Source organism: Myotis myotis, unplaced genomic scaffold, assembly GCF_014108235.1.
Source record: "Myotis myotis isolate mMyoMyo1 unplaced genomic scaffold, mMyoMyo1.p scaffold_m19_p_21, whole genome shotgun sequence".
In the NCBI taxonomy this organism is placed as follows: domain Eukaryota; kingdom Metazoa; phylum Chordata; class Mammalia; order Chiroptera; family Vespertilionidae; genus Myotis; species Myotis myotis.
The window spans coordinates 8591727-8880084 of record NW_023416326.1 but is presented as its reverse complement, the minus strand read 5'-3'; the positions used below and the strand labels follow the sequence as shown (position 1 = coordinate 8880084).

At 41.9% G+C, this 288358-nt stretch overlaps 2 protein-coding genes across 5 annotated transcripts; one reads left to right on the top strand and one right to left on the bottom strand.

Annotated features, from left to right (window-relative positions):
- Positions 1 to 117143: 117143 nt before the first annotated feature.
- Positions 117144 to 205107, bottom strand: GPATCH2 (G-patch domain containing 2). 3 transcript variants are annotated; one of them, XM_036354846.1, is made up of 10 exons: positions 204933 to 205107; positions 198716 to 199426; positions 195003 to 195064; positions 192604 to 192786; positions 192144 to 192223; positions 148066 to 148133; positions 144591 to 144630; positions 140123 to 140193; positions 125160 to 125248; positions 117144 to 117632 (listed from the first exon to the last, which is right to left on the bottom strand). In XM_036354846.1, exons 1-10 carry the CDS (start codon positions 204986 to 204988, stop codon positions 117403 to 117405), a joined length of 1590 nt encoding a protein of 529 aa, XP_036210739.1. In that variant the 5' UTR covers positions 204989 to 205107; the 3' UTR covers positions 117144 to 117402. The 3 variants fall into 3 exon arrangements, with proteins under 3 accessions (XP_036210739.1, XP_036210740.1, XP_036210741.1); XM_036354847.1 differs by lacking the exon at positions 204933 to 205107 and adding an exon at positions 203860 to 204435; XM_036354848.1 differs by lacking the exons at positions 117144 to 117632; positions 125160 to 125248; positions 140123 to 140193; positions 144591 to 144630; positions 148066 to 148133 and adding an exon at positions 191541 to 192013.
- A 119-nt stretch (positions 205108 to 205226) lies between these two features.
- On the top strand, positions 205227 to 270308 carry SPATA17 (spermatogenesis associated 17). 2 transcript variants are annotated; one of them, XM_036354850.1, is made up of 11 exons: positions 205227 to 205459; positions 208788 to 208877; positions 210480 to 210561; positions 215149 to 215199; positions 219377 to 219480; positions 224979 to 225102; positions 235972 to 236175; positions 239138 to 239286; positions 243041 to 243176; positions 263409 to 263491; positions 269830 to 270308. In XM_036354850.1, the coding sequence occupies exons 1-10, from the start codon at positions 205392 to 205394 to the stop codon at positions 263487 to 263489; spliced, it is 1089 nt and encodes a 362-aa protein (XP_036210743.1). In that variant the 5' UTR covers positions 205227 to 205391; the 3' UTR covers positions 263490 to 263491; positions 269830 to 270308. The 2 variants fall into 2 exon arrangements, with proteins under 2 accessions (XP_036210743.1, XP_036210742.1); XM_036354849.1 differs by lacking the exon at positions 210480 to 210561 and having other exon boundaries at positions 205345 to 205459; positions 269830 to 270307.
- The last annotated feature ends 18050 nt before the right edge of the window (positions 270309 to 288358 follow it).

The following is a 288358-nucleotide window of genomic DNA, read 5'->3' as shown; positions in this document are numbered from 1 at the left end:
TGAGCTACTCAGAAGCGATCTTCCAGGGCGGCCAGGCAAGTCCAGGCTGCAGGGAGGAAGATATTCCTCGATCAGCACGCAGAGGGGCGGCACTGCAGCCGCGCTATTTCAGTCTAAGTAACTGCATCCAGAATGGATGGCGCTTCGCTGGAGTGGCGCCTTCAAAAGAGAGTGCCCAGCCTGCTTCTCCTCCCCCAGCGCACACAGGCGGGTGAATCCCCCAGATACACACTCATTCCTTTTTCCGCTTCTAATCTCAACAGCCTGGTGCTCCCAAGTGCTTAGCGTCAGCAGACAACGTCCCTATAAAAAAATGTCAGAGCGGAGCTCCCTCCCCCAGCCATAAAGAAGTTGGAGCGAATCACTCCCATGTCACCGGTTAACGTCCCCTCCAGGTAACAGGGGAAGTTTCTTGTTTGACATTTTTCATTCCGGGATACAGAACTTTTCAATAAGTATGCAGCACCTTGCGAGGAGAAGCCTGCGTCGCAGTAAATTCACAGCTACATGCTCTAACTGTGCTGATGCTTTGGGACATTTAATGTGACAAGATTGCTCCCCAACTTCCTTCCACTTTTTTTCTGATTCTTATTCTCTCTCTTTTTGTCCTTCGCTTGAATCTACTTTTCCTATCAACTTTTCGTGGAATCTGCCAAATTTAAAACTACAAGAATAGATGCCCTAACTGGTTTGGCTCAATGGATAGAGCATCAGCCTGCGGAATCAAGGGTCCCAGGTTCGATTCTGGTCAAGGGCATGTGCCTTGGTTGCAGGCACATCCCCAGTAGGGAGTGTGCAGGAGGCAGCTGATCGATGTTTCTCTCTCATCGATGTTTCTAACTCTCTATCCCTCTCCCTTCCTCTCTGTAAAAAATCAACTAAAAAGAAGAATAGAAAAGATAAAGATAAGAGAACCATGTTCTATTGCTCACCATTCCTCTGAGAGTTCTCCCAGATCGTTTTTATAGTCTGATAAAGGTATAATCAACATGCATCTTTAGGCAGGAAAAAAAAATAAAAACACACACAATTATTTGGTAATATACAATATCTCTTTTGCAAAGATAAGGCCTTTGGAAAGTTAGTATAAGCATTGCCAAAACGTCTTATTCCCCCTTTTCTACTGAACATATTGGGGTGACACTGGTTAACACAATTATACAGGTTTCAGGTATACAATTCCACAACACATCACCTGTGCACTGGATTGTATGTGCACCACCCCAAGTCACACCTCCGTCCCTGTGTCCTTATTTGAATTTTAGTGGACCACAGCCACTTACTCCAGCTCACAAACTGACCTGCAAAATTGCAACCCACAGGATATCCAGGGAAAAGCAAGACGCGGGAACTCCAGGTGGCTCTTTTGATTTACTTTGCTTGGTAAGATGTATGTTGAGGTGTTTTGATAAGAAAGGGGGAAAAAAGGAGTCAGCAGTTTCATTTGGGAACTCTTTTGTGGCTGAATCTGGTTGCAGGTTTACCCTGAAGAATGTGCTTCTGCTGGGGACATTTGCATGACACATGCATATGCATTAGCAGCTGCACTGTGTTATATCATCAGTTCCTGTGAGCATTCCTCTTTGCTTCCCCTTCTGTCTTAAAGGAGAGAGGTAAGTGGCTTATAGGAGAACCATATAGAGTTTAAAGATACATGAATCTTCCTGTGTCCTTCAGGCCCTCAGCACCTAATTGGCCTGTAGCCACCTGTTTCTCTTGAGGATTTTGGAATGTTTGAAGTAGCCAGCCTCCCTGGTTACATCTTTTCTTTTTAATTATAAGAACAGATTAACAGTGTATAAAATATAATAAAAGAATTATTCTGAGAAAGGAGCCTTGGCGATTCAACTCTGTATTTTGGAAAGAGGTGTTATCATCAATGTTTTGTTAATTTGTTTAGTGACTTAACAGAGAAACGTTTTTATTAGATAAATTCTTCTTTATGTTTTCAAGCTTCACTTCTTGATATTTGATAGACATAGTATTTTTTAAACAAGAGAGCTAAGACATGGCCACCCTGCATGTAGTGGGTGTCAGAGACTTGGGGAGAATTTCTAGAAGATGTTTGCTTCTCTGGACACCACAGTATGAGCTGCTCAAAGGCTAGTGACTAATATCAGAAGCAATTCTGTGCCACCAGCCCTGCCTAACTTCCATTTCCTGTGTCTGATTCTCCCTGAATCCCAGTGGTCTGTAAACTGCAGGAACCACAATGTCAAATTGAAATAATAATAAAAAAAAAAAACCACTGGGTTCTCATTTGATTTGGTTCTGATCAGTCACCCAGGCTATTTTTTTAATATATATTTTCATTGATTTTAGAGAGGAAGGGAGGGGGGAGAGAGATAGAAACATCAATGATGAGAGAGAATCATTGATCAACTGCCTCCTGCATGCCCTCTACTGGGGATTGAGCTCACAACCTGGGCATATGCCCTTGACCAGGAATCTAACAGTGACCTCCTGGCTCATAGGTTGATGCTCAACAACTGAACCATGCTGGCAGGCCTGGCTTTTTTTTTTTTTTTTTTTTTTTTAAGAAAACTACATTTAAATTGTGGTCATCAAACCAGGGTGATTAGGAAGCACAAGTCTCTAGAAACCAAGAGACTTATCATCAGCACATATATCCTCATCCAAGGACATTTTCATTGACTTTTAGAGAGAAGGTAAAGGGAGGGGAGAGAGAGATAAACACTGATGTGTTGCCTCCCATGTGTCCCCCAACCATGGATCAAAATGAAACCTAGGTTTGTGCCCTGACCAGGAAATGAATCTGCAACTTTCTGGTGTAGGGGGTGACTCTCCTACCAATTGAGCCACCCTAGCCAGGGCCCATCCTCACATTTTAAAACATCACCTCTTATTTCTGCTCACACTCAGATTTTTTTGTGGATTTGAGAATAATTAGGCTCAGATTTTCAGAGTGCAGGTATATTATAGGCATATTACCTATACTGAAACAAAACTGAAACAAAAATCTCACACACACACACACACACAGAAAAATTTTTATCAGAAATCATGATGACCAAAAAAGAAATCTTACTAGGGATATTATGGTTTGTTGTTGTTTTTTTTTGCCATTTTTGTAGTTATTTCTTAATCACCAGAGAAGGTATTTAGAGGAAATAATGAAGTGACAATAATTAGGGCCATCTATTTTTTTCTAAAATACCAGAAACTAATATGTAGCACTGCACAAATGTGCATGCACAATGACACATAAATATGCATGAGCCTAAATAATAATCTATTTTTATGTCTTCTTTCCAGATGTTTGCAAATACCACCAGTGCGCTGGTCTGACCTCACCAAAGTTTCACTCTGCCATCCAGTAGAATCCTAGATGACTTAGATATCACAGAACAAATTCCCCCTGCACTCCACTGCCCCAAAATTGTGTTTTTTTTTTAACTCTTCAGGTTTAAAACAGTAATTCAGTACAATGCAGAGAGAAGTAAAACACTTGCTTGGTATGATATGATGGAAAAAAAATTAATCAGCTGCATTGTATCACTCAATTAATTATTTCAGGGATAATTAGAACAGCCAATTGTTAAGGCTGGTTTAGTTGTTTAGTGTAAGACAATGTGCAGAATTGATCTTGTGGTTCATTGTACTCATGCTCAAGGGCTACAAAGGACATCCCCCAACCCTGCCCAGCCCTGGACAAGAGGAACAAACAAGAATGTTGATGAATTTGTGCAAACCAAAGAAAAATATTTATTTTCAAAAGTGCATATCTTGCCTGGCCGGTGTGGCCCAGTGGTTGAGCGTCAACCTATGCATTAGGAGGTCAGGGTTTCATTCCTGGTCAGGGCACATGTCCAGGTTGTGAGCTCGATCCCCAGTAGGGGACATGCAGGAGGCAGCCAATCAATGATTCTCTTTCATCATTGATGATTCTGTCTCTCTCTCCCTCTCTCTTCCTCTCTGAGTAAAAATATATTTTTTAAAAAGTGCATGTCTTACTTGCAGCATTACGTAAGTGCAGAAGAGATGGCATATAGGTCTGCAATCCAAATGAATTATTTCTGGCAAGATGTATTAGAAAGCAGGGATAGGAAGCAAAAATGTCTAGTGGAGGCTTCAGCAGAGCTTAGAAAAGATGGAGAAAACACTGCACCTGCCTGGATATTGGTATATCTTTTAACATTTTACAAATCAGAAGCTACTGCTTAATATGGATTACTTTATCTTTAAGCTAAAAAAAAAATTTGTTAACTTGCCTTCAGATTGGATTAATATTTATTAAATTGATTGGGGTGACATTGGCTAACATGAACATATATGTTTCAGGCAGGGGTTTCTATTTACAAGAACTGTGTGCTCACCATGTGCCCAACACCCCAGATTGGCTTTTTAAAATTTTTATTTATTTATTTATTTTATTGTCTAAAGTGTTACATATGTCTCCTTTTCCCCCAATTGACCCCCCCGCCCCCAGCTATTTCCATCCTGGACAAGCCCCCACGGCCACAATGTCTATGTCCATTGCCTTTTGATAGTGAACATTTTCAGATGTATTAATGGTGTCAGTAGACTTCAGGATATGTGTGTACGTGTGTGTGTGTGTGTGTGTGTGTGTGTGTGTGTGTATTGGGGGCGGGGGGGAATCTGAGGGAATTCTTTATTTGCTCATCTCTTGATTATGTTTACAGAATAATTCTAGTTTTTTTCTCAAAGACCTCTTCTTTGTTACAGGTCATAATATCATTGAAATATGAAATATAAAGGCCAACAAAGATAAAACAGACTATCACCCTGGGTTACCCTTGATTCAGTAGATTCCAGTATAAAAAGCTGGCAGAAGTTTTATTAAGTCAGTACTTAATTCTGTGGACATGTATTTATACTCATTTCTAAGAAGCATGAGCTAGTTTATATGAGTGGTCCAAGCCAACCATCGCTGTCCAGAATGTAAGGAGCTCAGAAATCAGCCCTGGGTCTGATCAACAGTAAAAAGCTGGAAAAACGGAACCATCAACTCTGGTTGGATCTGTCGGAGAAGTAGGGTCACAGTACAAGCTGCTGCCCTCCCCAAAATTAGAGAAACAGACAACTGAATACAGATCATTACAATTTACAGGACTAGAAACCAAAGGGCTAAAACCTTAGGAACCGGTATTGGGGCAGGAAAACGTGAACTTGCTGGAAACTCTGCAGTTTTCCATACTCGCCAATAAGTGTGGCCCCTGGTAGGCAAGGATTTTTCTGGGTAAGAGCCTACTGTGGGTACAGATCCAGGGAGCTTACAACCAATGTTTCTTCAATGAATTAAAGTTACAAAAGTAAGCTCAGATATAAAATAAAAGACAACCCAGCCCCATTGGTGGACTTTAAATTGAAAAAGAAAAGGCTGTATTGTGACTTTTAAACAGACTATCGACTTTTGCTGGGTACACATAATTGTTCTTGTCACCCACACGCTTGGTTCCAGTCGATATCTTTATCATATACATTTTTAATCATGTATTAATAAACAAGAAGTTTGTGTCTTATTGATGATTGGATTATATTATTGACTGAGTCCACAGTTCTGCACATGGTGTCTGAAAATATATAAACAAGGTCAGGATGTAAAAATCGCCTAATGGGCATCAAAGCCAGAAATGCCACTTTTCTCCAGCTCTTTGTTATTCTAAGGAAAACGGAGGAATTTAGAAATTATTTATCAACTGAATCGGTGGTTCCGACTAAAGAAAGGGATAGAAGTGAAGACAAAGTTCAGGTTCTTTTGTCATCTTGGAATGCTGAGTGCGTTTTTGCTTTTCGTACAAGTTGGTTGTGACTGGTTGGCTGCAGTAACATTCAACCTGGGCTGCTTTAAGAAGGAACCCTTGCCGCCGAAACCGGTTTGGCTCAGTGGATAGAGCGTCGGCCTGCGGACTAAAAGGTCCCAGGTTCGATTCCGGTCAAGGGCATGTACCTGGGTTGCGCGGGCACATCCCCAGTGGGAGATGTGCAGGAGGCAACTGATCGATGTTTCTCTCTCATCGATGTTTCTAACTCTCTGTCTCTCTCCCTTCCTCTCTGTAAAAAATCAATAAAATATATTTTAAAAAAAAAGAAGGAACCTTCATTGAGGTTAGAAGGAAGGATGGCCCCTGGCTGTTGGCACACAGAACATGTTCCGTCTGGGAAAATGGATTTTGCTTCACCGCTTGCCAAAAGGATTAGGATTTCCTCCTCTCAGGGCTGAGCCCTTCACATTGTTTCCACCTTTTTCTCTCCCCATACACTTCCCTACTGTGCAGCACCACTGTCTCCAGCCATGGTGTTTGGTCCTGGGGCAAGTGGCCCACACATCTCACATAGATGGCTGACACCCCCGGGAGCACCACCACATGAAATAGACAAGTTAGGATTAGAAGATCTGAATGCAAGTCCATTCAATTTGCTCAGCTCTTGTGTACAGCACACATTGGAACCACCCCTTTTGCTTTTCAGCACCTCCCGTGTAAACCTAACGATGGCTCTTACATCCTTCTAGGTCACTGAGAAACGGAAGAAATGTGTCTTTCTGGACCCAGCCTTGAATACCTTCATTCCACATTGGGACTGTAAACTGTCTTCTCTCTTCTAACAAACAGATGCCCATGCCTTCCCCTCCATCAGGGCTCTGGGAAGACCACTGACTCTTGGTTTTTATCTTTCTTTCTAAAAGTTCCCTTTAATTCCGCATTACTCCTCATACTTGGGTCTTCAGTTTTCCTTCTGGAGTCTGTTTAACTCTTCCCATATAAATATCTTTGGTTTTGATCGCAGGCTGTTGTTATATAAGCCTATGGTGGGAATCTAGATGATGGGTAGGTGAGACCTCTGTAATGTTCTGCAACTTCTTTTGGCTCTATCTATCTATCTATCTATCTATTATCTATCTATCCATCTATCTATTAATCTATCATCTATCTATCTATATTTTTATCAGACTTTAAATAATCAAGCCGAAATATTATCTTATATTTACAAGTTATATAAATATTTCTACACTCTCTGGACATAATTCTGCAACTCACAATTACATTTTTGGTGGGAAGCGGTGTCGGGGAGAGAGATCATCTTTATTACAGAGGTTATCTTTTATTTGGGAGCTTTAACCACTTTTGGAAGGAGCTTTGGGGACAGGAAGAGAAACAAATCGAATAAGAAAATGATTGCTTGTGGGCAACACTAGACGAGTAGCCCCCAAGAGCATCAAAAGCACAAATATCTTCAATGTTTATGTACAATAATGTCCTGTCTTTTCACAGTGAAATGTATTCAAATAGCAGTAATATTCCTTTGGAGTTATTCATTTACGTCGTTTAAATATGATAATAATGCCTTATGTATACAGTGACTTATACTTGTCAAAATTCACATTCATTATCTCTTTGATCTTCATAGAAATTCCGTGACAAAAGCAAAGCAGAGACTACTATTCCCATTGAGATATGACTGCAGATCAGGGAAGTGAGTGTGCTTTCTTAGGAGACACTAAGACTGGAGCCCCTATTTTCTACTTCCTAGTCAGGTGCTCTTTTGTCCTAGAATATCCACTTTGTTACAGATGAAACCCCTGCTGTCACAGAACACGGCTGGAATGCTTAAACTGACCCAATCACCTCGCAAGCCAAGGGGAGTGTGGGGGAAATCCAGGAGATGGTGAGAGCCCCACAGTGGCAGGTGTTGGGAAGTAGAGAGAAAGTCCACGTGCCCCTCCAATAGTTAGGTAACTGGGCAGACTTCAGAGATCCGCATCGCCTCCAACCTGTGAGAAAGCCAACGCACCCATTCCTTAAGACTGAGGTAAAGTGGCTACTGCGACAGGGGCTGCGTGGTGACACCAGTCTTTGAAACGGGAGCGCCCCAGTGGCAATACTGGATTCTAAGATGTTGGGTGAAGCTCTTGTTTAAAGTGAAGTTTGACCCTCAAACAGTGAAGCAGGACTCAGTGATACGCTGGGGAAGTGGCCTCTGCTGTGAGGAGAGGAGAGGAGGGATGGAAAGGCTATGACTCTCACAGATCTTTTAAAAAGATTTTTATTTTGTTTTTAAATACAGTTTTATTGATTTCAGAGAGGAAGGGAGAAGGAGAGAGATGGAAACATCAATGATGAGAGAGAATTATTTATCTCCTGTACATCCCCTCCTGGGATGGAGCTTGAAACTTGAGTATGAGCCCTGAGTGGGAATCCAACCGTGACCTCCTGGTTCAGAGGTCTAGGCTCAACCACTGAGTCAAGCCGGCTGGTCACACCGATTTTGAGTGAGAGAAACATGAATGAAAGTTTCAGGCATACCCACGTGATTTTTCCCACGTGATTGTGCAAAGGTGTCATTTCCTTCTTATTTCAAAATTGATATTTAAATGAGAGATGTTTATATTTGAAATAAGCTGTGTTCATTTTAAATATGTAGACTAATGGAACCAGCTCTATGGATGGAGCAGAGTAAAAATTTAAGGACTCCAGACAAGGGGTGACTTTCATTATTAGCGCTTCTGCAAATATCTTTTTCTTGAGGAAGGAAACTGTCTAGTCACCCAGTAGGAATTTTGGAACCACAGAGAGAGCTAATCTCTGATAAAAGAGCAGGTATTTCATGTACCTGATTTCATTATTAGCTGCAGCCAAGGCATCATTTTGGACAGATTCTTGGACTGAATTCCCCAACAGGAGCTCTGAGATCATGAAGAAACAATTTATTTCTCTCACATATCACTTCACATTAGGTCATGACTCAGTCCTAATTATGCTCTCGTTCTAGGGAGAGATGCAGACCTGCCAGGATCGGAAGAAATGTGATAAAATGACTGAACAGACAGACCATTCTGGTGGCTCTGTAGTCCTCAGGCTTCCTTTCGCTGCATCACTCATCAGGGCTGAGGTATTGCAACCCCCGACCAGGTACTACAGAGTGGCTCTTTATGTGTTTCCAAAATACCTACTGGGTGATGAAACACTCCCTTCCTCATGAAAAAGGTATTCGCAAAAATGCTAAAAATATGTCAAAATCCCTTTCTGTTTCAAGTCACTCCTATAACCAGTTCCGCGCTTACAGTCTCCTAAAGGTCACCCGTGTGGTTATTTGCATTCATAGCGCCATCAACAAATATAAATTAAGCCAACAGCCAGAAAAGGAACTTTAAATTTAGGCAACGGGCATAGACTAGGCCCAAAGGATCCATTTCCACTAAATGAGGCTATAAAAACTAAGCATGACCTAAGCATTCTTCTGCCCTCCAAAACAGGGCTCCAGATGACAGTAAAGCCAAAAAACACATCACTTAGAAGAAAGCAAAGGGCAGGACAGACACTCATTTCTTGGTACAATAGCACAGATGCAATACAGGTTTGGAAAGAACCCCTGGTCCAATGCATCAGCTTTTCTTATAGAGCAATGCTATTACTACCCGAGATTTACACGCACACACACACCATTTTCACAGGAAAATACAGCCTCTGAGATGTACTGGCAATAAGCACAGCCCCAAAAGACAGAAAAGAACAGTGTCAGGAGGGTCATTAATTAGACGTACCACAGCACGCATCTCTCTTCAGTGGGGAGTCTTGGTGTGTAAATGTGCACAGTGGAACCTCCCTGCTACTTGACTCTAGTAAATTCTTACCAAATAGCCTTTATTCTTTTGAGGAGCAGTGAGGCTCTTTGTCATAACTGCTTTCTCTTGGAATTTTCGAAGCGCTTTGAGGTTCCCCTTATGTTAATCAACAATGACAAAGAAAGGCCCTGGATATAGGTCTATGCTTAAAAAGTTAGATCAGGCCCGGCCATGTGTCTCCGTGATTGAGCATCGACCTATGAACCAGGAGGTCATGGTTCAACTCCCAGTTGGGGCACATTCCTGGGCTGCAGGCTCCATTCCCAGTAGGGGGCCTGCAGGAGGCAGCCGATCAATGATTCTCTCTCATCATTGATGCTTCTATCTCCTCCTCTCTCTTCCTCTCTGAAATCAATAAAATTGTATTTTTTTAAAAAAAAAAAAAAGGAAAGAAAAATTAGATCAGTAGTCTTAAGACCAAACTAAAATTTGTTCACCAACATTTCCCAAAGGAATGTTACAAGACAAGATGCCATACTTCCCTATGTTTAGGAGATACTGTTTTAGACAAAATTAAGTAGGTTGCTTCACTCTGAGGCTTTGCAGTGTCTGCAATGGGCGAAGGTACATGAAGAATATCCTAGAGGGAGACATACTAGTCGCTGTTTCCTAAACTTGCTTGACCATGAAATCCTTTTCTTGTGGAGCATCTCTCCTCACCACGGTTTCCCAGAGCAGCTTATAGAAAACGCTACTTCAAATGGTTTCAGCAGGAGCATTAGAGCCGGGAGATCTTGTTGCTCCCTCCTGCTCGCTGGCCCTGGCTTCCTTCTGCATTCTACACAATGGAAGGGCCTGGCGTATCAGCTGCTCTGTTTGGTGTGATTGTACTGAGAGTGGTAACTCACCCTGACCAACTCTATGCATCGATCTGGGGACCAAATTTTGGGGATTCAAAATAGGCAGTCAGCCATTCCTCAGTTGATTGTAAAAAAATAAAAACTTGTTCCTAATATGAAGGTTTGATGTGAGAAAGTCCTAAAGATGAATACTGTACTATTTCTAATCTTTTCTGTTGTTGTTGTTGTTTACTATCAGTGGATTTATATGTGAAGTTTTACTCTGGGTGTGTATGTCTGTATGAATAAAAGGCTTAGTGGAGAGTTGAAGCAAGGACTGCATATATATTTATATACACATATATATGTATATATATAAATATATATATTTATATTTACATACATATGTGTATGTATGTTAATTAACAATGCCCCGGAAGGGCCCTGGATATGGCTATGCTTGAAAAGTTAGATCAGGCCTGGCTGGTGTGTCTCAGTGACTGAACATTGACCTATGAACCACAAGGTCGTGGTTTAACTCCCAATCAGGGCACATGCCTGGGTTATTTTTATGTATCAATATATATTTTTTCACTAGAGAAGGCATTTAAAGGGGTGTAAGAAACCACAAAAACCAGGCTGAATCTTAGAATAAGTTCCGTTTACAATTTCCAACAATAACTCTGTGTGTAGGGAGTAGGGAACTCAGTTAACCTCTCGGTTCCTTGGTATTTTAATTTTTCCAGAAGTGATAATCATCCTATTAGTGACCTCGCGGGTGCCCTGAGCATTAATGAGACAATGTGAGAAAAGTATCGAGTGCTATGGTAATGTTAGTTCTAGTGCTACTTATTTTAAGCTCCTCATTTCTCTTGAAGGAGAAATTTGTTAAGTGGAAAGACCTAGTACCACAGAGGATGGAGGGGGAGAAGTTATTGAAATAACTTTAGCAAAGGAAATAAAAAATTTACACAGACACCGAGAGGACTTCATTGTGCCCCCTCTAGATCCGATCTTTGCTTTGTCATTTCACCCAGCCCTTTGGGGTAGCACAAATATAGCTTCATTTTGGAACTGTACACCCTTCCAAATTCCCCTCTCTGAATGCTTATAGTTAATGGGACAGATCTAAAATGGCTATGGCTATTTACATAGAGCAGGTGCTAACAGAGATGATGGATGGAAGGAGGGAAGGAAAATTTTTCATTCATTTTGGTTTTAGAATACTATGATAGAGGGGAAGAGGTCATAAACGACGAAAGAGGAATAAACAACGATTAGGAATGTGCCCTTCAGTGCTAGGACACTCAAAATCATTTTTCTCCATTTATCAATGAACAAGTGTTATTTAACCGTCACTGTGCTCAATACAAAGAGAGTCAAAGCTGTGTAAGATACGGCTATTTAGAACAGTTTAAAATCGAGCTGGAAAATCAGCAAACAGATATACATATGCATACACAAAATAATTATGAACAATGAGGCGTATACTCTGGGTTGTAACTCTACGCAAAACAGACATTAAGGGAGGAAGAAGTCAGGTGGGATTGACATGGTCAGAGAAGCCTTCTGAGAAGGTGGCCCTGGAACTGGGGCTCCACCCCCATCTGTTCCTCACATTAACCCCAGGAGGTTAATCTCTGTTCATAAATGAGGATGGAACTCAGGCCGACTAACTCACTTACCAAGGTCATGCAATTGCAGGCTAGCTACCTGCAGAGTTCTCTTCTCCACACAGAAGTGTCTTTTTGGTAACGTCTGGATCGTAACAGTAAATATCAGGACAAGAGCCAACGCTGGCCTTTTCTGGTCCAGCCCCCGCCCAGTGGAAGCCTCATCACTCACCATCTGCCCCCCCCCCTCCCCGCGCACCTCCTGCTTCAGCCACACCTGGTGGTTTAGGAAGGGTCCTAGACGGAAACCCATGGCACACTTACATGAATTTAACTGAAAATAATTAAATGAGGAATTATTAATTCAGGGCAATTAGGGGAACCAAAAGGCTGGTGAGGGACAATAGCAGGGACAATAGCAGGAAGATATCGCCACTGTAGGACTGAAGAAACAGGAGGGATAAGTAGGGATCCTGAAAGCTGGGGGACTTTGGAACTACAAAGTGGGCCAGGTAACAGGAGCAGCTTTCCTTAGGCGCCATCAAAACCCCTGTCATTTACCGAGGTCGCGCAATGCCATTGGTCAAACCGCTGGAAGACAAAGGGCAAGGGAGCCCAAGTGATGCAGCATGGAGGTTGGCCTCTCGGACACAGAGAAGGGACGAGCAGACAACAGATCTTAGGGGCAAAAGAGATACACCATCTCCTGCCTTTGCAGAAACTGCCACCACCGATGGCCCTCCATTGCCTGGCTAATTCCTTCGTCCTTTAAGGCAGTTTAAGGATCACCAACCTTGGGAAGCCTGAGTTAGGAGCCTCCTCCTGCACTTTCACAGTCTCTGTGTAGACTCTTATTATTGCCCCTGTGGTGCTGCTGGCATGGACCCCAAGCCATCCAGAGGCAGAAAAAAATCGCTACCGTAATCCCACCTGGCCCACACAAGGGCACTGATCAAATTCAGTGCTCAACAATAAGCACATATTTCCTAAATTTTTCATTTTCATTGAATTTTAAACGTAGAGAAATGTTGCCAAAATACAAGGAACTCTCAGGTTTTCTTTTTTCCCCAGAGTCACCAATGAACACTTTGCCACATTTGCATACCATTTACATACCTATAAATCTATATATGTAACATTTGACATATGTAAATTTTATATATGTAAATTTTGTAAGTGTAAATTTTTACAAATACATGAATTTTCCCCTTCATTATTTAAACATTAGAATGGTTGCATCGCTCTGCCCCTAAATACCTCAGTATGTATTTACTAGGAATAAGGACATTCTCTCATATACTTGGAATATAATCATCAAAATCAGGAAGTTTAACACTGATACAATGCTGTTATCTAGTTCATAGTCCATTTTCAAATTTGTCAGTTGTGCCAATAATATCCTTCATAGCGAGCCCCTCTCCCTTCCCCCAGTCCAGAATCCAATACAGGGCTGTGCATTGCAGCTAGTTGTCATACAGCTTCAGTCTCCTGTAATCTAAAACGCATCCCCTGCCTCTCGGCACCTTAACCTTGACATTTCTGAAGAGTATGGACACTAATTGTGTAGAATGCCCTGTAATATGGCTTTATCGGATATTTCCATATGATTAGATTTGGCGTCTTTCTTTTTGGCAGGAGTACTCCAGAAGGGATGCCGTGTCCTTCCCAGTGCCTCACTGAGTGATGGCAGTATTTCCTAATATCAGTGATGCTAACCCTGGTTCAGGTATGTCTGCTAGGTGCCCCTATTATTAAAAGTTACTGTTTTAAATGTATAAATAATCTACGGAAGACACTCTGAGATTATGTAAATAACCTGCTTCTCATCAAACTCCAACCATTCTTTAAAAAAGAGAACAATTCACTGGGTATAGTGGGCAAAAAGGAAGGAGCACTAACCTCCCGTCACTCCTCTGGTGCCGAGGCAGATCATTCTCACTGTCCGGGCGGGGCTCTCTGTTTTGAAATGTAGCTCCTGTCTACAGCACCCCTGCTCAGGCTTCTGTTAGGAGAAAATGGAAGAAGGGATTGATTTGAGTCTCAATAAAAAAATAAACCAACCCCAATAGCACCTCCTTGGGATGAGGGCTCAGTCCTTTTATAATTTTCCCATCTCATTCTGTCATCAGAAGCAGCGATGCCTTCCTGCTTATGGACATCAAAACTGGGCAGGCTTTGTGCTGGCTTATTTACTTTCAAGGTCTGAGCGACAGACAGGTAGCCTAATTATTATTGACCCAAGTTGTTTTTCTTGCTTAGAAAACAATATAATAGTTTTAAGAGCTAAAGTCTGGCAAACTTGGAAACCAAAATAATCTTGTCCTCAGACCTTGAAGACTCATATTAGGTTAATGTCTCTGTCTTTTTTTTTTTTTAATGTATTTATAGGTTTTTCAACTGGTACTTGCTTTCCTGCCCAGGTCTCCCGTAGTAAGATCATCACAACGAAGGACTTTGAATCACCAGTGATAAGATGGCACTATGGCTGTTAGCTTAGTCACCTGGCCCACACTAGAATGGGGTCTCCCTGAGGCCAGGGCTGCGCACCACAGATTTACACACGCATCGCCCTTTGTCTAGCAGATTGCACAGTAAGAACATTATGGGTACTCAGGTTTCGTTGAGTAAGTACATGAATTAAATGGCCCCAGTATTATAAATTATTTTTCACTCTCCCAGTGATATTCTTTTGTAGAGCTTTGTTTTCGTTTAATGAATGAAGGACTGTCCCCTGGTCAACAAGTTCTAACAGTCCCAATGTCCCCAGCCCTCCATAGAGTGGTTAGGTCACCACTCAGGTCACCCACAGAGGGACCCATTTTTGTTTCTCTTCTTGGGAAGTCTCAGCTGTAAGCTGATACAGAATTAGGTCATCAAGGACTAGTTGTCTGCAAAGTCCTATAAGCACAGATATGAGTAGGTGGCTGGTTGGGGCATGGAGACAAAAGAGAGAAGGAAGGTGAGGGGGGGGGGGAGAGAGAGAGAGCCACAGAGCTAGACTTGATTTGCTTCCCTGCCAGCTAAAGTCGCTGCCCGACACCAGAATCTAATGTTCTGAATTATTCTTTAATGCATAACTGTGCCCAGTACTCCTGGTTCCTGGGGTGCTAAGACTCGCTCATGCCTTGCCTATAGAGAGGATTCTCCCACTATGCTCTGGCACCCTATACCTGCCTCCTCACGTGCTTTACATATCACCCGAAAGACAGTACACAGACGCACCAAGAACCCCTCCCTAAGACCTTCAACCATGCCCGGCTGGTGTGGCTTAGTGGTTGAGCGTTGACCTATGAACCAGGAGGTCACAGTTTGATTCCCAGTCAGGACACATACCCAGATTGTGGGCTCGATCCCCAGTAGCGGGTCTGCAAGAGGCAACCAATCAATGATTCTCTCTCATCATTGATATTTCTCTCTCTCTCCCCCTCTCCCTTCCTCTCTGAAATCAATAAAAATATACTTAAAAAAATAATAAGACCTTCGACCACACAGCAAAAGCCAGCGAGAGGATAGTACCTTTAAAGTCTCCTCTAATCCATGCTTCTTATTTGAGAGACAAGAATAAATGACTGCTTCAAATAAAAATATCCAAGATGCCGTAGAGAGACAGACCAAAGTTTGGTTTAAAGAACTATTAAACATGACAAAGGGATTGGGAAGGTTTCCCCCTTTCCTGAAAGTCCTTCATGTGACATCCACCTTAACGCTGTACCTGATTTTAAAGCCAGCAGATGTCTGACATATAATACAACATTTATAAATTAAGGAAGCCCTCCTCTTTTAAGTAATATTCTTTTAAATCTCCGTCTCTGACAGTGCTACTATTTGCATAGTAACTGTAATAGGCGTATTTTGGGGGAAATGGTGAATAAAACCTGACAAGCTATCGGGGGAATCTGAATGTATAATTGATGGGGGCATACATTAATATGATTAGGCCTTTATTGGGTGCGGTGGCTGCCAAGCCGACAAAGGGGCCTGGAACGAGGCTCAGCAGTGGTCTCGGCGCTGATAGGCATCAGTGTGTAACGTGGGTTATCGGAGCCCTCTCATGTGCTCTGCCCACAACAGCACTGGGCCTAATTGAAATTTTTATCTTTTTGTTGCATACAGACAGTTTGGGCTGATCACTTCTTTGGGAAAGAGGAGCGGACCAGGCGATAAAAAAAAAAAAAAAATCAAGGTTTTCAGTGAAGGTCTTAATAAAATCATTTTCATAAAGGCGTTAGAAACCAGTGCTTTGTAAAGCCACTCTGGAGAGCCCGACTTTGGGAAATTCCTTCGCACTGGGATTTTTGCATATTAAGCAGGCGCCTCCAAACCCATGTAACAAAGACATAGGCAATCCAGTCACTTCTGTGGAAATTGATGGGTTTTTCATAAAATCATGGCTGCAAGTTTAGCTTTTTTTTTTAACACTGTACAAAGTCATTTTATATAAACATCAATGATGAGAATCATGGATCAGCTGCCTCCTGCACACCCTCTACTGGGGATCAAGCCTGCAACCCGGGCATGTGCCCTGACCAGGAATCGAACCGTGACCTCCTGGTTCCTAGGTTGACACTCAACCACTGAGCCATGCTGGCTAGGTGTAAAGCCATTTTTTAAAAGGTGTAAAGCCATCTTTTAATGACTATAATAAAGTGTATCTTTGTAGAATAACATCTTTAAGTAACAAAATTAAAATAATCTTTCCTTCCATTCTAAACAATAAACTCACATGATTTATCTAAATGGTATCATCCCTCCTCACCAGCATTTTTGCTTAGATACAGTTTCCCAATGTATGTTTTTGCCTGTGGGTCCATGATCAAACATAGGGGGTTGTGATCGTCACAGAATAACACGTTAAGTTTCAGAGATCGAGGCACATCTGTAATTTTCCAGAACTTCCTCATTTTATAGAAATAGAATATCAGCCGTAGTTTACATCTGCCCTTGGCAGTAATAAGCATAAGATGGGAAGCAAGCTGGATATGATTTGGGGGAACATTTGTGTACTGTCACCAGAAAGGTCATATGTTTTATGAACTTTGTGATAAAAATGAGTGTTGATATCTAGGGACTGGACAATGAAAACTAATGGGGCATTGGAACTTCCTTGGTGACCTCATGAAGCAATTTACGATCTTTTTATCACCCCTCATACGATGTTGTCATAAAAATGATCTTTTAATTAAGTGTAACAGGAAAACTCTGCACCCACCAGTGACACCCTAGAGTTCTGCTTGCTCTATATCTTTGCCAACATGTGGTCTTTTCAGACTTTTTAATTTCAGTCATCCTAGTGGGTATATGTTGACATTTCATTGTGGTTTTCATTTTAATTTCCTTAGTTAGTCCTAAGGAAATTAGTCCTCATGACTAAAGACATTTTAGTAGCATATTGGCTATGTATCTTCCTTGGTGAATTATCTGTTCAAATCTTTTGTCCCTTTTTAAACCAAGTGATTTCCCTTCCTATTATTGAGTTGAAACAGTGTAAATTTTTCAATTGGTGGTAGGGGAGATATTTATGCCATCAAAGGTCAAAGGACATATGCATATGTAGGTCAAGGTAAACTGTGGGTCCAAGGCTGAGACACAGATAAGTTAGAGGTGATATTTGAAAAACTATCTGCATGAAAAGGTTACTCAAGCCGCTGACATAAAAAATCAGGTAGAGAGAGTCAGGGACCCAAAATGTAGAAATATGGAAATCTGCTAAAGCATTCTTTTGTCCAAGTGTAACTGATCATTCCCCTCCCACCCAGGTGGAGACAGTTCCTGATTGTTGGCTGTTAGGGGACCAAATCCGTGTTGGGGAAGATGAGTAAAGATGGAAGCATGGTTTAAAGTGTAGGGTCAGGGATCAGACATCGTTTTTTACCACAGAGGGTGTGTCTGTGAATATGCATTTAATATACTTTTAACAAATGTTTGAGGGCCCATTATGTTCCAGACAGTGTATCAAATGTTGGATGTAAAATGGGGATGAAAAGAAAAAAATGACAATAGTGGCAACAAGAGGTAAGATTGATGTTCTAAGGAGCTCATTGCCTCATCCTTTAATTTCTTTCATTTTTTATTCATTTCAAATATTACTATGTTAATTATGATAATTATCATTGATAATTAAATAATTATAGATAAGTAAATAGTTAATTATTTTAATTAAAACGTTATGATTTACATGTCCACTCAATTATTTAGCCAACATTTTTTTAGCAAAAGATATGTTTTGGTCACTGTTTTTGGTGCAGAGGCCAATGTTGGAGTCTCTCTCTTGTGAACTAATGCTCTAAAATAGTCCTGGAAGCTCACTCTAAATGTAAGCACAATGTTATATTATTTGGTGAAAACGTTCATTTTCAAGAGTTCTTTATTCCAAAAAGCTCCAGACAATTCCACGTTCATCATTTTCCTTAAGTGCTATCGCTTACATAGCCTCTATGTAGTATTTCAACATGAGGTTAATTGCAGCTAAAGAAAAGTTTATGATTAGTCCAGACAGGTATTTTTCTTCATTGTCTAATACCATAAATCCATTAAATTCCTATCCATCTTGTCATCCTCTCCTTGAAGACTTGGTTATATGACCTGCTATAGTAGTTCCGGTTCGTGATTATAATAGTGATTGGCAGAGAGCTTTCAGAGTTGTAATAAATTTTGCCATAGGCAGAGAGGGATTTTACACCAACCCCATTCCATAGTGAAATTGGAATTTTTAACTATCTTATTCCTGGTACGCAGTATCATTTGGAAGAAAAAACCAAACATTCTTCTGGCTTTAATAATTGTAGTAATTTGCTTGGAGGATAAAGTTTGAAGTAGCTTTGTAGCAAACCACTCTCTTGAACCCCATATTCTGGAATTACCCCCCATCCTTAAACACAGGATATCTGTGTTTTTTTAATTGTTTTCATGGCCTGATAATAATTCTGGGATATGAGAGAAGTGGTAGGGATCTTGTCACGGGAACTGGACAACGCACTTTCCTCTTCTCTATTTCTTTCTTTCTACAAAAGGAGCAAATTTCAGGGACTCTCTAGTGCAGTGGTTCTCAATCTCCCTAATGCCGTGACCCTTTTAATACAGTTCCTCATGTTGTGGTGATCCCCAATTTCATTGTTACAAATTGAACATAATTAAAGCATAGTGATTAATCACAAAAACTATATGTAATTATATGTGTTTTCCGATGTTCTTAGGTGACCCCTGTGAAAGGGTTGTTCGACCCCCAAAGGGGTCACGACCCACAGGTTGAGAACCGCTGCTCTAGTATATGTCTATACTCGAGTACGAATGTGTGCGTATAAACAAGTAGCCCATATGCCCATGATACATGAGTTCCTCCTTGAAATTTCAGTTGTTGACATGCTGGAAAAATTGGGTACGTAAATTATTTCTGCCTCCACGCACTTTAACTCGAACGGCCAGAACTCATTCAGTGGGCCACCATAGGTCTCCCTGTCCTTGCAGCATTACAGGGGTAATAATTTTTAACATGGTTGAACAGCTCTTGAAAATTTCTCCAATGTATTCAACCTCCAGCCTTTCCTCAACATCGGGCCTGCATGTCTTCCCTCCACATTTATGTCTCTACAACAAACATATTTATTGGGGCCATTATGAGAAAAAGCTCCCTCTCCATAAATATTTGTCTTCCCCTTTGTCCCTTTTATAGGATCGTGAAGAAATGATGGCGGGTCTTGTTGGGTGGTTGTGCATATGTGCATGCCTTGGAAGGAAATCTCCCTTTTACTCTTTCACTGAACTATCTCTATAACATCTTGTTTAAAAAGTCAGACACTTTTGGTGTGCTCTGAAGAGAGGAATGGACTAAGGAGCACAACAGGTGATAAACAGGACTCGGTGATGTAAATAAACAATGAGGTATTCCCTGTGCTGGTATCTGCAGATGATTTCTTCATTGACTGGACACCTGGATGTCACTAACCTGTATCAGGGATCTAGCACTTTAACTGATTGTCCTCTGGCCAGCTATCTAGAACTGGCTTCAATGATGGAATTTGGATAAATAAATGCTCACCTATTGGTTAATTTTTCAACATTTTCATGATCCACAGTGCTTGATGTGCTGGATTAAGAAATTTTACTAGTCAGAGAGACATACTGTGCCCAGAAGTTACTGTTCCCCAAGACAAATTAGGTCTTGGAATGAAATATTTCCTTTCCTTTTGCTAGCTATTTTCCTCCTTTTTCTGCTGAGTGGTCCTATCAGGAACTAGCTTGGTGGGTTGTTTTGTTTGTTTATTGTTTGTTTTGTTTTGTTTTGCAGTGTATGACAGAGGCATGCTCTCTTTATGTAAGGATAGGTTATCATTGCAGAATGATAACCACAAGGCAAATTGTTAATAATTTTCCTTTGATAAGGGATTAGGTAGAAAACAAAGAATTGGGGGCAGACAAGGCAGGGAACATTTCAGAGGATCTTCTTTTCATCCAGCTATAATGAAAAAGGTTTTCTTTATTCCCCTGATATGAGGACAAAGGTCCAAATTAATGTGCTGTGAATAACATGACAGCCCTTTCAGGTATGGCTTCACATTCCACTGGAGAAGTGAGGAAATCCAAAGTGAATTCTGTTGCTTTTTCAAAGGGTAGCTGACATGTCTTTAACGTTCGAGAGAAAACACACACACACACACACACACACACACACACACACACACACACACAGTTTTCAGGTATGCCAGCCAGGATGAACAGGTGACTTATTGGGAATGCTAGTTGAATAGTTTGGAATGTCACCATTTCTGTGGCTTTCCTTTCAGTTTCCATTTTTTTATAGTACATTTTCATGGCTCAATTACCAGACCAATTATAGTTTTCTCTTTTTATTTGTTCTCTTTTATTGCCACTTGGGACAGAAAAAAAAAAAAAGGAACATTGGTGACAGTTAGCTCATTTATGGAAGGCTTTCAACACTGCTGATTAGAATGCTCTTCAGCTAGTCAACTTGCCAATGACATCCTATAAAAACAGCCTTTCGGATGAGGCTCTTCGTGGCCGTGAGGGTATTTCTCACTAATGGAAATATACAAATGTGAGCTGACTCTCCGAGTGAGGAACAAGAGGTCTCCTTCAGGAGGGGGTTTTGGCTCATTGTATCTTTTGTAAGATTTTCATCATTGACTTGGGGAATGGAGCTTGTTCCTGGATGTCATCCCTCACCCCACCCTACCCCACTGCACCCACATAGTTGTCATTACATACCCATCAGAACCGTCAGCAACTGTTGTGTTACAGCAAACCAAGCTAAGCCACAGCATTTCATTATGGATTTTCATTGTTGCTTCCATCAGGGCCCTTGAAAACCTGGAAGGCAAAGAGATTAAGAAAGATGAATTTTAAGATGGTATACTAAACATCAAAACCAATTATAAGAGAGGAAGTAAAAGAGTTTAGGTACACTTGCAGATAACAAATATTTTGAACAGCCTCTCATGGAGAATTTAGAAATGAATCTTATGGGTGCTGGGTATTTTTTTAAATATGATTTTAAAGAGAGAGGTAGAGAAATAGAAACATCAATGACAGAGAGACATTGATCAACTACCTCCTGCACACCCCCTCCTAGGGATGGAGCCCAAAACCCAGGCATGTACCCCAACCAAGAATTGAACTGGGGACCTCCTGATTCATGGGTTGATTTTCAATCACTGAGCCACACTAGCCAGGTGGGTGCTGTGTATTTTTAAATTGATTTTACATAACTATGTATTTCTAATGACTATCCTATACAATAAAAGCCTAATATGCTAAGTGTCCAATCATCCATTCAACCAACTAAAGTATAATATGCTAATGATATGCTAAGGCCACTCAACTGCTCGCTATGATGTGCACTGACCACCAGGGGGCAGACAGTCGACCGGTCAACCAGTTGCTATGACATGCACTGACCACCAGGGGACGGATGCTCCGACTGATCGGGACTGAGCGAGATGGACCAGACATGCCCTGAAGCTCTCCCGCGTCCCTCCCTGGCCCCAATCGTGCACCAGTGGGGTCCCCTGGCCTGGCCTACACCCTCTCGCAATCTGGGACCCCTTGGGGGATGTCAGAGAGCTGGTTCCGGCCCTATCCCACGTCAGGCTGAGGGACCCCACTGGTGCACGAATTCATGCACCAGGCCTCTAGTAATCCTATAAGAATGAAAAAACGTTTGGTGCTCTAAATGTATCCTATTTTCTCTCATCTTTGTTAATTTGCATAGTTTACTTTCTATAGCTTCCTTCCCCCTAATACTGTAGCTTGTCAATTTCTTCTACGTTACTCAGCAATTGCCTTCATCCCTATGTCAAAGTGTAATGGTCATTTCTAATGAAGGTTCTTCCATGAACTTCTAAGACTGGGTTAGGAATCCCTCATATGTCCCATATACCCTCTTCTTGCACCAGGCGGCATGTACACCTTACACCATTGCTACCTTTGTACTTGCCCAACTCTCCAACCAGACCATAAATATTTTTGTGGCTATTTTTTTCTGTCTGTTTTACCACAGATGCCTTTTGCTTAGTACCACCTTTGCCACATAGGGGGGCTCAGAAATATTTGCACCGCCTCTGCCATGCCTGGCATCTATGACCACATTTCTGTTCACTCTTATCGTCTTAGAAGTAAAGGGAGCAGTAGTTATAGTATTTCCTCCAATGTCAGCAGAGATGTTCATCAAAACTTTCAGTCTTCGTTCCAAGGGTATCTAGGATTGTAAAACAAGTCGACAGAAAGACCGCATTCTTATGGGAATCATGAGCTTGGGGACTCTGAAACGGGGAGGTGGCCAGAATTGCCACTGTCACCCACAAAGCAGTATAGACAAGAGAAGTCGTTCAGTGGGTCTCATCCAAGGGCTAATCTGGTGGAAGCGTTAGCATCAGGAGTCTCTGAAGAATGCAGCCCCATAATGTGGTTCTAGGATGTTTTATTAGATTGGAGTAGGTCTCAAAGAAGTAGTAAGTTCTACTTTCTGAGCGAGAAGAATGAAGCAGGAACAAGGCAGGGGACCAGGTCTCCAGACGGATGTGCCAAGGAGTATTAAGAAACTGGAACACAACCCAAACTCTGATCTAGAAACTCCATGAAGTGAGCTAGACTCACAGGATTGGAGTTGGGAATGGAAGCTCCAGATTTGCTGGCATGTGGACGTCCAAGGCTCACCCTGGCACATCAGACACCATTCAAGAGGCAGGAGTCATGTGCTGGTCTCAACAGTATACTGAAGAAAGGACCAGCAGGTGCTTATTTTGCAAGAACTATTGCAACAGGGCCTTTGGCAAGAACCTTTTCCTCACACACTCTAAGATAGCACCAGAATGGAATTTAAATTCAAAATTAATTTGTAGCAAGTGTTTCTGCTATCAGTGTGTATACCAAGGACGGCTGGGGACAGTTTTTCAGTAGCACAGGATAGTGAACTGAAACAAAACCATTTTCTTAGCCGTCTAAAAATCAGGCCAGTTCTAAAGCATCAATCATTCTTGGGTTGTCCGCAATCCAACATGCTCCATAGATACACAAAACTACACACTAAAGTTGCCATCAAAACCTTGGCCAAGATAATTGAGCCAAACTCATAAAATTACTGAACCTGTTTGGTTTATAGACTGCTTTTAAAAATCACAATTTACATTCTTTCCACGCTGAATTGCAACAGAAGGCCCAGGGCACTATGGGTTATCAAAGCACATCTCCGCCATTGCACCTTTTTGTTCTTTTATAATTATCTGTTTTTGTGTCTGTTTCCCTAATAGATTATGAATTCCTTCAGAATTTTCCGTTCTTGGAAGAGATATCTGTGAAAAGTTTAGTAGCAGTCTAAGCCAAGTGTGAATATGCCTTAACTTAGTTCTTTGGTCTCAAGACAGGAAAACCGAGCCTCATCTATTGTATTGTAAACAGATGACATTAACAAATTCTCAACTACTTGGATCAATATGGTGTCCCAGCAAAACCAGGCCAGCCTCAATCACATTATGAATACATGTTGACATACAGATTCTCACTTAGCTTTCTGAGCTTATTTTCCTAACAGGGAATGATATCTTTAAAAGGTTTATAACGTAAAAATATAGGGACTTTAACAATAGACACGTATGAGTAAAAATGTGCTTTTGTTCAAATGAAAGACTATAGTAGGATGTATTACCTCCAGGCAGACATATTTTTGGGTCTTCCCCCCGCCTCCCATTTTGTTTCTATCCCTGTTTTTTTACATACATTATTTCTCCTCCAGAAATACATACTAGTTCATATTCTTTCTCCCCACAATTCTACTCAACATTCCATTCTGGTAGTAAGAGTATTCTAGTGTAGGAAGTACATATTTGTCAGCATAAATCACATTTGATCTTTCCATTTGTTCTGAGAGTCTTCTAGACCTTGAGTATATATAACGGTCCTTGCAATAAAATCACTTTGTTGGGAAACTGGACAAGTAATTTGCAAACCAGCAGAAAACTTTTCAAGTATGGGAAAAAATCTGACCCAGGGATTGAAACAAATGATGACATTAATGTAAAAGTCTATTTTTCTACAGCCAAAACAATTAACTTAATTAACAAACACTGATTGAGTTGACATACTGAGTTCAAAATAATGACAATAATAAAAAAGCTTTTTTTTGGTTTCAAATCAATGATATTAATTTAATTGGTTTTAAACCCATTATTTCTAAACTCAATACTTAAACAGAATTAACTTCATAATTTTTAAGTAATAAATAAACCTGCTGTGTTTTTAAGCAATAAATAAAACTTCTGTACTTAAGAGAATGAGCCATGTTCTGCCTTCGATTATAGCTTATTCCCAGGTTATATTACATTGGAACAAATCATATTGCAATGAAATCTCCCTTTAGAGCCAGAAACTTTTTGTTTTCTATCAAAGGAGATGGCTTTACAAAGAGAATGCATGGCCTGAGGTGTTGAGTAGGCCTGTATTTTTAGATATAAATATATTTTGAAGAGCCAGAGGCTGCCAATTCTTATTTTTCTCTATTTCAAATAACACTTGATGCAACAAAATCCTAACACAAGGAAAGTTTGAATGATCCCTAGAGAACTTTGAAAAAATGGCTTACCTGCATTTATATATAGTTTTTCTGAATGCTATGATGAAAATGGTTCTTGAACTAAAGGCACATATGTGAAAAATAATAAATTAAAGCCAAATATCTGGAAACTATAAAATAATTGCTCTTGTGAGTTACATAGATTAAATATAGATAAAAGCTCAAACACATGCTTACTCTTTTCATTTTAAATTGGATTTTGTTTTGCCAATACATACGCATGCCAGAGCGTTTAGATGGCTTACTGCTTGCAAGACCTATAATCATCCTGAACTACTGAACAAACAGTGCTTCTAGGACCTAAGCCTAATAAAAAATGTCCTATTTCTATGGGAAGAGTGTTGAACGATTACAAACCTCTGCGTGTGTTCTCTTATAGGTTAAGACTCACCTGTTAGCAGATATAATCTCCGCACCTTGGAATCACACAAATTTTCCCATATTGGGTCATGTCATCAGACATACGTATGTGCAAATGGATGATTTATTGATAACAGCATCGAAATAAAGCTTGTTAGTTATTATAAGATGATTTAATAGAACCAATAATTATTAACAATAATGCAAAAGAATGTTTTCAATAGAACTAGTATTATTACCTGTGACTGTTTGAAAGCACAGAGTTAAAGTCCTCGTGTTAGTAAGCAAGTATATGAAAATACGGGTATTTAGCAGAGTGGCTTTTTCTCATGAGTCTGAGGTGAACTCACCACTTATGTAGATCTATGGGCAGTACATAACCGTGAAGGAGGGTGAGGAAGATACACTCCATGGTCCCACTGTACTGGGGAAGGGGACATCAAGGTGTCAGCTGGAGATGGGTTTAAAAACTTGAGGAGACAGAGAGCTTTGAAATAATCTCTGGGAAGGAAGGAAGGAAGGGAGGAAGGAGGAGGGAGGGAGGGAGGGAGGGAGGGAGGGAGGGAGGGAGGGAGGGAGGGAGGGAGACTGACCTACTCAAGTCCAGAAAAAAAAACCCTCAGTATTTGTGAGTCCACCTAATACTGGGAAACCTTAAATTTAGATTCAATACCAAAATTCCATAAATATTTAAACACCTAATAGATGCTTGGTTGTTCTCGTCCTCTTACTATTTATTAATAGAGTTTTCAAAGAATCCTCCCATTTTGGTTGGCAGCTGCTGGGGTGGGTTTAAATGTGATGTACTTCTCGGCTGTTTATCCCATGGGAACTGTGCTGAGACAGACTTACCCAGGCTTCCTTTGAACACAGAAATGAAAATCAATAAACAATTTGAACCTCTTCGAAGAGAATTTTTCTTCTCTAATGAATATACAAGCTTGGTTACAGCTTAATTCAAAGGCTGAATTTAGGGAGTGTTTTCGAATGCACCATAAGCATGACAAACACAAGCCTCACAGGACATGCCCACAGGGAGACTTAATTTAAAAAAAAATCACCATACTCTTTCATTCCAAGCCCACAAAAAGATGAGACAACTCCACGGGAATAATATTTACTTGAACCCAAGTCTTGAGAAATGGCCCAGTGAGCACCTGATGATGTAATTTGTGCTGTCTACAGACACAGAGTTTTGTTTTGTTTTTGTTAATCCTCACCTGAGGATACTTTTCCATTGATTTTTAGAGAGAGTGGAAGGGAGGGGGAGAGACAGAGAGGGAAACATCAATGTGAGAGAGACAATGATTGGTTGCCTCTTGCACAGGCCAGACCAAGACCAGGATAGAGCCTGCAACTGAGGTATGTGCCTTGACCAGATTCAAACCGGAGACCCTTCAGTCCATGGGCTGACGCTCTATCCAGAGAACCAAACCAGCTAGGGCTTAGACACAGAGTTTTGAAAGCCAACAAATATATGGGGCTGTGGGTGGGGGGGGGGAGGTCAATTAAATCAAACACAAAATGTTTGATCAGTTAGGATGTTTGACATTTCAAGTAACAGAAAACTCAACTCTGGTTTTGGTTCTTTGGATCCAGGAGCCCAAGAAGTGTTACTGGCTCCTTTGCCTCCTTCAGTTCATTCCTTCTGTGATATTGATTTCCATATGCTCCACACTTGGAAGCAAGGCCTCCCACGTGATGGCAAAATGGCTCCCAAGGAAAGAAGTTCAGCTGTCTTTTCACACCATAGTGGATAAAGAGCCCGGAGCTGTCTCTCCCTGACCTGTCTAGGGTCACATGCTCTTTCCTATCTCTGCGCCCCAGGGCTAGGATGTACTGATTGAGTTAGGCCGTCAGAGCGCACCCCTTGACATTAAGAACAGTATCAATCCCAGGGAGGTCTTGACATGTTTGTTACAGGTGGTTTCTCAGAAGAAATCTGAGATCAGATTTTACCAAAAGAGTGACAAGAGAGGACGATCTGACCCAAACCACAGATAAAAGCACGTAAAACAGATTTGAGGAGTGGTTGAATTAATTAATGGTACTATTAGAATCATGTTTTAAAATGTGGTAATAAGTTGAACTGCACCCACAATTCCTCACCAATATAGTAAGCTCGCCTGTTGATGAAGGCATTTTTTTAAAGATGTAAGAATAAAGATACAACTGTAAAACTAAAACTACCAAGCCAATACCATAAATTTCAAGTAGGTACTTTACTTTCCAATAAAGTCTCTTATTAAATACCTGTGAAAATTAAATGTAATACTTCTTATTAAATGACTCTAGGGACTTCGTTTCCTTTTGTTTTATAGCATTTTATCATTAAGCTTCTGATTTTTCAGCAGGGTTTAACAGTAGGCACACTAGAGTCATGAAAGGGGATAAATGTTATGTTTCATACCCTCACCCCATCGTTTCCTCTGGTAAAAGAAAACAGGAATGCACAGAGAGGAGCCTGTAGGACTGACCTCCCTTTATCTTGTGTAAATCAAGAGAACACATCATTCTGCTGGCTTATGACAAGGCCAGTTGAAAAATCCACCAGTGAGATAATTCAACTGATTAATGACGGTTGATGTTTATGGGGTTTAGAGCTGCATACAAACCACATGTCTTCCTGAGTCTGGTGAGAAGAATATGAATTTACTCCCAAATTCTTGCTTTGACTCACATCTGTTAGTATCTGTGGTGGTTTTACAGTATGTCCACAAATTCTTCAACACTCCTTCCTCTAAATATTGGAGCCTACTTCTCATCCTCTTGCATGGGGGTTGGCCTTGCTGACTCATTTCTAACAAACAGAATATGCAAGTGATCTCAGAATTGTCTGCTTCCTTCCTGAGCTCTCTTTCTCCTTTGGACCACTCACTGTGCAGGAAGCCAGTGGCCACATGGTGAGGACACCTTGCAGCCCTGCAGAGCGGTCCCGGTGTTGAGGAACGAAGATCTCTGCCTACAGCCAGCAAGAGACTGAGGCTTGCAGCCTATGGGCATGTGGGTGAGCCATCCCAGAAATGGGTCCTCGAGCCCCAGGCAAGCTTTCATTTGACTGTGACCTCAGCCTGTGTCTTGCCCTCGATCCCAGGAGAGACCCTGAACCAGAATCACTTGGCTAAAATCTTTCCAGATTCATTACTTTCAGAAAATGTGTGAGATAAACATTTGTTGTTTTAAGTCACTAAGTTTGGGCGTATCTGGTTATGCAGCAATAGATAAGTAATTCAGCACCCAATCTTAGTTCCCATTGCCCTTCAAGGTGCAAACTCCTGACATGTATCAATTGATAAATTAGTCAGTCAAGCAACCAACCAATTAAGTATGTGTTTACTACTCACTTCTTCTATGCCCAGCATAATCTCATATTTAACATCAGTACCTTCTTGATTTCAGCTTGCCTTCTGTTCATTTTCTAGTCAGTAGCATATAGTTTAGCACTTAAATTTTTTTATTTAACAGACTTATGTTATCTTTGGCCAACTTCCCAAAAGTCAGAGGTCTTCAAATTTTAAAATATTTCTGGATGCATTTCTGGACTCAAGTTGACTCAATTAATTGAAGTGGAAAATTAGTTCCTTCCAATTGCTTGATTTCCAGAAATTAAATAACCGGCCCTGTTTGTCTTGGACCAAGTGCTGTGTTGCATTTGTAGGCAGAGAGTAGTCCATTTTGCCCATATCTAGCACTTTCCTCTTTATTCCACTGAGTGGTAAGGCACGTGCACACACAACATCTAAACAAACACACCGTGCTTTAATATGTGATATATGTCACAGTGGTGACGAGCATTACCTCTGACAAGTGTTGTATGAGTTCAGAGGAGAGAGACACAGTACACTGGAGCTGTCAGGCGTCTTTGGAAGAGGCAGAGTTTAATGGCAGCCCTGAGTACTAGATTGCGATAGGGGGTAAAGGACACAAAGAACATTGCTTTGGTGCCCCTCTCATAACCTTATCAGGACTGAATTTGTTGGTGTCCAAGCAAGAAAACCATGAAAACCCTCAAATAGTTATTTGCCCACCTATGATCCATGTGCACACAAACACACCATCTAGGAGCGAGGATGAGTTCAAGTTCACACACAAGTAGATCTCTGATATTTAGAGCTCTGTTGCAATGGGATGACTAAATGCTGATTGGTTTCGGTGAAATAAGGAACACGCAACACAAGTGCTGAACTATGTCTACTGCTTTCGGAAGGGAAAACAGGCTGGATTCTGTTTGACGGGGACTGACCCCTGTCCAGTCCCACATCCAATAAAAATGAAGCCAATTGATTTGAGTATTTTTTCAATGTGACTATTGGTCAAAAACCCATTTAAATGGCTCTGATCAACTGTCCTCTTTTATCCTGTTCTCAGCTATTTGTGCTGTTTTTCTTACCAACACTGGTATAATTTTTCCTTGCTTTAACTACTTGCTTTGAATCTAAGAAATGTATGCATTCTAAGATTATGTATATATATCTTGGTTTTAAAAACTAACAGCTAAAAACAACAAATCAAATCCTCCTACCCCCAAAACTTTGGCCCTCTACTCCTGAGAGTTAAAGCAGGATGCGGGTCATAAAATGCACCCCACATACAATCTTTTCTGTCCGTTTTCACTGATTTGTTTAAGGCCAGGAATTTTTCCACCTCGTAGAGTCAGGTCTGATCAGAAGCTTCTGAAGGAACATTGTTATTCTTCATGACATTAGAACAGAAGAAGCTAGACGGGTCCTTTATTTGTAAAACTATTTTTTCTGAGCCTGTAAACACCCGCCATATTAGTAACCCTGCACAGGAGATTAGAGCACATCCACTCAGACATTAAAGGACTGGTGTTTGTTTTCCTCTCTTACAGAAAACGAAGAGGATTCAGCTCCTACTAACATTTACTGAAGTCACTCTGGAAATTATTCAGTGGTGAGGCATTCTGGGAGAAAAATGCAAATGTCTCTTTATGGTTTGGAACCAGCAGTTAAGAAAGTTTCAAGAGAAATAGAGAGCCTCATAAGACTAGGAAAGCGAATCATGGTCAACTCAAGTTACTTATGGAAAAAAAGCTAGTTGGGTTATTGCTATTAAAGATTTCAAGGAACTTGCACTTAGAACTAAGGAAAGGAGAATAAACACTCAGCATAGATGTGTACTGAGTATTGACTTTAAAAAATTATGAATGAATGAATTAGCGAATCTTAGAGAATTTTGTTATCCATTCTATAAGGATAAAAAATTATGAAAACCTAGATGCGTGGCAGCGAAACGTGTAAATCTTATCCCCGAATGATGTAATCCCACAGCTATATTCACTGAAAAAGTATTGTTACTCATAGGATAAAGCACAAAAATTTATAAAAACCTAGATTTATGGCAGCGAGATGTGTAAATCTATATCCCCGAATGATGTAATCCCACAGCTATATTTGCTGAAAAAGTATTTCTACTTGAGGCCATAAGGATTAATGTTGCTTTCTTGGTAATACACCAAGAAACACTTGACGTCTTTTAAAACAAAGCAATATAACACTCTAATGTACAAGCAACATTACTCCGGAAACACATTTGTCTGTCAGGGCCAAATAGTAATCCTAACTTAATGAACATCCCCAGTCTGTCGAGCCTGGGAATGGAAGGCGTCTTCTGGGGAAGCCTGCAAATGAGCTGTGCCAATTGACTAAGCAGCTTCTTACTCAGGGTGAAATGTAAGTGCCTGGACTGCTTGACCGAAGCTTCAAGAGTTCTTCCAAAATTGAGTCTATTATCCAAGACTATCCCTTCAATGTTGAGGTTAGGGGAGATACTGCCTGGCTCCCAGACAAGCCTATCTTTGTATTTTCAGGTCACCTCAAGATATAGTCACTGTAAGGAACAAAACGCCTATGTTTTAAAGGAATTCAACAAGCAGTTAAGACTAGTTCCAAGAGAAATAAAGAGCCTCCTAAGATTAGGAAGGTGAATCATGGTCAACTCAAGTTACTTAGAGAAAAAAAGTCAATGGGGTTATTGCTATTAAACATCTGCAATCCAAAGAGAAACACTATTAGATTCATTATTAATGAATGTAGTGATTCACCTATTCATTTCTTATTTATTTTTATTGAACTTATTGGGGTGGCATTGGTAAATAAAATTATATAGGTTCCAGGTGTGCAATTCTGTAAGACATTATCTGTATATTGCATTGTGTTCACCATCCCAAGTCAAGTCTCCTTCCGTCACCATTTATTCCACTTTTACCCTCTTCTACTTTCGCCAATTCTCTCTGGTAAATCACCATACTGTTGTCTGTGTCTTTCTTTGAGTTTTATTTTTTACTTAATCCCTTCACCTTTTTCACCCAGCCCCCCAATAACCCTCCCCTCTGACAGCTGTCTGTCTGTTCTATCTTTGAGCTACCAGAAATACTTAATAGATAGTCCCTTTTGACTTAGAGCTCCTATAAAAGAGTAGTATTTTCTTTCCCCCTTACTTTGCACATAGGATTTCTGTATTTGTCTTATCTATTGAGGGGGCTAGGCCTCCTGGGAAGGATACATATGTGACTTTTCCAGTGTTTGGGAGCTGGTACATAGTCACATGATACCAAGTCTTCCTAAGCGGCAGCTAAGACTGGGATCTCGATGCATAATCTTCTCTGAATCGGAAGCTAGGATCACAATAGCAGGTTTATTTCTCCCATCATCTACAGCATAGTTTGGGATGAGGATTGTTATGGTAACTGGGGAATGGGATGAATTGGGGAAAATTATTTAACGTGAACAGAACAGAAACGTTATAAACTGCTATGAAAATTTCTTCCTGAAAACTGGACTTGTGATATTTTATTGCCTGTTCCCAAGATTCCAGTAGGCATCATGATATCAATAAAAGTTCCTGAGACCCAATGAGCCACAGCAGTCTCCCTGGATCCCAGGGAGTCCCTGGTGCTCAGGGGGTGCGGGGGGTATGTCCTGGTAGTTCTAACTGACATTTACTTAAAATAACAAATGATCTACCCTGCTCAGTGTGGCTCAGTTGGTTGCTTCTGGCAACATAGACCCAGGGCAATGTTCCCCATTCTGAACTGTATTTCTATAGCAGCCAAACTACATTTATAAAATTTTCTTTCTATGATGACCAGCACAACATCTCAGGAAATGGTATCATGATAATGATGACAATTGGTATCTAACTTCCAAAGAAAGGAATTCAAGGAATGCAGTAGGAAAATACAGAGCTCTAACTTTAGCAGATTTAAAAGAATTTTACTCAATTCTGCTTATGTACTGATCACCCCCAATTTTTTAGGTGCTGCACTGGGTGTTGTTAGCACTATAGATGCATCTAAGACCCTGTCCTTTCTCTTACATGTTCACCTTCTAACAGAGGCCAAAATATTATGCTTGTGCCCAAATATTGGCACTCTAGTAGATGAAGCTGAAGAAAATTCTCATGGGAAAAAAAAAAAGTTTAGCAAACTGAATCACGGGCAAAACTGTGAGAAGAAAGATGCAGAGTCAAAGCTTGTTGGCCTCATTGCTAAATCATGAGAAAGTGGATGCCAATTGCGCCACCACTGAAACCCCAGAGGGTACAGCGACTCACTCGTGACCATCAAGGGATTAATGGTGCATTTCAATTGTTCTCACCAGAGGTTACAGATGCACTGAGCCACAGTGCAGGCCAGAGCTGGGTGGCCCCTAATGGCACACTCCAAAAGGCACCAGACTTTTTCTGAAAGGAGGATTGATAACATGCAAAAACGTTGTGGCAAACTGTTCAGAGATCTGAACCCCAAGAAGGCCCCTGGTTCCAGGGACTGACCATCTGGGCTCTAGAAATGTGTCCAGGGAAAATCTGTCTCCTGGGCACACGTATGCTGTGAGCTCGCACTTTGGTTCCGTGACCTCTCTCCTGCAAGGAAGGAATTCATCAGCGTGTTAACTCAAGTGGGAGGGAGTTGGGAGCTGGGCTAAGTGCACAGAATGTTTCCACTCAATGTCAGGCTGAGCTGTGAACTTGGCAAGCTCCTACTCAGCCCCTGAACATTTTTCTCAAGTTCCCCAGCAGACTGTTTGGCCTGTTTGGCAGCTTAATCGTAAGAGACCCAGAAATACATACTGCGTTCAGCTAAGCGGGCCCTGGAAAAGAGATTGGCCATAGAATTATGCCCGTGTTCAGCCTTAAGTAGACTGATAACATTTTCTTGTCTGGAAATGGAACCAGCATTGTCATCGGCAGCAGCCCGTATGGTGGAGAGTCGGTAAGGATCAAGTCCATGTACAGTGGCTACAATCAGCTGGGCAGCCTGAGAAATAGACTGTCTAGGGCAAAGCTCAGCGGGCAGAGAGGCACTCACAGCAGCTCAGGCACATGGCAACTCACAGAGCTGTAGGTTCCTAATAAGAGAAAGCCACAGTCACGCTGGGTGCCAACCTCAGAAAGTGTCAGGAAATGTCAAGACATGAAATAGCCTAATTATTTGAAATAATGGCTTTCAGGTGATATATGTGTTCAGGGACAGGGCCTATGTCAAAATTTTTCACAGTTCCTTGCCCATAATGTCATGTTTTTCTCCAATTAAGTGCTAAAGGTTGTTTAATAGAAACTATTAATAATAATAGTTTTAGTCAACATGGGCTGCTATCACAAAATACCACAAAAAACAGACATTTATTTTTCTCCATTATGAAAACTGAGAAGTCCAAGATTAGAGTGCAGAGAGATGCACTTCTTGGTGAGGGCTCTGTTCCTGGTTTGAAGGCAGCTACCTTCCTGCTGTGTCCTCACAGGACAGGATGGGGAGAGAGTTCTGGTCTCTTCCTCTTCGTATAAGGTAAGGGCACTAGTCCCATCATTGGGCTCCACCTTCAGAATCTCACCTAAACCTAGTTACCTCTCAAAGGCTCTACCTCCAAATACCATAACACTGGAGATTAGAGCTTTGACATACAAATTTGGGGATGGGGGGCGGGGGAGATAAACAGTAGATCATAGCAACCATCATCATCATCACCATTATCATTGGGTACTATTTCTATCCTGATGAAGCTCACAGTTTAGTGGAGCTACAGGTATTAAATTAAATTGTCATACACAAATATGTGAAATTACAATTATGCTAAGTTTTAAAAAGAAGAGATGCATAAGACAATGAGAGGACATAGTAGGGGGATTTGACTAATATGAGGCCAAAGGTACCCCTGGAAGAAGGTGACAACTGGCCAAAACATACGATTAAGTCTAGTTTAAAATGTACATACTTTTAAAAATGGCTCTATAAACCAAAAACTAATTTTATCAAATGAACTCAGATTTCCACTAGGTAGTTGGTCACATATATTCCTCCTTTAGAAAGGGTTTTCTGAATGGTTACCAGCATGCTACGCATTGAGCAAGGTAAAGAAGATCAGTATCAAAGAGCTTAAGGCAGAACCAGCGGTTCTCAACCTGTGGGTCGCGACCCCTGAAAATACATCCTGCATATCATATATTTACATTATGATTCATAACAGTAGCAAAATTAAGTTATGAAGTAGCAACGAAAATAATTTTATGGTTGGGGGTCACCACAACATGAGGAACTGTATTAAAGGGTTGCGGCATTAGGAAGGTTGAAAACCACTGGCCGGCTTATAGGCAAAGAAGAAAACTCAGGATTCAGTTACTCATTAATATTGGTAAGCACCTATTATGTGCCAGTAATGAACTGGAAAAGTATCATTCCTATGTTTGCAGATATTAGAGTCTAGCCAAAGCTACACACTCAGAAAAAGGAAATGACAAAAGCTTTCAACCATGACTTTCAGCCAATTTGAATACCTCTTATTAGCAGAGAAACAAAAATAGGAGTATTCTAACTGCTTCTGTGTAGACAAATTCTCAATGTAATCTATTTAAAATCAAATTTTTCACAAGGTACTGATGTCAAGCATTTGGACATAGTTAGCGAGGATATGATTTTGAAAACATCCAACCAAGAGGAAATTCATGTTCTGTATTACTAGGGCTCTCCCAAGTTATTAATATGTCCCAACTAGGGCTAGTCATAGTAGAGAAGAGCTCACTTTCCAAAAAGAAGTCAGAGAGAATAAATGCTAAGCAGCCAAACAAAACCCCAAGTATCCATTGCTCTGCATGTAGGAGAGATGAAGGAAAGAGGTAAAAAGACACAGAAACAAAAATTGAGGAAGTAAGGAAAATAGTAGATTCAAGCTTTATATAAACAGCTACAGAGACATTTTATTCGGTTTTGCTTTGTTTTCATCACTTTATAAATTAATCGAAAGAAAATCTCCTATGGACTTGATCACAATACCTCTGGTGGTAATAATCGTGGGAATTTCTATTTCGATCCATTGAATGTGTTATTGAAATCAAACATAATGCACACAAAAAAATTTTAAGATGGGTTTTTTTGGGTTTGCCTTTTCCATAAAGTATACTACAAGGGGAATAAAGAAATTCTTTCCTCAAATTAATGGTGAATTCTTTTGTCATGAGAATAGGCGTTTGTATTCATTTCAGTGAAAGCACATAAATTGTTCTAGACAAGAAAAACAAAACTAGCCCAAGGCAGTATTTTCATTATAGAAAAAGGCACATGTCCATGAATATCTAGTTTAATATTAACAAAAGTCATTCAATTAGCTATGCATGTGCCATTGTTATGAATATTTATTCACGTCTCTGCTAAGTAACACTGATATCTTTTATGTGCTGGTTCAGAGATTCAGATGTTATAAACATTACCCTTCTTGCCCTGGTGTGACATAGGGGATTTGAGTCCAAAAAAATAACCTCTCACTTCCCCGCATTGGAAATGCAAATTTCTTTAGAACTTTCCACTTTATGTGTTAAAGAAAAAACTGCCTTTGTTGTTTGCTGATTTCATTTCTTCTCTGAAATCATTAAAAGCGAGAAAAATACCGGTGTGCTAATATTGCTTCTGTAATAATAATTTTTAAAGATCTAAACAATGGTTTCCTTTTCCTTGTCTCTTGCAATAGCTCTCGGTGGCCAAAGGAAAGAGGAAAATGTGTAATAGGCAGGTGAATGATAGCAAAACTAGGATAGGCAATAGGATGTCTAAGACAGCTGCTTTGAATTCCAGCTCCATCTCTGTGAATGTGAACTCTCCTCTTCCTCTGAATGGCCCCTCAAGGGCCTCAGCAGATTGATGGGTTAGAGGTAGATGATGACTTAGCAGTGGGATAGTCACACTCTCCTGGCCTAGGGCTCACAGTGACCTGGATAACACGGGATCCTTGGTACAATTAGGCTTTCCCCCCCTTTTTGCATACCTTTGGGTCAACATTTTTAAAGTGACTGAAATTGCTACCCTCTGTTGGTATGGAATTAAGGGGAGACTTTGGTCCTTATAACCATTAAAGTCTTATTTGGTCCTTATAACCAAAAAAATGAGAACTCATTACCTCCTGTTCAGCTTGTGATCTGGCCTCCAAATTATATCACCGCCGTACGCCTGGGCCTGCAGGACACTTCTCACCAGAGGGTGCAGTGCCCTCCCACGTGATCACAGAACAATCTTGTATCTTCACAAAGCTCCTTGTCAACTCCTCACTGACGATGCTTCCCCTCTGATGGTCTCAAGATGGACTATCCGCCTGGTTCCTACTGGGCTAATAGTCTGTTGCGGGTTCTGCAAAAGTCCCTGAATAAGAAAAGAAAAAGAAAACCCGTTCACTTACTCGCTTCAACGTAACTCCGGGTGAAGACATTCTGCTTGCGAGGGAAACCCTGTTTTCTAAGCTGAACGCTCAAACACGTTAGAGCATGAGAAGCCAAACGGGAAAATGCAGTGATAGGAAAAAAAAATCATCACGGATTAAAAGCCCATTTCATTTTAGTTCTTCGGAATCCACTTTCGCTCATTAGTCTTTTATTTTATATCCTTCTCCCAAATTGCCTGATGTTTGATGATTCTGAGGCGGAAACAAAAAAGATTCTTGGCATCTTAGCAGAAGCCAAATTATGGAGTAGATTTACGTCCTACCATAATGTTGGCTGAGAGCTTATGTGTCTCCCATCAAGCTCATATAACCTTCCCTCCGACTTCAACTACAGGTAATCAATTCCACCGCAATAGAGAGACAGACCTACCTATGTCTTGGAAAGGAATAGCACAAACAAATGTTTGGACAACCGCCACTGAATTAATACACATGAGAAGGCAGCAGCTAGTGTTATTCTACAGAAATGAATGAATGAATAAATAAGTAGACTCTAAGCACTTTATTCTTCTCACATAACTTCTTCCCAGTGACATTATTGAACAGGCTGTTGAAAACAAACATTGTTAAATGAGAAGAGAGGGGCAGCGGCTCCCCCCTGCCCCCCACCCCCACCCCTTGTATTCCCTGTTGCAACATTTTCCAATGACGAATGCTCCCTAAATGTGTTGAGCCTTTTGAAAAGGAGTCAGAGAGAAATTTGATGTGGCCCCCTGACCCCTGGTGAACACATGTATCTTCACCTGTCAGGCAACACACTGGCACGGGCTTACTTTTTCAGCAGAGGCTATTGATTTTGCTGATTGGCTGCAGGCGAGTCCATAAAGAACAAATTACAAAGTCAGAGGTCCAGAGTTAGCAATGGCTTGCATGATAACAGGACCTCCCGCCACCCCCACCTTCCGGCATTAGCATCCTCGGAGCTCCCAGTCAAAGGAGAAAGCTGGATAAGAAACTTTCCTGGATGTGTTTTCAACTGGCAAGAAGTCAGAGTTATATACAAGGGTTTCTGTACCGGATGAAAGTGCAGGAAATGGGCTACAACTGTGGAGGGAAGTAAGTGTGCGTGTGAGTACTGATGGGAAGCAGAATCCTCAGAGAATGCACATCATTCTGGATGTAGGAAAGGAAACAGAATTTGCACTGAGGGCAGCTCTGAAACCGTACTTTCTTGAGGCTTAAAATAAAAGCATGTAGACTGATGGAGGTATGTCCCAGCTTGAAGGCAGCTCTAGGCAGTTTCTCAAGACAACTTCCAGGATAAAGACTGTATGGTTTTCACCTAGCTGGTTTGGCTCAGTGGATAGTGTGTCAGCCTGCTGACGGAAGGGTCCCGGGTTTGATTCCAATCAAGGGCACATTCCCAGGTTGCAGGCTTGATCCCCAGTAGGGGGCGTGCAAGGAGGCAGCTGATCAATGATTCTCTCTCATCATTGATGTTTCTATCTCTCTCTCCCTCTCCCTTCCTCTCTGAAATCAATAAAAATAAATAAATAAAATTAAAACGACACTTTGGTTTTCTTAGAGAGGTTTAAGGATGGTAGAACATGTTCCCCTGAAATTAAAGCCCATGAGTCAAACATTTAAATAAATAGCCAAAATAAGATAAAAAGTGATGTGACTCAAATCAACTTGACGCCACTGAAGCTATCAATTCATTTCTGTCAGCACCTTAAATAATTTCATCAACTGGATCAAGCATGCAGCGAGCTGAATTTGTTGTTAAACTCCTCAAAAATGTTGTTCCAGGGGACAATTTTCATCAGGGTTACAGTCCAAGGCTTGATGATCTCTACAGTCAATAGCCTAAAAAATTGGGGCGGGCGAAGTTGGGGGGTGGAATTAGTGCATGCTACTTACAATAATTGGGTAATCTGACATTTTTTGGCCAAAAATCTAAACACCAAAAATACTCATAAAATAAAGAGACATAGAATGTTTTTTAAATGCATGTTATAAAATTAATATAGTATTCATATAAATGAATCGAGCACCTCTACTTCTTCAGAGGGCAGATACTAGGAAGACATGTCATGTACAGAAAGTATAAAATTACTGATGGCTTATGAGGATAGAACGTGGCTCTACCAGGTGTTTTCAGAGAGTTTTATCAGGAAAATAAATAGGTGAGAAATATCTAAAAGTTGTCATCACGTTATGGTGGCCAGATAGCTAGCCAATAATAAAAACTACCACGGAGTCTTCAAGTTCAGCATGGGGCTTTGTTGCCATCTTGTAGCATAAAAATGAAAATTTAGTTTGACTTTGGACTTATTTGCTGACTGTAATTTACTGTATTGGAGGAAATGCCATGCTAAGGAGACAGACCCATGTGCCTTAAAGGGCTGCACAGGAAGAACTTCTAAATATACCCCCCACAAGGCAGGGGCTCTTATGAATATTATTGAGCATTAACTTCCCTTGGGTGAAACTGCTGAGTTAGGCTGCAGTTTTCAATGGAAACTAAAATCCTGGTCACTTGATTTCAAATGACACCATAGAGATTCCCAGGTAAGCTCACCCCAGGGAGCGGTTTCAAGAAATGGCAATGCAAATTACCTGCTAACAGGGTTTGGATGCAAAGGCTTAAGGAAGGGCTATGTGAGTTTTCAAGGAAAAGGCCAAGTCCAGCTTGGAGCTCAGGGTAGGAGTGGAGGTATGGTCCAGGGTTACTGGCTGCCTCTTAGGCCTTTGGACACATACCGAAGAGCAAACAAAGAAAAGTCTCAGACCTCAAAGCCTAACTTTCTGCACTCCCATGATGCTCCCCAAAACCTCCCCACTCCCCCGCTTGGAGCTCCTCAGCCCCCAAACACATGGCTTTTCTGCACTGTCAGGTGGACAGAATAAGTTTGTCATCATCTTCAGCAAGGAGGAGCTGGGAACTGGTCTGGGAGTTGCGAGCGGAGACGGGACATTTACGATCTTCCACGGCGATTGCTGTTACTAATTCTGCTGTGAAATATGTAGAGCATCTGGAGAGGGAATTCAATAAAGTGTGGCCAAAATAGCACGCACTTTATGCCCCCGCTCCTGGCTCCGCTTAAGACAGCACTGAGACAGATCATATGACCCCAGCCCTTGCAAGACCTCATCACTTTTCATGGGAGAACGGAAAAGTGCTGATCCCGGAGCGTTTATGCTGATGGAACACAGATAAAAATCTGCAGGTGTAACTTTTTAAAAATTTAGTACATGAGGCATAAAAAATATATCAGTACCGCTATAGATCATCCGGACCCAACTTCAACACCGTGTTGTAGCTATAAAAACACCCAGCAGACTCCTTTGATGTGCCAGAATTCTGATGTGGAGCCATGTGAGGATAAAGAAAAGGTTAAAAATGCTCCTTTTGAGGTTTTTAAAGGATATCAAGTAAGGCTTTTACTTACTATAGCCTACGATGACATGTCTTTTCAATGTAAAGATGTCAAATATTATCGACACATTGTGTGATGCTGTAATTTTTCACTGGGTGAGAGTTTGTTCTATAGAATGTCGCAAGGGGTACTGAGGCAGAAGCAACGAACAGGATAGAGAAGATGGACAATTTAGTAAGAACTAGAGGTGGGAATAGCTAAGCTCTAATGAATAGAGAAAGAAAAATATGAGGTACTAGTTGGAGGATGACCTTCTGGAGGGGCACTGAGGTTCGGTCCCAATTTCTTCACTGGAAAGTGGTGACTTGAATTAGACTTTGAATCCAATTTGAAACTCATCCCTAAGAATTCAATCACAAAAATGAAGGCTGGGCATGCAAAAGTAGTTTGTATGCTCAGAACGTAGACATACCCGTTCTTTCCTTACGTTGGAGGGCTTACAGAGAGTCTTGCAGGCATATCATGAAATAGTTTTGGAAAATAATGGGCATAGTTACCTCCCTCCGGGAGCTTAAAGAAACTGAAAGCACTTTACCAAATGTGTGCCATTGTATAGTGGGTGAAATTATTAAGGTAACTTCTCATCTAGAAAAAGAGACAGAAACAATACCGACTCAGAGGAGGGAAGGGTATGCAGGTAATAATCTCACCCAGGCATTTGGCTTCATCTGGCACCAACTTAGATTCTCAAACCTAAATCCTCAGGTCCTTCCAACTGCCTCCTCAAACTTAAAATGTCCAGAATTCATACCATCTTCATCCCCACCTACCATGCCAACTTCTTTTTTTTGCCCTTGCTTCCACGGCTCCATGAATGAGACAACCAGTACTTCAGTTGGAAACATGGGGGTCCTCCCATGAACCTCCTTTATTTTTCTTTCTCCTACATCCTTAGTTAAGAAGTCCCACAAATTTTACCCTGAAATACTTTGTATTATCATCTTTCCCCTCCAGTTCCATCGCCTTAATTTAGGCTCCCTTTTATGCAATCCCTGGATTATTGTACTTCCTAACTTCCTAACACCAGAACTCAAATAGCACCCACCTCTCTTAACAAATGATCCTCACTGCTGCCAGAGAAATCGAAGAGAAAATCTGCTATATTACTCTCCAGCAATAAATCCTTCAATGGATCCTTGTTACCCTTTCAAATCAAATCCAAATTTCTTAGGATGGCAGGAAGGGCAAGTCATCCTCTGACCTCTGACCATTCAGCCTCATCTTCTTCTAAAACCCTGCATCCAACCATATTCATGGTCCACTGCTTTTAGCTAAAGGAAACCTCTGCCTCTCTTCACCTGCTCCCCTTGGCCCATTCAGTGCACTGGGCTTCAACAATGAGCACAGAAAAAACATAGCACCCAAAGACCTTAGAGTCCCAGCCTTAGTTCTAAGATATACCCAGGCCAACCATAGGTTTAGATTGGCCCCCAAACAATTCTCTCTCATAAGCTGAACCCTTGCAAACCAAAAGGCCTTTGAGCTTTCAGGCCATTATCTCTATTACAGGCTCTGAAAAACTCATTTAGAAACCCAGAGCTGAGTTTCTTTGTGAAGGCCTGGCTGTGCCTTTGCTCTGAAGCTACGAATGATATTAATTCTATCCATGAACAGCTATGTAGGGACAATGAGGTGACTCTAGGAAGTACTGGAAATTAAAGAGATGTCAGGTAGTACATTAGGATTATGTTTTTCTACTAGAGGATTTTATCAGGAAAATAACAGGCTCTGGTCGAGGGGATCTGACTCCCCAGGACACCATGAAATCCTTTCAAAGCAATCTCTAAAAATCCCAGTGACTGTCTGGGAAGAAACTCCTCCAGTCAACACCAATGTGGATTCCACCAAGACATAATATCTATGATGGATTTAGAATTGTAAAAGATACTGTTCCTGCCTAACTCAGGATTAATAGCCCATGTCCACTTGTCTGTTGACACCTTAAGGATAAAGAGTCTCCCTCTCCACGTGACACCTGGGGGAGCCTGGAGCTTGGGTGGTCCCTGAAGGGAAGCACTGAGAATGGAGTGTACAGAGGAGAAAGGGTCACTTCTCTCTGCAAGGGCCGTGGTGAGGGTGGCTTTACTTCTCTGACTCAGGGGAAACTTACATTACGTCTAGAAGAGCCGGAAAGGGAGAATCAGATGATGATCTTGAAGCAGTCAAAGACAAAGAAGTCAAAGCAGTGAAGTGTCTGTGGACGCCTTTACTAATCTCTAGTAGATGCCTCATTTCAAAAGTGAGAGACCGCAGAAATTTACAACAAAAGTGGGACCGAAGGGAGCCATGTCATTTATTTTTTACAAGTCACTTCAAGAAACAAACTCTCTTCTCTTCAAATCCAGTTTGATTTCATTCAAATTCAGTTATGTCTTCACTCATGACCTTGTCTGTATACTCAACTGAGATGTTGGTAATGCTTTTCTGCTGCTTAATCCCCGTTTCAAACTGTGCATAACCGTTTTCTCCCTCTGATTACCAAATGACAAGAAATGTCTGAAGTAGCCATTAAAGAAGCAAGCATTCTACAACAGGTTTTTATAACTCTCAAGATGGATGTAAACCAACCTTTTATTCTTCAGCTTGAAAATTTCCTAATGGATTATTAGTTGCTCTATCTCCTTGGTTGAATATCTAACCAACAAACCCTAATGTGGTTGAAGATTTACCAATACCTTACTTAGACTTGGGAATAGGAGATCTTTGGGGAACGTGGATTTCCTCAAAGTTTCCAAAAACTCCTGGTAGTCGATTATCATTTCTGCTAATTGTAGCTTACACTTCTGAAATACTATGTGCAAAACTGTACCTTATTTAATCCATACAGCATTCCTATCAAGTAGATACTCTTACTATCCCTTATTTTACAGAGAAAAGTAAGCTTCCAGGGTGCTGCTAAGTACATTATTGCAAAGGCTGGAGCTACCCATTAGCAAGGTGTCCAGAATGCTGACTCTGCAATCAGTCCTTCAGAGTGTCAGGGTTCTACCACCCACACACCTTTCTAATAGTACAGCAGTTCCCCTCTCAGTTCCCAACCCCGCATAGATCTCATGTTTCAGGAAACATGATCCCTCTGAAAGATACTGTCTTCATCTGGGGGATACCCATACTCACTCCCCTATGAAATGCTTTCCGCTGAAGAATAACCACTGTGTTTGGTGAACAGGTCAGTCATAAAATATGCTCAATATTGAACACTGCTGATGCTTCTCAGCAGTGTTTGCTGACTTTCAGGATAAAAGAAGAGATCTTAAGGCTAACTAGTGTTACCCTAAAACTAACAATGGTTAGTCTTAATTTTTAGCATTCCGTGTCATTCATAGCAAGCTTTTGGTATAGGTATCAATTAGCCATCATTTTAGATAACTTTAATTTCTGTGCAAAAGAACTTAGCTTTCTTTCCAACATGCCTATAAGATTTCCCATGCTGATAAGAAGTCACCATCAAATCTGACACTATTTTCTTTCTTTGACCATTCACTTACATCCTTGCTGTGTTCCCCAGCCAGTGTGCTATCTGGTAAGTCTTCTCTGACTATGGGAATCTTTCGTCAATTAGGTTTGTTCCACACACTGGACATTAACTGGCTTCTATTCATATTAATGGGGTAACCAGGGACCCAACCTTTCCTCAATCTGGCAATACCTCTCTCAAAAGTTCAAATCATAAAATTACTGCAAGTCAGAGCTGGCAGGACCTTTGTGATGATCCCTAATTCCTACACATTACAGAGAAAAGGAAATTCTAGACAGATCAAACGGGCATACCGGGTGAGTGGTTCTGACACTTAGTTTGGTCCTATGCCATGTTTTCACACAATTTCATGAGATACTCTACCAAGAGACATGAAATGTTGACTGGGTTGAATAAATACAACACATGGAGAGAGACATCCTGCAATCTAGATCTAGGAGAGGCAGGATAACAAGAAACAAGCATAAAAGTCCCTCCCACTTATTCTCTGACTCCACAGACATCATATTAGGCATCTTCCATCTGCTCTCTCTCTTTTTTTTTTTAAATCCTCACCCAAGGATGTTTTTCCCATTGATTTCTAGAGAGAGTGGAAAGGAGAAAGGGGGTAGGGGGGGGGAGAGAGAGAGAGAGAGAGAGAGAGAGAGAGAGAGAAAGGGATAGAGAGAGAGAGAGAGGGAGAAACATCAATGTGAAAGAGACACATCGATTGGTTGCCTTCCACACGCATCCCTACCAGGGCTGGGGAACCTGAAAGTGAGGTACATGCCCTTGACCAGGAATCAAACCTGAGATCCTTTGGTCCATGGGCCAACGCTCTACCTACTGGGAAAAACTGGCCAGGGCAACCATCTGTTATTTCTTTCAAAACACACAGTAACTTTACTAAGTTCTACAGATAAGGAGATAGAAGCCAGGAGAACAGAGCTAGCTTGGCTGAAGTCAGAACTGGTAAATTGCCTGTCTGGATTTCGAACCCAAATGTTTCTGACTCCAAGCTGGGTTCTTTTCAGTATAACATGTTGTTTGACGTTTTGGGAAGATTTATTGATTTATTGTTTTGAAACCCAGTGATACACTGGAAGAGTGTGAGAAAGGAACAACCGGTTTTTCAGTCCTTACAAAGACTACAGAGTGAATGGGACTTCATCCTGCATGGGACTTCTTTGCTCCATCGCACTGTGAACATTCCGTACCTTCCACGGCAGCTGCTTGATATTTTAGGCCTATTGATCAGGTGATTTTTCTAACTAGGTACTTTATCATGTGCCTTGCTTTAGTGTCCGGCTGTAACTCATTTCAGCAAAATGACATGCCTCTTCCCTGCCAAAGACGATGTAATGAAACATGACTCATCAGAAAAGTAACATGACACATCAAAAATAAAAGCTCATGACTAGTGATTTGGGGAGCTAATAAAGGCAAGGACATTGTATTATTCATGTCTAGATAATGTCCATGGATAATTCAGTATGCCCAAACCCCTGGAGATGAGGCTTCGAAGGCAAATACACTGTTTCTGTGGACTCTGCTAAATCAGACCAGATGTGCTGCAAGATACATTTTTTATCAAAAGCTTTACTTTATAAATAGGCCCACCAGCCAGACTCATCTTCAGGTCTTAAAGCAGAACTCTGAGTGCATCCTGGCCCGTCTCGGGTATTATAAGCAGCAATCTGTTTCAGAGAACTCAAGTTTCCCGGCAGACTTCTCACACGGAACCAGCATTTTTTGAAGCTCTCGCCCTTCCTGCCCTGCCCAAACCGAGGGGGGAAAGACATTGCTCATAAGTAGAGCGGAACCACTGGTCCAACTCCTGCTTTACTGGGCTGGAGACTAATGTGTATTTCAATAAAACAACCATCGGTTACTACAAAGATGCAGATGAATGGAGACCCTTACTTGTATTTTTTTATAGTTCCTTATGATTTAAATAGCTTCCAACTTACTAAATTACCAACAGAACCTGTGCACTTCATTCCTTTGATTTGGATGTTTCCACACCTGCATGTGGCTCTACCTCACGGAATGGAAACCCAATGAAACATAAAGCACAGAGACATCCATACACTAAGTCATGTTAGTGCCTGTGGGAAATAAAGTAGGAATTAATTTTTTTTCATTTACTACTTTTAATCCCCAAATTGCCCATCCATGAATGTTCCTTCTAACCAGCCCTCTTGGCAGTCTCAGGAAAGGATCTCTACCCAGACATTCTTTAAATAAACAATAAGGAGCATGACATTGGCTGTAGGTTGGATGGAACAGGAAAGTTAGTCCCTGCACAGATAAATGTATTTTTAGAGGGCCAGTAAGCTAAATTGCTTTAAAAGTAACTAGTTACTTGATTGACACCAAAAGGAACATGCATTTGTTTCTGGTCTAGCACCATTTAGGGCACATAATAAGCACTCAAGGAATGTTTGTTGAACTGAACTGTTGGACCACACAGATGTGGCCAAGGTGACTCAGCATTAGCATCGGCAGTAGGATGGCCATTGAGTCATTTGATCCCACAAAACAGAGTAAATTTTACAGTAATCCCATTCAGAACTTGATATTTAAAAATCAACTAGTTGAACCAAAATCCTAAATAAAGCATCCATTAGGACCCATCTGTGATAATTAACAAACCAAAGGAGGTTTTTCTGCCACAGTCAACAGAAACGCTGGATTGTGTTGGGGCAATTCAAGGAAGGAAGTGGAGAGCAAAACAGACCTAAAGGTGATGTCAACTTCTATACATGGAAATAGATTCACAATATCGATTTGAGGAGCATCCACAATGGCATTCAGAATAAATTCAAAATGTTTAGCCACAGGATACAATAAAATAAGTCTATCATGGCCAAGGAGATCTTTGCTGTCGCAAAACAGGATAAGCTATCCTGAGTAGAGAACTCAATGTTCTCACGATGTGGCTGTCCATAGGTTCTTCTCCATTCGTTGTGGTTTTTTGTTTGTTTGTTTGTTTGTTTGTTTGCTTGTTTTGGCTCTGCTCTTCTTTATACCCTGTCTGGAGAGATAAATTCAGCAAACTACCTGAAATTATGATAACAGAAATGATAGATGAAGCTTCTCTCTAAACATTCTGGCAATCTCGACAGCTAGAAATGCAACAAGAAGAGCTCTTGCTGCCAAGTGAATTTGGAAGACAAACTTAAAATATGTCCCAGAGAGGTGGAATGCACCAGACAGGACACAGTAAAGCAACTGCGTGGAAACGGCTGGAGAAATGCATGGCAGACGAGCTGAATTAAGAAGTGTATATTATCCTGCGCACAGTGGCACCTGTGGGAACTGCAGATGTGAGGCAGGAGCACATTTTTTTTATATAATACATGTCTCCCTGTGTTTTACAAGCGGTAGTTGGGTTTGTGATCCCACAAGAGAAGGACAACAAACAAAATACAAAAAAAGAATGGCTGAGTGATGCTGCTACTGATGAAAAAGGAAAATAATAAATAGCTTTCCTCTTGCCCCCATGAATTCTGAACCAATTGAGGGAGAAGACAAGAGTCAGCAGATAAAAGCAAAATGTCCCTTTTATGACTGATAGAGGATAAGTTGGGCAATATATCATAGACAGTATTGTCGGTCACATCGACCTGCTGACTGAACGAGAGAATCAGGTAGACTTGCCTGCCCCCTCCCAGGCAGGGCTGGGGGATGATGAGGAAAGAAACGGCAATGGCCTGTGAGCAGCTTGTTCCCAAGATGGAACTAAGTTCCTCATCCCCTCCCCCACACTTTACACTTTCCAATTTGGCTAGTTACTCCACCTCCCTAGAGTAAGAAAAGGGTAAAAGTATGAAGAAGAGGCAGGAGTTACATGACTGTGAATGCAACAGTAGGGGTGGAAAGAAGCATTTCCTTCTGAACAGTATAAATTGGTATGAAATTACTGATAATTTCTTGTCAACCCAGCTCAACTAAGATCTGTAATGGCTAAATTTTGCTTTTGATTCCCAAGATGAATATTACTCCTGTCTACTCCCCCAAATGCATATACTATTAAGTAACCTAGAGGTGACATAAATACCTTATTCTGGAGTGGACTGGTATTTTGATTCTGCCCCCTGTAATTCTTTCACATGCTTCACATAGTCTGATTTATAGGGCATACTTCTAGTTTCCAAGAGCACGTCGGTGTAATTGTGTAGAACAGTATTCCGCATGGTACTACATGCAGTGAGATGTTGTACATGTGCTCTGACCAAACTCAGTTTCCCTGTAAGCATTTTCCTTCCCCAGTGGCTATAGTTTCTCCATCTAGTTGTATATTAAAAATTTAAAAATCTAGTTGGAGGCTATGAGAAGTAAAGAGTCTTGTGGCTAAAGGAAAGCAATGACAGAGCAAGAAACATGACCTTTACTGTCAGCACAAAAGGGTTAGAACAATCGTCATCATATCCGTTTTAGCCACTGAGTTATATGTTAGTCTACATATCCAGGGCCTTGCTGCTTATTTGGGAGTTATTTGCCCTAATACAAGTGTAAGAAATGTGAGAGTGTTGAGAGGGTTGGAAGAAGTAAGCAATTATGATAGAAATAGAAGGGAAACAATAAGTTACCAAGATGCTATGCCCTAATTCATCGAAAGTGTCACATCAGATTTGCTAACAAATGGGATCAGGAAAAGCCTTTCAAAATATAAACTATGTGTAAGTCAAAGGGCCTCTTTGTCACATCAAGTAAGTTTCAGGGTATAATTTAGGCAGAGTCAAATTGCTTGCTCCTGCATTTCAAAATGAGTTGCATCAGGTTGAACTGGATCTTATTTGCATTTCACATATAACAACTAGAATCTTTATCCTCCTTTTTAGATTCAATGCGTATAATTTCCCTGCTAAAATGGAAACAAAGATTTTTCACTTTTGGAAGTTTGTCACAACAGATCTCTGGGGACCGACCTGCTGCAAAACATGCTTGTGTTTGTGCTGCTGGGCTTACAGCAGGGGTGGGGAAGGTCTGGCCCACGGGCCCTATAAGGCCGAGAAATCATTTGGTCTGGCCCTGACAAGGCAATAGGGGTGAATTAATTAAATGTTTGACCAAAGATAGCAGGCTAATTGTTCAGTTGATAATTTTGTATGGCCTGCGAATGATATGATAAATATCCAAATGGCCCTTGGCAGAACAAAGGTTCCCCACCCCTGGCTTAGAGCAAGAAGGAAAAATCTCCAAGCTTCTCCCCACCCCCACTTTTAAAGAGGGGGAACATACCACAGAGACTCACTGCTGGAGACCTGAGTGCTATTCTGACAGCAAGACCAATGACAATCCTACAATCTACAAACAAGACACAATGCTTTGGGTCAATGGTGAAGAGTAAGGGGAGGAACTGGACACCTCCTCATTAAGACAAAACCTTAGCCCCCGCTGGTGTGGCTCAGTGGTTGAGTGTCGACCTATGAACCAGGAGGTCACAGTTCAATTTTCAGTCAGGGCACATGCCCAGGTTATGGGCTTGATCCCTAGTGTAGGACAGGCAGGAAGCAGCCAATCAATGATTCTCTCTCATCATTGATGTTTCTATCTCTCCCTTCCTCTCTAAAGTTATATATATATATACATATATATATATATATATATATATATAGAGAGAGAGAGAGAGAGAGAGAAGCCATCATTACTGTACAACTGACCACATCCATCCAGAGCTCCTGCCTCACTCATCTCTCCCAATTAGTCCTGAATCAGCTGGGGGTGAGGAGCTATTGGGGAACCCCCTATATTTCCAACAGACATGCCCTCCCTATTTAATTCCTTGGATAACAACAGAACACCAAATAGTTACTGATCGTGTCATGTTAACATTTGGACATGCATGGAAAAATAAGATATGCTCCTTACCCTTGAGAAATTCATATATTTTGCTAGTTTTTATACTTTGGTAGTGTATATATTTTGACAGTTTTGTGGAACCCCCTAATCAAATGTTAGTGGTTCATGAAATGTAAGAGATATAGTTGCATTATGAATTTGGATCAAATACAGACAAGCACTAAAATGTATACTATAATTTAATTTACATTATGGAAGCAGTCTTTCTCTTTCAGCCATCCAAGTGCCTCACTATGTGAAACTGATGCATTAATAATTAAATTATGACATGTATGTAAAAGTGTTTTATATATTTCAAAGCACTATATGCAGGAGAATTGTAGGCTATTATTTTAGTTATATTATTCCAAATTTAGCACCTTTTCTCTATACCCACTTGAGTGTTTGTTAAGTCAAGTATAAGCTGGTTATATCAAACATGGGAGTAAGCACCTCTTTCTCCTAATCTAGAATAATTCATATCAAGTAAATTTTATAAAGTAGAAGTTAACATATTATTCCTGCATTCCGAGTAGCAGTCCTTAACCGACAGAAAAATCAATGCCATTTCCTCAACAGCAGGTTATATTCCACTTCTAGACATTACAGCACTTTCCTTAGAGTTGATAAATAAGGAGAAAATACTCACGGCCATTTAACTTAGTAGGATTTACTTAAATGAACTACCAGGAATAATGTCCCTCTTAGAATAATTTATTTTTCTCTACGTCAGATGAAAAATATACAATGGAGTAAATGAAAATCTTTTAATCAAAAATAATTTCTTCATTAAAGGAAGCATAAAACACATGATGAGATGGAATTATCCAAATGTCTGAAAAACATTTCTTGCAGGTTATTAACCAATTTTTACAGCAAGACGCTTTAACAGTGTGCAAAGCATTTCACAACCTGGCATGCATAGAGATGAAGAAATTTTAACACAAATAATTATTATAACTGCATTGCTCTTCTTAAACCCACAGATGCAAAATAGCTGAATGTATGTAAGTGACTTGAAATTGACAACTCTCATGACAGGGAAAGGCAGCAGAGAGACCTGGGGGGGGAAAATCCATACTGACCTCACCACCGTTCAACTCCTATCGACATCTGTCACTCAAAGGCCATATCACATAAAAGCTTTCTGATCTGTAGCTTAAATTTTCCATAGTAGGGCAAAATCCTATTACCTCCTAACCCACCTCTCAGACACCTATTCTCTTGTCTTCATGTTTGCAAACCACTGACAGTTTCTCCCAGGTATGACGTCTTTAATCAGGCTGGTTCTTGTTATCATGCCAGACCCAAACCTTCTTCTTAAAAATAATCAGTTGTATGGTATGGAATGGTATGCAAGTTAAATTTTTTTTAAGTTAAATTGTGTAGTAACCAACACCATTTAATTGCCATCAGCTACATTCTTGGGTTCAACTAAATTTTTCCATAGCTGAAAACTTACTGGTATTCAAAATGTGAGGGTTTTTGTCTTTTGCATCTATTTTAATATATTTTGAACATTTAGCTTGTTTAAAAGTTCTTGAAATCTAGGAATAGAAGAGGCTACTGTGGTTTCTGTAAACACTACACATAATTTAGAAAATGTACAGAGTTTATAGACGTAAGTCCACAGTGTAGACACAGACTAGGGTAAAAAGAATAACAGGGCTCCATTCTAAGAGCTCATCAGAGATTGGTCCAGTCAGATGGACAGAGAAATGTACAGGAGTTTTATGTCCGAGGAAACGAACAAGACAATAATTTTGTCATTGTGCAATCTACCGAAGGACAGTGGTTCCCAACCTAGTTTGGTAACATTGCTTAGTCATGTCCCCAATTATCTTAGAATCTGAAGAGGGAGTTCTCAAGACATATTCAAAGAATATAATTCTCCAAATATATTCATTCAAAAATATTTATTTCATACCTACTGTTAATGTTTGCCTCACTCCCTTTACCTCGATGTTCTTTCCTGCTCCCTTCAATGAACTTGACTTCTCCCATTCTTAAATATTTAAAGCAGATATTAGTACCTTCATGAAACCCTTCCCCACCTGTTTTAAACCTACTCTACTGGTGGAGTGAATTATATTGTCCTGGGAGTTTCTTTTTTAAAGAAGATTTTTATTGAGATATAACTCCTCTATCATAAATTTCATCCTTTTAAAGAGCACAATTCAACGGTGTTTCATGTAATCATGAGGTTGTACACTGATAACCACTATCTAATTTTAGGCTATTTTTATCACCTGCAAAACTAACCCCACACCATTATCACTTCTTCTCCCCCCAATCTCAATAATTTACTTTTTCTCTGTGGATTTTCTCATTCTGTACTTCTATAATAATAAAAGCATAATATGCTAATTAGACTGGACAGCCGAACAACCTTCTGATGTCACTCCAGACGTCCTTCCGGACGAAGCCACGGCCGTGGGGGGCGGGGGGGGGGGCAAGGCAGAGGCAGTTAGGGGTGATCAGGCAGGCAGGCAAGCAGATAAGGGCGATCAGGCAGGCAGAGGGGTTAGGGGTGATCAGGCAGGCAGGCAGATGAACAGTTAGGGGCAATCAGGCAGGCAGACAAAGTGGTTAGGGGTGATCAGGCAAGCAGGAGAGCAGTTAGGGGTGAAGAAGCAGGCATGCACAGTGGTTAGGGGCGATGAGGCAGGCAGGCAAGTGGTTAGGAGCCAGCGGTCCCGGATTGTGAGAGGGATGTCCGACTGCTGCTTTAGGCCCAATCCTGCAGTGATTCCTGCAGGACCTGGCCTAAACCAGATTGCGAGAGGGTGCAGGCCAGGCTAAGGGGCACTCCTCCCCGCCCCACCACCCCCACCCCCCTGCATGGATTTCGTGCACCGGGCCTCTAGTTTCATATAATAGAATCACAATAGGTGGACTTTTGTTCATGATTTCTTTCACTTAGCATATTTTTTAAAGGGCATCATGTTATAGTATATCATTGCTTTTTGTTGCCAATTAATATTCTATTATATGGGGTATCACAGTTAATGATAATTTGGGTTGTTTCTCCTTTGGGACTCTTATGTATAATGCTGCCATGTATATTCATGTGCTGATTTTGTGTGGACATATATTTTTAGTTCTCTTGGGTATATACCTACGAGTGGAATCTTCAGGTCACATGGTCACTCTATATTTAACATTTTGAGGAACTGCCAAACTGTGGACCAAAGTGGTTGTACCATCTCACAAATGACCATGAGGTTTCTCATTCCTCTACAGCCTTGGCAGCACTTACTATTGTTCATCTTTTTTATTGTAGTCATCCTAATGAGTTTAAGGGTTATCTCACTGTGGTTTCTATTTGATTTCTCTGCCTAAGGAAGAGGCCCTCTACATGAGTAATGACATTAAGCATTTTTTTTCACACATATTGGAAGATTCTTAACTTTGGGATCCGAATATTATTTACTTTACTACCTCTCGTACCAAATACAAGCTGGCACATAATAGGAACTCAATCTATAACAATAAAAGTGTAATATGCTAATTAGATCAGACATCCTTCTGGACATCCTTCCAGACGACCTTCCGGACAAAGCCAGGGCTGTGAGGGAAGCCCGGGTCCCGGGTTCCGGGTGCCAGAGGGAAGCCAGTGCTAGCAGCCAGGGGAAGAAAGGCCTACTCTTGCACAAATTTCGTGCATCAGACCTCTAGTAATATCTATAAAAGGAATGAACACATATGTAATTTTTAATAGCACTTTGCTTTTTTGAATTACTCATAAGAAAGGTCCTAAGAACCTAAATGTCTATTATAAATATTCTTCTCAAATAGCCCAAACACACTGATGGAGGTTTTATATATACATATAATACATATATATTTTGTTAGATGATAACTATAATACATATGTAATTGCAAAAATAGACTTTTTAAAGTCCACTTTTAAAAACCAGCGAAAATGTGTGTTTTTAAAAATGATGGCTTACATACTGACATTTTCTCCTTAGAAATCAGTTTTAAATGAGCAGTATGTCGGGGCTCTTTATGGGAACAAAGTTTCACTCAGGCTGGGCTGCAGCTGGGCTTCAGCCGAGCTGATGACAGGGCCAGAGAACTAAGGCTTGGTGTTTGTGGGAGGCACAGGCAGATATGGATCTTGCACAAGAGCCTGTCCCCTGAAATTAGAGATGGATCAGAGATATGGATTTATTTTTCAGGATGTGTTCCTTCCTGGATGTCAGATGCCATTTGTCACACCACCGACTTTGCTGTCTATCAGGATCTGGGCAAAACGTATTTCAGAGCTTAAGGAGCTTCTCTCCGTACGGCATTTAGCCCAAGAAGCAGTCCCAGCTCCTCCGGGGAGTTTAGAAAGTTGGAGAAAAACACCGCCAGCACCATGCTGTCTGGCAGATCAGCTCCATATCTCAGCGGCTGCCTAACACTGACTCTACATTAACACCATTGTTTTCCCAGGATGATCTCAATAAATCCTGTGTGCGTGGTCTAAGCACAACCAAAATGGCTGTAAAAAATTTGCAAAGGTGGCAAATCTACTTGCAGTGAGTAACAGAAACTAGGAGAATCAATTCATTAATAGTTGCAAGTGAGAACATAGATTGACAAAATGTTCTTCCAAAAGATTACACAATGGGCCGACCTACGGATGCAGAGAGTTTATTTTTAGGGTTGTAACTTGAGGAAATAAGTAGACAATTGTGAAAAGATTTATGAACATCGATGTTTCTTACAGGGTTGTCTAACTTAGAGCAAAATGTATACACAGCCCAATAATCAAGCAATAGGGGGTGGGCTTAATAAATTATGGTATATATAATGGAACACTACTCAGGCGTTAATAGTCACCTTGTAAAATGATTTAATGAGGTAGAAAGTTTCAAGATATATGGCATTCAAAAGCAGATTATAAAAAATATGTATGTTATCATCAATCCTCTTTTCAAATATATATATATATATATATATATATATATATATATATACACACACACAATACCATATATATATGTATACACACACACACACACACACACACACACTGAACTCTGGTGATGACATAGTTAAGTGTGGGAAGAGCTCAGGAGATTTATCTCAGTGCAGTGGCAGATGCAATGGCATGAGCGCACTCTGCCTATACAAGCTTCCTTGGCATACCAGGAAGTGGCAGCGCCCGCCTGAGTAAGCCCCCTAGAGCCCCTACATAGTACCCTATCTTTCCTACCATTGGTTGCCCTAAGGATGGTGTAAACTTCTGATTGGTCCAAAAAGTTATATATGTTGCTGCACTTAAACAATAAACTCAGACTGAGTCTTGAACCGGTCTCTGGAGTCGGGCATGCTTCGTTAGGACTCCGTCGGCCTCACCCCCGCGGGACCCCCTGCCTCAAGTAAGTACCTTCCAAATTCTTATTTGTGATTTTTTTGGTCCACATTAAGTGATTAATAATTTATTAGTAAATGGCCCCTTAAAAAAAAAAAAAAAAGCAGAATTCCTGGTGAAACACCATGTATCTAAGAGTCCCAGACCTTAGGAGATAATATAATATAATAACTTAGACAGGACTAATTTCATGAAAGTTTGATATACATGATATAAGGGATGTATAAACACACACACATACCACCAAACACACAGCAAATTATGTTTTGAGGCCACTTTTAGCTTTTATTTTTTATCTTGATTTTTTTTAATATATGTATTTTCAAACTGGAGGGACTAGTGTGGAATTTTGGAGAAAACATCTATTCTGCAGTCTCCTGCTTCTGTATCTGCAGTCTCCAGACAGCTTCTGCTTGGACTGGCTCCTTGTCCCTCCCTGCTCCTGACCTTTGCGTCTCTCAGGCCCTGGACTTGCTCCCACCCCTGAGAAAAGAGGCGACTTAATCTGATGGGGAGGCTGGCTCTGCTTCTCTTGTGTTCGTGTTTCTTCTCTCTCTCTCTCTCTCTCTCTCTCTCTCTCTCTCTCTCTCTCTCTCTCGCAGGGCCTGTCCTCAGGACATATGCTCAGCTCCTCTCTGTGGTGATGTTTGGGGGGGGGGGAGGAGTTTGGCAGTTGACTGCGGCTGCATAGCCATGCCCACATGTGTAGGCAAGAAGGTCTAATCCACTATATAGCATGAGCTATCCACGGTCATTCCCATAGCCTCAAATCCAGCAGTACTCCGTAACATATATGATCTTGAACATCTACTGTATATCTGATGTACAGAAGTAACTTCTTTATAAGATGCCACAATGAACAATTAGAATTTGAAATTAAAAACACAATACCATTTGCATTAGTACCAAAAACAAAAAGAAATACTTAGGGGTAAATCTTTAAAAAATTGTGTACAAGATCTGTAATGAAGAAAACTATAAAATTTTGATAACAAAGAAACCAAAAGACCATCTAAATAAGTGGGGATATGTGCCATGTATGTGAAGAAGATTCAACATTGTCCAAATGTCACTTCTCCCCAACTTGATCTATAGATTCGCCACAATCCCCATCAAAATCTCAGCAAGCTATTTTGTGGATATTGACAAACTGATTTTAACATCTATATGGAAAGGCAAAAGGCCCAGAATAGCCAACACAGTATTGAAGGAGAAGAACAAAGTCAGATAACTGACGCTACCTGACTTGAAGACTTAGAATAGAGCTACAGTAATCAAGACAATGGGGTATTGGAGAAAGAATAGACAATTTGATCAATGGAACAGAATAGAGAGCCCAGAAATAGACCCACATAAACATAGTCAACTGATCTTTGACAAAGGACCACAAGCAAAACAATAGAGCAAAGACCATCTTTCCAACCAATGGTGCTGGAACAACTGAAAGTCCACAGGGGGGAAAATATATATATAGTTTCACAAAAATTAACTTAAAATGGATCATATATCTAAATGTAAAATACAAAACTATAACACTCCTAGAAGCTAAAATAGGAGAAAATCTAGGTGACCTTGGTCTGAGCAATGCCTTTTTAGACACATCAAAAGCATAATCCATAAAAAAAACTGATAAATCAGACTTCATGAAAATGAAAAACTTCTGCCCTGACACTGCTGAGAAAGTGAGAAGCCACAGACAGGGAGAAAATATTTATAAACACGTATCTGCTAAATGACTTGGATCCAGAATTATAAAGCTCCCTTAAAATTCAACAATGAAAAAACAAACCATCTAATTACAATCTATATTTATATCCTGTATCCATATGACAATCGGTTATTAACTTGGAAAGTAAAAAATGTGTGTTGTTTATACAACCCTGCCCAACAAAAGAAGAACCCTGATGGAATAATTTTAGGAAGGTGTTTGGAGAAGGGGGAGCTCTCAGGAATTCCTGGGCAACCTCCAGTGAGTTGCACCTAACTGAGCTGCAGATTGGAGAGAGGTGGGTCCGACTGGCAGGAACATATTAATTCGGGTTCACTGAAGAGACGGAAGGAATTCCAAATGAGGAAATAAAACAAAGGGGTTGGAGTGTTTGTTCTGTTTTTATTACAGAAGGAAGCAAGACAGGCCAAAGCTCACAAAGTCCAGCTCAAGAGGCAACGTGCCCTGTGTGAGTCTTGGCTCTGTCCCTTACAAGCTGTGTGAGCTGCACAAGACATTCAACCCGGGGGCCTCAGTTTCTTCATCTGTAAAATGGGAATCATAGTATCAGTAAGCACTGGATAAGCATTACTTATTAAAACAAAGAGAAGATCCAGGAAAGCAGGTTGTTCTTTTACGCTCCCTACGTTTTTAAAGTTTAAACTCCAGATTAAGGGATGTCTGTCTAATTCCTGGAGTCATGGCAGTTTATCTTAAAGATCTTCAAAGGCGGAGCAAATGCAACCACCACCTCCACCATATGAAAGTGGAGGACTAAGGACATACAAACAAAGACATTATAGAGATACTAGAGCAGTGGTTCTCAACCTTCCTAATGCCGCGACCCTTTAACCCTTTTCAGCCCAACGTCCAGGCTGATTCCACAGACCAGGCACTGGAGCTGAGGTCGACACCGTAAACCACTGCAATTATATGCATTGTCAGTAAGTTCAACATTCAATCCTGTCAATTAATTTGGACCAGACTGTTTGAATTCCGAAAATAAAATTGGACCGCAAAGGGTTAATACAGTTCCTCATGTTGTGGTGACCCCCCAACCATAAAATTATTTTCGTTGCTACTTCATAACTGTCATTTTGCTACTGTTATGAATCATAATGTAAATATCTGATATGCAGGATGTATTTTCATTGTTACAAATTGAACATAATTAAAGCATAGTGATGAATCACAAAACAATATGTAATTATATATGTGTTTTCCAATGGTCTTAGGCAACCCCTGTGAAAGGGTCGCTCAACCCCCAAAGGGGTCGAAACCCACAGGTTGAAAACCGCTGTACTAGAAGCCTGGTGCATAAAATTCGTGCACTTGGTGGGGAGTCCCTCAGCCCAGCCTGTGCCCTCTTGCAGTCTGGGAGCTCTTGGGGGATGTCTGACTGATGGGGAGGGGGCCTAAGCCAGCAGTCAGACATCCTTAGCTCTGCCGCAGAGGCAGGAGAGGCTCCCACCACCACCACTGCACTTGCCAGCTGTGAGCCTAGCTTGTGGCTGAGCAGCACTCCCCCTGCATTGAGCATCTGCCCCCTGGTGATCAGTCATAGCGACTGGTGGTTGCACTGTTCAGTTGATTTGCATATTACCCTTTGACTATATAGGAAGGGTTCCTAAATCACAGGCTGAATATTTGCAGGTGAAACCATTAAGATTCAACTGCAGGAAGATAAGATGCTTTTTGAACAGCAATAATAATGAGGGCATGAGTGGGGGGTTGAGGGAGTAATGTGGGGATAAGGACATATATCTAAAAATTTAATCAATAAAGAAAAAAAAAAGAAAAGCAATGATGATGACATCCCTATTTAAAGCAACAAAACATTGGCCTTGGACCACCAGGGACACCTGATCTTCTATTAAACTCACCACGCTTTGCGCCTGGTCTCCAGGTGGCAGAACTTGCTGCAACAGGCAGCTGTGACATTATGAGCCTTTGTACAGAGCGAAGGACCAGGGCCAGGGTCCCCTGACACATTTTATACATGAACTCGCCCCCACACCCCATCAGAAATGACTGGCCCCATTGAAAGTTACTAAAACAGAGCTATAGCTCAATAAGTACAGTTGTTATTTCCTGGTATTGCGCTAAGTAATATTATTAAAGAGATTGAATGTTTGTTCCATAGGTTACACAGCAAGGAAAAGACAGAGCTAATATCTGAATGGGGCCTGTCTGCCATCCAGACCTAGCTAGATGCTTTGAACTGCATATGCTATAGAGCAAACTGAGAGTGCTATTGTGGGGTTGGAGCCAAAAGCTCTGGCTAGGTGAAGGACTAATTTATAATATTATAGAATCAGCACAGGAAAATATTTAAAAAAAAATAAATCAGGCTTACCCTGGTCTGGTGGCTCAGCGGTTGGAGTGTCGTTCAGTACACCAAAAGGTTTCGGGTTTGATCCCTCGTCAGGGCATGTATAGGAGGCAACTGATAGATGTCTCTCTCACACATCTCTCTCTCTCTCCTCCCCTCCCCTCTCTAAAATCAATAAAAATAACATATCCTCAGTGATAATTAAATCAATCAATCAATCAGGCTCATGTTTTTGGAGTTTATGTTACTCAGAGTTAGCCAACATCATTTCCAAATGAGCTCTGTTGATTGCGTTTTTGAACAGATAACAATCACTTTCGATTAGCACATGAACAGTTGGTATGTGGCTAGACACTGCTGAAATATTAAAACATAATTTGTTCTCATTGACAGGCCGATCGATCCCATGATATTGAGTTTATCATATCTGCTTGCCCAGCAAACTTTGCCTATGAGGCCGTGCAAAGTTAAATCAGTCTGGCTTACGTTTTTAATTTAATTAAAGTCTATATTTTAAGGCACTTCAAAAGGAGTATAAATACAAGAGGTGAGCTAAATAATTCCAAAAGTTTCTGTGGAAAACTCTGTGTCCCTGGAGGACAAAGTATAAATAACATCGTTGTCCTCAGCCCACTCCTGGCCAAGTCCTGGAACTTCAGCTGGGCTCAGAATGCTTTAATCTGGAGAAGAAGAAGGATTTTTTTTTTTTTTTTTGCTGTGTGTTTTTTCCCCCAAGTAGGAAGCATACCATTGAGAATATGAATCACTAAAGGGTGAGATTAAATCTTGCACAGCGATAATATATGTTTCTGGGGTGGCTCAAGAGACTGACAATAAATATAAAATATTAATAAGATTGTGGAAATCCTCATGGATATGCTCATAAAGTAGCACCAGAAAAGGGGGAAAAGACAGAAAATCAGAATCAGGGACGTATGGAGGGGTCCTTCCTGCAGTGTGGTGTGTATTTTATATTTTGGGGAAAAGTAAATGAAGAGAAGCGAAATGTTCTTGCCACAGTGAAAGGATAGGTTTTGGAGTATATAACATGTTCAAAACTAGGTAATATTCTTCAGAGACAAACAGGCAGGGCTGCCCCACCCTGTGCTCTGAGACCAACGAGAAATGAGCCACATTTGGGGGAAGAATCCACTTACAGAACCTTGAGAGGGAACTGGTTTGTTTTTGAGTTGATGGTGGGGTGTTTGTTTGTTTCGTTTGCTGTGTTTTTAATTTTTGTGCTGCTTTGGTTTCCAGGGGTGACAAAAACAGTAACACTGACAGAGGACAATAGTGTCAACCCATCACTCAGAGAGCGAGGGTGGGCGAGGCCAGGACAGAGCTCTATCCCCTGGCTCCTCTTCAAAGCTGAGGCCTTCCCAGTCTCTGAGTCGATCTGCAGACCAACGAAGGAGTGTATGTATCTGTCAACAGCACTGGCCCGCCCTGCACTTCACTCCTTGTTCCTCTACCCTGACCACACTGAGCCTGGTGGATGAGCACACTTGGGCCGGTGAGCTCCAGTGGAGGAGAAAATGCACGTTCTCGCTCAGAATAAGGGGATGGAGAGCAATAACATGAAAACAGGAAAATTCAGAAAATCCCACAAGATGGGAGAACCTGCTCCAACAGGTTGCTCTTACATAGCGTGGCTTTGTATGTGCTAAGGGACAGGGCCAGGGTCACCTGACTCATTTTATGCATGAACGTTCCCATCCATCGGAAATGACTGATAGATAACCCACTGAAAGGCATCACAACAGTTATAGCTCAATGAGTGCAGTTATTCCTGCTATTATGCTAATCCTTTTTTCAAAAATATTTTTTATTGATTTTCGCGAGAGGGATAGAGAGATAGAAACATTGATGAGAAATAATCATGGATCGGCTGCCTCCTGCACGCCCCCTACTGGTGATCGAGCCTGCAACCCGGGCATGTGCCTTGACTGGGACTCCAAACTTGACCTCCGGGTTCATAGGTCAACGCTCAACCACTGAGCCACACCAGCCGGGTCTGAAATGAAGCGTTTGAGTAAAAATAAAGCACACAAAAAGTCAATCATATACTAATCTCTAAAAGCAACAACATAAGGTTCTTGGGTTCATTCCTCTTGTACATAGCGATCAGGTTTAAACCGCGTTGCAAGAAACTGCAAACTCCTCCGACCCACCCTCACTTCTAACCAGCCGGCCTGAGCTCCAGGGACACCCTGAAATCAGAAACCCCGAGGAAGTGAGTGGAGAAGTGTGAGAAGAGATTTTTCCTAAGATATTCTGTGAACAGCTAAAATGAGAAGCTGACCTTTTTAAACGACAGAGACGGGGGAAAGGTGAGAGGGCCGCCTTACCCGGAGGATAACGGCCGAGTTGAACCTATGATTTCAACTGCGATATGCAACTTGCCAAGACAGCTGCGTCTGAGATGTCTCGGGAGGAAACACCACCCTGGATCGATGGGCTGCACGCGGGGAGTTTGTGGATGTAAAAGCAGTCCGCCCGGCTGGTCTGCCCCAGACCCCCAGTAAGAGCCTGTCTCGGCCTGAGCCGCTCAGACGGGAGCTGGAAGAGGCCTCGCTGGAGCCAACAGGTTCCCATTCGGAAGCGGGAGGCCGCCTGCGTTCTTACCCAGCGCGTCTGCTCCTTGCCCATGTCTCACTTTGAACCCAAATGTGCTTTCTTTCGCTACCGTTCGTCATTTGTAAATTGCTCTGAAGACAACACCCAGGGCTTGCCTATGACGAAATTCCCCGCTGTGGCTGGCACAGAGCTTTAACGTAGTACCATGCCCACGGAATGGCCCTTAAATTGGTCAGTAAACACAGCAGTATTTAGTAGGGATTTGGGACTCAGGAGGGCAGGTGCGATGGAATTACTCCCTATTCTATGGATGGGGAGCCACAAAGGTGTGCAGGGTGTGAGCCCTGACCCAGGCACTGTGTGGGGTGACCTGGCAGAATTGTATTCACCTCTGGGCTCATCCCTGAGCTGCTTTGTCTGCAAGCCTCAGCTTGTCCATCTCTAAAATGGGGGTGATGATAGTACCGACCGCACAGAATATAATAACCCCCACACCCCGGATACCCACAGGGGATACATTCCATGACCCCCCGTGGATGCCTGAAACTGCAGACCAGTGGTTCTCAACCTTCCTAATGCCGTGACCCTTTAATACAGTTCCTCATGTTGTGGTGACCCCCAACCATAAAATTATTTTCGTTGCTATTTCATCACTGTCATGTTGCTACTGTTATGAATCGTCATGTAAACATCTGATATGCAGGATGGTCTTAGGCGACCCCTGTGAAAAGGGTCGTTCGACCCCCAAAGGGGTCGCGACCCACAGGTTGAGAACCGCTGCTGCAGACTGTACCAAACGCCATACTATGGTTTTCCTATACAGACGTATCTTGATAAAGTTTAATTTATAAATTAGATACAGGAAGAGAGTAACCACCGTAACTAATAATGAGAGAGAACAATGAACACACTATATATATATTGTAATAACAGTTATGTGAATGTGGCCGCTCTCTCCATCTCTCAGCGTCCTGTACTCACCCTTCTTGCTGGGATGACGTGAGGTGACCAAACGCCTTAATAAGTTGAGAACTTTCACCTTTTCACTTAAAAGAAGCGCTTTATGGCTTCTCCCTCGCACAGCCGAAGGGCCAGCATGGCCACGCTTGCACTTTGGGGCCATTAGTAAGTCAAACAAGCGGCGACTTAGAACACAAGCACCGCAACGCCGCACACGCCCAGCTGATAATGGTGTCGACGGCTACGACGTGACGTACGTGACCTGCGTCGGGGAAGCGTGGACAGCGTGTCCAGCGTGGAGACGCCGGGCAAAGCGCAGAGTCACGTTTCAGGTGGGACGGAGCAAGACATCGCGAGAGTTCATCAGGCCCTTCAGCCCCGGTGGGACGGAGACCGCGAGATTTCATCACCATACTCAGCGCGCGCGGGCAATTTAAACCTTATGAGTGGCTGATGTCTGGAGTTTTCCTTTATGAGTTGGTTGTTTCTGGAATTTTCCTGTCTGTGTTTTCGTACCGCACTTGAGCGTGGGGAACAGAAAGCGGGAAAAGCAAAACTGCGGATATGGGGACGACAGTAACAACAGCACGTGCTTCGAAGGAGCTGTGTCGGCCGGAGGGTAAGTCCCGCCTGGTCCATGGGAGGAGGAAGTGCACATCCTACAGCTCTTAGCACGGCCTCCGGTCCATATCAGGTGCCCCGTCAATGAGAGCTGGTAATCACAAAGAACAATAACTGCTGTCTCCTATTGCCACGTCAACTGTGGATTTATTCCAAATGACAGTTTTCAGAAAAAAAAAAAAATAGAATCCCAATAAATGGTCTAGGTTCTAGGTTCTAGAATGTTCCTCACCAGCTAGGGCCATGTTCCTGCCATGGAAGGTCGGACTGTTTTGATCATCTGCTCGAGGCCTTTCTAAATTTTTTTTTATTAAAAATAGTAAGATATTCCCTGGCTGGTGTGGCTCGGTGGATAGAGCGTTGGCCTGCGGACCAAAGGGTCCCCGATTCGATTCTGCTCAAGGACACATATCTTGGTTGCAGGCTCCTCCCCAGCCCGGGGGGCCCCTAGTCCGAGCTCCTGCAGGAGGCAACCAATGCATGTGTTTCTCTCACATCAGTGTTTCTCTCTGCCTTTCCCTGTGTCTTCCACTCTCTCTAAAAATCAATGAAAAAAAATATCCTCAGGTGAGGATTAAAAAAATAAGTAAATAAAATAATAAAAATAGTAAGATAATCCCTTTCATATATGTTTTAAAAGCTCTGCGATTTTACAGGATATCCGGGAGTTGCTTGTGGCATAATATTAGCTGCTTATTCTTTATCGCATGCGTTGTCCTGTGCTGGCTGCTTTGCTTCCATGACCTCACCTAATCCTCAGACTGACCAGGATTTTAGCTGCATTTTACTGATGAGGTTCAGTAAGTAACGTCTCATAGTCTGAGAGCAACAGAGACGGGATGTCCAGTAGGCCCTGGCTTCAAAGGCTGTGCCCCTGCCGGGACTCGGGACACCTAACATTTTCCCAGTCAGGACCTGCACCAGCTGACTTGCCCCTGGTTTCACAGTGGCGATGGCCTCCCCAAACCCATTTCAGAGGGTTGGGCGGGGTTCCTCAGCCTCGTTTGCAGGATTCTGCTGCTGCATCCTAACCCTGGGCAGAAATGCCGCCCTAAATTATTCGTTTTGAAAGTTGGATAATGTGCACGATGCGTTCAGGGCTCACAGTGAACAACATTTGGAGAGTGGGTGCTCCCCTCCAACGAAGAGCCTCATTTATCTCAATCCTCACTCCTCCGCACACAGGTCTCCTGGTCCTTGGGCATTTTCACGCACTGTCCTGTCCCTCATTGAACACACGTGATTGTGGTTAGGGCCTAATGAATGGTTCGTGTGCTCTCACGAATATTCCCCACGATCTTAATTATCCTTAACTGTTCTCTGGTGTCTGCTGAGTTGGGGAGACCAGGGTATGGAAAGAACTACACCTTTCGCACACGTGTTTGCAGGAATGTGGGCAGTACAGTGGGGCCTTGGCTTACGAATGTCCCAACTAACGAGTTTTTTGAGATACCAGCTGTCTCTCCACCGATTTTTTGCATTGAGTTGATAGAGTAATTTGAGTTAGCGAGCTCCTTAACGAGCTCGGTCTCTGAACGAATTAAACTCGTAAGTCAAGGCCCCACTGTACATATATATATTTTAAAGGTATCTGATATGGTAAGTACTGTAGCAGATGTGGGTACACTGAGTAGCACTGAGGCGTGGAGGGTGTCAGCAAAGCAAGCCATAGATCAGTGTTGGCGAACCTATGACACGCGAACTCATTTTTTTTGGTTGATTTTTCTTTGTTAAATGGCATTTAAATATATAAAATAAATATCAAAAATATAAGTCTTTGTTTTACTATGGTTGCAAAGATCAAAAAATTTCTATATGTGACACGGCACCAGAGTTAAGTTAGGGTTTTTCAAAATGCTGACACGCCGAGCTCAAACGGTTTGCCATAGATGTTTTGGTTTAAGTATCTGATGTCGCAGCTAAGTACCAGTGGGTTGGTGCTATTAACCAATGCATCTCCAGCTGTGCTCCCTGGAACTGTATCTTGGCACCTACCATGTACCAGGAACCTCTTGAACTCTGGGGACACAGAGGGAAAAAAATAGTATTGATATGAATGAACTTCCGGAAGTTCATGCTGCTTCTAATATATGTAACCTTATATCAGTCATGTCACTCTCAGACTCAATTCCTTGACCTATAAAAAAAAGGGAAATTGAAGAAAAGAGTCAGTGGAGTTCTTGGGTCAGCTTTAACTCCTTAGTCATCTAGGAAATAAAGATTTCTGAAGAGGTGGGTGCTTTTCAGCAAATGCCATGATCCTGGTCAGTAAGTACAGCCAGGAGTGTCAGCCCTGGGGTTCAATGAGGACAAAATATTCACGGCTGCTGCTCTCATGGAATTCACCCACATGTGGGAAATCATTTTAAACAAACAAACAAAACACATAACTACGTATTACCCATGCTAAGTGCCTCGATGGAAACGTTTTTCAAGACACATGTCCTTTTCTTAAGTAGCTTGAACTTGTCTCTGGCTCTTTTGATCGTGTAAGTGTGTGGTTAACACGACTGTGTCTTGCCGGTTGAGCACAGTCTGGATGTCAGCAACAACCACAGGCAGGGACAGCACCTGAGACAAAGGAGGCCTGGCTGAGCCCCTGAGCGCTTTGTCACTGTGCTCCTTAGATGCCCCTCAGGGCCTTCTGAGAGCTAAACAAGTGACTCATTAGAAGGAGCAGTGAAGGGAAACAAAGCTGGGACTGAAGAGGAATCACAGCTCAGTGGCAGCCAGATCTGATTTGGACCATGACACCCGGAGATAACTGTGAACCCACAGTGTTTGCTGCTCAGGCTGCAGGAAGCCAGCAGTGATGAGGGGGACCAGGGCTCCTCGGAGCGTAGACAGTGGTCCCCAGAGCACTTCATCCTGGCCAATGGGCTCTGGCAATTGAATGGCTCACCAGGGAGAGCCAGGTTGCACTGTGAGCAATTGTGTAAATCCAGGCTTAAAGCAGCTAAGTGGTTCGTCCTCCGTCAGATGGCACTTTGATGACTGCTACGGGGTAAAAGAGAGGAGAGGGAAAGTGCGTTTGAGATTTCAGCTCCCTGCGTATTTATGGCTGTGAATTCCCAGAGTTGTCGGTTACTGATCAGCTTCGGAACGGTGAATAGTGCCAGCCAGGTTTTACACTCTGCATTTTCCCCAGCGTTCTCTAGAAAGATTGTCACGTGTGTGTTTTTCTCACCAGGGTGAAAGGGTTTTTTTAAATTGTGGTAACATGCATACCAAAATTTAGCATGTAAACCATTGTTAAATGTACAATGAGTGGCATTAATTAAACCACATGGCTGTGCAACCATCACCACTCTCCACTAATGACACTCTGAACCCACTCAGCAATCGCTTCCCCAGTCCCTCCCCAACCCTGGTAACCTGCTCTATGTTTTTGTTTTTGTTGAAAATATATTTTTATTGATTTCAGAGAGGGAGAGGAAGAGAGAGAAACATCAATGATGAGAGAGAATCATTGATTGGCAGCTTCCTGCACGTCCCCCAACTGAGGCTGAGCCCAAAACCAAGGCATGAACCCTGACCAGGAATCAAACAGCGACCTCTTGGTTCATAGGTCGACCTTCAACCACTGAGCTACACTGGTCAGGCTACCCTATGTTTTTAATCAGTGAACTCTTTTGCCTTTCCTGAGAAGTCCTAGGCTGCTTTGCCACAGCACGAGATAAATAGAACGAACCAAGAGAACAGGCCGCTCCTGACAGAGGAACAGCCATGGACATTTTGATTCTTGCCACAGGGCTCATTCGCTGTGCATTTTGAAGCAATGTCAAGTTTCTCGCATAGAACCCACCAGGGTAGCTTGAGCTCCCCCTAGGGGCCAGTGTCCCCATTGCAACAATCCGGACAAAAAGACCAGGCCAAAAACCTTGAACAGTTGGTGGATGTGGGGAGAGAAGGAAGGGACAAGATTTGAGAGCCACTAGGGAATTTCTAAGTACAACCTGTCTGGGTTCCTAAAATAGCACTCCCTCCCGCCTCCCTCCCTCCCTCCCTCCCTCTGTCCCTCGCACACACCGGACTGTGTTTCATAATCCTGCCAACACTTAAATCCCTTTTGCTTCCTAGACTGTCCAGAGTAATTGATAACGCCGATGCTTTCATAAGCAGCGCTGTTCTTCAAGTCCGTTTGGGACTGAGGTTTCGGCAAGGGGCCACTCTGTTCCCAGGGGTGGCAGGAACCGAGTGAAACATAACAGGCGGACCCTGGCCACCTCGGTCCTGAAGTCTTGCTGGGCACTCCTCCCGCATGCAAGCCTTCCTGTTTGCGCGTTAATCCTTGTTTGCTGGCCACGGTCCAGCTCAGGTAATTACGTTCTTCCTCACCCCAAAAGCCCCCGGCAGGTTTAGTCCTTTTGTATCTTCTTGCGATTTTTTATTTTTTAGTTTTTGTGGCATATTTGTTCTTGACGCATCGTTTTTTCCGGAGAGATTTTGCCTTTCAGTGCAAGGGCAGAGCTAGGCAGACCCATTGGCACTGCGGATTGTCTACAGAAGAATTGGAGGACCAAGCAGTGGTGTCAGAGCAGAGCCCCAGAGAATGAGAGGCCTCAGGAGGCCCCCTGATCCAGCCCCCTCCCTCACGTGGGTGGATAATGTAACCACCGGCAGCCAGAGCTGAGATTCTAAGACAGCCGTGGGCAAACTATGGCCCGTGGGCCGGATCCGGCCCGTTTGAAATGAATAAAACTATTGAAAAAAAAGACCGTACCCTTTTATGTAATGATGTTTACTTTGAATTTATATTAGTTCACACAAACACTCCATCCATGCTTTTGCTGTGGCCCTCCAGTCAAAAAGTTTGCCCACCCCTGTTCTAAGATATCCTCCAGTGAAATCTCTACTGCTTGGGTTGTTGCTGATGCACCCTCTGTTTCTCGTGTTTGATGGGCAAATGGTTGATTGCTCAGTCCCCCAAGTTAATATCTAGATTTTCCTTTGGAATAAAGGAGGTTCTAGACATTTTTGGTTACTGGGATTTTTTTTTTAATTATAAAACATACCAGCGATTTTTCAGGAATTAAATTTTAAATAGCACCTACCGCTCAAGATGTGATCCATCATAGGACACCCTTCAGCTCACGAAGCATTTATTGAATACCTGTGCCACCTTCCACCCAGGCGACCTTGAGGAAGTTCGCCCGGAGTTCTGTGCTCCGGTTTTCTCATTTGTAAATGGAGGGTGGCAAGAATAACTACTTCATAAGATTGTTGATTGCTGTGATGATTAAATAAGAGTGCATGAAAAGCCATTATTATAAAACATTAAGCTAACGTATTATGGAATTAAACTAAAAGATAGTGAAATATTTCTTAAAAATCTTTTAAAGCAGATGAGGCTATCAAGATAACTAAGCAAGGTCCCTGCCCTCCATATATGTACTGTGGTCTGATGAAGGAGTCACATATTCTTCATTGCTGCAACTACAACACCTCCATCCACACCTGGCATTGGTAGTGCGAGGCTCATAAATATCTACTGACCCAGTGAATGTGTAAAGGACATGAATATGCAGAAGGGAAATGACCAATGGGGAGGACTTTAGGACAGTTCCACAACGAAGCTCGAGTTTGATCTGAATCTTAAAGGGACGAATATGTCTTTGATAGGCAGGGGAGGAAGTGGAAGGCGTTTAAGTCATTTGCTGGAACAGGGTTTCCCAATCTTTTGTGGACCGTAGCACACAAAGGACATGCTAACATTTAGAAAAGACTCTAGCCGCAGGTTCTATACTAGGACACCCCCCGCAAGAGGACAGAGGCCACGTCCATCTTGATCCACTTTGTATTTTCAACACCTAACGCAGTACTTAGCACGTTTTGGTTGAATGGGATCAGAGGGGGAAACGCGGGCAAACACAGACCTGGCCTGTAAAAGGCATGATTGGGGCCGTTGGCACACGGTAGAAAGAGTCTAGAGCAGCGGTTCTCAACCTGTGGGTCGCCAACCTTTGGGTCGCTACCCCTTTGGGGGTCGAATGACCCTTTCACCGGGGTCACCGTCAGAAAACACATATATAATTACATATTGTTTTTGTGATCAATCACTATGCTTTAATTATGTTCAATTTGTAACAATGAAAATACATCCTGCATATCAGATATTTACATGACGATTCATAACAGTAGCAACATTACAGCTATGCAGTAGCAACGAAAATAATTTTATGGTTGGTGGGTCACCACAACATGAGGAACTGTATTAAAGGGTCGCGGCATTAGGAAGGTTGAGAACCACTGGTCTAGAGAGATGGGTTTGTGGCAGATCCAGGAGACTTTTGAATGCTGAACCCAACTGGCCTTTCTTCGTTAGAGCGTTGGCTTTAGCAAAGATTTTGGAATAGGGAGCTCTGAATAAGGAAGAGAATTCTGTATGGGGCTGTGCAATGGATGGAGTGAAAAAATATCAGGAGAAGAAAATCCAGAGGGTGGCTGTTTATATTGTCTGAATGCCAGACAATGACTGAAGTAGGCAGAGGGAACGTGAAAAGAAGATGAATTTTGACGCTTGAGTTCAGAAATATCTGTAGGACATCACTGACTTGAGTGGGAAACGGCAAAGCAAGAGTCATATTATCACTAATTGGCTATTTTACCTTAGACAATGCACTTAACCTCTCTCTGCCTACTTTGTCATCTATGGAATGAGAAACTTAAGCTATTCCTTCAGTGCCATTCATCTCTAGTATTCTAGAATTCTCTAATCGTATCCAATTCCTAATGAATTAGCAAGGTCTCCCCTCCTCAGCCCTATCACCCGCTCTTCCACCTCAGTTGATGGGGGCATTTCAGCTTCTTACTTTGGACTCCCCTAGTCCTTTGAAAAAATTCAGGTGAACATTTCATTAAATTATAACTTATGCCTTTGGGCATTGGGTAGAGGAGTCTCGTCTTACTGCATAATAGTTAACCAGTCATTTCCTCTCTGCATTTTCTCTTAATCTTTTGTTCTTCTAGGGAGACACCTGACATAGACTTTTTTCTTTTGAGTAAAAATTTTATCTTATTCCTCTTTGTCAGTACATCAGTAAGCCTGGCATATAAAAATTGATGAAAATATGAGGAAGGAAGGAAGGAATGAATGAATGAATGAGGAGGTGAGGAGACATCCATCCCTTGGCTTGCCAGGAAGTAGTCTGATGCATTATGACAGGGGACTGGCAGCATCATACTTTGTTTCTTCTTTCCTGAGAATTCTTAGGATCTAAATGGTTTTCTGAACCTTTGTTCTCCTACAACTAGTGCTGGTATTTGCTGCTAGGCCTTTCCCATCACAAGTAGTCACCTGCCCACACTCATTTGAAAGCTGGGAATCAGCTGTGCCATCCTTTTGTCCTCGGATTAGACCACCTACAGTTATGATCACAGAAATTCCATCCACGGCATCAACACAGGTTTTCTGGGACAGGGACCTGGAATGAGTTAATAAGCACCCACACATTTCCCAAGCTTAAAAGAACACTCTATTATTGTGTGGCAATTGGTAAAGAACTTATTAATTAAGGATATAAGATAGAGAGAAATCCCCCAGGAGGCAGAAAGCCATTACAAAGACATTGTGGAACCAATCTAGCAGTTAATGGAATACTCAGATGTTCTTAAAAAAAAAAAAAGGTGGGGGGGGGGGGGGAGGGGTCACTTTCAAAAAATAGATATCACCAAATCCGTGATCTTGCCGGTTAGGGGGGAAAGCTTACCACAAGGCAGGTAAACTCTAAAAACAAAACAAATAAAAAAATCCCATAAACATTTGTTTTAAGAAAATCCAATCTTTCCATGGTAACATCCATAGATCCTAAGCACATATCCACACCACCACCAAGTAAATTGAGATGGAAATTAAACTAGTGTTGCAAATGAGAATTAATAGTACATTTGCTTCTGTTCTGAGATGGGGCACCAAAGGCAAAAATAAATCACTCATTTCCTATGCCTGTGAGTTGTTTGTTTAAGAAATAACTATCACATTAACAAGAAATGCCCGCCTCTTCTCCATCGCCCATCTGCAATGGAACGTTTTCCCCCTTACAGAATTATCTCACTGTCGGGGATAGTGTTATGCTTTAGAGAGGGATTTGGGGAGATGAGCCAAACATTTCGGATTACCCAGGAGTGTTTTCCTCTGGCGAGATAGTGGAGATCTGACATGCCTATTCTATTAAGATGTTTATCTTCGGGGGGGTCCCGATAGCTCCGGCCCTGTGAGCAGGTGCTCCTGGGGCGGGCTGAGCCAACCTACCAGCCATCCACTGTCACAAACTTCAGGATCACAGGACCCTTATAACTCAGCGCATTGTCCCCACTAACCCCATCAACCTGGAGGTAAAACCAGACCTGAGAAATACCTTTTCAGGGGAACAGGATATAGTATCAGCAATTTCCCACCTTTTTTTTTTTTTAATCTCATGGCTGATTACACATAAACTAATGACTAAAATTCTGTGCCACATCAAAAAGATTTTTGCCAGTCTGATGCAGGTCATGAGCCCACACCCAAGGGTGTCTGCAGGGACTGTTCCTTAGTGAGAAAGCAGTATCCATCGTGTATCAAAGCATAAGGACTTGCCCTAGCCGGTTTGGCTCAGTGGATAGAGCACCAGCCTGCCAACTGAAGGGTCCCAGGTTTGATCCCGTTCAAGGGCATGTACCTTGGTTGTGGGCACATACCCAGTAAGGGGGTGTGCAGGAGACAGCTGATTGATGTTTCTCTCTCATCGATGTTTCTAACACTCTATCCCTCTCCCTTCCTCTCCGTAAAAAATCAATAAAATATATATTTTTTAAACGTAAAGACTTCACGTTTAAACAATCCAAGTCTCTTATCCTTGACATCCCCTGGAACTGCCTTCTGTTTGTCTCCTGCACTAACTTTTCATCCCAGGATCTGGGGAGGTGAGGGGGGAATCAGTTAAGTCACGAGCTTCTGCTAGACTCACTTCTTCCTAACTCAGAGCCACATCGAGTAGCTATGCCTTTCCAAGCTCCTGAGTTAAGTTCCTAAAACCTCCCAAAGGAGACCTCAATATTTTAAAAGGTAAAAGCAGTCCACCTTGAAGCAGCGAGCAGCCTGTATAGAGCTGTTGTGTGTGTTCCCAGTAATAAAGCCACACACAGCCCACTGAGCTCCATTCGGGACATTCGATACATCTGAACGTGGTGAGCACGGGCACTTTGCTTTTAATTTAATGATATTTAATTTAATTGATAATCTCTTACCTGTGAGTAACATTAGAGGGCCTCCCTTTCCCTTCATTACAGGTTTATAAAAGCGTATCACTTTGTCAAAGCAAATAGGTATTCTTTTCTGTCTGCTGCGTATCCAGATGCCCTTATGATTTTGTGACTTCAGAGTCTCACCCCGTGGACCCTGCCTCTCAGGTCCTCACATTTACTCGTATGTTTGGATATGTGTGCATGTTCTCCATGACACGGGGCACCTGACCTTAGTCCTCACTGTAGCTCAGTGCCTAGGACAGTTCCTGATACACACAGGGCTTGGTAAGTGTTTGTCACATTGAACTATACTTTCTGTATCCCTGCTCTACAAACGCCCCTTCCTTTCACATAGAAGGAATTCTCTACATATTTGTGAATCACTCAGTGAATGCAGGGACCACGGGCATGATCAGATGAAGGGAAGTTAGTCATGATTGTAGGCAGATCTTAGGGGCAGGAGATCAATGACAATTCCCCCCTCTGCTTTTATTTGTAGACACGGGGTTCCTGTCCTTTATCAATTCCTTTCCACCAATACTCCCTAGGAAACTCTGTTAGAATGAGCAGTTTCTTTTCCATGGAAAACGAGTTTCTTAAATATAATTCTGCTAACTTACATACCAGCGGTTCTAAGAATTACGGTGACAGCTGGCATGGCTCAGTGGTTGAGCATCAACCTATGAACCAGGAGATCACGGTTCGATTCCCGGTCAGGACACAGGTTTCGGGCTCAATCCTCAGTGTGGGGCATGCAGGAGGCAGCTGATCAGTGATTCTCTTTCATCATTGATGTTTCTATCTCTCTCTCCCTCTCCCTTCCTCTCTGAAATCAATAAAAATATACTTAAAAAAAGAATTACAGCAACCTAACTACCTCAAACATTGTGAGAATTAAGTTACCAAAGACACTTAAAAAGCCCAACTTAACATTCTCTGCGTCCCCCTGAAAACAGCAGCATTCTAAAGCAGCCAAATTGTAAAACCCACTTAGGATACAAATTACCACACGGGAAAAGGAAGTAACGGCAGCAACTCTCTCTTGGAAGGGAGGTTATTCTACCTATGAAGGTAAATTCGTGCATCTGGAAAAGAATCTCAGATTTTTAAAACCCGATTTCCCTTGAAACAGGACCTCTTCTGGCCTGGTTCCTCTTGCATCCGCTCGGACCCCTCTCTCGTTGAAAGGAAGTTATCTAAACGTCTGCGCTGGGTGGTCAGGCAGCGCCAGGATGGCACCCAAGGGAGGAGAAAAGAGCAAGAGGAAGGGAGTATGTCACATCCTGACTACAGGGAAACAGCGCAAACATCTAATCACAGCAGTGCCAGGGAACTTGAACCTGTCCAAAGAGATCCCCAGCTCGCCATGTTTAATTGCCGTTGATGGCTGCTGGCCGGTCATGCATGACAATGCGTGCGTGTCCGCTGCTCATTCCTGTCGGCTTTCACTCCAGGTGATGAACATGGTCCCGGGGAGGGGGTCCCGGGGTGGGGGTGGGGTGGGCTAAAGCAAGCCTCATGGACACAAAGCGGCTTGTGCTCGAATCACCCACAGCCGGACAGAGGTCTGAAGTAGAAACATAACCAGCGTGAATCCCTGACTTCCTTCCCCCGAGTATGCGGCATATTTTGTTTTCCTTGGGAGGTAAACAAAAGTAGGACACACCAGGCACAGGGGTAGGACATCTGTGTCCTGGGGTCTGGCAGCTGGCAGCAGGCAAGTTTCCTGTTTGGTGGATTGTGTTTGAGCACATGCTTGAGGCTGGGTAGGGAAACTGAAACTAGACTTGAATCGTAAAGGACATTATTCAACAAATATGAACAGATCTAACGAGAGAAATACAGAACAAGACATTGATAGTAAGGGACTCCGTACTCCACTTTCAACAATGGGTAGATCACTCAGAGGGACGGTGGGGGAGGGTGGGTGGGTGGGAAGCAAAGAACTTGTATGCATCTATGTTTAACCCACAGACGGCAGAGTGGTGAAGGCCTGGGGCAGGGGTGGGGACTGGCTATATAGGGTCAATGGGGGGAAAAAGGGAGTCTATGTAATACTTTCAACAATAAAGATTTACAAAAAATAAAATGGATAGATCATCCAGACAGAAAATCAATGAGGAGACACTGGACTCCTGGACTTGAACTACCATGTTCGACCAAATGAACCTAAAAGACAGGAACAGGACATGGCATCCCACAGCAGCAGGAGACTCATTCTTCTCAAGGGCACACAGAACAGTCTTCAGTGCAGATAATATGTCACAAAACAAGCCTTAGCAAATTTAAGATGATCGAAGGCATCCCAAAGTATCTTTTTTTTACCAAAATGCTATGAAACTAGAAATCATTGACAAGAACAAGACTGGCCGAAACCGGTTTGGCTCAGTGGATAGAGCGTCGGCCTGCAGACTGAGAGGTCCCAGGTTCGATTCCGGTCAAGGGCGTGTACCTGGGTTGCGGGCACATCCCCAGTAGGAGATGTGCAGGAGGCAGCTGATGGATGTTTCTCTCTCATCGATGTTTCTAACTCTCTATCTCTCTCCCTTCCTCTCTGTAAAAGATCAATAAAATATATTTTTTTAAAAAGAAAGAACAAGACTGGAAAATCCACAAGTAATTGGAAGTTAAACAAGATGCTCCTGAACAAACTATGGAGGGGAGAAAAAAGCCCTCAAAAGGGAAATTTAAAAAAACAACAACTTGAAACAGATGAAAATGGAAATACAACGTACCAAAACTTATGGGATGTGGCAAGAGGGAAATTTATAGTGATAAATGCCTACATTTAAAAACAAGAAAGGTCACCCTAACCGGTTTGGCTCAGTGGATAGAGTGTCAGCCTGCAGACTCAAGGGTCCCAGGTTCGATTCCGGTCAAGGGCATGTACCTTGGTTGCAGGCACATCCCCAATAGGGGGTGTGCAGGAGGCAGCTGATGGATGTTTCTCTCTCATCGATGTTTCTAACTCTCTATCCCTCTTCCTTCCTCTCTGTAAAAAATCAATAAAAAATATATTTTTAAAAAAAGAAAGATCTCAAATGGACAATATAACTTTGCACATCAATGAAGTAAAAAAAGAAGAAGAAACTAAAAGCAGAAAAAAAGAGGAAATGAAGATCAGAGCAGAAATAAATGGGATAAAGACCAAAAAAATTCAATAAATCTAAGAGTTATTTTTTTAAAGGATAAACAAAATTGACAAACCTTTAGCCTGAGGAAAGAAGAGAAAGAAATTTTTTAAAAAATCAAAAATGGAGGGAACATTACAGTTGATACCACGCAAATACACAGGATCATGAGAGAGAACCAGACTGCTATGTGCTATATGGGAAAGTTGTTAAGAGAGTAAATCCTAAGAATTCTCATCATACCAAGCATTTTTTTTCCTTTTTAAAAAAATTGTATCCACATGAGATAATGGATGTTAACTAAACATTGTAGTAATCATTTCACAATATATGTAAATCAAACCATCATGCTGTACCCCTTTAACATAAACAGTGATATATGTCAGTTGTTACTCAAAACTGGGGGCGGGGGTGTTGTTACTTTTGATGGGGAAAAGAATGTTTGGTTTGAAGATGACTGGGAAGGGTGGATGTATCAAGGATACTCTCTATTCCCAGAATTACTCCCTTAAAATTTTTCTTAAATAAAATGAGATTTCCCTGGTATCATTTACCCCAGGGGTCCTCACATGCAAATACAAATATTGTATTTGTTCCCGTTTTGTTTTTTTACTTCAAAATAAGATATGTGCAGTGTGCATAGGAATTTGTTCATAGTTTTTTTTTAAACTATAGTCCGGCCCTCCACTGGTCTGAGGGACAGTGAACTTGCCCCCTGTTTAAAAAGTTTGAGGACCCCTGATTTACCCTGTAGCTGATAGTAATAGCAACCATGACAAGTGATGTTTTCTTTGACATTTTAAAAGTGGGAAGCCCTGATCTGAGCCAGGCTCCACTTGGGAATCCACTTTCCTCCACTCTTGACCCCTTACCTTTGTGCACCTTTTATTGTTTATTATTTTCAACTCATCTTGTCTCATTTAGAGCATCTATTGACATTATAAGAGATTAATCACTAACCTAATAAAATGACTAATCTCTTCTCACTTGGTCTTTTACAAAGCTGGTCCCTGCAAGTCTCAGAGGGTGTTTCTTTAGCAAATTTACTAACCTAGCTGCCTCATTCATTGTAGAAACACAGACTTGGATGCTTAGTCGTTTATTAAGAGTTTACTCATGTACATGGTCTGGCTTCCAACCTCTCTGTACCACCTCCATGGCCCCCTCTAGCAAATCACGCTGTGTGTGTGTGTGTGTGTGTGTGTGTGTGTGTGTGACATAACACCTTTGCTAGGAGTGTGATGAACCTCGGATGAAGAGGCACCCTCTCTTTTGGCTTGTGCTGGTACAGAGCGACTAATGTGAACTGTTTGTGAGAGTTGATACAAGCACTGCCCTCCAGTCTGGAAGGAGGAAAATCAGTCTGTGTGCTCATTTGGTTTGGGGACAAAAATCTGACAGCTCTGTCAAATGTAAGTCTGTTGCTAGCAAGTAACAAACCCTGACAAGTTGGACTTCATCGTCCTCTACGCCTTGGGTGAGAGTGGGGCCTGTGGTGGGGATGGAGATGAGTCACAATTGGACATGGAATTTTCTGGAAGGCAGGGTCATCTGGGCATAACTACAGCATAGATGCGCACACACACACACACACACTCACACACACACACACCTCTGAAGCTGTATATAACTCAGAAAGTTGGATTTTGGCTCTCTTTGTGTAGAAATTATCAAAGAAATTCTAATGACAGGTGCTTTTTCAGTATAACCAGATTGATGCACTTAGTTTTACATGAAATCCACAGGCATGTGTTTTCTGTGTGCAGTCCAGGTCAAAGCACCAGAGAATACCAAGCAGTGTAACATACACCATATTCTCAGAGGCTAGCACAGTTTGATGACATTTGGTGGGATTAGAATATAAATATTGCAGGAGTTCAGAGAAAAGATTAGCAAATTCTGAAGTTTTCCAGAAAAAATTCCATGAGGAAAGGTTCATTGAGTTGAATCTTAAAAATTGGGTGGGATTTGTATTTGTGGGGAAAAGGAAGAATTTTTAACAAATCAGAGAAGGGAAAATAAACATGGTGAGGAAATCTTTTTGGTTCTGAGCTGACAAAAAATGACTAAAGAATCTGATCATTTCTTTTGGTTAGGATCAGTCTAAAGGTTGAAAAAATGTAAAGGCCTAATCCGGACAATGTGGCTCAGTGGTTGAGCGCCAACCTATGAACCAGGAGGTCATGGTTCAATTCCTGGTCAGGGCACATGACTGGGTTGCAGACTCCATCCCCAGTAGGGGGACGTGCAGGAGGCAGCCAATCAATGAGTCTCATCATTGATGTTTCTATCTCTCTCCCTCTCCCTTCTTCTCTGAAATCAATAAAAATATATTTTAAAAAATTATACAACCATTTTCTGAAGATGGAGGAGGAGAAGGAGGAGTGAAGCCAAGATGGTGCTTGAAAATTTTGAGAAGCAGGTACATTTCCACCTGCAGGGCTTACATTAAACACATGATTGCCAGATCTCTGTTTCTCATCAAGCCATTCTCACATATGCACTCACATGTAGAAGCTGTAAGGAAGCTCAAGACTAATGAGAGTTCCATGGGCAGGCAGTTGCATGAAAGATAAAAAAACTTCTTCAAGTATCTGCACACAAATTAGCGTGGCGCACACTTTATATTAAGGGCAAGGATCATCAGGAAGATTTAGAGCCACTTTAATCAAAGGCTATATTAGAACATGGATCCCAGAGGTGAGGAGGCAGTCATTAGCTCACTGAACCACCCCGATCCCTAGGCATTCATAGCTCAACTCACACTGAAGGATTTTAGTGTCTTTGTAAAAGAAAATCCCCTTATGAAATTATTTGGCTGGTAGGGAGTGGGAATAGTCTAGTAAAGCTAAGAGGAGATGGGGAAATAATTTGAATTTGACATGGGGAAAAAATGGGTGGGGACTTGAATGGGAAATAAATCTATTTGCTTCAATGTTGGTATGGGCCAGGGGTCCTCAAACTTTTTAAACAGGGGGCCAGTTCACTGTCCCTCAGACCGTTGGAGGGTCAGACTACAGTTTAAAAGAAAACTATGAACAAATTCCTATGCACACTGCACATATCTTATTTTGAAGTAAAAAAACAAAACGGGAACAAATACAATATTTATATTTGCATGTGGCCCACGGGCCGTATTTTGAGGACCCCTGGTATGGGCCAAGGAGAATCTAGGTGCCTACAAATGATTCACAATGTTTTTGGTCACATTTAAGTTTGATTAAGGCACATAAGCAAAATAGTTAAGCAGTTAATGTATTTTTGAAAATATTATTTGAGTGGTTTGTAAAGAATTCAGAAATCACTTGTTTGTATGCTGGTGAATTCCAGATTTATATCTCTATGCTTGACTTCTTTCATGAGCTCCAGGCTTAATTTTTTTTAAGGAGACTCATTTATTGACACTGTTTCAAGTGTACACACACAAGAAAGAAAGAAAAATAACCCCCCATTGATTTTTAAACTCTCCACTTGACAATCCCATATGGATGTGGAAAAGGAAAATCAAACTTACTCTGTCTTAAAGAGAACTCTTGATTTCTGTTCCAACTCCAGAATCATCCTGCTCTCTAGTCTTCTTTATTTTTTAACCTCTGTGAATGGTATTATCCAATTTTTCTGGCATGAAATCTGGGAATCATTCGTGACCCCTCATTTTCCCTCTTGCTCCAAGTCCAGTCTATCAACAAGTCCCATATCTTTCTCCTTCCTCCCCTGCTCACTCCGCAGCCTAAGGCAATGGCCTCTTCCTCACAGAAGACTACATACAGCTCCTGACTAATCCGAAATCTTCCACACGTGTTCCTTCCACGTCACTGTCCACATATGGGCAGGGTGACCTTTTAAAAATATAAGTAAGTTTAGATCACTCTAATGCTCAGTATAGCCCAACGGCTTTTCTATACACTCAGAATATAGTCCAGACTCCTCCCTGTGATCCGCAAGGCCTCACACCATCTGGTGCCTGACCACCTCTACAACCTCACCTGCTCCACCTCACCAAGGCTCTCCAGCCCTGAGCTCCTGGCTCTCCAAAGTGAGCAGGCCTTGCCCCATCTCCAGGCCTTTGCACTTGTAGTTTCTTCTGCCTGAAGCACTCGTCCAGGTGCCAGCGAGGCTTGCTCCCTCGCTTCAGTGAAGGTTCTGCTCAAATGTCATCTCCAGAGAAGGGGCACCCTCTTTAAAACAACGTTCTCTCCAACAACCCCGACTCTTATTCCTGCTCTTAGCATTCTTCATCGCATTAGCATTATCTGCCATTATATCATGATTGTATCATAATGATAGATAGACTCACAGTCAGACAGATGGATAGGATACATAGAGATAGATAATAGGGATAGAGATAGTATATGATAAGGTGGATAGAGGGATGAGTGGATGGACAGATAGGAATTTATAATAGATATAGATAATAGGGAGGGAGGGAGAGAGAAAGAGAGAGGGGGAAGAGAGAGAGAGAGAGAGAGAGAGAGAGGGGGGGGGGGAGAAAGGGAGGAGAAAGAAAGAAAAGAAAGAAAGAAAGAAAGAAAGAAAGAAAGAAAGAAAGAAAGAAAGAAAGAAAGAAAGAAAGCAGGCAGGCATCAGGATTCTATAACACTCTCCAGGTAATTGCAGTGTGCAGCCAAGATTTAGATTCACAGGACTAGAAGGTGAGAGAGAGCTAAATACACAGACTGTCAGCTGCTGGAATGACATTGGAATATTTACCACTGATCAAGTTTTTTTTTTGTGATGCTGAAGAGATAGATCAGACTCCCTTTAACTCCAATACAGTTTGGATAAATGTTCAAAAGCAAAGAAGGTTAAGTTCAAAAGTTGTGCTTCTCTTCCACGATGTACCTTTTCTAGAGGAGGGAGGGCATGGTTGTAAGAGCCAGACACCTTCGCTTTGAATCCTGGCTCCACCATTGGGGCAAGTGACATCTCTCCGTGCCTCAGGGTTCTCATCTGTAAAATTACAAGAATGACAATAACTTTCCTCATGGAGTTGCTGAGGGAGTAAATGAATTCTGCATAAAGGGTCCAGAGCAGTGCCTGACACAAGCTAAATGTTCTGAAAGTGTTTGCTGTTATCTTCGAGGGAATGACTCTCAAGCAGAAAACGCCCATGGAAAATTCCTCTGGCCCATGGGTTTAGTAGCCAGGGGGATTGAGACAGGCCGTTTTCTCTGATACTCTAACTCCCCTCAAGAACAGAGTTGGTTAATGATTAGACCCTATAAAATTTTCCATGTCATGTGCCTTTCCCCCACCAGGCAAGAGAAAGTAATTAAGAATTATGGGAAGCAGAATCGGAGAGGAAAAGCATGCCTTTCTAGGGACAAGCTCCAAACCCTAACGAGGTTATTGGCACAGGTGTCTCCTGCAAATAAATTAATGGGGAGGCAGATCCAATCATTAATCTGTCATCCAAACTTGGTGTTTAGAGTCATTTGGGGAGATGGGGCTTCCTTTGCCCAAGCTTGGTGGTGTCTGGAGCAAAGAGTAGGACGCTGAGTGATTTCATTAGGATAACAAGGCTATTAAAGAACAATCTAGCTCTTTTGATGATATTTATAAAGCATTTCAAAGAAACTGTGTTCTGACAACTGCTGTCAGTCTCTTACACAGGAACTGTAGTGATTTATGGAAAACATGGGGGAGCTGTTATTTCCTTTATTTGTAAAAGTTTTACACATACTAGGAGCTTATCTTGAACTAGAGGCCTGGTGCATGAAATTAGGCCCAGGTAGGGTCCTTAGGCATGGCCAGCGATCAGGGCCCATCTATGGAGCGACCAGCGGAGCCATTGGGGGCCCCCACTGTTACCCACCTTGGTTGGCCTGGGGCCTGCGGGCTGGGGGCAGCTCCTGCATTGAGGGTCTGCCCCCTGGTGGTCAGTGCATGTCATAGCGACCAGTCGTTCCGCCGTTCGGTCTATTTGCATATTAGGCTTTTATTATATAGGATAGCCACAAACTTTCCAAAGACAAATACCCCTAATTGAATGTGTAAGCTGCCCTGGCATGAGGTTTTGATGGAATGAATATGATAAATGCTAAATTACATGGTGTCATATATACTTTTGTAAATGGCTGCAAGTCCTTTTTGATAAAAGATGGTAGATAGCGTGGCTAGTGTGGCTCAGTGGTTGAGCGTGGACCCATGCACTAAGAGGTCAATGATTGGATTCCCAGTCAAGGCACATGCGTGCTCAATCCCCAGCAGAGAGCATGCAGGAGGCAGCCGTTTGCTGTTTCTATCTCTCTCTCATCCTCTCTCTCTAAAATCAGTTTTTAAAAATCTTAAAAAAAAAAGGTGGTAGACAAAATGACATTCTCAATTATCTGCATGTGGGTTACCTGCCACCATTTCTAAGCTGGTTTCTCCAGATTGAGCTTTTTTCTTCGGATGGAATATGAATCATCAGAATATACAGACGTGTCATTTTTAACAGGAAAATATATAATTATGCAGAAATCAGTATTGCACAAAATGTGCAGTAGTGTCAAAACTAAATATGAGAGGCTTTTAATTAATGTCATCTGTGGTTGTCCATGCCCTTCTACCTCCCTGGTTTAGCTAATTGAGAATTGACTCTATGTAAGTCAAATCATGGAGTAATTTCTTTCCACTCTTGAGTAGTATAGAGAATGTAGTGCCTTTCAGGCTCCACCTTGATTTTACATGGCAGAGCATTTATTCATTTGACTTACCATTTGGGGATTATCCTTTATCACAGATGAACCTAATTCTACCTGATACAAAGTTTAATTTTGCTTCTTCCTAGTGGAACTCAGGAAATATTAGATTGACTTTTTTTTTTTTTTTTTTTTAGAAAAAGTTTGAAACTACAGGCTAGAATTCAGAATAAGGCTTCACTGCAGACCTCAGGTATGCACCCAATTCCTGTCCCCTGTTACCTTAGTTAGTCAAGAGTTGCCTGTGCTTTCTTTTTCCCAGCCATGACCTGTTTCAATGTTAAAGATCACCTCATCCTCAAATGCTAATCTTGTGGTTCTAATGGCAGGCAATTTGGGTAAGGAAATTGGCAGAGTATTTGAAATTTAACCAATTAACTGCCACGATATTTTGAATGTCATTTAAAAAGGTCCGCCGCTTGTGTCTATAGACACGTATGGCGTACAAATGGTTAAAACAGAAGTTCCTGCTGCTCTCCTGCAGAACAGTAAGAGCCATGAAAGTACTTCCTTGGAATATGAATGAAGAACCAATGTCATCAGAACTATAATTATCCTAGGTAATTAATGCCAGACATTAAAACATGTGGCCACACTTTCTACCCATGTTTGACATAGAACCAAAAGAGCTTTTTACTTGGAGTGAGAAGATATGAGTGCTAATCTTGGCTCTTTGAATTACTATCTATATAATCTTGGGGAAATCACTTAGCCTTCTTAAGTTTATCCACTGAATTTAGCAAATGATAATGATTAATAATGATTTGTAGCGATGATATGAGTATTAAATAATAGAGATGGAAGTATTTACCTAAGTTCTTTCACATAGTAGTCGCTTTATAAAGTTCAGGTAATCTAATCTAATTAGCATTGTATTCATGAGAGTTTAAAGACGGGAGTTAGTACTCAAGTTCTATTCAGTCACGCACAGGGTGTCTTTTGTCCATAAGTCCGTGGGTGCAATGGAGCCTGCCACCATTCCTCTTGAAAAACCAGCTTAAGGGAAAAAAATCAATGATCATAATCGCCCAAGGATACATAGCAGCTAATCTCTTAACCCTTCAGTGTGAGAAACCATCCAATACCAACAACATTCACATTTTTAGATAAGCTGCGGAACAAAATACATTTTATCAAAAGTTTGGCTTAGGTTTTTCTGTAACAGACTATCTCCAAGAAATGTCTGTGCTTACAAAAACTTTCTACAGACAGGAAACAGCAATTGTCCTCTGCATCCATTCACTTCCACCCCTTAAGGTGTAAGTCTGGCCTCTGGAGTGAGTTATGACATTGGGGACAGCAAAACTGCACCACAAAGAACTGGGTTTTATGGGTTCAGTAAGGACCAGAAGAGTTGAATTCAGGATAATAGGAGTCTGAGGAAGACATGGGGAAAGTATGGTGGGATAGGACTGTTTCTGTCTTAGCTCCAATAGTGTTCAAGCCATGCTATTCAATTCAGAGCTATAAATAGAAGAGAGGGAGACAGAAACAATCTAATATTAAAATTAATTTCCCATCCAAAGCATGTTTATCATCCTCAGGTACCAACCCTTATACATGGCTCAATTGATCCTACCATAGACTTCTACTCTCTCCTTGGCTGGTACCCTAGCTTATGTCTCTATGAGTGAAGGTTTGGAGTAACTATATATACCCCAAACCTATATATATATATATATATATATATATATATATATATATATATATATATATATATATATATATATATCATACTATATACATAGTATGTATATTAGATATAGGTTAGGTATATTATACTTATTTTCTCTTTTGATCTTAATGAGTTCTATGAAATAGGTGATATGAAATAGGTGATTTTATTCCAGTTTGATAAATTAGAAAAGAAGTTCAATGATATTAAAAATTATGAATAAATTCACAGAAATAATTAATAAAGCTAGTAGTTAAGCAAAACCAGCTATGTCAGACCCTAAAGGGTTTATTTAAAAACTTTAGTGCTTTAGTCCTGGGAATAAATCTTAGCAGCCAGAATGTATTTATTTTTACCTCAGGTGAGTTCTGAGCTGACCAAGTCCATGTTCAGGTACAGGTTTGTACCTGAGACAGTAAAACTTGTCTTCTGGCATACCTGAGGCTACATAATGCGCCCCTGATCTGGAGAGGCAGTATTATGATTGACTAAAGGCATGGGGAGCAGCAGAATGATGTGATTCAGATGTCTCTTCTACCATAGTAGCACTGTGTTCTTATACAAGTAACTGTACATCTCAGTTGCCTTGTCTCCGAGACAGGTAAGGAATGGGATACATATCCCCTCCATTTGCCCTGGGGTAACCAGCAGCCTTTCAGATGGTCCAGAATGATCTTTGCCTCGCGGTATTCAATTTGGGTGTAATCCCCTCCCCTTCGGTGTGGGCTGGACCTAATGATTTACTTTTAGCAAAGTTATGAGATGTCATTCTGAGAGCAGAGCACAAATACCATTGCTTCCATCTCAAGAGCTCTCTCTTCATTCTCTTGCTAGCTCACTATTCTAAGGGAAACCAAGTGTCAAGCTATGAGCTGTCCCATGGAGAGGCCCATGGAAAGAGGAACCCAAGTCTCCAGCCAACAGCCAGTAGGGATCTGAGACCAGCCAACACCCATGTGAGTTTTCTTGGGAGCAAATCTGCCCCAAGTCGTTTCCTTGAGTGTAGCCTTGGGAGAGACCCTGAGCTGACATCTTGACTGCAACCTTTTGAGAAATCCTGGAAAGTCAGTTGTATCAGGATTTCTGAACCCCAGATGCTGATTAATAATGAAGGTGTGTGGGTTAAAGCCATTTCATTGGGGATCATTTGTTACACAGCAAGAGATGACAAATACACCTGGGCATAAAAAGGAATCAGGTATATGAAGCATCTGGTCCAAAGTGACCAACACCTCCAAAGATATAGGTTTAGTCATTTTAAAAAGTAGGTTATGGAGGGAATAGTAGAGAAGGAGGCAGATATGGATGCTGAAAGGCAGCCTTTTCTACATCAAAATATTTCCTACAGCTCGCTGTGACATTAGGCAGCCATAGCTTTCCTTTTGACAGCTCACTACCCTAACGCCGCCCCCATAATTGGGAAAAGGAAAATTGACTCAACAATAATTATAATAATAAATGGCAAATCCACTTGCGCTTTTGCCTATCATTCAGATGTCACATTTGTCACTGGGCTTCTAGATATTGATGTGACCAGTGTCGTAGATCAATGGGCAGATGACGAGAATATGAATGATCATAAGCACAGATGTCAGCTTGGTCCCTCTAAATGCACTCAGTGTCCTGGAGATAACCTGAAAGGTCACATCGATAGTTGCCACCTGCTCTGTCTCTGGTTGCAAACACTATCAGACAACGTGGCATTTCTGGAGCAGGGGAAGAAGTTGAGTGCCATGGCAGCCTGACACTCCATAACGGATCAGGGCCCGTCATCATCCTGTTAAGTAATGGCAATTCTTCTCTGTCATTGAAAGACAGACCGGTGCAATCTCCCTGTGTCCCTGGGTCAGAAGGGCTGCAGTGCTCTTCCTCCCAGGTGAGGTCTGAGCTGACCAAGTACATATTCAGGTTCAGGTACAAGCTGCCCAAGTATATAGTCCCTGAGGCCAAAGAACCAGTGGTACTTTCTGTGAGTGGTTCCCAGCCACGCAACCTCCCCCCAACTACCAAAGGCAAAAGTGGAAGGTTGTGACCTCATACTAGAGAACGGGGAAAAGCCTGAATTGGTGAAAAGTCTAGGTTTATACTGGTAGCACACTTGACAAGAAATGCAGTTTAGTGCATTTTAATACTACACATAGCCACGCCAACTAATTGCCAAAATAAAGTTTGCTCCCTCTCGCTTTAATGAACGGATTAGCAGCACAAGCATCTGCATCACCATTTGCATATGATTAATTTGCTGAAACCCCTTTAGAAAAGGTGTTCAAAGGAGTTTAGAGGTACTCACCGCCTACTTACATCATAAATTTGCTAAGTAAACCTTTATTTTTAAGGAAGGAAGGCAAAAGTGAGTCATTAGTCCAGCATCACAAAATCCTAAGAGAGTGAAGTCTAGGTGAATATATTTTGCCCATACAGGCTGGTAAACATATGTCTATAGAGGTTAGCACCCAGTAAGCTGAGTGTACAGGTAGTTTGTTAAGCATTGGGCCAACAACAGAAAGTAGATGAGCTTTGAAGCTGACTTGGCCTTCCCTTTATAAATGAAGTTTCATTATAATTGATTCCTTCGTGAGGATATTATGGGCGATAAGCTTGTAGAACTGTGTTGAAAAATGTACCAAAAGGTGGAGTACAAAGTAGAAGAATACAAATATAAACCTGATCAAATATAGTCTTTAACTAATATGGAAATTGTTTATCTATACTCTTAAAAACTATGATTACATGGAATAATTTGCTGTTTAAATGCTGACAGTACTCTCCAAATTTTCCTTAAATTCAAGGCAACACTAATTAATATGTTAATAGGGTTTGTAAAATGATATTCAATAAGCTAACTCTATAATTCATCTAAAAGAAAGATGTAAAAGAAAAACCAAGATTTTTTTTATTTTTAAGTAGAAGACTTTGGGAGTAAGGACAGCAGCTTCTGCTACTAGATGTCAGAATATCTTTTCAAATCTTAATAATTAAAACACCATGGGATTGTTTCAGGAAAGAATGGATCAGTGGAACAGTGGAGAGAATTGAGAAACAGACTCGTGTATGCATGGAAATTACTTACAAAATAACTGTGGAAATTTAGATCATGTGGAAAGAATGGATCAACAAATTGTGTTGGGAGATTAACTATCCATTTTAAACATAAAAAGTTAGATGACCGACTCACACAATTCACAAAAATAAATTACAGATAAATTAAAGCACTGAAGTATTTAAGTATTTAGGTTGGAAGGAAGTATTTAAGGAGCAGAATATACAGATAACTTCCTTAAGCAAGACATAATACAGAACTGGATAAATTTGACCAAATCAAAATGTATAACCACTGTGTCAAAAGAAATCATAGCAAAAGCCCAAACCTGGGGAAACATTATTTACAACATATACAGAGTAAAGAGCAATAATATCCAAAATATGAAAAGAATTCTTACGAAGCAATAAAAAAACAAAGAACTCACTAAAACTTAGTCTAATGACAGGCGTGGCCAAGTTACAGAAAAGTCAATGTAAAATGTTCTCAGAGGCGGCTGGAGTAGATGTTGCTCAGTCATGGAGTGAGCAGATGAAAGGACTTGAGCCTGGTCTCCTGTGTCACTGCGTGAGTCTTCCGCTACTTTATGTCCCTAGCATCTAGCAAGGGGGCTAACCACTGGAGCACACCGCCACTTCAGTGTCCAAAGTAATTTGTGCTCCTCATTTCCCTGTGAACAAGCTGACTGTTGCCCACTCCACGTGATCTCCGAAAGGCCTGGGCTGCTTATGCCTCAGGGTCCTTGACCCACCCAGCTGAGCCCAAGGCATATCCGCAGTTAGCTGTGTCTGCTCCCAAACCTATGTTACGCCAAGTTGTACTTGATGGTTTAAAATACATTCATTAAATAGTATGAAAACTAAATATTTGTGAGGCAAAGAGCTCTAAGAAAAATCGATTAATTCTTTGGAAAACTTAATGAAGACGAGTCACTCAACATGTTGTAAAATAAAAGGGAGGGAAGATAACATGAAAAGACTGGGTGAAATGACAAACATGGAGAAGTTGCCTGCACTCAGATTGCGTCTCTAAGTTTTTGTAGCGTTTTAATGAAACATAGTTTTGGGGAGGACATTGTGGGTGTGATTTATGCAGGAAAAAGCACTATTGAATAGTGGACTGACATCCAAAGAAAGGTTTAAAAATGGTAAAGTTCACTTGTTAGTACCCAGTTATAAATGTTAACTATGTTTGAGATAGAATATTAGAAAAAATAAAGTAATAAGAGTAAATGTTCATTGAATGACTTTCCATCCAAAGGTTAAACCATAGTTAGCATTTTAGAGCATTTGTTATTATAGTTATGAATATTTATACCTTATGCACAATATCATACAGTAATTGTTTACTTAACATTAATATATATTGTTCATATTGTTAAAAGTTCACAAAATTGTAATTTCAATGGCTTCCTAAATATTTTATTATGTATTACAATTTTCTTACTCAATCTAGTGTCAGACATTTAGCAAGTTTCTATTTTTTCTCATTAGCCATTGTGAATATTTTTAAAATATATTTTGGAGTATAGCTTTAAGATAGAGTCTCTGAAGTGAAATTAAGAGGTCAATGGAAAAAAAGTAAAATAAGAGTTTTTTTCTGATTACTATAAAAATAATTCGGATGCTTTTAGAAAATGTGAAAAAATATAGAAAAATATGCATAAAGACACCAAGGCATATTTTAATTGGTATATTTCCCAATATTTATTTCAAAACTCAATACAGTATTATTGACTGTAACCACCATACTTTCTATTACCCCCCATGACTTACTTATTTTATAACTGGAAGTTTGCATCCTTTGATTTAATAGTGTTTAAATTTATTTAAACTATAATCCTAATCAGATTGTAGATATAAATGTAGTTTGTAGCCTATTTTTAAATCTGCATTATAAAAATTTTTGCATATCATTGCTTTTATTTAACCATACATCTTACCTATATGCATATTAACATTTCTTATGGACATGAACTAATTCCTTGGGGAATCTTCCCTGGTGTATGGCTTTGCAATGGAGCCTCCATAGGAAACTGTTCTTTAGTATTTAAAGTCAGTTTCCACTGCCATTGTGCAAAGGCTGGTGGGGAGAAAAATGCAAACAATGCCAGCATCCCCCACAGAGATATTCATCATTTCGGCTCATCTGTCATTGTAGACTATCCTGGCTACACCTCCTGGCTGAATTTTAAAGGCCCCGATGGGTCATTGTCACATACCTGTAGGATTCTGGGACTGCTTGAGTATTGATTTATCCATTTTGGAATTCCTTCCCATTGATTTATTAGGCCCATACATCTTCTGGAGGCCAGCTTCTGTCTATGAGAGGTGGCTGAAATAGCGTTTCTCCATCATGCATTTTATCACTCCCTGACATTCATTTACTGACTCCCCTATTGGCCCAGTGTTAGTATTAATGCTAATGGGTGTTACAGTCTGGCCTTCGTCTTTGTGTGTTTTTGGCGTCGCCAAGTACAACACAGAAATGAAAATAAAATATCATTATCAAACTTGTACCAGAATAGAAAGTATTGTGAGCAATCCAGTTTGTAGGTCCCTTAAAAGAAAGGAAGAACAGGAATAGAAATGGGTTCATACAAGAAATAGAATACGTTGCTCAAAAGCATTTATCATAGGAAACATTCCAAGTTGTGTTTACTAAAAACTTGGGAAATTTGGGGGAGAGGTTGGAGACTGAGGAGGAAGTTAAGACAGAGTGATCTCATTCATAGTCATGGCAGAGATTTGCGGTAAACCTAGCCCTGACAGGATTCTGGTCCTGCTTAGCTCAGGTACGGAAATCAGAGCTTCTGCTTCAAAGAGAAAACAGGAAGTCTAAGGGTACAGTATTTATTTATATTTACTGCTCTTCAGTCTACACCCAATAGGGACTCTCTTGCTTCCCAGCGTGAGGCCATGACAATTCGCAAACTGAATTTAAAGTCAGCATGTAGACACCATAGGACATTGGGCAACCGATTCATCCTCCCTGTCCCCCCAGTTTCTAAATTTCTTAAACGAGGGGGAAAAATAACAATTTTGGACCAGGGAACTAAAGCACCTTGAATCATGTACCCAAGTTGCTTCCATCCAAGACCCTGACCTCTCGCTGCTTTGGCCTGGGAGTGAGTGGGCACTCGGTCCTGAGAACATAGTGGGTCCAGAGGGGGGGCCATGTCCCCGCCGTTCTGTCTCCTTGTTGCGCCGAGTAAGTGTTTTGTGTTTCCCGGTTAGAGAATTTCCCCTCTGTGAGCTGAGTTGGACAATAACAAGAGGCCCTTCTTTCCCTCTTGGGCTCTGTCACCACCCAGATGGACAACAAAGGAGCTAGAGCCCCAGGCACAGTCCAGTGGCCACTGCCCAAGTGGTCTCCAGGCCACCACCAGGCAAAAATGTGTCTGTTCTCGCTCAGAGGCCTTGTAGTCTGTTCATGGGCTAAGCAGACTCTTCTAATCGGCTTTCAACCCAGGAGGCCAGCCTTGCTTAACACTGAAATTCACGTGCTGCAGAAATGTAACACCCTGAAGTCTGAAAAAGCTTCTGAGTTCTCAAAAAATAAAAACATTCAGATTGTGTCTTCTTTTTACTGCATCCAATTAAACACTTAGTACTAGTACCCACAGCACCAGGTGGGGGGGGGTTTAGGTAACAGGCTCCTGCTTGGCCACACCCACCTGGTTGAGGAGCCTAGGAGGTCCCCAGAGACCATGCTCCTCCCTCTAGACCAGTGGTTCTCAACCTTCCTAATGCCGCGACCCTTTAATATAGTTCCTCGTGTTGTGGTGACCCCCCCAACCATAAAATTATTTTCGTTGCTACTTTCTAACTGTAATTTTGCTACTGTTAAGAATCGTCATGTAAATATCTGATACGCAGGATGGATTTTCATTGTTACAAATTGAACATCATTAAAGAATAGTGACTAATCACAAAAACAATATGTAATTATATATGTGTTTTCGATGGTCTTAGGCGACCCCTGTGAAAGGGTCGTTCGACCCCCAAAGGGGTCGCGACCCACAGGTTGAGAACCGCTGCTCTAGACCGTTTCAAACGGAAGAATCCAGCATTGTCCACCAACATGGTCCTGAGTCAACTTTCCAGACCTGCCTGGACCGGTTCACCCCTGGGCCCCAGGGATGCTGCTTGTGAACGAGCTGCACCCAGAGCTCCGGTGGAGGGAGGGCTGTCCATGCACGTGTTCCTGGGCTGCTCACAGCGGGATTCGAGGTGGAGTGGGAGGAGAAGGGGGCAGGCCCCAGGCTGGGGGCCCAGGGCTGGGGCAGGCTCTCTTCCTGTGTCCACGCTTTACCTGGAACTTCAGGAAGCCTGGGACTGCTACACTTGCTATTGTTCTTCCACTTCGTTACGAAGGGATACCCGTGAAAATAAGAGAATGCAATGTATTATTTTAAACAATCTCTAGATTGATTTATAAGCTTTTATTGATTGGTTTTTAAATAGGGATTGTGAGCTTCCATTCGTATTCTTACTCCTGGCACAACCAGTGTACAGGGGAGATACGTGAAGACAAATCACATAGAAAGCTAAAGCAGTGCATTCAGACTTGGCGCATAAGAGTCACCCGTCTGCTTGTTAAAAATCTAATTCCAGGCTCAAAACCCTCCAGATATTCAGGTTCATTTGGCCTGAGTTAGGGCTCAAGAAAGTGCATTTTTTACTCAATCCCCAAGGGTCTTTCTGGATGGAGTGATTCAATGGCCACCTCTCGGGGTGTCACGGAGCTCCTTGGTGGAGTCAATGATTTCACTGACAACATGCACCAAAGAGCAATTTTCAGTCATTATCTGAGCGAAGTGAAAAATGGACTTTTATACAAAAGCAGAATTAAAAAAGCGAGAGGAGTGTTGTCCCCGACGAAGGAAGCGCCCCTTGGAGGTGAGCCACTTATCTTAAGCAGGCAGCTGTTGCCCACAACATTCTGACACTGATCGTTTCGAATTGCCTTTGGAGGTGGATTATGAGCCACGTCAGAAAGCCAATCTCATTATTTCACATCACAGTTTGCATTTGACAAAACACAGCATTACCCAGAAGGATGATGCATATTACTTCGCAGATTTAGTTCCTATGTTTTCCAAGTCAAATACGTAATAAAAGAAGATCTATTACATAAACACACCTGTCTATGTCAGCCTCCTTCAGAAGCAGCACTGCAGTGACAATGAAGACAGGAAATGCATAAATCTGCCAGGAAGAAGAAAGTGAGAGAGGAGGTGCAGGACCCAAACAGGAATCAATCCTTTGCAAACTGGAAAGTGGGTAGAGAAGTGGCCTTGGACTTGGCAGACCCCAGAAAGCTGAAACCTGGGCCTGTCTTGAGGGAAGCAAGGGGAGAGGCTGGTTTTACCTGAGAGCCTGGTCTCAGGAAGGAGGCACCTAAGAGTCAGGGCTGCTGGGTGGGGGTGATAGAAAGAGGATTTTTTGAAAATGTCTTTAAAGAGCAATTTAACCCCCCAGATCCCTCTGCCCTGCCAGGCAACAGCTCTTCCCTAACCCCAGAAGAAGACATGAGGGTCACTCTCTGAGATCCCCATCCAGAGAGACTGCATTCTAGACTACACGTCTGCAAAGCAAGGATGGAAATCCTTACTAAATGGGTCATTAAGGCCTGGCCAGTGTGGCTCAGTGGATGAGCATTGACCTATGAACCAGGAGGTCACCGTTGGATTCCCGGTTAAGGCACATGCTCAGGTTGTGGGCTGGATCCGCAGTGTGGGGCATGCAGGAGGCAGCCGATCAATGATTCTCTCTCATCATTGATGTTCTTATCTCTCTCTACCTCTCCCTTCCTCTCTGAAATCAATTAAAAAAAATATTTTTAGAAATAAATAAATAAATGGGTCATTAAGTGAAAGGATGCTGACCACTGAGACCCCCAGCTCCTTTTCACTTAATGACAAAAATGCAGACTTCGGTCTGCCAGGCGGGAGACTGAGGAATATGAGTAATCTGAGGGAAAAGACAGGAATAAAATAAGATTCTGTCATGGAGGATCCCCAATGAAATGGGCTAGTCCCCACTTCACCTTATGGTCAAACTGTCAGTTAGCAAGCCCACAAGGCTTCCAGTGAGCTTCCTAGTGACTCATTCTGACATATAAACAGGTAGCTAGCTAAGAGATCACATGACACATAAAGAACGTTTACCGAGAAAGAGATTAACAACAAGGAAAGCGGGGAGGAGAGCGGCAGTGCAGGGAACTGATAAAACACTGTTAACATATGGCAATATGTCTTGAAGATTCTGTGGTTAATATCCAGTGATTTGCAGGAGCAAACATGACATTGGCAATGGACGCCAGGCCTGGGGTAATTAAACAATGTCAATGGTCAAGGAGGCGGGAACCAGTTCAAGCCCAGCTGGAGCATTTAGCTGTTTTACTGCCGCATCCTTTTAGGCCTCTTCCAGCTTATAAATATTAATTTAGGTACTACCAACAAGGACAGTAAACGGACTTCGGCATAAAACTTCCTGTCAGGGGTGATTTACATCCGATAAAAGGGGAGCAGGAGAGGGAGAGCCTGCATGGCTAAGTTTATGATAGACGGTGAAATAGGACCATCAGCCTAGAAAGGCTTTCTGTCCCTCCTCGCGTGGGCTGCGTGGGCGTCTCCCCTCTTCATGAGCAGCGCGCCAGCGTGGCAGTGTTTGCTTTATCAGTGCCTCACACTGTTGAAGAGTTCCCACCACATTGCTAATTGAACTTCTGCTGATTTATAGGCGCAACGCCTGTGCACACAAGAGATCATTAGGACTTGAAAGATAATAGTGCCAGCAAGACGATGAAAACTGTTCTCACTACTTATATTTCAAGAGTGCATAACTTCTATCCCTGACATCCTGTGATGGACAAAGAATTTGTTTGAAAGAAGATCTGAACTAAGAGTTTACACAGGAGTGACTAGATACAGGGAGCTCTGCTGCCATCTTACCTCGCATGCAGCTCATAACTATTTGTCTAACTCTTATAACTTCCAACATGAAAATGGTTGCTGACTTGGTTGTATTATAAAAGTACTAGAGGCCCGGTGCACAAATTCCTGCACCAGTGGGGTCACTTGGCCTGGCCTGCGGGATTGGGCCAAAACCGGCTCTCCAACATTCCTTGAGGAGGTGAGGAATTCCTCAGCCGGATTGTGAGAGAATGCAGGTCAGGCCAAGGGACCCCATCAGTGCACTGGGGAGGGGTGCGGGAGGTTGGCCAGCTGGGGAGGGACCGCGGGAGGGCTCCAGGGCGTGTCCAGCCCGTCTCACTCAGTCCCAATTGGCCGGACCCCAGCAGCAAGCTAACCCACCAGCAAGCGACTGCCCCCTAGTGGTCAGTGCACATCATAGCGACTTGTCGACAGGTTGACTGTCTGCTCCCTGGTGGTCAGTGCACATCATAGCAAGCGGTTGAACCGGCTTAGCATATCATTAGCATATTATGCTTTGATTGGTTGAATGGATGACAAGACACTTAGCATATTAGGCTTTTATTATATAGAATAACTTCACTCTTGCCTCTCACATTCTAACTTTCTCCTAAGGTCCAATGAGGTTAGTAGGATGCAACCTATTCAGCCTATTGTCTAGCCCAGCCGTGGGCAAACTACGGCCTGCGGGCCAGATCTGGCCCATTTGAAATGAGTAAAACTAAAAAAAAAAAATACCGTACCCTTTTATGTAATGATGTTTACTTTGAATTCATATTAGTTCACACAAACACTCCATCCATGCTTTTGTTCCGGCCCTCCGGTCCAGTTTAAGAACCCATTGTGGCCCTCGAGTCAAAAAGTTTGCCCACCCCTGGTCTGGCCCCATTTAAAAAGCTGGAGGTCACACCAAGGCATATGTGAACCACTATGCCCATTCCCCATAGGTCCCCCTTGAGTGGAGCAGACCTTCCCATAAGGGAAGATCATGCCCTTAACCAAATTTTCTCCCATTGCCTTGTTCCTGTTAGATCATGAAGGGGAGAAATAAGCTGAACATGATCTTTTTTAAATAGACAAGGATGGAGTTTCTGTAAGGAGTGGAAGATGGATAGAGCCCATGATAAAATAAATAAATAAATAAATAAATGGTGAGGTTGCCTGAAGGTCCACATGGAGATCATGGCAAGATTTTAAAATAATGGGGTTGCGTATGAGGCAGAAAACCCCGGGTGAGGATATACACTCCTAAAGAGGATAGTGTGGTCGAACAAAGCGTTGATGGTGGAATTAACATGAAACAAAGGCCCTCTGAGTAAGATCAGTCTGCAAAGAAATGAAGAATACATAAAACTTTGTTTAATTTATGGAATTTATATGCTGCTGACCAGTAAGTATGAAGTTCCATTCCCTGGGCCCCCACTATCACTCATGTATTCCTTGTCAGTAAATGTGATGCACTCAGAACATAACAGCCACGGCAATATTTCCATTCCCAGTGCAGCTTTATTGCACCCATGGACCTCCGTAATCTTCCAATTCCCTCACTGTTAACATCTGCTGGAACATTATGGGTCCCAGCATAGCCAAGCTGCTCTGAATTACAGTTAGCGGAGTAGTTAATGCGAACACTATGATCCTTGATGCACCCGTGTTTGAAAAGAGCTTTATAAAGGGCACAGGGACTGTGCTTCCTTTCGGTTTTATGCCTCTCATACCTGTTCTGCGTCGCCATCTCCTCGGCTTGGAGCGTGCCATTTGAAAAAGCGCCAATTTTATTTTTATTGTTCAGTAAACACCAGACTACATTCTGACACTTTCTTTTTTATTCCATGGCCTAAAACCACTTTTTTTCCTAGCACTTCTTTAATGAGATAAAATTGTGTTGCAAGATAGGATTATAAGCATGTAGAGGTTTGAGGTAGGAAATTAATTACATTTCTATAAAATGAAGATATTTCATCACCCAGTTAAGGTGCTTTGAATCTTTTAAATCCACATGGTCCTATACAGAAGCAAAATAAAGAGTTTGTTTATGGCTTTTGTTAATGAGGATGTATTCATTCTATAATGATGTAGTTAACATTATAAAAAAAAACTTTGCCCTGAAAAGCTGTCTTTGTGATAGACCAAAGAATATAAACATTGTATGAACATAACTTTAAAATAAACATATCATATATTGATTATCAATGTATTTTATATTAATGTAATTATTTATATTAATATTATAGGACATGCCGTTTAACATGTTTAAATTGGGCATCTGATCTAGTTAATGCTATATAGTAAATGACTTGGTAAATATTAAGGACTAGAGGCCCAGTGCACAAAAATTTGTGCACGGGGGGGTGGGGGTCTCTCAGCTCGGCCTGTGCCCTCTCACAGTCTGGGACCCCTCAGGGGATGTCTACCTGTTGGCTTAGGCCTGTTCCCCGGGGGAACGGGCCTAAACTGGCAATCAGACATCCCTCTGGCAGCCCGGCAGCCCTCAGGGGATGTCCACTTGCCAGCAGGTATCAGGCCTAAGCTGCAGTTAGACATCCTTAGCGCTGCTGAGGAGGTGGGAGAATCTCCCTCCACCACCACTGTGCTGGCAGCTGGCAGCCTGGCTTGTGACTGAGCAGAGCTCCCCCTGTGGGAGCGCACTGACCACCAGGGGGCATATCCCGCATTGAGCGTCTCCCCCCTGGTGGTCTGTGTTTGTCATAGTGACCAGTCATTCCCAGTCTTTTTGCTGTTAGCATCAATTTGCATATTACCCTTTTATTATATAGGATTACTCTTCCCCAGAGAATGTTGTCCCCAAAATTAAAATACTAAATTTGCCTTGACTTTCACAATTAAGTAAAACTGTATGTTAATCATTAAATATTAAGCAAAATCAGGTGAATTTATCAAGTTGTAATCTTTTTTGAGGGCAGGAATACATCTTCCTAGCAGAGTGTGGAGAGAGGTATTTTTAAACAAGTTAGTCAAATGTCTGAGTGAATAAAGAATGTTCACATGTTAACTTTAAAAAGCTTTCACGTAACTTCCCTCCAGCGAGCAAGATGTTTGCCAAAGTGGGTGCCATAAGACAGGTAATAGTCAGAGATGATAATTATATACCATTTATTGCTCTATATGTTGTCTCATGAATATATCAGTCGTTGTGTCATATGGAATAGTCTGTGGATCTTAGAGGGCAGGTTATTATATGCTTCGCTTTTCCTGCAGGATCTCTGCCAGGATCTAAGCAAGATTAACTCTTTCCTAATAGAAAGGTGTTGGGCTTCTCTCTCCCCCTCCCCACCCCCACCTCAGGAATTCTTATGTTCCTCCTTCCCCAGACAAGAGCAGTTATAACCATTATTCAGAATGTCTTCGGCCAGAAAATCTTTGCTTTGCACCTAGTGCCCTCTACTTGTTGGCCAGACTCTTTGCTTGGGTCCCATCATCGCCCTTTATTCAGTATCTCTTTGGCTAGATTGCTGGGTGTCTGCTACATATCTCCCTGTAGTGTAGGCTTATGGTTTGCATGTGATCTGGGAAGGTATTGCCAAGTCCTACAGACACTGTACCTATAGGCAATCCAAATTTTCATCTCCATCATCATCGACACTGTTGCCTTAGTTCTGAATCTCATCCTCTCTCCCTGGGTTACTATAATTGTGCTTTTCTCCAAGTTTGTAATATTAAGACATTTAAAATAATTCTATTAAAATGAGACTCCCATTGGTTTTTCTTAACTGGAGCCTTCTCCTCTTCTAGTCCCATCTCTGCTGTTGCCCAGGGGTCTAAGATTCAAATAAGATGGAGTTTTTTCTTTCTTAAAATTTTCAGTGATTCTCTATTGCCTACAAATTATACTGAGAGGGAAATTCCTCAGAATGTCAACATAACTCCTACCCTTGACCCTCACAGCTCATTGTACCTTTACCCCCAAGGTCTTCACTCCCCATATATTGTGCTGGTGCCCTTTCTCTCAGGTATTGTTGACAGTTATCTCCTCATGCTCCTACTCCATCCGATGCTTACACCTGCGATGGAATCCAGAAGACTTTATCATACTTATTGATTTAAAATCCATCTCCATGTCTATACTTAAAACCCCACTGAGGGCCAGGATGAGGCACAACATGGATCTACAGGCTGGCAGTGGGTCCTGGAAAAAAGTAAGTCTCAGAACTCTTAGAGAGAAGGCACTCCAGTTCCATTTGTCAGTGGTTTAGCTCTTGTGTCACCTCCTGCAAGGATATCGCATATACTGGTTTATAGATCACACTGGGAACTGGATCATGGGGGGGAACACAGTATTTACATAAGAGGGGTTTTCCAGCTCAATGATACCGGTCAAATATGGCCAGGCAGCTACTTTAATCTGATAGCAATTTGGGGGTCACATGCAGATTGGAGTTACTCACATTATCTCTGGGTGTGAGTTATCTTTACCCATTGGAAGTTTTCTGCATTTGTTCATGTCTATTCACTCTTTAAAATTAGTCATTTAGTGAAATTGCCTTGGAACAAGGTACAGAATCCAAACATTCATTAATAAACAAGTAGAAATATAGTGGAGACAAAAACTAGCCTAGGAATAAAATACTGTGCAAAGTAAGTGCTGTCACTGAAGACGACATTTAATAAAGAGGGGAGGTCCTGATAGAGTATGCTAACTGTGGTCAGAAGTAAGTAGAGCTTGTGTGTTCACGTGGTCTCTCTCAGCAGACACAGTGTGAGCTTCTCAGTGTATTTTCCATTCAAGATTTTGAGTGAGATGAACAAGAGTATTCGAAGATGTTAAGGATGTTGATTCTTTACTAATCACTGATTAACTAGAAGCTCCCCAGGAGAAGGAAAGTTGACAATTATCATTCTCCCTTCTATTCTATTATTCCATTATTTTGTTCTCATGATTGACAGACTCTCAATTGCGTATTTTTTCATTTAAAAGATATTTGAGTACCTACTCAAGGAAGGAAGGAAAAAAGGAAGGGAGGGAGGGAGGGAAAGAGAGAGGGAGAGGGAGAGGGAGAGAGGGAGGGGAAGAAAGAGGAAGGAAGGGAGGGAGAGACGGAGGGAGGAAAGGGAAGGGATGGGATGAAGAGAACATTTTCCTTGTCTTTAAGAATCCCAGTCTTGTTGGTAAATGATCAAGTCTTCCTTTAGTAGTTGAAATCTGCTTGACTCCTTGTCCCTGTGTTGCTATAACCTTCACAGTTAGGGAAATCAATGGCTCTTCTTGAGAATTTTGGAGTAGCTCTGCCTTTAGTCAGAAAAGATTTGGAAAGACCTACCAGGTGTTCAAGGGTAGCTCATCCACTTGTGGCCTGACCAGCTGCTCTGCAGTCCCTCCTAGTGTTGGAGCCCCGCCCAGCCCCAGCCCTGACTACAGGGATCACCAGCTCCCCCTGCCAGCCCTCCTCCAGGCTGTCTGCATCTGGTGATTGCCAGCTCTTGTGTCTACTGGTTCTGGCTTCAGCATAGCCGGGCCGCCTTCCTAATGAACCAACCTCCCTTTCCCTGACTGACTGTCTCTGGAATTTTCCAGATCAGCATCCTGTCCTGAGTCTCTCTGGTCCGGGGACCATAGGACCAGCCCTTTCTTTAATTAAGAAGAATGCAAATGGTCCTACAGATCACAGGCTGCTCACCCGTTGAGCTGACTCTACATCACGTATTAGGGAAAGATTAGGCCAATTCCCTACAAGAGCAGGAACTTGAGGCATCCAATCCAGTGCTGTGTTTCCCGCGATCTTTGCCCGCCCTGAATCCCAGTTTTCATCCAGAGAGGGAAAAGGATGACAGTCAGAAAGCAAGCATCTGACAATGCTGAAGACCACTCGCTTCTCCAGAGCAGCTTGCATCTCCCTGCCTGGGCTGCCAAGTGAAGGGTGTGATTAATGAAGAGATGTCAGGGAGATAATTCTTCCCAGCCAGGACGAGTGGCAAACGTTTTTTTGTTTGTTTGGTTTTAGATTATTAGAGGTTGAGTGGAAAGAAAAGGAGAAGAGGGAGCTTGTCATGACTGTAAAGGTGCCAAGAAGAAATAGCGGTGCCACCACCGGCCCAAATAGGGACCCCCTGCCACCACCTGCACCTTCAGGACCTACCCCTTCCTGCTCGCCCCAGTTGCTGCGAGCTACCTCCCTTGTTATAAATAGCAGCACAGATGTTGACAGAAAAATGCTCCCTTAATTACCATACAAACGGCTTTACTTGAGTGAACCGTTTAAAGCAGCCTCCAAAGGAAGTTCACTCAAGCAATTCCGCAGATTATGGCTAATGAACAATATTTCCTCGCACCTATTTAGTGCTCATTAAAATGTAAAAGCCTTTCATTTTAAACAGACGCACAATAAATAATTCCTCTCTCCCTCTCAGCCTCTGGATAAAGGCAGGGAGGAGAGGGAGCTGAAGGAGCCCGGGCTGGGGGTGGGGGCAGGAAGGGATGCAAGGAGCAGAGCAGGGGGGATGGGCAAAGGGAGACCCAATAAATAGCCCAGGGCTCATTAGTATCCCAGGAAGCCACAGCTTGTCTGGTGGGAGGATGTCTGTGTTTGGAGCTCAACAGACAGATCCCAGGACCCAGTCATCCAGGAGGAAGAGGCAGCCGGCCATGAACGAGGACAGCAGACAAAAGCTACCGTGGGGAATGCCGGGAGGCAGCCAGGAAGAGGCCAAGTCAGGATAGAACTGGGTGGGTAGAGCCCTGCCAAAGTCCTACATTGCTGGTGCTGTGTGTCTTTAGACGGTCCCGTGTTTATTTCTGTCTTTACTTATTTTTAGGGCTGAGGTTAGAAGATGAATGTCAGGTAAACCTGGAAAAGCTACTTGTTGCAGTAGGACACACAGGCTCTAGAAAATGCGTTCTTGTTCCCGATGTCCTCAGGACTTGGATCAGATAACACATCTGACACGAAAGGTGGCTGCTTTGGGTGTCCAAGTGAGCAGGAAGGGGCAGATGGTGGCAAACAGGTAGATGTCCTCAGAACCATCCTTTGGAGGCAAAGAACAAAGGGAAGGTGACCGGGACTTAGCCAAATATATGCCTTGAATGGATTTAAGGAATCTCTGCTGTGTATGGAAAATCTTTCCCCCTGTAACAGAGCTCTTAACCCCAGAGACTGGTGGGATTTCGAAGTGATGAAAGACGTTGGGGGTGATGCGTATATAGGTAAGGAAAATCCCAAGAACAGATGATGTCACCAGAGCGACAGATGAAATGGACAGGACTGGTGTGTAATGAACTGTCTCAAACGTCAGTCAACTTGTTGGATCCTGTGGGTTGCATTAAGTTGGTTTAATGGTCAGAACGGTGGTCAAGATATTTCTTTCCTCTTTTTTTCTCTTCTTTCAATTTTTTTTTTAAACAGTGGACAAGGGATCTGGATTCTGTGAGGGAACATTGTCTTTCCAGCCAGAATTGACAGTATACCTTTTGACTTGAAATCATCATTTCAAGTGGAAAGGATGACTGAAAACCACTGTCTTTTGTTCTAGACGGTACCCATTTATTACGCACGTCTTGAGTGACAGCTATTATGCCACGTGTGGAGGACACAGACATGAATAAAAGATGTTCCTGTAAGGAACCCACAGACATATAAAGAGCCATGATGCTGTTGTAGTCATAGGGACAATGAGAGTGGGAGAAGCTGAGACAGGCGGGAGGTTTAGGAGGAAACAAGAGAAGTTGACACTCTGTATTGTCACCGGCAACTCTGTTGTGTCCTTTTTGTAAAAATATATATTTTTATTGATTTCAGAGAGGAAGGGAAAGGGAGAGAGAGAGAGAAACATCAATGATGAGAGAGAATCATTAATTGGCTGCCTCCTGCATGGCCCCTACTAGGGATCGGGCCCATAACCCGGGCACGTGCCTTGACCAGGAATCAAACTGTGACCTTCTGGTTCATAGGTTGATGTCCAACCACTGAGCCACACTGGCCGGGCAACACTGTTGTGTTCTTATTCCAGAGCTCCACAAAGTATGGTGGGTTCTTGGTCCGGTTTTATTCACAAAAGCTAAATGTTAGTTAGGGAGTGGCAGGCGGGCATGGGGATGGGGAATTCGAGGGCCAGGTGGGGCATGTGTACATAAGAACCAGTCCTGTGACAGAAGAAGGCAAGAGGAATGACCTCTGTACCTGGCTTTGCACAAAGGTCATGCAAAAATCGTCTTCCACACCCATTGCATTGGCTTTCATATGCCTGCCCATTTAGTGATGTATTCAGAGAGTCATTCATGTGCAGTGAAGATTTATCAGATAGTCTTTCTATCAATCAAAAATCACCAGTCTCGCCCTAACCGGTTCATCTCAGTGGATAGAGCATGGCCTGCGGACTCAGGAGTCCCGGGTTCGAGTCCGGTCAAGGGCATGTACCTTGGTTGCAGGCACATCCCCAGTAGGGAGTGTGCAGGAGGCAACTGATCGATGTTTCTCTCTCATCGATGTTTCTAACCCTCTATCCCTCACCCTTCCTCTCTGTAAAAAATCAATAAAATATATTATTAAAAAAATCACCAGTCTCTAGGCAGAATGAAGAGCACCCAGAAATTTTATAATGGGGGGGGTTCATCATTATATATAAACATAGGCACACTCTTAAAATTGGAGAGTATATAGAGGAGTTAATGTGGATATTAATAGAGTCAACAAGAGTTCTTTAGTCCTCTTGAATATTTATGGTTTATTTTCTATTAGAACAACTTCATTTCCAAAGGATGAATCAGTTTTTTTGCTATTTTTCTGCACTACTGATTTAAACATAGAGCATTTTCACTTTCCTTCTCATCCAGAGCCATAAAAATGTGGGAAACATATTGTAATAACGTAAAATACTTGCTTAAAGCTGTGTTACAGCTTAAAGCAAGGTAAAATGAGGGGATAATAATATTTCAAGGAATCAAAGATGTTTCCTCAGTTAAGAGTACATTCACATTATGCTACTTTTAAAAAAGACCCATAAATGAATTTTCTAAATGTCAGACCATTATATATATATATATATATATATATATATATATATATATATATATATAGTTTTTTTTCCACACACATATCTATCTATCTATTGATAGATAATTTAATTAACTAAAAGTTTTACTATGATATTGCCTGGGGTTGCAGGCTCAGTCCCCAGTGGGGGTGTGCAGGAGGCAGCTGATCAATGATTCTCTCTCATCACTGATGTTTCTATCTCTCCCTGTCCTTTACTCTCTGAAATCAATAAAAATACATTAAAAAAAAAAAAACACACACACAACTAAATACACCATAGTCTTCATTCTGATGAATTTAGTCTCTTTTTTCCCTCAGAGCAATAAAGTGAGCTGTGGATAGAAAAGGAAAAAGACAAGATTATACTACTATATATGTATGTATATAGTTTAACTGATGCAACTCACAAATCTATAGCCAGACTTTTGTTTTAAGATTTTCTAGGTAAGGACCAACAAATGGTAAATGACGTCCTATCAGAAACGCTGGGATATAGCCTCAATAACCTGTAAATTCCTCCAAATGCCTACATTTAGAAAGAAAATATGTTTCATTGATTTACAAAGGCCCACCTAAATGTAGATATGGTTGGGGTGGGGAATTGTAAATTTAGTCTAAGACGGCTTTTACATTCCCCCAAAATGGATCTACAGAGACTGAGAATCTGTCCCAAATTCAGCGGCTCTGGGGGAAATTTGCTAGAGATCAACTGAAAGTTGGCCTTGCTGAAAAATAAAAGACGCCCCCCTAAAAATACACACACACACACACACACACACACACACACACACACACACACACCAACACACACACCAACACACAAAACAAAAACACAGAAAATCCACATTTTATTCCAATTTCTTCCCTTCAAACACCACTTTACTATGTCTCACATTCTCTCTCCCTTCTGCCTTGTGGATTTTCTGACAAGCCCTATGGAGCCATTTAGAGTTCTGACTTTATGCAGGTGACTCGAAATGACAGTGCCATAGGCCGTCGTGGTGTGCTGCACGAAGAAAGAGAAACAAACAGGAGGCTGGCCATCCTACTTGTCTCATTTGCCAGACCCCATCACAAAAAAAGCACATGAGCACCTTCCGAAGGATGTAATAATAGCGGGGGGGGGGGGGGGGAGGTTCCAGGGGTGCGCGGGGGAGCGGCCACTGCACAGAGTCCGCGGAGATGGATGGTGCGGCTGGCGCGCGAGCGCACACGTCCCGCCTGGATATGAACAACAGATTTGTCAGCGCGTGACAGGCTGACAGCCCCGCTCCCAGCTGCTTGTCCACTGTCGTTAGATCAGTACCTCCTCTAAGTGCTCGGCAAAGAGGCAATCTGCTGCCTCGGTCCGTGGGAGGCAGGTTGCCAGTTAAAAACAAGTTATTGGCTGCAGGCGGCAATGCCAGAATGCATTGAAAAGACGCAGCGTAAACCCTCGTGGGCTCCTGCGGCCACGGAGCCCGGGCCTCGGAAGTTCAGTCCTCCAGATTAGGTTTGCAAAGCAAAGAGGATAACCCGGAATGAGATCTGCGCTGGCCAGACACTGGCTTCGCCTCCATCAGCGTCTCAGCGGACCTCGGCTATGAAAGGAAAAACATGCCTGACATGAGCCGGGGAGTGAGTGAGACGCCGGGGAAAGTTTGCTCAGCGTTTCTGCCGTTGCAGTGTCATTTCAAAGGTAGTTAAAAATGTGTCTGTGAAATATACCATAGCTCATAAAGCCTCCAGAGCAGTGGTTCTCAACCTTCCTAATGCCGCGACCCTTTCATACAGCTCCTCATGTTGTGGTGACCCCCAATTTCACTGTTACAAATTGAACATAATGAAAGCATAGTGATGAATCACAAAAACAATATGTAATTATAGATGTGTTTCCCGATGGTCTTAGGCGACCCCTGAGAAAGGGTCGTTTGACCCCCAAAGGGGTTGCAACCCACAGGTTGAGAACCGCTGCTCCAGAGTTAGCCACAAGGACTAAAAAAGTCCCCATTTTTTTCTAGTTGGGCTCTGTGGATAGACTGGCAATCAACAATGAAATATTTAACAATGTAAAAAATTGTAGGAACGTATTTTTCAGACTTTATTGTCGTCATTGTAAAGACTACTACATAGCCCATTCCTTTTACTATAGTTCTAGAATCTATAGACACAGATTACAAAAAGCAGAGATAAAGCTACTAAGAGACTGTACACATTATCTTGACGTGCCTAAGAGAATGAATTACATGCATGATGTTAAAGAGAGAAAAGCAGCCCGGCTGGTGTGGCTCAGTGGTTGAGCCAAGAGGTCACCAGTTTGATTCCCAGTCAGGGCACATGCACCGGTTGTGGGCTCGATCCCCAGTGTGGGGCGCGCAGGAAGCAGCCAATCCATGATTCTCTCTCATCATTGATGTTTCTCTCTCTCTCTCCCTCTCCTTCTCCCTTTATCTTTCTCTCTAAAATTCAATAAAAACCTTTTTTTAAAAAAATTAAAAAAAAGAGAGAAAAGTAGGAGAAGCAACAAATTTCAGGAAGACATGGCCCGTTGGCCCTGGATGGTATGGCCGCGTTCTGAAGTGCGAGCACCGTTGCGTGCTTTGCACTGTCTGATTCAGTCTCCTGTGGCCGTCTCTGATGGGTGGGGCCTGGAAAGTGAGAAAAACCAGAAAGATTTACACCGCGGTCTCTAATCGCTCCTCTGGAGCTGTTAGGCTGTCAAACATTAATAAGCAGTATTTAAGGGTCCCTAAGTACTCATTGGCACAACAGTCCCCAAGGACTTAGGCAAAGCTGTTATAGTTCGTTGGATCAATAATTATTATCATTTCACTCAAGTCCACTGCAAAATAGAGTACTGTCAATGGGGCCTCCTAGCATTCTTGTCCAGGTCCCAAGGTGAGGCATAGGTCTGGGGAAGGTCCCATGGACTTGGCCCTCTGGCATCCCTGGGGACCCAGGCCCCCCACACCATCTAAATGCATCTGCCAGCATCCCTGTAAGTTTGAGACACCCTTACCAAGCAGAGTCTTTCATCGACTAAGAAAGTTTGTTTACCTAAAAAAGAAAAAAGAAAAACATGAAAAAGAAGTAACAACGCTATGTTAGAAAGTAGTTGTAAACATTTGAGTAGAAGTGCTGTGTATACTTCTTTTGCTGGTAAAACTTATTAGCCCAAATATCTTTCTATTTTAAACATTTTTTAAAAATTGGTTTCGGGGGCGGGGGAAGAGAGAGAGAGAAACTGATGTGAGAGAGAAACATCTATCAGTTACCTTTGCACCCTCTCTGATGCGGGATCGAACACAAAACCTCAGCATGTGCCCTGACGTTCTAACCAACTGAGCCACACCAACCGGGACATTAAAAAATTTATTTTAAAATAGCAACCTCACTCTTTCCTGCCTGTATTTTTATGATTCAATGATTAAGAAGAAATTAATATTTTTTTAAAATTAAGAGCAGTGGGTAAATTATAAAGCTCTCGATAAATATAACAAAATACTATGAAAAGAAAGAGAAGTATTTTAATGATACAATATTAGCTAGGATTTCAGGGAGAGAGATGTTCTTCAATGTTACGTTGGTACCTTTGTGTGTGTGTTACTTCAACCAGGAAAGACAAGCATTGGAAACTTGACTGTTTTTGACATCCTAGCTTTTATGAGGATACTCTGTAAGCTGAGTGGAGCTGCGTTGAGTGTATTTAAGATCTCTCGGAGTTAAGTGGAGGAAGAGAAGGGAGAGTTGTCCTGCAGGTGTCGAGAAGGGATTCATTGCAGGCGATCATCGTCTCAGATCCAGTGCCGACTTTTTGAACAAGCGCTTTCTCTCAATGATAAATCAGACGAGTTGGCACTCACAGCAATCTGTTAGAATGCACTCGGGGAAAGCAGGAATATTAAAACAATAGAGATGCTAATATAAAAAAATCAGCCATGATAGCAAAGAACAGCAAAGGAAATTGGGAAACTCTTTTTAATTATTTTATGGTTAATGTTAACACTATCTACAGCAGGGACTATTGTGTAAACAAACAAACAAACAAAGCTAAAACACAGCTTGAGCTGTGAATATTTACCCATTTGGATGTGACATGTGGCATATGAGTTGTTGGTAGTGCTGTAACTTCCATTTGAAATGAAAGAATGAAAAATGTTGCCATTTGAAATATCGACAATTTTCTCAATACTAGATGCCCCATGCGCTCAACAAATGAGATTACCTTCTAGATTTTGGACAGACCATGTATACATTTTTTACACTCTGTCCCCTCTGTCTACAAGGTCTACCTCCACCTGTGGGTCTGGAAGGCTTGCTTTTCTTTAAAGATCAGAAGAAACACTGGCCTGTTTTAATCACTTCTGTAAGCAGGTATCTTTAATATTTGAACATCAATAGCTTTACATAAAACTTATTTGGGTCCTCTTCTGTACAGTTCCTTAGCATTTCAATTTTCAGAATGTTTTTATGGCCTGGCTGCCTTGGTTCAGTGATTGAGCATTGACCCATGAACCAGGAGGTTGTGGTTCAATTCCCAGTCAGGGCACGTGACTAGCTTGCGGGCTCGATCCCGGGACAGTTTGGGGCGTGCAGGAGGCAGCTGATCAGGGACTCTCTCTCATCATTGATGTTTCTATCTCTCTCCCCCTCTCCCTTCCTCTCTGAAATCAATAAAAATATATTTTAAAAAATGTTTCCTATGCTGTTATTTCATTTGATCTTCATTATAACCCAATGGGAAAGTGAGAACCAGGAGAAGAGAGAAAACAGAGGCTTTAAAAGTTTCAGGCCCCAACCCAGTGTGTGCCGGGGCCGGGACTCCAACCCTGAACCACTGCGTTTCCTAGCAGCCCACGCGACCTCTGCGGGCCTCCTTTCCTCCCTCCGTGGGAGGATGAACGTCCCACGAGGGCAGGAAGGAACCAAAGTTAACGGGCTGCGCTCCAAATTCCCAGAGACGGGCAGGTTTGACACTGACACAGAGCCCCCCGTGCTAAACACCCTAAATTTTATTCATCATTGTTTACATGACACATGCATTCAAATCCTGTCACGATTCATCAATATTCTGTCAAAGGGACCCGGGCCTCATTACATAGACAGGCTGCCACATCACAAAGGTACTCGGGAAGGTAGTTAACAGCAAAGCACGTTGGTTGACAAAACTCAACGAGGACTCGGCTGCCAAGCGCGGGGTCAGCAGGGATGCCCCTGTACGAAGAACCCTGCTCGTCAATATTTTTGCCAAATATAGAGATTGTTCCACTGCAGGAGGAACTTGAAACTCAAAACCTAGTCCGGCAGAATGTGTTCACGCAGTAGGCTGCTCTCCGGGGACTGTCAGGATGGTTTCTGACTTGGAAATTTCTTCTTCTCTCCTGCCTTCCTCCGCTGCAGGCTGGCACCATACCAGCGTGGCTTTGATCCCTTTCTGTACACTAATTCTTTTTTTTTTTCCTTAACAGCTATAAGCCTTTTTGTACCAGCTTTAGTTTTATTTTTATTCCTATTATTAACGTGGTCGTTTGGTGACCAGCTGCTTCCTTGCTGCATTTATGAGGATTTGGCTGTTCGTTTTCATTTATTTGTTTTATTTCCGTGGTGGGGAGTCCAGAGTTCAACTCTTGCAAGGGGTCCATCGGCTGGTATTTTGCGGGTTGATTATGCATGCGGCCGACCCACACCCTGGCTGTGATTTCGGCTTTCCGGGCCCCCTCTCGTCTCCGGGCCTGCCGAGAGCCACAGCCCCGTCACCTCCCAGAGTGGGTGTACCTTGCGAGAGAGACTACGGCTGGAGGCTAAATGGCCAAATCCTATATTTGCACATCAGCAGGCAATAAGTGAGGAGGCTTAAGCGTCGCGTCCCTACTGTCTGGAGCCTGCAGACCCTGCAATCAGACACCGAGACCACATTCCAGAACAATTGCCTGCGATGAGAGCTTATTACCGAGAGTCCATGTCTCTGAGGTTGCTCACCAGTAGCACAAAGCGAAACACGGGATCTCTTCCTAATTCCTGCGCGACAAGCCACAGTTTTGTAGATGCTCGCTGAGCGCTTATTCAGATTTCAAAAACCACTTTGGGGACTGAGGGCCTGGGATGCGGGCATCCCGGCGGGCAGCCAGCAGTGTAGCCTTGCGTTGCTTAAGCCCATCCTGAGCCTGCCCAGAGACCTTCCCCGGCCACACTGACAACCTGGAGATTGAGTTAAACACAAGGTCCAAGCAGTAGCCGGAGATCATGGTTCACCGCTTATTTTGGTGTTAAAGTTAGGATTTATCATCCTGCCGGTGACTGGAGCGACACCTCCGAATCGATCCTTTATTTCTAAGTCTCGGGACAACACAGCTGCCAGCGGGTGTGACATCGTGAAATGCCAGCTGGCCCTGTGAAGAAATTGTGTCCTCGGGAGGGAGTGTGACCCCCCTGCTCTCCTGGCACCTCCCGCAGACAATTCGTTCACAGGTCTCTGCAAACTCACCCTCTTAGTTAAGAAAATGGGCCAGAGGCAGCCCTGTGTGAAACCTTTCCACTGCATTTTAGTATTTCCCCTTAAATTAAATGGCCAGGCAGCTATTCCGATTGGGGCATTCTCAAACATTTGAGGCAATTTTAAACATTCCTAATTTGGGGGTTACAGCCTTCGGGCCTGCAGAATTTCTTTTGTTACTATTATTATTCATTTCTTCAGTCAGTCACATTTCAGTTGCGGGTCAGTGTCACTGTGCAGGGTGTAACTAAAAGTGGATACATTGCTTTTGTGCTGGTTTAATGTTATTAGGCTGCTAATCGGTGCTTAGAAAGGTATAAACAAGTTATAAGCTTGGTAGACGGAAGTGAGATTTAACCTGACTGTAAATGGACACCGGTTACTGGGGAATCTTTGTAGCCAGAAGAGAGGAAGGCTATAGACAAAGGAATGGAAACAGGGAAACCAGGATGTGCAGAAAGAAGGGATGAAGGGATAAGCAACAAGAGATTCATGAAAAATAAGCTATTTGATATCTATGTGCGCAGCTAAACTCCTCAGGCGGCATTCATTTACAACAATGGGAACTAGGGAAGGGGGGAAATCGTCTTCGAAAGAGGAGCAAACACAAGAAAAAGCATTTGTTTCCTAGCATCCATAGGTTTGGCGAGATTGCAGGAGTAACCCGGGACATAAACTTCAAAACACAGAGCTATTCCACCACGCGGGGAATACTTCACCTACCACAAGCCCACTTGCTTTCTGAGGACCATGTGAGATGGATGGGTCTCCAAAACCAGACAGCTATCTGGCTTCCCTCAAAGTTCTCCTTTTCAGACACGGTTCTGAAATAGCTTTTTGTCTTGTCTCAGGAAAATCCTGTTCGTGAAAATGCCTTACGGAACGAACCTCCCTGAATTTCTGGGATCTGAAAAAAAGTGGAGAGAAAGACTGTTTGCTTTTGTGTAATCAGATTCTCTGAAATTTAATCCTCTTTCCTATTTATGGCTGAGCTGGCCATTCAAAATTAAAATGAACCTTTCATCCGTGTGTATCATAAATGGGCATTTATCAGGATATGATTTTGCAATCCGTCGGAATACGTAACCAGAATTTGTTTTCTTTCCGTTTCACTATGTAATTACCAGGCAACAATAACAAAAGTGACATGTTTGAAGCACAGATAAAATGCTGTAAATTGGCCAGTAATGGTGATATTTCCTCATCTCCTGAAAAACCCATTTATTCTCTCTCTCAACAAATCAAGGCATTGTCAGCCCACACTCATCTCCTGGCTGGAGGGGCTCCACCAATCTCTCTGGGGGAGCCAGCCCCAGAATGCAGATGAGGGCCCGAACCAAGGCTTTAGCGCGGGCAGCGGGGCCTGGCTCGCCTCAATTTCTAAATCACCCGTAATGGGGCCAAGACCTCCCAGCACTAAAAAGAGCGAGCTGACATACTGGACAAACTGTTCATTTTTTCCTGAAGAAGCTGCTCTATTGCACATCTGTCACTGAGGCGCGACAATTACTCCCCAAGTGGGGAAATCTGCTGCTAGCTGCCTGCGTAGGGGGCCGCGTGCAGAGCCCGGCGGCAGGGCAGTCAGCAAAGGCCGGTGTCCCTGGGCTCGGGAATGCCCTCCTCATTGGGAAAGACTGTCACCTGATATTAAACGTATGTGACGTAGCCCAGGGGCATGGCTCAGTGGTTGAACACTGACTTATGAACCAGGAGGTCACAGCTCAGTTCCTGGTCAGGGCATATGCCCAGGTTGCGGGCTCGATCCCCAGTAGGGGGCATGCAGGAGGCAGCCAATCAATTATTCTCTCATCATTGATGTTTCTATCAGAGTCTCCCTTTTGTTTCCTCTCTGAAATCAATACAAATACATATTTTTTAAAACATGATGCAGATGAAGATGTGTGGGGAGGAAGTTGAAGTGGTCCAGGAAAAGGACGGGTGTATAAAGATGCAGGAGGGTCAACAGCCAAGCCTTACAGGATGTGGAACACTTTACTTCCTGCCGGGGACCTGAAGACACCACAGCCACTGTATTAGAAGTAATCAGGTTTCACACCTTGACTGTGTGCTCCCCAGGGCTTCACAGCCATTCGGAACGTTTTGTGAATTCCATGCCTCATACATGTAGCATGGGTTACCCACCGTTTCCAGAGTGAATGACAGCCATCAACAAAGAACCACAGGTGAGCCAGGCAGCCTCCTAACAGAACCTTAAGTCATTTCCCTCCCCCCCCAAAAAAAACTTACCAGCTCATCTAACTATGGCATTTGAAGAAATTCACCTCAATAAGGAACGTAAGAATTTGTTTGTGTTTGGAAAGCATATTTTTAAGTATATACGGAGTTAATATACTATTTCTCATTCTTTCTGCTTTTATTAAAGAACTAGAGGCCCAGTGCAAGAATTCATGTACAGGTGGGGTCCCCCCCCCCCCAATTGAACTCCTGGTCTAGGGGACAATTTGCATGTTAGGCTTTTATTATATAGGATAGGATGCTGTCCTCAGAAAGAAATGATCATTTCTTTGAAAGGTAGTAGGAAGGTGAAAACAGGTGGAAAATAGTTTGGGGTGTTCTTTTTACTTAGGATGCTGTCCTGACTCCATCATCATATAGCTGGAAAATCAAGTATTATACACACATTTACAATGCCAGCAACTTATTCTGAAAATCCAAACTAAAAAAACAAAAAACAAAAAACAACTAAAGACTAAACGAGCCTTCACTTGCTCCCTAACTCCATCCTTGAGAGACTAAGGAGGAAGCACAGTACATGTGGGTGATGCACCAGGAGTGGGGCCTGTGAATGTGAGAAAGATTTAAACTGTCTGACAATTCAGAGACGGAAGACAGCCCTAATGTACAGATAAAACCCAAGTGAAAACAGTCCATCACGCTGCTGGCAGGCAGTGGCACTGACTCGCTGGAGACAAATCTGGATCTACTTAAAATGTCAGGTGAGCCAAGTAATGAGTCTTCACTAAGTAGGCCCCAGCAGAAGGAGCCTTCATGGTCCGCTTGGCAGTTGAGTATATATTACTGCAAGCCTGTTAAATAAATGAGTATTTAATACCTATTGGATTACAAAGAAACCCACTTACTCTAACAAGATCTACTTCGTTTTTTTAGGGAGAAAAGATAAAATGTTATCGTCACAAATGAGATGCTTCTTACAGCAAACAGAACTCAACACTGTGATGAGTGTTATAAAATATTTAAATTATCCAAGCATGTTTATGAGAAACGTAATTTTCCAGAAGGAAATGGAGTGGCTTGTGATGTTTCCATTGGCCAGAGAGAGAGAACCTGTGCTTGCTATTTGAAATCCTAGAATCTCTGAGTGGAAAGAGACCTAAGCCAGCTCATCAGTCTAGCCCAGCTTCAGAGAAAACAAACAAAAAACAGGAAAAATACATGGTAGAACAGGTCCCAAAATGCTGAGAAGAAATGGAAGTCAAACATTTATTCAGCCATGTTTTTATCTAAAATTTTTTGGAAAACAGACATTTTCCAGGGCTTAAAGATGAACAATGGATTTAATTGCATCATTGGATGTTAATTGTAAATGGGTAGCAATTTAAAAAACAATTTAAAGTATTTTCAACTTTATTTTTTATTAATTTTAGAGGGAAACAAAGCACAAAGACAATGACTTCTTATAAATAACATTCTTAAACATTAAGTTTATTCTTCGGTTCTTTGTTGTACTATTAATATAGCTTTTTACCAAAATAAAATAAAATAAAAATCCAAAATATTCCTTGCTAAACAACTCCATTATACAATACCAATTTAGATTGTCTTAAAAAAAAAAAAAAAAGTACAGGAAGAAATTGTTTTTTAAAGCATGTCAACAATGATTTTTCCCTTTTATGAAACATCTGCTCAAAATGAAAATATATTGAAGAGAAGCAATTGTCAGTTCAATTAATTACAAGAATATCAATTCACAATGTTAAAATAGACATTAATAAAATGCAATGTTTTGCAATTATGTCTATGTTGCATACTTACGTGCCCTGTCAACACACACATATGTATACATTATGTTTATCTTTAACCCTATTATCTTAACTTTGATAGTCACAGTACGAGTTATAAAAATCTGTGTACTGAAAAGTTGAGACTAATTAATTGGTTAAATTTTAGTTAGCAATGGACTTTCTTTTAAAAGGGTATCATATAATTTAATAAAGAAAGCAAACAATTCTAGGGAATATAGTCTTAAGTAAATTTGAGTAGTGGGAAAGAGGGAAGAAAGAAAAGAAAGAAGGAGGGAGGGAAGGAAGGTAGGAAAGGGGAGGAGGGAGAGAAGGAGGCAAAGTAAGGGAGGGAGGGAATGACTCGAACACACAGGCTGGCCAGTATCAAGTATAATAAGTATATAAAGACAAAAAAAGTTGAATTGCTAATTCATGCTCAGCCTCTCTTGGCTACTGCTGGGGAATGGACAATTTGGACAGTAATGGAAGAGACCTATGCGCTCCCTAAAATTTTTAGCACAACCAATTAGTGTGATAGGAGGCTTTTGCTACTGTAGACGAGCAGCTTTAAGAAGCAGAGAAAAATCTCACCACCTTTTTAAGGAGATAAGGATGACACATTCTTCATTATAAATTGCTCTGGGCGCTTTGGGTTCCATGGGCATAGTAACTGGTAAAAAATGAACTATAACTATATATAAAACATAAATAAATTAGTGGAATTCATATCTTAAAAGATACTTGATTTACATTAAAAGTCCCATTTTTAAATTGTGCTTATTTCTCCCATTAAGATCAGGTACAGGCAGGATGTCATGTGTCTGCATTGCTTTTCCTCAAGAACTGAATGGTGCAGGGACGTGTGCGCTTCTGGTGAATGTCTGTGCAGAGCCGGGCAGGGGGATTGGTGCCTGGACATCACCACTTGTCTACTCTGGGTATGGATTCATGGATTCCGTATAGTGAAGCACTTCCATAGAAGAGGAGCTATTTTAAGTCCTCTGCGAGCCACGTAGAGGGCGCTAGAAGCCAAGAGTCAGCCCTTTCTCCTATCAGCTCAACCGATAAAAGATGGATGTTGATGGGGTGTCAGAGGTGTTGCCTCAGAAGCCTGGGACGATAGAAAAGACAGTAAGAAGCATGCATGAAGGCTGCAGTCTTTACCATTTGTGTATGGTCTGCTCTTCCCTCAGGAGTTAGAGCCCGGTGAAGTGGAAGGAGCAGCTATGTTTGCAGGCGTCTGGCGCCAGTCGCAGGATAACCTTACTGTGTGTTTATCAGTGGCTCCAAATTTGGCTTTTCAAAATGCCAGGGTTTTAGAAGAGCTTCAGATCTTCAGAAAATATTGGGATTTAAGGGGAAAAAAGTCTTTTGAACACACCTAGAACTATAAACCAGTGATGGCGAACCTTTTGAGCTCGGCGTGTCAGCATTTTGAAAAACTCTAACTTAACTCTGGTGCCGTGTCACATACAGACATTTTTTGATATTTGCAACCATAGTAAAACAAAGACTTATATTTTTGATATTTATTTTATATATTTAAATGCCATTTAACAAAGAAAAATCAACCACAAAAATGAGTTCGTGTTTCACCTGACACGCGTGTCATAGGTTCGCCATCACTGCTATAAACTACCATAAAGAAGGTTTTAGATCGCTATCTGCACAGTCTTTCCTAGCTTTCCCCCTTTACATCTAAGAGGAGTATTTAACAAAAAGCACTTTTTAAAAATGACAGTTTTCTAAGTAACAAGCTACAAAATAGCAGTCACTTCACCCAATTAGAAAGCTTCCAAAGATCAACTCCCCTGGTAGTTCATATTTCCTCAAACTGTCCTCTTACCACTGTACCCCTAAGAGAGAAGGTCATGCTTAAAAAACATGTACATTTGGCAAATCATCCAGGCTTTCCAAGGGCAGGCAGGCCTTCCTCTCCCTAATTGGCAGTGTTTTCTTTAGGGGACCACTCCCGAAAGGTCTCTGACATACACAGAAACCCTCTCCCTCCTTTAAAAATCTCTTGGGAATTTACAGATTTTTCAAAAACCTATTAAGAGTGGAACGCGGAGAAATTTTAGGACAGTAAAACTACTGTGTACAACGCTATAATGTCATTATACGTTTGTCCAAGTCCATAGAATGTGCTGCACCAGGAGTGAACTGTAATGTAAACTGGGTGATGGTGATGTATCAGGATAGGTTCCTCTGTTGTAACAAAGGTACCACTTTGGTCAGGGATGTTGATAACAGGGGAAGCGGTGCATGTTTGGGGCCAGGGGGTCTATGAGAAATCTCTATACCTTCAACTTCTTTTGCAGTGAACCTAAAACTGCTCCAAAAACACCAAAGCCTAAAAAAAAAAATAGAAAAGAAAAAAACCTCTAGTAAGGAGATTCACATGTGTTATCTTGGTCTTTACTTAACCAATAAAGGCCAGTACAAATAAAATATTATTATTGGTCATTACTAATGAAGGAGATAACAAATCAACATCTTCTAAACTAGGGAGCAATTTAGAATCTCTAACATTATGCAGCAGGTGATTCAGACATAACAATACTAGGCACAGAATAAAAATGACTTGCTTTGCTTGGTTTTAAAGAAACTGCTAAGATGTGAAAAGGGCAAATCAGTTCCATTCATTTTTGTTCACCTTGTAAATAAATGGGTTGGCTCATGGCCTGAAATTTGAATTCTTGGGAGAGCCATTTATATCTTCAAATAAATGGGTTCAATATTCTAACATACATCAATGGTTAAAATTTAATATTAGTTTACTATAGTTGAGTTGATCTTTTTAAAAAAAAAAAAAAATCAACCTTTGGGAAGAGAGAGGTAGAAGTCAGTCTAGATCAGCGGTTCTCAACTTGTGGGTCGCGACCCCTTTGGCAGTCAAACGACCCTTTCACAGGGGTTGCCTAAGACCATCCTGCATATCAGATATTTACATTACGATTCATAACAATAGCAACATTACAGTTATGAAGTAGCAACAAAAATAATTTTATGGTTGGGTCACAACATGAGGAACTGTATTTAAAGGGCCAGAAGGTTGAGAACCACTGGTCTAGATTAATAGAATTTATAGTTCAATCATGATGAATTTAAAAAATACATTTTTCTTTCAATAATTACTTTATGTTCTAAATGAGGTAAAATTTATAAAACACGCACTAAAGTAATGTTGAGGGCACTCTGGTGATAATAGGGATGAGGTTTATTTTTGTCAAAACGTCAGAGGGATACGTTAATTGCGGTTGGTCAACTGTGAACTTCACACTACACTGTCCAAGGTTAGAAGATTAATGGGTACCTCTCCCCATTAGAGAATCCTCACACACACACACACTCACTTACAAACGCCAAACTCAACAAATATAGAACTGACATGTCTTTCAATCAAAGATTCGCTTAGGACCTCACTGATGGGTCTTTTGAGTCACCCTCGATCGGGGTGACTCGAGACACAACCTCCCCAGCCTGTCTCATTTTAGAAACCCTTGGGTGCACTCACATTTGCCCGGGCTCACACCCATATGTGAATGAATCAAGCTTAAAAGCATTAGATATTACTGGCATTTGCCATCAAAATAAATAAGAGAAGTGAGCTGTTCTTTATATCTAAAAACAGCCAAAAGTTGCTGACAACATTTAAAGGGAATGGTTTGAACTTGAGCACCATGAGCTGGGATGAAAGCGCATCTCTGTCGCCGTGGACTGGATGCGGTTAGGAAGCTGGCGTGACAAGTCTGAGGCCTTGTCGATTTCTGCTCCACGAACAGAAGCTGTGCTGTAATTTCAGAACAACGGGACACAGAGCAAGCGAAGCAAAACTGTGAAGTGTTTCTTCTTAGGTGGATGTCCCCGAGGCGGGGATGGGGGTGCTGGGGGCTGCGGGAGTGCTTTTTGGTAGCGGAAATCCAAGTCCCAATCCCTTTGGCCTCTGCATGGCTTGAATGGGCTCGGCCAGCCCCTTGCCATCGCGTCCGAGGCCCGAACCAGGTGTCCAGCCCATGTTCTGGAGCATGCGGTTCCCTATGTTGTTTTCTGAGATGGGCTGGGCGTTTTCTCCGACGAATCCTGAAAATGTAAAATGACAAAGGATGTTAGTCCTGACACAGGCAAAGGTCTTCTCGGGCCAAGAAAACCATGTTCTCTTCAGTTTTCTTTCACAGAGGCACCTGGGAGGGAATCTCTTACTTACAAAAAAATAAATAAATGCCTTGTCAAAATACTTCTTTAATACACCTGAAACCTTGTAATTTTATTAACCAACTAGTGGCCCCGTGCACAGATTTGTGTACATTGAAAGGAAATTAATTGGAAAAATATTTTAATTGCTATTCGCCCTTTCTCTATAATAGAAGTGTCTACCAAATTCATGATCCACATGACAGATCGAAACACATGCGTGCAATTGGCACCAGCAAGAGCTTTATATATATAGATAAACTTGCTTAATTAGACCTGCTTTCTGATTTGGCTAAACTTTTTCCAGCTCAGTGAAGCACCCCAACTTCTCTTTCAGGTAATTGTCAGCAGCACAGCAGTAAATATCAACACTAAGCAGATTATTATTGTAGATCATGCAGGGAGAACAAAGGGTGAAATATTTAACTGCAGCAGTGTTTGACTATATCCTGCACAGTGAGAAAACCTGGTCATTTTCAAGGTCCACCATTTCTTCTTTTCAGTCAGGTCAAGTTTTTAAACTTTCTAAATCTCCATTTTCTGGCTAATGAAAAGAAAATAGGATTCCACCGAGTCTTCTATCTACCTACTCCAGAAATTCTGTGAGGATCAAATGAGATGAGGCATGGGAAAATGCTTCACAGACATTTGGTTAAAGTGTAAAATGTTTCCACCTGGCTATAAAGCAAGTCATGTCCCTGAGCTGAAGAAACTCCAAGGAGGCTAGTCGCTAGGGAGAGGAAGCTGGGTGTTGCTATGTGACATCATTACCTGGCACCCACAGCCACTGTTCTTTGCTGGGCTGGACTGTGGGCTGCATTTTGCGCCATGGGGTCTCGGCAGCATCAGCTGCGATTTGGTGGGCTGTTGCTCTGAGGTGGTGGCAGGACCTCCACCCCCACTTGGGGGAAGCTGAGTGTTGCTTTGCGGGCGCCAGGTCTGTGGTGCTGTTTCTCTGTAAATGACCAGTGGGCATCATGGCAGCTCCTGAATTGAGCGTCTGCCCCCTGGTGGTCAGTGCGCGTCATAGTGACCAGTTGGATGGACACTTAGCATATTAGCCTTTGATATATATAGATAGATGTCACCGCAATATGTTCAATAAAAAAGAAAAAAACATTTAAAAAGCCACTACAATTTTATTTTGAAATTATGATTATGGTGGTAACCAAGACAGACCTCCAAGGTCTCGATAACTTTTTACTGAACAGCTACTGACCAGTATTTTCAGTTAAACAGCACGTGAGCATTCTCTCCCATAGCCCTGATGTTTTTAGTGATTGCTACGAATTAATTTATTTCAATGGATAAGTTAAAATCAGATCCGAGGTCTAATGCTGCTCTAGGCTACAAATCTGTTTAATCATATTTTGGATACAAGAGCTTGCAAAATCTCAGGTTTAAAATGTGTTTAATATTTAAGAAAAAAAATAAGGCCAATTCAAAATGTCCCTGCAAAAACTGCTGAAGTGTGATACATTCTGTTCTCAAGTGAAGAGCAAAGGAAAACTGATTCACTATCATGATTTTAAAATGTTGGTATTTCAAAGATAGTGGCCCTGGAGTGCTGTGTTTTCATGTAGGTGGAAAGGAATCCATTCCCTCTCTTTTTAAAAATGCTAGTTTCGCTCCTTAATGAAAATAAAATAAAGCAAAGCATCATCTTGTACTTTGAAGAAAAACAAACAAAAAAGAAATATTAAATGTCTCCAATGCTAAATCTTTCCACATAGAAACACAGACTCATCAAAAAAGCAAAAACAAAACAAAAAAAAGCAATGGCTTTTCCATACAACCTTAAAAAAAAACAAACCACCCAAACCAAACAATAGAGAGATACTTTGATTCTAGAATGAAATATACTGTTGGTTTCCCATCCTTTTTCTTTTTATGAGATTAAGGCATGGGAGGGCACAGCTCAGCCTCTGCTCAGCACACCACCACCACAATTTTCCTTGTCTTTTGCTCCTGGCAGCGCTAAATCCTTTAAGTTCTTCCCTGGAAGGCGCTCCTCCCGCTAGGGCAATTTTAGCAATAACCCTCCGCGTGCTCCCTCCCAACCCGCCTGATGTTGGAGCTCTCGTATCTATTATAGCCCATTCGGTCCTCTCCCCTCACATCTTCCAAAAACCACTGCGGATGGTAATTCACTTGCGTAATTGGCTCAAGAGATGAAAATCTTGTACCGGCCTCTCCTAGCTGCTAATCTGTCCAGCTGACTGCAAGCCTAATTGGCAGCTTGTTTAGTAATTTGGCTCCTAAAGCGTTGTATTGATGTTGGATAAGCAGCCAGTGGAAAGGGGAGGTGACATGCTGCTCCCCGCATCGCCTCGTGAGCCTGCTTCTGTCCCTGCCCTGGGCTCAGAAGGTGTTCCGTGGTCCACATGCACTACCTCCCCATCCTTCCCCCGCACTTGACTAGCCAGCCCAGGGCCAGGGCTATTGTTATTACTAGTGATGTTATTAAACTATTAAGTTATAATACTGCCTGTAGTTCTCAGTAACTAACTTAGGATCATAGGTTTTGATTACTGTTTAAGAAAGAAAAGAAGCAGCATTAAGTACAGAAAGTGGTAGGTGTTACTACTCTCTGTCAAATATTTTTATTATTTCATTTAAAAAGAAATTATGAACCTGGTTCACCGTTTGATGCTCAACCACTGACCCACACCGGCTGGGCTGTTCAGGGTGACTTTTAATAAAAAGTGCACTGTTTAAAAATCTTCAGCCATTACTATAATTTACAACCTGCCTTTTGTGCCTTAAGTATTCAGGAAGGTTATTTTGTTACTAAAAGGCCTGGTGCACGAAATTTCTTGTACTGGGGCGGGGGGGCAGGCAGGGGTCCTTCAGCTCCGCCTGCATCCTCTTGCAGTCCAGGACCCCTTGTTCCTTACTGCTCACCTGCTCGCTGCTCCTCAGCAAGAGCAATGACCACCAGGGGGCAGCTCCTGCGTTGAGCGTCTGCCCCCTGGTGGTCAGTACGCATCATAGTGACTGGTTGTTCCTCCATTCGGTCAATTTGCATATTGGTCTTTTATTATATAAGACAGTGGTTCTCAACCTTGGCTGCACATTAGAATCACCTGGGAATCTTTTTAAAATCCTGATTTCTGGGCCTAAGAACGAAATAAACTGACAAACAAAATAGATCCAGAGACATGGAGGCATACAACAGACTGACAAATCTCAGAGGGAAGTGGGGGGCGGGAGGAGATTAAACAGGGAACTTGTATGCATAGATGCATAACCCATGGACACAGACAATAGTGTGGTGGAGGCCTGTGGAGGGCCCCAGAGTGAGGTACAAGGGGGCGAATGGGTGAAAAGGGGACATCTGTAACTTTCAACAATAAGGAGAAAGTGAAAGCAAACACTGTTACATTGGAGCAATTTATATAATTTTGTATAATTTAAAATGTACAGAAAAAAGGTGGACTCCTCTGGTGACTATTTTCCCTATGATATTATTTCACTAGAAATCAAAATAGTAACAGCAGAAACTCATTTTGGATAACAATGAATTTAGTAATGTATAGTGGACAAAACATTTAAAAAAGGTAATTGCCATAATAGTAATAAGCATATTTACATCTTTTAATTTTCATATCCTCCATAAGCTGTGACTTCCACCACAAACACAGACCATAACCAACATTGCTGACTGCCTTTTAAAAATGCGTTAATAATATTCCTCCTATTTTGTTCACGGCTTTTCTTCACCTTTACAGATGACATTTTTCAAACAATAAAATGCATTCTGCTGGCAAGCCTTCTTGCTTCAACAGTTCTCAATTTTAGAATAGTAACTCTCCATCCTTGCTGCGGCGACACCCACTGTCTCTGCCTATGTGACTTTGAATGAGGCAGGGAACAAGCCATACATTTAAAAAAATCAATATCCAACCTTATCAATATTCATTTTACTTTGTCAATACAAACTACAAAGGTGAAGGAGCAGTAAATAAGCTAAAGCACTGAAATAAACTTGGTGTTCCTGTCACAATTAATAAATGTTCAAGCGATAATGCTGCTGGCTAGTGCACAGCCTTATGAAGCGATGAAACTTACGCTTCATGCTGGTGCTAAGATGGGGTGGGTACAATTTTCAACACAGTAAGCAGGTAAAGATGATCACATTTTGGGTTATTAATTTCATAAAAGACTTGTTAAGTCTTTTTAAAAAATAATATTTATTATGTATATAACATACCACTTTATATTTAGGGTCCTAAATTATTGTATTAACTCAGTTTGGATTTATAAAGTGAATGCACCTAATTTCCTGACAGTTCTTTTGGTAAATCTTTTCTTAACCTGCTGTTTGACTGCATAATAGTTCACATGTAAATCAGAGGGGATCATTAAACAATGTTCAAGCTGTCAGGCTTTTAGCTCTTCTTCCATATTATAAATGAGGTGATCTTCACCTGCATTTTTCCAGCTCAGATGGAATGTTGACTAAAGGCAGGAATTGTGAAAATATATCTCAATTCAGTGTGTTTTTTGAGAGGTCTACAAAGGGTCTATAAAAAGGTGAAAAAAGTCTCTTTAACTCTCTACCTGCTAACTCAACTTTGGAAGCTGACAGATATAACTGACTCCTTATTATGTGACTAACTATATTCCAGAATTTGAAAATGACAATTTCAGAGACAAGACAATCTAGAATTCACGACCTCATTATCAAAGTGTATTTATGCAAAAGCATTTCTTACTTGATTCGAATAATAGTCTTCACCTTGGAGTTGATTCATTAATATTGGAAGAAATTCTTTTAGAAACTGAGATCTTTTAAATGACCTCACTCTCCTCCTCTTGGAGAGGAACTGGTGTGCTTGGATTTGAGACTGTTCTGGATATGAGTGACACAATTCTCCTACGTCACTGCTTTTTCAATAATCATAAAAAGTTTTATGAGTTTTATTCTTGAAGGAAATTTGAAGGAAAAAAAAATCTAGTAATATAATAAAAATCCAGAATCTTAAGAAAATCACAGCACTTTAGTGGTATAACATCTGGAATATGCTGGTGTGAGCTTCTAAATGTTTTAGGCTAAAGTTTAATGTTTGGAATTATAAAGTGAAAGTGCCTAATTTTCTGACAATTTTCAACACATACTCCTTATAAGTGGTTCCCTCTGGCACTATTGAATTGTAACGTCAGAACCACCTCGCAGAAATAATTATACCACCCTCCTCGACCATTCTGCATTTTCCTTCTCCCTGCACATGTGTTGAGAGAGTGAGGGCCTGATCCAGCTGTTGTCTGCTCCTGATTGCTGGCATGAAGGTGCTGCACTCCCATTCCTACGCTTGTTCTGTCTCTGCCACTAATGTCTGAATCACTGAAAGACAAGAGAATTCAGGGGACCATTCAATGGAACAAGGGCATTAAGAAGCCTACACCTGCCTATGAGAGATTTGAACTCAAGAACTTATAACATGTTATTTGATCTGAAAGTGGCTATATGTTCCCACATAAAGAGATGTATTACAAGTGCTCTAATTAATATTCTGTATCTTTGCATAGCAATATTTAGATGAATCTTCTATGAAACTTACGATATGTAATAGTGTTCAAGTAAGCATATGCAATGAGATAGACTTCACAGATATAGTCTTACAAAAAGGTCTTGAGTAAGTTGTCATAGAAAGAACATGGGTTTAGGGGTCATGCAGGTGTGGGCTCGAAACCTCCCTTTGCCATCAATATTATACATAGAGAATATCCTCACACTTCTGTGATTTTTAATTTTGTGGTATAAAGTGATGATAATGACCAGCTCATAAAGTAGTTGTAAAGATAAAATGAAATAGTGAAGTTTCTGGTACAGAGTAGGTATCCAGTAAGTAATAAATACTATTCTACATCAAAAGAAACACATTCTACACACAAGTGTTTCTAATGTCCATTTTCTGAAAATTCAATACAACTAGAAGATCAGATGTTATAACCACAGGCATAATTTCAGAATGTAGCCTTTTATATGGATGAGGATACTGGATGAGTGCTCTAATTTTAAATTACTCTTCCATTTTTTTTTAATTTTTTTTTGGGTGCTGAACTATGGGATAGGTCCCCTAAATAGAATTTAAGCTTCACATCTTTCCTCCCGCCCCCAATCCCCACATTAAGATTATATATGTGTGTGTATACATATGTGTGTATGTATATTATATATATTTATTTATTTTCCCTTCTCACTGCTTACTCTGCTATTCACATGAATATTATTTTCATAGTCTATAATTGTGAGAAAAAAAAATAACGTTTCCTACAAAGGGTTTCCCAGATGAAGTTAAGAGAATGTTTATAAATCTGGATGGTTAAGGACTCCATGCAAGAGAACAAGGCTGTTAGTCTTTGTAATTGACCGAGTATCTGCGCTGAAAACGTTTTCTCATGGTCATCTGGCTGCATCACGTGCATGCAACTGCTGTTTATTCCTATGTGGGCGTCCACTTCTTCATGCCCAGTGGGCTCTCCCTTATTCCTGGTCCCCCCATCTCTGCCTCCCTTACCATTGCTCTTGCGTGAGGTTTCTGCAGTACATGCTAATCTATTCATCTCCCTCAACCACGCTGGAGTCATTACCCCTCTAGAAAGGCTCCCTGTCCCCTCTGGTCCAGTGACTTCTCTCTGTCAGCACTTGTGGTTTCCCTGTGCCACACTCATTAGCATGACATGCTCTTCCAGTGACATGGCTCTTGAGGTGGAAATGCTGAGGGATGTTTTATTCTGATGTGAACGTTGTCTAATAAGGAACGACAACTCTGGGACTAGACACCAGACGGCCCCAGTCACGGCCAGCTTCTCATCTACTTGATTTGGAGGCTGAGCTTAAACTTATATATATTTTATTTCAGAGATGAAGGGAAAGGAGAGATAGAAACATCAATGATAAGAGAGAATCATTGATTAGCTGCCTCCTGCACACCCGCCACTGGGGATTGAGCCAGCAACCCTGGCATGTGCCTGACCAGGAATCGAACCGTGACTTTCTGGTTCATAGGTCAACGCTCAACTACCAAGCCATGCAGCTAGGTGAGCCTAAACTTTTGCGTTTATTACTATTAATCTCTTCTGTGCTTATTTACCTTTTATGCCTCACCCCTCTACCCCCGCCAACAAATCTACACTCCTTGAGGCCAAAGACACAGCCTTTGAAGATTCTGTGCCCTTTAATACCTCTCACAAAGCCTTCATTGGGGCAGGTGGAGAGTGAATACTTCATTGGTGGGCTGCCTAAAACCTCTACAGAAGCAACGTGCATCCATCTCTACACCAAATGCAAACGATGTAACAGTTGCTGGCAACCGTGCCTCTTCTTAGGCGCAGTGATGAAGAATGATCACTATTTTATTCTTGATGACTCATGAACCTCACACGTGTGCTCTGCCCCCTTCCTTTTACCTGTTGTAGGAGGTCCAGGCAAGGGTGCTGCCTTCCTTCTCCGTTTGACATCTCCCATGCACAAGGATCCTAAATGCATACTGGTTTGCCTACGGGCAATTATCAGAAAAAACAAACAAACTATTAACAATGGAGAAAAAGCATGATACACAAACACACAGCTTGTACAATCTGAACCTAAATCCAAAGGTTCTCAACCAAGATGGAGCGGCATCGTAAAACCACCAATCTTGTTTATATCGAAACATAATTACGTTTGTTGACAAGCGTTCAGCAGCTAAATGCGCCACCATAAATTGTTACTGGAATGAATAATATAAAAGGAATGCTTTTTAATTTTCAAAACTGGCAATCTTTCTGGCTCAACATAAAATCAAGCGCTGTGGCTTCTGACAGGAAAATAGCTAAGATTAATTATCTAAAGAGATCACAATATTGTTGCTAGGTTATCAATTGGTTACTAATGCTTTACTGTCAGAACAACATTTATTACAGGAAAAGTATGATCAATTTCTTTGAGGATATTATGCGGCAGCAAATTCTCTTAAAACATTTTCAATAGGAAGAAGAAAACAGCGATGCTCTCCCTTATAATTCATATGATTAGAATTCCTCAGTTAATTACCAGTTAGGTGAAGCAACATCCTGGGAATGCATTAATGCCGGTCTGCTGCTCCTGAACAGACTAATGGGGTATTGGATCATATTCGTAAAGACACAGCATATGAGAACCTTCTGCTATTCTTGGATCTAGTTAGAGTTAGATTATTCTGCCTCATCGTGGGTTCTTGAATTAAACAGATTTGGGGAAATTAGAAATCGCCCATTGGAAACCAAGACAAAGTATTACAAACATGGAAAGGACGTAAAGGTCTTCAGATTCTTCAGGCTACAGAGGGACCCTGTCCACTTCCTGGATCTTAGTCCCTGACATTGGTTGAGCCCGTGTCTGGTGGTCATGAAGCAGAAATAAACGAAGCGTGTCATTTATGGGAGTACACGCTCTTTTAGTAATTCACAGAGATATGTAGTAGTAGCTTCAAGTCTTATAGAACCCAATTTGAAAACATCCAGCTTATTAGAGAAAAACTTAAAAGCAAAATATCAATTAAGAACCCAAATATGTGGTTATGCAGATGCACTCAGGTGTTTAAATATTATGAAACCTTGGGAGTTGTGGAATAAAATTAAATATAAGTTCTATCCATAAGGCACAAAGTAAAGTATAATTAACGATCAGCTAATTCAAGGGGCTATACACAACCAAAGAAATACACCAGTACAGGATGCAAATGGGTATTTCTCTTGCCATTATTTGGAGTGCATAGTGTTTCCCTGTTACAGAATAATTAAATACAATTATTTAAATATTTTTAAGCCCTAGCTGGTTTGGCTCAGTGGATAGTTTGAAAACTTAGTTCATTCAGTTAATGACTAACTTTGCAGAAATATATTTATCACACATATATGTCAAAGTGTTCATTAACATGCATAACTAACATTTTTATTGGCTTTTGTGGTGTGCTCTATGGCTCACAGAGACAAGGAAAATCAATGGTTATGATCACATCTACTTTTAAAATTAAAAAAATAGAAATTTAAAATAAAATTACAACATCAGAGAAGCATAGAAATAAAAAATTAAAGTACCAGAAAAGACACATCCTTTTTATCCAAAAGTAATGAGTTCACTGATTCAGCAAGTATTAGTATCTACTCCTGACTCAGCATAAGACCCCATAGTGGTAGTGAAAATGCGGAGAGCAGGAGAGAGAGAGGGTACAGGAGATACCAGAGAAGGAAATGTTCAAGTCCTATTGGGAGAGTTTCAAGTCTGAGCAGGGAGACAAAGTCATAGGGTCTGGAGTAATTAGGGACAGTGGTGGCAATGGCAGGCAAAAACCAACATTATTAACAATTGCCAGAGATTTTACTTTTAGTCTTTACATAACAGGTTGCATTTAATGTGCCTTTTTTCCTTTGGTTGGGAGAAAAATCTGTGCTTCCATGGAAAACTATGCTTTTAGAAGATACCCTTGCAGTCATGGGCAATTTCTTCTCAACTCCAAGTTAGAGAAAACAGAAAGCAAAGGAAACCCATTCTTTCTAGAACCTGAAGACCTGAGCCATGAGACCAGCTCGCTGTAGTCCAGGAATTGTCAGGAACTGGCTCCCTGCTCCAGCGGGGAGGGATCCGGACTATGGATTGGGAAGATTCCCCCTTTTAGGCTTGTCCCCCCCCGTGCGCCCCCCCTTTTCCCTTCCAGCGGTTCTCAACCTGTGGGTCACGACCCCTTTGGCGGTTGAACGACCCTTTCACAGGGGTCGCCTAAGACCATCCTGCATATCAGATATTTACATTACCATTCATAACAGTAGCAACATTACAGTTATGAAGTAGCAACGAAAATAATTTTATGGTTGGGTCACAACATGAGGAACTGTATTTGAAAGGCCAGAAGGTTGAGAACCGCTGCCTTAGACAGTGCAGTGGAGTTGCTACAAACAATACCAAGGAAGGTCTACCCTGTCATTTAGTTCTTACTCTTTATGTAAAACATAGCAGTCATTATTTAATTTAAAATCAGTGGATGTCTCAGAGGCGGCCGTGTTGCTTTGGTCTAAATGAGTCGTTGGCCTTTGCAAAGCTGAGCACTTGGGTTATGAGTGGAGGCGAGAGTTGGCCATTTCTGTGTTTCTGTTTGGCTGTGGTGCTCTGAAAAATGACAGTGCCTTGTCCTACGAACAGACCCAAAGTTACTAAAGGATAACGTTTAAGACCCTTTTGTAAGACACCATATGGAAATGAACAGTCAACCCTATCCGTGTACTTATTCAGAGGACTGGCTTACGATGGAAAAGCGGGTAGTAGACCAATCAAAGCCTGATGATTCGGTATCTAATGACGCCTTCCACACTGGGGGTCACAGACACAGTATTTAAGCGGAGAGGCTACAGGAAGAATGCTGTCTCGTTATTCATAAGCACTAGCACGTAGTTATGACCTGAACCACAGTTTCCCATACACTGATTGTTAAATTTCCTACTAAACAGTAGAAAAGCAGAGCTCACAAAGAAGTCACTTTTTTTTTCTTTTGAAACAGACTTCACTCACATATCCTATCATCCCTTTAGATAGTGCGGTGGTGGGAAACGGGGCGTGTTGTCCAAAAGAAAAAATAATAATAACAACTCAGAAAACAAGAGGCAGAAGGAGAAAATCCCAGGGAGAACTCCCTCGCCTGGAACCTGGCTTCTGACCTGGGCTCTGAGGACGGACGCAGCGTGTCAGACACAGTAGCATGAAAGAGGAGACCATCGGAGCGTGTCTCTCCAGCCTAGTGTTTACAAATAGAGGCTTTTCAGGGAATGAGGCCCAGTTAAAGCTGCCCCCTGGATAGAACGTGTTCCCAAGCAGCCCCGACAAGCTGCAGAGGAGAGACAAGCAGCTGTGACTACGGGGCCCGGCATCTGGCAACAACACTCACTGTCAGTTAGAAAAATATCAGCCCGGACAGGGCGCCAGCTGCACAGAAGTGAGCTAGGGCCACTGTGTCACTGCGGGGGCCATGGGGGCAGAGGGGAGGGTGGGGGCTGGGCGATCCAGCCTGTGCAGATGTTCTCTTTCTTAATTCCTAGGATCGCATCAAGTCCTTGTCTTTCCTGGTATTTGCTCTCAAAGCCCCTTCTTGTGCATGAAGAACCCTTTGCGTTTGGTGGTGTCCGTCACACCCTGACCAGGTCTGGGTCCTGGGGCCTTTTCTCTCTCTGGCTGTGGCCACTGGACTTAACCACCCTGCCTCAGCCCATGCCCCATCCCTTCAGAACGACCCAGACTTGACGAAGGGCACTGAACTCGGGCCTAGTGGCCCGTCACTGGGCCCCTCGCTCTATTCCAACCTTCCCCTTTCTTGTCACACCTTTCTGTGTGGTGGCCTTCTGTGAGAGTGTTCTTTATGCCTCCCATTGTTACTGGATTTTATTTTACCATGAGCATGCAGCAACAACAACAAGAGATACAAATCATGGCCAGGTGAATTAGAAAACAGCAAAAAACGCAAGTTAAAATGAGGTAAATTAGAAAATAGCACACAATGGAAGTAATAAAAGCAAGTGGTTAGGGCAGCTGAAGGGATTTTGTGGTCAAAGGCACGATCAGATGGTCCACGCGTGGAGGCTGGGGTGTGAGTTCAGCTGTGGGTTCCGTGGCCTCATGTGCATGTGGGATGAGTCAGGGAGTCAGAACTTGTCCCCCCCCCCCCCCACCCCGTCACCATTTCTGCTTCCCCAACTAGGTCTCAGAAAAACCCAACCTGTCCCCATTTTTGTCCATGTGGGAGGACGTTTACCCCTCAGTGGCGCGAGGGACTCTCTTTCTCTCCATTTCCTTACCTTCCAGAACTGTGATAAGACCAGGACTCATCCCAAAGGTCTTTCTGAAGATTTTACTTAGAAACCGTTTGTGTAGAACATTTGCACACTAGAAGCAATGCTAGCTGCACATCTTACTAATGTTACCATCTCCACTTTACAGATCAGAAGCCCAGGGCCCAGGGAAGTGAAATCCCTTACCCAGGCTCCCTCGGTTAAGGGGGACTGATGAAGGGCACTTGGTGGGGTAACAGGGCAGGCGCTTGGCTCATGTAGGGTGTCACGGAACACCCACCGGATAAACGCGGCCATTACATTTCACAGCCATTACATTTCAACGCTATCAATATGCTATCATAAGGCTATAATGAGGGTCATTTCTAAATCACAAGTAGGTATGTTTTGGTAGCTAGTAGAAATTTTAAATTTTTCTTTAATGTTCGGTTGGGCTTGCTTTAAATGTGTCAGAGCGTATATGAGTAAAGCACTTATTTTCATTTCAAAAACCCAGTAATAGCCCCAGAGAGGCTCACAACTCTGAAACCCATCGACTGGCTCTGTCCGTCCATCGCTGCGAGTTTTCTCTTGGCCTCCACTTGGTACTTCCTACATCGACAGTGTCTTGCTTCTCCGCTGGGCTGACTTCCAAGCTTAATCGGAGGCCCCGAGGGTCAGCTGGCCTACGATGTCATTCCTCGCCTGTGACAATAAGCAGACGTCTGTGTCCCCAAACAGCTCACTTAAATGCTTCTGCCTTTTGTGCCCCTTCACTGGCGACACCAATGGCACCTGGAGGTGGTGGGGATGCTTTGTGCGGTTCAGGCAGGTGTTAGGACGGGCTGCGTGTCCGTGGACGAGGACAGTCCCACACCTGGAGGGAAGTGTCTCTCTTCATAGAGCAAACAACACAGTCGTTTCTAGAAAGCTATTTGGAAGAGCTGCTGTTACATCTTAGCTCCCACGGTGCGCACAGCGTGCTCCCCACATCTGCCCGACGCCTTCAGGCTGTCTTGTAAGGACCTGTGAGTCACCAACGCCACGTACACGCGTGAACCGGACCAATGCATTCGACCGACTTCGGAACACGCCTTTCTGTTTCCTGCCCTGCCTCGCTTGGAGAGTCTGCTCTTTCTCCCTCCCAGCTTCTCCCAGCGCACGCCCACCTCAGTGTTCCTTCTCCTTTAACCTTCCTAACCTGGCGCCCCGTCCAAGTGCTTCTCTCTGTGCTTCATACCCTCGGTGCACCTCTCTGCTGGGACACCCATCCTGTAGGTGGCTTCCAGGTGATTCCTGCCTGTTTATATAAACACAGACTGCAGGCAACTTGAGGCCCAGAACCCTGTCAAACTCACAGGACATAGGTTTGCTTCACTTCTCTTAGGAGCACAATGCATGCTTACTGAACTAGAACGGTAACAACTGTTCATTTGGTAATCAATCCTGCATTTTTTTTAATAGCACGTCTACTTTCTTGAAATGTTATTTAAACTGAGTCAAAAACGTTCATTTAATAATTAACAAGACTAGACTGCGAATCAGGCAAAATACTAGGTGTTAAATGAGACACAGAGGAGAGTGAGACAGCTCCAACCATCAGGGCTCAGAGCCTCAGGCCAGAAACACACACACAGACAAGAAATCACTACATAATGTAATAAATCTAAAGGATTGGAGGAGCAGACCACCTTTTGGGGGGAAACTGAGGAAAATTCGTTTCCCCCCAGTTCAAATTTGGATTTTGTCTCTCCAAGCAGGAGCTAAGATACTTGAGGCATCTTGGGGTATTCTTTCATTCTTCACACCATGGCACCTAGGAAGTAGTAGGCACTTAGTAAACTGATACTGACTTACTTTCCTTGACTCCTAGCTACAACTATACATTTTTTGGAATATGTATACCACTGATGTTTAGTTTAAGAATAAGTTTATTCTAATTTCCTTAAACATGATAAAATGAATCTAGTGATGACTTAGGAGAGATAAAAAAAAAAAAAGTACTCAAAATGAACATAATTTCTTTGGCTATCTCCATTAAATGCAAAAAGATTTCTGTCTACATTTAAAAATGGGATGTTGGTTCTTGAACCTTACATTTAAAAAAAATCAATCAGACTGTAGAATCAGACATAATCCCACATTCCCTCTCTGGTAACAGCACTAAGAAACTCCCTAGCCTGGTATGGTTGCCCTTTATAATATCTATAATTACATTATAGATATTCCTAATATTCTTAACTCTTCTGACTGAAGTCCTTGCATTACTCATTTTCATATCCATGTCATCCATTGCAGTGTATCATATATTTGAAAATGTTTGTTGAATTGGTTTTTTATTCTAGTCTCCTGATACTTGACTCTAAACCAAGATTCAAGTTCAGTTCTGTTCACTTAGAACCAATGCGGGGGCGTGGGGGGGGGGGGGTTGTGAGTTTCTTTCACCAGCTTCAGGGAATGATGGAGTGAAAAGAGCAACAGAAAATATATTTTATTATTTTGCATCACTGTCGGTTTCTTCAGTCTTTGAGTTGATCATCTGACTTACAGCGAACATTCAAGCTCATTGAGTGCCGACTATGATGCTAAACATTTTCACATCCTTTATCTTGTTTAATCCTCCCAATAACCTAACCCCTCATAGTTCTGAGGCACCCAGAGTCCAGGAAAACTGTTACTTGTCAAAAAAAATCACATACACAAAAAATGAAGGGATTGTGTTTGAGCCAAGAAATGCTTGCCTCAAAAGAATCACTTTTTCCCTCTTCCTCACTACATCATTCAGCTGAGTTTATTACCCTCCATTTAATAAATGTCTACTGAGAATGAAATGCATGCCATGCCCTCTGCCATAAAACGGGATTGAGAAATAAAAAAGATACGGTTTTCATTTCCTGGGGTTAAAGTCTACCGATCATGTGGGAAAAAGATTTCAACTCAGTATTCAAAGAGAATCCCAACCAGCAGGTGAGGAATCCTAGGCCCCCAGGTGAGAGCCTGCAGGGGCACAGACAGCCTGTAGCTTGCCCAGGACGTGGCATGTTTGGAGGTGTGAGCACCTCAATCGGACGGGACCTGGGGCATAGGGAGGCGGGGGAGGAGATGGCGCCTCCTGGCACGCATCGCATCACGTTGTAATAGACAATGAATCTGTCCATTTGCGATTATTTTAAATTCTCCAGAAAACAAACAATGGAGCTGCCTGCTGAACTGAGTTCTTCAGTGTGTTTACTAAACAGATAGTTGAATCCAGTGGGAAAAGCATGTCCCCAGGTCTTTGTAGACCTGGTTCTGGGTTTTGTTGCCACTTCTGTGGGAAAGTTACTGCTCAGCGAAGAGATGGACTCAAGGGTGGGTTCTTGTCCAAGGTGGCTCTGGAGGCCGAGAGGCGGCTCATCAGCAGAATTACAAGGGCCCCTGTGACAGAGTTGGCAGCGACAGGCTCCAGGCTGAGCTGGGTCAGCTGTGATTTTCTGTAAGGTGTCCCCTGACTTTCCCTGTTGAGCTGGGACTCATTTTACAGTCATAGTTCTATATGCTGTAACGTACATCAGCTGAGTATGGCTACTTTGTCCTCCACATCGAGGAGGTAATAAACACAGGGTATTTTCATCACAGGCCAGAATGTCTGAAACTTCTGAAAGGAGGGGGGAGTTAATTCTACTTGGAATATGCCAGACAGCGTTCCTATTTCATATCAGCTACTTGAATGTAGGTTAAATTATTGTTGGTCGGTGGAGTTCAGTTGGGAATCCAGGACCCCGTTGAAATGTCACCTCCTCAAGGCAGCCTTCTCTGATTGCCACTGCCAGAATACTCTCTCACTCATATCACAGTGTCTTCTACCTTCAACTGCAGCCCTGTGTGTACATGAACTAACACTCTCGCTGCACGTACACTCCCTGAAGGCTGTGGGCCCCACATCTGACTTACCTTTTTAAGTAAATTCCCCTTAGCATTTACAAACCTGGCCGACACAGGCACGCATTAAATAGTTATTGAATGAAACTTAACAAGGCATGGTAGGGCTTTTATATTAACTTATTTTTATGATAGTCAATATTTTAGTTGAGGTTCCAATTTCTATCCTAAGTAAATGTTTACTTACGGATATAGCAAACCACAAAACACATTGGGTCCATGCCTTGGGCTTCAGGGGATACGTGCCCGTAAAACCAAGCTTGTACGTGAGCCAGTGTCTGACGCCTATGCAGGCCCCCTAGTCCTCTTCTATATAATTCTGCATTTCACTAACTGTAACTTCATAAAAATAATGCTCTCAGTTCCTCCTCTTCCATGCTCATGTTTTAGCAGATGAAAGAACATTCTGTCTATAAAATATTCACAGACATGTTAGCAAGTGTATCCTAGACCAGGGCTCCTCAAACTACGGCCCGCGGGCCACATGCAAATACAAATACTGTATTTGTTCCCGTTTTGTTTTTTTACTTCAAAATAAGATATGTGCAGTGTGCACAGGAATTTGTTCATAGTTTTTTTTAAACTATAGTCCGGCCCTCCAACGGTCTGAGGGACAGTGAACTGGCCCCCTGTTTAAAAAGTTAGAGGACCCCTGTTAGACTGTGAAATGGACGGTCATAGTCAGGTGAGCCGCCCGGAGGCTGTGACAATAGCCTGAGCGCTAATGGTCAACAAGCAGGAAGAGAACTTGGAGACGCTCCTCGCTCCGTCCAGCTGAAATGCTGGCACAGTTAGGGGGCACGCGCTTACACTCCGGAACAGTTCTGCCATCAAGAGCCTTCATGATCCTGCTAATTCAGGCCTGTTACTGTCCATACTCGGAAGGCCTGTTGCCTTTAAATGTCCGTGGGGAAATGCCCTAGGGAAACTAATTTCGAATGTAAGCTGAGTCTTTCCTTGCTGCATTTATGTAATGCTTTTCTTTAGAAAAACATGCATGTCCCATATCATTTTTTAAATTTCGGAAACAAAATGCCAAATGATTGAACAGCAATCATATGGTGGTTATGACGAATATATGATACAGAGACAGGAAGCGAAAGAAGTGTACAGGACCGCTGCTGAGAGAGTCCTGGCAGGACAAACCAAAACAAAACCAATGGAACCTCATCAGCTCTCTAGACGCAAACACCAATCACAGGCAACCCAAGGGCCGGGGGCACATGTTAACTGATGTCACGGGGATCACATCAGCAACATTCCCGAGATGAGGGACATGTTACGGGACAAACCTGACTTCTTCAGCTATAAAATTCCAAGGAAATAAAGGGGGGAGTGAGTGGTGGGGCGGAGACTTTATAAATCAAAGAGAACTTAAGAGATAAGATATCAGTTATAATAGGAAGATTTTATTTGGATTCCAATTCAAACAATGTATAAGAGAATTTAAAATAATCAGGAAATGCCAATATCATATATGTATATACATGTATATACACACAACATGTATGTACATATATATTCATATACATGAAGAAATTATTACAATTATTGCTTTCTTTTATAGATATGATAGTGGTACCATGGCTTCTTTTTTTTTTTTTTTTTTTTTAAAGAGGTTGCTACTTTTTATGGAAGCATACTAATATATTTCAGTTGAAATAATAGATGGGCTTCGGGGTAAGAGGAAGGAATGGGTAGGGATATAAATGAATCACCAGTGGCCACACATTGATAAATATCTAAGCTAGGGATGTATCCATTGAGTTTCTATTTTTCTCTATTTCTGCATGATGAAAATTTTAATAGTATTGTTAAAAATGGCTTTTATCATCCTGACATCATAAGTGAAAAGGCATCTTTTCAACTCGTAAGACTGACAATGTAAAGTCATTATAGGTTTTTCAAGTCTTATTGAGGCTCTCAGTAATTTTTGAATGATGAGAACTGAAATTAAGTTAACCGTGAAGTCTACGTCTTCTGGTCTGTAGATACCCTGGACTATAACTTGATGTAAAAAGATTACAGAAATCCCTATCTGAGCTTTATTGTCCTTAGAAAGGATAATGCATAGTTTTTATTCCATCTTTCTAATTAGTAATTTAAGCATATGTTCAGCATTTAACTCTAAATGTTTGCCTTTTCCCCAAGCTCAAAGACAGCTGTCCAAGATGTGAATGCCAGAAAACATTTAAATATCAACATCTGTTGAATTATGTTAATTTAGTGTAATATAATTGGGCATGAGCTGGAATTGATCAGAAGTATATGAAATAAGCAAAAGTAAATTCCCAACAATATCTTGGTATACAAACAAATCACTACAGAGTGATGAAAACATGTTTCTAAAGAGAAAGAACAAGAAAAATACTGATCATAAAAAATGGATTCTTTTCAAAACGTATTTCTAACTCTCTGGGACATTCTTTTGTGATTTTTAAGTTAAGTTTTAAATTGTCTCCTAATTGAAAGATAATGAAAATGAGCTAAAACAAGTGACAACTAAAAGTTCAATATTTGAATTTTTTTCAATTATGAACTATAACATTAAAAGGTTCTAATTACACTACTGCGTTAAACTTTTTAGTTTGCAGGATGACTCTTGTTATATTATGAGCAGTTACACATCTCTGAGTCTAGGAGGTGACATGTTCTGCTCTACAGATTGGAAGTGTCTACAATGTGGCAGATGAACTTACTAGATTTAGTCCGGGGACCTTAAGGTACAGATGATCAGGTAGCAGCAGCTGCTTCTTGAGTGGCCGATTTAAAATATTAATTTTTACAGCAATCCCTTTACTAATAGATTAGGATGCCTGTTGTTTGGGGGAGTATTTGGCACGCACGCCCACTGGATGACCAGGGACCCAGATGTCCCGTAATGAAATTATACCCCGGCAGCGGCGGGGCCGCAACCTGCTGCGCCCGGCCCTGCAGGTGCACCTCCCGGAGTCCCAGGGGATCCGTCTCAGGGCATGAAAGGTGACCTCTGTGCGCACGCCCGTTTAATCACAGCACCAATTCGGAGCGTGCCAACCGCGGAACAGACACCTGTCCTTACGGAGATGGGCTTCAGACGACAAATCTATGGCAGCTACAGGTCACGGGAACACCTTTCAGATGCTGACTGTGTTCCATATTAGCGACGATGGCCAAATGCAACTGCTGTTCTGGAGGGGCCCAGCTGTGCGTATGTTCGTCATCTGAAAAGCCGAGTTCATCTGCCAGATCTCGGAAGAGTGCCTCCCCAGGGAGTGCTCCATTGCTCTTTTATTCACCACACTCCGGACACGTGACATGTTTTCAAATGGCAAATCCCCTTTTCCGTATGGGCTATTCATATCACACGGAAGGCAAGCTCGCAGAATTCTAATTGGCTAATCACTAATTTTATTTAGTGTGATCACAATGTAAAATAAGTCTATAATCATTAGTTTAAAGTTCCGGCAGGGGAGGTTAGAATTTCAGGATGCCAAACGGACAGCAGGCCTGAGAGCCGGCAATGGGAGAATGTGTCCTTCTTACAACGATAATTTGGTCACATGGAGTAAAACAGATGAATCAAATGCCTTGGAAACCATTTTATGTTGTATATGTGGTATGTTTCCAATTATTCTAGTCTAAGTACCTCTACACCTAGAGGCTATTCAAATTTTAAAAAAAATTAGAACTCATATGCAATTAAATGTGTTCCAATTAAAAAAATATGGAATGTATACATTCTAATTAGAGGGAGTATGTGACTTTCTATTTGTTCATTCATGCATACATATGGGTGAATTAAAATAATTTAAAATATGCTTTTCTATCTGAAGGACTGGGTAAACTTTTTTAGAACAGTGAAATTTAATGCTAATTTTAGGTACGGAAAGAAACAATGATAAAATAGTAGAAGTTTAATTTTTAAAATTAGTATTTAAAAGCAGATTCAACAATTATTTTGGACATATAAACACAAAATACACAAAATAAATAAAGTTGATGCTTTAAAATATGGTGTTGAATCATTAGTTTTAGTACAACAAAGGATTTGTTAAAATTTCTAAATTTATTAACACAGGATAGTTAACTTCTCATCTTAAATAATAGAAATAATGCATCAGTTACTTCTGTTGATATAGGCCTGTGAAAAGCAGCACGGAGCACATTCGTCCATGTCATTAACCAGAACTCTAATGAACAGTTATCCTCTCCCAATTTATTAGCAGCTGCTCAAAAATGCAGTAATTAATAGTTTCATTTATTTTTGGCAAAGCTGCAAAATGACAAATAGTTTTGTATCTATTGCAAATTAGGTCTCCTTCCCAAATAACAGATGACTCTATGGGGAGCACTGAGCAAACTGAATCCTCCAGCATCTCTGGGTCTTTGGAAGATCAAATAAAGAACAGCTGTAATTGTATTTGTTACATCTGCAACAGAATACAGTGATGTTGTCATCATATGGAAATGAGCGAGCTGTGTCAGTGCGAACAGAAATGTTCTTTCCAAACTGAGTGTGTGTGTGTAACTGTGTGTGAGAGTGTGTGATTGTGAGTTTGTGACTGTGAGTGTGTGTGTAACTGTGTGTGAGAGTGTGTGATTGTGAGTTTGTGACTGTGAGTGTGTGTGTAACTGTGTGTGAGAGTTTGTGATTGTGAGTTTGTGACTGTGAGTGTGTGTGTAACTGTGTGTGAGAGTGTGTGATTGTGAGTTTGTGACTGTGTGTGTGTAAATGTGTTGAGTGAATGTGTATGAGCGTGTGTGAATATATGTATGTGTGTGTGAATGTGATGGCATTTGTTTTGATTCTCTGATGAAATCTATTGTCATTTAAAAAAATTTAGAAGACTTTTCACTACTAGTCAGACATGATGACAGCAAAGAAAAAGTATATAAGAAACTGTAGCCCTGACCAGTTTGGCTCAGTGGATTGAGCATCGGCCTTCGGACTGAAGAAACTGTAGCACACATAATTCCAGGGATTATCAAATCTTTTCACACTAAGTAGATGAAAAATGTAATGCTCGTAAGAACAAAGTAAAACGAATTAACACAGGTTTCTAAAACGCATTTTAAAATGTTTAGTAGAAGGTAATAATAATGTCAATAAAAATGTAAAAAGGTTTTTATTTGATTTCAGATTATGTATCAGGCTACTTACTAAGATGATTTAGCCTCTGTGCTTCCCAATAGTAAAAGGCAAAAATCATGTAAGTCAGGAAGAAGGGCAAATCCCCCCCCAAAGAAACACACCCCAAAACAGAACCCAACACAAAAGGGAAGGCCCTAACGTGATCTGCGTGATTCAGCACAATTGCTGTGCACTGTCAGTCTTTCTGTGTGGATTCTTAGAACAATAAAGCCAATTATTAGGCACTAAACATTAAAATGTGTTACGAACATTACACCACTTAGTATTGGGCATCGCTCAGTACATGTGGTGCTGACTTCCAATTGGGGAAGGCCACACTGAACGTTCTGGTCTCAGCAAAGGTTATGACCCAAGAAACAAGGTGAAATTATTTAATTGTATTTCTAATGAGGTAAGGGCAGAGCAAAAGGATCTGATATTCTTTGGGATAAATATATTGGTTTTATGTTGACTGTCCCGGATGTCCAACTCCGTTTGCTGTTGAAGCATTAGGTCTGTAAGATAGAATTGACATTTTGCTTCGACAGGTATCTAATGGGTTCTCAGCTGGGTTAGCTTGTACAACATGGTGTTTGAAAGCGATGGTGCCTGCGTGGGGATCTGAACATCGTGGCTAACACACGAGCCATGGGGAGCTATGGGATGCAACAGTGGCTGCTGAGGTCTGTTATTTTGTTCTGCTCGGGATTATGACAGCCATTTTTATCTAAATGAAAATTCAGTCTTCAGAATCACCACATGTGAACTTTGAAGCTATAGCACCTAAAGCAATAAACTGGGGCAAATTCTTTGCATTAAAGAAAAAAAAAGAACATCGACTCGGTAATAGAAAATGTACAAGAACCTAGAAGCACTTTTTTAAAAGAATATATTTTCTATATACCCGGTTACATATTATAAGAATAAATAAGTATGTTGCTTTCTCATGGAGTCTAAGTACCATTTACATTTTTTGAAACCAGTTAACTCTACTTTTGAAAATTAAAAAGAAAATAATTATTCTAAACCCCAATCTAAAATCCATTAGTTGTGGGAGATAGAAATTTTCCTTTCTTTTTAAATCTTAGTCTTTGTTTTTCATCACCTTTTAAAAATAAACACAAGCCCTAACCGGTTTGGCTCAGTGGATAGAGCGTCGGCCTGCAGAATGAAGGGTCCCAGGTTCGATTCCGGTCAAGGGCATGTACCTTGGCTGCGGGCACATCCCCAGTGGGGAGTGTGCAGGAGGCAGATGAATTGATGTTTCTCTCCCATAGATGTTTCTAACTCTCTATCCCTTTCCCTTCCTCTCTGTAAAAAATCAATAAAATATATTTTAAAAAATAATAATAAATAAATAAAAATAAACACGAAATGGCATCTTTCTATTCATGGCATTTTAGTAATCCTAAAATATAGTCTTATAAACGGCACACAAAATATTTTAAGTTGGCTCTTTAGAACCAAAGGCAAGCTGACCCCCCTCACCGCGGGCATGCCACTGGCCTGGGAACAAGGGCAGGCGCGTCAGAGATCAGAGCGAGCGTGGTTTTGAGTTGCCTACCTGCTGGCCGTCTTCACAGAGCAGTTTTTCTTGTGTCCTCTCTCGGCTCGGCTGTCTCTCAGAAGCTGATGCTGTCCAAAGAGTTAAGACAAAGTTGTAGACAGAGAAACGTGTTCACTGTATTATTTTGTGAGCGGAAAAGTGTTCTCATTCACAGGGAACTCTTCCTTCACTTGCATCGCTTTTTTTCCTTACTGACTTCTCATAAACAGAGACTACTGCTGCGGCTGAAGATGCCACCAAGACCCTTGCGGAAATGTCCCTCAGAGCTGGCGATCGGGGGCTTCCCTGAGGGCCCCGAGCTGGAGGTCTAGGACTCAGTTCCAGCCCTGTTCTTGGTTGCAGTCCTGGTGGGAGTCGGGGAACCTCTGCCCACGGCCTCCACCGCTGCACCAACTCGGACCTATCTGAGGCTTTGCCACCTAGGCCGACGTAAATGACATATCATCTTCTCTGTATTTACTGGCCTAACAAGGAAATACACTGAACACATTGTGTTTTCAAAGATATTATTGGCTTTAGAATAGATAACTAGAAGGAATATATACTTGACTGCCATCTCAGAATGCCTCACCATCCACTACCCTCTCACACTTACTTTAACTATTTGAAAAGAAGCAAAAGAGTCAATCCTCTTTACTGTGGGTTCACTCAGAAATGATGATACAGCTAAACAGAAGCTGTACCCCTGTTAGAAACCAACAGCAACAAAAAGAAATCTTAGGAGGAATAACACAGGGCAGAGCGGGTTTCCAATGCCTGTTGTGCCTGTCACACGTCTCCGAGTGGCAGTGAAAGGCCTACCACTTACAGGCTGTGTTGACCTCAGGCAGAGGACTTAACCTCTCTAAGTCCCAGTCTCCATCTATAAAACGGAGATAACAATAACATCTACCTGGAAGGCTGCTCTGTTAAATAAACCACGTGAGACCCGTAGCTCTATGACCATTAGACGTGCTGAGAAAATGGTTCAAACGCGACAATTACGATGATCATTAATGAGCCTGCTTGTCAGTGGGCATTGTCTGACCAGCATCAATGACTTAATAAAAGAACTGCTTTGAACTGTCCCACGGCATCGTTCAGAATCAGTTAGTAGCAGCATATGGTCGTCTTGGAGAAGGTATGGACCTTAATTAGATCACCAAGAATACAGTTATATCTTTCCTTCTTTCAGGACTGTCTTCACTAAATAAGTGCATATTAAATTTCTCTTAAATATAGACTTCTTCCAGCCCACAACCACCAACCTGGTCCAGACACCGTTTCCTCTCCCTGGTAACAGCCTCCCAAGCGCCTCCCTGCCCCCAACTCATCCATTCTCCCTCTGCAGCCAGGAATTCCAAACTGAGGTCTGATTCCACAGTCTCTCCAGATAAGCCCCACATTCTTGTACAAGGCATTCGCGACCCTTCACCATTCAATTACATTCCTAGACTCGTCATGTATTACACTTCCTCCTCCCCCCAACCTCACCTCCTTACTTCTACAATAAATATCCCAGCCACACTGAACACTTAGTTTGGGCAGTGGATCACGTTCTTGCTCCCTTTCGCCCTTTGCTTCCGTTATTCGATCTGCCTCATAGCCAAGGTCCAGCAACGTGTCTGGATTCTTTCTATTGCTCAATATATATTTGTTGAATAAATAAATAAATGAGATAAGGAAGTAGGGAGGGAGATCCTGTATCTGATATGTAGCTGAAGCCGCATCTCATCATTTACTACTTAGAGAAAAGAGCAACCATTTATCTTAAGTCCATTAATCTGAAAGTGTTTCCATTTCGAAACACTTCGTACCATGGAAACGAAATTGTTTCTGAAAGTTAAAAAAAGAAGTTAATTACTTTGGCATTTCTAAGTCTAGTGTCTTTTAAAAAATATATATATGTGTATATACAAACCAACATTTGTGACACAGATAGCTAGAGGTGGCATGATGAAATCTCTCCCTCCACCTTAAATTAATGGTAGTAGTTAACTTTTCTAATTTTAAGATAAAAGACAGATATATGAACTCTATACTTGAGGTTTGTGTTAAATCAATTAAAACAAAGAACTCAAAATCCCTAACACAATATTCTGAGAGAAGAAGAGAATTCTATAGTTTAGTTTTTAAAAAATGTGACTACAGTGACCAAAATAAATATCGTGGTTTGGCTACGGGGTTGGCTAGTACTCAGAGGGACCCCCTTGGGGAACTTAAATGAAACAGCACCTCTATGAACTCCAACATTGGGGCTCCTTCTATTAGATTCATATGGGGATTTCTTTCCTTCCTCACATCTTTGGCTTCCATGGGCTTTAGTTATAAAAAGGGACAAATATTGGAATTATTTAATACAATGCACCTGTACTAGGCATCCATCACAAAACTCTCACTTTATCACTAAAATTATAAATCTGGGTGTAACTGCAAATTTACAATCAAACTCAGGTAAAAAAGATAGACTTGGATCTTTGGGTCATGAATGTAACAAATTAAGATGGGAACTTATATCTTTTAAGGGGCAACGGTGAAAAAATTAACCCAGAGTATTGCCCGAATGTAAAAAAAGCATATATTTATATCTGAAAGAGCCCCAGCAGGTGTATGCCACGCCCACAGAATGAAAACGGGGGCGGGTGGGTCAGGTCAGGAGTTCAGGGTCAGAGACAAGAATCCTTGAGCTGTGCTCCGGTGAGCAAGCTCAGGCAGGCATTCGGCCTGGAGAAACGTGTCCTTCTTCCTGGTAATTGTCTTGTTTGCTTGAACTCCTATCCGTGTCACAAGTGAGGTCCCTTTTCAGGTTCTGACTCAACAGTGTCAACTCTGATTACGAACAGAATTTCTGAATATGGTGCGAAGTGCTTCTTACCTTCCAACTTTCAGATTGCTGGACTTAGGCCAAACGGAGACACAAGCCCCTTATTAGTGACCTGCAGGTGTATATTGAAAAAGGACTCACATAAGAATTACATTAAAATTCATAAGCACAGAGCCTAGTACAATGTGAGGTTCACAAAAGGGATACAATTTTATTTACTTATTTTTTAAATATTTTATTGATTTCAGAGAGGAAGGAAGAGGGAGAGAGAGATAGAAACATCAGTGATAAGAAAGAATCATCCATTGGCTGAGGATCGAGCCCGCAACTTGGGCATGTGCCATGACTGGGAATCGAACTGTGACCTCCTGGTTCATAGCTCAGCTCTCAACCCCTGAGCCACACCGGCTGGGCAAGCAACACAATTTTAAAAGTTGGTGAATAAAACCAGGAAGAGACGTGTTCCTTGGGGATCATGGTTGTTACTCTTATAGACAGGGGGCAAGGAGTTGCTGTGGTTACTCATGATATTTTTACAAGATTCCAAAAAGAGTCAAATCCCTAACAGGAAAGGAAGAAGCCAAGAGCAGAATTCTTACTCCACTGCAAACCTCTCTTTACTACCTGATATTCAGAATGCTTGGGGGGGTTATATTGGCAGCCACTTGTCAGGTAACTCCTCAGATGTCTGCAAAATAACCTCAAGCCTCCTCATAGCCGGCATCTCACTGTCCTCAGCCTTAAAAAGGAGAACTCAGCAACTTCTAAACTATGCTCTGACTCAGTAAGCTACATCTTTCCTCTGTGGCCCTTAGAGGGTGTACAGCACCCTCTGTGGTTCTCCCAAGCATCTATCATCATCCTGTGGTTATTGTTTCCTGGTCAATACAGTAATGTTTCCAATTATCATTGCCAAGCCCAGCCCCTCTACCTCCGCCCTACTACTTACCAAACCCTCAGGAGAAACGATCTCCGTGGATTTGGGGTTTTTCGTTCCCATGTACTCCTTACATACCATATTTTTGACCCACTTAAATAATAAGTTTATCATCAATAACAAAAAAAGAAAGAAAAAGCTTGGCCACGATGCCAAGTCTAAGATATCTATGCTTTATAAAACACATAAAAACTGTAAGCCCTAAACTACCTTAGCATGCCGCAGAGAACTAACTTTATGTGTAAAGTTAACTAAAGGGAACGTCAGTTCTGGCTAAGTCAACTGACCACTGTACTGCCAGGTGGACGAATAAGAGAGTAAATAAAACACACATCCAGAAATATAACGTAACGTGTAGGAAACTATTGCCACCTTCTAAAGGGCAGGGACAAAAATATCCTCTTGCTGGCTGATCTCATTTAAAGAACCTCAAATTACTTAAACATATGGACTATTTGGTGCCTTAACTTTGCAGAAAAACACAAAGATAACCCCAGAGTCTTTTCACAGAGGAAACAGGTGTGACTGAGGACGGTGGCAGTGGTGAACTCAGTGCTCACCGAGGATCGTTCACGCGGTCTGTGTATTAAGCGAGGACACAATTAATTCCTCTTAAGCTGAGATTTATATTTTTTTCTCGTAAAGCCGATCTACCACCCTGAAGGGAAACAGTTAAGTATTTGAAGGAGACCAAGCAGCTTCCTTTGGATGGGAATGGTCCTTACCTGGCCGTGCTCGGTCCTGGCCCCGGGGCTGAACCAGTGGCTGCGGAGGAGAGAGGAGAGGGGTTAGCATGAACCTGACCCAAAGTGCGTGGTCCCCCGCCACCAGGCTGCAGGCTGTGGGAAATGTATGCGCCGCCAGCCACAGCGCCTGGAATAGGCTTTATTCTAATGGATAGTTCATGTAATTCTAGACTTACAGCAATTTGGACAGAAATGTAAGAGTGCTCACAACCCAGTAATTTTCAATTTAATAAGCAAACTCAGTTAGAATTAAATTTCCATTTAATTATGTTAACATAAACTGCTGGGACTGTATTCATTTTATGAATCAATTCTGGTTGTAAAATCTACAAATGCTATCATTTACCACAACTTAATTATGGCATCATTACAACAAATGATGACCTCTGGATTGGTGGGAGTCTTAAAAAACATTAAAAAATAAAAAAGAATCTGACATCGCCCGGCTATGCTCCACAAAGCCCTTGATGTGGATTTGGGAGCATCAGCTGAACGTACCTGAACCCATTCGTTCCAGGCTCATGACACCACCGGCCAGGAAATGTTAGCTGTGTGCTGGGTACCAGGCTCAAGGTCACACATGGGTTATCTCATCCCAACCTCACCACCTTCCGTGGTCCCCAAGCTCAGTCCCCCCGTGGTACAGGGCCGGTGTGGGCATGTCCAGGGACAGAGCTTGACATTCAGGAAATCAAATTCATCCCGCCTCCCTTACAGTACAGGGAGGCTTAAATGGGACCAAGAATCTGGCACAGAATAGTGGTTTAAATACTAATTTTCTTCCCCACTGTACACTTTGAGCAGAATAATAGGCGAACTTTCATTCGGGGAATTTTTATCCCTAAATGTCATCAGAGACGCCAAAGCCCATGGGTAATATTTATCAGTCACACCCCCCCCCCCCCCACCACCACCACCGAAAGGTGGAACATTCCAGCAAATATAAAATAGATGCTGAAGACATTTGTTTCTTTAGCTGACTTTTGGTGGAGGACAGTGTTTGACGTTAGAACAATCATATTACGTATAAATTGGGGATGTTATATCGCTGTGATTGCCTCAGAGAAGCAGTAAATACACTGAGGAGAGTGGCCCTTATGAAAAGACTCGAAAAGTAAAATGCGCTAACCAAATAAAGCATCATCGTCATCTTTATCTTGAAATGTTTATACCTAGTTTAATAACCGTTCCGCATTTACATAAGGATTTTGTGAAAATGGCTGCGAGGAGAAAGGACTGTTATTACCCTTATTCCCTAACTAAAAATTAAGACATATGCAAGCTAAACCACTCACCCAAGGGAATCACAGCCAATCAGAGGAGGAACTGATCCAGTTTATCGATGTATCACAACATAAAGTTCAAGCCACTCTCGCTATATAGCAGTAGATGCTAAATTTCAAAGTGTAACAGTATTCCCAGTGAACATAACCTATGATCCAGGCAAATCTGGCTTTAAGCAAACTCCATATTTACACAAAAGGTAAAATAAAGGCTATTTGCTTTATAAAGGAGTTCATCATAGGATTATAAGTAGATATATCCACGTGCATTTAAAGTGTCATTGTACATACAGTCCCTCAGGTAAATATCCCATACCTTACACAGAAATGCCTTAAAATGAAATACACAATGTCCTGTTTTACATTCACACTTTCACCTCTCCGTTCACTCAGTAATGCTTCCTGTCTGCCCGGCACTGTGCCATGGGTAACAGGTGAGAGAGAGGTACAGCACCAATCTGCCCTCAGAGTTTTCACAGTCGTTACCAAAGGCATCTGTGGTTTAAAAAACTCTAAATCTACTGGCTAGAGTTTTGGGTTTATATCAGAACTAAAAATTAAGGATAAAATGTACGAGTCTTTTGGTTGTCATTCTGAGATAATAAATGCTTTACTCTGCTTACCCTCCCCTCTTCTGTTCAAGGGATAATAGAAAGGTCTTATCCTATATAATAAAAGCCTAATATGCTAATTGTCCAGTCATCTGTTCAACCAATCAAAGCATAATATGCTAATGATATGCTAAGGCTGCTCAACCACTCGCTATGACGTGCACTGATCACCAGGGGGGCAGATAGTTGACCAGTTGACCAATTGCTATGACGTGCACTAACCACCAGGGGGCAGACACTCCGAGTGGTACGTTAGCTTGCTGCTGGGGTCTGGCTGATTGGGGCTGAGCGAGATGGGTCCGACACGCCCTGGAACCCTCCTGTGGTCCCTCCCTGGCTGGCCAACTTCCTGCATCTCTCCTCGGCCCTGAACATGCACTGGTGGGGTCTCTTGGCCTGGCCTATGCCCTCTTGCAATCCGGCTGAGGGCCCCCCACCTCCATTGCATGAATTTCATGCACCAAGCCTCTAGTACAGCGGTTCTCAACCTGTGGGTCGCAATCCCTTTGGGGGTTGAACAACCCTTTCACAGGGGTCACCTAAGACCATCGGAAAACACATATATAATTACATATTGTTTTTGTGATTAATCACTATGCTTTAATTATGTTCAATTTGTAACAATGAAATTGGGGGTCACCACAACATGAGGAACTGTATTAAAGGGTCGCGGAATTAGGAAGGTTGAGAACCACTGTTCTAGTAGAATCATAAAAATGAAGGCAATAAGCTATTAAAATGAATAGCTATATAAAATTATATCTATATAAATAACATTTTACATCACATAAATTATACTTATATTAATCTATATAAAATAAGCTATACCTGAACTATAAATTTTATATTTATTAAAGAATGGATTTGAAAAATAGAATCCAATGGGTCTAATATGATTGGCTGCCAGAAAAAATTCAATAATTAATTCATATCTTTCCATACTTTATGGCCTTTCTCAAGTTCAACCAACTCCACAAGAGACATATGGGACTGAGCCAAAGTATATAATGTATTTAAGCTCTTCCAACAAAGATGTATTTAGAAAAAGAATTAGCACCTAGAAATTTACCCAATAATTCATCCCAGTCAAAGCTCAATTGCTTAGTTTTTTGAATTATGTAGTGAATGAGTCGCCTCCTTTTGTTGCTAAATGGAAATACATTCCGGTCCTTCACAGCTGATTCTGGACAAGAGCAGAGCGCGGAGAAGTCGGGAGAAAAAGTCACTTGGTCCTCATGTTAGCAAGTCAGACAGAATGGAGGAGAAGAGCTTGATGCTACTTCACGTAACAGAAATTAAATGTTTCCAGATAACACGTGAATTTCCAATTCCACCACAAATAAAAGAAGGACTGTACTAAAAAAACACACCTTTATTTAAATTTCTCCATGGGATGCATTGAAATAGTTGTTGCATCCCTGTCATGGGTCTATGATATTGACTCTTAAGATAGAACCAAATTAAACCGCCTTCACCAGCAATGGCTACCAGTTTCCACAAAGAGAGATGCAGAACACCAACAAGGAGGTTACACTCAGCGTACAGTCAGCGGGCACTCACTCGTGGTGGTGAGAATCCGGGGAGAAGTGAACCATCCTCTTGTTACTGACTGGCCCCGGAGCGGTCCCCTGCAAGGAGAATTCAAACAGGAAACAGTCACAGGTGCATTTCTAGAAAGACAGGGATGTATAGAGACAAGTCCACCTGAGGACATCCGCTCTGGAGTGGGCAATCTGATAATAAGTCTCAACATCCAAACAAAATCTCACAGAGCAAAGGGCATTCCCAAGACCAATGTCTTTGTCATTCATTCCTAAATACAAAACTTTCTAAAGCTTTCCCACAAAGTTAGGAATTATCTGTGTATTTACATACAACAAAATGTATGCCTAAAAAAACAGTATTTTCTTTACAAATCTGATAAAGAATGAAAGGTTCAAAAGCATTTTCATAATGAAACCTACACCCATGGAAAAATAAATTCACAACTCTCCTGACAGAAGGCTCTCAAAGAGAGCATCAGCAACACCATGCAAGAATGAACCCACCATGACAATCAACAGGACAGAAACTTACATCAAAAGGCCCTGCTATACTCCGAGGTAATAGAAATGCAATACCCCTGTAACTACAGAAGTGCCATGTAGAGTATAGACTTAAAAAAAGGCATGCTGAGGCAGGAAAAAACACACACTATCATTTTCAAATATGTTCTTCTTCTTGGATCACTTGGGTAACAAGGACACCAGCGTACCATCGGCAATCCCAAGAAATGCAAATATCGCAAACGTGCTCGGTCAAGGACACTAACAACCCTGAGGTCCGAGCACCGCCGGTCAACATGTGGCTCCTCTCCAGGGCTCCATCCCGCATTCGTCTCCAAATGCGGTTTTCACGCTCCTCCAGCGGGTATCCCTGGGATGCCGTAATCCATTCTCCGCACTGTGGCTGCCAGAAAAGCCGGCCGGGCCCATGTCATGCTTTGTTAAGGGTTCATGATCACATTATCTCCTGGTGGACCTGACACTTTTATTCAGTTTACAGTGTGTTCTATGTACAGGCAACTTATTTCCTTTGCCAGGGCTGCTGACAACCTTTTCCACACTGTATTAATCTTGTTTACTGACTTTATCTTGGTACAAATATCAGAAAACTGAACTTTTTATCTCAGAGAAAGAATAAACAGCGTGTTGACAGAAGCAGAAGCTATTTTCGGGGCTAAAATTGCTTGTTTACCTGAAGGTATACGTATGGAAAAAAATGTTTAGAGTCCTGCACGGGCTTGAAATACATAATCTAAAATTTAATAAATGGAGAAATTTCACATGCACCCATGTGATAAACAGCCTGATGGAAACAATGCAACTGAACACAATAAAACAGAATCTATAACTAATTTACCCTCACGATACAAATGTAAGCTTTCAACCTGATCAGAAATAATCAGAGTACGTATTTCTCAGAAATCAGACTTATATATAAAGCATAAGCTCAATCCAATTGCTGCAAGTAACTCACGAAAGATTTATAGTTGCCAATGTGAATATTTAAATGACTTTGCATGATCTCCCTAGTACATGGTGCTTTAAAAAAAAAAAAAAATAGAAGCAAATATCCTGTCCTATTATTTCAAGCCAATTTTTGTTTTACTTTTAAAGATGTACAAACAGGTACAGTTTCAATTTTTTTTTTTAAGTGAAATTAAGCAACAGTGAAATCCATGCATGATGTCTTCTCAGGGTCAATGTCACTGGCCGGCCTCAGGGGTACAGAGTTCTTACAATGGGAACCTTGTGCCACTTCAGTCACGAGACGCCCTTTCTGAAAATCTGACAAATGACTTTAATAGAGATTTCAGCTTGTGGGAAGTAGCACGATGCTGGAGTGCCAGTACATTTTAAACTTGAAAGCATGTACTTACAGTGATGGCTTATTAGTGGATATTTCACAGTATTAGAAAATGTCAAGAAACATGCTTACAGAATTCTTTCTAAAAATTTACAATTGAGGGTAGGAGAATAATCCTTATAAAAATGCAATGAAGCAATTTTAAACATCAGATCTAAGTGTTCACTTCTAGCAAATAATCAAGTATGGTCACTATTTTATTTCCCCCAAATATGCCTTCCAGTCATTCCAGAAATGTCTCAGAAAGAAATCACAAATTATAAAAATCATATCTGTTTAAATAGCCAATACAATATTCACATGTAAACATTTCATTACCAATATTCACTATCATTATCAATATGACAATTTCATTATCAATATGGTAAAGTTTATCTGTTAGAAAACGTAGCTTTCATCCCACAAGATTAGGAAGGGAACAGGTAGTCTGTCCATGAGAAGGAGTCTCTCCACAATCCAATTCTTGTTATTTGTTAAAACACTGGAGACAATCATTTATATAATTAGCTAATATTTACTGATGATAATCTTAGACATCACACTGTGAGCCCTGAATTCTTATGATTCATTTGTTAAATATTACTACATCAATAGTGACTACAATGCTAAATAAAGTAGGTCTATTTCTTTTCATTACCTATGTTTATTACACAAATTATTAAATAGAAAAACAAACATAACTCAAAGCTAGAAAGGGATGGATGGTCTCTAGATAACATAACGTTTAGGTCAACTTCCAGCCTTTTTAGATGGTGAAATAAACTGTAATGCTAAAAGACCATCTGGGTCTTAAGTTTTTGCTATTGTTATTTACAATCAAGTTATCAACCTTAGAAAGTAGGAATGTAGTAGTGATAAATGAAAATGTAATAACCAGTGTACAAGTACCATAAAAATTCATAAAGTCCATAAGTACCAATGTGGGAAATTTAGCTATATGATATAAATAATAACTTTTTTCAATTTTATTAGAGACATTAAAAGCAATTTCTTATTCTTTCTAGCACTAAATTATTAACACCAATTTCAGGATTTTCATCAAAAGATAAACAGAACAGTTGCCTTTATCTCACTTTCACTTCATAATTATTGAATCCACTGCATCCCATCCCATTCTTCTACAATTAGATAGTTGAATATCTGACTTCCCAAATCAGGCACCTGAACCCCAGTGGACTTCTGGGATTAATAAAAAGCTTCTTCAATATGGGGGTACTCCGCTCATATTCTTCCTCAATATGGGGATATTCCACTCATATTCTTCTTCAGTATGGGGGATATTCCACTCATATTCTTCTTCAATATGGGGGATACTCTACTCATATTCTTCTTCAATATGGGGGATATTCCACTCATATTCTTCTTCAATATGGGGGATACTCCACTCATATTCTTCTTCAATATGGGGGATACTCCACTCATATTCTTCTTCAATATGGGGGATATTCCACTCATATTCTTCTTCAGTATGGGGGATACTCCACTCATATTCTTCTTCAATATGGGGGATACTCCACTCATATTCTTCTTCAATATGGGGGATATTCCACTCATATTCTTCTTCAATATGGGGGATACTCTACTCATATTCTTCTTCAATATGGGGGATATTCCACTCATATTCTTCTTCAATATGGGGGATACTCCACTCATATTCTTCTTCAATATGGGGGATATTCCACTCATATTCTTCTTCAATATGGGGGATACTCTATTCATATTCTTCTTCAATATGGGGATACTCCACTCATATTCTCGACAATTAAGAATCCCTCTGTAAACTAATGAAGTGCTATGTCTCCATATATTTGCCAGAAGCCATCCTCCTTTCTTCAACTCTGTTCTCGTTTCCATTTGCATTTAATCCTGCTTCGGTGTCCACACTGACGAACACTGGGGCAGCGGCTGCCACTCAGCAGGGAGCTTTCAGTTTTGAGAGGCCTGGGCCTCCAGGCCGGAGGGAGACAGGCCCGAGCCCTGCCAGGTGGCCAAGCCCCACAGTCCCCGGCTCCTGGGGGGGCCATCATTCATTTGACTCCATTCCTTTGAAGAGAGAAACCAGCCTTTAAAGTTTAGCGGGCTCCGCAATGAAGACCCCCTGGTGCCTTCGACAAACTTGTCAGTCAAAGGCAAGTGACAGATATGAAGGAAAATAACTCAAAGGAAACAGGCTTAAAAATAGGACTTTCAACCCCGGGGCTGGGAGCAAGGGGAGGAGAGCAGAGGCAGAGAAACTGGAGTTGCTTGGCTGCCTGCACACAGGTCGACATTGAAGCCTGAGAAGGTAATCGGATAAATATTTTGCAGTAAATGATAATTAATAACTGCTAAAATGAAGGTGTGAAATAGTTAACCTTTTTAACCCCATACACAAGTAGAAAGATTCGCTAAAGTATTTCAAATGAGGGCCCCTGAGTTTTATAAGTTGGTGAAAAGGTTCTGTTATGTGGTAGCTGGGAAAATGAATAAAATATTTCCCATGTCATCTAGTCTCACATATAATATTGCAGAATGGTCACAATTCACAATAGGCACAATCTATGGGGATGTTCAAGAAAATAACAGTAGAATTCCCTTTAAAACAACATACAAAAACGTAAAAATTCCTTTAGAATTTCTGTTAAGGCAAATGCAAAAAATCCAACGACTCAGGTAGCATAAAGGGGTCCCACTTATGAGATTACAGAGAAACAAGCAGGTAATCTGATGTAGGGGAACAAGGAGACAGAACCCCCTCCGAGCAGGGGGGCGCATACTCTCCCCCAGCTCAGTCCATCGGAACCAGCTCCCCAAACCCGACTCTGCTGTCCACGTGACAGGGTTCCCATTCCAGAGCCGTCCAGGCTCGACCCTGGGAGTCAAATTAAAACAAGCGAGAAATGCACGCAAAGCACTCCCTAGTCCGATCCCTGCTTTCCAACGCAATCCTTCTCTCTACTCTAGCTCCTTAGGCAGTAACTCTCCTTGTTCCAAAGCCGAAACGGCTCCACATGGTACAATTCAGCAGGTGCTTACTAGTTACCTACTGTGTGAATAAAATTACGTTCTAATTTACTATATAACAAGTAGTATGTGGTAATAGGGGTCATCTTAGTTACACTGTTACATTGAACTAATCTTTCTTTTTAAAAATACGTTTTTTCTTGATTTCAGAGAGAAGAAGGGAGTGGGAGAGAGAGATAGAAACATCCATGATGGCCCTAACCGGTTTGGCTCAGCGGATAGAGCGTCGGCCTGCGGACTGAAGGGTCCCAGGTTCGATTCCGGTCAAGGGCATGTACCTTGGTTGCGGGCACATCCCCAGTAGGGGGTGTGCAGGAGGCAGCTGATCGATGTTTCTCTCTCATCGATGTTTCTAACTCTCTATCCCTCTCCCTTCCTTTCTGTAAAAAAATCAATAAAATATATTTTTTAAAAAAAGAAAGAAACATCCATGATGAGGGGGAATCATTGATCGGCTGCCTCCTGCACGCCCCCTAATGGGGGTCGAGCCTAAAACCCGGGCATGTGCCCTGACCGGGAATCGAATGGTGACCTCCTGGTTCATAGGTTCATGCTCACCCACTGATCCACATCAGCCAGGCTTAAACTTTTTGATGTCATGATAAAGTTTTATGTTAAGGAACCCCTCTAATTCCAAGGTATTTTTAAGAATAAAATATCAGTAAAGAATTCACGTAGAAATTCGTACTTTAACTTCCTTTGTCTAGATCTCTGTTAAAGTAAAATGTGGGTTTACACAGTGCACCAGGACAATCCCCCTCACCAGCTTCAAGAGACTGTCCTAGGTGCCTGCAGCGTGATGGTGTGCGTGTGAGGTGCAGGATGCCAGGGAAGGGCCACCGTAAATCCTTACTTACCAGGAGCTTTGGCGACAGATAGCGTCCTTCTAGAAGGAATATTCAGAAAGACGATCATTTCTAAGGACAAGTGAATTTCCTGAGATTCCAAAAACGGTCCCACCAAATGACTAAATTTATACCCTGTAAGTTGGTTTTCCAACTAAGAAAATGCCTCAGTGTTTGGAATTTTCTAAAATCGAATAACCTTACAGAAAAGTATACAAAGTTTCCATCATCATTCCTATTTTTTTTAATATACCAATATTGACCAGCAATCTTGCTCTTATCAGCGGAGCTCACACTGGTAAGACTTTGAGGGAAAAAACCTCTTCCAGGATCTATGCAGCATCTTATATTCATGGCCTTCGTGTTATCTAAATTATGCTGAAGTGGATATAACACAGGAGGTGAATCTGATGATTTTTAACCTGAGTCAAGGTTAAGGGCTCCAAATTGTGCAGTTATATGTTTATTAAGCAATCTTTAATCACTCCGTGGAGGGATGTAAGCATAAATGAACCAACAGCAAAAAGTGTGATAATGACCACTATGGCCATCAAGAATGCATGTAGTTAGTAGAAATATTATTGTCATTAATGATAATGACACTGCTGCTATTCTTTATAGCTCTAGCCTACCTATAAGGAGTGTTCACAGGCAAGGTGGCTACAGTGCACAGACAATGACTCTCAAATACTAGATGCAGAAACTGATGCTCACTGGAGTGAGGGCACGTGCCCAGATCACAGCACTGCACAGAGCTGGACTTGAACCTCAGTTGTCCTGCTCATAGCCCACTACTCTCCAGAGACAATTACACTGAACACATGTGTTCTGTGTTTGGGGACCGGCCACAGGAGATGCAGACTGAATCTCCCTTATCATAGTTTCACTCTTGTGGACCAAAAATAATTACAGGAAAATTCCAGAAATAAGCAATTCATAAGTTTTAAATCGCGCCCTGATCTGAGCAGCGGGAGGAAATCTGGGGCTGACCCGTCCAGGGTGGACGTGAGTCACCATCCCTTTGCCCTTTGGATGGGCTGTCAGGGGGTCTAAGTGCTTGTGTTCAGTCCCTCTTACAGCAGCCTAAGCTACATGCCCACACCTATGTCACCACGCCCACATCACTCCCCGCCCTATGCTCATCACACGCCCTTATGTATCATCTCACATCATCACAATAGGAAGGGTGAGTACAGGACAGTAAGGTATTGAAAAAGAGGCCACATTCACATAACTTTTATCACTGTGTATTATAATTGCTCAATTTTACTATTAGTGGTTGTTGTCAATCTCGCCCTGTGCCTAATTTATAATTTAAACTTTATCATAGGTAGGGATGTACAGTATGTATTGGGTTTGGTACTATCTGCGGGTTCAGGCACCCACCAGGGGTCTTAGAACATGCCCCTGCGGATAGGGGCGGGGCGGCGGGGGGGCAACTTTATGCTCCCGGGAGATCTCCAGCCTAGAACACTGTGCTGCTTCCCTGTGACCCTAGGGTGGCCCTGGGCGGTGGTCAGCATAGCGAGCTGGTGGCTCAAACAGGGCTGTCAGCCCGTGTTAGGGACACACTGACGAGAATGACCGATGGCGCTGCTACTCGTCATTGAGGCCGAAGCGCTGAAACACGGAAAAACGGAGCCAGAGAGGGGTCAACACGCTCCTAATGCGAGTACGCGCAGGAACTTGAACGTTAGAGAGCGCGGGCCATGTTTTCCTTCAGAAGCAGGCATCCGTGCCAGTGTGAGATTACACCTTATACCAGAGGGTTTCCTAAAGAACCAAAAAGAAAGAAATCAGAGGGAATGGAGCCCAGCGAGCACAGGGCTCTCTCTCCTGTCGCCTGGGGATTAGCCTTCGCAGCAGGAGTCCTGCGTGGAAGATGCTAACCTTGCAGCTGCCGGCCTCCGGGAAGCAGCCAGTGCAGACAGACTGGGGGATCTGGAGTGGCCTTAGGACATTCTCACGTGACAATAGCTCACCTCTCTCTCTCAAAGAATCGTCCAAATGCAAAGGGGACTAAACTGGTGACGGTTTAGAAATATGCAGACACATACATGCAACATAACATTAACAATCGTGTTTGTCATCTAAGAGTAAACAATGTGATTATTTTAAATCTTCAAACAGCTGTTTTCCCAGTTAAAATAAGTCAGCATTAATAATGAAGAATTTAGAATTATTGGCCTCTTAGGATAATAATACCTCTAATAAGTGCATACATTCTCATTTCCGGTATACACAAATAATGATCTAAATGCATTCATAGGGAAGAATAATCTACATAATTCAGAATCAAATACGGCAACACCGTTTTGTCATACTGCCCCCATGCCATAATTTCTTCTGGAGTAAGAGAGTAAAAATGAACCGGCTCAGAGTGAGGGCCCATAGTGACTGAAGTAGGAGTTTCACTTTCCCAGTGTCAGCAGCGAGCTGTGAGTGGCCTCTGCTGGCTGACCACGGCTTCCTAACTCACTCATCGATGATGCTCACAGGGCTTTGGGCTTCAGGAAAATAAGGAATGTCCACGTATGTATATAAAGCCCACTGTGGACACAGACCATGCAAAGTAATAAACACACTGTGCAAACGATGGTCTGAAATACTTTACAATTTCATCCCACTGCGACCTACTTCTTTACACTCAAAATCCACACCGCTTCCAAAATTCTAATTTATATGCCATGATAGTTGAATTATCTTAATTCATATCAAGCAATTCACAATTATATTTAAAAATAAACATTTTCTGGAGGCTTATCACACAAAACACACTTTTTCTCAAATTAAGAGTATACTTAGGTATGGCAAACTGACTCTGCAGAGAAGTACAAAGAAAGACTGAATGAAAAAAAATCTTTTAAAGCACGCGTGACTTTAAAAAAGGCATGAATGAATAACTGTTTATGAAGATACTATCCTGGATATATAGTGTAGCAAAGCATTTTTAAAGATTTCTACATTATTGCACCTGTGTTTGGGTAGAAGTAATTTTATCCAAACCTTAAGAAGTTGAAACCTTAGTAGTATTAGGTAATGTTTATTCAGTAATCATAATAGAGAAGAGAAAAAAATTTTTTTTCCCCATTTTTTGCTCAGTAGCTCTCTATGAATAAAAATCTCGTGTGTGTGATAGAATTTGTAACTTCTTATTTATCTATTCCAACATAAAATTACATACGATTCACTTTGTATGCTACCCAATCTAGCCACTTAAAAAATATACCCCATTAAAAGTTATTATTAAATATGCCTAATGATGTCAAAAGGTGACTACATTTATTTTTAAAAATTATTGTTCTCACCTGTGACCATTTCCAGTCTATTTCAACCCTCATTTCAGAATTCCGTCCCATTATCTCGCCTGCTCACCACTGTTCCCGGGGTGAGCTGGCTGACATCCTAGATAACCCCCAGCACGCGGGACACCACTGGGACTGCCACCCTGACCCGCAGGGGCCCTGGTTACTGGCCTGAAACGTATCACACGGGATGCAGCCACTGCCGGGAACTTGTTTATAAAAACCCTCTCAGCTCCCTGGACACTCAAACCATTTTTTAAAGGCAACGTTCAACTACTTAAAGGAATTTCAGATAATAAAGAAAAACTCTAATGAGTGTTTTGAAGCCTCCCCTCCAATTTCTCACAATTCTGCAGAAGTTAAAAAAAAAAAAATGTCACATATATATAGAACAGAATCTAGAAAATGTTTTCTTGTTGGAGCTCAGCTTATTCAGAGTCTGTTCTATTAAGGATGGGACTTAACAACAAACAAAAAAAGAGACTCAACAGTTCACATTCCTAATGAGAATTTCAATACAGGGAAAAGCTTGGTGCATATGAATTTTTTTTTTAATTTTTTTTTTTTTTTTGTCAAAGAGGTCAGGGGGTTACATGGCAGTGAAGATAATTATGATATTCAGCAATCACAACTGATACCATAAACTTATTAACATAGCTCTTGGGCAAAAATTCTACAGTGTACATTAAAAACTTGAAGAAAGTAAGCAGACTAGGAATACTAAGCACTTAGTGATAAATTGCTTAAATTACTCGGAATTACATGATCAACATTTCAGTAGCTAAAACACCTTTCTCTCTGTATTCATTATTTGACACTTTATCAGAGCATTATCAGCTGTGCATATACCTTTCTGAACTGCATATTTATTTTTCCTGCCTTTCCAATTGTGGAAACTTATGAGATATAAAATATAGTAAATAAAGAAGACACGTTGTCTTGTGCCTCACTACATTTACGAAATGGCAACAGCCCCTAGAAGACACTCACAAACAGAAGACTTATCCTCACCTTGGAATACATAAACACCTTTCCAACTGATCCAAGATAAAAAGTGAAGCATTCCAAACTTTACTAGTTTAAGCTTTTCCACAGTTTCACAGCAAAGTTCCGCATAATGTCTATCACATTTTTCAATCTGCACGTTGTAAGATCGATTGTGACAAAGACATCATTGTCTTGCTAAGGTTAGAAAACAAATCAACGAGGAGTCCCAGCAGCGATTTCTGCTGTCCAGTGACCACAGAGGGGAGACCATCCCCCAGGTTTAACAACATAAACTAGAACTCAGAACGTTCCTCAATTTTCTCCTTTTCTCCCATATAATGTTATTCGTAGGCACAGAAGAGCATAATGGTTAAAGATGTGGGTACTGGGGCCAGCTCGCCTGAGTCCAAACCACGACTCGTCCACTCTTCAGTTAGTCCTATGGCAAACTCAACTGCCTCGTCTATAAAATGGGGGTAAAAATAAGACCCATTTTATAGGTGCTATGAGAATTAAATGAGATAACCTGTAAGGTACATAGGTCAGTGTCAACTATCATGTTGTGTATGTATTACAGTTTAATGCAAGATATAAGCTCAGTAATGACATGAGAATAACTATTACAGTAGATGTAGCAGGAATAAGGGCTTTTGTAGGGTTGGTGGAATCTGGAAACTGGGCGGGTGTGCAAACCGAGGAATGGAGCCATCAGAGAAGTTGATTCCTGGGGCCATTATTACCCTTGCAGTGAATTCCTCAAAACAGTCTTGGTTAGGGCTTATAAAAATCAGAGCAGTTGCTTCCCACGCACATATCAGAAATGCAGATGCATATTTAATATTCGCAACACCCTGGATTATAAAGAAGAGTTACTTTACAGATTAAGTTGAAACTACATGGTAGCCAGGCTACCTCACAAAACCGAAGTCAGTAATTTCCACAAAGACATTATTAGTGACTACACAGGCTGCTGCTTTCCTGATGCTTTTCAATTAGTGTAAAGGTCATGAGTTTAAATAAAATAGAGTTAAGTATCTTATCTGTAATAATGGTCTCTAAATTGAATGTTTTACAGCTGATTTGCCAATTCTGAGAGCCTAAAAGAAACTTGAATTAGCAGACCATGCGAATGCCTGGTATTGAAGTCATATAGAGAATGAACACACCTCTTCCCTTGTACACACACACACTTGCTTTCTTTGATTTTACACAAAATAACAATGAAAAACCTTGAAGGCTTCTATGGCCACACACAACAGAGGTAATTTCTCTCTCCACTTTGAATTCCTGGATTTCTCTTCTATCACATACCAGACTGTCCTATGATAGTTACATGTACATGTTTATCTCGAAGAACATAGTTTCCTCAAAAGCAGTGGCTATCGAGTGAACATGGGTACTCTCTATACAAAACTCCATCCACTGCCACCCACCCCACCTTCTCGCTACTATAATATCTTTTTTTTAAAAAAATACATACTTTTTAAATTAATTTCAGAGAGGAAAGGAGAAGGGGAGAGAGAGAGAGAGAGAGAAAGAGAGAGAGAGAGAGAGAGAGAAACATCAGTGATGAGAGAGAATCACTGATCAGCTGCCTCCTGCACACCCCACACTGTAGACCGAGTCTGCAACCAGAGCATGTGCTCCAACCAGGAACTGAACCGTGTCCTCCTGGTTCATAGGTCGATACTCAACCATGGAGCCACATCGACTGGACACTACTATAATATCTTGATGCAACTCAAAATATTAAAATATAAGAAGTGAAAGAATCATCATTACAATAAATGAAACCACTTCAAACTTACATACTAAGGATGGTGGTATAGGTATGAGAGAATCAAATTCATCAAGAACAACCAAATCATTTAGAACTTCAGTGCATATTTACACCAAATTAGAGAAAAAGGAGATATTTACATTAATTTGGAAAATACAACTTTCCTACTCAATAATTTGGATTATTCCAAGAATTTCAATTGACCATAATATAGGAATTTCATCCTACAGTCATCAACTGGGTTAGTAAAATAATGTTATGTGGTCTGGAGTTTATTTTGGAGGCAGAATTCACTTTATTAGCTTGAGAAATACTCTGGTCTTGTGTTCATAGAATCACTCACTAATGGCCTGAAGGGTTACTTAATTTTTTTAGTTTTATTTTACCGGATTTCACGGGGTAAAGAATTTGTTACATGTTACATTTTCCCATTTGTAGCAATGCATGTCTCCGGACAAACCCCTTGCCAAGTTCAAGGGTCTAGGTAATTGTTCAATCTGTCTGTTGAAACCCAGCAAATGGGTGATTCCCTGGCTTCTCCACTCAGACCGGGACTTGAGTTGGAGGGTTAATCACAATACGGAGAAGTGCTGAACCTGACATGTTAAGAGGAGCATAAATCCTAGCCCAGGGTGCATGCTTTCTCACCCACAGGCTCTTCGGGTGACTGCGGGCCAACTTATGCCCCTCTTCTCTTCATGCCACAGGGTTGGACCCTAATTTAAAAAGGCATGGCCGTTCAGGGATACATCCGTGCCTTGTGCTAACTGCCATGGACCCTGCTTTATCAAGTCACTTTCTAGAACTCTCTGCCCACCTGCAGGCAGATGAGAAGGTTTATCAGGGTGGACGAGATATGCAGTTTGGGGGGTGGATGTGGGTGTAGTGCAAGGGCTTACATTTCAGTTTCTGTGTGGTGAAAATGGAAGCGTTAAATAAGTGGACATTAATTAAACCTGTAATTCTACAGAGGAAGATGTGACTACAAACTGTTTTTCCTTAGTAACCCAGAAAAAAACCACACATTGACAAGTGTAAGTTCAAATTCACCAAATTCATAATATAAAGACTAATTTAATTTCAGAAGGAGAAGCATTGCAATATCCCTCCAAAATGTCAAGTTTAGGTTGAAAATGGTTATTTTCTCAATAAGAGGAGGACCGTTAATTTTAAGTCAAAGAAAAAGAGTATATATTTGTTCAATTTACTACCCGGAGATTAACGAGATTGAAATAGACTGACTACTTGAAATCTGAAAAGGGCAATGTCCCCATTGGTCCCTGGGCGCTCTACAATGGCAGGTCAGACTTTTGTTCCTCTTGTCCTACAAACAATTTTCAGGCCCACGCTCAATAAATAAATTTGGTCTCAGCACTCCCAATCAGGGCGGCACAATCCCCTCAGTAGCAGACCTATGATAAATGGACTTATTTTCCCAAATCAAACACTTGAATTTAAATTCAGATGAGTTAATGCAAAGGTCAACATTGTAATCAGTTCTTTTGATCTTTATAGAATTTCTGGAGTAATACATAATAAATCTGAAACAAGGCAATTTGCAGCTCTGTATGTGTGGCTGGCAATAAAAATCTTAACGATCAGAGCCTTTATGTACTTAGGGAACGTTTTATAGTAATGGCCATGGCGAGGGCTCCAATGCATAGGAAACAATGGCAGTAGATAACCAGAAAGGCTTGATTTCTGGGATTGTTTCCACAATTTATCTAGAAACGTATTTATATAAACACTAAATGCAGACACATCTATGCCGACTGCGTTTTTTTAAATAGTCACTACTTTTATTATAATCACCTAGTTTTGGTTAATACATTGGACATAACAATACTTTAGGATAAATATTTGCATATCAGATACAAACTAAAATGTTCAATATCAAAATTAAAATTACATCCCTTTGGAGGGTTTTGGGTTTTTTTTTAATTAAAAAGTTTCTGGAGTTTAAACTTTAAAAAAGAAGTAGTATACTTCAACTGCATGACTGATAGGGAAAGCACAATGATTAAGGTCCAATCACAGAAGGGTTCCAGAGTGCTTTAAATTGCAATTTAAGGAAAGGGGAGAAGAGGGAAGGAGGGGAGGGGCAGAACAGCGGAAGGAAACAGACAGGTGCACAGGAAGCACGCAGAGCCCTGCGGCCAGGCCAGCCCTGCGCTGGCTGCTGGGTGCAGGCGGGGAGCAGACATGACTTCAGGCTGCCCCCTTCCTTTACTCGTCTTAGAACCCTCTCCTGATCATTTGTCCTAAGCAAGTACACAATGGCCTGTTCCTTTTCTCCCTCTGCACAAGCTCTGTCTAATAGTATCTACACACCTTTTTCTCTTTTTCTTTTTTAAAATATATTTTTTTGATTTTTTTACAGAGAGGAAGGGAGAAGGATAGAGAGTTAGAAACATCGATGAGAGAGAAACATCGACCAGCTGCCTCCTGCACACCCCCTACTGGGGATGTGCCCGCAACCCAGGTACATGCCCTTGACCGGAATCAAACCTGGGACCTTTCAGTCCGCAGGCCGACGCTCTATCCACTGAGCCAAACCGGCTACGGCTACACACCTTCTTTTCAAAATCCTTAAGTTTGGCTGAGGCCCCCCAGCTCTGAGTCCCACTAATAGCACCATTTACTGAGCCCCCATTATGAACCAGGCACCGTGGGAGGTTTGTTTTAATTCATCTCAATTAATGACCAAATGATAGCTGGTAACTCGGATACACACTTCAAGATATTTTTCCAATTTCATACACCCCTCCCCCCTGCCCCCCCCCCCAACCCCTACCCCATATCTCTTGCCTCCGATATTAAACTAGGTACTTAAGGACTGTCAGTCACGGCGAACATTTGGGAAATGCAGATGGGAGATGCTGCCTCGGGATGAAGAAGCTCCCGGAGCATTTACGATATTCCGGCTACTGAGTGAAGAAAGATCCGCCTCCCACGAGAAGTTTATTTTGATTCGATGTCTTCCTTTCCTGTCTTCGCCCTAACGATACAAATGACTGCTTCCCTGGCCTCTGAATTACAGCGCCCACAGCGCTGCTCAAAGAGAAATCGTCAAGTGCGCATGGCCTCTAGTCATTCGTTCATTAATCTGTTCGTTCATTCTTTATGCCATCAGCACTTACTGGTCACTCACACTCCTGTGGAAGATACATCTACGCAGATGGAGCGAGGCAGGAGAATAAAAAAAGAGCCAGTTTAGAGAAATCATTAAGGAGAGGGGTATATACAAATCACGAGGATTTCTGAATCGGCCAGTGAATCTAAAAGCTAACTGGTCCTATGCAAATTCATGGCAGCTAGAAAACAGGAAACTTTAATGACTGAAAACTGTCACTGCACTTAGGTTCACAGGTTAGTCGCGTGCAAAAATCACGCTTTACTTGGATGCCGAATGCTCTAAATGTGCAAACAAAATCAAACCTCATTCCCTTCTGATTGCTTCTCGAACAGGAGAGCTCTGCAAGGAATAACGGTCTACTTCCCACTTTCAGTTTCCTTTCTTCTTTTTTGGAGTTGATGTATAGTTTATTTCTGTGTCAAATATACACTAGCAGAGCCATATTTTGCACAAAAGACCAATCAATTCAAAACTGAGTAGCATAATTCCGTTTCCTACCTTCATAAATGCCAGTCTTGTAAGTGCTCCATTCTTCTTGCCTTGAGCGCTCCTATCCTACCCTCCAGAATATGAGACTTTAGAGCAGCGGTTCTCAACCTGTGGGTTGCGACCCCTTTGGCGGTCGAACGACCCTTTCACAGGGTCGCCTAAGACCATACTGCATATCAGATATTTACATGACGATTCATCACAGTAGCAACATGACAGTTATGAAGTAGCAACGAAAATAATTTCATGGGTGGGTCACAACATGAGGAACTGTATTTAAAGGCCAGAAGGTTGAGAACCACTACTTTAGAGGCAGCCTGCTTTAGTGGCCAGAACCTAGGGTCTGTGGCAAAGACAAGGGCCCCTCGTTTGTGAGCTGTGACGAGGCTAATCTCCCCAAGCCTCAGGCTCCTCGGTGATTAAGAATATGTATTTCTATAGGCTGTGATGAGGATTGACAACATAAACAAATACCTAGCCAAAGACCTACCCTATACTAGCTGCTCAATAAAAGGCATCAACAACAACTGCTATTATTTTATTTATTTATTCACCAAATACTCATGGACACCTGTTCAGTGCTGGCCAGTGATTTGACCGCAGGGACACAGTCGTGATAAAGTAGACAGTCACTGCCCTCAAAGTTGTGATTTCCATGAAGAAAGACCAATTATCACCAAGTGAAAAAATAACACCATCTAAGTCAGTGTTAAACATACACTGATAATGTTACCGTCATTAATTGTTAAGTTTTTCAGTGATGGATCATCATCTACAACGGAAAGTCATATTTTCTTGTTACCTTCTTGGTTTAAAACACAACAAAAAACTGAGCAAAAATCTATTGCTAAATAAAAGTGTATAATAACTTGCTTCAGAAACATAAACTCACAGAGTTAAATTTATTTCCAAAAATAAAGTAGCTGACTTAGAACTGGAAATAATTTTTTAAATGTGACTTTAAACTATTTTTCGCTTCTATTAGCCAGTCAAAAATTACCGTTTGCTTTATATAATCTTAATGAGCAAATATTTTCAGTATGAGCAATCAGATGTCTGTGGTAATGGACTGCATTTTTTAAAATATATTTTTATTGATTTCAGAGAGGAAGGGAGAGGAAGAGAGAGAAACATCAATGGTGAGAATCATTGATTGGCTGCCTCCTGCACACTCCCTATTGGGGATTGAGCCCACAACCCAGGCATGTGCCCTAGACCGGAATCGAACCTGGGACCTTTCAGTCAGCAGGCCAATGATCTATCCACTAAGCCAAACCGGCTAGGGCTGGACTGCATTTTTATAGTGATATGTTATATTAGTGTAATTATTTAAATACGTGTAGGGAAGCAAGTAAGACAGGTGACAATTAAGATATGCAATTACATGATTAGAAAAGGGTAATCACATAGCATACAAACATTGACGTTATGGGTAATTTTTTGCTTGCATGGACAGGACACATACACTATATTACAAATCTCTAAAAAGTTCATAATTTGAAATAACATTTTATTTTCATCAAAATCATTCTAGAACCCCCAACTTCTTAAGAAAACAAAACCTGACATTTTCATTAATCATAAATAAAACATGGGATGCCTGGACCAGTCCGGAGTATAAACAGGTCAGAAACAGAGAAGGGATTCTGGGCAGTAAACAGTCTCCGCTCTCTGCAGGCGCATGGGCATTCTACTTGGCGCCGATGTCACCAAACGGGGGGGGGGGGGGGGGGCGGGGGGGGGCGCATCCCACAGACTAGTTCATCTCACTCCCATGTCCGCCAAGGGCAGTCTCGCTGGTCCGTGTCCCTAGAAGCATTAACATCACTCGGGAACTTGCTAGAACTGCACATTCTCAGACCTACCCCAGCCCCTCTGAATGAGTGGGGAGCCCAGCAACCTCTAGTGCAGTGATGGCGAACCTGTGACACGCGAACTCATTTTTTTGGCTGATTTTTCTTTGTTAAATGGCATTTAAATATATAAAATAAATATCAAAAATATACGTCTTTGTTTTACTATGGTTGCAAAGATCAAAAAATTTCTATATGTGACACAGCACCAGAGTTAAGTTAGGGTTTTTCAAAATGCTGATACGCCGAGCTCAAAAGGTTCGCCATCACTGCTCCAGTGTAAGAAGCCCTCGGATGGTTCGGATGCCAGAGAACGTTGAGGACCACTGCTCGAGGTCAGTGCATTCAGAGACTCAAGACTATTCCTTTCCGCCGAAACCGGTTTGGCTCAGTGGATAGAGCGTCGGCCTGCGGACTGAAAGGTCCCAGGTTCGATTCCGGTCAAGGGCATGAACCTGGGCGGGCATATCCCCAGTAGGAGATGTGCAGGAGGCAGCTGATCGATGTTTCTCTCTCATCGATGTTTCTAACTCTCTATCTCTCTCCCTTCCTCTCTGTAAAAAATCAATAAAATATATATTTAAAAAAAAAAAAAAGACTATTCCTTTCCATTGTAACCCTGAAAACAGTGCCCCAAAAGTTCCCTCTGCCAACCAGGTTAGCAATCTGATCTGAAAAGCGAGAAACAGGAACACAACTGTTGTGTTTGAACAATGTCTAATACTTCTTAGTGTGCCAGAGATCATGTAACAGTTTATACTCATTAACCCGGTAAAATACTGCAAGAACAGTACTATTATGAATCCACTTTACCAGGGGAAGGCTAGGATTCAGTTAGGAGTTAGTTATTCAACTTGTACAGGGTCAAAGGCGAGTAAGTAAAACAACTTGAATGCCTGAAGGCTACAAAATAACTACAATCATTTATATCATCCATTTTCACTTAAACAAATTTTCAGTCATCACAGTCTTAGATGCCATTAGTATTATTTCTCAGCATTAAATGCCAAGAGCTTTATTAAGAGATTCGGAAAAATCCTTCAATAATACCTCATTCTAACATAACTACAAGTCGTACGTCTAGATGTGAAATACCTACAGAAAATACTGACGTACTAATAGCTCAACCTAATGTATATGAGTAAAACCTCACATACCTTACTTTTAGCTACTGAAACCCCAACGAACCCTCAGCCTTCTCATATGCGGGAGACACCTCAACAGATGGCTACTCGTTAGATTCTTAAGCAGCTGCATGTGACAAATCCACAGGCATACGGACAGTATTCAAAGCGAAGTTACATCATTGAATTTAGGAACACATCTCGCTGAAGGTGTACGTGGCCTTATACGAATTTCGTATGGTTTACCTGTCCCACAGGCCGGCAGGGAGTGACGGGAGCCACCGGGGGCCGAGGGGAGGAGTCCGTGGACAGCGAGGGTTTTGCCGGACAGTGATGGAGCATCCCATGTTCCGGCGCCACCATCAATTATGTCACCGCCGATGGTCAGGCCACAAAGGGGTTTCCAAAAATAGGTGGAAGCTGCCCACGGTCCGAAAACAAATGGCCTGAATCCCACCGTGAGAGAACAGTGTTCTTGACAGGCGGCCACTACGGGGATGCGAGGTCTGCAGAGACGAAGCACAATGTGCTTTGGCTTGGAAGCTGGAAGCGGTTATTCCATCAAGACACCAAAATGCACGGGCATGTCCATGCGTCCCACGCCCGGAGGCCAGGCGGTGTAGATGGAAGGGAAGACGTGAGGAATGACGGCGTATTGGCTGCCTAACCCGAGGGTGAGCCTGCTCTTGGAGAAAGCGAAACCTCAGTGGTCTTTCCTTCTCATCATCGCAGGAGTTCAAGTGAATCTGAATGATGGAATTATCGGTTTTGCTAAGAAGATATATTTAGGTGTTAATAGCCATACGAGTCTCATAAATCAAAAGCAACTAGGACCAAAGAGTCCCACTGTCTGTTACTAATGAGTGAGCTTTTCTTAAAGACCAACACCAGATCTAAAATGTAAGGAAATCGCTATAGCAGTGGTTTCAACCTTCTGGCCCTTTAAATACACTTCCTCATGTTGTGACCCAACCATAAAATTATTTTCGTTGCTACTTCATAACTGTCATGTTGCTACTGTTATGAATTGTCATGTAAATATCTGATATGCAGGAAGGTCTTAGGCGACCCCTGTGAAAGGGTCGTTCGACCGCCAAAGGGGTCGCGACCCCCAGGTTGAGAACCTCTGTGCTATAGGATCTCCTTTAAACGATAGAAAATAAATAGAAATAAATAGTAATAATAAACACACTAAGAGAATGTTTATGATCTTTATTAAAGATGTCTGTGGCTAATAGAAAAGGAAGTCAGTCACCTGTCAGCTACTAAATATTCATTTTAAAAACATCATAATCACAATAGAGACAACATACAAAATACAGAAATATATGGTCTTCATGAGTGAATGTTCCAACTCTATTTTTAAAAACGTGATATGCCTCTAAGGGGGAGAATAATCAATCCAAGAATAATATTGTATTTTATCTGATCACTGCCATTCAAGTGAATATGGCTTATTTTAAATCAAACAGTATTCAGTTAATTTTAACAGAAATGTCACAGGCACATTATTATTATCAAGAATATATATATGTATATACGTGTGTGTGTGTGTGTATATGTGTGTGTGTATATATATATAATATATATATATAGTAAAGTATTTAGGGAATTTAGGTAATACTTTAAAAATAATTTTAAAGGTCCTACAATTTTTTGTATTGTCTACATGTCTTTTCAAAATTAATAGTGGGTTATATTAAGCTGAAGAAAATATACCTTATTATTCAACATAATGTCATGATTCAAGGCACAGATTTCAACTTGACACAGGCTGTATTAAAATTACGTTCTCATTTGGGATGTCATTCGTCCGCACTGAAAAATATCACTAGCTGGGTTCTGTAAGACAGGACTGCATTTGTATGTCACTGAAAAGTACGCAAAAGCTTTCACAAATGCTACACTGCACTGCCGGGAGAGAACCAAGCAGCGCAAACCCATATTGTCCCCCAGCAGGAAGTGATCAGATACCTGCCTGAAATGATGGACAGCTCTGGCCTAGTGAGCAGGCAAAAAAAAAACCCATTTACTCTCGTCCAGATGGGACCAACTGGACGCTTCAACGCAAACAACTCATCCTTCTTCAGACCTTCTTGTCCAGCTCCGGAGCGAGCCCGGGCCGATAATGATGGATCTCAAGGCTGCAGCAACGTGGGTGACAACAGAAGCCTTGTTATAGCTGCCACTCTCTCCGTCTTGTCATTATTACACATTGAAGATTTATTTGAGTTTATTGTTGTGCACAGGGTCCAGCCATTTGCAATTCATCACTTGACTACAGAAAGTTCAAGAGAGTGGCCGTAGCTATAATTGTCACCTCCACCTGCTTCTGGAAATTATGAGGTCACCGGCCGGGGCAGCCCAGTCTTCCCTGCGCCCCAAAAGTCACAGCAGCCTCTGGTACAAAAGAGCCAGGCCCTATGTTCACTTGAGCATCTGTGAGCTCCTGTTAATAAAGCCACATGCCTGGCGACTGATTGCACTGTATCTACAGTACAGCCGTCTCTCTGGGAACACTGAAAGGTGACAGCTACAGGAGAGAAATCACGGAACTCTTCGAGCTGCCACCATCTGAGCATCATCATCATTATTATTATTATTATTGTCAATGCTATAGTTACTGTGTGTGATTCAGAAATATGTAAACCCATTCACAGGACTCATTCCTTTTACTTAATCCGATACAATCTTCCAGTCTTGAGAGTCTACCTTGCGTACCTGCACTTCCGTTTGGGAAGCGGGTGAAGTATAAATCCATCAGAAGTAACAGACCACCTCGGTGCTTTGGTAGAACTGACAGAAGAGATCCTCTCAGAGAGAGAGACATCTTTTTTGTTTCCCTCCCAGGCATTTTTAGAAACCCTCATTGCTTTGGGGTTTGAGCACTCAGCTGCACGACTCCCCAACAGGGCAGTGCTTGCCCCCAGTATGTGAGCTACAGTTCTCCGGCCACTATCAATTCGTGTTTTCCTTGAGATAACGAATTGTGTCAAGTGTGTATCCAGGGGGCATCAACAACCAGAAAAACTGGTCAATCCTTCAGATTTTTAATAAGTAGAAAATGTCACTGTACAAGATGCTGCCTCCTCGTGGGCTGAGCCACACTTGATGACACTGGATCTAAGCTAAACAAGCATCTTTATTTCCAGGAAGACCTGCCAAGGTAAAAAAAAATGAAGAAAAAAAAAAAGAAAAGAAAAGAAAATGCAAATTCTCAGGCCCCGCCCAAAGGTTAAGAATTGCTGAGGTAATCTATACCTAAGACTCCCAAACTAATACCAGACCCCAAAACTTCTGGATGAGACTTTTAAACTTAACCCATGTCACACCTGCTTCCTTTGATCACTGGAAAGATACAGCAGCCCAGCCAGTGTGGCTCAATGGTTGAGCCTCAACCTATGAACCAGGAGGTCATGGTTCAATTCCCGGTCAGGGCACATGCCCAGAGTTGCGGGCTCAATCCCAAGTGGGGGGCGGGGGGGATGTAGAAGGCAACCGATCCATGATTCTCTCTCATCATTAATGTTCCTATCTCTCTTTCTTTTTCTCCCTTCCTCTCCAAAATCATTAAAAACATATTTAAACAAAGCACTGTCTTTTCACCTAAAAAATAAAAAAAATAAAAAGATCTACCATGGTAGTCATGGTAGTGAGATAGAAGAGATGTACAGGCTGCCCTAACTGGTTTGGTTCAGTGGATAGAGCGTCAGCCTGAGGACTGAAGGGTCCCGGGTTCGATTCCGGTTGAGGGCATGTACCTGGTTGCAGGCACATCCCCAGTAGGGGGTGCACAGGAGGCAGCTGATCGATGTTTCTCTCTCATCGATGTTTCTAACTCTCTATCCCTTTCCCTTCCTCTGGGTGAAAAATCAATAAAATATATTTTAAAAAAAAGAAGAAGAGATGTACAGGCTAATAGTGCTAATAGTGAGTTTAGTCCTAAATATCTAAAAGAAAGAAAGCTCAATTTTAATTAATTGACTTTGATGAACAAAGTACTTTTCTCCTATTATTTGAACTTCTGACAATCTATTTTCGATACCTAAACAAGCCTAAATTCCCAGAAATGAAAAAATAGAGAACAAATACCTTTCACCTGAACATAACTAAAATGTTCTACAAAATACGAAGTGAACTGGTATTGCTGTCTCCTTTAACTACAGTGTATAAACTGTCAGAAGAATGAAGAGAAAGTTTTAAAGTAGATATGAAAAAGATAATTTCCTCCCAAATAATGTACAGATAGAAAAGAATGTTGCAAATGACTCAGACAGTTCCGAAAGTTGTTTTAATTCCTCAACATCTGACAAGCATCCGCACTTAAAAAAAAGGTAATGTTATTGGCAAATTGAGCAAGAGGACGCGGCGATAGCCATATATAATCAGTTGTCACCTTGCAGCTCAATTAGCCCCCATGTAAAAACGAGGCATGTAAGGAGAAATGAGGTTTTGACATTATCTCTGCCAGCAAGATAATTACACAGCCTTCATTTAACAGTAGGGCAACACGACTGTAGCAACAAATTAACTCAGCTCCATTTGCAATTCATGGTGTGTTTTCTCGTTTAATGCCATTTGTCTTACCCCAAGTGAATGTCTCCATTCGCTTGCTGTAGCATGGCAAACACTCAGCTTGACTCCACACATATTACATCACGGAGGCACCGCCTACCTCCCGGCAACTCTGAAGGCACATCCAGAGTGTGATGCGACGTCCGTTTGTCCATTTCAGCTACAACTTTTCTCTGGTTTAGGGTGTGACTGTGTTGAACAATCAAGGACATGAAGTTCCCTATGCTTCCCATCCATTTCAGAGGACTGTGTCCTTTCATAAAGAAAAATCAAGGAAGAAAACAAATACTAGCCAAGTCCTAACCTGGGTACAATCACATATTAAGTTATCAATTTATTTCCAACTGACATTTTAGGAGAGAAACATTTTTTTTAAAAAAATGTGCTGGCTACAAATGCTAAGTGTTTATAGCCAGCACACTTAGCCTAAACAGATTCATCTCGTTGATTTGCCTTTCCACATTTTACATTAAAACTTTTTCTTATTAGCATGGACTTAAAAGCTACTCTATCCCCCTGAAACTGGGGGGATGGTTGAAGGAGATTTAGAAAGAAAGAGCAGCCTGATGACAGGGTCAAGGGCACAGGAAACAGGAAGTGGTGGGCGGGCCCCTGTACGTGATGAATAGGCACATCATTAAATTTCATGTTCAACTCTAAAAATGCCTGAGTGTAATGTTTAGGAGGAACTGATGAAACAGATTTATTTAGATACTACTAACAAATTGGTGTAAGATGTTTGGCTTTAAATATTTAAATACCTAAGTAATGCGATTAACGTATGGAGACAATAGATAGAAAGCTAGAAAGAAAAACAAAACAGTATTATCTAGGAGAATGAATATAATCTCTGGGACCAGAATCTTAATAACTCACAACACTATTTAGGTAAGAATTTTAGGTGTGAAATTTAGTTATGTTATTTTAATAAGTTATTTAGTCTCTCTAGGACTCACTCTTAATCTTAATCCTAAATGTATAGGTAACAATACTGACCTTAAGAAGGTATTTTGAGCAATAACGTAGATAAAAAAATACCACTCAGCATAGGTACCTGGAAGGGATGGGTGTCCCTTCCTGTCCCCTTCGCCAGCTCAAACACCACCTCTGCTCCGAGCCCTTCCGCAGCTACTTCAGCCAAGACGCAGAAGAGAGAACAGTCACTGTTTTTAAGTTAGTTTAAATCTCTCGAGTTATATAAATATTCAAAGATATTTTAAATGTAATCCTGGAACTGCATTTTCTTTGTACCTATAAAATGCCAGGAGATTTACACACCTATAGGCAACACAGGGACGACAAGTGGGGGTAAAATTCTGTGTCACTTGCTAAACAGAGTTTATCAGGCACCAGAGGAAAAACAACAGTCCCTAGGCGCTAGCACAGAGCCGCTAAGGATGTTTTGCCAGAGAAATGGCATTTACTTTTATTGGCAAGGTTACTGCCCTGAAAGGAAGATGGTAAACACATGTTCTATTAGAACCTTAAAAGGGTATCTAACAAAGGTTGTAATATAATAGAATTATTTGCCATGATGAGAGTGAACTAAGGCAGGCCTAGAGTTCAGGTAGGTGGAATTATAGACAGCAAAGCCACCTTAGGCAAAGAACATTAACAAACTGAAATCACTTTACTAAGAAATTTCCAATGGCAGGCATTCTTGGCTCCTTCAGTTTAATCAACATTATATCAAGTATTGGAACGAAAAAACAGCAAGTATGCTTCTGTAACTTAATGACACAGAGACCACTTTAGGTAGCAGAATCAAAATTCAAAAGAAAACATGAACAATGTGAAATTCAGCCTTTGACTAAAAAGAAATCACTTCCGGGTACCATACTTGAAGGACACTAATCCACAGACACATTTAAAGAGCAACCAGAAAGGTGTTTGGAAAATGTGAAAAATAACTGGAAAGAAATGAGCTGATCTAGTATAATAAAAAAAGATCCAAAACTGTCCAATTATTTGTGGGACCACCATGTAGCAATTGTTAATTCCTTTCCTTTCCGTAATAGCTTTATACCTGTTTTCCAGGTGGAAAAAAAAGTGAGACCAGGAGAGGTAACACAGATAGCAAGCAGAATGAGAACTCTGGCAATTTCTTCAGTCAATGAGGTATTCTGTGTCATTCACAGGGGAGAACTAGAGCCAGTTGCACTGTGATGCCAGGTTTCCGATCATTAGAAAGAAAAAAATATAAAAAAACAACCACTTAGAAACTTATTTAACAATTTTCAGAATTCCCAGAGGTCTGGACACACAGGCCATATGTAATGTTATCGACAACAACTTCAGTTTGAAAAATTAAGTTACTGATGTTCCCAGACTTCATGGGCACCTTGTATGTGCTGGACAACCCTTATGCCAGGGGTTCTATCGTCCCTTAATCTGCACAACAGAACATTAATAACTCACTAAAATAACTCATCCAGGGTCTCAAAGCAAAGAAATTAAACAGCGGAATTCAATCACAGGTCTGTCCGGTCCTTTTTGCTGTAATTCCCTCACCCGGCTGCCCATGAAGTCACCCAAGTATCCTTGGTCGGGGTTCTACTCCGAGAGGTTCTGATATAATTGGTCTGAGATGAGGCCAGTTGTTAAGACCTGGATAAGACTTCCCCCCAAAACGGGGTACAATCATGGCCACACAGGAGAGAAAAGCTACTCTTCTGGGGGATGGGGGACAGCGAAGAGAAAGAAGATGTTTCAGTCAATAGAATGTGAACCAAGCATCTCTATGAAAATAAACCTCAAGTGCAATTTAGTAGCCACTTGAGATACATGCAAATAAATCAGACACCCCAAGACCTGAAACGCTAGAAGTGCAAGAAGAAAGGCAGTGTGACACTCAGGTTCATCATCCACTCATCTAAAATATGCTTTTTAGACAAGTAAATGACACTTTTTAAAGTCAAATGCTGTCTTTTGCACAAGTGGCAGATCTCTTATCATCCTCATCACATTGAAAGCTTATCCCACAGATGCCCTCTCTACCCTCCAGTAGCCCTTTGTGCACTCAAAATTAACCCACTATCGCAGTGTTTCTTGCATTAACCAATGAAAGATATTTGAAGAGGGTCTTTGTTGTTGTCAAATGAGAAAAGTTGCATCAGAAGCATTAAAATAATTGTGGTCGCTTGGGGGAGGGGAAAATCCGCAAAATACAGTGCCAGCATTTTATGTGGGGCTATACCTCGCAAACAACTAAGGCAGTCTTCAGCTCTTTAATTAAAGAGATATTCTTTGAAATTGGGAGGAAATGTGAAGTTGAATGTCATCTCCTTTCTCCTGGACTGAATGACCTCTGATAAGTATCTGAACCATTCAAACACAGACTCACATCAAATGTGACTTTTTAAAAATTCAACAAACATGAAGTTTGGAGTGGTCGAAGAAAAGAACTATTTTCTAAATTAAATGAAACAGAAAAGGAACAACAACAGAGCTGACAGGTAGATGAGTTGTCTAAATAAACTTTACAAGCTGGATATTAAGAGAAGGAGTATCATCTTGTGTTACAAGAGCCCAAGGTGACTGCGTATGTTCTGAACTGCTAGTTAATTCTAGCCCGAGCACAAATCTGTCTTCGCTCTTATAATTAATTCTCAGTGTCAAAACTGCTAGACGTCCTTTTCAGAATCAGCCTCCCCTGGCTGTTAATTAGATTACAGAAATACGTTCGAATTACGTTAACGGCCCGATTCTGATGCTCACAGAGCACGTTATAAGGGGAGCTCAATTAATGACTTAGCTAAATATGTTTACCTAATTATTTTGCAAAGAACATAAGGATGATTTGTAAAAATGATGCCGGAAGAGGTGATTTTTAAAAGAGAAGAAATACGTACAGTCTTGGCACGAATACAGGACATCTACTAAAATATTTAACACTAAAATATTTCTTACAGGGCTTCCCAGATGCTCAGAAAATGGGCAAATGAGAGAAATACAGTGACCAAGAAAAAGTCTTTTGAAAAGTAGTGTGCCTTTTGAATATGTTTAAATATTCAGTTACGATGGATGGTCTTATCTTCTTGGGGGCCACCACTTCCCTGAGCCCCACCCCAGACCTCGCCCCAGCAGCTGCCTTGGAAATTCACTACATGGTAGTCCCACAAGAAACACATCCCAACCTGCATCCCAGCCCTGGGCAGAGCCTGGTGCTCAGCTGACTGCCAACCCCCTGAGCTCCAACACTGTCTAAGTCTGGGAAGTGCCCTTCTGATGCCCATGATGTGGAGTGACATTCAGGGACTGTATCTACTAGTAGTTTCTGGATGGTTTATCTGCCTGCAGAGGGCTGGCTTGTCATTTATCAAAGTGAGGCAAGATGGTAAATGGAGTCATCGTAGACCTGAAAAGAGGGAAGGGGAAAAGGAGACATTTCTGAACACCTACATGAGCCATATATTATATTCATTCAACCTCTCTTCTCCCACAAGCCCTTGCGGGAGAACACTGTTGCCATTTGCAAAAGGAGAAACGGAGATGCAGAAAGGCTAGGTAAATTGTCCAAAATCACTCAGTCAGAAAATGGCAGGTCCAATCAGGATCTGAATCCGGGTCTTTTGGCTCCAAAGAGCATGCTTATCTAGTAAACTATACAGAAAGGCACACTTCAAGATAAATGCAATGATAAGGAAAAATAGAGAATTCAGCCTCACACACTCAGACTTGAAATGTAAGAGGTCCCTTTCAGTGTCCTTTCGTTCCTGATAAATGTACACTCTGGTTTGGGAATCTGGTGAATACATGTTTTCTCTAGGCCTGAGGAGTGATTTGGCACTTACAACCCTAGCATTTATAGGTTTATAAAAAGAAACAGCTTTAAGGCTTCTTGATTCTTACAAATGAGGAACCAAACACAAAAAAGGCTTAAATGTCCTGCCCAAAGTCCCCGCGTGAGATTTCTGCAAAGCCAGCATTTGCCCTAAGATCTGACCCATGATCTACTGTTCTTTCCATTACAAAATGCTGGGTCCCCCACTCCGGTTCTGGAAAAGGCTGTAACTATTAGTTATCGTAAGAACATTGTACGACTATGAGAATGTCATTAAAATCCTCTCAAATATTAGCACATTCAATCTCACCTTAAATAGGAAAGCCACTGTATGAGTTTATACCAGTTTTGTTTTAAAAAAATAAACAAATGGCTACAAGGAAAAGACAAAGTTAGGTGAGCTTATTTAAGCAAAGTAAAATTTGGATTTATTGGTAAAAATTCTAGGTGCCTCAGATTTAAAATATATCTGATGTAAAAGATCAATACATCATGACATGAGAAAACTGTTACTGATTCTTTATGTGCCTCCAATTTGATTGCTTTGGCCTCCAAACAAATAAATGGAAGTTCCAGAAACCTATTAGTATGATAATAAAGCTTGCTCCTGGAAGTGTACAATCTCTGATTGGAGGAGAGCCAACAAACAAACAAACAAACAAACATCCCTGTTAAGATCTGCTTTATATTTCAATAAAAGATCATTTGAATTAATTATAAAATGTAAAATTTTAAAGAATTTCAGAATAATCAGGTTGCCTTTGGTTTCTCTATGTCTCTACAGAAATCTCTTTCTATCCATTTTAAAGGCTGACAGCTCCTATTTTTTAACCCATTGTTCCTATTTTGGTTTAAGTTTTTATTCAGTATTCCAATTTTTTAACATCCAAACCTAATGAACTTCTGGTTATTATCATCGATTACTATCCAAAACACAGGGAGTATGGTGCGTTCTTTTATAGATAGAAAATAGTACAGCTGATAGGGACATGTTTATTAATCAAGCAGAGATAATAGAAATGTATAAAAAATATATAGATAACACATAGATAAACACACACACATATATATATACACATTCATATAACATACTTCAACATCTGAAATGCTTTTGCCTGTATTCTATATCTCCCATCTACTTAAAATCAAAGTAGCGTAATAATTTTAAAGAGCATTTTCTTATTATGAATACATATTGTTCCTGTCACAGTAATGAAATAAAATTAGAACAGTGATGACAAACCAGCTGGTAATAACTCAATAATCTATTTAAAGTGAAAGTATACTTTCCTAGAACTTAGTACCACAAAACCACTCATATTTCATGAACACAGATGATATAAACTACTGATTGCAAAAAAAAAAAAAAAAAAATAGGGTAAGAGTTTTCTGAGTTTTGTTCAACATTTGTAACTTAAAAAAAGACACATACACATATATAAATATACCCATGCCAATGGGGTTCCCGGAGTTTTATATATTCCATTTACTCCATTGAGACCAGGCACATAATTCAGATGCAGAACTCTACCCCTGTGAACTAAATGAATTCTGTTATAATGGAGAGATGAGACTCGAAAAAATTGCTTACAATTGCACAGACAGGTGACGAAGAGAGCTAAGTCTAAATTAAGATGTTGGCTATGAGGTTTCCAATAGGACCTTGACATGATTGTTGACCTACTCATGACATGATCACACCAGGACGGATTTGGAATTCTATTAGTATTACCAGAGGAAAAAAAGTCAAGGAGTCATCAAGAAAACAAATCTATATCTTCTACTCCATCAGCCAATTACTGTTGTTAAAGTGGAATTAGATGGGTATTGACAATGCGAAGGGGATAAGGATTAAGCAGATGACTGAATATATCGCAAGCAGTGGTGATCAGAGCTTGGTTGTTTTAGCACTGTTTTGTTTTATGCTGCACACAGTTTTAAAAAATTCTAAAATAGAAATGTGCAAAGAAGATTAATTACTATTAATATCATGCCTGAGAAGATACAAATAATATATTTGCTAATTGGATAATGCACACATATTTTCACATAACGTACTACTTTACACAAGTATATATTCAACAGCTTAGCAGAGATTTAATAGAAATTTGCACCTGTCTATAAATAAAGTTCCCCTGGAAGATTAAATAAAATGGTTTTTTTAATTGTTAATATTTTAAGGCAGAAAATTTCCCAACTACATTTTGAAAATGATATCTTCTCTTAAAAAGTAAAGTAATAAAACTCGACTGATCACGACACTAAAACACTTCTCTTGCTCAAGGAGGCAGTATGATGATGTAGCTGAGAGCATGACCTTTGACTTTAGAGAGACCTACTTTCAAGGCTGGGCTCTGCCATTTGATGTAGCTCCATGACCTTGAAGAAACTGCTTACCCTGTGTCTTCAATTCCCAATCTATAGAACTGAGATATAATGCCCACACCGTATGGTTATTGTGAGGAGTAAATGAGAATGCTTGTGGAAGAAACTTAGCATAGTATTCAATTACTAGTTTTTGTTACTATAAAATATTAGTGCTATATTTCTATTGAAGTGAGCCAGATATTTTGTCTACAGATAAAACTGTTTTGTTTCATGGAGATTTGGAGGTATTAAGTGGTCAAAGTTAAGGATCCCATAAAAGTACCAGTTATCAATGCCCAAGTACTACATAAAAGCTGGTTTTACTTTACACTACAGCCCCACTCTGCCCAGAAAAAAATAATAATTACAAAGCATCTGGCAGATTTAATTTAACAGTGGGAGAATTACCATCATGACACAATACCATCAAGACACAAAAAATAGAAATATTTCCTCCACAGCTTGATTAGCTCATTAAATCCTGGTTAAAGTTTCTAGTACCATTTTTTGCCATTTTCTTCTTGTATCCAAGTTTCATCCATTTACACAATGACTGTGTTTCACTGATTGAAAAACACTGTCACCTTCCTCTTATCACACAGTTCACATATTTTGATATTAAGTATATTCATCAGAGCTTTTGTCTTTTAAAGTCAACTTCAGATAATAAATAATTGACACGAGTATATGTATGCCAGCCTAAAATATCTACGTGAAATTACAATCTACTGAGAAAATCAATGAACTTGGATTGGCTTCACCTGGGGCTACTAATTTCTGTATTCTGAGTGTGTGAATGTAGAATGAGTGACCCTCTCCTGCATCCTATGTACATGATAACTGATATTCCGGGTTAGTCAAAATGTACTGTTTTCACTTATAATAGCAAAAAGTAAGTGCTTTTTTCATATGCACACTTGGAAATTATGGTGAATTATGCCTAAAGCTTTTAAACCCTCATGAAATTTTTTATTTCCAATAAACCGAGTTAACTTAGCTTCACAGACTGATTTTTTAAAAGATATATATATATATATATATATATATATATATATACTCCTACTTAAAATTTACCAAAAAAAGGTTTATAAAGGAACATGACTTAGTTTTGTGATTCAAATAAAATTCAAACAATACTATATTTTATAATATACAAGAAAACTAAAAATACATTGTTTTGAAAACCAGCAAAAGATGCCAAGAATGTAATAAGTAGTGACAAGGTTTCCAATGGCAATTTATTCAAGAGAAAAAAAATCACTAAGAGGTATGAAAATGTGTTACTGAAATTGTAGTGCTATTTTCAAAGTAAAATTCTAATCAGCAATAGAAAAGTAGAGAGATGCCCAAACACAGACAAGAAAATAGCTCGAGCAAATCTAATAAATTTAATTCACCCTGCCAGATCTTTTCAACTTATTGAAAAATTCACTTGACTTAATATTGACACAGAGACGTGTAAATCAATACAATCAGAATGAAAGATATATTTTAATTTAAAAATGTTCAGACTGCAGCTGTAAAATCTATGCACCTAGCACATAGAAATCATCAAGGGTTTGAATGTTGAGACATAATATTGTGGCTAACCAACATTTAAAGGGGAATGCCAAATACTAAATTTTCAGCACTAATTTTTTTTTTTTAATTTTTTCATGGTACTTGTAAGGCCATCTTTACAAAATTTACTGAAATATATTTCTCAGCACCACATAAGCCGAATTTCACTGAGAATCCATCAAAGCCTGCAACCAGGGCACCACCTACCTGCTGTTTATAAAAAGTCCTATTTTTATATACAACTAGCAAGCAAGTGTGATCTTCCCAAATGCAATGAGAAAAAGAAATGCAGGTCCCCCTCATCTCAGCGCCTTTCCATGCAGTGGAGACGCTACCCGACATGGTAGCCACCAGCCGATGTGGTGTTAAATTAAGATGTATGCAAAGTATAAAAATCCTCAGAAGACTTTAAGTACAAAAAAAGTGTACAATATCTCAATCATTTTTGCTACAATAAGTTTACTATTACACACACATTTTCAAGGTATAAAACCAGAAGTAACCAAGTGTTTCATTTGGCCATCATAGGATCTTCAGATGTTTTGAATTTGAATGCCTGCAGCTAGGGAATGCCTTCTCTAATTTGCAGCTACATCCCCAACACCAAGCTACCTCTCTCTCTCTCTCTCTCTCTCTCTCTCTCTCTCTCTCACACACACACACACACACACACACACACACACACACACACACACGCATGCATACACATTACCAGCTTGGTCATGAGCTCTGAGTTCCTGAAGCAAATGAGCACTAACAGTTCATTTACAGTTCTCAAGTCCTAGTACATACCTTCGTCCACCTTATCCTTCACTGTCCCTGCCTTAGGGATGAGGAAACGGAAGCTCAGTGAGGGACTCCTCCAAGGGGACACCGCTGGGAAGTCATGGCTTTGTGGCCAGCTGCTCTGACTTCCGGTCGGAGCCTTTTGCTTGCACAACACTGGGAGAGGCTCAAGCAGGGTTCTGGGAGGAGTGGAGTGATGGGAGCGAGGCCTTCGGGCCTGGAGGTTTTCACATAAGGGATTAACTGAGATGCATTCTGATGAATGGACAAGGTTTCCACAGACTGACATGAAGTGTGATGTTTCCAAAGGTGAAAATCGTGGGGGCAACGGGGCAGAGGCTGGGAGTGCCAGGCACACTCAGGATGCACCGACCAGAGAGAGCCAGGCCACGAGGAAGGAAGTGGCAAGACCTGGAGCAGGAAGAACAGGTTGAATCTTCTCTGGTGAACCAAGCAAGGGCACCAACAGACAAAGTTAGAGGTCAAGAGGGTGACGAGAATCACATTAGAATTGATGAGGGTGTGAAAGGAAGTAGAGAGAGGAAGACTGAACAATAGTCAGGTTATGTTGATGGCTTAGAGCACTGGGGGGGGGGGGGGGGGCGGGGGCAGAGGGAATATGTAGATTACTAATTGATCTCCCTTAAAAATATACATTTGGATTGAAAAATAGTAAACTTGACCTGGCAACCCCTAAAACTAGTTTAAAACATTAACAAAGATTCAGTCTCTAGAATGAATTAATATTCGACTAAAAGATTAGAGAGGCAGGGGGGACAGACAGACACATTGGACCAGGAATCGGCCCTGATCCTGCCTCAGCCTCTCGGTATGTCAGTTACTTATCTTGTCAGAACCCACATTTCCTCCTTTGAAAGGTGGGTATGACAAGCCTGTTGTCCTTCCCAAACTGAACACTGCCAGACCAAGGTGACAACTGTGATATTACAGTTATTGTTAAAATTCCTCCTAACAGCCTGGCCAGCGTGGCTCAGTGGTTAAGGATTGAGCTATGAACCAGGAGGCCACAGTTGGATTCCTGGTCAGGGCACATGCCCAGCTTGTGGGCTCAGTCCCCAATGTGGGGTGTGCAGGAGGCAGCTGATCAATGATTCTCATCATTGATGTTTCTCTCTCTCTCTCCCTTTCCCTTCCTCTCTGAAATCAATAAAAATGTATTTTTTAAAAAGTCCTCCTAACCGACAGGAATAGAGAAAAACCCTAAACACTTAAGTAATAAATTGACTGTATCACTAAGCAATGTTTACAAAACCACTAGAGGAATATTTCTAAAACGCTTTATCAGTATTTTTAAAAAAAGGCATAAGCATGTGGTTGATCATTTTTATTTATTTAAAAGAGCATGATTTGATTTACTTTCATAGTCAATGTGATAGGAAAACCAAATTAGAAAGTACACGTAAGTCAGAGATTGTTTTTAACGTTTTTACAGCTAGCTAAATTTATTAAAGCCTATAATTTGTTAATATAGAAATTAATTTGCTAAGTACAAATGAGTAATATACTTTATATTCAAGAATCCATAGATCAAAAAAATTAGTAAGTTCAGTTTCATAAAAAGAAACACTATTTTTAGATGAACAAGTAAGACCCGTAATTCATGTCTGATCTTTGCCTTAGAAAACATCTGTTTTCTTCACTGAGCAGCTAGCCCTATTAATGAATTCCATATTGGCTATTCTAGCTATATAGATTGCCCCTTTTAACTGCTAAATTAATCATATGGCATTATATATTAGCAGCAACACAAATTTGCCCATGAGTTACAGATTTGATTCAAATTAATGCCACCTTCATTTCTAACAGTATCCATTCTGAAAATCAATCTTAGAATTTCAGTTGCTATAATATAAAAAGTGTAGACTTAAAACCAAGTCTTAACACGTGTTGACTGCAAACGCATTTTTATTAAATTTGTCGGAAAGTAAACTGATTCTCACGTTCATTTCCTGAAGGCACAGGAGAGGTGGAGATGGGGGAAAAAATACCAATCTGACTTCACTGTGGAATAAGTAAAGAAAGGTATAAAATGAAAATGACAAGAGTCAGTGCTCATCATACAGTACTTGAAAAAATGTCTTTTAATTCTAATGATCATAATTAAGAACCAAGACAGAGAAATGCTCACGTGTGATTCATTTAACTAAAAAATAATGACTGCATTCCATATCATAGTGTGTGGTAAAAAGCCCATCTGGTTTCACACTTAGGATACATTTGAAAAGAACAGCCTGCAAAGGTACAGAGAGAGGTTTAAAAATTAATAGTGTAGCTGGAGATTAATAAGGGAGAGACCTGTGTGGAAGACAGAATGGAATGGAATATTTGTGTTTCCTTTGAATGTCACTATCAACAGAAAATAAAAGCAGGCTCCCAATAGGATCGATAGCGGATCCTAATTCAAATGAGTACTTACCCTTCCTTGTAACAAGCACATGAAATGATGGCGCTGCCCATGTATCTCTGGCAATAATCACCTAACAGCCTCTAAGTGCTTGTTTTATGAATCCGGCCCTTTCTCAAGAAGGGACGCCAAAAAGTCTTTTAAGCTCCTTCTGAAAAGAATTGACTGCATTGCACTTAAGTTCAAGGGTATTAAAATGTACAGAGGAGAGTGAAAAAGGTGCTCGGTTATAGATTTCAACTTCTTAACTAGAAGACTGACTCAAAATAGATTTTCTAATTTACAATGAATCAAGAGAGAAAACATTCGACCATAGCGAAAGTGGCGCAAATGTATCAAAAACCAAATGAATAAACATTTGAGGAGATTTATTATTAGGAATTGCAATAAATTTCGGAAAGATGAATTGATTTTAGTTAAAAGGTATAACTGACAATTTATTGGGCGGGAAGATGCATTATTTTCCAATTGTTATCCATCTCCAGTAAAACTGATTTGTGTCCTATTGTATTTTATGGAAAAGGAGAGAGCAACTTTCAGGGATTTAGATTAAATGTAGTAATCATAACCAGGCACTGTGAACTATATATCTACTATTAAAGAAGATTTTTGACATTTAATTCTGTAGCAATATTTTGGCTCTGTACCACTCTTCTTAAATCCAATTCCTGCTCCACTTGGCAGACTTCTCCCTTTTAATTTTATGAGGCTTAAAGTAGCGTTTAACCACCCATGCGGTAAATAATGCCGGATTAGAAATATTTAGTGTTTTGTTTCCCTTTCAAGAGTGGTAATCCATCAAATCCAAAAATGTTCTCTAAAATTTTCCTATATTTTTGGCAACCTCTAATATATGATATCATAAAAACTATAAAATTAAATAAAATGCATTACATTGCCAGAATAGATGGGCTTTTCTAAAGAATGGCATTAACCTGAAAGGGCAGGTAAAAATTACTTTGAATCGGAAACGTAACAGTCCTTATTGAGAAACAGACCCCAAAAAATAAATAACTAAAAAATACGGATTAAAACATGATACTTGATTAGACTCTTAATTTTATTCCTTCTGGTAACAGATCTTAGTAAGTGTGCAAATAAATTTCTAAGCAGTTTAACCATTTAATATCCACCGAAATCAAATACTATTGCAAGGCAAAAAATTAGTTATGCAGGAAAACAAGTACTGAACATCTGAATATACTAGGTACTTGGTTAAGTGCTCCATGAATGTAAAAATAAAGTTTAAGTTTAGTACCTCATGTATGCACACTTGCTCCCAACAAACAAATTTAACTCGTAATTTTTTCATAAAGGGAGGCACCAAACATAATGAACTAATTAACCTACTGAAGTTAATATTTCTAACTATAATTCCGATTAATTGTAAAACATTTTGCTATTTACACATGAGCTTAGGATAACTGTAATTAAGAAGTCTATTGTTATTAAATCAAAATAACTACCAGAAAACGGACTTCAAACAAAATCAAATTCCAATTCTTTTTTAATGTACATGAAATGTTAATTAATTAGTTATTAATGAATCCCAATTATTACAATAATGACATTATAACTGCATTCAGTAGTCTGAGGTATAGCAAAGTAATAAAGTAACCTGTCAAATGAATAATTACCTATATTTAATCTATAGATAAAACAAATGGCCGAGAAATGAGTAAAGCCTGTAATTCACTCAAGACACATGGATGCCATACATTAATGGTTAGAACATCTAATTTCTTCACACACATTCATATCTTCATTCTCATTTTTAACCAAGTTTATGATTACAACTGTTGTGAAAATTAGTGTAGGTCCTCATACCGTCTAAATGCAATGATTACCTACCAGAAATAAGACGTACAATCTAAAATGATGTGTGTGTGTGTATGTGCACATACGCGCACACGCATGTAAAGGCCCCTTTTCAATCAAGTGCCTGCTTTGCCCTTCACAGAGCTGCGCTGGGAGCTGAGAGCGATATGGGGAGACTCAGGAAGAGCGAGCGCTCATCCTGTCAGCTAGACAGCCAGCCGCTTTAGGAAGCACCCCAATGGGAAGTCAAGGCATTTCAATAACAAACATCGGCCACAACTACACAATAAGTGTTCATAGTATACTAGTAACATATAGGGGGCCCCCAAAAATGTATACACAAACTGTGAATAATTATAAAAACAGTGTTTATTAAAATATATTGCATTTTCTCCCAGCTGGTGTGGCTCAGTCATTGTCGACCTATGAGCCAGGAGGTCTCGGTTCGATTCCCAGTGTGGGGCATGCGAGAAGCAGCCAGTCAATGATTCTCTCACATCCTTGATATTTCTATCTCTCTCTCCCCCTTTCCCTTCCTCTCTCAAATCAATAAAAATATATTTGAAGAAATACATTACATTTTCAAAATTGAGCTATCAGCAGTTAAAGTGTGTATACACGTTTTGGAGACACTCTGTATGTAACACATACAATAATTTTTTGAAGAAACAGGATGACTGAAATTTTGTTCAATCAAGGAATGAGTTCGATTAATTTGTATTTCCTAAAACAGTCAATTCCAAAGGCTGGGCATACACCAGTGTTTTTAAGAAGCTCTATGAGGAAGAAGAATTAGGAAAAAGTTATAATACTAATGAATATTCAGCACATACCATGTGCTAGGAACCACCGGGTATGACATGTTCTTGGGGTTACTGTATAAACATGAGCAGAGGAATAACAGTACCAAATAGGAAGGTTACCCATGCATGAGTTCCAAAGAGGCAGGGCAGGTAGGTGTGATGTAATTTCAGGGGATGTGTGAGGAGTCAGGGAAGGTTTTGAAGAAAAGGTACAGAACTTGAACTGCTCCTGGAAGGAGAAGAATCGCACAGGAGGAAGAGGTTGTGAGCAAAGGCACAGGAGGAAGGACTAATGGCTAAATACGGGACCGCTGCAGGAGGCGTAGTCAGCTCATGAGTAACTACTCCAGGGCAGCGATGGATGGAACTGGAAAGAAGGGGCTCATACGACAGATCGGGAAGGAAACAGGACTCAGTGCCGGAGGACAGAGAACACAGACAACTAACGTGAGAAGTGAAGAGTGGAAATCCTCCTAGGATCAGTTCACAATTATTAGTCTCTTTTCTCGCTCCCTTTCCCAATTAATTTTTACTAACCACACGGAAAGGTACCGGGGAACAAAGACAGATTGTACTCAGTTTGTGTTCCCAGCTCTCCCCCCACCGAAGACATCATAACATCATTACGTGTGTGGTCCAACTGACCCGAGAAATCTATGGCTGAAAACACAGTTAAGCAGGACATCAATGTCGCAGTCACCTTCATCCACCCACAAGATGACGTAAAATACTCCTTTAAAATAATTTCTTCTAAGACATCAGAAGAGTCTATCAGAGATATATATGTAAATGACACGGAATGAGATGAAATCTCAGTGATACTGTATCGTTTTTAAAGATTATTTCTAGATTACATATACCAAAATCTCTACAAATCTGAAAGACCTCAAAAACACCAAGTACACGCTATTAACGATTCCTACAATAATACTGCAACTTAGAGAGAAACACACCTACAAGTTCAGCACTGTATTGACCTGGAACACTATCATGGTGAATTGCCTATCACCAATTGTCTGATTTAAATGGGAAGTTCTAAGAACAAGATGCCATATATAATACTGTTATATAGCACGAGTTACCACTTCTTTGGTATATAAAGAAATCATCAAATTTCTATCTACTCCTCCATTAAATAGTAGTCAATATTTTAGACAATTGAGACTTAACAAAAACTTCACAAGTTTTATTGGCTTCGAATATGAATAAATACCTGTTGGCATGTATCTCTGGTTTTTCATTGACAGACAACAGACATCTGGTTGGCATTCGCTACCTGTAGCGCACGGAACCCCTTCCATTTACTTCATTGTGAATTCTCCGTTGTTCAAATTGACCTTCAGCTGGAGGATTTGCGGGTGACTTCCATATAGAAAGCACTTGTTAAACACTACTTGGAAGTGTGCTACCCATCATTGATTTTGAACTTTTCTGATATTCGCTATCTGACAGAACTGAAGGCAAATTAGAAAGCTGAGTTTTATAGACCATCAGAAGAATTCCATCAGCAACATAAAAGGCAGAAAACCTGACTCGAGGCTCCGAAAAAAGTGAAATGTTTGCAGCATTTCCATTTCCTCTATTTTGATGGGAGAAAAAAGAAGAAAAGAAAAAGAATGGGGCCCCTAGTGATGTCACCACCCTTTTAAGACACAAAAAGGAAAAGGGATCTTCAGTATCCATCGGTGGAGTCAAATGGTAACCATAAGCAGTCTTAATAAAAACAGCATTTTAGAACATATTTCAGAGGTTTCTTAGGATGCAAAATGGTTTTTTTTAAATATATTTTATTGATTTTTTACAGAGAGGAAGGGAGAGGGATAGAGAGTTAGAAACATCGATGAGAGAGAAACATCGACCAGCTGCCTCCTGCACACCCCCTAACTGGGGATGTACCCGCAACCAAGGTACATGCCCTTGACCGGAATCGAACCTGGGACCCTTCAGTCTGCAGGCCGATGCTCTATCCACTGAGCCAAACCGGTTAGGGCAGGATGCAAAATGTTTTTAAATGATAAGCATAATCTTTATTAGAGATATTTTTTTAAAAACCTCAAATGTTTGCAAATTCAATGTTTTTAAAGAGATTCATTAAAAAGTCCATAAATTATTACTTAGAAAAGAAAAAAATATCTTAAAACAAGCCATTTCTTTACTAATAACCTAAGAATTTGCATGCAAATACTAAAGTGAAAAAAAAAATAAAAGGAAGAAAACATGGCATTTCATGCATTTTAAAAAATGTAATAAAGTCCTGACCAGTGTGGCTCAGCTGGTTGAGCTTAGTCTCTTGCACAGAAAGGTCACTGGTTCGATTCCCAGTTGGGGCGCATGCCCAGGTTGCAGGTGCGATCCCCGATCAGGGTGCTCACTGGAGGCGGCTGATTGGTGTTTCTCTCTCACATCCATGTTTCATTTCTCTTTCTCTCTTCCTTTCCCTTCCTCTTTCTCTAAAAGTCTCTTTTTTAAAAACCATTATTAAAATAAAAAGAAAATGAATTTTTAAAAAATGTAATAGAAAGCCTGGTTGCCCTGTACAAGAAGTAGCCACAAAAACAGGAGGACTAATACAATATTATAATGTTAATTTCGGAACATACATTATGACTAAATGTAAGGGGGAAAACCAAAACAGTACACAGTGGGGCCTTGACTTACGAGTGTCCCAACTAACGAGTTTTTTGAGATACGAGCCGTCTCTCGGCCAATTTTTTGCTTTGAGTTGCGAGCTAAAATTCGGGTTATGAGCCAGCTTCAGATACCCCACCGCTAGTTGGCGCAGCGAACGTCACAGTGAACGCCACAACATCAGCCCAGCATCACGTGTCTCACTCGTTCACTTTTTGACTTGACATACGAGTAATTTGAATTACGAGCTCCATCACGAACGAATTAAACTCGTAAGTCAAGGCCCCACTATATAAATATTTGGCAGCTGTCTTCTTGCTTTAGCTCTGATGCTATAAACAAAGGGCCTTTTTGTGGTTTATTTAGTGCCATGTTTTTCACACTTTTGTGCTTTTCTTTTTTATCCAAACCCAAGAATATTTTTTTCCATTGCTTTTAAGAGAGAGTACTAGTAGAAGGGACACAGGGAGTGAGAGAAACATGGATGTTAGACACATCGACTGGTTGCCTCCCACAGGAGCCCTGACTGGGGCGGGGAGCAAACCCAGGTATGTGCCCTTGACCGGGTATCAAACCCCAGACCCCTCCATGCACAGTCCAATACTCTAACCCAGTGGTTCTCAACCTTCCTAAGGCCGCGACCCTTTAACACAGTTCCTCGTGTTGTGGTGACCCCCAATTTCATTGTTACAAATTGAACATAATTAAAGCATAGTGATGAATCACAAAAACAATATGTAATTATATATGTGTTTTCCGATGGTCTTAGGCAACCCCTGAGAAAGGGTGGTTCGACCCCCAAAGGGGTCGCAACCCACAGGTTGAGAACCGCTGCTCTAACCACTTAGCTACTGGCCAGGGCACTGTTGTACTTCTTGTTGGTGACTCACTGTGCTACATGCCCCCGAGCACAGAGCTGTGTGCGGTCTAGGGTCCCTAGAATGTGGGGCTGTGACGTGCCTGATGGCGAAGATACGTGTGTTGGTGCACTTTGTTCAGGCCTGAGTTACAGGGTGTCGGCCGTGAGTTCCATGTTAATGAATGGACCATGTAGATTACATAGGTGCTTTAAAACACAAGTGTACAGAAGACAGGATTATGTGTCCATGGACTGATGAAAATGTCGCGATCAGAGGCTGGCAGGAACCTAAGCCTGTTTCCCTGGGAGCAAGTTCAGCATTCGCTAATTCAGTGTTTGCAGAAACTTTGCAGAACACAACTATGGTGAATAATAAAAATCCCAATCAAAATGTTTGCATTAATGTTTCAGTAAAAAACTCTTCCTTCTGTCATTTCCTTCAAATATCATCAATAGATTTGTGCAGCTTGAGACGGAAACCCTTTGCCTGCACTCTATAACAGGTCACAGCCAGGTGTGTTTCTCTTCGCACAGAAAAGTAATCTCTCTTAAAGCAATCGGCTTTCCAATGTGAAAGTCTAAGGGGGCACTGTTTGTTTACACACGACTCTTTTGTGGGATTATGATTTTGAAAACTGCATTGTTTAGAATAACATGGACAGTACGAGCAATGACAATAAAAACGCGGCATAGGAATTTTAACATAGCAGCACAAATTGGAACTCTTACCTTTCTTGCCCAAGTCAGATATTTTATTGAAAAAAAAAAGAGAGAGATTACAGTACTTAAAAATTCAAACACAAGGACAATTCAGGGTTGAGAGAATGAAAACCTGAAAAAGCCCATTGTCTTCAGTAAAATTCTGAATACAAAAAAGGGAGACCCGGGAAACAGTTTATGGCCGAATGCACTAGTTTCATGATAAACACACACACAGAGCACATCTCCATCAAGTGAAACTCAATCACCTTTTTACAATTTAGAGAGGAGAGGCGGCTCTTACTATGGCTAAGCCATGTATCATCAATACCATGAAGCTAGCCTATCACTTGTAATAGCTTCTATAAAATACCACAGTGAGACTGCAATAAGCCTAGAAAATGGGCTACAAATCCCAGCGATGCTCGGGCAGGCAGTGAAGCAAAAATAAAAATAGGTAAAACTGAACCAAGAACTGGAGAGCATTCATCCCAATTCATGACTGGGAAGGCAGAGTTCACAGGCCAAGGTTTTAAAGTGGCGTGTTCAGATCCAAAAGACAGTCATTATACAAAATAAAAGCATTTATGTAATTCGGGGGGGGGGGGGGGGGGGGGAGGATCGTAAATTCTCAGGGCACAGGACATAGCACAGAAAGCTTACTTACAATTATGAAACACAACATTGTCCCTCTAAAATAGTGGTTCTCAACCTTGGCTGCACATTACAATCACCTGGGAATCTTTTTAAAATACTGATTTCTGGGCCCCATCCTCCGGAAATTCTGTTTCTTTGTTATGGGGTGGGGCCACAACATGAGTAACAAAGAAACAGAATTTCCGGAGGATGAGGCCCAAAAATCAGGATTTTAAAAGGATTCCCAGGTTATTCTAATGTGCAGTCAAGGTTGAGAACCACTGCTCTAAAACATCACATTAAATATGCGAAGGTAAAGAGACGCAAGTGCACTTGATCGCTTGCGATCTCCCCAGTTTAGACAAATAATCTAAAAGATGCCACACGTTTCAGATTGTAACAACTCTGGGTAAAGGAGATGCCCACTTTCAGTCTCTTTTCCATCCTCATATTGAAGTTAGCCATTAAATGCGGAATTAACAATCCACACAGTAATATAAAAATACATGTATTAAATCACAGTTTTCATCAATTATTGGAATGTAACAAAAATAGTCATCATTTTACTAATAACCGTTCAGAAAAACGCAATGTCCCGAACATTTTGTATAATGTTCTAAATTCCACCATCGGCAGAGCTATGACATTGCCCTCTGCACGGTGACAGCGAGCTCATGCAAGTACTTCTGACGCAGTGACACATGCGGTCTGTCATTCTAAGGGCATGCACGCGGCTCTCACTTTTGAACGTGACAACATGATTCAGAGTCGTACAGCATTTGCTGAAATATCAGCTTTCACATGATTTCAATATGCTCTAAGCGGAAAGGATCACTGGGATTGCTTTCAAGTATTGGGCAAAGCGCACAGTTTAAAAGGTAATAGTAAATAATTCTAGCACACACTAGTTATCACAGCGGCTGGTTTAACACTGGGATGATGCTGGCAGTACAATGAATACCATAGTATAAAATACAATGCGTTTTCCATACAGAGCACATTATCCACGTAGGCAGCAAACTTAAAACAAAATACAAACTGGCAAAAACAAGCAACCTCACCTACTACTCATTCTAGCCCTTGTTAAAATACCCTGAGTAAAAGGCAAATACTTTAAACAATGCTGGTTATAGAAGATTTCTCTAAAAACGAGCCTTAAATGTGAATGTGTCGCCATTTTTTATTTACAACAGTCAGATAATGTAGAAACGAGCTCTTCACCGGTCACGATATAAACATTGAGGAATACTTATGTGACATCCGGACATTTTAAATTCTCTAGCTTTTGTCAGCAGTTTAGCAAAACAGGTGATAGATACATAAATGGTTTCAATATTTTAAAAGTCATAAAAGAGAAAAAGATATAAAATGTACAGTAGTTTCTACCCACCCCGGGCCCACCTAGGTCCCTAGAAAGCCGCCCAGCCAGGTTCGCTTCTGACTAAAGGAAGATCCCAGGCCTCCAGCAAACAGGCCCCTCTTTCCATCAGGGAGGCTCCCACTCACTGGTACTCCTCCAGGGGAGAGGACAGGAGCCAGGGTCCCTCGAGTGCCATTCCCCAGATGCTCAAAACGTAACTAATTTATGAGCATGAGCAGATTTGGTTTATAGGGGAATCTCACTGGTCCAGTTTGGAGCCTACAAAAAAATGGATTGTTTTTAAGTATAACATTGGAATACGAATAGGGGATGAGGATGTGGCTTTTTATTCCACAGAAATGGATACGTTTCCAAACATAACAAAACTCAGACAGAAAGGCATGCCTACCATTGAAGGTGGGGTCCCTCCAGACTTTTTAATATTCTTGGAAGGCATTCCACGGAGGCGACTGAGTCTAGCTTGGAAACCTGGAAAATCAAAGACCCGATTTAGGGGATCCTATGATCACGGGAGCATAGGACAAGATCCTGTCAATTACAGAAGTAAAAGAGTTAGAGGAGGGAAAACATCTCGAATGGTAGCAGGGGAAAAGGCAAAACTCATACTTAAAAGATCTGAACGAATGGCGGGTCGGGTTCCAGTGTGGTCAGCACACAACTATCGACTATTTACATTTGTTTCTTCTCGATTCCCTTTCTGTCATCCCAGTGTGTTCACGATGGGCCTTTCTACCAGTCTGAAAGCATGAAAGTGTAGCTTGAGGTTCTTTCATGCCCATTTCAGCCTGTCCTCCCTCAACGACTATCCCTAGACTGACCAAGCCCGCCGGATGCGACATGCTACTGACCTCTTCTCGCGGGATGCGACATGAGGGGGAAGGAACCCGTTAGGATACTTTCAAAGACGGGGTCTGGCAAGTGTCTGTCCAGCTCGCTGGGATCTTCCTTCTCCCACCAGGGAATGACCCCCGTGATGCCACACGCTCCGCCCGAGTCCTTTTCGTAAAACCAGTCACTCTGCTCGTCGTCCCCTGTGCAAACACGAGAAACGCCCCCAAGACTCAGCTGTGTCACCCCAACAGGCACAGGGTCAGGTTAATGTTTCAAAAGCACAAGACATCAATTAAATGTGAATTTCAGATAAATGGTTACTTTTTTAAAATATGTGTGTGTTTTCTTTTATTGATTTCAGAGAGTTAGTGAGAGAGAGAGAGAGAGAAACATAAATGATGAGAGAGAATCATTGATCGGCTGCCTCCTGTACCTCCGCTACTGGGATCGATCCTGCAGCCTGGACATGTGCCCTGACTGGGAATTCAACCCTGAACCCTGACCTCCTGGCTCATAGGTCGACACTCAACCACTGAGCCATGCCGGCCAGACAACAATTACTTTTTAATATAAATACACGGTGTGGCAAAAGTAGTGTTATAGTTGTGAGTACACAGAAACAGTTTATTCTTGTATTATTATTTATTAATTAGTGTATTATTTTCTACATAAACTGTAAACCTACTTTTGCCCACCCTGAATATAGTACTTCTACAGAATTTTTAGTCAAAATACTGCATGGGACACACTTATTTAAAAAAATAATTTATTATTTATCTAAAATTCAAATTTAACCGGAGATCCTGTATTTCATCTGGCAAGCATATAAATAGTCCATAAAAAACTTTTCATTCTACCCACAGCCCTACTTAAAAAATGTCTTTAACACTATAACAAGAATTTCCATTAACAAAAAGATAAAATGTTATGTGTTAGAACCAATGTGAAAAGCTAATCGTTTGGCAAAACTGTAGGGAAATCCAAGGCAGTGACTACCCTCCCCACGTTAGGGAAAAACAAGCCTTAATCGCCTGCTGGGAATGAAAAGATGTAAGACTACAGAGTTTGTTCTTTGCAGCAGATAATGGTATATATTAGCTTAATTTCATGATTTCTATGGAGTGTAAAAGGGGGAAACAATCATGAACAGATGTGACTAAGTGAAATTAATCTAATTAAGTTCATTAAGAAATGGTTGTGAAAAAGTTGATTTTAAATGAAAAGTGACAATGCCACAGAGTTTACAATAAAACTACAAATGACTACAGCGATGTATTTTTAAAACACAACACTATTCACAGTATATTCGAGAACATCCAAGAAGATAATGATGGATCAATGTAAAATTCAATTTGAAATGTGCCAAAGGTGTGAATCAACAGTATTTTGTGTGTGTGTGTGTTTTAAGAACAATAGAGAGATGTATAAAAAGACAATAAATACTAGCATAGTATTCTAAGCCACTCAATGTTTTTCAAAGATTGGTAGGCTTATCAAAATGTTACTTTAAAAAGTTTTTAATTTAATTTCATTACCAAAGTCAACATTTGTAATATAACTTTGGGGAAACATGTATTTTAATAATAATTTAGGTATATCTTAGTCCCAAGGTCCTACCATATTTCAGCAGAATCTCAAGTTTAAAAAGTCTATGGTTTTTAAAACAGTTATATATCTATTTATCCAGGACTAATGGTTCATAAGTAAGCAAACCATGATTATGTAATAATAATTTAAAGCAATAAATTTCCTTGTTTTCCTTGGAACTTACTAATGTCCTCTAAAGACTCTCAGGAAATGAAACATTCCTGATTAAGTATTTGCATGTACACCTGCTGATATTTTCCTTCCAGAACAGGTAGTTTCACAATAAGGCTGTGCTAAAGTAGGAATATCTCCAGGAAGTTTCAAAAATAAAAACCATCTAAGTGGTGAAACATTACTGTTGAACAGGTTACAATATTGAGCTTATGAAAATTGTCTAATCACAAACTAGACAGGACACCTAAATGTCACAGCTGAATAAAAATGACAGATGACTTGCACATCCAACCTCAGAAATGCTTAAACAGACCGAAATACATTTGAATCAGGAGGAGAGTGGGGACCAGTGTCTTGTGAACTTGCTACAAGAGACACAACGGAAAGACTGTAGGCCTTCTCAAGGAAGAAAATCCTCCCGTCATACCATTAGCTCCACATCCTCGCTTTGGGGGATAATCAATTACTTCAGGTCATGAAGACAGGATGCTCTCCTCGAACGCCAGAGAACAACCCCACTCCACTCAGTAGCGTGTGTAAGGTAAAAGGATTGCAGTCCTCAACTTAAGAAATGACTAGTAAGAAGTGAAACTTTACAATGAAGACGTGTCTCCCCCCCCCCCCCCCCCCGAGAGAAAAAATGACATTTCAGTACCTTGCCTTCCCTCATCGTTGGTAAACAAGCCAGCATCCGTGCTGCTGAGGCTGCTGGAATCGCTGCAAGGAGGGAAGAGAGAAAAAAAAAAGATCAAAAGGACAATTGATCTCCCCGTTGTAACATTTTAAAGAGACGAGGCAGCTCAGGGGTGGAACTGGATGGAGCCTGACAAAGATCTGAAAGGAAACAAGATGGTTTTTTAAAATCTCCAACTGCAACTATCCTGGTTCCATTCACAACAGGGCATATATTTTTGGCACATAAAACCCCAGGAATCTAATGGGACCCTGTCAGTAAGCCAGATGTGACTGCAACGAGGTGCTGACATAATGGATGTGTTTTATTATCTGCTTTCATCAAATGCTCACCACTGCCTTCTCACGCCATGTGATTCGGCCTGAGCCAGAACACCAGTGCTCAACAGAACGCACAAGTCTCAGTCAAAGGCAGCCCGAGCCTCTCCCCAGCACCTGACATGCAAGGGCCGGGGCTGAAATGACTTTTCGCAACCACATCTGCAAATAGCCTGAGAAGGCATCACTGAAGAGTTCACAACCACTCTCTTACTTGGCAAGGAAGAAAAAAATTGACAACGGAAACAATCCCTTATATCAACGTTAAGGTCCCTCTGAGCAAACACTGAGCAAAAAGGAGTATTTCCAACATAAAGGAGGGAGCAGGCAAAAATAACAGGTGCTCATGACTTCCACTGAAGTTTGAGCATATGACAGAGTCAAAACGAACATACAAATTACAACAGACAGTGGACATTCAAATGACCCGAATCAACTGTCACTGTTTGTCCCAATAGCAGCAATGCTTATGTGATACTATAGTTTAACAGACATACAAAACAAGTCACATGATAAGAGAGGTTCGGCTTCTAAAGTAAATTGAATATGTTCTTTAAAAACTCTCATGTTCTCCCCTCTGACTATAATTCTTAATTTTCCAATCAGAAAATTACCCCAGCTGATCCAGTAACATGTAGAACTCCAGTAACCTAACTTACTTAAAAAAAGAAACATCCCAACCAGTTTTAAAATAAATTCATATTTTAGGGTTAAAATTATAGATATATTTAGATCCAAATATATTTTCTGAATAGAAAATATTTCAGTTTTTGATTTAAAAAAATAAACATAAAAAATATATAAGTGACACATTTGCCCAAGGAACTCTGAATTAGTACCTTTCCTTCTAACTTTCTTCAAATTAAGAGAATCTATGGAGTTCCCTGTACTGCACAAGTTTTAATGAAAGAAAATAAGACTTTCTAAGAGCATCAAATGCATGTTTTCTTATTTACAAACATATATACTCTTCTCTCTCTCTCTCTCTCTCTCTCTCTCTTTAAAATATATTCTTACTGATTCAGAGAGGAAGGGAGAGGGAGAGAGATAGAAACATCAGTGATGAGAGAGAATCATTGATCGGCTGCCTCCTACACGCCCCCTACTGGGGACCAAACCGGCAACCCCGGACCTGTGCCCTGACCTGGAATCAAACTGTGTGTGACCTCCTGGTTCATGGGTCGATGCTAAACCACTGAGTCACACAGGCTGCGCTCAATTCTTATTTATAAATTAATTCCAAGGACATATACAGCTTGAAAAGCTTTGGAAGTAGTTTCAGAAAAAACTAGCTTTTAAGTAACAAGAAAACAGTTATAGAAGAAAGTTTAAATTAAAAGAAAAAAATTGTTTTAATTTATTCAAGAGTGGGAACATCCTCCATGAAAATGTGTACCTTGACTGTGGATGGCTGGGTGGCCTTATCACACCTTAGGAACTCACATGCTTTTTATAATGAAAAGAAAAAGAGTTTCATCTCATTTCTCTCCCAGGGTAGATGTCTGTCAATAGAAGGTGGACATCAATAAAAGGAGGGCTTGCACAATCAATCCAGAAAGCCAGCAATCTATGAATAATCCAGAACCGAGTATTTATCTCCTTTGTCACACACCCTCCCTCCCAGCCAGTGAGCAAGATAATTACTCTCAAGCCAAGCTAAGTGCCCCCCAGTCACAGTGGCCCAATGCTGACATACAAAGCATACAAATAATTCTCGCTCTGGTATAAAAGTGACAACTTTCTTGGAAGAAAAGCAGATGCTGTAAATTTCTCAAAGCCTTCCTGAAACATTTTTTAAAGTAATTTTTACTTCTTTAGAAAAACTGCATACATGGCAAACCATCTGTAATAAAAGGCCCATTCTATAAAGTTTTACCAGGTCCTACTCATATCTGCAATCATAATCATATTTACAGACAAATATATATTATATACATGCTAATACAGTACTAATATATATTCCATAGCTCACAATCCACATGATAAAAATGCTAGTCCTACAAATTAAAAAATCAAATACTCTTGCCCAGACTACTTGTAAGGAATGTTTTTTCTGCATCACAATCCCGCATTTGGTTTTAAGGACACAACTGAAAGGGTGAACAGTGTCAATACTTTCTCATTTCCTGCAAGTAGCATTAGTTCTGTGTCACAGAAAAACGACCACTTACCTTTGGATGCTGTTAAAACAAGACTTATCACTGTGCTTTACCTGCTTTCCAGAACGGATGGTTTAGACCAGTGGTCGGCAAACTGCGGCTCGCGAGCCACATGCGGCTCTTTGGACCCTTCCATGTGGCTCTTCCACAAAATACCACCTGCAGGCGCGCACATACAGTGCGATTGAAACTTCCTGGCCCATGCGCAGAAGTCAGTATTTTGTGGAAGAGCCACACTCAAGCGGCCAAAGAGCCGCATGTGGCTTGCCAGCTGCAGTTTGCCGACCACTGGTTTAGACCAAGCATGTCAAACTCGCAGTCCACAGGCCACGTGCCTTCTTTATTTGGCCCATGTTAGCCTTGGGGTTTGACATGCTTGGGTTAGACTAACCCTCAGAGGATCACTGCTTTTCTCCTTTGTCCAATGACAAGTTCAGGGGTTCCAGACAGTGAGGTGGGCTTTACAATTCACAAGTGGTCAGAATTCCTAGCAAGTTAGACTTCAAATTCCAAGCCACACGGGTTGAAGTGCTATTAACTCTTGATTCTCAGTAATCAGAATAAACTGAAAGCCCTGGCCAGTGCGGCTCAGGTGGTTGGGCGTCGTCCTGTGCACTGAAAGGCCACCGGTTTGATTCCCAGTCAGGACACATGCCCTGGCTTTGGGCTGGCTTCCCAGTAGGGGGTGTGCAGGCAGGAGGCAGCCTATTGATATTTCACTCTCTTCCTCTCCCTCTCTCTCTCTCTCAAACAAACAAACAAAAAACCAAAAAACAAACAAACAAAAAAGCAGCAAAAAAAATCTTAAAAAAATAAACTGATAATTTGTGAAACTAAAGAGAACCAATACTAAAACTCTATAATTAAATAATTTTAAACCCAATCCTAAGAATTACCAATGTGCTATTATCCAAATGTACATCCTTTCCCATTGAAAATCTATTCCCTTTTCTCTTTGTAGCTGAAAATTAAGTCATTATGACACAATCAAAAGGCCGTGTAAAATCAAAGAAGCAATTCTGCTTTGGGCTGAACATCATAAATTATAAGCAACTATGACCATGGTTCAACAGGAATGTCACTACCATTATTATAAATTATCATTATTCTAAAAAAAGAGAATTAATTAAAATACAAAACACATCCAACCACAACACCGTACCCACCCGCCCTTCTATGTAGCAAACAGGAAAGCCACCTTTCACTCATGAGCTCGTCGGACACCTTCTGCTCTTCGTATTCCATCTTGTCCTTGGTCTGGCTCAGCTCCTCGCTGTCTAAAACCACGCCTTCGTCTTGGGTTTTGGGTCCCTGCCTGGGGACCCTCAGTTTCCGCTTCTTGACTTTGCTTTTGGCAAACTCCGGGTACTGGTACGCCCGGTCCTGGTCCATGTCCTGGTCCCTGCAGCCGTCGGGGGGCTGGGTCATGGGGCGCTTGCACGCGTCCTGCGGCAGGTCCAGGGCCATGCGCTTCACCTTCCTCCGGCGCCGCAGGCTGCGGCTCCCCAGGCCGTCCAAGGCCAAGTCCGCCTCGTGCCACAGCGGCCGCTTGCCCCGCACGCTGCTGTTCAGCGTGGACGCCGGCCTGCGCTTGGCCACCAGCATCTGGTCGTCGGAGTCGCTGTGATCTTGCTTATGGCTGGCGGGGTTCTCCCTGTAGTCCTTGCTCGGCTCCTCCAAGCTGGAGTCGGAGCCCTCGCTCAGGCCGTGGCCGGCCTCCCAGGGGTGATGGGCGTTGTAGGACCTGCGCTTCCTCCCTCTCCTTTTCCGGGCCTGGCGTTTCAGGGGGCAGGACAGGCTCCGCGCGTGGTCCCCCGTCTCCGCAAAGCCGCCGCGGGCCTGCTCCGAGCTCTCCTCCAGGGCCGACACCAGGTCGTGCACCAGTTCTTCCATCGTCCGGCTGAAATGCCTGGGTTGTTCAAGAAAGAAAAGGGGATCAACGAAACAGTCAGCATGAGCCCTGTTAACCTGGCGTGTGACCGCTGACGGCTCGGTCTACATCCGACCATAATTAATAGTATGACAAAGGAATGTTTAAAAGCGATTGAATGTTCCTCTCCAAGGATGAGAGCTTTAGATATACTGACTCGTGTTAAGCTCCTTTTTCTTGTAGAAGTTCTTTGATTAAACACAGGAGTTAGGTCAAGACAGAGTGAGCCTATTAGCAATGAAAGGTCTCAGGAATTTTATGTCTTTCCTGGGTGACTATGGAGAAGTTACTTCTGCCTCGGAAGCTGAGCTTTAGTCTCCGCCTGGCCTTGCCTAGGGCCAGCTTTCCGGGATGGAAACAGAGAGAACTTTCTCAGCCCCCACCCCACACAGGCCTCTGCTCCCCACACACCCTGCAGTCCCCGCCAGGACTGGCCAGGGAGGCGGAGAGACTGGCGGGCCTTTAAGGTTTGTAATACCATCTTGGCAAACTCCCAAGATGGAATACTCTGTGAAAAGAGTTTAATCAGACACGAGGCATATCTTCACACCGCACAAATCTCAGAACCCAGGGACACAGAAACTAGGTTCAAATTCAACGGGAGCCTCGCTGTTCTAAAATGGCCCATTTTCCTTAGCATTCATCTGAAAGTCTCTTGGCCTTTTTAAATTATTATTTTAATAAAAATAAACAGAAACCGTTGAACTGTGTCATCAGTGAGGAAATGATCCACAAGCCGGCAAGGATAGACATCTGTGTTCTTTGGGAATGTTTAGAAATTACACTGGTCCTTCTGGAACCAACTCTGGAAGATTCTAGATCAGCCAATGTGACAGAGGGCCCAGGACTCTGATTTTATTTCTTAAACATGACAGGTAATTCAAATATGAAGATCATGAACAATCACATTAACAAGATACTCAGGATTTAGTTAAGTGAATGTGTCAGGTAAGGGCATACTATTGAAGGTGGTTTAAAGGTTTCCATGCATATGGATGCTAAGACGCTATAGCAAGATCAATGAGGTGCCTAACCAGGATTTAGGTAGAAGGTGGTAGAGGAAAAAAGGAGTTTGAAAGAGTCACATTTTAAAATTAAATAGTCCCCGGTCCCACAAGTTAGTATGAACATAGCAAGAGCACATCAGTACACCCAGCACATTTTGTCTCCCTTCCTTAACAAGATATTGCAGAGTGAAACATTTTAAGAAAGGTCCACAGAAGAGAATATAAGATGGAAGTGTTCTAGAAGTACTTAGGGAATCAACATATTCTAATTGTAGATTGCACAATTTCTACCGTCTATAGCAGGGAGGGGTAGGCACACTTTTCCATAAAGGGCCTGATGGTAAACCTTTTAGGCCCTGCAGGTGAGTGTGTTTCTGTCAAAACTATCAGCCTTCACCATCATAAGGGGGGAAATACTCAGGCCATACGTGAGCGAATGGGTGTGGCTGTGCTCTAATTAAATTTAGTTACAAACCAGGTGATGGCAGGCCATGGTTTGCTGACTCCAGCTTTATAGACTCTCTGTAGTTCATAATTTCAGACACTCGCAAGTTCCCGATAAAACTTTCAACTTTGTCTTTTCATTTTAATGAGAACCTAAAAACAAACATCTTGTGATCCACCTATGAGGCAGCGCATACACAACGCTTGACAAACCACGGCTGCTTGACAAATCATAGACGTGAAAAAAACAAAAACTGTTGGGTGAGCAAACTAATGAATGACCAAATAAAGGAACAAACAGCCAAGGAAAAATATGACTTGACTACAAATTTAGCAACCCAGGTTTCAAAACTTCTGCCACATTAACGAGACACTCTAAGTCAGTGGTCGGCAAACTCATTAGTCAACAGAGCCAAATATCAACGTACAAACGACTGAAATTCCTTTTGAGAGCCAAATTTTTTAAACTTAAACTATATAGGTAGGTACGTTGTTATTAACTTAATTAGGGCACTCCTAAGCTGGCCTTTGCTAAAAACGTCCTCAATCTGATTGAGGTATGTTTGCTGAGGTCGACCCCTTCCAACTCTCCCATCCACACTCATCTTGTATACTTGTTTCGTCTGTCTCCTTTCGTTCATCCTCTCTGTATGTCCAAACCATCTCAACATGCCTTTCTCAATCCTCGACACTACATCTTCTTTCACTCCACAACGTTCCCTAAAATTAACTTAATAAACTTTACTTAAAGTTTTAAGTCAACTTCGCACTGTACGTGCGTGCCCACACGTGGTATTTTGTGGAAGAGCCACACTCAAGGGGCCAAAGAGCCACATGTGGCTCGAGAGCTGCAGATTGCCAACCACTGCTCTAAGTGGTTAGTTAATAAGTGTGTCAGGTAAGGGCATACTATTGAAGGTGGTTTAAAGGTTTCCATAAATATGGATGCTAAGAAGCTATAGCAAGATCAATGAGTCATATGCCCAAAATCATACCGGCCATTGCTTTGATTTTTAATTGCTGAAATAGAAACTTGACTCAAACAAACCTGACAACATGAAATTAAAGACAATAAAAAAGAGTCGTTATTTAAAAAATGAACATTTTTCACTATGCAGTTTTGCAGACATAAAAATATATATATAATAAAAATACCAAATAGGAATGAAACTGCAGAAACAAAGGTACTGAATCAATAGTTTACTTTAATGTTTTTTAAAAGCAAAGCCACATCGTTAGATAGTATTGTTCAATATGCTAATTATCAAGGACTTAATTTTAAAATTTGTTTAGTTCAATCTTTAAATATACTTCCTCCAAAACCCCAGAAATTGACTTTAATTATAAATGATTAATAATGTAAAAATAAAGAAAAGTGTATCTTAATACTAAATGTTATTTGTCTACCAAATGAATCAACTTTTAAAAAGTTAACATTAGATTAACCAATTTAGATATATTTTGGATCCTAATTTCAAAAATGTATGTGAGTGGTGAGGCAGGAAGTAGTAGACACTCAAGCTCTTATAACTTTTTTTATAAAAACATAATAGGAATCACTTATAAGATTAACTTGAACAAAACGTATATATTCCTTTCCCAACACATAAAAAGTCACAGGATCTTTATTATTTAATTGTATAAAACTTTTCTTCTTTAGGCTTCCTGACTATAAAATATAGTTATTCTACTTTGCAAATTAAATTAACAAAGAGATAAATTACCCAATTGGTGCCTAAAAGCAGTAGTCAATATGAGAGTTAAATACATCAGGAATTCCAGGTGGTTAACAAATCCAGGCATATTCTTTCCAGTTCACATATTCCTTAAGATATTGTACATTATTCCTTAAGATATTGTACATTACATAGGCAGTATATGTGGATTGTTTAAGAATTTTTGTAAATATACTGGAATCATACTGCAAATATGACACTTGGGCACGTTACTTAAATTATATTTGCCCCTCTCACCATCTATAAAATGCAATAATAAAAATAAACTCTCAAAAGATTTTACATAAGATGATATGATATGTATGTAAAACCTCCCAACAAGTAACAACTTGGTAGTACCATCCTCATGGGCACTGGGATATCGCCACTGGCATGAAACTTACATGCATAGTATAGTAAATGTCCCATCAATGAATAAAAAAAAAAGTCCAGTAAGAAATGATGAATGACAGGATGGCTGCGCAGATAAACTAGAAAATAAAGGTTCCAGTTGTCTGGAACACATACATTCTGCCAAATCAAGCATGATTTTAAGAATTTCCTTCAAAAACATTAAGTGCTAGGCATTATTTGATACTCTGGCGTCATAAGGGTGAGTCGTATGCTGCCAGATGAAAATAGGGTAGGCTCTTTCAAAGAGAACTGTATTATAAAGAGGTGCCTAACCAGGGTTTAGGTAGAAGGTGGGAGAGGATGGAGTTGAAAGAGTCATATTTTTAAATTAAATAGTCACCTGTCTCACAAGTCAATGTCAACACAGCAAGAGCAGACCAGTCTACACAGCACATTTTGTCTCCCTTCCTTAACACAGAGCTTGAATAGTGAAACATTAAGAAAGCTACCCTGGAGATGTTATTCTGGGTGATGGAAGTGTCTTATATTTTGTGGGGTGTGGTGGTTGCACAGTATATCCACTGCCAAAACAAAAAATACTAAACACATAAGAAATATATGTCTTACGCTAAGCTAAATCACATCACCATTGTAAAAAAATTAAAATAAAATGTGCTCCCTGCTTTTCTGAATGGGAAATGTGAGAATTTACAAGGAGCATAAACAATCTATAATTCATTATAAAATGAACTACAGGATGATCTGATTCACTTTCTAAACAAGATATTCTTCTAACTTTTCAGATGAGAAATTACTGGGATTCCCTGTGTTCTCAATTGTTGCCTAATCTAGGAATGGACATACATTTTTTTTTTTTTTAGCCACATTTCACCTGTTGTTCCACACTGGCTGTTTGAGAATTCATTGTCCGTGGGAAATCTGCTTGTTTGTTTCACTGCTTGCCTTGAGTACGCTCGGAGGAAAAGATCGCGGGAGGAAACAGGACAGGCATTGGCGTTTTCAACTAGAAATCCGGCCCCCAGCCCCCAGCTCTAGGACTGGAAAGTGCAGGGCGATGTTGGACAGGTCACTCCAGGATCCTGTGCCAGTAATAACCTTCTACCACAGGGCTGTCCTAAGGACACAGTGGGAGCACTTGGAAGAGTCCAAGCAATATATCATGCAGTGGTTCTCAACCTTCTGGCTCTTTACATACAGCTCCTCATGTTGTGACCCAACCATAACATTATTTTCGTTGCTACTTCATCACTGTCATGTTGCTACTGTGATGAATCGTCATGTAAATATCTGATAGGCAGGATGGTCTTAAGCGACCCCTGTGAAAGGGTCCTTCGACCGCCAAAGGGGTCGCGACCCACAGGTTGAGAACCGCTGTAAGTGACATGGGTTGACAAGACACTGTAGCGGTAGTCAAGCCCCAGACTTCACCCTGGCAAGTACATGTCCTTAGGGAACTCCGTATCTATCTCATTTGAACTGGAATAGAATGTTCAAGGGACAGAAACAGGTTACTCCCACTCCAAAAAAAGGGGGGGAGGGGGCGGGGCGCTGGGTGGGTGGGGTCGCTTCCTCTACCAAACTTCCAGAACTCTAGATCCCTGGAATGTGATCTGCTGTGACCTAGTCCATTTTAAAAGGTAGATGCGGGCGTTGGGCCTGGCTCAGACCCATGCTTCCGGTCCCTAAGCGTGTCAACCATCACTGGGAAGTGACCTGCCCAGGGGTACGGAAAGCTTGGCTCCTAAAATGCCGCAGCGTGTCAGGCGAGCCACCAGCCAGAGTCTGCCGAATGCCCTCCCCGAGCTCCAGTACACCCCCAGCGGACCGCGTGCATCCCTGCCTGTGGCCCACCCGCCCCCGATCCCGCCCCCTGCCACGCCAGGTACGGCGGCCTCGGGCCGGCACCCCCGTCCTGTGTCTCCTCCCCAGGGCCGCCAGCCTCACCAGCGGTTCCCGGCGGCTGGAGCTCCGATCGGTGGGCGCCCGGCGGCCCCGAACATTAACGACACCCAGGAGCCTGGCCTCGAGGCTCAGGCCCGAGATCTGACTCCAATCGGCGCAACCCCAGCGACTGGCGCCGAGCGGTTCAGCATTTTGAGCGGAGCTTCCGGGAACCCGATGGAGGCGGAAACCGGAAGTCGGGAGCAACCACTCGTCCTCTCCCCCCCATCACCACGCTGTCTGCCTCACCTGGAATCGCCTGCTTTTACTCACAGAGGCAACGAAAGTAAATTTTTATTCTACTCAAAATATACTGTTTTTTTTTCTAATATTTTAGAAACACATAGGGTGGGGAAAAACGGAGGAAACCAAAGTGGGACCCCCCGGGATCTGCCTGATGGTTTGACCCGGTTGCCTTGGAGACCGGTAGCAACATCAGTAGGAGAGCCGACGCCAGAGGCGATGGCCTCGCTAGCCCGGCTGCAGGCGCGGTCCGCGCTCTTAGGACATCAGTACTACTTTAGAAACAGGTAAGCCATCCACGGGGACCGCTCAGCGCTGGCTTGGACTTTAGCTGTTTTTCAGCAGAGGTTTCCTAACAACACGTTTTCTCATTCAAGAAGTAGAAGCCTGCCCTTCATTTGTTGGCTGCGAACATAATCACAAGTTTAAAAGTATATTACCATACAGGGGATTATCCTTAGGGAGTGGAGGGGGGCCTAGATATCAGCTTGAGATGATTTAAGTAAAAGCCCGGCGTAAATAAAATTGTAAAATGGAGTGTTGGTGGTTTTTTTTACACCGTCACTCCTCAGTTGGATGAAAAGAGCTTTAATAACCTGATGGAGGTCACCTGGGCTCCCCTATCTGGGTGAGCTAGTGTGTCCCCCATACCTGGGAATTTGTGCCTCCATTATTTCAAAAACATCATTGAACTCTGTTCTGTGACTCGTTTGTCTCCGTAAGTGGACAGTATCTAAACTATTTGGGATAATTAGTATCGGTATATTAATTAATAGGAGAGGGTTTACTGGGCACGTGGGCGATCATCACAGCACAAAGTATAGATTAGGCATAGTGTCTGCCTCTAAGGAGGTTGACATCCTTGAGACCTAAGAGTGAAATGATATTCAAAAACTAGTAATTTTACACATCAATATATCTTATAATAGAGGACAGCTAATATTGGAATTTTATTCCTGGCATCTAAAATAGTTACAAGGTATATGATAATGAGAAGGAAAAACGATTGGGTTTTTAAGCTAGTATTTATTCAGTAGCTAATACATGGAATTCAGAGTAAGCACAGTATGTTAATATGCAAAATGCATAGTTTTTGCATATTAACATATTTAACCACACATTTTTTCATTTCCTATTTATTGTCAGTTAATTTGTGGCCACTGATGGTGCGCAGGAATATAGTGTTATCCAGGGTTATAGTGCTTATTTCTGGTTGATGATGAAGTGTCTAGGAACTTCCAGCTTTTTCTCGATGTTTTATTACATTCCCATTAATACTTTTGGTCTTTCATCATTAATAATTCATTTAGTATTCATTGTGATAATACTGATCATAATAAATTTATTTCAAATTCATGCAGATGTCATATTTTATTCACTGCTATAGGATTTTCATCATAATTTGGAACTAATTAATATACCATTAAAATAAAGTGTTACCCACATTTTTCCTTTTAAACATAAAATGTCTAGCAGTTCATGACATATTGTATGAGTATTCAGCAGCCCAGTGGTAATCCAAGTATCTGTAAATTTCATTTTTAAGCAGTTTTTAAAATAGTAGCAACAGATAAATGTGTATAGAAGTCAAATTTCAGCACATAAGTTAAAACTTAGTAGTAAGTGAAATACTAGATATTTTTTAAATGTTGCCCTTTAAGATATATAGTTCTAGTAAGTATAGTACAATACTTGTGCTTGGATTTATATACATTATTATTTATAACTCCAAAATGAAACAATTTAATTTTGCTCTTAACTATGTATTATATGTTAGCATGATTACCAGGAGATATTAGAATACATAAACTCAAAGTAGATAATTTGATTGCTTATCTTTTGCATGTCTAACAACAATTATAAGTAAAGGATAAGTTCAAACTACACATTAGTTCAAAGGACATATAACTGTATCTATACACCTATTCATACTTTTTCACCCTCTTCTGCAAAGGTAGTCAGTGCTAATTATTGTTGGAAAAGAAGAGACAGCTGTGCTCAGTCATTTAAATAGAGACCATTAGGAAGAAGGAAAATAGATCTACTGTGATATTAAATGTTAATGGCAACAGTGGGTTAAATAACCTTAAGAAACCATTTAATCCTGTTATCATGACTTTCACTTCTCATCAGCCTTATTGAGTGAAGTTATTCTTTCCTTATCTTCCGCATGCTTTTCTTTGTTGTTGTATTTTTAAAATATGGTTTTATTGATGAGAGAGAGAAAAGAAGGGGAGGGGAGAGGAGGGGAGGGAAGAAGAGGGGAGGGAGGAGATAGAAGCATCAATGAGACAGAAACATGGCTGCCTTCTGCAGGCCCTGCACTGGGGATGGAGCCCACAACCCAGGTATGTGTTCTGCCCAGGAATCGAACCGTGACCTGATGAATAGGTTCATGGTCTACCACTGAGCCACACCGGCGGGCTGCACTCTTGCACATCTGGATCACTGCCTTTGATGCAAATTCTGGCCCCTCCCTCTGCTTTTGTGGGTCCTTTTCAGTCAGACTTTCTGGGTAACTCTCCTGCTTACCTAGAACTCTCATCCACCTCCTTGTTTCTCCAACTATTTGTCACTGACAGCTTAACAGCTCATCCTATTTTTCTTTCTGTCAGCCAACATCATAGTATTGTCTAAGAATTTTTATTGTTTCATGTCTTTTTACTTTCTATTCTGTTTTTCTTCTAATTATGATGAATAAACGTAACGAAGTCTATATATTTAACATAACCTATAATGACAACAAAAAAGTAACCTCTCTCCAAAAAACATAATTCTGAGGGAATTGCTTTTAAAATCAAGAAATAAATGACTGGCCATTCTTCATTCACTCAGCAAACATAAAGTGCTAATTATGTGCCCAGCAGCATTCTGGGAGGGAAATCCCTCTGTAGCCCACAGTAGTTGCCCTCAGCAATATCACTGCATCAAATGGAGGGGGGAGGGGGGAATGGTAATGATCGCTAAAATGCAGATGGAAGTGTGTCTTTGTTGAACCTCTTCGGGCTGTAAGTTAATAGATCTGATGACTGCATTTTGTATCTCTTTATCTCTTTATAATCCCCATGGCCCTCTCCCCTGCTTCCTTTAACTGAAATGGACTTTCTGAGAATTCTATCTAGAATTGGCATTCTGTGATAGATTTATTTTACTTAGAGGCGATTCATGTAACTGGTGCGTTGACTGCAATATGCAGACATTTTAATCCTGCGTGATAGGTTTAAAAAAAAATAAAATAAAAACTACAACACCGTTTCTTTATTTTCTTATAACATCAGTTGCAAATTAGTTAGTTGCAAAGTAAGTGATCATAAAAAATGTTTAAAAAGTAAACCTGTTGAAAGCACATGGCCCCTCAGAGAAAGGTTCATTTTTCTAAACGTAGCTCTTGATTTCTGAAATGCTTTTTTCCTATTTAGTTTTTTTTTAAATTTATCTTTATTGTTGAAAATATTACAGATGCCCCGCCCCCTTTTTTAAAATTTTATTTAAAATGACGTTTGAACGATCATGACCATTTTGGAAGAAATTAAATATTAATTTTAACTGATTGGCTTGCTTTAGAGTCATATTTGTCACTAATGAAAAGTTTCTTTTTTTTTTTTTTTTTTTAAGTGTTGTGGACGCATTTAGAAAAAAAGAGAATGAGGCAGCAGGTAAAATCCAGAGCTGGTTTCGAGGATGTCAGGTTCGGACGTATATCAGGTATATTGATTTTGTCATTGAAAATTCAGATACACCATAAAAATATACTCCTTACAAAATGTAACTTATGCATGTAGTGCTCCCTTCAAGTAATCTTTTATGTTACTGTAATGAAGCTTAATGAATTATATAATGTTCTTTTTTTAAAATATATTTTATTGATTTTCTTCAGAGAGGAAGGGAGAGGGATAGAGAGTTAGAAACATGGATGAGAGAGAAACATCGATCAGCTGCCTCCTGCACACTCCCTACTGGGGATGTGCCCACAACCAAGGTACATGCCCTTGACTGGAATCGAACCTGGAACCCTTGCATCCGCAGGCCGACGCTCTATCCACTGAGCCAAACCGGTTAGGGCTATAATGTCCTTTTTAAAAATATAAATATTTTGGTCATTTTTCCTACATATCAGAAAGCTAAATTATATTGACCATTTCTTGACTTGCAACTATTCTCAATATTGTAAACATACTTGACAAAATTCTTTTCTTCAAATTCCACTGGATGTGACAAATGACTGGTATTAATAGCAATTAATTCATTGACTGGTAAGAAAGAAGAAAAACGAAACAAAAAGAATGCTATTCCAATTTTTGCCAACAAGTTGGTAAATGATACCAGAACGATACCATTCCTATTGCAAAGGGATTGAAATTGATCCTTAACTGGTCCACTTTTTCTTCAGTGCTCAAACTGTCCTTCACCTTCCCTTCCATCCTGAAAAAAATATTTTCCTGGATAAGGTGAAGGACGAATATGCCTCACCAGTAATAATTCAGAATTCAGGTGGAGATCATACTGTGTATGTCCTTAAGTTATTAGCTAGTAGGAACCAGACATGCAAATTAAAGTGTGATGTTTTGCCTGGCCGGTGTGGCTCAGTGGTTGAGCATTGCCCCATGAACCAGGAGGTCATGGTTCGATTCCAGGTCAGGGCACATGCCTGGGTTGCAGGCTGGATCCCCAGTAGGGGGCCTGCAGGAGGCAGTAGATCAATGATTCTCTGTCATCATTGATGCTTCTATCTCTCTCCCCCTCTCACTTCCTCTCTGAAATCAGTAAAAATGTATTTTAAAGTGTGAAGTTTTCATCTTTGACCACAGTAAACTAGAAACATGGCAGCAAAGAGAGTCTTTTGAATTCAGCAGACGAACACAACATTCACCTGGACAGACTGAGTAATATAAGGAAAGAATGGAGAGGGGAACCGTTTCCTGACCTCAAGAATTATTTCTAAATTCTGTGATTCACAGCAACAGTGCCTGGCTTATCTCTCAACATGTCACCATGACTGGTTTTATTGTCTTAGAATTAAAAAAATATTTTAGAGAGTAAAACATTGAAGAATAATTTGGAATTTTAAAGAAATTATTTAATCAGTAGCCCCAAAAGAAATACTGAGTCGTTATCTATACCTTTCTTTTTCTACTTCTAGAAATTATGAATTATATCCCAGAATGGCAACTCTCCACTTTATGAAAGTACACACTCACTTGGCTTTGAATTTGATCTTTTGTATTGCAGGAAGGTATATTCTAAGCAGGTTGTAAGAGCTATTTTTGTTCCAGTGAACGCGTATTAATAAGTATATTTTTCACTCAGGTATTTACACAGAGTTGTAACAGTTATTCAGAAATGGTGGAGAAGTTACTTAGGAAAGAAATGTTATCAAAACAAGATAAAGGTAAATATTACACAACTTATATATGGTAGCATTAAAATTATGCAATATACCATAACTCATTCACTTCGGTCAGATTTAGAGGTAATTTCAAAGTTATTTGTGGTCAATATTTACGTACAAACAAAATTGGATTTAATTTTTAGTGTGAGTCCTCTTCTGAGAGGCCATTCCTGATTTTCCAGTGGAGAAGTGATGACTTGTTTCTTTGCACCCAAATGACACCAGAGGCTTTATTTTTGTAAAAGAACCTTTCACAGAATATATACCTATACGTGCTTATTTGTTAATGATTTTTCTGTACTTTTTAGATGGTGAGTAGACACTGAAGCTAGTTCATTTTTGGATCACCAACATTTAGACTAATCTCTGGCCCATAATACAGTCAATAAACATCAACTGAGCCTGGGTGGTGTGGCTCAGTGATTGAGCATCAACCTATGAACCAGAAGGTCACGGTTTGATACCCGGTCAGGGCACATGCCCCAGTTGCAGGCTCGATCCCCAGTGTGGGGTCTGCAGGAGGCAATCAATGATTCTCTCTCATCATTGATGTTTCTCTCTCTCTCTCTCTCTCTCTCCCACACACACACACACACACCCCCTCATGGTGGGGTTTGGGCAGAGGCAAGAATCTGAGGAAGATAATAAATAGGAAAGCAGAGACATAATGTCACAGGAATCAGGGGTGAAAACCATTAGAAGACAGAGTGTCAACAGTCTCAAATGTGGCCAAGCTCAAACAGCCAGTGGGCCGTGCAACGACCAAAGTCCTGGGTCTCCTTAGACAGCCCCCCTCCAAACTCTACCATATCTGGGTATTTCTCTCCAGCTTCTACAGCAGGGGTCCTCAAACTACGGCCCGCGGGCCACATGCAAATACAAATATTGTATTTGTTCCCGTTTTGTTTTTTTACTTCAAAATAAGGTATGTGCAGTGTGCATAGGAATTTTTTCATAGTTTCTTTTTAAACTATAGTCCGGCCCTCCAACGGTCTGAGGGACAGTGAACTGGCCCCCTGTTTAAAAAGTTTGAGGACCCCTGTTCTACAGCATCCTCACAGTGGCACCAGCTAGCTTCCCTCGCCCTGAAGTGCTGCACATCCTCCACTCCCACGCCCGCATTAACCCACAGCTTCACAGCGCAGTTCTAATCTTCTTCTGTGCTTTGCCTCTCTGTCTTGTTTCCTGGATGCCTATTGCTTTTGATTTTTAAAATTTTCTTTTTTTAAAAAGAAATGTTTTTATTTATCTCAGAGAGGAAGGCAGAGGGAGAGAGAGAGATAGAAACATCAATGATGAGAGAGAATCATGGATAGGCTGCCCCCTGCCTGCCCCCTACTGGGGATCAAGCCCACAACCCAGGCATGTGCCCTGACCAGGAATTGAACCCTGACCTCCTGGTTCATAAGTCGATGCTCAACCACTGAGCCACACAGGCTGGGCTTGCTCACTATTGTTAGTTTTGGCTAAGAGATCCCTCCCATAATGACCGTCACTGTGTCCCAGGCCCCTTTATCTGATGAGATTGACATGGTTGCTTCTACAGGCATTTTTATTTCTCTTCACTAGTTAGCTAAGTGTTTCTTCTATACATGAGAAAATGCCCAATTTTAAAAATAAACTTCTTTATAGAACTTCCAAATAAGTTATAAGTTAATAAGTCAACACTTAGCACCCTTTGATGTCAGGGCATAAAACTGAAACATCATAGATTTTTTTCCCTTCAGGGTCTTGCCTTTTAGATATACACCTAAGTCTGAATAACTTAAGACTCTGACTTACTAATATTAACTTAAAACTTTATTGCCCTGGCTGGTTTGGCTCAGTGGATAGAGCGTCAGCCTGCGGACTGAAAGGTCCTGGGTTTGATTCCGGTCAAAGGCATGTACCTTGGTTTCGAGCACATTCCCAGTAGGAGGTGTGCAGGAGACAGCTGATTGATATTTCTCTTTCGTTGATGTTTCTAACACGATCCCTCTCCCTTCCTCTCTGTAAAAAAATCAATAAAATATATATTTTTAAAAACTTTATTAACATAGTTTCACCTAATTATGAAATGAATTTAGTTTGGCTCACCTGCTTTTAAAGATTCTATTAATAACAACTGGGAGAAAGAATGTAATTGACTTTTAATTGTTTTGTGTGTGGAAAAAATACAAGTTATTTTAATAATCAGCTGTTGATAATCACCAGTTTGGTATCGGTTGCCAGCAAACAAGGCAAAGCATATGCCACAAATACTCATGATTATTTGGTAATAAATCATTTTAATGATTCTACTCAAAATGATGCAATGAGGGTGACACTGATGTGGGAAATAATGAAGGCCCGGGCCCTGGTATCCATATGTTCATGGGCTTTCAAGATTCCACTGCTATCATTCCAGCACAAATATTGTCTCTGTATCACCCTTGCTAGCAAGGAAAGCCAGTTGATCTGGTCAAGTTTGTATAGATATATTACTCAAAATGGTCTCACATATGGTTTTTTGGTGTGGTGTGTGTGTGTGTGTGTGTACTTTAGGGAATTGAGAATAAAGGTGACACCAAGTACTGGTTCACACAAGACCGACTCATTGGAATCAAAGTGCTCTTCCACCTTTTAACTATACAATTGAGAATCCTGAGGCCTAAAAGTTGTATCTCTCTTTCCTCTTCTCTTAGAATAAAATTGAATCTCTTAGGCCAGTGGTCGGCAAACTGCGGCTCGCGAGCCACATGCGGCTCTTTGGCCCCTTGAGTGTGGCTCTTCCACAAAATAGCGACTTCTGGGCATGGGCCACGAAGTTTCAACCGCACTGTATGTGCACGCCCACACGTGGTATTTTGTGGAAGAGCCACACTCAAGGGGCCAAAGAGCCGCATGTGGCTCGCGAGCCGGCAGTTTGCCGACCACAGTCTTAGGCAGTTTGGATTTCATTGAGAGCTGGAGGACATGCTTCTCGCAGCACCAGGGGTGGTCCCTCCCGTGATGACCATCACGGTGTCCCAAGCCCCTTTATCCATGTCAGTCTTCACAACAACTCTCGAAAGTAAGGAGAGTCCCATTGTGTGGGGCTGGGATGCAGGCTGGGCGACCTTCAGGCACGTGTTCAAAGCCACAGGCCTCTAAACGCAGCCTGAGGAATGGAACCCGGGTCGGTGGCCGAAAAGCTCCCACACACTCAGGGATGCCTACTGAACAGCAGTGTGATAAAAATAAGGAACATCTTATTCTGAACCCCAATTTTTTTCCAATATGTGATTTCTAATAGGTGTCTCTTGCATAAAAATACTTAATGTTCATACCTGCCTCGATATGCCTTGAAGAAGTAGGATCTTAAAGAAAGTACTTGGAATTCACCTCCAACACCAAGAATTATGCCTTGATTGCGAAAACAAAGACGGTGAATTTAGAATGAAGTCCCGCCGTTGTGTTCATTTGTGAATAACATATTGCAGCCAACTGTTCCCTAATTGCCCGGACTGTTGATGAATAAGCCAGCCCTGCTCAGCACAGACAATTTGCTTTGGATCAGACCGGGCAAGGCAAACAATACTAATTACAGCGGAACCCTTTCCTACAAATGCCTATGTGTTGCGAGGAAAGGAAAAAAAACCCTATGTAAAAAGAGAAGGCACTTGTCTCTCATTTTGCCTGACACAGCACCTGTTACCTGGGCTCTAGAAACTATTAATCGCACGAATTTTGAATAAAAATGGATCATGTTGTATTTCGTGTTGGGAAAAACATGTATATTTTATTCCTTTGCTGTCTATTGCCCTCTCATGACCTTGGTTAATTTTATTTGTTTAATTAAAAGATGGGATGGATGGGGAAGCTTTATTTCAAGCAGTATTTTCATTGAAATAAGCGATGGTGGCAAATGGGGATTTGCTAGAACAGAGACATGCCTATTAATAGACAGGAGTGTCTCTACCAGAAAGGAACCCAGACTTTCGGAAGTCTTCCTTGTATCAGGGGATTTGCTGTAACGAGATATCATTGTATTTATGGTTTTATGGTGTTAAAATGAATGTTAAACGGAACCGAATTCCCGAGCATTCCTCGGGAGGCAGCTAAGTACAGAGCATTTTGTACAGATGGTTGGAAGGCACAATTTTCCTCCATCGCTGCATCCCCATCCTTGAACGCTTTCGACTGAAGACAGCCTTTCTTTGAATTTTTCATTAAACCAGACGTCTTGAAATATGAATTCCTTTTATGTTTCTGTGAGTTTTGGCTAAGAGAGCCCCAGTGAATAAATCATACAATGCTACGTGTCACCAGCACTTGTGAATATTTCTGCTTTGTTATTCTATTCTCAGTAGAGCTCCATTGATTATCAAACTCAGCGGAGAGCATTTTATGATCATATATCTCCATTAGCGCCTAGTTTGACTACCATAGATTTTTCTGGTTAAGCCTGCATTATGTATTAGGAAGCCTATCTCTTCAATACAAAGTTTGATTTCATTTTTCTAAGCCTCGAGCTCTTATTATGTATTATGTATAAAGATTCTTATCTTTTATATGTAAGAAAAGGCTGCACTGTCTTTGTGTAACTGAAATATATGCCATCTTTTTTTTCTTCTTCTTGATTCACAGTTAGCATATCATGATATGAAGATGAATATCTACAATGCAATGGCTGTCAGGGTAAATATTTCTTCACTTGTTAAACAAATGAAAAGTCAATTGTGTCTTGAATTCGTTTTTAATAAAATGAGCAAACCAGAATAATGCAAATTTGATTGATATGCTAATGGTAAAGAGAGAAAAGAGTACATAGTTAAAAAGTTAGCTATCCTAAATAATCCTGGCAGTATTAAAAATTAGAGTAAAATGTAAAACATGTAATTATCAATGCTTATGTTTTAGAATGTTAAATATCTCCGAGCCATAACTGGAGGAAGACCATAAATATTAATGAAGCAATGTATTCGTTTCCATATGTCATAGAGAATATTGTGATAAATAGATGAACGTGGTTCTGGAATTTAAGATTCCTGCCCAATACAAATCAATTAGAAATTATTCAAATGATTTAACAGTAATAAAGTCAGTTTCCAGCTTAGAAGTTTTATTTCTATCATTTTTGTGTTCATGGTTATGTGTTATTTTCCTGATAGAAAGCTGAAGTTAGTGATTCTGAGGCTGGCTTGGCTTTTGCACAGATTTGGGGACTGGGACGGCAAAAGTTTTTTGGGTTTTTTTTTGGTCTCAGACATTATGGTCATAGCTTGATTGTGAAGCTGTTATAAATGGAGACGTTACTTAAGCGAATTTTATTAATGTCCTTAAAACCTACATTGTCTTATATTTTCTTTCATTAAGCTATTCATTCTTACTTCTGGTCATAAAGGATTTTATTGGGAGTGAAAAAAGACGGTAAGAGACCTCCTGGAAGTCCTGTTTTGAACTATGGCAGGCGAATTAACGTTCTTTTGATTATTTATATTCCTGCGGGAAGGTGCGTCACTCTCCAGGGGTGCCTGTGCTGGGAGCCTCGCCCAGGGACAGTCTCCACTATCTCTCTGTCCACTGCCCTGTTCTGTGGTTTCAGGGGGAAAACCAAGAGGAAGCAGTAGATCCTCTGGCTTCTTTGTCTGATCCAGAGGCAAACACCCCCAGTGGCAGTGGCCTGTTGACCTTGCTTAGAATAGAGTCATAGACATGCCCCCAGGTCATGAATAAGGATCGTCACCTGCCATCGGAAAGAAAAAACTTCTGTTTTTTTAATTTGCTTCATATACGGAGCCAATGGCAAACTCTATCCTGACCCTGGACTGTTTGCCTGACAAGTAAATTACATTCTATTTTCAAGGAGGCTCGGGGGCCATTTCTGAAAAGAGAGGAATTTCTAAAAAAAATTATTTTTAGCCTATCCATTTCTAAATAGATGTCATTCTTTATAATGAATCAATTACATGTTGTGATTTTTAAAAAGGTATATTTTTATTGATTTCAGAGAGGAAAGAAAAGGGGGAGGGAGGGAGGGAGAGAGAGAGAGAGAGAGAGAGAGAGAGAGACATCAATGATGAGAAAGAATCATTGATTGGCTGCCTCCTGCACGCCCCCTACTGGGGATCGATCCCACAACCCGGGCATGTGCCCTGGCCCGGAATTGAACTTGGGACTCTTCAGTCCGCAGGCCAATGCTCTATCCACTGTGCAAAACCAGCCAGGGCCCCGTTGTGATTATTTTATGTTGCAATAGATATTCTTGTTCTGCTTTGCTGCATTTCATTTTCAAAGGGTCACCTTTTCTCTAAAGACTTTACGATCCCCCAACCCATGTGGAATTGATCACTCTCTCTTTTGATGTCCCTGTTTTACCATGGACACGCTTCTGTTATAGAACCGGTGACATCTTATTAGCCTTACTCATTTACATGCCGTATGCACCCCCCGCCCCCTGCAAGTCCCTTGGGGCCCCGAATCTAATCTTCTTCCTCTTTGTATCTGCAGTTCTAGGCTTATAGTTGGTGCTTACGTCGAGGTTCCTTAATACCTCAACCAACGCCAGCTTGCTCTTCTCTAAGCAGGAGTAAAACAAGTCATTTGTTTTAAATCCTTTCCATCTCCGTCCCTCTGGCCCTAGCTGGAGTCATGTTAGGCCTTGTGGGGGATCTTCAGGCTGTTTTGAACTCCTGCCTGGGCTGTGTGGAGTGGGCAGACTGGAAGTGGGGAGGTCATATTTGGTTAGTGCAGTTCTCATGTGGACGGAAGATCTCATGAGCTTTGGGGTCCTGCCAAAGCCCCCCAACACAGACAGGTCCGCGGAGTTCTGCTGTGGTATAAGCTGCCGTCGGAACCCGCAGGATGCCTACACGAAACTCCAGGCCAGGACTGTCAATTAATGCGGCAATCAGTTGCTCAGTAAATTTTTACCTTGGTTCCTGGGTCCTGTTCCTCCTGTATCTCTGAGTGACACTCAATGGCCTTTTTGGTCTTTGATTTGACTTTGCTCCAGATTCGTTCAGGTTCTGCTTCTCCTCCAGAATCTTGGCTGCTTCATTGCGGATCTCTCTTCAGTTTGGCCCCCAACTCCCCTTCTCCCCCCGCCCCCCCGCCCGCCCCAGCTCTCTCTGCTTGCACAGCTTTTAGTATCTTATGCAAATGTCAGGAGGTGGTGCAGCTGCTCAGCTCATTTCACTCCCTGTCCCATCTAGAGGGGCAATTGTGCATCTTTGTCTGGCCGGGTAGAGAGTTAATCCTCCATTTCTGCTGCTGGTTAAACATGGGGTGTCACCTGAGGCCCCCAAAGCACTGGGCTTAGGAAGTCCGCTTCCTAACAGCACTAAGTGTGGTATTAAGATGAAGGCAAAATTACTTTGTATGGTTTTCAGGAGTGTTGTGCATTCTAATTCATAAAAAAAAAAAAAAGTGTAATTATGAATACGGGTTCTATTTCTGTATGCTGTCATATACATTTGGAGCGTCAACATTAGGTACGTTATTAGTGAATTTGTTGTCCATGTCTTCTTTTTTTAAAAGTATGTTTTCTTATTGATTTCAGAGAGAAAGCGGGAGGGGGAGAGAGAGAGACACACATCAATGATGAGAGAGAATCACTGATAGGCTGCCTCCTGCATGCCCCCTACTGGGGATCAAGCCTGCAACCTGGGCATGTGCCCTCACCGGGAATCAAACAGTGACCTCCTGGTTCATAGGTCGACACTCAGTCCCTGAGCCACACCAGCTGGCCATGTCTTCGTTTTTAATTTTAGATGAGAAGACATTATTTTTCTGTCTTTTGATAACATTTAGGTCAGTAAGAATTTTGAGGAGTTAAAGTAAACTCAATGGAGGTAGACCTTTTCTATGAGTAGATGACTTTTGATATATCAGGCTTTTTGCCATTTGTTTTAGTGCTTAAAATAAATGTTATTTATAAGCCCACTTACGTTTTGATGTTACTTAATGAGGAATATGCATCATTGATTTGACTAGCTTAAGAGGTCATTTGGAAGTTGCCCGTTAACAAGCTGTAATCTGCTGAGCTCGCAATGACTGTTTAAAATTATCTATTCAGAGCTGATCAATGACAATAATTGTTTCATACCAATCACTTCTGAAAGTTGCTGATTACTTTGAAGGACATGAAATAAAAACTCAATAAATGTTAGCTCTTGTTATTGTATTCAAAGAAGTATTCAAATGGCTTGATGAAGATGCAAGACATTTTGTTTAGAGAACTGATACCACTGAATTTAAAAAGCCCACGTAAAAAATTTATTTCAACCCAGCCAGTGTGGCTCACTGGTTGAGCATCAACCCATGAACCAGGAGGTCACAGTTCGATTCCTCATCAGGACACATGCCCAGGTTGCGGGCTTGATCCCCAGCAGGGAGCATGCGGGAGGCAGCTGATCAGTGACTCACTCTCATCATTGATGTTTCTCTCTCTCCTCCTCCTCCCATCCTTTCTCTGAAATCAATAAAAACATATTTTTAAAAAATTGATTTCAATGAGACCAAGTACAATCTTCAAGTCAGTTGGTTATGTAAAACAAAAAACTTGTTCAGTCGGGGAGTAGAATTGATAGGAATTAGTAAAGCAAATATTTAACCTTTTGGTAGCTAATTTCATACTTAGTGTTTATGAAACAATTATAAATATTTTAAAATAAATTAAGTTTTGGCATTATAACATTATGTAAGCAATCTATGACTACAACCTACACTGGCACCTCTACATATTGTTATGTCAATGGAAAAACTTATAATTTATATGCATTATCATCCATCATTACCTTTATTCTGAGGAACTGTTAATGCTTTCACTAAAAATGTCCACTGGCATATTTTATCTTTCTATTCACTTCAATAGATTCAGAAGCGATGGCGAGGCTACAAGGTTCGGAAATACGGCTTCAATTATTATTATTTCAAGGAATATCTGAGGGCGATTTCAGAGACCAATGACGCAGTTAGGTGAGTAGCACAGTCACTAGTCCACTAGCGAAAATTGTAGACCGGTTACTCAGCAGGTGTTGACCATACCCATCATTAGAAATAATTTCTAAAACTCAGTGATAACTTAGGCAGACGTGTACTGACAAGATAGAAATGCGATTCTATTGAGCTTAAAAACTTATTGTATTATATTTAAATATCCTGTACTCCTGACAGTACATTAGATTATATTATGCCTTGGTTCTATGCAGAATCGCTTAGTTTCAATAAAATTGTTTCATTTAAAATGAATTTATCTATATAATGATCCTGTTACCTATGAAGCCTTAAGTATGATAAGCCTCGGGTGAGTTTTCAGAAATATATGCAATTACAAGGCTTGCCTCTCAAAGCAGAAAATAAAATACCATGGGGCATAAGGAAATGGACCACTGTACTGTCAGGTTTTCTTAAAATATATTTGTATTAATTTCAGAGAGAGGAAGGGAGAGGGAAAGAGAGAGAGAGAAACATCAATGATGAGAGATAAACATCGACTGTCTGCCTCCTGCACGCCCCTGTTGGGAATGGAGCCCACAACCCCGGCATGTGCCCTCACCAGGAATTGAACCATGACCTCCTGGTTCACAGGTTGACACTCAACCACTGAGCCACACCTGCCAGGGCCATTCATTTACATTTTGAAACATATTACAGTGCTACTCAATAAGACCATTTATTGTTACTCAACAAGGAATTTTAGGTCAAAGAGTGGTAGGTGATCCGTGCCGATACATGAAAGACGTGCAAATCCTAAAAATCGGCTGTGTGGTAAAATCACTACACAGGGGAGGTAACATGGCGGGTGGCCTCCCTCAGTGGGCTGTCCTGATGCTCCGTTTACTTTTATTATTGGAACTCAAATGAACTTCCCGGTTTATCTATCATGAATCTGAGCAGTTCGGCGGGACAGAGGGAGAGGCGCAGTTCCATTAAGCGCGAACGTATCATTGGCTGTCAGGTGAGCCTTGTTATGCTGTCCATCCTCATTTAACTATCCCACAAGATCTCTTAATGAAGTTAAGCCCCAAGTTCACTGCCGTAATTCTGCGGCAAGAGTTGGTGCAATGTAACAATTCATCACTTGTCAGGGAGGCACTTTTAGTTTATACGTTTAATAAGGGCATCCTCGAGCTTGGTTAATTAGAAGTGAACAGTTTGCATATTTACTAAATGCGGAGTGTCATTGCCACCACGGCCTCTTGCCTGCATGAATTATTTCTCTATCTGCCATAAACAGCTGGGTAATTATTACTGCCATAATCAGATAAATTCCCTCTGTAAGGCTTTTCTTACATGGCAGCTCTTTGAACTCATCCAAAGCCGAACAGAATTTATGAACTCCAGCAGCGAGGCCACTTTTTCATACAACCGTGTCCCCGTTCCCGATTTCAAGGACACAAGTAGAGCGCCATAGTCTATTGTGAAGCCTGGCCAGTGTGGCTCAGTGATTGAGCGTCCACCCATGAACCAGGAGGTCACAGTTCGATTTCCGGCCAGGGCACATGCCCGGGTTGTGGGCTTGATCCCCAGTGGGGGGTGTGCATGAGGCAGCTGATAGATGATTCTCTCTCATCATTGATGTTTCTCTCTCTCCCTTTCTCTCTGAAGTCAATAAAAATATATTTTAATAAAACAAACAAAGAACAGGTGTCTGGTTAATAATACCTGCCCCTTACCAACCGCAGGAGAGTGTTGTGAGGATGGGTTAATGTCTGGGGAAGGGCTTGGAGCTCCTAAAAAAATGTACAATCTGAATACATGTTGTTATTATGCCTATTGTTGTACTTAGCATAATGCCATTCTCAATTATTCAACATCATGTATGTTATATAAAACTAGAGGCCCGGTACGTGAAATTCGTGCACTCTGGGGGGTGGTATAGTCCTCAGCCAGGATTGCAAGAGGGTGCAGGCCAGGCCAAGGGACCCCACTGGTGCACGATGGGGGACGGGGAGGGATGCGGGAGGTTGGCCAGCTGGGGAGGGACTGCGAGAGGGCTCCAGGGTGTGTCTGACCCGTCTCGCTCAGTCCTGAGATCGGCCGGACCCCAGCAGCAAGCTAACCTCCCAGTTGGTGTGTTTGCCCCCTGGTAGTCAGTGCACAACATAGTGAGCTGTTGAGAGGCCTTAGCATATCATTAGCATATTACGCTTTGATTGGTTGAATGGCCGTCTGGACACTTAGCATATTAGGCTTTTATTACATAGGACTTGTACTTCCGTTTAGAGAAACTATCCAGAATAGTAAAAAGAAAATAATTTTACAGTGAAATATGTGCATATTTTTAGAAAGAATACTGAACAAAAGAATTCTCTTCAAGGAAGTTTATTCAAAAGAGCCAGAAGGAGGAAAAAAAAATGATTTTCACGAATGATCTTTTGAATGGAGTCGTATTACTTTTTAAAATCATGCAAAGTAGGCAAATGAAATAATGGAGCAATTGGACGATCAGCATGAAGTCATGGAATGGTAATTTTATAACATGGACCATTATCATCTCTTTCATTTGTTTCATTCTCAAAATATCTAGTCCGTAGAGCACCAATTCGCTGGCATCGCCTTGAGAGAGCCCGTCCACCCTTGGCCAGAAAGCCTCATCTCCTGCTCTAACCTGCCTTTTCCCCTCTGAACTGCATCAAAGTCCCAGCCAGACTCAGGAAGCTCTGGGTTTCGGGGGGTCTTCGGAGTGGCCCCAAATTGGGACAAAGGCCCTGGGCCTATGTGTGCCCTTCTGAACAGTCATGGGATGCAGGCTGGGGGAGCGGGTGGGGCAACTCATTTTCTCCCGTGATCCAGCTAGATGCCAGCACTCTTGGCAGCGAGAGGATTGGGTGGTTTGTGGTGCAGGGAGGCATGAATGTGAAAGGATGAGCTCCCCAGCCCGGCCACCCCTTCATGTAGATGCCATGGTGACTCAGCACATAGATCTCATGGTGACTCGGCACATAGATCCCATGGTGACTCGGCACGTAGATCCCATGGTGACTTGGCACGTAGATCCCATGGTGACTCGGCACATAGATCCCATGGTGACTCGGCACATAGATCCCATGGTGACTCGGTACTCATTTAACTGAGACAACCGGACAGAAATATAATTGTGCTGTTCAGTGGTTCTGCACACTCACCTAGGGCAGTGAGTCAGTGAGGAATGCAAGATTGAGTCTTTTCAACAATTGTATGGATTTTGAAAATTCGTGACTTTGTGTTTCGAAATTACCCCCGATTAGTTTTTCCAGCGCTTTCTCAGGTGTCCTGGCTTTCTCTTTAGGGCATGCCAGTTCCTTCTGGGGGGATTGTGTGGGTTGCTAGTATGTTTTCTTTATATCCGGGACACTGGCTTTCTTTTTCCGTCTCTCAGCTTTAGCCTTCCTGGCGAGCTCCCCAAGCACACACTCTTTATAGCTCGCATTTCCATAGCCTGAAGATGGACTGTTTGTACTGCGTCTCATAATTTACAGTTTTGATTTTGTGTCAGGTCCTGTGTACTTCTCTGTGTCTTACCTGTTCATGCATGTGTTCATTGTATCGGGCCTTTTTTTCTTTCTTAGGTCAGATCTCTCCATAGTCATTAAATCATTTGTAACGCACAAACTTCTTTGTAGGTATGCCTTTTGTGTGTGTGTGTGTGTGTGTGCGCGTGTGATTGCTCAGGAAATTACCGTATTTCTATTCGGAGGCAAGTAAACTGGATACATGCATATCTGAGTAATTATCCTGGTAGTGGCAGCTCATTGGTTATTTTAAATTACCTTAAAGACTTATAAGGGGAAATGATAGAAGAAATATTTCTTTTTCCCATAATAGAAAGAGTAAAGATGAAAATGAATAATCTATTCAGTTTTCTATGTCACATATGCTTGTTATTTTTTTTCCTAGTAAAAAATTCTCATTTATTCATAAGTAACTGCCTTGAAATGTGTACCTTAAGGACAAAGAAAGGTCACCCGTCCCTCTCACTCCTGGTTCTTTGTCAAAAATGGACACAGTTAATGAGGTTTGTTTGCTACAGAACAAACTCGCAGACACAGATAGAGATCCTTTCAACGGAAACAAATTTGTTTGGCTTCACCAGGTTACCCGGCGATTAATAACAGCCCTGAGGTGCAGGTCAGGCAGGTCACCGGACCCGCTGGCCGGCAAAGCTAAGCGTACAGCCAGCCCGGCTCTGTGGGCGCGGGAGCCCCCCAAATACTGTGCATAACGGCCAACGGGCTATTCTCTGGCTCCTTCTTTCATATTAATAAGCAATTTTCAAGAGAAGGGTGGCAAAATGAGGGCCATGCCACTCCAAGTAATTCATTTATTTTGCAATTTAATCTTATGTTGAAAAAAAATTGCTCTGCTGCAGGAGTGTAGCCTGGTGATTTTTAAACGTCAGGGTGTTTCATAAGTAACCTTGTCTGAAGCATTGTGTGAGGGGCCCTTAGCAGGAACTCGCCGCAGGAACATTCCCAGGCACTGAGGGAGGAATGAGAGTCTTTCCTTCTTTGGGAATTCCCCCCTCTGCTTTTCGCCTGACACGTTTGAGGTAAAGACCCAGGGTTCACTTAATATTTTACTGATAGAACCAGACAGGAAGTTACATATCTATTTTTTAAAAAGAATAAAGTCCAATTGCAAAACATGGCCTTTATAAGAATAGTTACACTTACTCTTTTAAAATAAAGGATAGCTCTTCACAGAAGTGGTTTATTTCTCCATATTTGATAACGTATTCTACTTAAGGGTATTTTTTTTACATGGCATATTTTAAAAACTTATTTTTTTATTTAAACATCTTAGAAGCACACACATAAATGATTTAGAAAGTTTTATTAATTTAATGGAATTTATTATACTTAGTCATGAACTTGTTCACATAATTTAGCTTTTATTCTGATTGTATAATTGGACAAAATGTCAACTTTTCAAGTGCATTATAGAAGAAATAGAGGATAATATATATATATATATCTAATGATATTCATATTATTTGAACTGTAAATGGAAACTGTTAACAGAAATAAAGTTATAATAAATTAAGCATATATATAAAATTAGCCCAGTTAGTATACAAGATAAATGAGTAGAGATTTCTAAATAGAAAATTAAAATTTAAAGGAACTCAGTAGATCAAATCCTTTCTTGGGATATTTAAGTATGTCCAAAATAGTTCATCTTCAACCAAAGAAATTAATATAGTAATTCACTCACTTTGCATTTGATACAGTTCCTCAACGATTGGATTCATTGTAAGATACAGCTATTTGGTTTTTAAAATGTAACCACTGAACAGTCGCTTTATTTTTATTTATTTCTATTTTTTATTTTTTGAACAGTCCCTCTAAATGCCTTTTAAAGGTTGCAGGGACCCAGCCAGTGTGTGCAGGTGAGACAGGGCCCCAAACCCAACTTTGATTGTCATTAGTGAGAAAATGAAACGCTAAGCAGACTGTTCGCATCCTGGGTAAGCGCACACTGTTTTGCTGCAGGGAGGCCCTGGACGACTTTGCAGATATGAGAGAGAGAGAAGAGAAGAAGGCCGACCTCGAGAGGGAGGAGAAGAAGAGAGATTACGCAGCCCGAAAGATGCATTACCTTCTCAGCACAAAGCAGGTTGGTCTACCTGTCCCTGACAGCTCGTGCGCCGCCGGGGCCCTGCCTGACAGAGACAAACTAGCAGCCTGGATGGGACATGACTGGGTGAAAGATACCACAAAGACACGACTTCCAGTTCAATTCCGTGCCGCTGGGTGGGTGCTCACAGGCACCCTGCTCTCCTGTGACAGCGGCTTCCTAGCAGCGGCTGCTGGGATGCAGGCGGGAAGGCCCGGGTAGCCCTGTGGTCTCATGTCAGGATCCCCCACACCCAGGGCGTAGCCTCGCTTTCCAAACCCATGGGGAGCAGCTCGCTGTTGTGCTGTGAATGGATCAAGAACTGACACGTTCTTCAGCTGGCATAGCATTCAGGTTTCTTGCACCTTTTCCAAATCCTGGTGCAAGTTTTCAGGGACAGCTTTTAACAGAAGTCCTTCGGCAGTTCCATCTTCGCATAGAAAAATAAGTGTGGAATTTGGAATACTTAGACATTTCTGTTCTATATATATATATATATATATATATATATATATATATATATATATATATATACTTTCATTGATTTCAGAGGGGAAGGAAGAGGGAGAGAGAGAGAAACATCAATGATGAGAGAGAACCTTTGATAGGGTACCTCCTGCACGCCCCCTACTGGGGATCGAGCCCAAAACCTGGGCATGTGCCCTGACAGGGAATCCAACTTTGACCTCCTGGTTCATAGTTTGACGCTCAACTTCTGAGCCATGCTGGCCGGGCTCCTGTCAGTTTTTACTGTCAACTCATGTAGGTATTTGAAAGGTTCCTGAATAAATATTGAAGTGTAAATAATTTTTATGAGGCATATCAGAATAAGAAATGTTTTATTAACCTGCTTAAGAGGATAATTGTAATAACATTTTAGCAAGGAGAGAAACACTATTTGATTGAAAGTAATTTAGAAATGATTTTAATCTAGTTGACAGAAAACTAATTTTATGTTAAACTTTCATAGTTCTAATATAGTTTAACTAAGATGAGTAGAAACAAAACTTTAATTCAGACAAATAACGCTTCAGAAAAGATGGATATTTTTGTAAGCTAAAATTGTATTTGTAAATTCAGACACAGAAAATAAATGGAATCAAGTGTTATTTAGTATATCGATCATTTTGGACAATTACGATGACATACTGGCATACTCATACTAATAGCACAGTTTTAAAGTCAGTTTTAAGCTCCTTTTCAGTACAGATCCAATGTATATTTTCAAGGTTCTAAAATCTAATTTTTACTGTTATTAATTATCTCATCTTTATGCAAGCAAATATGTTAGCACAAATAGAAGTTACACAACTAAATAACTAATATTACAATGAGTGAAATGATAGACCCCCTCGGGCTTTTATTAATTAAAAAGTTCAAGTCATATTAAAGCACCTTTTGTATATGTTTATTTCAATCAGAAAGCTTAATATGGTAACTTATTTGCATAAATAATCAATCACTATTTACTAGTAGTAATAAGGTTAATTTGTTGCTACAGACATAACAGGCTTAGTCAATTATATTTCCTACAAAATGCTACTTGTTATGCACCCCATCACCTGTAAAAACAGGATTGGGTTTAGCACCCTTATTAAATGAACACATCAAAAAGTCTTCGTCCCTGTAAAAGTTCTATGAAAAGAAAGCTACTTTTAGTTGATTTGAATAAGTAAAATGCAGACATTGCCTCCATTTGGAAATTTAATTTATCTTTCTGCAAAGATTGATTATTTAATAAAGTTATTTATTTTGATTCAGTAACCAGTCAAACTAAATCTAACACGTACAGGACATATTCCCTTTGAAGAAAATCTCATTTGCAGATTTGTTTTATTCCAAATAAACTGACTTTCGTTCCCTTGTCCTTGTTCTTGGTAATAAATTATGTTGTCTGCGCCACCTACTGGTGGACCCAGGCCAAGGCCCATTGTTGGGCTCCTGAGAAGATGCTGCCTCTAAAATGTTGCACGAATTTTTAAAGAGATCAGCAAAGTGGCAGATGCACACGTGAGACTCGAGGTCAAGTCACAAACAGTTAGTATTTAGAAATACAGGCCACCACATAGAATTACACACATTTGCAGTGTTCTGATTTGTAAAAATAATACCCTGTCTTTATTTCAATCTGCTGATAATAGAGGATAAATTAATACACAATAGATTAATTCCGTATATTCTAACCATGCATATTTTATTTTGGTTATAGCATTTAATAGTTTATGTATATTTTAGTTAAAACTAAAATGGAAATCTATGCATTTAATTAAAATTTGTACACGTATTTTGTAGACATAATTTTCATGTTACCCCTTAATATAATGGGTTTTCAATGCTTCCCCATTAGTGAGTAGTAGAAATTTTCATATGGACACTGAGAAAGCAAGTTTCAGTATTTCTGATTCTTTAAACGGTTAACATATTGATTAAACTTTATTTTGAATTACTTAATTTTTTTGAGAGAAACAAATGGTTTCAGAGCTGCTCTTTACAAATTCCTATCACATCTGTATATAGAAGGAAAAATCTTAAATATAAAAGATATACTTGATATGCCCCAAATTAGTTGGTAGTTTGCTGATATGGACAGCATGTTTACAAGACAACTAGAGGTCTAGTGCATGAAATTTGTGCACTAAGGGGGTGGGGGTCCTTCAGCCCAGCCTAAGCCCTCTTACAGTCTAGCAGCCCTCAGGGGATATCTGACTGATGGCTTAGGCCCACTTCCTGGGGGTAGCGGGCCTAAGCCGGCAGTTGGACATCCTTAGCACTGCTGCGTCGGCGGGGGAGGCTCCTGCCACCGCCGCTGCCCTTGTCAGCCATGAGCCCAGCTTCTGGCTGAGTGGCGCTCCTCCTGTGTTGAGCATCTGCCCCCTGGTGGTCAGTGTGTGTCATAGCAACTGGTCGGTCCACTGTTCAGTTGATTTACATATTAGCCTTTTAATATATAGGATTCTTGTAAGGTGGAAAAAGGTATAAGTTAAGAACTATAGTACATCTTCCAAAGCATGGATTGCTTTCAACTCAATCTTCCCAGTATTGTAAGTGGAGTGATTCCATGCCTTACCTATCGTAAGTATACAGTGTGTGATTGCTCATGTTTAATTTGAGGTGATACCGTCACAGAAGAATGCCAGCCTTTCGGTGTGCACCTGCCTCTGTGTGTGTGTGTGTGTGTGTGTGGTATATTTGGAAAGGATCTTTGGAGAGCCTTTTCGTGAGAAATTTTCCTCAGGCAGTGACATCTCACAGCCAGGGCTGGGGGCTCAGTGTGACGTTAAAACATATGCCTCTCTGGAGTACAGTCTTTAGGCCTCTTGATCCTTCTCACCAAACCACATCTTTGGCTTCAGAGCATTCATTTGGTTCCTTCCCAGTTTGTAAGTTGGACCATTCCTCTCTCTAAGTTCAGAGGAAGTTGATTTAAAAAAAGAAAGAAAGCCCTGACCGGTTTGGCTCACTGGATAGAGCGTCGGCCTGCGGACTGAGGGGTCCTGGGTTCGGTTCTGGTCAAGGGCATGTATCTTAGTTGCAGGCACATCCCCAGTGGGGGGTGTGCGGGAGGCGGCTGATCGATGCTTCTCTCTCATCGATGTTTCTGACTCTCTATCCCTCTCCCTTCCTCTCTGTAAAAAAATCAATAAAATATATTTTAAAAAGAAAGAAAGAAGGAAGGAAGGAAGGAAGGAAGGAAGGAAGGAAGGAAGGAAGGAAGGAAGGAAGGAAGGAAAGAAAAGATAGATACATGGAGATCAAAAGTATTAGTTTTATTAGTAATGAAGTCTGGGTTGGAAATGTACATCTGAAACAATAATGAACTTTTCCCAGAGAGTCTCATGGGCAGTGTTTCTCAGAAAATCCTCCCACATACAAATATGGCTGGAGGGAAATCCTGAGTGAAAATTTCAAAAAGAGGCAGCGATTCTTTCCGTCCCGGTATCGGAGAGTCCACGGGAACTGCCGTGTTCTGGAAGCCTGGAGCCAGCCCCACGCCCCTTCCCCCTCACGCTCGGGGAGTTGCCATGTCACGTCTGCCACGAGGACAGACCCTGCTGTTGAGGAGGTCACCTGTCACCTCCTAATTGCCATCCAGCGCTGCCTGCGGTCCCCACGCTGCCCCACCTCTCCCCAGCCCCCGACACCGCTGACCTCCCCTGTGAAGCCGTCTTCTCCGGGGCCTGCGGCTCCTCCCTCCTGTTTGCTGTTGGAGTGCCCTTCAGGGGTCCTCTGCCCCCACTTATTTCTACACAGGCACGCCTCGCTTTTGTTGCACTCCATGGATACTGTGCCTGCCTGCATTCCTTCCTTCCTTCCTTCCTTCCTTCCTTCCTTCCTTCCTTCCTTCCTTCCTTCCTTCCTTCCTTCCTTCCTTCCTTCCTTTCTCTCTCTCTCTCTCTCTCTCTCTCTCTCTCTCTCTCTCTCTCTCTCTCTCTCTCTCTCTTCTACACAGGCACACCTTGCTTTTGTTGCACTTCGTGGATACTGTGTTTTCCTTTCTTTCTTCCTTTTTTAAATATATTTTTAAATACATTTTTATTGATTTCAGAGAGGAAGGGAGAGGGAGAGAGAGATAGAAACATCAATGATGAGAGAGAATCCTTGATCGGCTGCCTCCTGCACGCCCCACACTGGGGATCAAGCCCGCAACCTGGGCATGTGCCCTTGACCAGGATGCAACCTGGGACCCTTCAGTCCACAGGCCGACACTCTACCCACTGAGCCAAACAGGCTAGGGCAAGGTGGGCGCCTCTGTTACGACTATGATGAGAGGACATTTACAGCGAGCGGGAAATGTTACTCTTGGTCACAGAATCATTCTCCTCATCCCCCCTCCCCACTCCAGAGAAGGGCATGACGGGCTGATGGCGCTGTATTCATCCCTGTACACACCTTAGACCCAGCAAAGCCTTTCTAAGTTAGTAGAAGCTCAATTTTATTGCATTGAATTAGTTACATAGAAAATGGTGTCTTATTTACATTTTAATTGGCATTTTGTAAGAATATCTGATAATAATGGTACAGATATCAACATGGTTTCTAAAAATCACTTATTAACCTAAAGAAGCCAGCTACTTCTGGCATCTACATATAACGTGACCCCTCTAGAATTTGACCCTAACCACTTAAAAAGCACATATATTTAAAAACAACCCTTATTATTATTGATTAAGAAATAAATTTTTTCCCATTGATTTTTAAGAGAGAGTGGAACGGAGGGGGACAGAGAGAGAGAAACATGGATGTGAGAGAGACACATGGATTGGTTGCCTCCCACACCAAGGTACCTGCCCTTGTCCTGAATCAAACCCAGGACCCTTCAGTCTGCAGGCTGAGACTCTATCCACTGAGCCAAATCAGCTAGGGCAAAAATTATATTGTGTAACCGAAGCAAAAGAAGAGAATAAGCATATGTAGCCAGTCATTGTTCCTTAATTTTAATTCTTGTTTTACACAGGTAAGTTCCATAGCAGGTACCTTGTTGTGACTTCAGGTTTCCCTGAAATTCCCATCCCTCCTGGGGAGCTATGTCTGAGCTTTAGCGGGACTATTGTCTGAAATGCAGGTGGAAGCATAAGGGCTCCGGCTGAGAAATGACCATGTTTCCTCTTAGTTCCCAGCAAGAGTAATTGAATGGACAATATCTTACTAAACGCTGGGCTGTGGCAGTGTATTAACACTCCGACTGTCTCCTAACAGCAGGGCAATTATTTGCTGAGTGGGGTTTTTATAAATCCCCTGGCACTCCGGTGCCCGGGTAATTATGATGAAGTGCACTGGTCAGCGTCCACTCAGCAGGCCCTGCCCCGCACATATTTCATTCACACCCGCTGGCCCGCTGTTCCTCTCCCAGTTAGCAGAGATCTTTACTCCTCTTCTGTGCTCGCTCAGTGTCTCATTTCTTCAACACATTTTTTAAAAAATTGATTTCAGAGAGAGGAAAGGAGAGGGGGAGAGATGGAAACATCAATGATGACAGAGAATCATTGATTGGCTGCCACCTGCATGCCCCACACTGGGGATGGAGCCTACAACCCAGGCATGTGCCCTGACCAGGAATCGAACCGTGACCTCCTGGTTCATAGGTCGCAGCTCAACCACTGAGCCACACCAGCCAGGCTCAACGCATTTTTTTTTTAATGAAAACTTAGGACCCAAATATAGTTACGGGTCCCAGGTTCGATTCTGGTCAAGGGCACATGCCCAGGTTGCAGACTTGATCTCCAGTGTGGGGCGTGTAGGAGGCAGCCGATCAGTGATTCTCTCTCATCACTGATGTTTCTATCTCTCTCTCCCTCTCCCTTTCTCTCTGAAATCAATAAAAATATATTTACAAATATATAGAAAGAAAGGAAAATATAGCCCTCCTTTTAAACTGCTTCTCTCTCACAGTATTCACAAATTCTGAATTGTGGAGCGAGCAAATGCTTTCTAATTTGGTTCCATTTTTGTGGCCATCGGTGACTCCTCTTTGCTGTGCTCCTGCCGTCTGCAGAAGTAAGAACCGAATGCTCCCAGAATAGCAGTGACTTTGAAATCACGAGGAATTAGGATTTCTCAGGCGGCGACACATGACATGGAAGCCCTCATAAACGGGCTTTGGGAGTTTGAGGTACACACAGCCCTATTTCAAGTTCTTTTTTATTTTACAGAAACTTGTGTTAAGAGTAAGCCTCCATAACAAAAAGAAGGGGGGAAATTAGACATAGCTTCCCCCAGGCAATTACAAAATAAAGGTCAGCCTTGGAAAGGAAACTGATCAGAAAGACATTCTCTGTGAAGAAAAAAAAAAAAACCAGTAGATGCTCCACATGTAAAAAGGATGTCCATTCGTTTTCAAATCAATTGCGTTTTGGGGTTGTTGTTTTTTTTAAGTACTTTACCATGTAATACTCAAGGAGAAGCATAAAATCCGGAAAGAAAAGAGCCGACTGATAGATTGTTAGAAACACGGAATAGTTCAAAATATGAATGTAACGCTAAGGGTGACTGGGTAACAAATGGCACGTTTGCTCGCTGCTCAGCCCCGCGTAATTAATATTCCAGGTCATGCTTAAGTCCCCATGATGGAGGGTCTGAAGGGAGGAATTCAAGAAAAATATATATCTATTATATAACTCATTGCCTTCTTTTTTCCCCCCCTCCCTTTTGACGAGTCAGATCAGAGCCTTTAAAAAAAAAAAAAAACCAGCGCTTTCACAGCTCATTTGCTGTCTTCACCGCTGGGCCCCCAGTCAGCAGCCGGGCCTGATGCAGGGAGGTCAGCAGGAGGCAGTTAGCTGAGTCCTCTCCTGCGAACCCCTGGGTCTTATTGAGCTGAATGTTAGCATGACAGTACTGCAAATAACTCAGTTGTAGGCTGTTTTTTTTTTAAAAAAAAAAAACAGTTAGCAGAGATTTCCCCATAGTGCTGGTCACTCTAGAAAATGATTGCAGAGAATGAAGTCCCACAAGCGAGCTTGGCAGCCGCCCTTCCAGGCTGTGAAAAATGTGGAGGCTGAGAAATGGGTCCTAGTCCCTAAGGACAAACTTGGTCCTTGGTGGCTCCTAGGAATATTTTTAGAAACTCACAACAAGCCATGAGCCACAAATGATGAGCTAGAGCAACCAGGACAAGAGTAAGTTCACGTCGTTTGATTTACTGCAAGAAGAATAACTAAATGGATCCTTTCTCCACCTAACCAAGTAGGGTATTTGCTACAGGGGTCGTGCAAGGGCCAGACTGTGTTCATTGACACTTTTAGCATTAACTGAATTTCTGAAATAGAGCGTTAACTGAATTTCTAAAATATGAACTTAATTTCTAGACTATTAACTTAATTTCTAAAACGGATCCTTTCTCAATCCCACCAAGCAGGGTATTTGCTGTAGGGATTGTGGGAGGGCCGGACTGTGTCCATTGATGGCTTTAGCAAATGCATTAACGTAATTTCTAAAATATCGACAGCCGGAAGATTTTAAATGAGACATTTTCAATTCAATTAAACTGTATTTTCTATCTATATTTGATTTAAATTTCAAGGAGAAGCCACAGGAGGAGGGCTCCATGGAGGTTGCCGAGTACCATTTCAGGAAGCTATCAGGCCTGCAGTCCATTTGCATTTCCCATCGAGCCCCTGTGTACATGTGCATGCAAATTTGGGGGTGGGGATCAGAGGAGATTTCTAATGGGGGTGACGTGAATAGCCGGCGGCAGTTACCCAGGTAGACAGACATTGTAAAGCATAAATTATCATCTGGAAATGATATGCTAACAGACTTCCTTTAATTAGATTATCACTGAACAGAATGGCATTTTGTTCTGTCTCTGTCATAGGCTTGTGTAGGTTGAATCTATTGTATGTCGAAATAGTCTTTTTCATGTAACACTTACTGTTTTTTTTTCTCATTACAATTGATACATTCTCATTGTAGAAAATCACCCTGAAAAGATGTTAAAAATTACCATCCACGAAAAAGTTACTGTCCACTGAAAGCTATTTTGAACATACATGTGTACACATTTTCTTTTATTAAGATCATTTCACTATCTGTACACATCCATCTTGTTCTACAGTCAGGGTTATAGGGAGCGAATGTTAACTGGTGTATACCATTGCCTGTGACATTTTCAACACTGTTCTTTCTTAAACAAAAAAATTGTATGGGAGGTCGGGGGGAGTCGCAAAGAAGAGTTAGTTCAAAACATTTAAAAAAATATTTAAATATATTTACATTAAGTTGGTTTTATCTGATAAGATTCAGTCCCGGATTATAACATAGGAAAAGGTGAGTGGGAGGTGATTCGGGTCAGTTCTAATTTCTAGATGGCAATCCGCTGGACAACTAATTGATAGATGAAAAGAGTATAATCTATAACTTCTTAGAAGGAAGCTGATAGGATTTTGAAATAAACCTAGCATGGCCTCGTGGGCACGTCTGCGTGATGCATTGTTATTCCGGAGAGGCACCTAGCCTCATCTGTAAATATATTTTTATTGATTTCAGAGAGGAAGGGAGAGGGAGAGAGAGATAAAGACATCAATGATGAGAGAGAATCATGGATCAGCTGCCTCCTGCACAACCCCTACTTGAGGGTCGAGCCCACAATCCTGGCATGTGCCCTGACCAGGAATCAGAATCAAACCGTGACCTCCTGGTTCATGGGTCGATGCTCAATCACTGAGCCAGCCGGGCCAGCCTCATTTTTAGTGTCTACTATGGGACAAGCACTCTGCTAGGCTCTGGGGATGCAAAAATACCCAGCACAGAGTCCCTGCACGCCAGCTGCTGGCCTGGGGGAGACGGACACACAGAAGGTAACCCTGGGACAGGACACAGAATCCAGCCGGAGCCGGTGGTATTAGATGCAGGTTAACACTGATTTGAGTGTTGGTCTGGAAGTAAAACATTTTCTTTCAAGGATTAGGTCTTCAAAGACAACTATCCTAACTAATCCTAATACCTTGGAACTGCTGATTCCATGAGGGAAATACAGCAACCAGAAATATTTATGGATATAAGAGAAAAGCACATTTTTGGGGAAAAGAGAGAGAGGGTCAATGGATCCATGTTTTACCTTAGCCTGGAGCACGCACAGAGCCAACAAGCCAATCACACTGTCCTCTAAAGTGTGACTTGTCCTTATGAATATGCATGCGCGTATATGAAAAGGTATCCAAGTACCGTTCTGAACTCAAACACCATTGAATTTTCAGAAGAATGGGCATCTGCTAAACTCGCATTGAACGCTTGTCATCCATACATCTGCTGACCCTCTGTTGCATAGCAGGTGCTGTGCTAAGAAAGCCCTGACTCTTTTGACACAGTGTGACAAGGTCATTGATGAATAGCAAGGGTACCGTGACATTACGGAAGTAGAGCTCCGAACCACATGAATTCAAAATACGGGCTGTTATTTTGAATGTATTATATACATGTTCATCTGTATATCCACTTTGATTATTATTTTATCCACTTTGATTCTATATGTAATATATCCATATATATATGTATAGGTATATATACTGTGATTATTATCATATATATGTACACACACACACACACACACACACACACACTTGGATTATTTTAAAGAACTTAAAATAACTGCCATTATGTAATGAATCATCATTCAAACAGTCAAATGTTTACTGTGTACATACTTTGTTATTATTATTTTTGTTGTTATTGTTAATCCTTGCCCAAGGATATTTTTTTCCACTGATTTTTAGGGAGAGTAGAAGAGAGAGGGAAAGACAGAGAGAAACATCGATGTGACAGAAACACATCGATGGTTGCCTCCTGCACGAGCACTGACCAGGGCCCAGGCTGGGGAGGAGCCCGAAACCAAGGTCCATGCCCTTGACTGGAATTGAACCTGGGACCCTTTGGTCTGCAGGCTGACGCTCTATCCACTGAGCCAAACCAGTTAGGCTTGAGTACATACTTCGTACCTGAAACTAGCGCAAGCCTTGTGTATTTGGGTTTGTCTGAGTGAATGTGTGGCTATAGATATGGGTCCATATACACACTCATAGTTAGGTAATGGTTAGATACAAAAAGAATGACTTAAGGTGCTTCTGTTTTTTTTTTTTTTTTTCCATAAATACAATGATATAAAATGCACCTTGTGTGGCAGGTCGAAACCATAGCTCAGTGGTTTTTCGCATATTTTGTCTTCAGAATCGCACGATTCTGAAACGGCTGGTGGGTCTGGCGTGGAGACGGAGCGTGGTAAATTTGAGCTCCCCTGGTAAATCTGAAATTCGCCTCCAGAAGTCGCTTCACATAGTCCTTACGTGTATGAAAAATGTGGCAGTGCAACTTGATCTTCCTTTTACTTCCCGTGAAAATGAAAGACCCAAATCAAACTTCCGTCTGCCTTCCTAGATCCCAGGCGTATACAACTCGCCCTTCAGAAAGGAGCCCGACCCGTGGGAGCTCCGGCTGCAGAAGGCAAAGCCTTTGACGCATCAGAGACCCAAAGCCCGGAAGAAGCGGCCCCACAGCCTCAGCAGCTGGCTGGCCTGCACCAGCACCCGGTCCTTCCCTCGCTCCCACACCCTGCCGCCCATCGACCGGAAGCAGTGCCAGGTACTCTTGGGCCCCCTGTGAGAATCCTTCCCAAGGTCAATCGTGTGCTTTGCTGGTTTGTTAAAAGGTGACTGTTGTGTTGTCTTGGTGACCATAAAAAAGATTTATTTTTTTTTATAGGACCTAACGTTAAGTAAGAAGTCTAAAGTATGTTTAAAACATATACCAAGGAAGCAATCAAATATTTCTTTGGTATTGAACTGTGTAATGTTTTGAATGGGAAATTAACACACAGGATTTTTGGTTAAGATCTAGCCTTTTGTGTGAAAATATTGTGGGTTTTTTTTTCACTTTTTAAAAAGTATATGTATACTTTTTTTTTTTTTTATTGATTTTAGAGAGGAAGGGAGAGGGAGAGAGAAACATCAATGATGAGAATCATTGATCGGCTGCCTCCTGCATGCCCCTACTGGGGACTGAGCCAGCAACCCAGGCATGTGCCCTGACCGGGAATCAAGCTGTGGCCTCCTGGTTTATAGGTATTAGTAGATGCTCAACCACTGAGCCATGCCAGCCAGACTGAAAATATTGTTATAAACAGTATTCATTATAACCTGTTGTTGCTAGAAAGATCATATGTGTTATCAAATATATTTAATTTAGTCTGTCCTTTGATGACCCATACCTTTACATATAATCTTTACATATAACTGTAAACATAATTTAGATTTTGAGTACTTTTAAGAGTACTAGGGTATGAGTTGGGGAATGAGAGAGGGCCCGAAACAGTGCAAGACTCCAGTAGAAGTAAACAGACCATCTTCACTGTGGCCTGGGATAGAGGCAAAGCGTGGAGTGGGATGTGCTGGGTGACAGACCTGAATGTCCCAGAAAGCAATGGTTCTGTCATCCCCACCAACACTTAAACTGGGAATACAGCCGCCACCAGGCAGCATCCGCCCAGAACTGGGTTTATTTTGGTTCACACACCAAGCTCCCAGAGCTCCTGCCTATGGGTTCTGTGCGCAGGCATGCCTCTGTTTACCTCTCTCTGTATAAAAAATTACTCCAGCCCAGCCAGGGGGTTCAGTGGTTGAGCGTTGACCTATGAATCAGGAGATCATGGTTCGATTCCCGGTCAGGGCACATGCCTGGGTTATGGGCTCGATCCCCAGTCGTGGGTGTGCAGGAGGCAGCCAATCCATGATTCTCTCTCATCATTGATGTTTCTCTCTCTCTCTCCCTCTTCCTTCCTCTCTGAAATCAATAAAAATATATTAAAAAAATATATATACATCAAATATATAGTAAATAAAATATATAGAGATACATAAATATATTAGTAATCTATAATAATAAAAGCATAATATGCTAATTAGACCAGAAGTCCTTCCAAAGGACCTTTCAGATGAAGCTGGGGCTGCAAGGAAAGCCGAGGTCCTGGATGTCTGCCGGGGGCCAGAGAGAAGCCCAGGTTCCGGTTGCCAGGGGGTAGCCGGTGCTGGCAGCTGGGGGAAGGAAGGCCTACTTTTGCACGAATTTCGTGCATTGGGCCTCTAGTTATATATAATAAATTAAAGTTCATAATAAAAGATATATATAAACATATATAGCAAATGGGGATGTATACATTATATATATTATATGGTGTGTGTATATATATACATATATATATACGTATACACACACATATGTACATATGTATATATATTAATAGTGAACTTGGAATCATGTTACTGTATCTTTAAAAAATAAAGTTCCAATAAAAATTCATTAACTCCTTTCCAATATAGCAATCCTCCTGTCCAGCTGTGAAAAGTACTAGATGATACTTATTTGCCATTTGTGTTATTTACGGTCCATGACTTTTATGGTAACTGGTTCCTATTATTGGTTTCTATTAATGTAAAACATAAGTGAACAGAAATGAGGCGTGAATCATTTCTTTTTATTAGTCCACTGTCTTCCCTCAGCGCTGGCAGGAACTCCAGCTGTGGCCCGTTAGGGATAACCTAGTTAAGGAAGGATAAGGAATCGGACTAGAAATCTGGGTCCCTTTTCCATCACTTCTCTCCCGCACAAGGGTGGCAAAAAGAGAAAACAATATGTACTTAATGCCACAGCAAAATCCCGAGCCACCTCTGACTTGTATTGTGCATTATGTGATGCTAATTCGTCAGACAACTGGTGGATTCCCATAACTGGTATATAAGTAACTACTAATTTAAAGGCAGGATATGTGGTGTATCACTTTTCCCAGTTGTGGCTTCTGGACTTGGCTATGCATTTGTGTGATTGCATGGTTGCTATTGTGTCGAAGAATTTTAAATAAAGAACACAAGAAAGAATAAAATAGAAGATTTGACATTCACCTAAAAGCCTTCTTTTAGTGGAAAAAATGCTTGTATCCTTTTTCTATTGATAGTAGTGTTCTTTGAAAGCTAAGCTCAGAATTGTTTCTACTATTTTTATTCAAAAAGGGAGAGGATTCTTTTCAAATTATGTTCAAAGAAACATGGTTTTTAAAATTTGAAAGTAGAGCATCTATAACTATAGATTTACCAGTTTTAGCATAAAAACTCTTTTGATGCGCAGAAAATTAATGTAACGCATTTTCAATATCATCACTTGTACTAGTGTGGACATTTCTTGAAGATGCAATATTGTGTCGTGTATTTTTTAATTCAGAGAAGAACGAGTTGTAACTTAGGCCCGGCCGGCATGGCTCAGTGGTTGAGCGTCGACCTATGAACCAGGAGGTCACGGTTCGATTCCCGGTCAGGGCACATGCCGGGTTGTGGGCTCGGCTCCCAGTGTGGGGCATGTGGGAGGCAGCCCATCCATGATTCTCTCTCATCATTGATGTTGCTATCTTTCTCTCCCTTCCTCTCCGAAATCAATAAAAATCTATTTTAAAAAAATTAATTTGCTAAACTTGCTGTGCTTTGTAGGCATTCGGTAGCCTCGATCATCAATAACACGGTAAGGGAATCCTCCGTAATGAAACATCCTGTCTTGCCAGGGGCCCTTTCGTGACGTCAGTGACGTATTGAAGCAGCGCTACAAGCCCTTGGAGCCCACGATGCGGGTGGCGGAGCCAATCAATTCGTTAAAAGAGGCCAGAATTGAGTTCAGAAGATTGGAATTGTCACGGAACGTTCAGGAGAACATGTGAGTCCTTAGCTTAAAAAAGCAGCTGTCCCGTGTTTGGGGCCTGAAGGGATCCACCATTTCCCATTTCTGACATTGCAGAGAATCTTTTATTTGTGAGAAAAGCTCAGGTCCCCGTGACCCCTCCCAAAACAACCATTTTCGATGACGTGCAAATGTTTTCGATAGGACAGTATTGATGAGGATATTGACTGCATATGTGTAATCGATTGTCGAATTGGATCAGGGGCCCACCCTACCCTCATCTCAACTTATTATTTCTGCAATGACCGTATTTCCAAGTGAGGTCACAGTCTTCAACATGTTCTTCAAGATAAGCATAGGAAGAGGGGATGGTACTATCTGACACAGAGAGTGGCTCGCAGAGGATTTCTTTGAGAAGTTACTTCAAAGCTTTGTTTGCTCTTGATCCTGAAGAAGCTCATCCCACTTTCTCTTGTCTCTTGAAGAAATGGTTTTCCTCATTCCTAGGCCTGCGTTCATGAAGCCAGGATACTACGTCAGCAATTAGCAAATAACTGGCAAGTTGTTTTTATGAGAAGCCCTGGCATTTATTAAATAAGTTTTTATTTATCTCTGAGAGAGGAAGGGAGAGGGAGAGGGAGAGAGAAACATCAATGATGAGAGAGAGTCATTGATCGGCTGCCTCCTGCACGCCCCCTTCTGGGGATCGAGCCCGCAACCCAAGCATGTGCCCTGACCAGGAATGGGACCATGACCTCCTGGCTCATGGGTTGACGCTCAACCGCTGAGCCACACTGGCTGGGCAACTCTGGCATTTACTGATCCAGCAACTGTGTGCATGTCAGAGATAGTCCTAGGCTCCGGGACGTAGCACCAAGGAAAACAGAGGTTCTATTCTCATGGATGTCTGTGCTTCTAGCTTGAACCGAACCAGGAAACCTAATGCAATTCTGAGCAAGCGTTGTCATAGGAGAGCTCCAGAAAACAGTCAAGCGTGTGCCAAAGACCATCAGTGCCATGACTTTTTTGTGTGTGTGTAGAATTTGCTCTGGTTTTGGATGATCTGGATTTTGGTAGAGAAAAGAAAAGATAAAAGCAGGTGGATCGTTTAAAAACTAAAAAAACATGATGGCCGGAAAAGTTCACAGAACAACAAGACCAGTTTGGCAGAAACTAATTTTCACATGAGAAGCAGAGGAAACAAACATTGGGCCAGGCTTCTGGCCTAGGACCTGAGGGTTTATCGGTAGATAATGGAGAATTATTTAAGGCTTTTGAGTAAGAGGATGCTGTAAAAAGAATATGAGTTTGTTGGTTGTGAGACAAATGTCCTTAAGAAGAAATACGCTGGCAGGAAGGAAACCCAATAGGAGAATATTGCAGTCATTTTGGTGACAGGTAGTGGGATGGAACTGAGCTGATGGCAGGATTCAGTATTCCACTCTGGTTCTTTCCTTTCTCTTTCTTGCCTTTCTTCTTTCCTTCCATAATCTCTCTGATCGCTTCTGTTGAAAAGACACCAACTACCGACTCTATGCCAATGGCTGCCCCTCCCTACAGCTCTAAGTCCTTACTGCAGCATCCCAGATTTATATTTCCAAAGGTCATCTTTGTTTGCATCTCCACTGTGTGTCCCAGACTCAGAATGTCCCACACTGGCCTCCTCCTCCTCCTCCTCCTTCTTCTTCTTTTTAAATATATTTTTTATTGATTTCAGAGAAGGAGAGAGAGATAGAAACATCCACGATGAGAGAGAATCATTGATTGGCTGCCTCCTGCACGCCCCCTGCTGGGGATCGAGCATGCAACCCGGGCATGTGCCCTTGGCCGGAATTGAACCCAGGACCCTTCATTCCGCAGGCCAGCACTCTATCCACTGAGCCAAACCGGCCAGGGCCTGCTTCTTGTCTTGAGTGTGAATTGCAGGCCCAACGCTCTACCCAGGGTAGGGACAGGTGAGTTTCTCTGTTCTCCTTCTCCAGCATCATATTGCTCCTCAGATTCCCCTTTCTGCCTTTTAAATCTCTCTCCAATTCACAGTTGCAGCTTCTCCATGTGGCTACGCATTTGTGTGATTAACTATTATCATAGTTATTAAGCAAAATATTTAGAATTTTAATTAAAGAACACAATTTAAAATATAGCCCTTCTGGTCTCAAGTTTGATTCCTTCTGGTCAAGGGCACATACCTGCGTTTCAGGTTCGATCCCCAACCCCAGTCGGAGGCAACCAGTCGATACGTGTCTCTCACATCAGGGTTTCTCTCTCTTTCTCTCTCTCCCTTCCGTTCTCTCTAAAAATCAGTGGAAAATTATCCTCAATTGAAGATAAACAGAAAAAAAATGTTTTTTAAATGTAGTGTATAGAAACGAGACCTGGTTCTGTTCATTACCGAAGAATAGTGATAAGGAAGTTCAACACACCTCAAAACTTTTTTCGACTTCTGTGATTCTTCAAACACTTTAGCCCTCTGCAATCCGCACGCTTTCTGAACGGTTATTGTATTATGGTAAATAGGCATTATCATATGTTTTCAGAGAGTGTTTTCTTAACCATTCTACTTTTATTTGTAACTCTCCCATTTGTTTTAATTACTAGCGCAGTGTGCAACATTTATTAATCAGCGGAGCCTTTTTAAGTTAAAATACTAGATTAGCTAACCCCATTAACACAGAACACTCCAAACAAGCAGTAATGAGAGAGGTAGTTAGTGTGCAAATCGTGTCACCCACGCAGTGCTCGGGGCACCGTTAGCATGATTACCCGCTTTTGATCCAGACTTCTGCCTTTCCCAGCCCATTTCCAGCGGAAATTTGCAAAGAGCTGCCTCCATTTCTCCAGCTTAAATTTTTTTTTTCCTAATGAAGTCTGGTGCTGTAGAACACTGGGGACACAGATAATAAGCTTGTGTATCATTAGGAAGTTCTAGAATTTGTCTACAAAAGATCCTTTTCTTAGCTGTACGGTGACGATTGCTCTCTCGTCGTCCCGTGTTTCCTTGAAAATAGAATGTTTGTTTTATTGTCTCCAATAAATGACCACAGAATAGTGGAATTTTGTTATTACAGACCTCTAAGTCTAAAGACTTTAAGATGTATAACATCGACATAATGGACAATTTGGAATACTTCCTGAGAATATTACATACGCTTTTAGTGTATGCAGACCAACAAGTCATGAAACTAGCACAGAGCAGGAGTGGTAGGAGGGCAAACCGACCCAGTGCATGCTGGGTGGCCTGACAGCCGGGCTGAAGAATGTAGGCTTGACCCAACAGGCAACTGGGGTTCATAATTTGTCAGTTTGAATTATCTGCCAGTGAAATAGATGGGTTGGAGGAGAATCTAGAATTATAAGTGCCTATAAAAATGGGGGGGAAGTGAAAGAGAGTTATCAGAAAAAAAATGGTAAGTGTAATTTTTCTTATTTGGGAAAAAATCGGAAGTATGTTAATTCTCAGTGCATCAAGACTATAGATTTGCAATGGTCCCATTTTTCCCCTGAAGCTAATTGGCTGTTTTTAAATTTTCCTTTCTGAGACCTCTACCAGTTATTCTTCAGCTACCCAGACATTCAAGTAATGACGTGTTTGTATAAACCACTGCATGCCCCCATTGGGGATCGAGTCCATAACCCAGGCATGTCCCCTGACTGGGAATAGAACCTGTGACCTTCTGGTTCCGTGGTTGAGCATCAACCACTGAGCCACACCAGCCAGGCTGAATTTTTATTTTTTTAATCAAACGTCTCTAGAAATCCAATGAAGAATAACACCTTACTGTTCTTTCAGGTTTTTGCCGTTCTCTTCCTACCATAAGAAAGAAAGGTACATTCCATCAATTCATTTATCAAGCAAGTATGGTCCTGACGCTTATGGATATCACCGTTTCAGAGATGAAAGCCCTAACAAGTGGATCGGTGGCAAGGTGAGTTGACGCAACATTAAAAAAAATAGAGTCCCCTTGAAAAGGCTCAAAGAGACGACAAGTATGAATTACAATTAATACCTTCTAAAATACAAACGACTCAACATTGGACATGAAGCTACTTCAGAAGACAAAGATCCTTATGCAATTGTCTCTTCCTAAAAGAATACGGTACTTGTTGGCTTTCTACAACAGGTTCACTTCATGCATCCTGACCTATTCCAAGAATACGCCTGTATCTCACTTAAGTAAGCAGTTTATGGGGATGTAGAGATTTTGGGATACTCATTAAAAAGAAAATAGTTTATTTGGGTGGTGGTGTTTTTTAGGAGTCATTGTGTACCCTTCTATACTTTTAGAATGTACATGTAGTTAAAGAATTAGTGATGAGTAATTGTTCTTGTAGACCCTGAAAATTAAGGAAGAAATGTATAGGAATTCTTTAAATTTTCATGAATCATTAGTCTACTTAACCCTACACAAAACCGCATAGAAAAACATTAAATGCAAATTTAAATTTCTCTTTCTCTCCTCCCCTCCCTTCATTTTCTCCCTTCCTTTCCTACTTCGTCCCACCTTCCTTCAATCTAATCTCTTCAAATAACCGGATTAAATAAACAAGTCATCCCTCTCTGTAGCAGTATAACCTGCACAATACCGAAGTAGTCATTCTATTACCGATATGTAAACCTTAGAATTATTAAAAATATTTTTATTTCAATTTGATATTAAGTGATTTGGGTGAGACTTGTACCCCATAAACTGCTAAAATCAGGCTTCTTTTTCTTTTTTTTTTTATAAAACATTGTTTCTTGATCTCAGAATTGGAGGCCACAATTTACTCATTTTTAGTTGATTAAGACAGTGTTAGGGAGGTTGGAGTTGTGACGTTCAGAATGTGGAAGAAGGAAAGGCTGGAGTGGCTTTAGGCTTCTGCTAGGGGAAGACGGACTATTAAAAACTTGTAAATGCACGTAGGATGTGGTTGAGCACCATAGATTGCTTTCAGCCAAGTAACAGCTCAAGTATTTTCGGTTCCTGTTCTTCACCCTTTCCATCGTGGTTGAAGATTGTCTACACAGAGAACTGTCTTTCTCTTCTACCATCTTTAAGCAGAGAGATTATAATTTTCAAATAATCTGTCACACAGTTGTTTTGAAGGGTGTCAGTTGAGAGAAAAGCAAATGTTAATCTTTCTCGAATTACATCACACAAGATTGATGAATATGTCAAATATTTTTAATATTTTTGCTTTATTTGTAATGTAGTAATATGAATAACACTATACAAAGATATCACAAAGTCAGGGAGTTGAGAGTAAGTAATGCTATTTTCTACTGAAAGTATGATAATCAATAATGAAAAATAACATATATATCATTCTTCTTGAGAGTATAGACACCAATTATTAAAAAATAAAGTACAAATGATATAGAACTTAATCATATTTCTTTGATGTACTTGTAGAATGCCCGGAGTTAAATTGTGTGTGAAATGGCCAAACTTTTTAAGTGCTGGTATCTACTTTGTATTTATAAATTCTTCATTGTGCTCGTTTCAATATTTGAAATAGAAATGAAACTTAATAAGGGGAATGTACCAGTCGCTATTAATTTAATCTATTTGGGTAGATCTAAAAGTGTTGGACAATTAAAAGCTCCGTATACTAAAAACATTCTTTTGATTGTCAAAACATTTACATATGTTTGTGTTAACCAATGCAGAAATGATGATCTAGGCCCCTCTATATCTTTTTTTTTTTAACATGTTTTTTATATATTTTTAAATATATTTCTTTATTGATTTCAGAGAGAAAGGGAGAGGGAGAGAAACATCCATGATGAGAATCATTGATTGGCTGCCTCCTGCACGCCCTAGTGGGGATCGAGCTGCAACCCGGGCATGTGCCCTTGGCAGGAATTGAACCCGGGGCCCCCCCCAGTCCGCAGGCGGACGCTCTATCCACTGAACCACACCGGCTAGGGCTAGGCCCCTCTATCTTAATTGGCATTAGTTTTTATGTTCACTTTAGACAACTGACTTTAGTGGGACTGTTCATCTTTTCCTTTGTTCGCAAAACTCGGGAAGAGACTGATGTTGGCCTGCTTTATTGTTGGTGAATGACACCGGCAGAGCAGCCTCTTTTTTGTGTGTTTTGTTCTGTTTTGTTCACGTGCATTTTGGTCCTAAACAAGAACCGAGAAGCTCCAAAGCATAGAAACATCCAGCACTCCAGAGAATTCATTTAGAGGGCCTAAGCATATCGCACAGAACATAAAGCTGACCTCTACCGCCGAGGGCTCGGGGAATGGAGGGGGCTGTGGAACGTATCGGAGGTTTAATGTGGCACATCGCCGCCTGCAGAAACTTGGGTGGGACCGGGGCCGCTTGCCCGTCGCACCCGGTGATTGAATCCACTGTCACCGGGACCCCGGTCGTAATGAGCATGCAGCCTAACGACCGTGATTATGATGATGGTAATTGATGCGCCCGGGCGGCGTGCGGGCCTCATTACGGCTGCGCTGTACATGGAGCCGCGCGCCTCGGTTAGGGGCGATTTTACTTCTATGCCCCGATTGCCATAAAATATGCCTCTCGGTTGCAACAGGCCAGCTTCACAGAATTTTAAGAATCTTCCCGAACGTGTTGATAGATGCCGATGCACTCGCGGAAAAACAGCCCCTTGCAGTTGTTTGTTTTGTGTTGTTTCATGCCATTAGTGAGTGTAAACAGTTAAATAATCGGGCGTAATTGAGGGGAAATATTTTGCTTAGGAGGATGGCCCGCAGTAATCCAATATTCAGTTGCAGGTCCTTTTTTTTTCTTTCTTTCCTTTTTCTCTCTCACTAATACATCGGGGACTGAAACTCTTTCATTTCCTCCCTTTTATGACCCTGGCGTCAGACTTCTTGGGGTCAGTAGGTTTCAGGAAAAGTATACGTTTATATAATTTTTATGATAAATCAATAGGTCTGTTTGTCTTTGCGTGTTATATTTATATATACTCTGTCTAGTTTGTTATGCACTTTAGAACATTGCACAGAGCCAAATATTGGCATGTCATTGGCAGGAAAAATATGTAACCTGTAGAATGGTTAAATGTGAACTGTTGAGATGAATATGTTTATACGACCTTTGCTTTGTAACCACTGTCTTGCTTCTGATAGATTCCTTACATTGTGTAGTAATTTTCAATTATGGTTTCAAAAGTGGCTTTGAAAGAGTTTCTGATTTGAATTTTAACTTATGAATGAAATTATGTGCAATGATGTGTCCAAGATTTTCGGTAGATTAAATCAGACCGTATTAGTCTGTAAGTCTTAACCTAAGGGCTCAATTTGCATTTGAATCTAAAATATTACTTTTGAGTAATGAGCAAACGTAATGGAGTGCATTTTTATAAGGCATGGTAAGCCATTTAAAAATATTTATTTTGTAGCTGCAATAAAGTCTGAGATTGAGAGATCTATCCGATTATTGTTTTTTTGGTTTTTTTAAAATATATTTTATTGATTTTTTACAGAGAGGAAGGGAGAGGGATAGCGAGTTAGAAACATCCATGAGAGAGAGGCATCAATCAGCTGCCTCTTGCACACTCCCTGCTGGGGATGTGCCCTCAGCCAAGGTCCATGCCCTTGACCGGAATCGAACCTGGGACCCTTGAGTCCGCAGGCCGACGCTCTATCCACTGAGCCAAACCGGTTAAGGCTGATTATTGTTTTATAAATACGTTTTATTGATATCAGAGAGAGGAAGGCAGAGGGAGAGAGAGAAAGATGGAAACATCAATAATGAGAGGGAATCATTGATTGGTTGCCGCCTGCACGCCTCCTACTGGGGACACGCAGCTCTGAAGAGAGGACGGCCAATGTTTTCTCCTGAGAGTGGTAAGATTTGCATCAGCCCAGGTAGGACGCTTGCCCCAGATGTGCACCTGGCACTGTGGTGAGGGCCAGGATCTTCATTTGGCAACCAGAGGTTTTACACCTTGCCTATGAAATTTTCCTTCGGAAAGTTTTGAACTCCAATTATGATGAGTTCCTCGTGAAGTTTGTCTCTGAAAGTTCAACACATGCGAGTCTTCTCTGCATTATTGCTAATCCAGAATAACAACAGTTACATTTTTCACTTCTGGGCTTCCTGCTGGCGAATTCATTTGAAGAAATTGTTCTATCATGAAAATTAATATTGTGGATTTAATTTATTTGAACATGCTTAACTGAATATTTTCCCCCATTGTGCCTAAAAACAGCACATCTTCTCAAAAAGACATTCTTCACAGAGTTACTTAACTAGGACATTTATAGTCACCCTAAAAAAGATGCTAGAAGCCATATTGCTACAACTTGTAACTTCTGCTCTATAAGTGGCAGGTTGATAATCATGTTATTAACTCTGCATTAATTTACAAGTTACTTTTTATGTGGCTGTTATAAGGTTACATACTAAAGGGGAACATTTAAATCTGCTAGCGTGCTGAAAGTTTAACAAATATGCGATACCAGATAATTAACTAACTAAAAGGTGATCACTTGATAGTCCCAGGCAGCAACTGACTGTAAGGATACTAATGAAATACTATCAAGGCACAAAAGTCGTCGAAATATTTCGCAATGTTGGCTGTAAGGATACAAATATTGACCTTCCTTTCTTATTAAATCTATTCCAAGAGCTATTTGTGAAGAGTTTGCTCACCACAATTGGAATATTTAATAAAATCTAATTCTCCTCCTCTGTAACTCCTTGCTTGAAAAATGTGCTCCCTTGATGATGATCGAGGGCTTTGGAGAATAAATGGATTTTAAGGAGAAAATTAGATGGTCCTTATTATGCTGTCTCACTAGCGAGGCATTGTCATTTGTCTGTTGTATTACAAATGCCTTGCTTTGCCTACCTTCTTCATTTAATCGTGCAACTTGCCTGTAAGCAGCATTAGAGGGGGGGAAAAATGTGGCTGTATTACTCTTTCAATTGATTTCTTTGCTTATCCATGCGACAGCTAACACCGATTATGCTCAACACAGAACTCATCTCCTCCCGACACCCAGTATCTTCCCAATCCCTTCCATCCACAGTGACTGACTCACTTGTGCCCAATACCAGGAGACAGACCAGTTTCCTCCCTCTGCTTCCTTTAGAGCCCCTCTCCCAAGGGAAGTTCAATGTAGCTGGCAAGTTTAGTGTTTAGAAGAGTTAAATGCTGATATTAAAATTGCATTCACAACCTGGCCAGTGTGGCTCAGTGGTTGTGTCCGCCCATGAACCAGCGGGTCACTGGTTCAATTCCGGTCAGGGCACATGCCCAGGTTGCAGTCCCGATCCCCAATAGAGGGCGTGCAGGAGGCAGCCGATAAATGATTCTATTTCATCATTGATGTTTTTCTCTCTCTCCCTCTCCCTTCCTCTCTCTAAAATCAGTTCTTAAAAAATTTAAAAATTGGATCCAAGTCCAAAATTAATTTTCTTAGGGTACCTAAAATATGTTTTATGTTCAATCATTCAGGGTTTTATTACTTTCATTCTGTATTCTTTCTGAGTATGTTCCTTTATGAATCAAATGATTCATCATTGGAAGACCGGGCTGGAGGCATATCTGTCCAAATTTCTTTGTAGCTCACCAACCTAGTACCATGTGTCAGGCTGACCTTTAGGATAGCAATGATGAAGAACAAATAGCATTTGCAATCTACTTTTTCCTCCACTTTTATGTCGTGTATACTGTTTAAGAAAATCGCTTCCATTTTATTTGTTGACTTAATCAGTACAAGTTCATTTATATTGCTAAAGCCTACAAACCCTGAAAAAAGGTGAAAGCATTTTCTTCAAAATAGCAATGTTTTAAAAGAACTAAGTGGAATTTGAAACTATTTTTTGTCTGGAGCCGAAACTTTGCTGACTTTAATCTCTATGATTTTTGAGACACCGCATATTGTTCTTCTAATTGAATGCAGAAATCATCTGTCATTTTCACGTTGACATTTAATGTGCATAAATAATGTCCAAAGGGTGGAAGCAATCTAATCTGCAAGTGTGAATATACTTTCTGGTTCTAACAGCATAATTAAGGCAGTACAGGCTGTGATATATAAAATGTATACTCAGTTTTGAAAGTAAGTTTCCATATTCACAGCGAGTATGACCTAAATTTCAATGTACAGTAAAAATTCTAAAAGTATTCCAGAAAAAAAAAAAAGGATAGGATATATTAGGTATATTTTTAGCTAACATATGTACTTATTTCTTTCACCCCGAAACATTACTGATAAAATTTGTCATGCTTTGACTTTCGAACTCTCATCTGACTGATCTGTAGTAGACATAGATGCTGATAAAAAATGGATATGAAGTTGGATGATTTTGTCGACTGGGAGATGTTCAGATATTAATTGTTCAGTATACGGTATTCTATGAAGAAAATCATCCAAGAATGTAGCCCGTGTGTTTTATTAAATATATTTTTATTGATTTCAGAGAGGAAGGGAAAGGGAGAGAGAGAGAGAGAAACATCAATGATGAGAGAGAATCATTGATTGGCTGCCTCCTGCATGCCCCCTACTGGGGATCAAGCCCGCAACCCGGGCATGTGCCCTGACTGGGAATCAAACCCTGACCTCCTGGTTCATAGGCCATGCTCAGCCACTGAGCCACGCCAGCTGGGCTAGCCCATGCATTAATATACCGTAAAGTTACCGCTTAGTAGTATTACGGTAAAATAATCATTGGTAAATTTAAGGATTGATTTTTAATGACACACTTTCAAGAAAGCTTCTTTCTACTACAGGTGCAATAGAGCATAAAATACTGCCTCAGTAAAGTCTATTACTCAAAGCAAAGAAAGACACTTCTTTTCAAGTTTTCCCTCTTTCCTGTATGTACTTTTTAATTTTTGGTAAATGAATAATCATTTTTTATTGTTGTTATATATCATGACCTCATAGGATGACAGTGTAACTTTTTTTTTATTTATAAACATTATAGTCAAAAAGTTAGTTGCCTTTAGATCACATTAACGGATGTACGTCTGTCTACTGCATACACTCAGGATCTGTCTGTCTTGGCCCATTGAGCTCCTTAGTCCTTTCTGCTCAGCTGTGAACACACCCCCATAGAGGAAAGGCATCATCAGATGGGGTAGGAAGGAGAAATAAATATTGAAATCTGCAGATCAAAGTGATGCTCTACCCTATGGTTATTTTCTCTGTGGAAGTATAGTGAGAAAGAGTGGCATCAGACACAGGGTCCGTTATAAGCGCATGTTCCATGGTGGTGGGCTTGGACGTCTGCGCCCAAGACCTGGCCGGCCGCACAGACTCACCGGGTCACTAATGTAAGCCAGGTATCTGCTTTTCTTCAACTTAGCTACGTGGTTTGAGTTCTCTTTGCCAACCTCAGATCTTGCATTTACGTGATGTGAGAAGTTTGATTTAAAATGCAAGAGCGGTAATGTGGGTTTTACGAAGAGACTGCTCTTTTTCTTCAGAAATGATGTTAAGACTTCAAATTAATCATTTGATATCTTTTCTGACATCTGACTCTTTGGAAAATCTAATTGAAGCTATAGACCTTCTCTCAAGAAAAAAAAAGTGCAAATATACAAATGCATAACAGCATTTGCATGCCATCAATTTTATTGGACACTAATTTTTTAGTTTAGAAATGAAGAAAAGTGTCACAATTTTTTTTAAGTTTTTGCGTACGGTTATTACTCTCAGGTGTCTGCTTTATAAAGATGTGGGAATGAATCCAAATTTTGCAAGTATTGAAATTATATAAAAATAAATTCCAACGAAAACAGTGCCATGGTTGCACTTGAGTAAGAAGTTGAAATGTTGGGCTAGGCCTTTCAATATGGCAGTGCCCCTACCTTTGACATGATCTGATTTCAACCTTTTGTTCTAATGGTGAACATCTTAAAAATAACAATTTACTAAGGTCTGTAGTGTCCAATGGAATTAGAACTCCAATGACTTGCTTTGTCAGAGAGCAAAGATTGGAGTAAAGGTGTATTAAAGTTTTCTACAAATCTCTAGATTGGACTCTTGTCTTTTTGTCTTATTTTTTTGTTCTTAAACCATTGAGGTTCTGTGTTTTACAGTCTGCATCATTGATACAGTCTGTGACAGTGGAGAGTTAGAAACCCATGTGTCATATTAGGGACATTGAAGCAGAGGTGAACGTCAGCAGAGATTGGGAATGTTCCTGGGTGCAGAGAGATTTCCGCCTGTACGGACATAGACAGATTGTCATTTTCCACTTCAGCCTGCAGGAGCACTTCCTCCAGAATTAGTCGGTTTAATGATCTCCCTCTAATCTCATTTTCCGGAGGAAGAGCTTCTTCAGAAGGATTTGTGGCTTCTCGGCACCGTGCGTAATATGCGTAATAGTGCATTGCATCATAACAATAAAATTCTCCAGGTAATCCAATCTGTGAGCGAACTCCCTGTGTTGTCCTAGCCATGGTTTCACACTTCTCCCAAGTATTTCGAAACTTCTACTTTACGTTGACTCCTTCCCTTCAGGATCTTTCATTTCATGTTCTGCATTTCATATTCAGTTTCGTCTCAGCCGTTCTCTGAAAAGGCTCCGCCTCTGAGGCTGACTACCATAGAGGAGTGTGCACGCCTCCATTCAAGATTTCGGGGCAGCATCTTTGAGAGCCATCCATGCTAGTCTAGAACGAAACTACCAAGATGGTGTGGGAAACTTTTTTCACCCAATAGTCAAGCCAGAGGTGTTCCCCAAAAAATTGTAGCTACTCTATCTAATCATGAAGCTAGGAGATGTTTCCTTCCAATTGAAGTTACGCTCAACAAAAGAACTTCGAAACATGCCCGCACCTTGACCATAAACTGGACTTATTGGGCTAAAGTATTTTATTCCCATCCAATTAATGTCACCTCTTTCTCGTTTCTATTTCTCACATGACTACTCGAAAATTCAAATTCTATAAGGTGCTTCCACATTGTATTTCCGTTGGCCGGCCCATCTCTAGGTGACATATGTGCCCAGTTGTTTGAGGTGAAAATGACTTGATTGTGATGGAGTCAGTGGAAATTCTCCACCCCTGGAAGCTCAGACAAGCATTGTCCTCTGATGTTATGTTTTTTCACTTTACCACTTCTTCTCTGCTGTGAAGTGGATTTGAAAACATTACCAGTTTCTTCAGCTATGGCTCCTCCCTCCACGTATCACTAAATTACTCCTTCTAGCTTACAGGTCAGTTCAAGGAACAAGATTTTTTTAAAAAACACAAAAAACATAGTTTGGGCTTAGCAATACTTACCTTAATGCAAATAATTAAATAATGATACAGCCAAGGAGATTAAAAATTAAGAGAGTTTGGCAAAAATTTTAATGATACTGCATATAGCCATTACACTATTGATTTTGGATAAACTTGGCCTATAGCCAAAGGACTAAATCAGTTTTGTTTTAAGGAAACTAAGTAAGAGTCCCCTTCCTTCCATCCCTCTTCATTAGATTTCATGAATTTATATTGTGGAAAATCAAAGTATATCCCCTTCATCCAGGCTTGAGATGATATTGCTCTATTCATAAATACTGGTGACATGAATGTAGCTTCATAGATTGTTGAACACATGTGGTCTTGGAAGATTTATAAACGTATTTGAAAGATGTCTCCATCATAGAAATATACGGAACCATTCTTTTGCTGATCTGCACAGTTAAGGAAGGAAGAAGCTAAAACGAGGCAAAGTACACTGACCCAACTTCTCAATATTTTGGAGGCTGTTTGAAAATCCTCATATCAATGAACTAGGGGTCCAGTGCATGAATTCGTGCGCCTTGAAAGGAACTGTGGGCAGCGAGGCTGCAGTAGGCACAAGGGCGGGTCTCAGCCCACCCTCTGTGCCTCTGCCAGGCCCCTCCCGCCACAACCCCAGTCTTCTGTCTGCTATCAGCCCGGCTCCCACTGCCACTGCTCCCACCCACTGACAGCGCTGGCCCCTCTCACACCTGCTGATGGCGCAGAGCGATTGGGGCCAGCGCCAGCAGTGGGTGCGAGCTGCGGCTGCTGCCCCGATTGCCCCTCAGGAGCAGGAGGAGGTGGAAAAGCCCTCAGGGGTGATGAGGGCAGGCAGCTGCTGCTCGCAGCCGCTGATGGCACCAAGCGATTGGGACCGGCCCCAGGCACTAGGCACCGGGAACCGGCAGTGGGTGCAAGCGGTGCTCCTGCGCTGACTGCGGGTGCAAGCAGGGCCGACGCCGGCAGGAGGTGCGAGTGCCAGGGCAGGACAGCAGTGCGCGGGAGCAAAGAATTTTCAGTAAGCACCAGAGGCTCGCCCCAATGACAGCAACCAGCGCCCGCCTTGGTCTGGTGTTCCCGCTCACCTGCTCCACCATCCCACGTGTTCCGCGCACGCCCCCTGGTGGCCAACGCACATCATAGCAACTGGTTGTTCAGTTCCAGTTGTTCTGCCATTTGGTCTATTTGTGTATTAGCCTTTTATTGTATAGGTTAGGTGTGAGTCTTAGACCCTGCAAACAGGAAGAAAAACCCATCAGAAATGTCCCGGATATTAAAAGCGACTCTGTGCTCCAACGTGAGGCCGCTTGATGGAGTGGCGTGGTGTCACCCACGTCCTCTCTCTAATGCTAAAAGTAATGCACATGGACAGAGTGACAATCACCGCCCAGCCTCCCATCAGCAATAATTAATCTTTTCGTTAACAGAGGCCAGAAAAAGCCTCTCACCAGCCCCTTCGGAAGTCTGAGAGACCCTGTGTTTTTGATGTTTGCATTCCGAGGAAAATTGTCCCCACCAGTTCTGACAAATTGCAACACCAGGCTAATTATGGCAGCTAATGAAGTGTGCGGAATGGTCACAGCTCGTCGTGAAACGGGTCCTTCAGCTTGGATTAGAGTCTCATCAATCACTTTTGTAAACTGATCCAGAATTGCTTCTGCCCGGTGCTTGGCGTTTTTAATGCTGTTTCTGTAATTGGTTTTCTCCCTAAAGCTTAGACTTGTTGTTGTTGTTGTTTTGTAAATATTACAGTCTCGGGACTGGGCTTGCACAGACTAGTTTATAAAAAAACACTTATTATTAGGGATATCAGCAGATCAAGAAAGCTAATAAAAGCACCCCCAAAATGAAAGTGGATACACTGTTTCAGTTCTGCTCAAAGGTAAAGCATAGTCACGTCGAGCATCATGTTTCTCAAATGTAGGTATAGCGCCACATGCAATCACAGTTGGTGGTTAGCGACGGAAGTTCCCGGTAGAGTTTCTAAGAAATAAATACGTAGATGGTCGTTTATCGTTAGGGGAGCAGAGCTGCCTGTATATCGTTCAGCATCGTTTTGTACGATGTCTACATCTTGGATGAAGCCAAACATTTGGAAGCACTGAGACCAGAGTTCTGTGTCATCCTCAGAGCTAACCTGGGATGTTGATGCTCGCATTTCCTCTCAGTTTACAGACTAGAAAATAAAGCTACTCAGTGCTGACGTCTAGATTCTTAATAACTATGCTTTATTATCTCAACTCGCTCTTTAAACCTACTTTTCCCTCCCGTATGCCAGTCTCTAAGATTTTATCAATTCTTTCCAGATGTTTAGAAGACTTACTGGGGAATCGTGTCACTATAGAATATTGGAGCGGGAAGTCGTTATAAATAATTGAGCTCTGGCCCAGCTGGCATGGCTCAGTGGTTGAGTATCAATCTATGAACCAGGAGGTCACAGTTCATATGCCCAGGTTGCGGGCTCAATCCCTAGTAGGGGGTGTGCAGAAGGCAGCCGATCAATGATTCTCTCTCATCATTGGTGTTTCTATCTCTCTCTCCCTCTCCATACCTCTCTGAAATCAAATAAAAATGTTTTTAAAAAAATTTAGCTCTTAAAAATAAGAATATATGCATAATGTTGTATGTTTTATATGCTTAAGCATCTAAGCATATATATATCAATATGTTCTAATAGGGCAAGGAATTATTGGGTTCTTGGAGGTTTGCCCTCCTAGGAACCCAGAGTTTTCAGTATGTAGTCTTTAAAATTGTTGAAGTGTTTACCATGTGTGTTATCATCCACTGAAAACCTTTTTCATGATTTACCTCTTTACCCCTACATTTGCTAAACCATAGTCGGTTAACAAGTTTTTAAAAATGCAATTTAAACACTCTAACAGTTTCTGCCCAAATATAATACTAATGACATGTAATAAGAATTCTAACCAAATTTCAGTGTGTAGTTTAATAAGAAAGTTATCTAAAGCCTTCAATTTCTCCGGGTCCAAAACAGAGATACTATTATGAAGATTTGATGAAATAACCTTCGTAAGATTTTGTAAGCTATGGATTCATAGAGATGAAGTTTTGCAGCGGCAGCTCACCCTTGGACACAAGTGAACTGAGTTCAGGTGCAAAAGCAATAGATCGTCTGTTCTGCACGTGTTTTACTTCCTCACCATTGGATCCTTCAGGTTGGGTTGCACTTGACTTAGGGTAATCAATTACGTCTTTTTATATTGCAGGACCAGATTCATTATCAGATCCTTTGGAGACTAAGTTAGCACGAATGATGTTTGCAACAGCAAAAGTAATCCTATATAATAAAAGGCTAATATGCAAATTGTCCCTTTGGGAGTTCAACCACTCGCTATGATGTGCACTGACCACCAGGGGGCAGCATGGAACGAAGGAAGGCCCAGCCAGCAGCCAGCAGCCAGGGGAAGGAAGGCCCTGATAGGCCCTGATCGCCGGCCAGGCCTAGGGACCCTACCTGTGCACGGATTCTGTGCACCGGGCCTCTTGTAATACATCCTATATAATAAAGATGTAATATGCAGATGGCCGTTATGTAACGACCAACTGCGCAATGACCAGATCACGGATCAGCAGGAGGGTGGGGCAGCGAGCTACAAGCCGGTGGCGGAGAGCTACAGGAGGGGGCAGGGCAGCAAGCTATTGGGGGGGGGGGGGTGTGAGGCGGGGAGAGCTACAGGAGGGCAGCAGCGAGCTCCTGGAGCATGGATTTGTGTGCAGGGCTACTAGTAATGTTAATAATTTAGCTGTTTACCAACATAGAGAACTGTGGATCCGGGTCTTCTGTCTCCTTGGTCAAGTCCTCTTCCAGGCTTCAGTTAGAGGGCAGCGCAATTCACCCGCCCTCATTGCCTGGCTCTCCAATACAAATCCTGGGGGAAGAACTGAACACGTGTAGTCCTAACCCTGTGGTACCTCCTCAACTCTTGTTTGCATGGCTCAGAGGCCCCGGCATGCAGCGAGCCCCTGCAGAACCTATAGGAAGCCAAGCCTCCAGCTTGGTTTCTGTAGCTCAACCATCTGGTGTCTTCCACCCATTATCCTGAAGGCTCCTGGAGAGGTAGAAATTCCTCTCAAAGAATTAATGACCCCAAAATGAATCCAACTCTAAGGTTTGTGATTAAGTGAAAAAAGTAAGAAAGGAGGTTGTAGTAACTGTGTATGGTGTTGGGGTGGGGGGCATGGGGCGTGGTACTAGACTTACCGGGGACCACCTTATAAGTTACATACACGTCTAACCATTCTTCTGTGCCCCTGGAACTAATATGATATTGAATGTCATCTTTAACTGAAAAATTTAAAACGAATTTAAGGAAGTAAAGAGGAATTTCAGAGCAATTTACCTAGACTGAGAATGTTCTGCCGTTTGAAGACCTCAGAAGATGCACTGGGGTCACTGAGCCCAGGGCCCTCTTGTGATGACTTCTTCTGCTCCGCCCATGAGGACGTAGATAGTGGTAGCAGTTGTTTGCCATTTGCCTCCCACACCCTAAGCCAGTTCCATGGGCCACTGATGGCAGAGACAAAAAGGAGTTTTCACCAGGGCTCTCAATGTGAGATTCTTGGAAGAGAAAATTCTTCCAAGGCTAATTAACTAGCCCCCGTGATGGATAAGAGCTTAATGGGACATTGTGTGAGGTTAATATCCCCTAAATCACATTAACAGTTTTGAAAATTTGGATAGGCCCTAACCGTAGAGTTGGAGAGCAGATGACACTAATTGAAATACCTTGGCCATTAACTTCCAAGCTCCTGGAAACTAATGGGTTTCTAGAAATATCACTGATGACCAACACCTATGTCATAATCTATGTTAGCTAAACATATGTCAACATAAGAGATACATAAAGTATCGCGCATTAATGTCCTAAACTACATTGCTAAATAATGTTTGCATAAAAGAATCTACACATAATTATTTCAGTCTAGCATATTAATATTATATTCATGGTAAAGTAAAGTTTTAATGTGGCTTTTCAATATTTCTTTTCCTTTTCTTAAATAAAGTGAAGCTATATTGTCAAAATTTTACTCAGTAGTATTGAATAAAATCAAGACCATTCTGCTGATTATTTGTTAAAAAGAAACTATGAATTACCTCTGTAAGATTTTGATTTGTTTAAAACACTTTTAATTTATCAAGCTTAATTCAGAGATGTTTTCTATTTATCACTTATATTAACCTTCAAATTGCTAATGGCTAGAAGGCATGTGAATACACTAGCAAATTATTTTAGCCTGTTGCATTAGTGCCAAATCTGAACTACTTAGAACCTGCTACTTTTATACTTTTTACATTCTTTCTTATATTGAATTTATGTTATCTTTATATATAAAAGCCTAAGCAACTGTTCAGCCATTCGGCCATTTGACCGTTTGACTGTTCAACTGGTAGCTATGACACGCACTGACCACCAGGGGGCAGATGCTCAATGCACAACACACAGGCATGAAAACATGGAACAGACTGATGAATCTCAGAGGGAAGCAGGGAGTAGGGAGGGCGGGAAGAGATTAACCAAAGATCTTACATGCATACTAGAGGCCTGGTGCACGGATTCATGCACCGGTGGGGTCCCTCGGCCTGGCCTATGGGGATCGGGCTGAAACTGGCAGTCCGACATCCCCTGAGGGGTCCTGGATTGTGAGAGGGCACAGGCCAGGCCGAGGGACCCCACCATTGCACAAATCCATGCACAGGCCCTCTAGTATTTCTTATTAAAAGAATTTCTTCAATAGAATAGCAGATGAAGTAATATTACAGGAGTGGTTAGCCTACTTAACCAGCCAAAGTTTCTCAAGTATGTTTAAGGATTAATTGAATGTAGTTCATTTACTAAGGATATCATATATTAATGGTTTAGTTGTAAAGTACAATTTAAAAAGAGATATCAACTAATTAGTAACCGTTATTATCTATTAACCATGATGAGACATACTTGTTTTTACTTTGTTTCTTATAAATTCTTGTCTGTAGAACAAAGGAGGTATAATTAAAAATATATACACAGTTGAATTGAACTTTATTCAAGACTTCTTTTCTCGTCTACTGTGTGACCATGCCAAACATAGAATTTCAGAAGGCCATAATCATTTAAATTGTTCTATTTTTCTGTCCTCTTAATCTTGCAAAAATTTTATATTGTTCAAAAATAATAATGAAAGAACGTATTAAAAATTGAGATGAAATTCTTATCTATCAAATGTCAGTGTCCCCGAATTTAACAGCCTTTCATTTATAGAGTTTAAATAAATTAGGACTTAGATTCAAATGTTCCGCAATAAATTGTGCTCTTAATGGCAACAGCAAATAAACATCCCTCAGTGTTTTGAATACCAAAGTGATTTACCTGCACATGTTTTGGAGTTCAGACTCAGTAAAGTTCAGGGGCATCCATGTATGAAATAGCTTGTGAGGAAATTCCCATCGCTTTCTTCATTTGATTTCGTTTGGGAAAAGGACATGAGTTCAGAAAAATAGATCATCGTCTTTAGTAATTTGGGCTCAGATATAGACATTAAATATTGTACATCGACTAGTGAATGTGTATATAATTTTCTCAAAACTTATAAAGGAGTTGGCATTATAAAATACATTAGTTTCTGTTGACGATCTCATTTGCATTTTTATATGTTTTATTATGTAGACTTGCTTATGGGACGCGTTGTTAAAGATGTCAAATGTAAGAAATGGAAGCAAAATGTTTTAAAAAATGAGCAAGTATATGTTTGCGTATTTTGTAAAAACTATAAAAAATAGGGCATCAATTACTAAGAGGGATGCAGTTAATTAAAGTGTCCTAGTAGAAAGAAAAATTAAATCTAAGGGTAATTTTTGGTGCACTAATTCTTTCTTTTTTACTCTATTTTTACCAAGTAAAACATGTGCCTAGATGAAGTAAGTATGTTCAGAGATATGTGATGCTGGGTGGTGTACTCCTGCGCACCCCCCACCCCCACCCCCGCCCCAATTTTCAGGGTAGGTCCTCCTTCCCAGAGGCCACTTTGAACTCTGACCTTCCAGTTCGATCCCAGTGCTGAGCATCCTGGGCTTAGGGAGGAAGAACAGGATGGAATTTCATTGATCTGTTCTCCCTTTCTTTTTATTTTTTTATTTTTAGGGAGAGTGGAAGAGAGAGGGAAAGACAAGAGAGAAACATTGATGTGAAAGAAACACATCAATTGGTTGCCTCCTGCACAAGCCCAGACCAGGGCCCTGGCCAGGGAGGAGCCTGCAACCAAGGTATGTGCCCTTGACCCGAATCGAACCCGAGACCCTTTGGCCTGCAGGCCGATGCTCTATCCACTGAGCCACACCAGCTAGAGCATGTTCTCCCTTCCTTTTTAAATCTGGGGTGCTGCCCCTCTCATCTGGCGGGACATAGATTATGATTTGGGGTCCCTGCTGTTTCCTGGTATTCCTGCAGATGCCGTTTTGTAGATGTTTATAATCCTCCAAGTTTGGGGGCTTGCGGGGGTGGGTGGTCATTTCTGAGGATAAGGCAGGAAATTAATTGCTCTGCCAGCTTAAAACTAGAAGCTTTCCCAACGAATGATTTTAAAATATGGGTGTATACATCTTTCACAAAAGATGGTTTTGAAATAAGAGTGATGTTTCCAAAAACAGAACACCCAGACCATTTTATTCACGTATATTCTCACGTATATGTGAATGTGGGAGGGGGTGGATGTAACACAGAAGGCCAGGATCCTGCCCCCAGGAAGGGCTCACACTGGGAGGGAGTCACAGATGCAAAACAGACGCTGGACCAGGGCTGGGAGGAGCATGATTGGGCACCGATGCTCAGTGCAGGGAGCTGGCATTTCCATCTGAAGACAAAGGCTTTCTGGGAGGAGGTAGCCTTTATATGTGTGACAGTGTTTGGGGAGGATTTGCACCTCGTAAGAGCTTAATAACTGTTTAAAAATATTTTTTAATTGATTTTTAGAAAGAGAGGAAGGGAGAGGGAGATGGAGAGAAACATCCATGTGAGAGTGAAATGTCCATTGATCGGTTGCCTCCCACATGCACCCTGACCCGACGGAATCAAACCAGCAACCTCTCGGGTGCGTGGCATGACGCCCAACCGGCTGAGCCGCCCTGGCCAGGGCAAGGGCTTGCTAATGTTTTGCTGAATATAATTCATGCCGCTCAGCCTTAGTGGCTGGACATTTTTCTTTCCCCTTCTGTTCATGGTAAATGTTCTTTTGTTCAATGCGGTGTCTCAGCAGTAGTCAGTTTCACTTCTGCTTGTCTTAGTTTCCCTGAGAGGAATGAACAAAAACCTTTCTATAGTGAAAAGGCACCAGTCAATGACAGTCACTGATAAATCCTATAAATAAATAAAAATTAAAAAATTAAACAGTCCTTCCCGTGAGAATTTCATCCTGTTAATGACGCATGTATATTACTAGGAATTACAAATATCGGGTAATAAAGCTTCAAGTTCACACATTCCCAGATGTTATTTGGGGGCCACTAGAGTAGCAATTTTTTTTTTTTTTTTTCAAAAACGTCAGCAGTAATTAGAAATCTTTCATAATTTCTTTCAGAAACAGCGTTTGATTTTAATTCTTACTCTTTAAAAAAAAGAAAACTTGTAGGCAAACACTGTGTCAGAACTATTGACATTTTTATAGCTCGACAAAAATTAAGCATAATTAAAATGAAATATTTGTTGCATAAATTAAGCTGCAATTAATATGTTTTCTGCCTCTGCTTGATGGATAAGATTAAAACGGTGTTGTTAGCAGACTCCCTGCCGTGAGACTAATTTCTTGATTTTTATACCAAACATTATCATACATGTTTTCACAGTGAAAGAATAAACCAACAAATAGGAAACAATGTTTGATGAAAATGATAGACTACAGAAGGAAACACACTGACTTTTATGAAGGCAAGGCAATATGACTGTTTATTTTAAGGTTTAATGACTAGTTGATTCCCAGGGTAAGATTTGCACTTTTAAAGCCATTAAAGTAAGTAGAAAATTGCCCTTCATTTCAGTTAGCTATTCCAAAAAAAAAAAAAAATTCTTATTGACTTTAGAGAGAGATGAAGGAAGAGGGAGAGAGAAGAATTGATGAGAGAGAAACACCGATAGGCTGCCTTCTGCACTCCCCCTACTGGGATCAAACTCGAAACCCAGGCATGTGCCCTGACCAGGAATCGAACCAGTGACCTCCTGGTGCACGAAACAACGCTCACCCAACTGAGCCACACTGGCCGGGCCACCTGTGCCTTTTAAATGACCCGGTGTATTGCTTCACGGTATTTGCTTCTTCAGGAGGTAATTAGAAAATGAACAAGACATGGTATGCCAAGGCTCTCAGCTAACCAAGAAGCTGTCATAAATCCCATCCCCCAAATCTCAGATGTAGACAATGTCAAGAAAAGTGGAGGGAAGATGTGCTAGGAGTCCCTCAGTGCTTCTCTGGGAAGGGGGATCACTTTCTCACGGGATCCCCCAACCTTGACAAAAGTTAGTCATTGTCTTGGAAAGAAAAATCCCCCCGCTGCCACTTCCCCAGGCAATGCATTCGTTCTCACATGAATTTTTTTCCAGCTAGTTACTTTTCTGTTGTTGCTAATCTTCACCTGAGCAGCAGAAATGAGGGAGGAGGGAGAGAGAGAGAAAGAGAGAGACAGACAGACAGACAGACATGGATTGGTTGCCTCCCACACACACCCTGACCTGGGCCAGGGATTGACTCTGCAACCCAGGTATGTGACCTTGACCAGGAATCGAACCAGCAACCAACCCTTCAATGAGCAGGCCGATGCTCTAACCACTAAGCAACACTGGCCGGGGTGGACATCTCCAATTTCTAGGTGACGAAGCAGAGGGAGTTAGGAAGTGCTTCCGTTTTCTGGAACAGTATCATCTATTCCTTGTTTGGTCGAATTCACCAGGAAGAATCAAAGCCTGCCTGGGAAGGTTATTAATTACTGATTTGATTTTTTTCAATAGATACGGGCCTATTCAGATTATGTGTTTCTCCTTGTGCGTGAGTTTTGGTGGGCTGTCTTTTAAGTGATTGGTCCAGGTCACCTTAGTTACCCAATGTGTGGTCCCCTGTTGCTCACACTTCTTCACTTATCCTTTGAACTGAAGTGCATGGCACCAGTAGTGACCGCCCATCTCTCTTAGTAACTGTTACTAATTTGTGACTTCTCTCTTTTTTCTCACTCAGCCTGGCCACGTGTTTATCGATTTTATTGATCTTTTCAAAGAACCAGCTTTCGGTTTTGTTGACTTTTGCTCGTCTCCGTTTCAGTTTCATGGTTTTTGCTCTGATTTGGTTATGTCTTTCTTCTGCTGCTCACTGTTCTCTAGCTTCCTAAAGTGGAAGTTTAGATTATTGACTTTAGGTCTTCCTTCTTGTCTACTAGATGCATTCGATGCTTTTAAAGCATATACAGTTTGAACATACTTTTATCCAAAGGAAATGTATAAAATAAAAGTTGAAATGTACATGTATTTCATCATATTTTTATTGCATTTATTGGGGTGACATTGGTTCATAAAATTATGCAGGTTTCAGGTATATGATTCTGTAATACATCACCTGTAGATTGTATTGTGTTCACCACCCCACGTCAAGTCTCCTTCCGTCACCTTTTATTCCCCTTTACCTTCTTTTGCCTCCCCCAAACCCTTTCCTCTGGCAATTATCATACTGTTGTCTGTATCCATAAAATGTACATTTTAAAAATGAGTTATTTTACATATGAAAAGTATTATATTAAAATAAACACTAAATATAATTAATAAATATAAAAAAGATTAAACTAAGGTCATTTAAATAAAACTAATCATTTCCTTTCCTTTTTGAAAATTAGTCATTGTTATATATATTTAAAACCAATAATAATAATAATAATAATAATAATAAAAGTCAGTAAGGGCTTTGTGGTAATCTTTGCTCTTTTTTTATTCTAGGATTTCCAAACTATATTGCCATCATTCGATCTCTTCTCCAAGTATGGAAAGTCATATTCAAAAGCTGGACAGATTTTATAAAGGTATGCATTTTTTTTTGCTAAGTATTTTAAGTAACTTAACCATCAAGCATTTAAAAAGCCATGCTATAATAATATTAATGCATAACAAAGCCAGACACATTTTAATTCTAGTGCAGTGGGTTTTTAACATTAAAAAAAATCATTGGTTTCATTTTTCAAATCTCCAAAATAGACTAAAAAACACGTTAAGAAATAGAACTCACAAAAATCGGAAGTACTTTTACTTTATGTTAATGAATACAGTAAATAATAGTTTTACCCTATCCAGTGATAAAACATTGATGGTGTTCCAAAAATTGTTTTAAATTTCTCAATACTGTGTTGATACAGTTAGTTTAATAGACTATATTCAATATGTGTGCTATTTGAGCTACTAGGTTTTTTTATGGAATTCCAAGTAAATAGTGTCTGGGTTCTCTGATTATCCCTGTTAAAGCACAGAGAAGAACAAAGACCTACATAAAATTCAAGATCACAGAAATAGCTCTCAGCGTGGACTGCATTCATTCACTGGCTGGGGTGTTTAAAAGTAGAGGCGTGATTACAATCAGAGCGAGACTTACAGGAAGTAATCTGGCATTTTCAGCCCAATTAAAGGAGGTATTGGATGAAGACAGCACAGATCACCACAGCTGAAGGAGAAGAGGCAGAAATGAGAAATCATGCGAGTTGGAATTCCCCAGGTGCCCTCCCACCCCCAGGGCCACAGGAGAGCTCTGGAACACTGGGGAAGGCAGAGTAGATTGAGCAACTTATTTCCTTACATTCAGCAGCAGTGTCGCCTGTCCCCCCTTGTAACTCAGGATGCTTCAGTGTGTTCAACACAAATACCACTACCTACTTTTTAACGACTTCAAAGGGAAAACACGAAGGGAAATAAGACATATCTATACTAATAAAAGAGTAATATGCTAATTATACCAGACATCCTTCTGGACGTCCTTCCGGACAAAGCCCCAGTGGCAGGGCCGAGGCAGAGGCAGTTAGGGACGATCAGACCAGCAGGCAGGTGAGTGGTTAGGAGCCAGTGGTCCCGGATTGCAAGAGGGATGTCTGACTGCCGGTTTAACAGTCCCTGCGGGATTGGGCCTAAACTGGCAGTCGGACATCCCCCGAGGGGTCCTGGATTGGAGAGGGTGCAGGCCGGGCTGCGGGATCCCCTCCCCTCCCCCCTGCATGAATTTCATGCACCGGGCCTCTAGTTCATCTATAATGCCCCATGGAATTGTGGTTCCAAAGGTTTATAAAGGGGACCCTTTTCCCCTCCCTGCTTGGGAATCAGTTCTGTGGGACTCTTTCCGTCTCCCCACGTGGGAGTCTGTACTTGTTCTTTAATAAATCTCCACCTTTGCTGTAAAAAAAAAAAAAAAGGTTTATAAAGTATCACTACCCATTAGAACATTTGTCTGGCATTTCTAACTCACAGTATAAAGCAGTCTAAGTAAAATCTTTCCTACCTGTGTGTGACTTAGCTTTTAATTCAAAGGTACATTCTGTTTGTAGTGGTGAAAGGTTGAAAACAAATTGAATACTGGATAATATATGCTAAGTTAAATAAATGATGAGACATAGATCCTTACCTGATAATTTTTTTTTTGGGGGGGGGGGGGAAGCCTTAATATTTGCACTTTTAAAGCCATTAAAATAAGCAGAAAATTGCCCTTCATTTTCGTTAGCTATTCCTTTAAAAAAAAAAATGTTCTTACGCTTTCATGAAAAACACACATTGCAAGTACTTCTGTGTTGCATATATTTGTATACATTTGTACATTGCAAAAATGTTAATGGTTGTTATCTCTGGGTAAGATTGGTATCTACGATTGTAGGTACCGTTTTGGGGAGATGTGTCTTTGTACCCTAATTTTTTGAAAATGTATCTAATCAGTCAAAAGCAACATGTTAAGATAAAATACTCCAGTAGGAATGCCTTGCTCTTCCCTACCAATTACAAAAACAGCTTGACTTTATTCTATCCAATCATGATACTGTAGAGAAAATTATCTTTTTTTTTTCTGAAGACAAAATAACTACTTGCTACATTATTTATAAGAAAGAAGGATGAGTAACAAATGTTTCACATTACTTTTAATTACAACGAGCAAATACAAATATGTGACAGTTTTTTTAAAAAAAAATGCTTGGTAAGTCTGCTCTTGGATTTTCAACTATTCTGTGAATTGGAAGTATTATCCAAATGTCACCCCCTCCTCTCAGAATGGAAATGAATGTCTCGTGTTTAATTTTGGTAAGTGGAGGGGAACTGCCCCAGCTACAGCTCTCCCCTTACGATTGCATTTCACCAAATCTGACAAAGTGCTTCTGCTCTGCGTAGAGAAGGCCAAGATGGGGACACTTGCCCCAAAGATGCCGGAGGAATTTTTCGCGCTCTCTACTTGATTGCTTTGGCTTCAAGGTAGTTCATCACTTGACGATATCTCACCCAACGTTGCCTCTCCCACCCATCCTGCGCTTGCCCATCAGTCCGATTAGAAACAGTGACGCCTTTATCAGATTAATCTGAGAACCAAGATGGCGGCATAGGTTAACGCTGGAGTTTGCTGCTTTGAACAACTACTTCAAAAGTGAAACCAAAAAACGGAAGGGACATCACCCAGAACCACAGGAACGCTGCTTGAGTGGAAGTCCTACAACTAGGAGGAATGAGAAACGCATACGGACACTCAGAGGAGGCGCAGTGCTGAAGTCAAATTCTGAGGTGCGGAGTGCGCGAGCGGGCTGGCAGCCGAGAGCGCGGTTGGCGTTTTCAATCGGGAGGGAGTCGCAGACTCTGAGCTCCAGATCCGGGCGAGTCTTTAGCGACCCAGACTCAAACGGGAGAAGCGGGACTGTCTGGCTTCGGTCAGAGCGAGTGCAGCTTTCTCTCTGAGCTTTGCAGCGGGTGCTGGGACTCAGAGAGGCAGAGCCCCTGGGGACAGGACTGAGAGCCGCCATAACTGCTCTCTCCGGCCCACCCTGTTGATCCTGTGCGACCCGCCCCGCCCAAGCCCTGCACAGAGGCTTTTGCCGGATAGCCTCAGGCAAACGCCAGATTAGCACCTCCCTAGAGGACAGAAGTTCTCTCACTGCTGACACAGCTGATTCTCATAGCCACTTGGCCTGGAGGTCAAACCCTCCCTGGAATTAGCTACAACAATCAAGATTTAACTATAAGACTGCGAACAAAGACCACTAGGGGGTGCACCAAGGAAGCATAACAAAATGCGGAGACAAAGAAACAGGACAAAATTGTCAATGGAAGATATAGAGTTCAGAACCACACTTTTAAGGTCTCTCAAGAACTGTTTAGAAGCCGTCGATAAACTTAATGAGATCTACAAGAAAACTAATAAGACCCTCGATCTTATATTGGGGAACCAACTAGAAATTAAGCATACACGGACTGAAATAACGAATATTACACAGACTCCCGACAGCAGACCAGAGGAGCGCAAGAATCAAGTCAATGATTTGAAATGCGAGGAAGCAAAAAACACCCAACCGGAAAAGCAAAATGAAAAAAGAATCCAAAAATGCGAGGATAGTGTAAGGAGCCTCTGGGACAGCTTCAAGCGTACCAACATCAGAATTATAGGGGTGCCAGAAGATGAGAGAGAGCAAGATATTGAAAACCTATTTGAAGAAATAATGACAGAAAACTTCCCCCACCTGGTGAAAGAAATGGACTTACAGGTCCAAGAAGCGCGGAGAACCCCAAACAAAAGGAATCCAAAGAGGACCACACCAAGACACATCATAATTAAAATGCCAAGAGCAAAAGATAAAGAGAGAATCTTAAAAACAGCAAGAGAAAGAAACTCAGTTACCTACAAGGGAATACCCATACGACTGTCAGCTGATTTCTCAACAGAAACTTTGCAGGCCAGAAGGGAGTGGCAAGAAATATTCAAAGTGATGAATACCAAGAACCTACAACCAAGATTACTTTATCCAGCAAAGCTATCATTCAGAATTGAAGGTCAGATAAAGAGCTTCACAGATAAGGAAAAGCTAAAGGAGTTCATCACCACCAAACCAGGATTATATGAAATGCTGAAAGGTATCCTTTAAGAAGGGGAAGAGGAAGAAAAAGGTAAAGATACAAATTATGAACAACAAATATGCATCTATCAACAAGTGAATCTAAGAATCAAGTGAATAAATAATCTGATGAACAGAATAAACTGTTGATTATAATAGAATCAGGGACATAGAAAGGGAATGGACTGACTATTCCTGGGGGGGAAAGGGGTGTGGGAGATGCGGGAAGAGACTGGACAAAAATCGTGCACCTATGGATGAGGACAGTGGGTGGGGAGTGAGGGCGGAGGGTGGGGCGGGAACTGGGAGGAGGGGAGTTATGGGGGGAAAAAAAAGAGGAACAAATGTAATAATCTGAACAATAAAGATTTAATTAAAAATAAAAAAAAAATAAAAATAAAAAAAAAAAAAAAAAAAAAAAAAGATTAATCTCTCTTCCCTTCAGCGTGTCTGCGTTTAGGACAAACAGAGCCTCCAGCAACCCACTTCAATTAATCCACTAAGATTTCAGCCACCGAAACTGCTCAGAATGAATTGGATTTTAAACACACACATAGAGGGCGTTCCTCCCAAAATGTATGCACACTTTGAATAATGATAAAGGCAGTGCTTTTAAAAATACTTTTCATTTTCAAAATGTAATAGAACCTATAGTCATAGCATGTGTACATTTTGGGGGGACGCCGTATATTTTAAAATCTACTCTCTGGCTAGGATCATCTGACTCCTTTTAATTTTTTTTTTAATTTGTCTTTATAAACTGCTCAGTTTGGTAATGGTGGAGAGTTTCCCAGCATTCCGCCGGGTCTGAGTCAGAAAGGACTGGCTCCTTCCGTCCATCCGACTCTTTTGCCTCCCTTAGCTGCGTTCATCTTTCTGGGCCGAGTGGAGACGTCGGTGGGGGGAGGGGGGGCGTGGAGAGGGGGGAGACCATTGGCCATTGGGCAGTGCGCAGTGTGCCGAGTCTTCTCGAGTTGTGTGCGTCTCACCTGTCCCAAGTTCTTCGCCATGTGCTTCAGTCCGGGTCCTCTTTCGCTGAAAGGCGTGGTTCCATCTGGAGGCCCGAGAAGATGAGTTTCAATGAAATTACCACCTGTTGTGCATGGAAACCAGTGTCCTGTCTTCCTTCCTCATAGGGATTTGGCATCTGAATGACTGGAATGGCTGGGAAAAGGAAAAAAGGGAAAATGAGTCTGGTTAGCACCTGCATTGCACAGGGGTGACATTTGTCTTTTTTTTTTTTAAGAGGAAATACGGTCTTAGCGGCTGTGTAAGGAGAGAGATAAGCGATATATGTGCTCGTCGGGGGTTCCGTTTCTAATTCAACAAGAAACCCTGTTCAACCTTGGCATCCAGTCTGGCGCCGTGTGGATGTATAGCCCTTTTCGGTTGCATCAGAGTGAATGTGCGAAAATAAAACAAAACAAAAATCAAGATATCTTTTTTTTTACATATTTTTATTGATTTTTAGAGAGGAAGGGAGAGGGAGAGAGAGAGATAGAAACATCCATGACGAGAGAGAATCATTGATCGGCTGCCTCCTGCCTGCCCCACACTGGGGATCGAGCCCACAACCCAAGCATGTGCCCTTGACCGGAATTGAACCTGGGGCCCTTCAGTCCACAGGTCGACACTTTATCCACTGAGCCAAACCAGCTAGGGCTCAAGATACCTTTAGTATCTTCCTCTTGGTAAGGGTGCTCTCTGAATAAAGGCGCTGTAACGGCCCCCAGGCGTGCAGGAGGACATTCGCCGTGTTTCTCTAGGGCAGTGATGGCAAACCTTTTGAGCTTGGCGTGTCAGCATTTTGAAAAACCCTAACTTAACCCTGGTGCCGTGTCACATATAGAAATTTTTTGATATTTGCAGCCATAGCAAAACAAAGACTTATATTTTTGATATTTATTTTATATATTTAAATGCCACTGAACAAAGAAAAACCAACCAAAACAATGAGTTCGCATGTCACCTCTGACACGCGTGTCATAGGTTCGCCATCACTGCTCTAGGGTCTGGGCAGGTTGGCCCAGCGCCTGGTGTGTCTGCGTGCACTCACCTTTGTTGATCAGGATCTGCAGGTGCAGACAGAGGTCAGGGGCCAGGGTGGCTGCAGCAAGGCTAGCAATGGGGCAGCTCAGGGCGCGGCCCCCAGACCTTCTGCTGCGCCAACTCCGAGTGAGGAGGATGTGAGCAGGGAATGTGAGAGCTGTGTGTTGTTATTGGCTTCTTTCCCCTTTCTCTTCATCTCAGGGTTTTGGTTTTAGAAAATGTCTTCTCTCACTTTACTGTTTTGTTTTTAGACAATAAAAGAAGACAAAGTGTAAAATGAGGTTCAGGTGTTGACGTGGTTGTGGAGTAGAAGACGCCACTGCCTGGCTGAGTCACCTGGACACAGCGTGTCAGCCTTTGAAGTCTCTGTCTCTCTGTCTCCTTCCCTCCCTCCTCCCCTCCCTCCCTCTCTCTTTTTCATCTGTTCAAAGAAGAAATGGGAACCCTCTATTCATTCAAAAACTCTCCAGTTCTTAAAGGAAAATGCACATGAGGATCCTACAGAAACCGCAACGTAAACCATACTTCCTAAGATTCAATAAACTCTAGTATTTTACAGATGACTAGTTTCATACAGTGTGTGAATAGGTGGATTTTTTTACTTCTCACAACCACAGCCCCTGGTGACCAAAAGTGCCATCAAAACAGTCCCCCGAGGAGGCCATATTATGACCCCATCATCTCAGTGGAGAATCATTGATCGGCTGCCTCCTGCACACCCCCTACTGGGGATCCAGCCCACAACCCTTAACCGGAAATTGAACCCAGAACCCTTCAGTTCGCAGGCCAACGCTCTATCCACTGAGCCACACAAGCCGGGATGTTGGACTCAGGTCCAGTGAGTGTTCAGCCCAGGGGATTAGTTGTTGCATCCGAATGGCGCCCCTGGAGGTGGTTGGTCACGGTCCAGAGGCCACGCCTTTGGCGGGAAACCAAGAATATACCCACTCCAGCCTTTTAGCGAACAAGTCCATCCTGTGGCTCACATCGGGGTGGTGGTGGTGGTCGCTTTTACTGTATTTTATAAGGCCCAGCAGAGCTAGCCCATCTCCTGGCACCATTGTCATGAAGGCGGAAAGTTAGGTTTTGTTTTTTTTCATTGAAGGGAACGATTTCATTCTTGCCAGGCAGAGCAACAAACAAACAAAAAACAAAACAGCAAGAAAGGAATGCCGAAACCGGTTTGGCTCAGTGGATGGAGCATTGGCTTGCGGACTGAAAGGTCCCAGGTTCGATTCCGGTCAAGGGCATGTACCTGGGTTGCGGGCACATCCCCAGTGGGAGATGTGCAGGAGGCAGCTGATCGATGTTTCTCTCTCATCGATGTTTCTGACTCTCTATCTCTCTCCCTTCCTCTCTGTAAAAAATCAATAAAATATAAAAAAAAAAAGAAAGGAAAATGAGATCTCGTTTTTGGATGAAGAAACAAGTATTTCAAGGAGTATATGATGGGGTCTAAGTGAATGCACCTGTGTATAATGAAAATGTAGAGTGTCATGAAAACATTTGAAATACTGCAGCAAAAATTACACCTGGAAATGCTGTGCTCCCAGATCCTCACTACCATCCTCTCTCCAGCCACTGGCTTATGAGACCAAACACACCCCTCCTTTTAAAGAAAAATAAGGGGAGCCCAATCAGTGTGGCTCAGTAGTTGAGTGTCCACCTATGAACCAGATCATGGTTCGATTCCCAGTCAGGGCATATGCCCAGGTTGTGGGATCAATCGCCAGTGTGGGGCGTACAGGAGGAAGTCAATCAATGATTCTCTCTCATCATTGATGCCTCTCTCTCTCTCTCTCTCTCTCTCTCTTCCCTTCTCTCTTCCTCTCTGAAATCAATAGAAATATATTAAGAAAAATAAGCGGAAATAAAGAGAGCAACTCAGCATCGAGAAGAGAGAGAAAGCGAGAATAGCACATGGGTAAAGGAAGCTGCAGTCTGGCCAGTGCCTCCCGCCTTCATTACCATCTTTCCAAATAAATCTCCCTGCTCCTCTGGAGCTGGCGAATAAAAAAATCCGCCCGCAAGATAGATGGGCGTGCTCTTCTTGATGAGCGTCCCCATCCATCCACGGCCCGCCCACGTGCCAGCGCGGAGACGGGCCGGAGGGAGAATTAAAGACTCGAGTAAGTCCACAGCTTAATCAAGGAGGCCTTTTTCTTCCGACCACCCAGCTTTCATCTCTGTCGCGGGTGATTTCTCTCCCCATCTCCTTCACTCTGCGGCCAAGATGCTGATGGCTGATGGGACAGTAACTGATCACACGCCTAACCTTCCGGGGCAACCAATTGGTTTCAAATAGATGGCAGGCCGGCTTTTGATAAGTTTCATTTTGGCCAGGCCTGTTAGTTCGAGAATTACCCACATCCACACAGGAAGAATCCTTGTGTGGATGCTGAGATTTTATAAAATGATGTCCACCTTCAATGTTTTTAATTTTTATCTTTGTTGTGGGATGGACTGGGGTGACGCAGGTTAACAAAATTATACAGGTTTCAGGTGCACAATCCCACAACACTGTATTGTCTGTTTACCACCTCAAGTCAAATCTCTGTTCATCACCATTTTAATGTGTTTTTTTAAATTTCAAATTAAAAGTCTCTTTCGGTGGGCAATCCCAGGTACGGACATGGTCTCTGATGGGGATGAAATTCCAGCGGAAATGCTAAACATATTTATCTCAAGCAACTGGATGTTTTTCTTCATTGTTATCTCAGTACAAATAACCCTGCTCTAGAAGATAACGGTGTTTCTTGCTTGAGGTTGGATGGCATGTCCTAAGATCCCTACGAAGTCATTTTTTTCTGACTTCCCACACCTGCTGGGATCTGTCCTAAGATATGGATACCCCCTGCCAGGGCACGTCTAAGTCTTGGGGGTGATTCTCTCAAGAGAGTATGTTCTATTTTGGACTTTTCTAGTTATTTAAAAGTTCTTCATTCTATGGGCTTGAGATTTCACTTCCTGCTACGAATTTGCTGCTTTCGAATAAGTTGATACCCTTGTTCGTATGACTGTTCTGCAAGCATTTGCCTTAAGATGCCATGGCTCACCTGAGCTTTCTTTTCTCTGTGGTAAATGGCCTTGGGTTCCAGACCTTCATCACCCCTTGTTTCTACCTCTCTCCCATGGCAGACCTTGCTAATCACAGTCCTCACTTCTACTGATCCGAGCTCAGAACCCCTCTCCCCATGACTCTCCACGCAGCCACTAATCCATGGGAAACCCACTTACTACCCTGGGGATTTTGGTTTCCATATGAGCAAGCTCAGTGAAGATGAAGATGAGGACTGGATTTAAGCTCTTTAACAATTTGAACATGATTCAGTTTGGCTACTGGTCCAAGGTTGATGTCAGTGTTTTGTCTACTTCAAATTAAATCAAGGAATTTTATAGGATGCCAACTCTGACCTTGATAATGCATATTTCATGCAAAAGAACTATTTCCGAGCAGATCTTTGGAACCAAAATACTCATATTTGGCAAGATTCTCAGCGCTAGATTGTTAAGAGAATAGGCAATAAAAGTGAATGATTGAATGCTATCCGTAAATATTATGTCAGAACGGTGATCTGGCTTAGTTTCCGAAATGATTAACTAGCGTTTTATTCAAGTTCATATATTTCAGGACGTATGTCAGACACCTGGAATCTAGAATAGCCTCATTTGGCAGCAATACATCCCTTTAGTTCATGGCAGGTTTCATTCAGGAATGCTATTTCCTTGTAAAAGACTTACGGAAGATTTTAGAAGAAAATATGGTTAGAAGCTCAATTTTCTTTTACACCCTCCTCATCTTCTGTGCCGAGCGATCTGCAGAAATGTTCTATCGTGGTTACATGCGACCAGGAGCATGCCTTGCCCAACTTCAGAGAGGCCTCCCCGAGGACACCCTTCTCCATCTGTCAACACGAGGAAACCACTGAGACTTATGAACGAAGAACCATCAATACACTTTTGTGGCTCTTTGCCTGCAAGTTTTTGTAAAGAAGTTCTGCAGATACAGTGCCCATCTGAGATCAATAAGTAGTAAACTTGTTAGGTCTGATTATTTTTTAATAGTTAAGCTGCTTTCAAACAATAACAGAGCCCTTCATTTCTCTCCACCTGACCTATATATTCTATATACGCTGGCCGCACAGACTAAATACACACCACATATCTCTGCTTGTGGCTGGAATTCAGTGTAGTAACAGTTTGCTTAGAATCACAACCCAGATGCCTTTGTTTAATAGGAATAGAAAAGCTGTTACTTAAATGAATCTTTTGGTGAAAATATGTATTTTTTAAGATGAACACTAGGGACATGGTTGGGTGGATAAAAGAAGACCTTGGTGTCGAAATGGGTAAGAACCCCCAGAAAAAGAGTCCTGTTGACCTAGGAAAATTGGATACCATGTAAACCTTGGAAAAAGGCCTGGTATTGGAGGGACGATGACTTGGTCTGAGATACATTTGAAGTGACTGTATAATAGTTAAGTAAACATGTCTTAAAAAGCTGCAGTTTTGGTAAAAAAAAAAAAAAAAAAAAAAAAGTCAGGACCAAAACAATACATTTAGGCATGAATCAGATGTAGATTATATCTGAGTCGATGACAGGATTAGTTCACTAAACTGTTAAAAGTGAGCAGAGAGCCTGGGAAATTCCGCACAGGAGAAGAGAATGCAAAGGAACAGGAAGTGGAGTAAGAGTAGAAATATTTTTTAACTGTCACAGAAGCCTAAGGAAGAGAGTTCAAAGAGGCAGCTCCAAATGCTGCCTAAGAGGGGGTGTGAAATGGTTAGAAAAAGTTCATTTACACAGAGGGACTGTCCTTGTCACTATTTCTTCCCATCGCCCCAGCTTTCAGTTACTAACAAATATTCTCGCTGAGTTTTGTAATGTGCAGCCCTTCATGGTCCTTCCCACCAGGTCTCCATCAGTCGGACATGAACATAGAAGTACTTCTGTTGAATAAATGTGGCGGGTTGCAGCTTGTCTCTCTCCTGATGGTGTTTTTCAGCTACTTGGCTAAGGACAGGACGGACTTCCGGTTATGGAATGAAGTCTGTTCCTGTGTAACACTAACTTGACTGGATAGCTGTCAAGTTCAGGACTCTGGGGTCAGTGATACACCACCATCAACTGAGCTAATGCGTCTAGACATTTGGTCCAAGTCGCATTGTATATTGTCAGATTGGCAACACTTGAGTAGGTAAGGAGGTTATTTCATTTGCCTAAATACATGTGTAGGCAGGAAGAATATAGTTTCTTTTACCAGTTGATTGCTACCAAAGAGGAAGAAAGAAAAGGCAAACATGTGAGGCGTGGTTTCTTCCAAGTGACCGGATGAACCTCTTGTCTATTGGTTATGATCCGTCGTGTAGAAATCATGCTCACATATGAAATAAAAGGCCCAACAAACTCTACACTCTTTTCATTTTTTTTAATATATTTTCATTGATTTCTGAGAGGAAGGGAGAGGGAGAGAAAGCTAGAAACATCATTGATGAGAGACAATAGTTGATCAGCTGCTTCCTGTACGCTCTCTATTGGGGATCGAGCCCGCAACCTGGGCATGTGCCCTTGACCAGAATCAAACCCGGAATCGAACCCCAGACCCTTCAGTCCATAGGCCAACACTCTATGCACTGAGCCAAACAGCCTAGGGCAAACTCTTCACTCTCCTGCTCACCTTCTTCAGTCTTGAAGTTGACTTTCTGCTTGTCATGCAGAGATCAACTGACTTCTCAGAAACAGATGGTGTTCCCTTTGCCATCAACGTATCCTTCTGTAGTTCTGCAGTTGGCAAGGCCAGATGGATGAACATTCTGAAATTAAACTTTTCACCAAGTTCTCATAAGTAAACAGACGTTTTATTAATATGGACTTCTGGACATGGAACAATGCGCAGGGATGACTGACGAGAGAATCTAATTAAAGGCAACAGTGTGGAAGCACCAGAGCCAAGGGTTTATTCTGAAAATAAGCAACATCTTTATATCTCATGCCCTTTGAGGAACAAAACTGAACCAAGAACGTATTGTATTTTCTTTTTAAACTAGAGGCCCGGTGCACAAATTCCTGCATGGGTGGGGTTCCTTGGCCTGGCTGGCGATTGGGGCCAGTGGGGGCTGTCTCATCCAGTCCTGATTGGAGCCGATCAGGGCCGGCCAGCCAGGGGTAGGAACCACAGGAGGTTGGCTGTGGGAGCACACTGACCACCACGGGGAAGCTCCTGTGTTGAGCGTCTGCCCCCTGGTGGTCAGTGTGCATCATAGCGACCAGTCGTTCAGTCGACCAGTCATTCGGTCGACCAGGTGTAACAGTCGCTTAGGCTTTTATATATATACTAGAGGCCCAATGCACGAAGATTCGTGCAAGAATGGGCCTTCCGTCAGATAAAGAGCTTCACAGATAAGGAAAAGCTAAAGGAGTTCATCACCACCAAACCAGGATTATATGAAATGCTGAAAGGTATCCTTTAAGAAGAGGAAGAGGAAGAAAAAGGTAAAGATACAAATTATGAACAACAAATATGCATCTATCAACAAGTGAATCTAAGAATCAAGTGAATAAAATAATCTGATGAACAGAATGAACTGTTGATTATAATAGAATCAGGGACATAGAAAGGGAATGGACTGACTATTCCTGGGGGAGAAAGGGGTGTGGGAGATGCGGGAAGAGACTGGACAAAAATCGTGCACCGATGGATGAGGACAGTGGGTGGGGAGTGAGGGCGGAGGGTGGGGCGGGAACTGGGAGGAGGGGAGTTATGGGGGGAAAAAAAAGAGGAACAAATGTAATAATCTGAACAATAAAGATTTAATTTTAAAAAAAAAAAAAAAAGAATGGGCCTTCCTTCCCCTAACTGCTGGCACCAACTTTGCACCTTTCCGCCTTCCCACGCTTCCCAGAGGCCCTGAGCGGCTGGGGCATTGTGGAACACTTGCGTCCTGCACCGCCTCCAGCTGCTCGGTACCTGTGTATGCAAATTAACCCACCATCTTTGTTGGCTTAATTTGCATGCTCACTCCTGATTGGCTGGTGGATGTCGTGAAGGTACGGTCAACTTACATCTTTCTCTTTTATTAGTGTACGTATGTTTTTATTGACTCTAGAGAGAAAGGGAGAGGGACAGAGACAAAAACATCCATGAGAGAGACATTGATTGGCTGCCTGCGGCACACCCCCTGCTGGGAACCGAGCCCGAAAACCAGGCATGTGCCCTGACCAGTAACCTCTTGGTGCATGGGTTGACGCTCAACCACTGAGCCACACCGGCTGGGCAAGTGGTTAAATGTAGACACCTGTGTTTCACCCTATACTTGGCTCAAAAGAAGCCAGGATGACCTTGCTATGGAGGCAGAAGGCAGACCAGGGCACTGAAAGTTCTCCTAGAGTTTGTCTGGATATGAGAGTGGTTGGATGAGCAGAGAAAAGGAAATGAGGTCACTTTTATGTGTCCAAAGCTTTATGTGTCCCTGATATAATGCTCTCCAAAGAGACTTGAACAGTGAAGTCATTCTGGCTTTGGTTTTACATTTAGTGAAAGCTCTGGATTGTATTTCCTTTTTAAACTAGATGCCTCTGAATACAGCGTTATTGCAATATATCAATAAAGCAGACCTATCATGGAGAGTAACCTTTTTAATAGCAGGCTTGGAGAGAGGGGAAAATGATGACACAGCCGCTTTATTTCATAGGAAAAATAAAATAAAAGCAATTATGCAAACCCTAATTCCTCTGACGTAAATTACTTTGCCATGACTCATAGAAACCAGGATATATTAGCCAGGGTCCAATCAGGAAACAAAACCACACAGTAATTTGAACAGAGAGAGTTTAATATAAAGAATTAGGGACTCTAGCCCGGTTGGTGAGGCTCAGTGGATTGAGCATTGTCTCAATCAGGGCACATGCCCAGGTTGCAGGCTCCATCTCCAGTAGGGGGTGTGCAGGAGGCAGCCAATCAATGGTTCTCCCTCATCGATGTTTCTATCTATCACCCTCTTCCTCTTTCTCTCAAATCAACTTTTGAAAACATTTTAAAAAATGAGGGGCTCTAACATAAGATTTGAGTGCCACGGGATTGGCCAGTAAGACATAGAGAGACCTCTAAGGCAGGTAGGAGAGCAAATAGAGGAAGCAGCTGTGAGCCCAGACTGGCACACGGCTCCAAGGGAGGGCTCCTGTGTGCTAGGACTGATGGAGGGCACGGCTCTGGCTCCCTGGGTGACCTGTTGCTGTTGCACTGCGCCAGTGGAACTGACTGTAAGTTTACTCTTTGTGTTGCTGGGAAAGTTCTTCCCGGGACGTATCTCCCTGTAGCCACTCTGCTACAATGTTCGACAACACATGAGGGCGCCAGCCAGGGAAGCTCACTGAGCTTCGGTGTCCAGAGTTTGTATTGGGAGTCAGTTACACCGCCATGACCTAGCCCCAATGCAAGTGACCTTCGTCTCTAGCGCCCCTAGAGGCCAAGCTGATCCAGCGTGGCCCAAAGTCCCCACCCTGGATACATTATTAGCATAGACTCTCTCATGGCCCAAAGCCCCCAGGTGCATAAGGACAGCCTTAACCTAGCAGGACTTCCCAAGGGCTTATGGGCTACCTCTCAGAGTCTGGCAAGAACCCAAACTTCCTTTGAGATGTTCAGAGTGTGGACAACCCTGAATTGGTCTTCTACTGCTCATCCCTTGACCTCTGTCTTTGCCAAGTTGCCTTCATCTGTGGACTTGGCAAGATGGGCCAAGGTAACGCCTAGCTCTAAGACGCCAGGCCACGGATGTAAATGCCTAATGAAGCAACACAGAAATAAGAACCATTCTAACTCAGCAAGTGGTTTAAGAAACACCCACGTGCAAGGCAGGGACGCGTCTTTGTCTATTTCTTACAATGAGGCCACAGTTCTCTCTATCAGTGCATTCAGCTTATAAAGACCAGTGGCGGCTCTTTTCCATCCTCTGCCCTCGCACCCCCTCCCGCCCTTCCACCCTGCAAAGAACTCCCCTCCAAATCTCTGTAAAATGAGGGCTTCTCAGGAGACTTGAAGATTAGTCCAGGCTAATTGCAGCCAGATCAATAGTGTTTAGCAGCTGTTTAAAATAAGAAAGATTCCCCCTCCCCTCTTCGGGATCCTCCCCCCCCCCCCCCCCGAAAAAGGAGATGGGTTTCTCTTGCTGCAAGAAGAATTTAGATTCAATGTAAGGACTGGGTCCTATTAACACTTACCCTGGGGCTGTCTCAGGGGACACTAGATGTCAAGTGGGTGCTGGGTGCTGGGGGCAGGAGACAGGAGTGGCAATAGTGGATGCCAGGTCTCTGCCTGCGTGCCTGTGAGCTCGGTGAGTGATGCTCAGCCCACCATCCGTTTCTCACAGCTCTGTATCCTGCAAAGCACACTGGGAGAACGAGCTCCACTCGGGTGGAGCCACTTAGGGGCCTGGGATCCGTGAGCCAATGGCAATTTGCAGGCCTGCATGAGCGGACGGCTGAGCTGATCCCGGCAGTGCTGCGATCGCGGTGGGAATGAGACTCAGTGGGTGTTTCTGATGCCCCATCACTGGCCGTGTCCCAGGGGAGGTGGCTGGTGACCGGCTTCCCCCGCGAGCCTGTCTCATCATACTGAGCTCTGGAGGTCGGAGCACGCGCCCCCGAGACTTCCCCGCCACCTCCCTCCTCGGCGGCCACACAGGCACCTGGTACATATTTCCTGATCGTGGTGAGAATAGATGAGACGAAAGCGGTTTCTACTTGGAAGCCGTGTCCAGCGAGGCGCTGGAGGTCCCTCGGTGTGTCCGTCTTCAAAATCAACACCCTGCCCTAACCGGTGTGGCTCAGTGGATAGAGCATCAGCCTGCAGACTGAAAGGTCCCAGGTTCGATTCCGGTCAAGGTCATGTACCTTGGTTGTGGGCACATCCCCAGTAGGGGGTGTGCAGGAGGCAGCTGATTGATGTTTCTCTCTCATCGATGTTTCTAACTCTATCCCTCTCCCTTCCTCTCTGTAAAAAATCAATAAAATACATTTTTTTAAAAATCAACACCCCGGGCCTGCTCTCAAATGCCCCATTTTCATGTGACATCAGAACAGCCTGGCGAGTGGGGATCCCAGGCGGTGGGCTTTCAAAGCAAAGATCAGGCACAAGTGTTGGTGGGGGGAGCACGTTCCCTGCACAGGCAGTAAAAGGGGGGGCCGCTGGGGATGCATTTGGGGACCAGCGCAGCCCTGGGAGGGACGCCTGTCCCCTTTCTGACAATGGTCCACCGAGTTTCTCTGGCTCAAGCTCCAGAAGGCAGACTGAAGCCAGCGCCAGCCGTGGGCCAGCTAGACAGGAGTTTGGGTGCTGGCTCCTCCGTCCACTCACTGCCTCTCCGCCTCCTCCGGGATCCCACGGGAGAGAACACGCGTGGATGTGCTTGCTCGGTGCTCTACAAGTGTGTCTGGGGCTGGGCTCTCCATCCCGGAGTTCCTCTCTGGTGTCTGTGACAGCCTTGGGGATGATGGGGGCAGGTGTCCTGCTGGGGTGAAGGGTGTAGCTTTTCTCTTCTTGGGGGGAGGGCAGGGGAGGGGAGGTCGCAGCCAGGACAATTCCGCCAAGTGGCTGGGAGCCTGACAATGCGCCCCGTTTGTGGACACTGTTTCACTGGCATCGACTCCCAGGGAAGGTTCTTTCCCTGCGAACGGGAGCCGGCCTGTCACCTCTGCTCAGGCACCCCGCGCTCACCGGCCTGTCCATCACACATATGGTGCCTGGCAGGGTGCGCCCCCATCCACGGCCCTTTCCCCGAGAACAGCTGCTCACCCTGCTCGCCTGATGCCTGCCACCTCGGCATCACCTTTTCCCGGGTTTCTTGCTGAATCACCCAGGTAGCTGTTATGGACCCTGGCTGCTGTGAACCACGTCTTGTTCAAACACAGGCAGATGGGGACCCGGCGAAGGCCAGAAGTCGCTCTGAGCAAACCACGCCTGTGCATGCAGCCCCGAGGCCCAAATCTCTCTCTCTCCCCCACTGACCGGAGTCCGAGGTCTGCGGGCCCACGTGGGGAGTGTGACTTCTGCAAGGGCCTTGTAGGGAGCCTGAGCCACATGTTCGTTTCTCACTCCATTCCCTCCAGGATATTGCCACGACCGGAAAGCGAAACTGCACGATTTATTTTTTAAAAGATTCATAAGTGACTCTGGGCTCAGGAGATCCTTGACCTTCCCTGCAGCAGCTGCCCCTCGGCTCACAGTGTCCCTGTGGCCTCCCAGCACCTGTGCCCAGAGAGAACCAGTAATCACACTCAAGTGTCCCCAGCCCCATGTCTGGCTGCTGATAGAACAGAAGGCTCTCTGAGACAGGGTTTCCTCGCACTTTCCCTAGGAAGGTTGCCACCGGGGTGCCCTGCACGTTGGCAAGACAGGTCGAGGGGGGCGAAGAGACTTCCTGTCCTTCTTGGGAATCTGTCTCGTGACCTGGCATCTTGCCTTCCTTAGCGTTGTTGTCTTGCCTTGATTCCAAATACAGTGGGGCCTTGATTTACGAGTGTCCCGACTAATGAGTTTTTTGAGATACCAGCTGTTTCTCGGCCGATTTTTTGCATTGAGTTGATAGAGTAATTTGAGTTAACGAGCTCCTTAACGAGCTCGGTCTCAGAACGAATTAAACTCGTAAGTCAAGGCCCCACTGTACTGATTTCAGTTTCTAAGACTCTCGTGAGGATGGAGCAGAAGCTAAGCAGGCCTTACCATTAAGGGAAGCCACGAACCGCGTGCCTCCTACAGCACGTAAAAAAAACCCTGGTCCTTGATTCTTTAGAAGTGAGATATGTCCACCGATCAGTCGCCCCCTCACTACCACGGATGTTTATTCCTCCACGGGAGGACTGTCCCGGTTAGTTACCAGAGGATGTGCTCCCAGGGTGGCCAGGCGAGTCCACCAGCCAGTTCCTCCCACCCAACCCTGCCACCTCCCCCAGGGAGAACTCCCACCCACCAACACAAAGGAAACCAACCCACTGTTCAAAGATGACGGGCCGCCTTAATTATCTGCAAATGGCTTTGCTATCACACTTGACATCCTTAAGGGGATGCAGCAAAAATACCTCCACCCCAGGCTCGCCCCTCTCCTTACAGGCTCGCTCCGGACCCGGCGGATTGTCTGAGGTTTGCGTGCTCGGTGTAATTAGTGCATATGGTCCAGCTGTGAAGAAGTAGCCGCGGATTCCTAACTTGTTATTAATGAGGCTCATTAAGATGCGAGGAAGAGCGCGGCGCCTAGGTAAACAATACATTATGTCAAGGAGTCATTACTTGATCCGCACGAGTCATCCTGACGCCCGTCATTATGGGGGGTTTCGTGCGGGGGGGGGGGGTTGTGAAGGCTCCGTGGGTGCCAGTCAACTCCTTTGACTGACATCAAGGACGGACCGCAGGCCGGGAAGGAGGCGGTGGAACCGCCTGGCAATTCTTTTCACTTCATTTCCAGACGCGTCTGGGGGAGGTCAGAGGTTGACAGCCCAGTGACAGCCTTCTCCAGCGGCCGATGTCGCAGCGGGGGCACGTCAGGGAAATTTCCCCGGCCCCCCCGACGTCCCCCCTGCTCACGGTTCTTTCCCTGCGGCACAGGTGGGGAGCGACTGGCATCGTGGTGACACACACCTGCCAAGGAGAAACGCACAGGATGCCGGTTAGGATCCTGGGGGCTGGCCAGGGAGGGGACCCCCGGGCTCAGGTGGGACATCTCTCCTGATGTGTCCCCAAGGCGGAGTGGGGGAGAGAGCAGGCCCCACCAGTCCAGAGGGGCATCGCACGCCGGCCCCACAGCCTGTGGTTTGGGACACTTCTCCCAGGGCCAATCTACGTTAGCTGTGACCTCTGACCCGGCAACATGCCTCACAGCCAAGTAACTCAGGAGTTAGATGAGCGAACTTGGCCTTCCTGGTGCAAGGATGTGAGACCACAGGCTACACATCCTGAGATCTGACGAATGAACACTGGGCTTCCCTGCTCTGGCCCTTCTATACCCCAGCTTCGGGGTCTCAGGATCCTTGAAGGTCTTAGGTATGACTAGTCCCCAGGTATGCCTGGCCGGCTGGCTCAGTGGTTGAGCATCAACCTGTGAACCAGGAGGTCACGACTCGATTCCCGGTCAGGGCACACGTCCGGGTTGCGAGCTCCATCCCCAGTAGGGGGCGTGCAGGAGGCAGCCGATCCATGATTCTCTCTCATCATTCATGTTTCTATCTGTCCCTCTCCCTTCCTCTCTGAAATCAATAAAAATATATTAGAAAGAAATAGTCCCCAGTGATCGCCTTCTCTCAGGGGTCTTTGCAGAAGCAGCCGTTCCCAGGCCAGGGGACTCCCGGAGCTCCGACAGGGGTCCCTGCCTTTAAAAGTCCACACACGCATCGATATAAATCCCCACCGGGATGCAGGCTGCGGCCTAAACGGATCAAAAGAGGCTATTGACAGGCGCTGAAATGAGTCTCTCCCCTGAACACAGGGTCAATTGATAAGTGTCTGACCTGGACTCTTGACTGACATGAAGAGCTGCCAAGAAGAAATCGTCTTTTCCGGTGGTGACAGGGAGGGGACAGAGGGAAGGGAAGCCCAGGGAAGGACCTCACTCCTGGCGGAATGTCTGTGTGTCCCCGGTGCACCCTGGCAACCGCATGATTGACAGTCACCTTCCCCACTTGCGCTGGATAAAGGATGGGGGAGTCCCGGTGAACCCCGAGTTCTATGAGCGGCACTTGGAAGAAATTAAAGTTCATCTCAACAAGTTAGACCATTATCACTGATAGTGTTCCTGATCTCCATGTCAAAATGACCGAAAGGAAAACATCACATTTAAAGCAAAAATGTCCCCTGTGCTGGCATAGGAACACCCGCAGCCTCGCACAGAAGTGTGCATGGGAACCTGAGGCGGGGCCAGAAGCACCGAATCTACGCTCTGCCTAGTTTAGCGTTTGGGCAAATAAATGCGTTCTCCAAGGGGGAACGTGGTTCTGTGTAGCCTACTTTTGCGATATCATTTATTCTTATTTTAATCCAACTGATAATCGGCATCATTCAGGTGCCTCCACGTGCTCAGAAGCTGTGGTTACATAGCTCAGCTTTTCGCTTCTTAAAAATATTTTACCTTCCGAGAGCGGCTTGGCTCAGTGGATAGAGCGTCAGCCTGGGGACTGAATGGTCCCAGGTTCGATTCCGGTCAGGGGCATGTACCTTGGTTGCGGGCACATCCCCGGTAGGAGGTGTGCAGGAGGCAGCTGATCGGTGTTTCTCTCTCATTGTTGTTTCTGACTCTCTATCTCTCTCCCTTCCTCTCTGTAAAAAAATCAATAAAATACATTTAAAAAAATATTTTACCTTATTGATTTTAGAGAGAGAGGAAGGGAAAGGGAATAGAGAGAGAGAGAGAGAGAGACATCGATGAGAGAGAAACGTCGACCAATCAGCTGCCTCCTGCACGCCCCCCACTGGGATCAAGCCTGAAACCCGGGCATGGGCCCCGACCAGGAATGGAACCAGTGACCTGGTTCATGGGCCCACGCTCAACCGCTGAGCCGTGCCGGGTGGCGATGCTATGTCCAGGCAGACAGCAGGATTCAATTGTTAGATCACCGAGACACATCCTCCCCAGCCCAGACTGCCCTTGGCGTGATAGCTGCTCCACCGAGACCATCCTCCCCAGCCAGACACTGTGCTAACCTTGGACTTTGTCATTGATTCTTAACGGACCCATCATGATTTGCGATTAATCTCTTGGTAAATATCTTCATTTGGGCAGACCACCTGTTGGGACCTTGCCTATACCAGGCTCCAGTATGTACATCCCCTCCTTGTAGTCCCAAGAAATGGACTCTATTCCCAATAGGAAGTCAGACAGGTCCAAGATGCTGAGTTAGTTCTGCAGGTGAAAATTCCCTGGCCCTTACCTGTAATAGTGCAGGCACGGACAAAAGCCGTGACTGCCCTACTGTCCAAGAGTGTAATCCCACCTCGCCTTGTATGTAATGCCCACTAGCACGATTTAAATACTATTATTTCTAATAAGATTCTTCCAGAACTATTCTAAGGTAGGTGTCCTTTTCAGCCCATTATATGGATGAGGAAACAGAGGCCAGGGTTAACGAATAACTTGCCTGTAGTGGAACCATTTAATGGCAGAAGCTGAAAGTGGCAGGGGGCAATGGACCTGGCGTCCTTGGGTGAACTTGGCAGTCTGTGAAAATGGACGAGAACCTACAGGACGTTCTGAAGACACCTTCTCCGCCGCCCCCCCCCCCAAAAAAAAAACACACACACACATAAGGAGCTTTAAAACGTTCTGTTTCACATGAAATGAGCCCAGGATGACCGGCCATGGTCACGTTCAGACAATTCCGTATCCAGCCCCAGAAACGGTCAGCCACGGAGAATGCTCTTCAGCCTTGGCTGACGCCTTCTCCTGTTTCTTCCTAAAATGTGTGTGCCTTTGCCCCGGCGGGGGGAACGTTACCTTGTAAAGGCCTCATCTAACTTTCCTCTGAGCTAAAAAAAGGGAAAAAAATAATAACAGTCCATTTTCCTCTGAGCTGGAAGGTACGTCTCCAGGAAAATTGGCTCTCATTTCCTCTCTCTTGCCGCTGCAAATGTGTTACCCAAACGCTTCCCTGACCTTCCCCTTCCCTCTCCATCTCGCCCTGACACATCGACACATCCAGCGCCTACATGGGCGTCTTGATCACCTCGGGAAACTCGTGGCTAATTTCATTATTTGGGAGAGAGACATGCAAATGAAGCCAGACAGCTGGTGCTCTCCTCGGGCTGAGGGTGCATGGAGGGGCCGGGGCCCCTCGTCAGAGGCCTCCACACCCTCCCGCCCAGGCCCTGGCGGAAGCGAGCAGCAAGGCTGTGGGAGCAGCGGGAACAGATGGCGGGGAGGGGAAAGATGGAGAAGCCCAAGATGCTGGAGAGGCCGGGGAAGGTGGCATGTCAGTTACCTGGGCCGCAGGATGGAGCCCCGCGGACAGGGATGGAGGGCCCGCGATCCTTAAACACCGCCACTCACTCAGGAGCACGGGGCGGGGGCGCTGTGGGTACAGCTTGACCCCGTGGCCAGGAGCGACTGGATTCCTCCCCGCTGGCCTGTGTGGCTGGGCCTACATTTCATTTGCTTTCTGTGTCCTCACTATCTGCTTTGTGCCAAAAAGGAGGTGTGGAAACAGATTTAAAGAGAAAGGTGATGATGCCCTGGCTGGTTTGGCTCAGTGGATAGAGCGTCGTTCTGTGGACTGAAGGGTCCCGGGTTTGATTCTGGTCAAGGGCACCTGCCTGGGTTGCAGGCTGGATCCCCAGTAGGGGGCGTGCAGGAGGCAGCCGCTCAATGCTTCTCTCTCATCATTGATATGTCTCTCTCTCCCTCTCCCTTCCTCTCTGAAATCAATAAAAATATATTTTAAAAACATAAAGAGAAAGGTAAGAGGATGGAGAGCCATTTCTTCTCCCCTGAATGAATCGGCATCTGCAAACCCAGGTGTGCAAGACATTCCTATAACTGAACTTCATTCTGTGTTCCGTTCACGCCCGCTGGACGGATGGAAAGTTTATTTCCTCCCTTCCTCTAGAGTTCATGGGCCTATGGGAGGCGTAGAGAGTTCCAAGGAGGGGCAGTAAGTCCTCCTGCCGTCTGTCCACATTGCTCTCTGCTGAGAAGTCCATCACCTGTCCCTTCAGCCCCCTTTTTCTTTTAAATATTATTTTATTGATTTCAGAGAGGAATCAGAGTTTCCTCAATCTCCCCATTTCTCCTGGGTTCTCTTCTTGCCACCTCCCTCCCGCCCCCCACCAGGGGGCCCAGCAAACCGTCTCCTCTCCCCGTCCTGATGGTTAGTCTGAACCTAACTGGGTCAGCAGGACCTCATCTCATCCTGTAACCAGGTGTATGAGGAAGTCCTCCCTGGTCCCTGACCCCCGAGAAGCGAGCAGGACTGTACCCGGGTGAAATCCTAGAGTGACCGTGGTCCTTCCCATCTACCACCTATGCTCTGAGCGACTCAGGTCTTTGAGACGCTGGCCTGGCTGCCTAGGCATCCCCACTGGTCTGTCTTTTTTGGGAACAACGTAAAAATCATCCCTTTCTTTTAAAAAATCCTACTGGAGCTCACACAAAGTCTAAATGCTTGCTGATGGCGAGATACGCTTACCGTGGTTTCTCCAAATTATCCCCCATAAAAAATCCAAGGCATTTCATCCTGATGACATCCCGGGGCGGGGGGCGGGGGGTGAGGGGGAGGGGGAAACTGAGGCACCACAGATGTTTTGGGTGAAAGTCACAAGTCACAGCAAGAAGCCAGAGCTTTCAAATCCAATTATCTTATAGTTTATATGCCTTTGGACGCTTAAAGACTTTTCCCTTTTTTACTCATTTTCGCCCGATAGGCTGTGATGCATGTTGACGTGTTATTGCATCACCACCATTCACTTCTTCCAAGTGGGGACGGCGGGGCTCGGGAAGGCCAGGTCCCCGAGCGGGACCAGCCTGCAGGGGCCTCGGTCTCCCTGCCTCCTGGGCGCCCCGTGTCCAGGCTCCACAGCGGCCTGGAGGCTCTGTAAAGGCTGTAAGGCAGCGGTTCTCAACCTGTGGGTCGCGACCCCTTTGGGGGTCAAACGACCCTTTCACAGGGGTCGCCTAAGACCATCGGAAAACACATCTATAATTACATATTGTTTTGTGATTCATCACTATGCTTTCATGATGGTCAATTTGTAACAATGACATTGGGGGTCACCCCAACATGAGGAACTGTATTAAAGGGTCGCAGCCTTAGGAAGGTTGAGAACCACTGCTGTAGGGGAACTTGTTAACCGCCTCCCCACGCTTCGAAAGTGAATGTCACAGCGCGTTGTCCCGGCGAGCTAACGACACGTTAGCGGCGCTCATCCTCATTTAATTCACGTTTCCAGCCGCGATGCCTGCCAGGATGCTATTCAGGGAATGACTCCGCGGCTGCGCCCTTTATTTCTTCCCTTCCCCGGGTGGTTTTGGAAGTTTAGTTATGGCCACACGTTCTCTCCCGCCAGCGAGAACACAGCAATCGGTTTGAGAAGTTGTCACATCCGAGTGGCCTGGCCACCGAGGTGCACGCTGACCCCACCGTGGCCTGGCCACTCCAGCGGCCTCTGCACACCTGCTCTGCCACTGGCCGGAGCCGGAAGCAGGGCTTGCCTTGCCTGAGACGGTCATGGATGGAATTGCACCCCCTCCCAAACTCATACGTCAAAGGCCTACTAACCCCAGGTCGGAGCCCTGAGCGGTGAGAAAGGCGGGCTTTGAGTCCGCCTTCATTTGATGGGCAGGTTTAAGCAGGTGAAGGAAGGAGGGGCAACAAAATAAGAATTAATCGCTGGCCCGAAAGTTGCAAGTTACACAAAGGGCATTTTCTAGGCATCATCATGCTCATCCCTCAGGATCATCTTGGAGAGAGAGAGAGAGAGAGAGAGAGAGAGAGAGAGAGAGAGAGAGAGAGAGAGAGACCCTGTTTGCTAGTGACCAAGGAGCAGCAGGCCTAGACTGGACTCTGGTTTCTGACTCTCCATCTCAGGTCCTTCCCACTGTCCCACACTCAGGGCCATTCCTTGGTGCCCACAGTTTTCCTTTGCTTCGCTTGGTGAAAGATGAGCTTTCAACTTCCCAATCTCATTTGATCTCGTTACTATTACACCCACTTTACCAAGGAGCAAACTGAAGCTCGCTCATATGTTCACACTCAGGGGTCTGTTAGGACCCCGAGCCTGGTCTCAAGCAGTTTTCCTACTTCAC

Bases quoted from the DNA above. Each gene is read 5' to 3' on its own strand.
- SPATA17 (XM_036354850.1), top strand. From the start codon at position 205,392: ATGGCCTCGCTAGCCCGGCTGCAGGCGCGGTCCGCGCTCTTAGGACAT. The intron at 236,176-239,137 runs GTACTCTTGGGC...CTGTCTTGCCAG, and splicing joins TCGACCGGAAGCAGTGCCAG to GGGCCCTTTCGTGACGTCAG. The intron at 243,177-263,408 runs GTGAGTTGACGC...TTTTTATTCTAG, and splicing joins ACAAGTGGATCGGTGGCAAG to GATTTCCAAACTATATTGCC.
- GPATCH2 (XM_036354846.1), bottom strand. From the start codon at position 204,988: ATGTTCGGGGCCGCCGGGCGCCCACCGATCGGAGCTCCAGCCGCCGGG. The intron at 140,194-144,590 runs GTAAGGACCATT...CTCTTTGGACAG, and splicing joins CCAGGACCGAGCACGGCCAG to CATCAGCTTCTGAGAGACAG. The intron at 125,249-140,122 runs GTAGGCAACTCA...AATTGCCCGTAG, and splicing joins TCTGTGAAGACGGCCAGCAG to GCAAACCAGTATGCATTTAG.